At 45.7% G+C, this 250,277-nt stretch overlaps 3 protein-coding genes, 1 non-coding gene and 1 pseudogene across 4 annotated transcripts; all 5 read right to left on the bottom strand.

Annotated features, from left to right (window-relative positions):
- Positions 1 to 16,995: 16,995 nt before the first annotated feature.
- Tango6 (transport and golgi organization 6 homolog) lies at positions 16,996 to 173,973 on the bottom strand. The gene is made up of 18 exons (XM_051169082.1): positions 173,801 to 173,973; positions 167,070 to 167,710; positions 163,304 to 163,420; positions 161,453 to 161,594; positions 160,803 to 160,939; positions 158,382 to 158,544; positions 154,807 to 154,889; positions 140,324 to 140,436; positions 137,716 to 137,892; positions 134,496 to 134,625; positions 132,069 to 132,260; positions 122,844 to 122,978; positions 117,523 to 118,002; positions 114,475 to 114,532; positions 82,160 to 82,300; positions 57,375 to 57,526; positions 45,069 to 45,182; positions 16,996 to 17,265 (listed from the first exon to the last, which is right to left on the bottom strand). Exons 1-18 carry the CDS (start codon positions 173,901 to 173,903, stop codon positions 17,089 to 17,091), a joined length of 3,255 nt encoding a protein of 1,084 aa, XP_051025039.1. The 5' UTR covers positions 173,904 to 173,973; the 3' UTR covers positions 16,996 to 17,088.
- Positions 42,305 to 43,591, bottom strand: LOC127209438 (heterogeneous nuclear ribonucleoprotein D-like; annotated as a pseudogene).
- A 2,026-nt stretch (positions 173,974 to 175,999) lies between the features above and the next one.
- On the bottom strand, positions 176,000 to 176,133 carry LOC127209733 (small Cajal body-specific RNA 14). The gene has a single exon (XR_007833242.1). It is a non-coding gene; the product is annotated as a small Cajal body-specific RNA 14 (non-coding RNA).
- Positions 176,134 to 182,123: 5,990 nt separating this feature from the next.
- On the bottom strand, positions 182,124 to 189,596 carry LOC127209443 (cadherin-1). The gene is made up of 7 exons (XM_051169084.1): positions 189,440 to 189,596; positions 188,131 to 188,276; positions 186,751 to 186,975; positions 186,210 to 186,437; positions 184,680 to 184,810; positions 183,939 to 184,082; positions 182,124 to 182,372 (listed from the first exon to the last, which is right to left on the bottom strand). The coding sequence occupies exons 1-7, from the start codon at positions 189,454 to 189,456 to the stop codon at positions 182,163 to 182,165; spliced, it is 1,101 nt and encodes a 366-aa protein (XP_051025041.1). The 5' UTR covers positions 189,457 to 189,596; the 3' UTR covers positions 182,124 to 182,162.
- Positions 189,597 to 192,504: 2,908 nt separating this feature from the next.
- LOC127209262 (cadherin-1-like) lies at positions 192,505 to 203,792 on the bottom strand. Its single transcript, XM_051168859.1, has 6 exons — positions 203,774 to 203,792; positions 203,404 to 203,630; positions 195,172 to 195,315; positions 194,907 to 195,062; positions 193,407 to 193,551; positions 192,505 to 192,735 (listed from the first exon to the last, which is right to left on the bottom strand). Exons 1-6 carry the CDS (start codon positions 203,790 to 203,792, stop codon positions 192,506 to 192,508), a joined length of 921 nt encoding a protein of 306 aa, XP_051024816.1. The 3' UTR covers position 192,505.
- Positions 203,793 to 250,277: the final 46,485 nt, after the last annotated feature.

The following is a 250,277-nucleotide window of genomic DNA, read 5'->3' as shown; positions in this document are numbered from 1 at the left end:
ACCCACTCCCATCCTGACAGACAAAACCAAAATGGCTCACCCTGCTTCAGGAGAGGCATCACTGCGTGGGTTAGAAGGCTGGGCAGTGAGTTCCTTTTGTTTTGTTATTCTGAGGCAGGGTCCCTAGCCCAGCACAGACCCTTGAACGTGTTATCCTCCCTCCTTTAACTCAGAAGAGACAGGTGAGGGCTACACACCCAGTTTATTCAGCAGGGGGAACTGAACCCCGAGTGTGCTCTTAAAAGGCTGTTGAGATGTCTCAGCAAGTCATGACACTTTGGGCCCAACCTGAGTTCTGAGTTCTAATCTCTGAGACTCATATGTTGGAAGGAAAGCTAACTACCACAGTCATCCTCTGACCTCCACACAAGTGATAGACATGTCCACAACAAACAACACAGAAAAAAACACAGAAATAAAGGCTAATGTTGAACCCACGCTGGCATGTGTATTGAGCTACTGAGGGTCTGAGGGGCCCTGCTATAGCCAACAACAAGAGAAGTAGTCTCTTGGTAAAGAGGACTGCTCAGGAGTCCGGCTGTGACAGCAAACCTCAGTGTCTCCATCTTAGAAATGAGGTTAGAGGTTCCAAGATTTACAGAGTCCCTGAGAAGTACATGGTAAGCCACAGTCAGGCTCAGCCTGAGGTGGCTGCGTGGGCCCATCCTGCTTGAGTGTTCAGTTATAGGCAGTTTTCAGTTGGTGTTTAAATAAACAAACAGTATCTGATCTCCATGCCACTATAGATCCTAGGAGCTCATCCAGATTTGCAGTATGCAACAATTTAGGAAAACTAGAGGGGAGTGGGCAGAGGCAAAAAATGGGTGCCCCATGGACAGCAGATGTCCCACATGGAAGTGCACACCTCTGTGTTGGGAGGGCTGAGCATGGCCAGGTGCTTAGCTGCTTGGAGAAGTCAGAAATCTAGTCTTGTATGTAAAACCTCCTTCTCCTCTTCTTTTTTGGTTTTTTTTTTTTTTTTTGAAGTTTTTTTTTGTTTTGTTTTGGTTTGGTTTGGTTTTTGTTTTTTCGAGACAGGGTTTCTCTGTGTAGCCTTGGCTGTCCTGGACTCGCTTTGTAGACCAGGCTGGCCTCGAACTCATAGCGATCCGCCTGCCTCTGCCTCCCGAGTGCTGGGATTAAAGGCGTGAGCCACCACGCCCGGATTTGAAGTTATTTTTATTTTACGTGCATTGGTGTTTTGGCTGCATGTATGTCTGTGTGAAGGTGTCAGATCTCGGAGTTAGAGTTGTGAGGTGCCATGTGGGTGCTGGGAATTGAGCTTAGGTCCTTTGGAAGAGCTGTCAGTACTCTTAACCACTGAGCCATCTCTCCAGCCCCCTTTTTTGGTTTTTCAAGACAGGGTTTCTCTATGTAGTCCTAGCTGTCTTGGAACTCACTCTGTAGACAGGCCTTGAACTCACAAAGATCACCTTGCCTTGCCTCTGCCTCCTGAGTGCTAGGATTAAAGGTGTGGGTAACCACTTCTGGGCTCTCTTCATTTTTAAGTGTTAACAGCTAATTCAAATGTCGAAAACAAATATTCCATAGGCCAGGCAAAATGCATCAGTCATTGTCTGCCAATTTGTAAATGACCTATTTATAGGCTCAAGAAATGGGGCAGCCATCTTGAAAAGGCCCAGCCCTGTGCCCAGTAAGACTTCTCTGTTAGGAGATTCCCCTCTCTGCAGCTGCTCCAGGGCCAGCGCATACTACTTAGTTTCCAAGGCTCCAACTATGACCCACAGGCTTCTTGCTGCCACGCTGCTGGCTCTGGGATGGAGCTGGCTTAGCACACCCTTGCCAGCCAATTAAGATCTTCCACAGGAACAGTGGGCCCAGACAGGACAGTCATCGCTTTGTCCTCACCAACTGGAAAACTCTCCCCTTTCCGATGTGCAGGACTAGGACCTGGTCTTTTCAGGCAGATAAAAGCAGTCTTCCCCAGTGTAAGGCTGGCTGTGCCAAGGAGGGTTTACAGTAATTAGCATCCAGTTTGAGGGTCCCTGTTTGCATTTATCCCTTCACTGGAAAGTCGTAAAGGGGCTCATACATTAATGCCTGGAGTCTATCTCTGCATACCACTAAGAATGTAGAAATAGAGTTAATTCTATACCCAGGCACTTACACACATGCATTCGGGTGTTGAATTGGCTTTCCCACAGGCTCCAGACACTAAACCCCTCAATCTGGCTCAGAAGATTTGTGCCACACTCACTTAACACATGTGGGAAATCTGCTCAGAGCAGAGTGGCCTCAGGCGAGTTGCCACCATGCAGGAGGTTATCTGCAATGAAGGCAAATCCACTTGCAAAATGAAGTTGTCCCAAGAGGCAGTTCATGATTAAATGTTTTCCTTCTTTCCATCTCCTGCCTTTTTCTGAGGCAAGGTGTATTTTGTGTATCCCAGGCTACCCCAAACTCTTGATGATCTTTCTGCCTCAACCTGCAGAGCACTGAGATGGCAGGCATGTGACACACAGCTGGCTAGAATTAATGGTGATGGGAGGATCTAATTGGAAGAAGTCAAGGACATCAGAAGAGAGATCTCTGTTAGCTAGAATGAGTTGAACAGAGATCCATGGAGAACATTCTAGATAGGAAGAGAAGCTGCCAGGAGTGGGCTGTATGTTTGCAGAATGGCAAAGGGAGGCCCAGGTGAAACAAGGCATTTATCTCATGGAACTTCCAGCTGTGGTGACTGATGGGGTCTAGCTGCTCTGAGAAGAAAGGGGCTAGGGACAGATTGTGTGTGACCTGAAGATACCAAACAAGGGTTATGTAGTTGCTTAGCAGGCTCCAAGCACTGTTAATGGAGAGGCTGGGCCATAGGTAGCATTTAGCGCTAAGGATGAGAAACAAGGCCTAAGAGACCTGAGAGGTGAATAAGCCAACAGAGGGCTGAGAGGGACAGTGATGAGAACTTGAGTGCTGCCTTCAGAAGGTGACAGTGTCACCACTGTGGGCACAGCTGACGGTAGGATGAAGAATAATTAAAAAGAGGAGATTTTCTCTAAGCTGTGGAGCTCTCCCTAACCACATACATACAAAACAATACACATTTATTTTAAAATAGCTTCTAAAGTTATACATGTGCCTGTAGTCCCAATTGCTTGGGAGGCTGAGGCAGAAGGATTATGTGACTCTGTGAGTTCAAGGCTAGCCTGAAACAGGTGTAGTGGCACACACTTTAAAAAAAAAAAAAAAAGATGTATTTATTATTTATACAGTATTCTGCCTGCACACCAGAAGAGGGCCCAAATCACATTATAGATGGTTGTCAGCCACCATGTGGTTGCTGGGAATTGAATTCAGGACTTTTGGAAAAACAGCACTCTTAACCTCTGAGCCATCTCTCCAGGCCGTGGCACACACTTTTAATCTCAGCATTCAGGAGGTAGAGGCAGGCAGAGCTTTATGAGTTTGAGGTTGGGCTGGTCTACATAGGGAGTACATTGAGGCAGCACTGCCCAACAAAGCTGCCCTTTTGTAGCTTGTAGACACCTTGCCTGGCTACCACCACAGCAATTTGATGGGGAATTGCTTTTGTTTTAGATTAAGCACCCTTTGCTCTGCTGGTGGCCGGGTTCTTGAAGGTCAGGGTTAGGTCTTGCCAGACTGACAGCCCCCATCCAGCCAGACCTAGGGGTGCTTTGTTCTCTTAAACTAATCCCTAAGAGATTAGGCTTTGTGTTGTAGCCATCTTTCCTTTCTGTCTTTTCCCAGAAGTTACCTATCAGCTTCTTCTTAAAGGAACACTATACAGCTCCTAAAAGTTATGCTCATGAGAACACACTCCAAACTGTTTATGTATGTACACTGTTAAGTAACATACAGAATGCAGAGCTGCTGCCATGAGTGATTAGTTCTCCGTGTTCTGTGACTATTCTCCATTGCTTTCTAATGGTGTGAATTGGGGACTATAACAATGTTTAACTGCCCGAATCAGTGCTGGGAACTGGACTTAAGTCCTCTGCAAAAGCAACAGGTTTGTTTGTTTGTTTGTTACAGGGTTTTTCTGTGTAGCACTGGTGTCCTGAAACTCATTCTGTAGACCAGGCTGGCCTTGAACTCACTCAAGAGATCTGCCTGCCTCTGCCTCCGAGTGCTATGATTAAAGGCCTGTGCCGCCGCCACCCAGCGAGCGCAGCAAGTGTTCTTAAACACCAAGCCACCTCTCCAGCGCCCTTATTTTTTCCTTTATTACCTTTTTATTTATTTATTGTGCATGCAGCTGTGGGCATGCCATGCACATATGGATCAGACAACTTGTGAGAGTCAGGTTTTTTCCTTCTACCATATGGGTTCCGAGGAGCAAACTCCAGTGTGCAGGGTCTATAGAAAGCACCCTTTACCTGCTGACTGTCTCACAGGCCCAACAAGTCTTTTTTAAATGACTAGATATTTGAGTTTAAAGATATCCCTTCCACGCTGGGACCAGGTGAGTGAGAAAGGTTTCAAAACCTCAGTCTGCAATGAAAGCGATGGGGCCTGGAGTCACAGAAATGAACTTGGTGGCAGCACAAACACTGGGGTTATATGGAAACCTCCCGTTCTTTGAGGGAGTTGGCAGGGGACGGGGATATGTTGAGCTGTGTCAGCTCTTCAGGCACCTGTGAGAAACCAAGGAAGGACACAGGGCTGCCCGATATATACCAGCTGCTCAGAGCTCTTGTTCCCCTCTTTACACAGTTTCATAGGTACCCTGGATAAAGGATGGGCAGTGTCTTAGGGTTTCTATTTCTGTGATAAAATACCATGAGCAAAAGCAACTTGGGGAGAAAGGGGTTTATTTCAGTTTACAATCATCAGGACACACTCTATCACTGAGAAAATTCAGGGCAGGAACCCGGATGTAGGGACGATGCAGAGGCCGTGGAGGGACGCTGCTTACTGGCTGGCTCCTCAAGGCTGGCTCAGTTTGTTTTCCTAATTAAGTACTCTAGCATCACTTCCCACCCACCATGGGCTGGGCCCGCCCACATCAATCATTATTCAAGAAAAAGCCCCACAGACTTACCTACAGGCCATCTGAGAGGCTTGTCTCCACTGGGGTTGCTCTTCCCAGATAGCTTATGACAAGTTGACAAAATAACAACCCCCAGGACAGGGCACGCTGAGCAGGGGCTCCAGGAGGCGCCCAGAAGGAAGCTTTCCCTAAAGAAAGTCCTTCTCAGAGCCGTGGCAGTGGCACACAGGGCCTTTTTCTACTCTGGGGGTTATAGACATACACATTCCATGAGAGTAGCCACATGCTAGTTTCTACCTATACATGCATATACATAACTTACCATGACACCGAGTGGACACACACACTTCCCCAGATCTTAATGGAACCCAACCCAGTGTGCAGCAGCCTCTCAGATCATTTAGTTTATGTTATTGAAACACCACCCCAAGTGTTCTGTTGGTGGTGGGTTTTGCTGTGCTGGGGACTGAACCCATGGCCTCATATATGCTGGGCAAGGGCTCTACCACTGAGCTGCATCGCCAGCTCATCAATTATAGCTCTTAACATGGCGGCAGGCACTACTGCTGTGAGTCTTCTTTCTTGTTTAAGAGCAGAATTTATCACTGTCACAGTGGAGGCCCAAAACTGAACCATTCAAAAGCATTCGGTGAAGAGCTGAGGGCAGTGGCAATCCCCATGGCTGTCGGGATTCATTGCTTTTGCAGACTTGGGGAACACACACACACACACACACACACACACACACACACACACACACACACACACTGCAGTGGTTCTCACTCCTGTCTGTTATAAATTAGATTTGTAAAGCCCCTGGGACTTTTTAAAAAACACTAATGGCTGGAACCCATCCCAGATCAATTTTCTCCGAGCCACTTGGGTAGGCCCCAGGCTTGAATATTTTACATTTCCCAGGTGACTCTATTAGCATCCAGGGTTGAGTGTACATCCCCAGGAGTCTCCTTGGTTGTGATTTGCAAGGGTATTTCTTGCACCAAGAAGCAAGTGAGAGCCAGCCACTCTGGTGCTATGCTATAGAGCTCAGAAGAACAGTGCAAACCCCTTCTCCTCTGGTACCACATGCCGCAATGGCAGGCACCTCTTTGAACTAACTGACCTAAAAAAAGCCTAATGAGGGGCTAAAAATGGCTCAGCGGCTAAGAACGGTGGCTGCCCTTCCAAAGGACCTGGGTTCAATTCCCAGCACCCACACCTGTCTGTAACTCCAGTTCCAGGCGACGGGATGCCTTCTGCTGTACCAGGCATGCATGTGATGCACACACATACAGGCAAAACACCCATTCATATAACATAAATAAAATTTTTAAATATTAAGAAACAACGTAACAATGACTCCAGAGCCCAAGGAAGAAAGTAAAAAGGGTGTGAATTTGAAGTGGCAATCAGGAAGAAAAGCCAGGGAGACACACCAAAGAGAAAAGGGATAACGAAAGCTCTCTGTCTCCAGGCCTCTCTGTTCCCAGGCCTCTCTGTCCCTAGGCCTCTCTGATACATCTAAAGGGGATTCCAACAACCTTCTCATGGGCAAAGTGCTGTTTTTTTTTCTTTTTCTTTTTTCTTTTTAAACTTTATTTTTATTTTTAAATTTTAATTTATGTCCGTTCCTGTTGGAGTGTCAGATCTTAGAGTTACAGACAGTTGTGAGCTGCCATGTGGGTGCTGGGAATTGAACCCGGGTCCTTTGGAAGAGCAGGCAGTGCCATCTCTCCAGCCCCCGCTGTTTTTTTTTCTTTTTTTCTTTCTTTCTTTTTTTTTTTTTTTGATTTTTCGAGACAGGGTTTCTCTGTGCAGCCTTGGCCATCCTGGACTCACTTTGTAGACCAGGCTGGCCTCGAACTCACAGCGATCCGCCTGCCTCTGCCTCCCGAGTGCTGGGATTGTGCGCTACCACGCCCGGCTGTTTTTTTTTTTTTTTTTCTTAAAGTCAGAAAAGTAGCCAGTTGTTGCAGGGAATGACAGCTGGGCAAACAACCTGTGGTAACTTTCTTTGACTACATCTCAGGACATCTGTATTTGAGGTGATTTCTTGACCCAAAGGATGGGTGAAGGGTGGGTCTTCAGAGGCTCACAAGGGTTAAGCTCAATGACTTACATGGACCTGGTTTTAGCCATGGGGATGTAGCCACTTGACAGATTCGAGGGCTTTGTTCTTTGAGATCTCTGAACAAGACTTTTTGGTGCAGGTGGTGGTGGGGGGGTCATCTCACTCCAGGTCTTTGAACATCTTTAGGCCTCACTTCTCTGTCATGGAGCCTTTGCTGGCCTTGAACTCATTATATAGCTGCAGAAGACCCTGAATTCCTGATCCTCCTGCCTCTACCTCTCAAGAGCTAGGCTCGCAGGCCTGTACTAACACACCTGGCTCAGGCTGGCCTTTCTGTAAGACTCCTATTGTGGCTGAAGGTTTTGAAGTTTTGAGAGTAGTGTGTGGTCCAATCAAGGGCTGCACACTGTGTCTGTGTGGGGAGTTGTAGCTAGAGGCTCTGAACTGCTCAGCGGCTTTGTTCTCCAGCACCAGGTGGCTACCTGTGCGTGTGAGGACTAGGGCTGCACCCCAGAAGAGCCCCACCCAGGCACGGCTCTGAAGGTACAGAGTGAAGATGAAGCATTACATCATTCAGAAAACCACTTAAAGGCCCAGTTGTTTTTCCACGGCTCCAGCAGAGAGAGGCCCCTATGGCTCCCCAGCTGCGGACTGTCTTCTCTTGAGTAACTCCGGGACTCACCTTTCTGCAGCTCAGTCAGTGGGTTGGCCCTGGGAGGAGGGTTTCCTAGCCCACCTACCTTTGCCCCTCAGTTATTTGCTCTTCTTTCTGTGTGCAGAATTTGCCTCTGAAGCTGGGTGTGTGGTGAAGGCCTGTTATTCGGCTCTTGGGAAGTGGAGGCAGGAGGAACAGTAGTTCAAGATCAGCCTCAACTACATAGCAAGGCGGAGACCAGCCTGGGCTACGTGAGACCTTGTTTTACAAAGCAACAGCAACAAAACCACAACTAGTGACAGGAAAGGAACTCACCTCTCTGGATCTTATTTTCCTTCCTCCACAAGAGAACCATTCACCTAGCATATTTTCCTCTCTAAAGGAATGGCTCCATTCCTTTAGATATGGTCTGAGTATCTTAAAAGGAATAGCAATTTAAAAAACAATCTAAGCCGGGCGGTGATGGTGCATGCCTTTAATCCCAGCACTTGGGAGGCAGAGGCAGGCAGGTCTTTGGGAGTTTGAGGCCAGCCTGGTCTACAAAGAGAGTCCAGGACAGTCAGGGCTCTGTTACATAGAGAAACCCTGTCTTAAAAAAACAAAAACAAACATCAAAACAAAACAAACCGAAAAATGAGATCCATGGTCTTGGGCTAGACAGATGGCTTGGTGGTTAACAACAGCTGCAGTTGTTGCAGAGGGCCTGGGTGTGGCTCACAGCACTCACATCAGGAAGAGCACAACTGTTAATAACTCTAGTTCCAGGGGCTCTGATCACACTTCTAGTCTATATGCATGTGGTACCCATACAAGCATACAGGGACCACCACACACACACACACACACACACACACACACACACACACACACACACACAAACACCCTCTCCTACCTTTTCTTTCTCTCCTTCTCTCTCCCCCACCTCTCCTCCCTCCCCATCCCCCACAAATCCATCATTTTGAAAATGAAATCTGAGAATTGAGCTCCCTTACAGAAGATGAAGGGTTAAATAACCCTCACAGAAGAATACTTGCTACAACTTCTTTTTTGAGACAGGGTCTCACTAAGACCCACCTGTCTCTATGTCTCAAATGCTGGGCTTACAGGCTCTCACCACCATGCCCAGAGTGTTACATTTTTCTTAGTTTGTATCCTTGTGGCTCCATCCCCAGACAGGCGTATTAGAATTCTATTTTAATCTATTTAGTCATTCATTAAAAGCCAACCAAGTGTAGGGGAAAGGGACTAAGAACTTTAACAAACTCAGTCTCTAGCCTCTTGTGGAGACTACAAGGTCAGCCAGGTGTCGGGGTGCACACCTTTAATCACAGGCAGAGGCAGATTTCTGTGAGTTCAAAGCCAGCTTGGTCTACAAAGTGAGTTCCAGGACAGCTAGGGCTGTTACACAGAAACAAAACAAAACAAAACAAAACAACTTGTTTTGAAAAAACCAAACCAAACCAAACCCAGCGATGGACAGCACTGGCAGGTTCTGCTGTGTAAGGCTGGGTGCTCAGGTAAGATGGCACTGTTATAAGGGAACTGTGGGTAGAGCTGGCCTTGACATACATAGGCAGGCCACTTTGCAAGCCGGGAACTGTTTTATTTTTTTAAATCCCACTGACACTGAGAACTGAGTGGGACAGCAGGAAAGCTTGGTGGGTAAAGTACAGCTTTTGGAGCCAGACTGCCTGCCTACTTCTTACTAGCTATGTAATCCAAACAAGCAATTAACCTCTTGTATGCCTCCACTTTCACATCTGTAAAACGGAAGTAACAAAATCTATCTCAGCTGGATATAATGGGACATACCTGTAATTTAGCATTCCGGAGGTAAAGACAGAGGCAGGAGGCTCAGTAGTTAATGGTCATCTTCACCCATATAGAGAGGTTGAGGCCAGCCTGAACTCCAAGGGACCCTGTCTCAAACAAACAAAATAAAATAATGAACAATATCGACCTCATAGGCCCAGTGTGAGTGATTAAGTGGGTTATTGTGTGTCAACTGCACAGAAGGACATAAGAAACACTACAGTAGCTGGGCAGTGGTGGCCCGGGCCTTTAATCCCAGCACTCAGGAGGCAGAGACCAGCCTAGTCTACAAAGCAAGTTCCAGGACAGCCAAGGCTACACAGAGAAACCCTATCTCAAAAAACTAAAACACAGAAACACACACACACACACACCTCTAAATATGGTTATCTTGACTGCTATAGTGATAAAAAGCAACAGTTCCAAGCCGGGCGTGGTGGCGCACGCCTTTAATCCCAGCACTTGGGAGGCAGAGGCAGGCAGATCGCTGTGAGTTCGAGGCCAGCCTGGTCTACAAAGTGAGTCCAGGATGGCCAAGGCTACACAGAGAAACCCTGTCCCGAAAAAAAAAAAAAAAAAAAAAAAGGCCACAGTTCCCACTCCCACTGGGGAGTATGTGTGTCATATATATCTTTGTGTTTGTATGTGTGTAGAATGGTAGATACATACTTGTGTATGTGTGTATATATGTGTTGGGGGGCAAAGGTTAATGTTGTGCCTCTTCCTTTATTGCTCTGTGGCCAGGCCTTGGCACCTCAGCACTCACATGAATGTCAGGTGAAGCCATGGAGGAGGAAGAGATGAATCTTGGAGGTTAAGCAGTCGGTTAGGTGAGTGCTGGGCTACAGACCTCATTCAGTCTATGAGGTGGAGCTATCAAGGAAGGCCTCCAATACCAGCCTGTGGTCTTCACATGTACAGGCACACATATGCATCTGCATGCATACATATACATGCAAAAAAGAGCTAAAGGGATCATACACCAGTTAGTCAGTGACAGGTTTGGAGTGGAGGTATGATTGTGGGGATTTCTGTTACATATAAAGTTACCTTTATTTTTTTTTCCCCCAGACAGTCTTACTATGCAGCCTTGGCTGGTCTGGGGCTCAATATGTAGACCAGTCTGGCTTCAAATTGGAGTTCTGGGGTTAAAGATGTGTGCCTGGCTACACTCAATTTATAATCCATACACCATATGCCCTCTGAAAGTGCACACAGAGGCAGCTAGGCTTCTCCACCTGAGGATGTGCCTCAGTTTCTCAAGGCTGAGCACAGGGGAACAACCCTGTGTAGTTCAGTGAGGACTCACATGACAACTTCCTGGGCTTCACATGCCGGGGTCTGTATTAGTTTCTTTCCTATTGCTAAAATAAAACACTATGACCAAGACAATGCATAAAAAAAAAATGTTTACTTGGCCTTATGATTCCAGAAGTTAGGAGTCCTGGATAGCAGAGTGAAGGCTCAGCAGCAGCGACAGCTGAGAGATCACACCTTGACCCACAAGCAGGAGGCATAGAGAGCATACTGGAGCAGTCAGGAGGCTGATTTGTTTTGTTTTTGAATTTTATAAATGTAAACATTTTGCCTGCATGTGTGTATGTGCACATGTGTACCTGGTGCCTGGGGAGTCCAGCAGAGGGTTTTTGATCCTCTAGAACTGGAGTTAAATATAGTTGTGGATGCTGGGAATCAAACCCAGGTCCTCTGGAATAGCAGCTAGTGCTCATAACCACTTAGCCATCTCTCTAGCCCAGTGCAGGTGGCTTTTGAAACCTTAAATCCTTCCCCAAGTAACACACTTCCTCCTCCAACAAAGCCACACCCATTAGTCCTTCCTAAACAGTTCCAACTGTGGATCAAGTATTCAAATATATGACCTACGAGGGCCGTTCTCATTCAAACCATCCACAGGGTATATAACACTCAAGTTTGTAGTTTGCGACTGAAATTCATAGAAGTGCTGGGTGGTGGTGCATACCTTTAATCCCAGCACCCAGGAAGCAGAGGCAGACAGATCTCTGTGAATTTGAAGCCAGCCTTGTCTACAGAGAGAGTTCCAGGACGACCAAGGCTACACAGAGAAGCCTTGTCTTGAAAAACCAAAAAAGAAATAAAAGAAATTTATGACAGTGTGATTGTGAGCCAGGCAGTGGTGGTGCACACCTTTAATCCCAGCACTTGGGAGGCAGAGGCAGGTGGATCTCTGTGAGTTAGAGGCCAGCCTAGTCTACAAGGCGAGTCCAGGACAGCCAAGGCTACACAAAGAAACCTGTCTCAAAAAAGAAAAAAAAAAAAAAAAAAGAAAGAAAGAAAAAAAGGAAAGTGTGATTGTGATCTTTCCCCCTCTCCATGTCTCTCCACCCACCCCCCCCCACCCCCCGTGTGTGTGTGTGTGTGTGTGTGTACTGCAGATTGAACCCAGGCATCATGCCAGGCAAGCCCTCTACCACTGAGCTATGAGCTGCACTCCCAGTGTGAATGGCTTTTGCTCCAATGGAGAAGCAGCAGAATCCCGCGGTGTCCATGGTATTTCATGGAACATCTTCCAAGGTAGTAAGCAGTACTTTGGCCAGCTAAATCCAACTATTTTAACCCACAACCATATAATCACAAAATATATAACCATGTATCTGACAAGTCCTGGAGCTAAATCCCCCAGGGAGGAGGGATTCTGCAACCTAGTTGTCTCAAACTGAAAGAAACAAAGCAACTGACTTTGCTACTCTGTGGTCCTTGAAGACCATAGAACGTCACCTGGCAGAGGGGCAGAAAGGCAGCTTTGTGGGGCACGTAACTATTGGGTCACTAAGAGGAGCTGTGGGAGGGACGAGGGATGACCCTCAAATGCTGAGAGGGCAGAGTCCCTCCCAGACAGATGTGAGGATCTGGCTTCCCTTTTCCCTTGGCAGTATGTGTGCCAAGCACAGCCTGAGTCGGCCAGCAGGTTACAGGCTGCATAGCCCGGGCTGGCGAGCAGGGAAGAGGCTGCGGCCCACAGGAGCCAGACCCACTCCCAGCCCCCAAGCAAAGCGGACACTGCACTCGGGGAGGAGCAGTGTATGAAGTCAGAGGTGCAGAGCGGCACTGCAGTGAGGCTGCACATGTGACTGCAGCACGAGCAAGCCTGCAGCAGGGCACAGCCAGGCTCTCTAGGTCATGGCCACTGCTGGGGCTCAGGGAAGGCAGCCACCCAGTCACGGAAAGGTGGCTGGCTCTCAACATCCATTCAGCACTCCACTGCCATTAACAGGTCAGTAAGATGGACCCACCCCTTCCTTCCCCCCAAAACACACACACACACAGACACACACACACACACAGACACACACACACACACACAGACACACACACACACACACACACAGACACACACACACACACACCTTATTCCTGAAAACAAATCAACTTTCCCATGTCATGGCCACCCTTCCAAACCCCTGGTGAGAGTCACAGGCAGATGGCGGCACTTCATGCAGGTGTCCTCTGAGATAGAGGGACAGGACAGGGCAGATGCACACACTTGCTGTCCTCTTTCTGCTGTTGGGAGGAGCAACTGAAGCCAAGCTGGGGGGAGGGGAGTTGAGAAGGATCTGCCTGCTGCTTTCTGTGACTGAGGAGAAAATAGAAGAAGCCTGTGTATGGCTGTATTTACTTCCAATTTTACAACGCATACCACATTTGCTTCGCAGCACTTTCCAGAAACAAGCTGAAGGGAAGTGGCTTCGGGGAAAAATTGGTCTGTGGCTGCCTCCTTTGTTCATGAACACTTCTCTTGTCCCCACCCCACCCCCACCCTTTCCTCTTACTCTGTCTGGACCCCAGCTCTTCCTCAAACCTCCTCTCTCTGGGGCTTTGCCCTGAGATCTTCTACCCTGCCTTTGTGGTCAACCCTTTACCTCTTTGGCTTTCAGAGCTACCCACTTCTCCACAGGCCACCATACCTCAACTCACAGCAGCTTCCACCACTGACACTCCTGACTTGACTTTTCCTAGATTTTTTTTTTTTTTTTCCTTTTTGGTTTTTCGAGACAGAGTTTCTCTGTGTAGCCTTGGCTGTCCTGGACTCACTTTGTAGACCAGGCTGGCCTCAAACTCATAGAGATTCACCTGCCTCTGCCTCCTGAGTGCTGGGATTAAAGGTTTTCCCTAGAACTTTAACAAAAACTTTGTATTACATTCATACTGGGGAGGGTACGTTCTTGTAGCACAGTGTGTGTAGAAGTCATAGGACAACTTGAGGGAATCAGTTCTTTCCTTCTACCACGCGGATCCTGGGATTTGAACTCATGTTGTCGGGCTTGTCAGAGACAGATGTGGGATGGCGGGACTGATGAGGACAGGAGAAGAGGCTTGCCCCTTGAGAGGACAAATGGACAGAGGGCTCGGCTTCTCAGGATCTGTCATGCAGGCAAGTGTTACTCTTTCTGCCATGTGCCAAGTCTTCAGAGTTTTGTGCCATTTATTTATTTATTTATTTGCAGTGCTGGGGATGGAGCACAGGGCTCATGGAGGCTAGCTGAGCTGCGGTGCTACCTACCACAGAGGTACCCCTGGCCCTTTTTATATTTTTATTTTGAGACAGGCCCTCACAGAGTTCCCATGAACTCACTGCAGCTCAGGCAGGCCTTTAGCTTGTCACTGTCCTGTCTTAACTCCCTGGGATTATAGGTCTGCGTCCCCAAGATCATATGGAATTCTGGACCTTTTAATTTTGAAATTTACGCTTTTTCTATCCCACTATTCTCTTAACCTAGAGCCTTTCATTTGCAAACACAATATGCACACGAAAAGATTTACAACAAAAAATTATAATTGAGACAGGGTCTCATGTAGCCCAGGCTAGCCATGCAGCTGAGGATTGCTTCTGCCATTAAGTCCAAAGTGCTAAGATTACAGGTCTACACATGGTGTCTGATTTTTGAGGTAGGGGGTCAAATCCAGCACTCTGTGTATATTAGGCAAGCATTCTACCAACTGAGCTGCATCTTCAGCCTCTGTGATTTTTCTCCAGACAGCATTGCATTCTGTGACTGTGATCCAAGCTTAGAACTCAATTGTGTAGCCTGAATCTGACTTTGAACTCACTCCCCTTCCTGCCTCAGTCTCATGAGTGCTGTGGTTATAAGCATTAACTACCATGCCTGGCTTAGAAGAGTTATCTCATAATTTTTAAAAATAATTTGGTCATGTTTAGTGGGGCTACATTAAATAATCTTCCCTTTGAATTTGATAATGAGGTCAAATTGATGGCATCAAAATAATAAAATCAAATACCTTGAGTCCTTTGCTAAATAGTTAAAACTAAGGGTCAGTTCATACATAGAGATGATGGGACTAAGAGGCTCTGATGCTGAAGTCCCTCAGGGCCATCAGTGAACATGCCCAATACCAGAGTGCACTGATGTGAATGCAGTGGACAGTTACACAGACTGCCTACACAGGCAACCTGTATGTCTGAAGCAGGCTGCTGCCATTTAATATATAATTAAAATTATTTTTAATATTGTGTGTATGTGTCTGTGTGTGGTTATGCACATGTGAATACTGGTGCTGTCAGAGGCCAAGTTGTCAATGCCCTCGAGTTGGAGTCACAGGCCATTGTGAGCTGCCTGATGTGGGTGCCAGGAACCAATATTGAGTCCACTGCAAGAACTGTATGCACTCTTAGCTGCTGAGCTATCTCTCCAACCCTAAGTTGGATGTATTCTAAAGGCTAAGAAATGGGGACATTTTTGTTTGTCGAGATCATCAAAGGAAATCCTTCCTTGTATTAAAAAGTTCCAACCTTGATTTTGTTTGTTTGTTTATTTTTTCGAGGCAGGGTTTCTCTGTGTAGCCTTGGCTGTCCTGGACTTGCTTTGTAGACCAGGTTGACTTTGAACTCACAGCGATCCGCTTGCCTCTGCCTCTGGAGTGCTGGGATTAAAGGCGTGCGCCACCATGCCTGGCTCCAACCTGGATTTTATAGACATCAAATAATACTGCTACCCTAGCTGAATAGAAATATTCCTTTAAACATTCAAGGAACTTTAAAAAAATTTTTTTTTAGATAGGGTTTCTCTGTGTAACAGAGCCCTAGCTGTTCTGGAACTCACTCTGTAGACCAGGCTGGTCTTGAACTCACAGAGATCAAAGGTGTGCACCACCATAGCCGCCTTGTTCTAATCCTTTGCTTGCTATACTGGCTGTGGTTTGTAATAGCAATTGGCACCTTTCTGGGGATGCCAATCAGGAAGGCTGAGTGGAGAACTCTGTGTAATCTGCTTGCTGTTAAAAGGCAAGCATGCCTGTGTGTCAGCACTAGTCAGTCACACTGTCAGGGGCCGAGCTCTGCTTCTTTTAGAGCAGGGTACCCCAGAGAATGGGAGAAAGTCCGGCAACAAAGGCCCATGCTTAGCTCTGCAATGCCGAGGAGCAATGAACTCAGAATTAATCTTATAAAGGTGAAGGCAACAGAGTGGGTTTATCTGAAGCAGCCAGCCAGTTTCTTCTTTGTTCTGTGGGCAAGGGCGCACAGTGTGTGCGTGCGGGCGTAGGCCAGAGGACAACCTTTTTTTTTTTTTTTTTTGAAAGGGTTTGTCTCTCTTTAGCTTAGAGCTCACAGAGTAGTTAGGCTGCCTGGCCATCGGGCCTCTGAGGTGCACCTGTCTCTGGGCCGCCCCCTCCATGCACTGAGATTACAGTCTCATGCTGCCACAAGCAGTTTTTAACGTGGATGTGGGGGATTAAGCTGAGGTCTTCATGCTTGCATGGTAAATACTTTAGGGACTGAGGGTCTCCCCAATTTCTTTTCTTTTCTTTCTTTCTTTTTTTTTTTTGTTGTTGTTGTTTGCTAGGAGTAATGAAAACACCAAAATACATAAATGCATGAGCTGGAAACCATAGTTAGCATCTGAAGTTGTTTCAATGACCTGGTGACAGGCCACCTATGTGCCTGCCTTTCTCAGACCACTTCATTGTCTGAGCATTCAGCCTGCAATGGAGCTGAAGGCTGAATGGCAGCTCCAAGTGGAAACAGAGGGAGCAGAAGGACATGGTCCCTGAGGACAACAAAGCTTACCCTTCTCTATCTGCGAGTCAATCAGCTTGAAGACCAGCTTCATACTGGCTGGTCATTCCAGCCAAGGTAATTTTATTCCTTTCCGTGTGTTTAAGTCGCGCTTCCCCAGCTCCCCTTCCCCCCCAAGCTGCACACCCAGAGGACGGCTCCGCCTGCTCCTCGTCACAGGCAGAATAATCTCACCATGAAGGACTATCAAGGCAGGACCTGTGGAGACCAGCTTCTCAAGCCTTGAGAAAATGCTCCGGAGTTACACACACATCTCCTCTCAATGGCACAGAACGATGAAAAGTGTACCGATTACACAGAATTCACCTTTTCCCATCTAACTGCACATGCTTTGGGCCAGATGCAGGGTGACTAAATGGGTGCTCTAGAAAGGTAGGCCTGAACACCCAGTGGCCAGCACCATAAAGCTACCTTAACCAAGGAGGCGGTGGAGCCACCTGCTGGGAGGTGTGTGGCCACGGCTTTGGCTGCTTGGTCCCTCCCTGCCTTCTTCCATGGCCTGTGAACCAGGTCTATGGCAGGACCACAATCTTCTTCTCCAGCTTCTGGGGTGGAAACAGGAAGTTCCTCATGATCTCCTCCAGCTCCTCCAGGGCCAGCTGGGCATGGAGCCTGGCCACAGCATCGGGTTCCGAACGCACCACATGCTTCAGCAGGTGATAGAGATCCTTGAGGACATCGCTCAGCACCTGGACGGAGAGACAGGGTCATGAGCACATGTCTACTGGAAGCAATCTCAGGCTCCCGTGTGAGGATAACGCAGGGACCTTTCAACCTGGAGGAGGGAGAGCTGGCCGTGGCCACGTAGGATTCCTTTGTGTTTCTTACCCACAACACCTCACTGGATTTTTAGGCTGCTCCTCATTATTTCCAGGCCCTAGTTTAGCTCCCAGACCCTCCTCCTTCAGTCAAAGAAAAAGAGAGGCCTCAGGACAAAGACAGGCAAAACTGTCTGGTTACAGCTACTTCCAGAGCAAGTGGCGGCCTGCAGTTTGCTCAGGGCCCTCTGTGTGTATGTGCAAACACCCACGGAAGACCTCTCCTTCTACCATCTGGATCCTGAGGGTAGAACTGAGGGCAGGAAGCTTGGTGGCAACTGCCTTTACCCACTGACCCATGTCACCATCCTCCTATTCTGTTTTTTTTTTTTTTTTTCTGAGATAGACTGGCCTCAAACTTGGGGTCCCTATGCCTCATCTTTCTGAGAGTTCTACGTATGCTTGGTTCTGGTGTAACATTTTTGTCAAAACTCATCATGGTGACATAAGCCTTTAATCCTTACACTCAGTAGACAGAAGGTGGCAGATGTCTGTGAGTTCGAGGCTAGCCTGGTCTACACAGCAAGTTCCCCGACAGTCAAGGCTACACCTAGAATCCACGTTGCAAAGAATTACAAGGAGAAAGGAAAGAGAAGACAAGTCCATGACAGAACAAAACAGAACGTGACTCAGCGTAGTGGCACCTGGCTCTGATCTCTGCTCCTGGAAGGTCACAGCAGAAAGGTCAGCAGCTAAAGGCTGGCTTCAGCTACAGTAGTGAGTTGAATGCTAAACCTGGGTTAATGAGACCATGTCTCGAAATAAAACAACCAAACAACAACAGCAAAATGAAGAAAACATAAAACAAAGCCAAACAACACATTTAAGGCCCTAAGAACAGGGGCTTATATTTTGGGTATAGCGAACTGGGTAGGACAAGCGAAAATTACCAGAAAAGGGTGGTGAAAAACTCATGGTCTGGCCCAGAGCCTCCCAGGCATCTCAGCCACAGAGGAACACCGTTTGTGTGCCCCACTGGGTCTTGGACTTTCGAGGTTCTTAGTCATCACAGCACTGGGGATGAGCAGGGCAAGGCAGGAACAGGGTCCCCCTAAAAAGCCCTGGCCCTTCCTTCTCACGCTAAGCCTCCTGCTGGCTGCCTGAGCTTTGGCTCTGTGGATCTTTTCCCTGAGCAGAGTTCCTCCCGGTGCACACCTTTGCACATGCTGTTCCTTTATGTTGGGAGACTACTTCGTGTCCTGCTTACCCTCCACACACCCCAGATACATTTCCCAGGGCTTTTCTCTAATGCTCTCCAAGCTAAATCTAACTATCCTCAAATTCTGCCTATAGTCCCTATCACAATTTTAGTTTAAATATTTGTTGTGATATTGTTTTTCATTTATGTTGGGGGTTGATGTTATGTAATTAAAATGTTTTCCTCACTGGATCACAAATACTACTTGATGCCAAGGCCAGGCCTCGCCTTCCTCCAGTTGGCCCCACACTTCACAAGATGAGTGGAGTCTGGCAGATGCTGTAACACATTCGTGAAGGAATGAAGGCACATGTGCTAGCCTTGTAATCCTAAGAACATCTACCAGTCCAGTCCCCAAGACCCACGCTGCCTGCTTCACTGACCTACTGCTGAAATATAAATGGCATCGAGTGTGCCGATGGGGCAGGAATGTGAGCAGAGGAGACGCAGCCATCTCTCACGGGTGATCTTCACCTGTGGTCATTAGGCCCCATGAACACCACACTGATAGCCGTACAGTGTGTGGGAGGTCGGCAGTCCCAGCCAGAAGCAGGCCAGTGTGTCTGTTACTCTTACAACTGAGCAAACGGAGGTGCTGACAGCCTGCAGAGCTCCCGCTTTCCAGTCTACCACACAAAGAAGGTAATAGCTTTCTAGGAAAGACAGATGGTCAGGGAGCCCCAAGTAACATCCTTACTCACTCACTTTTTGTTTTAACCAAACATTTATACTACAGACAATGACACAGAAGGAAGCAGGACAAGCTATCGTCCTTGTTCCTCCTTGGCAGCCTAACGGACGGATGCACAGTGCTGACAGACAGCAGGTGCACAATCAAGAAGGGAAACAGTTGTGTTTACTTTTGCGTCTTCTTCCATTTTTCAATGACGGAAATGCATGTGCACGTGCAAGCTATAGGGCACATATTGTGCAATTTTGGTGATTTTGTGTATGAGCTAAATACTCTTCTATTTGCATTTAAGATTGGCACTGCACTGAGAGAAGATGAGCTGTAAACAGCAAGCAATTGTCTCACACTTCATTTTCCCCTTAGAACAACCTCTTTGGCAATCAGTAAACACTAGGACAAGTAAAGAGAGATTCTGGAAGAGAAAGGGAAACTGCATTTTATTTTTAATGGCACTTCCTCCCTCTTTTTAAAGATGTTTTTAAAGTTGTGTTTATCTTTTGTGTGAGTGCTTTGTTTGCATAAATACGTGTCTACTATGTGCATCTTGGAACTGGAGTTATGGATGGTTGTGAGCTGTCACGTGGGTGCTTGGAACTGAACCAGGTCCTCTGCAAGGACAGCAAGCGCTCAACCTCTGAGCCTTGTAGACCAGGCTGGCCTCGAACTCAAAGCAATCCGCCTGCCTCTGCCTCCCGAGTGCTGGAATTAAAGGTGTGAGCCACCACAGCCTGCATATCTACTGCCCTTTTAAATTCGGGTCTTGTATTTCAGTTTTGCATGGGAACACACATTTTACATGGTCAGTCATGTCCTTTCCTCTTCCCAGGGCTGCTCCTTTAAGTCCTGAGCCCCATGAACCAAGCTCACTAAGATGCTTGCTGTGCAGCATGTAGTGGACTTTTTCAAGCAGCTGCTATGACATACAGGAACAAGTCAACACCCACCCCTCACTAGGCATGGTCCGTACTCCGCTAGCTATCCCTTCATCTTTTTTTTTTTTTTTTTTTTTTTTTGTGGAGTGAAAATGAGATGATTTCAGAAAGAGGACGACTCTGCATAGCTCCCACCTCATGGTGACTCACTCGTTCGATAATCATTAGGAAGGGCCTACATGGTAGCCAGGCACTGTCCCTGTCCCTCTGGCAGCCAAAGCCCAGTGGGGAGGCCAGCACTACACAGTGAGGTCTCTAGTCTGAGACTATCTGGACACGGGTGGGAGAAGAGGAGCAATGCCCTGCCAGTGGAAGGGGCTTCACGGGGACACTTACTGGGTGGCAGCAAGGATGGCTTGGGATTCATTAACAAGTCCCTTCACCATCTAGCCACCTGAGGTAAGGTGGTTTCTAAACACAATTGGTTTTAACAATTATATTTATTATAAAAAGTGTATTTATTTAGTGTGTAGTATGTGTGTGTGCATATGAATGCACATGTGCCGTAACTCACACATGTGTGAGGATGGGAGTCAGTTCTCTTCTTATACCATGTGGGTCCCAGGAACTGAACTTGCTTGAGCCATCAGGCTTGGCAGCAAAGTGCCTTTACCCACTGAGCCATCCTGCTGTCCCTGGCCTCCAATGTCTATGTAGACAAGGATGACTTTGAACTCTTTCTCAGGCCTTCTCCCAGAGGTTGAGAGCAAAGGCATGTGACCACTTGTTAGTTCTCAGCAGTGCAGGCATTGAACCCGGGGCTAGGCAAGCGCTCTGCCCACTTTCAGAGCCCTAAGAGCTTTCTTTCCACCTTCCTCCAAGAAAGGCAGCTTTACCTCTTTAAAAGGGGAAGCTCTGAAACATTCTGCCCTTCCTGGCGTGTAGGAAGGAATTTCCCCCAGGGAACTGGGGAACTGCTATGCCTGTCCTTAAGTAACAGTAACGCCTGCATAAACACAAGGCATCCTTGAGGGGCACTGAGCTCCTCTTAACAGGCTCTGGACCTTTTTTTTTTTTTTTTTAGGTGAGTGTTAAACAAAGCCTTCTTCTTAATTAATGGGTCCACCTTAGCAACCCACCCTCTTGCAGTTTCTCTCCAATCCCACACACCACGGGACTTCCTCCGGACTCCCCAGGAATCAAAGCTTCCTACCAGCCAAGGATTGTCACTAAGTCCTAAGGATCAGGGACTGAACACAAGGAGAGTTCAAAGGTAACGTTATTCACAGAAGCCTCTGAGGTGGGCAGGATACAAGCAATTCTGTGGAGGAACTTCTCATTAAGACTTCAACATACCTGCCACCTACACACACACACACACACACACACACACACACACACACACACACACACCCCGTGCCTGCCCACCCCAATCAAGCCCCAAAACACACACACACACACACACACACACACACACACACACACACACACACACACACGTGCCTGCCCACCCCAATCAAGCCCAAAAACTCGAGGAAGAGGAAGAGGGGCATGGTGGGGTGTGTGCCTGGGGATGGGGTGTTCTGTGTGTGTGTGTTCTGTGTGTGTGTGTTCTGTGTGTGTGTGTTTGTGTGTGTGTGTGTGTTTCATCTCATTCAGAAGGGCTTAGAGCAGCAGGTGGCTGACAAAAGCATTTTACTATTGGAGAAGCTCTTTGTGGTTTGGGGAAGGGTTTTATTTTTGGTGTTGGGATCTCACATAAGCATGGTGCCTAATGCTAACCATGACCTCGACTACTGAGCTGTACATACCCCACCCCAGGCCAGCTCCTAGGTCAGGGATAGCTTTAAAAAGCACCAGATTCCTTGTGCCTCCCCGAAGACAGTGGGGACTGTATACCACACACATTTCCCACTCTTCCCGATGGCCAGCTTCAGGGGTTCAGCAGCAAGCAATGTTTGGAGTTAGCGTGATCAAGAAGAGACCAGAGGAGGCGTGTAAAAATAACAGTGCAAGCAGAACTGCCTTGGGCATACAGGTGCACTTTCAAATGGAAAAGCGGAAAAACAACCATGGACTCGTTCTGGAAGCTTAAGACAGTACAAAGCTGTGTCTTTGAGTTACAATTAAAAAAAAAAAAAAAGGAAATAAATGGCAGGTATTTTTCCTTTTAGATCCTAAATATGTTTATTTGGCTATAAAAGCCACATAACCACAATTCAGACTATTTGGAAACTACAGGAATGAAAGAACCATCTCTAGTAGACTGATGACCTTCGTAACCTGAGCTGCATTAGTGAGGGAGCTTGTTAGTGAGCAGACAGACACAGACACACACACAGGTATTTCTGTTTGTCTTTGTTTTTTTTTTTTTTTTTTTTTTGAGACATGGTAGCCCTGTGTAGCCCTGGCTGGTCTGAAACTTGCTATGTATGCCAGGCTTGCCTCGAACTCTTTGAGATGTACTTGTCTCTGCCCCCCAGAGGAGTTAGACACTGAAATAAAAGTGTGGGTGGGTGGGTGGGTGGGTGGGAGTGCTTGGGGGGGGGATTGGAGTAAGTGGCTAGACTGTCCTGGCAGATAAAAGACTTCTTTAGAGAGAGGCCCAGAAGAGGAAACTCCAGAATCCACCCTTTTCTGTTTAAACACAAGTTGGGATAAATATTAGCTATGGCATAAACCCATCCAACCACATCCAACTTTTAAAAATGTTTTTGAGACACAGTTTTACTGTGTTGCCCAGGATGGTCTTGAGTTCTAAGGCTTAAGCAATCATATAGACTGGGACCATAGGCTGAACCATTCTCCCAAATTTTTTGGGGGGTGGGGTTGTTTGTTTGAGACAAGGTTTCTCTGTGTGGCTGTCCTGGACTCTTTGTAGACCAGGCTGGACTCAAACTCAAAGTGATCCTCCTGCCTCTGCCTCCTGAGTGCTAGGATTAAAGGCATGTGCCACCACTCTCAGTGCATTTTCCCAATTTTTTCTTTACTTTTTTTTTTTTTTTTTTTTTAAGGTTTTTTGAGACAGGATCTCTCTGTGTTAGCCTTGGCTGTCCTGGGCTCACTTTTGTAGACTAGGCTGGCCTCAAACTCACAGTGATCCGCCTGTCTCTGCCTCCCAAGTGCTGGGATTAAAGGCATGCACCACCACACCCGGCTCCTTTCCCAGTTTTTATCTAATATTTATGAGTCCCCATTTCCTTGTATGAGCTGGACAAGAGGGTACACTTGTAATCCTATTACTAGGGAGAGGCTGATGCGGAAGGATTGAGAACTTGGCGCTAGGCTAAGCTATATAGGAAGTCTGAAGTCTCCTGAGCGGCAGTGTGAGATCTTGTTCTCCTACTCTCCAAAAGAGCAAAAATAACCTCTGTGTGAACTGTGGTTTGGGGAGGGAGAGTCAGTAGGATGAGACCAGTTAAAGGGCAGAGGGCCCAATTCTGATAACAACCCAGCCAACATTTCTCAAATCGTGGGTTAGAAACCGTGCTGAGAATTCTGAGTGGCACAGCCTCCAGGGCTTGCCCAGATGGGGAGGAAGACTTGTGGCACTGACCCCAGAGGGCTGGAGGCAGGTGACCTTGGCCAAGTGGATCCCAAAGCAAACAGCTTTCCCTGGGGACCTCGGTGAGCTCACCTGCAAAGAGGCTAACACTGCCTCCTTTGAAGAGTGCTGTTAGAATCAGTGCTGCAGGGAGCCAGGCCCAAGGAAGCACACAGGGTGGGTGCAAAATAGGCGGTGGTTTGCCAGTCCCCGCTAACACTGGATTTCGGTGAGGACCAGGACTGGGCGCAGCTTGTTAAGTCTCCTGTTCCTGAGCTGGCAAGCAGCAAATCTTTGAAGAGTGAGTGAATGAATGACTGTGGATAGATGAATAACAGCTGTCAGCCATGGCAGGTGCTCACCAGCACTTGTGGCTTCAGCTCTGGGGATCTGACTTCCTCTTCTGTCCTCTTGGGCATTTGTACAAACATGGGCACACTCACACACATACACACCACACACACACACACACACACACACACACACACACACACCACACATTGTAGGTGTTGAGACAAGACTTCTCTATGTAGCCCTGGAACCCACTATGTAGACCAGGCTGGCCTTGAATTCAGAGATAAGCCTCTCTATCCTAGGTGCTGGGATTAAAGGCATATGCTAACATGCCAGGCATATATACATCACACATACACACATAGACCCACATATAAAATGCAATTCACCTTTTTTGTTTGTTTGTTTGGTTTTGGTGTTTCTTTCTTTCTTTCTTTCTTTCTTTCTTTCTTTCTTTCTTTCTTTTTAAAGATTTATTTATTTTATTTATTGTATATCAGTGCTTTATCTGCCAAAGAAGGCATCAGATCATGTTATAGATGGTTGGGAGCCACCATGTGGTTGCTGGGAATTGAACTCAGGACCTCTGGAAGAGCAGTCGGTGCCCTTAACCGCTGAGCCATCTCTCCAGCCCCGGCTTTGCTGTTTCAAGACAGGGTTCTCTGTGTAGCCCTGGCTGTCCTGGATTTGCTTTGTAGACCAGGCTGTCCTGGAACTCATAGCAATCAACCTACCTTTGCCTCCCTGAGTGCTGGGATTATAGGAGTGTGCCATCAAGCCCAGTCACAAATATATGAATTTTAAAAGATTTATTTTTATCTCCTGGGTATTTGTGAGAGCCTGAATGTACATATGTGTACCAAGTATGCGCCCTGTTCCCACAGAGGCCAGCAAATGTTTGATTCCCTAGAATCACACTCATGGTACCATTCTTAGTTAACGCCTTTACCTGCTGACCCACCTCGCCAATTATAGTTACTGTTATAGAGCAAATATAAGTCAGGTGGTGGTGGCACACCCCTTTAATCCCAGCCCTTGGGAGGCAGAGGCAGATGGAGCTCTGGGTTTGAGGTTAGCCTGGTCAAATTCCTGGTTTACACAGAGGAAATCCTGACTCAGAAAACAAACCAGGCAAAGCAAAGCAAAACAAAACAGGGCAGATACTAAGTTTGAAGGACCGCAACCAATATTAACTCACAAGGAAAACTTTCTGTCCAAATCTTCATTAAAACGTAAAAAGAAAGAGAAGGAACAAAGGGACAAGGGGGACTCAGATGAGAAGGAGCTTTGCATTTCATTTAGTATATATGCTCAGTTTCCACTGAGTGTAACAAATGGACACAGGATTACTGTAGTACAAAACAGCTACAGAGAGATGCGCACCTTAGGAATAGCTTCAGTGCAATGCTGGGGCCCGTGTGGGTCAGGTGGTAGTGGTGTGTGTCACCCTGCAGTATTCAATGGCACTGCTGTGCAGAATTGAGAACACTGGAGGGAATTCTGCTGGGCCAGCAGAAAGGACTGGACTCCAAGCCTGCAAGGCAGGCACAGCCTCTCTACCATAATGGGCAAGGGACAGTTGGGGAAGCCAAATGGAGGCAGCTGCCTGGCCCAGATACCTTACTGATAAAACCTAAGGCTTCACTTTGATAGGTGTATGAAAAAGGAAATTAGGGCTGACTCAAACAGCTAGGCCAGGCTTTTGAGACACTGCACTGAGAGCACAGGCATGGCAGAGAGAGAGAGAGGCAGGCTTACTGACATCTAAGGGATTCATTCTATCCATGCCTGGAGGATAGAAAACACAGACTCACTGAAGCCCAAGCTGCCATTATTATTAACTGGAGGTTACTGAGCCTTTCAGAGACCATTTATTTTCAAAGTGTTTCTGTTATACCTAGAGATAAATGGTACCTTGACTCCTCCTGGATTATGCCTAGTTGTGGGATGGGGAAAGAATCCCAAGTGTGAACTGCAGATGGGGTAGACGAGGACAGTATTGTGCTTTAAAAAAAAAAAAAAAAAGCATTCCAAGGACACAGGAGGCAGTGCAGGGACAAAGCCCAAGGCGTCTGCTACATCTAGCAGTAAGCTCCTGGCAGGATAGTAGCTCAGGGATCCTAAACAAAAGGCAGGCGGCAGGACTTTACTAGGTCTAATGCGTGTGTTTCTAGGCTAGCTCTTGCTGAGGCACTCTACCCAAGGCTACAGAGGTCACAGGCCATGCAGCCCACTGTGGTGGGGACAGGAGCAGTAACTGCCACAGCGGTAGGAAGAGTAGTGGCAACATCTTTCAGAATGTCTTTTAATAGCAACTGGAGGAAGGCAGCAGCTTTCCTGCACCTCCACAGGCACCAAAAATAGAACAAAGGCAGCAGGGAAAATGGCCAGAGCCTGTGCAAAGGTGGCGTGGGCGGCTGCTGCTGCTGCTGCTGCTGCTGCTGCTGCTGCTGCTGCTGTTGGGGGAGAGACTGGCAGTACCTGAGAGAGCCGTGACAAACTTACCCTTCAAAGGGCACCCGGCTGCCACACCTGGAGACAGGCCTTATTGTTTCCAACCCATAGGGTCTCTACGCAGACACCTGCCAAGGGTGGAGGTGCTGTTTCCTTCCTTCCTGGGAAGATGCAGGCTGCATGGGACTAGACAGCCACTAGGCAGAGGATGATGACTCCTGCCATTTATTGGTGTTTCTACATTGGAAGGGAAAGCTGTAGAGCTTGACCAAAGGCTAGACCGAACCAGAGGTATGTCTGCTAATATGCACACAGTGTGGAACACACTGGAGAATGTAACCTCAGCCCTCACCACAGACGGTGGCCACACTGCCCCTGAGGGATAATGTTGCTGTAGCCAGTGACCCCTACACTTACTCCACTGGTGTATATGACAAACCTCTGAATTATTTAGTGGTGCTGGGGGCAAACCTTGTGTATGTGAGGCAAGCCATGGCCCTAGCCTCTACAAAAAAAATTTCATGTTTGTCTATTTTTTATTTTATATGTATGAGTGTTTTGCCTGCATGGACATCTGTGCATCATGTGCGTGACTAGAGCTGGTGGAGGTCAGAAGAGAGCATCAGATCCACTGGAACTAGAGCTACTGATGGTTGTGAGCTGCCATGTGAGTCCTGAGAACTGAACCCAGGTCCTCTGCAAGAACAAGTGCTCCTAAGTGCTGAGCCATCTCCCTAGCTCCTCCCTATCCCCATGAAAAACTTTAAAAATGCTATCTGGGACTCACCAGATAGCTAAGAATCAGATTCTTAGGGTTTGGAACTTACAACTTTTAAAAAGTTTAAACTTCTTATACTTTGTAGGTGAGTTTGACAACCTAATAACAATGATATGTCTAAAAGAAACTCAAAGGCCAGACATAGTGATGCACACCTGTAATCTCAGTACACGGGAGGCAGAGGAAGGCGGATCTCTGTGAGTTCCAGGGCAACCTGGTCTATAAAGCGAGTCCAGGACAGCTAGGGCTACACAAAGAAACCGTGTCTCAAAAAACAAAAAACAAAGAACAGCAACAACAACAACAACAACAAAAAACCAGTGAAAGAGAGAGAGAGAGAGAGAGAGAGGAAGAGAGAGAGGAAGAGAGAGACAGAATGTGTGGGGCACACGTGTGTGTGTGTGTGTGTGTGTGTGTGTGTGTGTGTGTGTGTGTGTGTGTACATGAGAAAGTAAGAAGGCCAGTCAGCTTTGGGTATCTTCCTCCACTGTACAGTCTGCTGAGACAGGGTCTCTTACTGATTACTCGTCCCTGCAAGACTGGCTGCTCTCATGATCAGCTTGTCTCCGCCACAGGCTCTTACACAGGTGTAAGAGATGTGAATTCAGATGCCCGTGTTTGCACAGCAAGCACTTTACCCACCAAACAATCTCCCAGGCCCCAAACACAATACTCTAATAAGAATAAGGACGAGGCAGGACAGGACATCAGAAAATGAAACACAAACCTGATAGGAGACTTAGTGAGGGAATCTGCCATGACTTCAAAAGTCGACGTCATAAGCAGCGGCTCAAGACACAGCTAAGTGCCAATGACAGGGGCAAAGTGACTGCAGTCCACTACTATAGTTCTTGGAGTTGTCTTAATTATGAACAAAGAGGTTTTCTTCTTTCAGAACGTGGGAACAGGGAGATTAATTTTTGACAGGTACCTTCGGATGCATTTCCCAGGCCAGTCAGATGCCTTAGCAGACAAGAGCTCTTGCTGTGCAAGCTGGACAGCAGAATTTGATGCCTGGAACCTACATAAGAAGCTGGACTGGGGAGCAGCACTCACAGTCCGGCACTCACAGAGAGGCCTTAGCATGAAGCTTGCCCCTGAAGCCCAGTTAAAACAAGAGGAAAGACATCTCAGCAAGGTGGAAGGCTCTGGTTTCCCCACCCCAGGAATGCAGTGCCTGCGAACTGAGGAGAACCAGAGACCAGAAAAAAGCCCAGTGGTGAAGGAAAGAGGTCCCAGGAAGTCATGTTTGTCTCAACATGGCTGTAACAGTTCACCTGTCTCTCCAGTACAGTCTCAGAACAGCAGAGCCGGCACCTCAGTTCTACCCCTGGCTGTCTGTGTGGCCTGAGCAATCTAGGTGCTGGGCCTCAACTTTCTCATCTGCAAAGAGAGTTTGTGAGCTGACCTATTCCAGAGTTGCTATGAAGATTTAGGATACAAAGAGTTTAGAGGCATACACCTAGCCATCAACAAATGTACACAACGTTAAACACAGACTTGGAGGATGTGGGGTTTACTAGGAACACATTGCCAGGAGCTTTTACCCACTGAGCCATCTAACCAGCCCTCTACCTAAGGGTGCCCACCGTCAAGGAAGGAGCTGAGAAGGAGTGGGTTTTGAGGGATGGCAGATGAACAAGGCCAGTTGTTTTTGCTTGTTTGTTTTGTTTTGTTTTGAAACTATATCATCTAGCCCAGATTAGACTCAAACTAACTGGAGATGACCTTCAACTCCTGCTTTTAAAAAACTGTTTTGTGCCGGGCATGGTGGTGCAGGCTTTTAATCCTAGCACTCAGGCAGCAGAAGCAGGTTTATCTCTTTGAGTTCAAGGCCAGCCTGGTCTACAAAGAGTCCAGGACAGCCAGAGCTCTGTGTTACAGAGAAACCCTGTCTCTAAAAACAACAAGGAAAAAAAAAAAAAAAAAAACCAAACAAACAAAATGTTTTATTAGCTGGGTGCGGTGGCTCACGCCTGTAATCCCAACACTCTATGAGGCAGAGGCAGCTGGATCTCTGTGAGTTTGAGGCTAGCCTGGTCTACAAAGTGAGTCCAGGACAGCCAGGGCTATTACATAGAGAAACCCTGTCTTAAAAAACAAACAAAGAAACAAAAAAAATTTTTTTTATTTATTTAAAGTTTTATTTTTAGTATATATATGGGTATCTTATCTGCATAAATGTAAATGTACCATGTTATGTACTACCATCAGAGGCCAAAAAGAGGTTGATGGATCCCATAGAACTGGAGTTAGAGTCAGCTGTAAGCTTTCATGTTGCTGGGAATTGAACCTAGGTCCTCTGGAAGAGCAGCCAGTGCTCTTGACCACTGGGCCATCTCCAGCCTTCTTTTATTTTTTATTTCTTCTTCCTCAATATAGGGCTTCTCTGTATAGCCCTGGCTGTCCAGGAACTCACTCCATAGACCAAGAAGGTCTCTAAACTCAGAGAGATACATCTGTCTCTGTCTCCTGAGTGCTGGGATTAAAGGTGTGCACCACCACCACCTGGCTAGCTACCTTATTTTTAAAACTTATTTTAATTTTTGTTGAAAGTAAACCTTAATTTCTACTAGGTTACCTTTTGTAATGGTGTCTACCAGAGTCTACATACTCGTCTTGAGTCTTTAATAGATGACTACCTTCACTAAAAGGTTCACATTCAGGGCTGGAGAGATGGCTCTGTGGTTAAGAGCACTGGCTGTTCTTCCCAAAGATCTAGGTTAATTCCCAGCACCCACATGGCAGCTCATAACTGACTGTAATTCCAGTTCCAAGGGATCTGACACCCTCACACCAATCAATGCACATGAAATAAAATTAAAAATAAAAAGTTTCACATAGTCATTCTGTAGAGCTTGGACTGCACCATCAGCCACGTCCTCATGTGGTACTGTGAGGCAATCTGAAGACGAGGAGGTCTAACTGGCTCATCCATTTGGGTAGGAAAGCAACCAACACCACGAGTTATCATCCCACTAATAACCACCAGGGCAAGACTCATCACCTGTGTCTTTATGACAGTTGTGGAAATCAGCACTGGGACACCTGTAGAAGACGCAGGCATTGATGGGGAACCAAAGACCATTGGTCACTAGCCCTGGGTGGCCTCCTGCCTCCACTTCCCAGGTTTGTCCCACTTTGACCAATTTACTTAACATCAATTGGGTTATCTCATGTCACTTCAAGAAAAGGTACACTCATAATTTCTTCTTTTCAGAAGATGGAACTAAGAGAAGAGGATTTGCCACGCAGATGCCTGTCAGACCATCATAATTACTTTTGGAGGGAGAGAAGTCCCAAGACTCTTCCCTGGCCACCCGGAAGGGGCTTGGTTTCCTGTGTTTTCTCCCTGTTCCCTGATACTTCCAGTCTTCTGTATGATGAGAAGCTGCTGGGTGCAAATCTAGGGCTGGGCTTTTAGCAAGAGATGGAGGGACACGAGGAAGGGCAAAAGGCAACCAGCCTGTTCCCTGTCTTTGCACTCTGAAGACTTGCTGGCAGGTCCTGGAGGGCACCTGGGCTCAACGCCAACGCAAACACTCTCCAACTGCTCCTCTGTCGTGCTCCTGGGCATATCGTAACTGTGCTCTGAGAAGGCGGCCTGGCTTGGATTCCTTTTGGATATTACGGCTTCACAGATCCCACACAGGCTTTATCTGGTCATGATCCAGGTGACTCAGTTCCTGGGTCCTTCAGATGACAGGGACATAGAATGCTGAGGCTGTGCTCCAAAGCTACCCTGCTCCGCCAGTGGGGGAACAGTAAGCCTAAGTCTCTTCATCTTTTGTGTGAAGCCACAGCTAAACTGGATGGTTATGAAGATTGAATGGATCAATTCATGGAAAGCATTCAGACACTAGGCTGTTACATAATAGATGCTCAAAGTTTTTTGGGTAGTTTTCTACACATTTAAGTTTTTTGGAGGAAACTACTATGCATATTGAGAGATAATATTTTGATTTGCTTGGAATTTCCCCAAAGCAGTTTACCATTTTGGAAAATCAGGCTATGCAGTGTCATTCACGGTACTTCTGACATCTGAATCAGTCTGTATTTATAGTTACCCCATTCATAGTGATTCTACATGCAAGAGCAACTGAATAAAGATGTGTCTTTTGTTTTGCTGGTTTTTTTTTTTTTTTTTTTCCGAGACAGGATTTCTCTGTGTTAGCCTTGGCTGTCCTGGCCTCACTTTTGTAGACCAGGCTGGCCTCAAACTCACAGTGATCCGCCTGTCTCTGCCTCCCAAGTGCTGGGATTAAAGGCGTGCACCACCACCGCCCGGCTAAGACGTGTCTTTTGTTTGTTTTTTGAGACAAGATTTCTCTGTGTAGCCTTGGCTGTCCTGGACTCCTTCTGTAAACCAGGCTGTCCTCGAACTCACAGAGATTTGCCTGCTTCTGTCTCCCAAGTGCTGGAATTAAAGCCATGCAATGTATGTCTATTATGAATTATTATTCTGTTTTTTTTCTATATTGAGGTTGGGTCATTGTACTGGCTTAGAAACACATCTGCCATGTAAGCAGCTATATCTTCCACTTCGCAGAATGTAGGCAATACTATAAAAAATCTGTCCTAATAAAAACTCATTGGTCTGATCTAGGGAAATCAGATTTGTGTGTGTGTGTGTGTGTGTGTGTGTGTGTGTGTGTAAATGTAGTGGAGAGGGCAGAGGTTGCTGGCCCGGAAGCTTCTGCCTCTTACCTGCCTGTAGGAGCACTGAGATTTTAAACATTTATCTCTCTGAGGATTCCTCCCACCCTCCCCACCCTCAAGACAGAGATTCTCTGTGTAGCTCTGGTGTCCTGGAATTCCCTGTGTAGATCAGTGCTGGGATTAAAGGTGTGTGCCACCACTGCCTGGCAAAGTGCTAGGGTTTTCTTGTTGTTTTCCTTTTGCTTTTTAAGACAGTCTCTCTGTGTCACCCTGGCTGTCCTGGAACTTGCTCTGTATCAGGCTGGCCTGAAACTCATAGAGTTCTGCTTGCCTCTGCCTCCTGAGGAGTGCTGGGATTACAGGCGTGCACCACCGCGCGTGGCTTGGGTCTGAGGACTCTAACACAGGTCCTCACGCTTGAGCAGCGGGCACTTTGGCCCGCTAAGCCATCTCCTCAGCTGCAAGCAAGGGTCTTCTTTTGCATAATGACTCCCCTTAATGATGGCATCTAAGGTACCCCAGATGACATGGCAAATCTTGCTCTTGATGAATAAGTGAATTAAACACACTAGCATTGGGGGCTGGAGAGATGGCTCAGTGGTTAAGAGCACTCACTGGCTGCTCTTTCAGAGGTCCCCGGTTCAATTCCCAGCACCCACATGGCAGCTCACAACTATCTGTAACTCCAGTTCCAGGGGATCTGACACCTTCACACAGAAATACATGCAACGAAACAACAATGCATATAAAATAAAAATAAATTTAAAAAATTTTAAAAACACACACTAGCATTTGGCCAATAGCAGCTGCCAGAGACAACAGGAAACCAGTGCTGCTGCTTCCTGGCATTAGCTTTGGAAAACTACACCCAGTCTCTCTACAAGCCTTACTGTCTTCATTCATAAAATGAGACGTCTGGATTCCCTCCCAAAGTTTGTTCCATGGAGTTTTAGTACTTGGCCTCTTATGATGGCAAAGGGTCCTTGGTGAATGAATTTAGGAAAGTGTTAGTCAGTCTCCTTAAGAGGCTAACATGACCTGAGTCTCTAAGAGGGACACCGTTGCCTAGGGTGCTTCCCACACTTATTTGACCTTACTTCAAAGGAGCATCTCAAGAGGTTACTATGCCAACAGACATCGTTGTGGTATGTAAATGAAGTACCTCCAAGGTCCCTTCTACTTCTTACATGCAAATATTCTGGAGCTTTAAGTGTATAAATGGCAGAGTCTTCTTGGTCCTTTTAGATTAGAATGAGAAGGATGAGGAAAGGTATCAGGAAGTCAAAGCCAGGTCTCCCACAGGCAGAGCCACGTGAGGGCACGTGGAGGACGGGGAAGGAGCCGTTTTCAGTGCCAGGCTTCCATGCTGTCATGTGCATTATCAGTAGGCTGAGCATTCTTCATTCAGCAGCTGCACTAAGGCGCTGAGGCCTCATCTTCCTGCCTCGGCTTCCCACTCATCATCACTGCCATAGGATCTGTCACTGCTGAGGACTCTAAGGGACTACACTCATGTCCACAGCACAGACCTCTCACAGAACGGTCGATGATGAGGCTCAGCCTGATTTTATGTAGATTACCAATCCCATGCCCCACTCAGCCATTGCAAACTGGGGATGGCCATGCACTCTTAGAACATCAGTCTTGGCTCTAATGTTTGCCCTTGGGGCCAGAACAGGACTCTGAGTGTTGGAGGTTGTAAGTACTGCACGCTGGCCAGCTGCACCAGTGCAAGGGCATGGAGTCCAAATGCAAGAAGAGTGGATGTGAGGTGCCAGCAGCACAGCTTTCAGGGTTGGGTCTGATTCCTGGCTTCATCTATGTGTTTCCCACCTCATGATGGCTCAGCTCTTCCCTTATGAATGCAAGAGACTAGAAGGTCCCTTTTGCAGGGCTGCAGAGATGGCTCAGCACTTAAGAGCACTAGCTGAACTTGGGGAGGACCCATGTTCAGTTCCCAGCTCCTAGACGGTGGTTCACACCCATCTAATTCTGTTCCAGGGAATCTGAAACGTCTTCTGATCTCTGTGAGTATCAAAATACACAGATATATATGCAAGCCTAACACCCCCCCCCCACATAAAATAAAATGGATTTTAAAAAGAAACAAAATTCAAATACCTTCACTTTAGCTAGTTCATACTAGGTGTCTATTATTTTAATCCAAACAATTCCAAGTATAGTTACACCTGTCTTTCTTTCTTTTTTTTTTTTTTTTTTTTTTTTTTTTGGTTTTTTGAGACAGAGTTTCTCTGTGTTATTTTGGTTATCCTGAACTTGCTTTGTAGACCAGGCTGGCCTCGAATTCACAGCGATCCATCTGCCTCTGCCTCCCAAGTGCTGGGATTAAAGGCGTGGCCACCATGCCTGGTACACCTGTCTTTCTTACCTCCTAAAAGTAAAATGCACCTGTCCCTGTTGAAATTCCATTGAAATGACAATAAGGATATATATGCATACACACACACACACACACCACACACACCACACACACACACGGCATTATGTAGAACAAAAGAACTGATATGACAACAGTAGTCACAAAAGATCTGCAGCTGGATGAATCCTGGAGACATGGTTCTGATTTTCTCAGGGTAGCTCATCTTTACCTTAGTTAGTATCACTAATAGCATCCTTTTCACTTTCACATAGCCTAATTCACAAGATTGCCTAATTAGTTAATTAGCTAAGACGGGCATGGTAGTGCATGCCTGTAATCTCTCAGCACTGGGAGGTAGAAGCAGGAGGGCCAGACACCCAAGGTTTACTTTGGCTACATAGCAAGCCCTGCCCAGATATGGGCTTTATTTTGTGATGAAACTGTCCTGGAAATGGACAGTACTAATGGTTGCATGCTTTGTAACCTTACTAAAGTGATGAATTCTTCATTTTAAAACAGTGAATTTTTACAATATATGAATTATATAGGTTTAAGAAATTGTGTGAAGGGCTGGAAAGATGGCTCAGTGGTTAAGAGCACTGTCTGCTCCTCCAGAGGACCTGAGTTCATTTCTCAGGAACCACATGGTGGCTCATAACCATCTACACTAGGATCTGATGCCCTCTTCTGGCGTGCAGGTGTACATGCAGACAGAGCACTCATATACATTAAATAAATAAATAAATAAATAAATAAATGAAAGAAATTGTGTGAAAATGAAACACAAGCTATGAGCAGACAGTACATAATCATTTAACCCCTTTCTATGTGGAAGCAATTGCTGTCTAGGAGGCTGTCCCACCTGGCTGGTCCTAGCTTGGCCTTTCTCCAGTTTGCCAACTTTTCTAGGGTTCTGTCTGTTCTTGACCTGGCACTATTTCGTTCCTGACATGCTCTAGCCCTGTTATCTCAGGCTTCTGGCTCAGATCCTCGGACATTTATGCCCCTGAAATATGCTCATGAAGACTGAAGGGACCCCACTTTCATTTTCTTCTCTACCTTAAGGGTGTGGCTATGAGCTGACAGCTGCAATCCCATATATACATCTCATATTTGGCAGATGATGGAGACCCTGGAAAACCAGGCATTAATTGATGCCTAAATATTTTTGCTTGTTTTTGTTCTGTTTGTTTTTAGGACAGGGTTTCTCTGTGTAGCCTTGGCTATACTGGACTCACTTTGTAGATCAGGCTGGCCTGGAACTCACCACTGCCCAGCTATCATTGATTTTAATGTGTGGGAACAAACATTTGAAAATTGTGCTTCTGGTCTGATTGGTTCCTTGAAAGTAAAAGAAAGTATTAAGTCAAAATAAGACAGTTGTCTCAGCTGGTGTACACCTGTAATCCCAGCACTCTGGGAAACAGAGGCAGGAGGATCTTTGTGAGTTCCAGTCCAGCCTGGTCTACAGAGTGAGTCCAGGACACCCACGGCTACACAGAGCAACTCTGTTTTGAAGAACAAAAAAAAAAAAAAAAAAATTGTCTCAATATACACATAGGAGAAAAAAATAATCACCGAGTTACTTTTCTATTGCTATAACAAAACACCGTGGCCAAGACAACTTATAAAATAAAACGCTGAACTGGAGGCTCACGTTTCTATCATGGTGGGAGGTATGGCAGCAAGGATGGCACTGGAGCAGAAGCTGAGAGCTTGCATCTCATCCACAAGCACAAGACAGAGAGTGAGAGCTCACTGGGAATGGCCTGGGCTTTTAATACCTCAAAGCCCTCCTGCAAGGTCACACCTCCTAGTTCTAGGTGTGTTGGACAACAAAAGCTAGATTTGTAGTTACTGTCTGGTACTGACCTGAAGCCTGTGACCACCACGTCACTCAGAGCGGCTGACTGGTAGGATGCTGCTTGGTTGGCAGGCTGGAGCTTCATGTTCCCAGAAAGGTGGTATTGTTTGGTGGTTCTTTTGTTTTGCTTGTTCTATCCATGTTGCCAAGGGTTGCAGAGGAAGGCATGTTACCTGCACCCCAGCCAGTTATACAGAAACGTAATTTCCATTGCTCCCCACGTGGAGACTTCTATGCTAAAAAAAAAAAAAGCAGTGTCTGTGGAACTGGTTCTGGGAGGACACTAGTCTATCCACTGTGCCCGCAGCACAAAACAGGCTAAACACTCTCGAAGCATCTTCCAGGATAAGACAAAAACCAGCAAAAGGAAAGAAGCTTTCTATTTGGTCTGCTTGTTTGCTTATTACCTGCACTGTCTGTGTCAGTGATTAAGTGCCCCTACTTGGCCTAGACAGACAAGCACAAAGTGAGCCTGGGACACAGGCCCTCCATCTTGTGGGTGAAGCACAAGCACCTTCTGTGACCAGAAAGTAGAGCATTAAACCCAAGCCATTCCCGTTTTTATGAGCAGGATTTATTTTCTCTCTCACAGAAACTGCAATGACAGCGAGGAGTGAGGAAGAGGCATGAGGGCAAAAGGCAACTTAGAGACTTAAGTTATTTTTAAACCCTTTTATGCCCTAATTCCAATGACACTATGAACAATGTTTGACAAAAGCTACATCTTATTAGATGCCTGGTCTTATTGAGTATTAACTGTACAGACACTCAGGCCTTCTAGATAGCAATGTTAAGAGAGAGGCGTCTACCATCAGAGTCTACCACTTTGTATCAGCCGTGCTGGCACAGTCCTGTGACCCCAGTCCTCTGAGGCAGATGCAGAAGATCATGAGCTCTATGCTAGCCTGGTTTCAAAGAGTCCCTATGTGCTGGCTAGATTTATGTTAACTTGATACAAGCAATATCATGGGAGCGGAGTGAGCCTCATCTGAGAAAATTCCTAAGATCAGGCTGTGGGCAAGCCGGTATGGCATTTTCTTAACTAGTGATTGATGGGAGAGGACCTGGCCCACTGTGGGAGGTGCCATGCCTGGGATGGTGGTCTTGTGTTGTATAAGCAAGCAGGCTAAGCCAGCCATGAGAAGCAAGCCAGGAGGCAGCTCTTTCCTAGGCTCCGCATCAGCTCCTGCCTCCAGGTTCCGGCCCTGTTTGTGTTCCTGTCCTGACTTCCTTCAGTGATGAACAGTGATGTGTAAGCCGAATAAACCCTTCCCTCCCCAAGTTGCTCTGGTCACGGTGTTTCCTCACAGCAATAGTGACCCTCAGGAAGACACTCCTGCTCAAAAAGCAAAATCTAGACATGGTCTACACCCAGCACGCAAGCGACAGAAGCAAAGGACCATGTTGAAGGTCATCCTTGGCTACATAGTGAGCCTAAGCCAGCCTGGGCTACACAAACAAATCAACAAAAAACCAACCAAATAAACAACACCCAACAAAATAATCTAATACTAGACTTGAAATTAAAAGTCACTGTAAGGTGAAAGCCTGAGTCTGACTCAGAAGCTGACTCAACCATCAAATTAACACAACCAAACTCTTACCCCTGTAGAACCTTCAGGCTTGCTTTCTTTTCAAAGATGTGACCTGCTGTTAAGATCTTTTCTTTTTCTGCAGGGAGCAAGATGGTCCAGCCTGATGACTGAGTTTGAGCCCCAAGACTCATGTGGTAGAAGGAGAGAACTGCCTGCTGAAAGCTGCCCTCTAACCACACTCACACTGTGGCACACACATGCTGGGTCATGGCACGCACAGCTCCCACAGTAAGTAAATAGCAAAAAATAATTTTTCTTTTATCATTTTGAAAGAATGAATTCCAAAATCTACTGCTGCTCTCCACTAGACAGAACACAGCTGAGTCTGGTGCTTTTACCATTGGGAACTGGAAGGAGGAAGAAAAGCTATGGCCTGAGAAGTAACTTTAATCTTTTCTTTTCTTGTTTTTTTTTTTTTTTTTTTAGTCCTTTGAGGCAGCTCAGGTCAGCTGCAAACCCTCCCTGTCCAGTCTCCCAGAGCTGAGACCACAGACAGGTACCACTATATACCTTTTAACACATGAGCTTCAGAAGAAAATGCTCAGTCACTGCAAACTACAAGCAAAGGAAGACACTTCATAGTTCTTCAAAGAAGTTAATTCTCAAATAAACAATGAGGAAGGCACAAGTTATGTACATAATCTACAGTCAACCCTAAACCATCTGTGTTTGTTTGAGACAGGGTCTCACTATGTAGCTCAGGCTGGCTTGGAACTCATGACCACCTCCCTCTTCAGCATATCCTAGCAATGTCTCCCTCAGCCAGTTTTTTCCCCCTGAGACAGGATTTCTCTGTGTAGCTTTGGCTGTCCTGGAACTCACTCTATAGACCAGGCTGGACTCAAATTCTGCCTGCCTCTCCCTCTCAAGTGCTAGGATTAAACACATGTGTCACTCCCACCTTGCTGCTGCTGCTGCTGATGATGATGAAGAAGAAGAGGAGGAGGAGACGACAGATTTGTTATGTAGTTCTGGGTAGCATAGATCTTGCTATGTAATGAGGCTGGCTTTGAACTTGAGGAATCCTTCTACCTCTACCATAGGGGCTGAGATTATAGGTATATGCCACCAAGCTCAGCTGCTCTTTTTTTCTAGTGCATATGCAGCTGGTTTTCATTATTCATGCAGTCACATTTTATAAAGTCACTGAGCATGCTGAATTAGGGGATATTGATGTTTTGCTCCCACTGGAAATACAAGGTAGGCTCCTCATAGCATAGGTTCTGCAAGTACTTCTTTAAAACACACACACAAACAAACAAACAAAAACAAAAACCCAAAAAATTCTATTTCACATTAGGTAATTTCTATCTTTGAACTTATTTATTTTTTCTTAGTTTTCTCTCTCTCTCTCTCTCTCTCTCTCTCTCTCTCTCTCTCTCTCTGCTTTTAATTAATCCAATAACTTTAAAAAACATGTACTTTTATTTTATATGTCTGTGTACCATGTATTGTGTGGTTTGCATGCACATGTATGACTTATGTCCATGAATGTGTGTGTGCGTGCACACGCACCTGTATATATCCATGTACCTGTGCACATGTGCAGGGGCCAGAGGAGGCTGTCAGGTGCACTGCTCTATCTCTGTCTTACTTCTCTGAGATGGAGTCTCTGAATGAACCTAAAGCTATGCTGGTGGCCATCAAGCCCTGGCCACCCTGGCCTGGCTGGCTTACGCCTCAGTGCTGGGTTTATAGGTGTACATGTTAACTGCTGAGAGCTGAGGTCAGATGGCGATTCCTGCTCTTACTCACCTAGCCAGCTCTCCAGACCCTCTGGGTTTTTTGTTTCTTTGTTTCTTTTGTTTTTTTTTTAAAAAGCAGGCATCTATATTGCCTGCTTCAGAGGTTAGCCACAGACGTAGACACAGAGGATTAGAAAACCCCTCTCTGGATTGTCCCTTCTTAGGACTGCCCATCTTTTCCTAGCAGATTGGTGTCACTAGATTTCATCTTCTAGTTTTGCCCAAGTAGACTTCTTTGCTAAGGTCCCTACAGTATCACAAGCCTCATCAAATAACATTTAACTTGTCCGTACAGTGAAAGCCAAGCAAATAGAAACTCAGTGCACATGGTTGGCCTTCTAAACCTGGACTCCTCCTAAGAACCAGCCTGTTCCCCCTCATCTCAACTCAGACCATACAGCTGCTATCTGAAGGAGTGCCAGCGTCACAGGGCAGTGCTCAACTTCTGCTGCCTAATTACTGTTTTTGGAACAGATTTATACTATAGAGCAAGCGAGTCACTGGGCAAAGATCAAACTTGGGAAGAGGGTGGTAGTCTCGGCCGCCTCTGTGCCAAGGAGCTCTGTTCTTACCTCTGAAACCAACACTAGTTACAGGTCTGAACATGCCATGCCGCCTCTCCTGGGTATTCCTAGTAAGTTTATTTTTCAGTCAGAGTATGGTAGATAGGAGTTTAAAGAAGATAAATTCTGGATTATTAACCAACCTACTGTACATTACATAGCCGCAGGCTATAGCTAAAACAAAGGTAAGACCCCCCCCCCCTTTTTTCCAGTAAGGAAGTAAATGCAGATTTTGTGTTGATTGTCACAAAACAAAACTCTGGCTGCTTTCAAATGGGAATGAGCTAAAAACCAACTCATGTATTAAAGGCAGTGAGGTCTCCTCCTCTATCCTAATCTCTTTCTCTACCTCCCTGTCCAGCTGCCATAACCAGAGGGCCTGGGCCCCACATCCACAAGAAACAGATGAAACCCAGCATTAACTTGTGGCTAGCTGTAGCTGGGGAGTTGGTGATTAGTGGGACACAAAGGAAAACTCCGTCAACAGGGTAGCGTTTTCACTTCAGCTGTTCCTGGGGGGCAAAACAGCTCCAGAGAGAATGTCAGCGCAGGCTTTGCAGCTATCTCCTGTCCTCATTACAGCAGCCGCAGTTATAACCACACCTACCACACCTGGTGTCAAGGATGCAGGCGGGCGAGGAGGCAGGCATCCGTGCACCTACTTCCTGTCCTTCATCACTGAGGAAGCACAATTGGTAAGTTTCAGTGAGCGTGGACTAGCAGTTTGGAGAAGGGAAGGGGCATTTTTTATTTGCACAGCTGTTTGAAAGTGACAAAAAGTCTTCAAGGCCACTGGTTAGTTCCTGTTTGATGAGGCAGACGGTGCTCCTTTCATTAGCTAGCTACAGATGTGAGACACCTGGATAAAGTTTCTATTTTTTCTCCTCCTGTAAGCCATGTTAGTCTTGAACTTGGCTCTGCAGGGAGGGTCACCTCCTCATCCTCCTCCTTCCAACTCCTGAGTGCGGGGATTACAGGCACACAACAGCACACCTGGCTTGTAGAGTCCACTTCATCTTTGACTGTGCTAACCATCATTTTTCCTCTCATTCACACACACACATATTCTCCTTTTGTGTGTGCGCTCATGTGTGCTCATGCTCATGTGTGCGTGCTCTACCATACACTCAGTAAGGATTCGTGCACTAACAGAATTTTACCTTTTTTGACAAGAGGGATCAAACTAAAGGCCTTTAACTACTAAGAATGAGGCCTTCGAGCGAGCGAGCTACAGTTGTCCAGAGTGTAGAGCTGTCTCATTCAGGCTGCCCAGGGGCACTTGTTCTGTAGCAGACAATGAACTTGACCTTCTGACCTTCCAACTCCCAAGTGTTGGGATTATAAGGGTACACCACCATGCTGAGCTCTGATTTTTCCTTAAAAAGTTGTAACTTATATTAAATATGTTATTATTTATAATCTATTTATTTTCATGTACATGTGTATCTGTGCATAACCCTGAGGAGGTCAGAGGTATATCAGATTGGCTGAAGCTGGAGTTTCAGGCAGTTGTGAGCTGCCTGATGTGGGTGCTGAGGATTAAACATGGGCCCTAGGCAAGAAGAACAACACTTGCTCTTAACCACTAAGCCACTTCTTCAGCCTCTTGCCAGTTATTAACAATTTACAGATAGCGGTATTCACTAGGGACACAGGTTAGTGCCGACCAGAATGTGTAAAGCTCTAGGTTCAACCCTCAGTTCCAAAGAGAAAAAGCCCGCAACAAGAACAACACAAGGACCATGATGTATTTGCCAAAAGCTTTGCCGCTTTTGTTGTTGTTTGAGATAGGATCATGCCATGTAGCCCAGGCTGCCCTTGAGCTCCTGATCCACCTGCCTTGCCTCCTAAATCCTGGGGCTGTATGGATCCACCACTAGCCTAAGTAGTTTCTTGAGTGCCTGGTGACTGAGCCCAGGGCCTTTCCTCTGCTGAGTGCTGGACAAGTGCTAGGCCACTGAGCTACATCCCAGCCCTGTAGATCTTAACAAAAACAGAAACACAGATCTCTCTTTTTTCTTTGGTTTTGTTTGGTTTTGGTTTTTTGTTTTGTTTTTCAAGACAGGGTTTCTCTATGTAGCCTGACTGTCCTGGACTCACTTTGTATACCAGACTGGCCTCAAGCTCACAGAGATCCACCTGCCTCCACCTCCCCAAGTGCTGGGATTACAGGTGTGCATCATGGTACCTAGCTCACAGCTCCCTCTCCCCCTCCCTCCCCCCCTAAACAATCACATAAGGAAGCATTTATTTGAGATTTAACATGAAATTATACAAATAAAAATTTGTATAAACACAAATTCACATAGAGTCATAACACAGATAGCAAAGGACAAAGTAAAAACAAAGAAACTAACTGGCAGCTATGTACAGTTGGACACAATTGTGCCACATAACATTCCAAAGTCTTTTACAAAATAGTCATCTTAGGTCAACAGAAGATGAAGCAATCTTCAATGTCGTCCTATAAGATGGTTTCTTTACACCTCCTGCTTTCTTCCACTTCCTCCTTTAGTAGGGCTGGTAACTATTCTGGTGATCGCCACCCCCTCAGGATGCCTTGCCTTAAGTGCTCTGCTGACCGCTGTAGTCTGCATACCGCTGTCCATATCCACAGTTCCCATAGTTATACCCAGTATAATCATAGCCGCCATAGCCACTATAGTTTTGATCACCACCATAGGCACTATTATAATTTCCATATCCTTGATCATAATAGTTATTAAATACTTGGTTCCAGTTTGGGCCCTGACCTCTTCCACGTCCCCTAGCACCACCTTAGCACCTCTTCCACCTTTTTGTTGCTGCTGTTGCTGCCTGTATACCTCTTTGGGTTGTGCAACTCTGATTTCGCATTTCCCAGAACCTATCTGATGGTATCTGCTCTCTCGCAGCTTCTTTACTGGCTCTTCGTCTGTGTATGTGATGAAACAGAGCCCTCTTCTCTCATGGTTTTCCTGTCCATGGAAAGCCCAGTGTTCTTTATCTCTCCAAAGGCTCCAAAATATTCTTTGATTTGTTCTTCTGAGGTATCTGGACTCAGTCCACCTTTTTAGGGGGTTCTTTTCTCTTTAAAGCTTTGGCCCTTTTGGGGTCTATCAACTTGCCATCCAGGTTGTGTTCTTTCGGTTCTAAAACCTTATCCACGCTAGCAGCATCTTTGAAAAGCACGAATCCAAATCCTCTTGATCGTCCAGTACCTGGATGTGTTTTAACTGTGCAGTCTACAACGGTCATCCTGCTGATTCTTGCTCGAGTTGATCTTGGATCCCTCTGCGAATTCCTCTATGTTGCTGTACTCATTCATGTCCTTCATGGTGGCGGAGCCATCGGCGACGGGGTGCTGGCTCGCAGTCTGGGTCTCAGTGGCAGTGGCGGGAGAGCGTTGTATGGAGCTAGATTTAAAATGGTGGTGGAAGAACTCACAGGTGTTTCTTGATTCTCATTTGTACAGCAGGTCTTACACAAAAGCTGTGCTTTTATTGATAATTTACAAATCATTTAATTCTGTGAATTGTCAGGATATGGAGCACATGTCCCCTATCTCATCAAAAGACAAAATAGGTAAGAACTCCATTACTCTGCAATTCTTCCTCTAAAGAAGCTCTTGTGACTCAGCCAGACCATTCCTCCCCACTTCCTTTGTGTCACTGTTAGTCACATCCCCAATGTCTATTTCCCCCGTCATCTTTCATGCTAACTAAACTCTGATTTTGTTCCAAGCAGAAATGTGCCAGCTAAATACAGCATCAAGACACCATACAGTGGGGAGTAGTTAGGTAAGCATTCTGGCTAATGAACCAAACAAAAGTAAGCTGGGGACGGGGGGGGGGGGGGGGGGCAGTGATGCTAGAAAACCCTCCACCAAAGGATGTAAAGGCGCTAGAACTGTCTCTCTCCTGTCTTCTTTATTTCTCCATTAAGTTGTTCTAGAGGCCACAGCTATAGCAGCTGCACTGCAGTCAGGAGACAAAGGGCCATGACAATTCTGGATACGCTGGCCCTGCTATAACTGAGCTGCTAAGAAACACACGGTTCTTGTGATTTGATAAGAACAAATCCTTACTTGTTGAGGCCGCTGTAGTGAAGCTTTTAAAACTTGCAGGTGAACATGTTCATGCCCCATGAGCTCACTCTGTCCAAACCTTACCCAGACAGGGCACATGAGAAGGCAGAGAAGTGCAGCTGAGGGTGACGAACAGGGAAGTGGCTGTTTGGAAATTCAGCTGCCAGGCTGAACAATAGCAAGCAGGCATTTATGGAGAAAGCGTGGCTGGGTAAAGTCGGAACGGGATAGCTGAGCGTGCCTACATGTACAAACAGGTATCCGCAACCCGATACGGTAAAATAGAAGCTTGAATAAAGCCTTTCTGTGTGATAGAACAATCACGCTCACAACGCCTTCGCAGAGGGCTGGTTAAATACTGATGTGCAAGCCACACATGAGTCTATGGATGCCAGCAAGTGAATTATTAATGCAGACTCCATCTGAAATCAGCTGGGAAGGCCCTTCCATTAGAAGCAAGGCAGAAATGAATTTGAGGTCACTCAATCTCAGCATGCATTTGGATGCATAAACTTTCTTCCTGTTTTGGCCATACACCAGGGAGTGGTCCGACCCAACCCACTTGATGGAAGGAAGAAGGGGTAATTTTTATGCCACAACAAAAGTATGGATTGAACTCAGAGCTGGCAGGGGAGTCTCTTCAATAAAGCCTCCGGTACGTAAGCAGGAACAACAGAATGAGTCAGAAAGACAAGGCTCCCGAGTTCAGGCTGCAGAGCAGGGTAAATGTGCTCCACAGCTCACCTGGGAACCCGAGAGAATGCCAGGGCTCACAGCCCCAGGAAATGTACGCGGTTACTGTGTGATCTAATGCATTACAGAGACTCTTACCGAAGATGCAAACAATAGCATTTTCTTGCTACGAAAACTCTGTTGGTCAACTCATATCTAAGAAAAAGGTTTTAGCTCGACCTGTACAAGGAAGCCTGGATAACGGAAGGGGATGATGTGCACGGGCAAGATGAGCTTACCTCAGTTGCTTTCTGGCTGAGTCCCCGAAGCAGCAGCACAATCACGTGGACCGCAGCTCTGCGCACCTGAACGTCACTGTCTGTTTTAGCCACAGCAATCAGGCAGGCCGTCACCTAGCAGGATGAGGGAAGAAGTCAGTAGGAATCAGGATTGCATCATCACTTAAGCTTTCCAGTTGCCTTCTTCTCAATGACACGGTCCTCAGGAGCAATCTGGCTTAGAAAGGGCTGACTTAGTTTCCTCATGTTCAATGAAGAAGGTGAGTTCTAGTGATAGAGGTCGTGAAATAGTCACGCGTTTCCAGAAAAGGTCAATATCTTGTTTGAAATTCAGGGGTGGAACCAGGGAGTAGGAAGTCATAGATGTCTACAAAATATGTATTTCAAAAAAGGAAAGGCCAAAATGCAAGTACCTAAGACCAGAGAAAAGGTATTGGGTGCTCGTCCTTAGTAACATCAGAGGAAGGAAAGATGCGTCAGGGTAGTTCCTAGGGCCTGAGGACCATGAGGCCTAGCAAAGGAGCTTCAGAGTCCTGGCCTGGCATGAAGATGCTATGTGCTGATGAAAGGCTCAGCCCAGACTTAGGAGGAGAGATCCTCGGTTCCCTCTGCATGTCTACCCAGTCCTACAACCCAGTGCCCACTCCAGGAAGTCAGCATGGCCAGTTTCAAGCATAAAGACCTGAGCTTGAAACTGGTGCACACAAGAAGAGAGGAGAGAGAGAGGAAGAGGGAGAGGGAGGGAGAGATTCTGCCAGAGTCTCCTCCTTTCTGAAACAGATCACTTAGACTCAGGCACTTTCATAGACAATTGTATCTTAGAAAGGAAAGACTAGAAATGACTTGCAAAGCATGGTGTCACGTGGGTCAGTCAAACGGCTCAGAGGGCACCAGTGTGAGCTGCTTAAGCCTGGTTACCTGAGCTCTCTCTCCCAAACCTTATAAAGGGGGAACTGGCTCCTGGGAACTGTACACACACACACACACACACACCATGGTTCTATATATACATAGCTATTAATTATATGTAATAAAAATAAAGCATGAGGGCCTGAGTTTGAAACTGGCACATACGGAAGAAGAGGAGGGAGGGGCTTGGAGGGAGGAGAGAGAGAGAACAAGAAAGAGATTGATTTTAAATTCTGTACCAGCTATCCTACCACTGCTCCTCATAAGCACAAAATTACCCTAAAAATTCAATAAAGAGCCACCAGTAACAATAACAACAGGCCTTTTTAAGGCATTTGTGCAAGTTTTAAAAGGAGAAACATGACTTTTGTGTGTCATATGGCACTAACAAGCTGTGAAGATGTCTAAAGTATTCAACTGGTTTCTCACATAGTTTTTCTATTAGGTTTTCATTGTGTGCCTGTATTTCTTGGCCAACAGTGGAGGGAATTCTAGCCATGATAAGAAAATAGCCAGATCGTGTATTAGAAAACATGTATAAATACTTATTATGTTCAAAGGATGGGGAATACAGGCACAATGAGGAAATAAGCTTGTGTGAAAATTTTAACTATGCAGGTTGTATTTTTCACAGCTTTCAAACAGTTGGGCAGAGTTCAAAGTGTCTAATTAATCAGTGATGGCAGAAAGATTAGAAGGAGGAGGCTTGTTCTGAAATATAATTGCATCTGTGATGCGCTGGCATATTCCATCAAGTTGTGCATCTATTGCACAAACTTGCAGTTTGGAAGGGAAGAAAAACCTCAAAGAAACTGCAGCCCATTGGGAGCTGTTGTTCAGTAAGATCCAGTAAGCTGCTTCTCTGCTTTGGACCGGGGACCCCAAACCCCAAGGCCAGCAGAGGCAGCTTCCATGCCCCTGGCATTAACGGTAGAAGCATTTTAGTCCTAAGAGGAATTCCTTGGGCCACCTCCAAAGAGGCAACAATATAATAGCTACCTCCACTTTCAAGCTTAGTATTTACAAGGTAGGAACTAAAGGCAGAGAAACAAGTTAGAGCTAGGTTGTAGTCTTTCCAGACACATGAAAGTTTTCCTCACTAAGTTTCATAACATAGGAAGCCAGCCCAGAGCAATGTCACAAGCCGAGGCTCCTAAGTGCTTGTCTGTGCCTCTCAAGATTTAGCTTGGGGCCCAGGAGTCGGGTTTGGGAGATCCCAGTTTCCCCTTTAGAACCATACTGGTGCCTTTGCCTCCTCGGTTCTACCTCCCTGTACCTCAGCTCTCGGTCAAGCCTGGCTCTGACTGGTAATCTACAGTTTGGATATCCTGGGAGAAGTATCCTGTTTGGAAACATTAATCTTTAAATCCCCAGGCTATCTTGAAGGTACAGTGGAAAGAACTGTGCTGCTACAGGGAGGGGTTGCTGGGATGGCCTGCTGCTTATGTGCCAGCTGCAAGCAGCTGTCCAGGACTAAGATCAGAGGAGGCCTGTGAAACTTCCTGAGTACCTCTGCCACCAGGGCCACATCCTATGCACATGGAATGGCTGCTCAAGGCAGTGGGATTTTGTGTGGCATTCTGTCATCTAAAGATGACAGCTCCTGCTCAGGCCAGGGCCCCCCAGGCCCAGCTCACATGCTGCTTCCTGTAGGCTGGTGCCACTTGTGTAAAAGTTACTTTTATTCTCCTGGCTCAGTTGTTGTCTGGGAGGCTTATTGCCTCCTTCTGCTAACCCAGGCCCAGTCCTGGAAGCTTCTAGCCTCTGTACAATCTAATCTAGGCCTAGAATGCATTCAGCCTCTGAGAGTTACTGCCTAATAAGCTCATTCTTACTTGTTCTTTCTGAGCTCTGAGCTGGCTGGTTCAACTCAGCTGTTCTGGCTCAAACTTTTCTTCCAGCGGACTTATTTAGTCTGGCTTCTCTCTTGGCCTGGAACTGCTCTACTTGGCCTCAAACTAACTCAGCATCTGCTCTAACCTTGTGGTTTCTTCTCATTTTCTGGCTTGTTCCATCTTCACCTGAGTTCTCTGCAACCCATCTATCTATTACTGTCCTGGTAAAAAGCTGCCTCTTCTCTTTGTAAAACTGCCTCTTAAGTAGCTTCCCTTTCCTCTCTCTTCTCCTGAGAGTTAGGCATATTCTATTCTGTCAAAATCTTCTCTGATATTTTAAAGTCACCTTTCCTGCCACTCAATTAGACATCACTTTCAAACATGGGTGCTTCCTTCTACAAACTAACTTCACCTTTGTTTGGGATTAAAGGCATGTACCACCACACTTGGACCTAAGCTTTTCTTTACCTGAAACTTGCTCTATACCAGACTGGCCTGGAACTCAGATTTGTTTCCCTGTCTCCTGGATTAAAGGTGTGTTTGTATTCCAGCCAGATCACACAGACCTAGAAGGTCTTTGGATGTGATCTCTTGCCAGAGCAGCCATGTTCTGAACTAACACCTGCTTCTGTCTAACACTAGATGTAGGGGGCCTGTGAGGCTATACCATCTTCCATCTGCCTAGCCTGAACAGGTCACTCCATTGCTAGTCTCTCACCTCCAATTCCAAGGACAGACTCAACATTGCCTTCCATCTCTAAAAGCCTTGGTGAGCCACAGACATGATGTAAGGTCTTTACTAATTTATGGTTGGGATAATATTCCCACCTTCCACTTCTAATTTCTCCCACAGGACAGAAATATATTTTGTGTTAATTTGTGACATTGGCCCTAAGGGTCAGTATACCTACTGTAATAAGCAAGACTGTTGGAGGCTTTCTCCGCACAGGCTGGATCATGAAAACCATATTCACTCCCAACAGCCATACAGAAGGAAAGATGATGGCTACTTCAGAAACAGTAATGGTCAAGTAAAAGTCAAGCAATTAAACATTTCATAGGGGCCAACAGACATAAGGACAATCATCATTGCCCAAAGAGCTGGCACACACCAAGCATAAATAAGACTATACAGATAAAGACAATAAAATGGCAAGATGACCAGTAACTGACTTTGGAAAATTCCAGGAGAGACGCTACTAGAGTTGAGGTGTGAACCAAGAAAACATGACCTCAGTGCCCCAGCTGTCTCCTCTCCCCTTTCTCCAAAGCTTCATTTGTTAAAATTCAGTTGGTGTGCTAACGTGTCTGAAACTAGGTTCATTGGTGAACTACAAGCCAACAGTTATTATGAGCTCAGCTTACTCATTCAGTCTGCCAGGAAAGGAGCCCATGTTGGTTACCTGAGCTTCTTTAGGGGTCTTCAAAACATCAATGTCTCATGTCAGGTACCTTGTCACATATGAAACTGCATTGATGGTGGAAAGCTTATAATAAACTCATAGCATGTGGTGGTTTAAGTGAGAATGTCCCCACAAACTGGCATTTGATTTTACCCCCCTTTGGTTTCTCGAGACAGGGTTTCTCTGTGTAGCCTTCACTGTCCTAGACTCACTTTGTAGACCAGTCTGGCCTTGAACTCACAGAGATCCACTTGCCTCTGCCTCCCGAGTGCTGGGATTAAAGGCGTGCACCACCACGCCCAGCTACAAACTGACATTTGAAAACTTGGTCTCCAGAAATAGTGCTGTTTGGGGAAGCTCAGTATGTATGACCTTGCTGGAGGAAGTACATCAAGGAGGGCGGGCTTTGAGTTTGCAGCTTGCACCATTCCCAGGTTGCTATCTTTATTTTATGGTTTAAAATGTGAGCCTTGCTGAACGTGCTGGCACAGGCATTTAATCCCAGCACTCTGGAGACAGAGATGGGCAAATCTCTGTGAGTTTGAGGCCAGCTTGATTTACATAGAGAGTTCTAGGATAGCCAGAGCTACATAGAAAGACACTGTCTAAAAAAGAAAGGAAGAGAGAGAGAGAGAGAGAGAGAGAGAGAGAGAGAGAGAGAGAGAAGATGTGGGCCTTCTTGTCTTCATCCTACCATCATGGACTCTAGCCCTTCTCAATTGTAAGCCCAAATAAACTCCTTCATATATAGGTTGCATTTGTCACGTTTTATCACAGCAATAGAAAAGTAACTAATATAAACAGTAATTTTGTAGCAGATCTCGTAGCTCAAGACACGGAATTTTGGGCATTCATTAAAGTAAACTGTTCTATGGCCTTGTCACCTGGGGCACATCATATTTGCTCGATTGAGGACAGGCCCCTTCCTGTGGTGCACTTAAATCACATTGCTTCATACACAGTGATAAAGATGAAAGTGCCTATCAAGATTTCGTTTCAAGCAACACAGTATTTGAACAAGACATTGTGGAAAAAATGATAACATACTCTAAACTCTAAACAGGCCAAATCTTGACATCACAAAGAAGAAAAACTTGAATTCTCAGTGTGAAGACAGAAGAGTTGAACCCTACCTTCTTTTCCTCCCTGCCAGCCAACACTATATAAAATACAGAGTGCTCCTAAATCTGGACCACTGACAAATTAGGACAGCTCTCTTCAGATGCCACAGCTAGAGGGCAAAGGTCCCCAGAGCAAAGAGCATCAGATGAGGCTTTGATGGCCAGTTCAACTTTCTTTCTTTTTTAAAGATGTATTTATTTATTATTTATACAGTATTCAGCCTGCATGTGAGCCAGCAGGCCAAAAGAGGGCACCAGATCTCATTACAGATGGTTGTGAGCCACCATGTGGTTGCTGGAAATTGAACTCAGGACCTTTGGAAGAGCAGTCAGTGCTCTTAACCTCTGAGCCATCTCTCCAGCCCCAGTTCAACTTTCCAATGAAGTACATTATGCATCCTCTTCCTCTGCCTTCCTAGCACTTATCTGTGACTTTTCTATCACAGGGTGCCAGCTCTGTGCCAGCCCTCTGGGCTTGGTATAATGAATCGCTTTCTCATCCTGTCCATTTTGTACTCTACTGAGATTTCTTGACAGAAAGAGTCCTTTGTCTTTATACTTTAATGTTCCACACGACCAATGCTTAGGACAGAGAACTGTGGAGGGACAGCATGCCGGGCGCAGAGCAGTCTCTTCAAATGAAGCTCCTTCTCCATCAGCTCTGGAGGCCAGGTGCCTCTCAGACAGCAGCCTCTTGAAGCCTTCATTACATGCTGAAGAGCTAATAAAGATGTCACCATGACCACTGCATTGCTTCTGCTCTGTCCTCTCATCTCACACAAAGGGAAGGCCCAAAGACTGTGTGAGCCCCATGTGGACTGGCCACTACCTTTCCAACACTGGCTCCTACTGTCCTTTCTTTTCCCCTCCCCCGTCGAGCCGCCCTGGCCTTGGATCTACCCTGCATGGAATGTTATCCTCCAGGTACATGGATCCCCTTCTTTCCTTACATCTTGGCTCAAATGTCACTCAACAGAAAACTTTGCTTGTCCATCTCATTTGTGTCCATCAGCAAACTGCCTCTTATCTCACTAGTGACTTCCCATTGTGGTATGAAATATTTGCTTATTTATCTGCTGTGTGCTCCTCGTCTCCAGAATGCCAGTCCTGTGCTCACATCTGGTTCTGAACATCCAGCACATGACTTGACTTGGTTGTATGCCCAACTGGCACCGAGTATGTGTTCAAAGCACGTCTACTGAATGACTAAAGAAAATGAAGGCCTACTAAAGAAGCTGCTGGGTGGTGGTGGCGCACACCTTTAATACCAGCACTTCAGAGGCAGAGACAGGCAGATCTCTGAATTCAAAGCCAGCTCAGTCTACATAGTGAGTCCAGGACAGCCAATGCCACATAGAGAAACCCTGTCTTGAAAAACCAAAAGAAAAAATTAATTTAAAAAAAATTCTTTAAAAAAAAGGAGAAGGAATAGTCTCTTGTTGCGGAAAGGTATGGGGACAGGAACATGAGGAAGCTGGTCACACTGCACCTGCAGTCAGGAAGGAGAGAGCTGAATTTGGATGTTCATCTTATTTTCTCCCTTTCCTCTTTTTATTTAATCTGAGACTCCAGCACATAGGACAGGACCATTCTTCTCTTCACGGTTAAATCTCTCTAGAAACGCCTTCACTGATACCTCTGGGTGTGTCTCTAGAGGATTATAAATACCATCAAGTTGACAATGAAGATCAACTACAAATTTAGCTTTGTCAACAGAGATCCACCTGCCTCTGCCTCCCCAGTGCTGGGATTAAAGGCCTGTGCAAACCACTGCCTGGCTAAACACATTACTTGTAAATCACCTTTTGTCCTCAAAGGATCGTTGCTATCTCATATTCCAAAGTACAAGAGCCTCTAAAATCTTAACAATTCTACCATTACTCAAGCCCAAAGACTCAAGGCTCAAAACTCTCTCTCTCTCTTTTTTTTTTTTAAAGGTTTTTCGAGACAGGGTTTCTCTGTGTAACAGTCCTGGCTTTCCTGGACTTGCTTTTATAGATCAGGTTGGCCTCCAACTCACAGCGATCCACCTGCCTCTGCCTCCCAAGTTCTGGAATTAAAGGTGTGCGCCACCACCGGCCAGCAAGGATCAAGATTCTTAACTACAGAGCCTCCATAAAACAGAACAAAACAAAAACATTCTTCTAAGCTATAATGGCACAGATTAGACATTTACATTCGGATAGGGAACAAGAAGGGGATATCCAGAAAGACCAGACAAGCAAACCTGAAGCCTATCAACACAGAACTAAACACTGGCTCTCCAGCTGGCATCTTGGGCTCTTGGTGTCATCATGTAGGCTCCAATGGACTTGGGAAGCTTCTAGTTCTATCATGTGCAACACACACAGCCTCTCTCTTGCATTGATTCTATTCTCAGCCTACAGCTTTCCTTGGTGGACATCCCATGGTCCTCGTATCTCTGGCATCATGGGTTTCCATTTCAACTCAGGATTCCCCTTCACATTTTTCCCACAAGTCTTGGCTGCAGGGAACCCACCCCTGCCAGCATAGCTTGGCTTTAGTGACTCACTGAAACCTTGGTGCACGACCCCCTCATGACAACTTATATTTCGCATGCCTGCAAAACCATCAAGTGCTGCTGCCAGCCTGAGACCCAGAATGTCCCTTCTATTCCAGTTGTGGCCTCTGTGTGACCTTGGCAGCTGAGCACTTCCAATAAACCACACGGTCAGGGTAATCATAGTGAACGCCCATTTCTTGGTAACAATTTCTGTATTAGCTACTTTTCTTGTTGTGACGAAATACATGGCAAAGGCAACCTAAGGGGAGAGGGATTTATTTGGCTCATAGTACAGAAGGCCACAGTCCGTCACAGCAGGAGGCCCGGCAGAAGATGACTAGAGCCATGCTACCTCTGCAGTCAGGAAGCATAGACAGATGAACACTGGCATTCATCTTGGTTTTTCCTTTTTCCCTTTTATTCAGTCTGGGGCCCAAAATCATGGGATAGGGCTACCACATTCACGGCAGGTCTTCATTTCTAAGCTAAGTCACCTAGAAATACCTTCACAGACACAACCTGAGGTGTGTCTCCAGGAGGCTCTAAACCCTATCAAGTTGACAATGAAGACTAGACATCAGAGTGGAGCACACTTGTAATTCAAGTGGCTCGAAAGCTGTGGCAGTTTAAACACCCAAGGGCTGGACATACCGCTGGGGGGGTTGGGGGTGCAGAATACTTGACTAGCACATGCAGGGTTCTAGGTTCAACCCCCATCTCTCACACACCCACACACGCACGCAAGCAAGCACTCATGTCAAAGATTCCCCAACTCTTTCCATGTGAATGGACTAAAATTGTCTGACTACAGAAGGGCTCAGTGGATGAAACACTAAAGCTGGCAGGCCTCCAAGCATGTTCAAACTTGCAGTCCACCCGAGGTAGCCGGTTCGGCGCTGATGACAAGGCAAGCGTGGGATGCTATATAAGAAGAACATCTAAGAGGAGGAGGCAGAAATTATATGGGAGGGAAACACCTAGGTTTTCAAATCAGAGGGAATATACTGCTGTCTGAAGTTTTTCTGCCAAAATCAGGCTCTATTAAAGTAAGAGCTGCGTGATCCTTCCTGCCTGTGGCTTTTCTCAAATGGCAATACTTTCTAGTTTTAAGGCACAGAGGCAATCTTATAAGCAAGCCAAAACCATTGCAAGATAATACAGAAAAATGGAACTAACTGCTCACATACAAATCCCAGCGCTGCCGCCTGCTATCTGCAGACCTTGGCAGCTTGTTTAGTCTCTCTGTGCCTCGGCTTCCACTGTTAGCACGAGATCGGTTGACATACGTAAGGTATTAAGTGCTTGCTGTTATGACTACTTCTTAAACTTGCAGGCACTAGTCTTCCCATATAGCCTTACCGTCCTCTGCGTTTGCCACTGATCAGATAACATGGTACCCACTACATGCCAAGAACTATATGGAAATCTGAGGGTATGAGAAGGTGGATAAAGAATGGTTCTAGGGTCTGGGCGTGCGGCTCAGAAGGAGAATGTTAGCGAGGCACGTGCAGGGCCCTGGAGCTGATGCTTAGCACTGTCAGAGGAGGAGGAGGAGGACAGTGACAACTTGTTTACCCTTTTTATGCTTGCATCTTATTAACGATCATGAAAAGTTTTAAGATAAATGTAGTAAAAAAAAAAAAAAAAACTACACAGCTCTAGAAATAGGGCAGGATCCTGTGTTCGTGCATCAACTAAGGAGAGAAGCTGCCTATCCATGTGTGGTGTTCTGAATGAAAATGGCCCCCGGAAGCTCATAGGGAGTACCACTACTAGGAGGTGTGGCCTTGTTGGAGTAGGTGTGGCCTTGCTGGAGGAAGGGTGTCACTGGGTGTGGGCTTTGAGATTTCAGATGCTCAAGCCAGGCCAAGCGTCTGCTTCTTCCTGCTGCCTGCCAATCTGAATTTAGAACTCTCAGCTACCTCTCCAGTACCTGTCTGCCTGTGTGTGGATGCTTCCCACCGTGACAATAATAGGCTAAACCTCTGAAATGTAAGGCAGCCATAATTATATGTTTGTCTTTATACATGTGGTCATGGTGTCTCTCCACAACAACAGAAACCCTAAGGCAGCCAGGGACTTGTCCCGTGCCCCAGCCCCTCTCTGCAATCTGCCACTGAGTCACTGGTGACTGTCTTCTGCTAGATTCCTCAGGCCCAGAAGGCAGGGTGGCACAGAGGAGGTTCGTTTCTTCGGTCCCTAACTGAGGCCTGGCCCACTGAGGGTCCTGGCTGTCCTTTTTTTATTTTTGTTGCCTCACAGCTCATCTCCATTGATGTCACCATCAGCTGCCTCCAAATGACTGCAACCTTCCTTAGAGAAAAGCCTACATACAGAAAGACAAACGCTTATATTCAAATGTCACCTCCCTTGTGAGAGCGACCTGGTGTGATGGTGACTTGATGGTCAGCTGATAGGCTTTAGAATCACCATGGAAACAAAGTAGGCTCATTGAGGTGAGAGGAGCTACTCTACCTGTGGGTGGCACAATCTCACAGGCCAGGGCCCCAGGCTAAGGAAAAACAGAGAGAGCGAGCTGAGCATCTCTATGAAGATAAGAACTGTTGTGTATTTTGAAGAGTGAGATGTCTTAGGAGAAAACTGCTTGGGTGTGTGGTAAGCTCCCAATAAAAACTGTTGGAAAGATCATTACATGAGACACAGACATAACCTTTACATCACTGTAACAAACCTGCATTGTAGTTATTTTAATCCCCCCCCCCCTTTTTTTTTTTTTGGTTTTTCGAGACAGGGTTTCTCTGTGTAGCCTTGGCCATCCTGGACTCACTTTGTAGACCAGGCTGGCCTCGAACTCACAGCGATCCGCCTGCCTCTGCCTCCCGAGTGCTGGGATTAAAGGCATGCGCCACCACACCCGGCTCTAATCCTATTTTAGAGATGAAAAAAAAACCAAAAAAATCATAAACCAACAACTACATAAACCCCCGCTAAACTCAGAGTCTAAATCATTTGCTTACGTGAAACAGGTAAAGGGTAGGCCATAGTTTCCCACTCCCAAGAGGGCTTGGAAATTTGGTTTTTTTCCAACATGTCGGTGGGTCAAAAAGGAAGAGAGACAAAATCTAGCAAAATCTGACACTCCATAGCTATTCTAAAGTCTGCTTTAGCTCAATCTGCTGCATACTGGGATCTCCCTAAGGGAATGGGAGAAGTGCAGGGACCAGGAAAGAAGTCGCTGATCCTCAAGTTTGGTTCTGTGATCAATGTTCAATGATTGTTCAGCCTCGTAATGTTACAAAAGGTATGGATCCTGATGGCTCTGAGCTGAGCCGTTTGGTGCCCATGTGAGCAAGGCGGGCAACGTAAGGACTTGTCTAAGACTTCTTGGTAAATAGAAATGACTCACAGATGAGCCAGAGAATGAAGAAAAGGTCAGTCTAGTCATCCTCAAAGCTTCTTCCAAGTTGTCAGCTGCACCAGAATCTTTGTAACAATTCACTAGTTGTTTTTACACAAGGGTAAGGAACTTGGAATTTGAGATCCTTTTGTTGTTGTGTGTTTTTCGAGACAGGGTTTCTCTGTGTAGCCCTGGCTGTCTTCAAACTCAGAGATCTGCTGCCTCTGCCAAGTGCCTGATTAAAGGCATGCACTACCACTGCCAGGCAACACACAACAATTTAAGTAATTTTCTGAATTGTTTCGTGGTATTGGGAATTTTCTAATTGTGACATCATATTAGCATTAACATTTTGGATTCTGGAGCATCTTTCAACATATATATGAAAGAAATAGGGAAATTAAAGCAACAAATCATTCCATCACTCATATATAGTTGTTGCTATGCTAGTCACCACAGCTGGGAAACAGGCCCAGTCTATACGTCCATCAAGAGATGAGTGAGGAAAGGAAACGTGCTACGCACACACGATGAGAAAGTAAATGAAAATAAAATACTTCAAGAAAATGAGTTGGACTGAAAATTATTATTGAGGGAATATCTCACCTTTCAAAAGACAAATGCTGCATGCTTTCTCTCACATGCTTTGATCAAATATTTAATTTTTATATGTGTGTCCTCACACACACACGTGTGTGCATGTTTGTGTGTGTGTACAAATCATCAAACTAGAAGAGGGATCATGAAAGGTAGAAAGGAAGGTCTTGGGGAGGGTTAAGAAGAGGAAGAAGAAAAGAGGGAGCAGCAGACGCACATGATATGAAAGTTCAAGGGGGACACAGGAAAAGGAAGGGGCAGCAGGAGGAAGGTAGGATCAGGTGAGAGGGGTAGAGGCAGCAGGGTAACAACAACAAAGTATGCGTGACAATCTCATAAAGAAACACATTACTTTGTGTAGTATTTTAAAATAAATAAAACTTTAAAATGAACTAAACTGAGGAGTGGGAATATGATAGGACAACCTAGGAGGACAAACGACTGAGTCTCAGCAAGAGGCACAGCAGATGGAAAAGACCAGTATCTCCAGACTCAAGATCCCACAAAGTTATCACAGTCTCAAGCAAACAAACTCTAGCACTGAGTCACCATAGAGCACCTCATGAACCACGGGGCCCAGCAGGAAGTTCAGGCGCTGGCACAGTTCTCCCAGGTTGGCTAAACTGCTGGCCCTGTGTGCACCGTCTGGATCTTTCGCTCCTCGCAGGAAGGTATGGATCAGAGGTTCCCGGTATTTTGAGACCATGTCCCCTGTAGAAAAAGAAAATCAAAATTCTTTAACATTCCAACTCTTTAGTGGAGGAAGTGAGATATCACCATGGTACACTGCATGATGCCTTACATTTTCCAGTGGACATATACAACTACTAAAAGCCATGCTCAGAGCTGGGCATGGTGGCTCACGCCTGTAATACAACACTTGGGAGGCTCAAGAAAACTCTTGTATTCAAAGTCAGCTTGAACACCACAGTGGGCGTCAAGGCAGACTGGGCTACATATCCTATGTATCTCTCTGCTAGATACGCTAATGTTCTTTAGATATAAAAGTTAATCAAGTATCACCTTTAGCTTTTAAAGGGCCCAGAGTTTAGATGGTGGGTGCAAACAGACAAGTGCTGACAACTGTGGTCCCAGCACACTCCATGTGGGTCTGTGTCTCACTCTGCCCTGTTAACGTCAACACTGACTCAGTGAGGATTCTGCCACAGTCTATGTTCAGCAGAGAAAACAGAACATACTCAGGGCTGGGACGGAGCTCAGTGGGCAGAGTGCTTGTCCAGCATGCCCAGCAGTGCTGGGTTGGATGCCTGGCACTGACTAAAGCTCAGTGTGGTAGAGGTCCACAGTCCCAGCATTCAGAAGAGGCAGGAAGATAAAAAACTCAATTACAAAGCAAGTTCAAGGCCAATTGGGATACATGAGATCTTCAAAAAAGTTATCCAAAGAATAAAGAGAATAAAGAGAATAAACATGATAAAACTTAGGTTGTCTGACATTTAAGTCCTATAATATATCGTACTCAAGATATTTACAATTAGCAATGTGTGGTGACTCATGCCTTTAAATCAGGTGGATCTCTGTGAGTTCGAGGCCAGCCTGGCCTACAAAGAAAGTCCAGGACAGCCAGGCTACACAGAGAACCCCCGTCTGGAAACAAAACAAAAAAAGGATATTTACAACTAAAAGGAATACGTATTCTTTTACTTTTCTTACAGTACTTTCCCTTTCTGGAGTAAGAAGGGCTTGCTCATTCTGTAGAGTGTAATATAGATCCAGGGTCGGGTTCTAGTGTGGCCTCTGCTCCAATTAGCTGTGTGACCTTGGGCAAATCACTTCGTTTCTTTGAGCAGAGTAGAGATAAGCCAGAGAGACAAGACCTTTCTGACTCTTCTGGTTATAGATCTGTGGGTTGGTGAGTCATTTGGTTTAGTTAAGGGGAAGTAAGAGTTAAGAGTCCCAGGAAAGAAGAGGAGGCAATATCTGTGAGCCCTGTGCTGTGAGTTTATATAGTCAAAGCCAGTAGGCTCCTTGTCAGGAAGGAACGCACAGGAAAAAATTTAAAAGTCTGGAAGTCCAGAAGGGACAGAAAGTACAGGTTGAAAAAGGTGAGCATAAGAGAACCAAGTTAGTGGCTAATGCAAAGATTTAAAATAAATATGTGTTGTCGGGCGTGGTGGTGCACACCTTTAATCCCAGCACTCGGGAGGCAGAGGCTGGTGGATTGCTGTGAGTTTGAGGCCAGCCTCGTCTACAACATGAGTCCAGGCAGCCAAGGCTACACAGAGAAACCCTGTCTCAAAAAAACCAAAAAAAAAAAATATATATATTTTTTTAGCTGGGCATGGTGGTGCATACCTGTAATCCCAGCACTCAGGAGGCAGAGGCAGGTGGATCTCTGTAAGTTCAAGGCCAGCCTGGTCTACAAAGTAAGTCTAGGACATTCAAGGCTACACAGAGAAACCCTGTCTTGAAAATAAATAAATAAATATGTGTTAAATTAATTACTAGATGATGATGATGATGATGATGATGATGATTATTGATAGGGTTTCACTGTAGCTCAGGTTGGTCTGGAACTCATGATATAGCCCAGAACGGCCTCAAAATAATGGCAATGCATTGATCTTCTTACACATGTGAGCCTTATGCTGAGCTTAGTTTATTAATTTTTGTTAATATTTAAAGCTAAAAAATTTAAAAACTCATGTGTTTGTATATATGCATGCCATGCATGAGGCTACAGGAAGGCATCAGATCCCTGGAGCTGGAGTTACAGGTGGTTGTGACCACCTGATGTGGGTGCTGGGGACCTAACTGTAGTCTGCTGGAAGAGCAGCAGGCACTCTTAACCACAGAGCCATCTTTCCAGCAGTATCACTATTATATAATTAGGTATTAAATACATAATCATTATTATTAAGAATTGCCGGGCATGATGGTGCACGCCTTTAATCCCAGCACTTGGGAGGCAGAGGCAGGCGGATCACTGAATTCAAGGCCAACCTGGTCTATAAAGTGAGTCTAGGACAGCCAAAGCTACACAGAGAAACCATGTCTTGAAAAAAACAAAAACAAACAAACAAAAAGAATAACATAGTCCAGGTTGGCCTCAGTCTTACAGTGTAGCAAAGACTGGCCTTGAACTCCTGATCCTTCTGCCTCTTCCTGCCAAGTGCTGACATTACAGAGATGTGTCTACATTCCTGATTCCTTAATTTTTACATGCTAGGGATCAAACTTAGAGCCTTGTGCATTCTAGGCATGTGTTCTACCATCCCCAGCCTAATTTGTTAATTTATTACAGGTACTGTCTTAAGTACTAAGACCAATCATATTTACAGAAACAGCTCCCCCCGCCATGACACTCATGCCTAATTGAAAACAACACTGAAGGAAAAACTGACCGTGTGGTACCATGGAGATGCTCTGATCAATCCATCTATCTATATCTATCTACCTACCTACCTATCTATCTATCGAAACAGAATTTCTATGTGTAGCCCCACTGTCCTGGAACTTAGCCTCAACTGAGGCCTCAAACTCAGAGATCTGCCTGCTTCTGCCTCCCAAGTGCAGGAATTAAAGGCATGTACCACCACTGCCCGGCTCAGAACAGCAATCTGGCTTCTTTTCTACTAAGAATAGAGACATCATCAATCATCATCATAAGCATAAGCGTTACTATTTTATTTTATAGGTAAAGGTATTTTGCCAGCATGGGTGTCTGTGTACCATGTGTATGCAGTTCCCACAGAGGCCAGAAGAAGGTGTTAGATCCCCTGGAACTGAAATTACAGATAGCGGTGAGCCATGCTGGAAATTGAACACAGGTCCTCTGGAAGAGCGGCTAGTGCTCTTGACCAATGTGCCATCTCTCCAACCCAGAGTCAGCATTATTTCACCAACCCAGCAGTGTTCTTGGTATGACTTCCCTCTCCTACTCATTACTCGGTTCACTTACTATTCTTCATTGCTCTGATTGCAACTGATGATATATAATACTGAAATCAGGCATTATTAAGTTATTTCTTCCCAGATAAGGTTTTTCTGTGTAGCCCTAGATGTCCTGGACTTGATTTGTAGACCAGACTGGCCTCGAACTCACAGAGATCTGCCTGCCTCTGCTGGGATTAAAGGCGCATGCACCACCACCACCACCTGGCTAAAATTATTTTTTGAGACAGGGTTTCATATAGCCCAGGCTGGCCTCAAACTCCCTAAATAGTTGAGAATGACCTTGAACTTGTGATCCTCCAGCCTCTTCCTTTCAAGTGCTAGAGTTGTAGAAATGTGCTATCACGGCCAACTTATACAGTGATGGAGATCAAGCCCAGGGCCTTGTGCACGTTCAGCCACCTTCTACCAAGCGAGCCACATCTGCAGCCCTAAAATGAATACTGTACAACTCTACAGTAAGCGAGAACTGCAGACATACCAAGCTACGTATAGTTATTGCAAATGAACTCAAAACTAGTAGCTAAGTCAAGAAAGGAAAACATAGCTCTCATTATCCAATTAAGAAAAAAAGGAACAAAATTTATTAGAAGAGAAAAAGTGAAGGAAGAATTCTAAGGGGTGTCTTATCAGTTCAATCAGCAAATCTTTTTGTTGTTATTGTTGGTATTTGGTATTTGGGGGGGGCAGGGTGTCCTGGTAGCTGTGATAATTGAACTAAGGTCTCACACATGCCAGGCAAGCATTCTACTACCCTGCCACATTCCCAGCCCTAATCCAGCAATCTGATAGCATGACAGGGCTGGAGAGATGGCCCAGTGGTTACAAGTACGCACTGCTCTTCCAAAGGGCCTGGGTTCAGGTCCCAGCACCCACATCAGGTGGCTCACAACTGCCAATAACTACATTTCCCAGGGGTCTAACCCCTTCCTCTGGCCTCTGTGGGGACCTGCACTCATATGCACACACCTACATAAAATTAACATATTAAAAACACAATAAACCCTAAGTAAGAATTCTAGCAGAAAGCAGCCCTATGAAGAGGAATAGAGAAGAGGGGTTGTGGAAAGCTCATCAAAAGCTCTCAGATGCAGCCTTGAAGGAAAAGCCACCTGAGGATCTAGGGAGTGAAGCAGAGTGGACTACAGAAGCCATACTCCTATCATCTAACTGTATTATCAGAACAAGTAATATCCATATTATATTCATAAAAATCATATGGCTGTTTCACACTTATCTTCCACCCAAGCCAAGAGCACACTAGGTACATTAACAAAGCTACAGTGTAGTCTTTGACTTACATAAGCCCCTGCCCTTATAAGTTTCCTAACTCCTTTCAAAATGAGCAACCATCCAAGGGCACTCTCCACCTACACCTAAGAACCAGTTGTCTCTGTGGGTGAGCACCCAAGACTGCACTGCACCCAGTCAGCTTGCTCTGGGCCACCCAACACCTTATTCCACACACACTAGATTGGTCACACCCTTTCTCAAAATTGGTCTTACAGGGGAACTTTCTGGGGCTCTGGTTGGTGCTCACTAATCGTTTCTCTCCCTTGCTCCTACCGTGCCACATGATTAGGGTCTCAAGGATGTTTGTATGTATCCAGTCTCTAGGCAGAATTCATCTGACCAGGTTTCTATGGAGGACAAAGTGAATACACACAGTCTAAGGAGCATAGCTTTCAGGGCTACAACTGAACATAGGCCTTCTTTTTTTTCTTTTTTTCTTTTTTTCCCTGAGACAGGTTTCTCTGTGTAGCTTTAGCTGTCCCAGACTTACTTTGTAGACCAGGCTGGCCTTGAACTCACAGAGATCCATCTTCCTCTGCCTTCCTGAGTGCTGGGATTAAAGGCGTGCGCCACCCAGACCCAGCTCTCCAGACTCTTTTTATCTTGACTTACAGTACATATTAGTAAAGCGGGTTCCAAATTAACTATTACTTACTTACTTACTTACTTACTTACTTTATTTATTTATTTATTTTCAAGACAAGGTCTCTCTGAGTAACACTAGCTGTTCTGGAACTCACTCTGTAAGCCAGGCTGGACTAAACTCAGAGATCCACCTGCCTCTGCCTCCTGAATGCTGGGATTATAATATGCATCACCACTGTCTGACTCCAAATTAATTTTGTAATGTTTGATTAAAAAAAAATATATATATATATATACACACACACATATATATATTTAGTTAGTAATTTCCCTTAAGAAAAAATTAACTGGATCAATATTTTGGTATCCAGAATCACTCTTATATTTGTACATTCTTGTACTTGTACACACACATACCGATGATAAAAAAAAAAAAAAAAGCTAAGTCTTCTTTAGATACCTACCAACCTACTGAAAAAACAAAAATCAAGGCAGGCAGTGCTGGCTGATACCTTTAATCCCAGCACTCTGAGTTCAAGGCCAGCCTGGATGAGCTTCAGGATAGCCAGGACTATATAGAGAAACCCTGTTTTGAAAAGACAAAAAACAACCCCCCCAAAAAACCCCACTATTTTCATTAGCAGTTTATATTCTCCAGGTTATATACTGAGTGTATTTCATATCTGTTGACCAACTTGTTTAATAGTAAATTAAAATCTGGGTCCCTAAAGTACCCACTATTATTCCTTGGAATCTACTGAAGCAACAAAACCACAACTGTCCCATCTGGAGGGGACTTTGGCTGCTGCCCCCCCCCCCCACTCACCTAGATGAGATGTCCCTCTTGCTTCATTTGAATCTTATTTGAGACCTTTTGTCTGGATAATGGCACACAAGTGCCTCCTGACTCAGGCAAACAGTCACTGTTCTCTTGTCTTCTTAACAATATGCCTGTCTTATGGGCTTTATGAACAACAACTTCAAATCCCCCCCCCCCCCTACATTCAGGAAGTCCTCTGCGGACAGTTGGCTACTGACTAGGAGATACCTGGGAAACTGGAGCTGGAGAGATGCCATCCTTCCTTCGGACAATTCCCAACAGCTCAGGCAGGTGAACACAGAGAAGCCTGAGTAGGTCCTGGTCAGCCATCTGTCACCGGCTAGCTCTAAGGGCTTTTACCTCATGAAATCATCGTAACACCTGGCTATCTACAGCTCCCTTTCTGCCCTGGAAGCTAGCAATCACCTTACTGAGAAACAAACAGCTGTGTGCTCAAGGAGATTACGAAAGAATTCAAATTCGTCTGAACAATTTCATAAGAAGAGATTACTTTAGTAGGTGAAAAATTAAGCACATAGTAAAAGAAAGTGGAAAAGAGTTAACCCTGCCTTGGACTTGCCTGTCTAATAGTGTAAAATAGAAAAAACAAAAACAAAACCCAAAACTACATGTGTTTCATATCAGTAAGTCGATAACTGCAAAAAGGAAGAAATAATTTCCCCCTGTCTGGATTCCCATTAGTTCAGAAATCAGCAAACCACAGGCACAGTGACCCCTGCAGGGCCACGTGACATTACAGCATGTTCCTGATGACCCAAAGGAGCAAACAGGAGACATGATAAGATCTGATCTGTCACCTGCTGCTTCTGTCCTTGCTATGATAAACCGACCAGTTGCCATGTGTACCAGAGTCAACAGATTGTGATTCTGTCAAGGTCACAAGAAAATCAGCCCAACACAGCACATCTTACAGGCAGGATTTCCTCTGTCAAAGCCATTTAGAAATGAAACAATTTAAATACAATTAACTTTTGATGGAACTCATCATTTAAAAACAATCATGGGTAAATCTGGATCTTTAACAATCACTTTTCTGATTTCATTCTCCTTTCCTTTCCACAGAGCTGCTAAGAAACCTGAGGACTGTAGCACACGTAGGTGTGAGGCTGACAAGACGCCACTGAGACAAAGCTGTGTGCACCTGAAGACATTTTAGCTGCAAAGGGCCAGTATGCCTTGTTTAAACAACTAAGATTTTGAGGTAGGTTAAAAAAACAACAACAAAAAAAAAAAGTAATAGCAAGCGGGCATGGTGGCACACGCATTTAATCCCAGCACTTGGGAGGCAGAAGCAGGCGGATCACTGTGAACTCGAGACCAGCCAGGACAGCCAAGGCTACACAGAGAAACCCTGTCTCAAAAAACCAAAAGAAAAAAAAAAGTTATAGCCTTGTGTCACAAGTCACAAAAGTAAACTTGAAAAGAGGTTGCTCCTGGGTCACCAGCTACTTTCAAAAGCCGACTCCGTTCCCAGGCAGAGGGCTCTTTCTCCGGCCACAGGGACATTTACTTGGCTCACCATTAAGAACTGCAGGAACTTCCGTTCTAAAACAAAGGGCATGAACGTGGCCAACTGACTGCTCCATGGCTCTGACATTTCAAGGTCCTTATAATCTTCATATTTCTTTGTTTAGCTTATAAGGCATGAGCAAGAGAGCAGCAGTGCTTAAGTCTTGAAAACGGCAGTGAACAACGGGCAACGGGAAAGAGGGCCTTTAGTGCATGGCAGACAGCGTTTCCACTTAACAGCCCCGGCGAAGGACTGGGACCCGACTGGTTCTAGGCTCAAGAGAACAAGATTCCTCACCTCTTCTTTCTTATTCTCAAAAGTATTCATTACCACTCCCTTCTTTCTTAGTTACAAGGCTGCACACTTCTGATTTCCTAACCAGAAGAGGAAACTGGTAAATGGCCCGTGAAAGCTGGTGAAGCCACGAACGGATGCTCGGGGAGGGCACTGCAGAGATGCCTGCTAGAGCCACCCTCTGTCTTGATGGGGCTTGTCAGGCAGGCAGGTCACAGTAGTCACTGGGCAGGAATGCTGGGTAGTCCCTGGATGGAGTGCCCCTAATGGTGTCTACATGTCAGGACCCACTCTTCTCCCTACGGCTGTTGGCCTGCTACTTTTTCATTTGTCCCGCCATCCTCTTTCGTAAAGTAATATGACCAAGAGGTGACCCTGAACTACAGCAAGTCAGTTAAGATTTCTAGGCTCTTTCCTGACTTTGGTTCACTGCACCTCGTTGCCTCATCACATGGACCACCAAAGCAAGAATGACTCAGATGCAAATTGTATGCATACTGTGACATGCTTCAGGGAGACCACGGCAGGATCCCTGTGACACAAGGTATAAACCACACAGAAGTTGAAATAGGTAGGAGTGATGCAGCCCGGACAGGACTGTTGTTGGTACCAGTAATCTATCAAGAATGTTTCAAAGACACTGAGACAACTTCTTATCTCCAAATATTTCTTTTAAAACTACTTTAATTATGTGTACATGAGCACACCTGCACACATGTATGCAGTTGCCTATGGAGTCACGACTCGCTGGAAATGAAGTTACAGGTGGTGTGAGCTGCCTGACATGGACGCTGGGAGCTCAGACCTCTGGGAGAGTGGTTCACACTCTTAATGGCTAAGCCATCTCTCCAGCCCCTTCCACATATTTCTACTAGTGAGGAGGCTGAGTGGTTAAGGCAATGCACTGGCAAACAGCTCATTACACTGCTTCAGAGCCCAGCTAATCATTCAAATGCTATTCCTTTGGGTTAGACAGCCCACTATTGAAGCACGCAAAATAACCCTCCAATAACACAACAGAACACTGTTACCTACACATTAATAGATGCTTTAAGTGTTGTGTTTAAGACAGGGTCTCAAAAATCTCCAGATAGCTCAGGATGGCCTTGAACTTCTGATGCTCCTGCCTCCACCTCCAGCGTGCTGGGATGACAGAGACTCGCACCATCAAACCCAGCTGAAGTACTGCTGGGGATGGACTCCAGGGCACCATGCACATTAGGCAAACTCTTCACCTACTGTACTGTGTCCCTCAGCCCAGTAAATCTCAATACACCTCCCACTTGCTTTTTATAAGCTTTGGAAGAATGAGAGTTGAAGGTAGAACAGCTTTTGAAAACTGATTACTTTCTTATCTTTTCTTTTCTATTTGTTTTTCAGTACAGGGTTTCTCTGGGTAGTCTTGGCTGTCCTAGACTTTGCTGTCCCAGACTCACTTTGTAGACCAGGCTGGCCTCACACTCAGAGATCTACCTGCCTTTGCCTCCTGAGTGCTGGGATTAAAGGTGTGTGCCACCACACTGGCCAGAAAAGTTTTAAATGGGAGAGAGAAGAAAGAAGACAAGAGGTGCCGAGGGAGTGACTGAGGTCCTAACTCACATTTGAACTTACAAAACTGTTTTCTTTTCATCTCTTCAGAGAGCAGTGATGTACAAATAAAGACCAGAGATAAATATCTCACTGACAGAGCCAAACAATGGACAGGAAATTCTTTCTATCAGTGGGTTCTTGCCCAGCGTGCTACAGTCATGTAGGTTTAACAGGAGGGGCCCAGAATGGTGCAGTTACGGATTAACAAATTGGTTATTCTATCTGGACAGCTCACTGACCCCCAGATGGGCTTCAATCTGCACAAAGTCACTGTGTCGACAAGTCAAACAGATCTGGTCCCCTGAAAAAGTAGCCCCAGGCACTAACAGACTCCAGAAACTGTCTTCAAGAGTTGAATTTAAAATCCAGAAATGTGATCACAAGAAGGAAAAGTCTGGCTTATAGAAAGTCATTTCAAAAGATAAAAGAGGATACAAAATATAGACTTAAATGAAGAATTTTTTGCATTCTGTGATTATAAAAGTATTAAAACTATTCAGATGATTTAATGAATTTAATTTGCTACATAAATGTTCAAACTCACATGGCAAGAGTTACTGAGCTACTGCTTCTTTCTCTGTGTAGCCTTGGCCATCCTGGACTCACTCTGTACACCAGGCTGGCCTCGAACTCACAGTAGCTGCCTGCCTCTGCCTCCTGAGTGCTGGGATTAAAGGTGTGTGCCACCACACCCAGCTCAAGTGTCTCCTCCTATTGCTCTGCACAACACCCCTCCAGTGCAAGGTCTACAGATACAGGCCTTATCTGGTTTTTACATAAGTACTGGGGATCCAAACTCAAATCCTCATGTTTGGAAGAATTTTACAACTGAATCCCAGGCCCTGGATTTATCACATTGACAAGTATAAATTAGGAAGTCTGTGGCCTAAGAATAATTTTATGCTTAAATTATTAACATGGGGGCTGGAAAGATGGTTCAGCAGTTAAGAGAATTGGCTGCTCTTCCAGAGGACCCGTTCTCAGCAACCACAATGTGGCTCACAACTATCCGTAACTACAGTTTTGGGGATCTGGTGCCCTCTTTTGCCTATGCAGGCAAGAAATCTACCGATCCACAAAAAAAATTAAGAGTATCTTCCAAGTGCTGAGAAATCAATTCTTACTACATAAAGTGCTACATGAAAAAAAGTAATATTTTATTCCTAGAGAAATACTGTCTTTTAATCAGATTTCTGGTTTAGTTCTTTGCAATTTAAAAAGCCAAAATAAATGCAAAAGTCTATTTCAAAAATTGCAAAAAGAAGAGTGAATTGAGTGCTTAGCTGTTCCACATTCTCTCACATATACAACGAAGCAAGTCTAAATTGGAATAAGAGAATGAGCTGGGAAAAAAGTATGAGAATACCAAAAGCAAAAATAACAGAGTACAATGGGGAGGCATGCAATACAATTAGTTGTTAGCTTTAAAGAAGGATTGCCTTGCCAATGGCATCTGGTACCTTCCAGCCGGTGACTCACGTCGCTGGTCATTTTTAGAAAAGAATTGCAATTCCTACTTAATGTCTCTTTAAAGAGATCAAAGTATAAAAGGTAAGGGTTCCGCTCTTGAATGTAGGAGACAAAGCTTTATATGGGAAAGACAAACTAAAACCTAAGACAGGAATAACTTAGAAAGATGAGTAACTGTTGGAGAGCAAACAGCGAAGGGTTGCCATAGCAGCACACTGTGAACTCGGGCAGTGGTGCCCTAAAGGTCAGCAGCCTTTCTGTGGATGCCTCTGACTTTGCTCACTTTCAGTTGCTACTACACAGCTTTGAAGCCACAGAAAATATGTAAATGAATGAGACTGTTTTTGTGAAGCTTTATTTGTGGACACTGCAATCTGCACTGAACATAATTATAAAATGATGACACAAAAGATTCTTCTCTCCCTCCTCAACTATATAAAATTGAGAGATTCTTTTTTTTTTTTTTTTTCGAGACAGGGTTTCTCTGTGTAGCTTTGGCTGTCCTGGACTCACTTTGTAGACCAGGCTGGCCTCGAACTCACACGATCCACCTGCCTCTGCCTCTCAAGTGCTGAGATTAAAGGCGTGCTGCCACAACGGCCTGGGTGAGAAATTCATTCTTAACTTATAAAAAGTATAAAAGTGGGCAGTGACCTATGTTTGGCTTAAGAGTCACAATCTGTGGAACTCTACCATTCCCACCCATAAAGCCCCACCTCTGATGAACCAGGACAATAAAAAATAGATTCATAAATACTGTAAGAACACACAACTAGGGCTGGAGAGATGGCCCAGAGGTTAAGCGCACTAGCTGAGTTTAATTCCCAGCAACCACAGGGTAACTCACAACCATCTATAATGAGATCTAGTACCTCTTCTGGTGGGCTCGCACACATGCAGGCAGAATATTGTATACATAAATAAGTAAATAAATCTTTTTTAAAAATTAACAAAAGTCAGGCTTTGTGGCTTTGCCTTTTGGGAGGCAGAGGCATATGGACCTCTGTGAGTTCAAGCCTCTTCCACATATTGAGTTCCAGAACAGCTGGAGCTACATAGTGAGATCCTGTTCCCCCACCCCACGCCCCCCCCAAAATAAAACATTGATTTATGTCCTCTGAATGCTCTTAACCTCTGAACCATCTCTCCAGCCCGAGTTGTGTGTTCTTATCGTATTTATGAACCTTTTTTTTTTTTGTCACAGTTCATCAGAAGTGGGCTTTGCATGTGGGAATGGTAGAGTTCTACAGATTGTGGCTCTTAAGCCAAACAGATCATTGCCCACTTTTATACTTTTTAAAAGGCCAAGGGCAGGCTCTTTCTAATCTAATCTGAGTTTCTGATCAGTGTGGCTCTGAGGAAGTCACTCATTCTTGGAACCTGTCACCTTCTAGAACTAATAACAATCAAAGCCAACTATAGGCCAGTTCCAGAGTTACGGGAAGGTGCACAGTTCAAACATGCAGCCCAGCAACTGCCGTGGTATACACGGCCTAGTGTGGCTTGTGCTCCAGGGCAGGACAGGTTAATCACACACTTCACAGTGATTGAGGGCTTCTTGCTGGGAGAATGAGGAAATGTGAGGTGCTCAAACAGAAACAAGACCATATGCCACAGTTACCTACCCTGACTATGGAAGACGCTGGTTCTGAGCACTTTACATGTGTGATCTGGCTTAACTTTCTAACAGCCCACTCGGGTAGTTGCTGAAATTACCACCAATGGACACACAAGGAACGGGGCTATGTAACTTGTCTACACCGCTTCATGTTACGAGCCAAGAAAGAAATTCAAGGGATCGTGGCACAGAGGTCACAATGCACACCCCAATAAAGGCAAAATGCACCCAACACTAAGTCCATATACATCAAATTCTTATTCTGTGCCCAGTGGCTGTCCTGTCCACTTCGGTACCTGAAATCCCCACTACCAGAGTTAATACAGGGTAAATACATCTCTGTAACAACACTTGTGTGTCAGTGGGTTCATATATACCATTCCACTTGAGCCTTTGTTTACTTTTTTGGTATTTTGAGATAAAGTATCTCTCTGTAAACAGCCCTGGCTGTTCTAGACTCATTTTGTAGACCAGGCTGGCCTCAAACTCACAGAGATCAGGCTGCCTCTGCCTCTGTCTCCTGAGTGCTGGGATTAAAAGTGTGCACCACCATGCCCGGCTCATTTGAGTCTTTCAGCATCTTCTGAGAACAACAGTTGTTAGAGGAATGATAATTCTATATCCACTAGATATTGGACAAAAAGATAGCAGTCTCTCAGCTCTTCCCCTGAAGTACTATCATAGCTATTTTTCAAAAATCATTTTCAACACATACCTCTAGTCAAATCCTGTGCTCTTTGTGCCATAAAATACCATTGCAACCTCTCAGCTATCTATCTGACTCCAAGCTCTCCTTTTTAAAAAAAAAGTTAACTTATTCAGATTACATCTAAATTGTTATCCCATCACCTGTATCCTCCTGTTCCTCCCTCCCTCCCGCTTTCACCCTATTGCCCTCCCTTAGGTCTATGACAGAGGGGGACCTCTTCCCCACTATATGGTCATAGGCTATCAAGTCTCATCTTGGTAGACTGCTTATTCTTTCTCTGAGTGCCATCAGGCCTCTCCACCAAGTGGAGGTAGTCAAATATGGGGCACCAGAGTTTATGTCAGAGTCAGTCCCCACTCTCCATATAACTGTGGAGAACGTTCTGTCCATTGGCTAGATCAGAGTAGGAGTTCGATGTTTACTATTGGATTGTCCTTGGTTAGTGCAATAGTTTGAGCAGACCACCCTGGGCCCCGATCCACCTGTCAAGATGTTCTTCCTGTAGGTTTCTAGGACCTCTGGGTTCTTCTATTTCCCCATCTCCTATATTTCTCTTACCAAGAGTCTCAGTAAGATGTCCTCACATCTATCCCAATCTCCTGATAAGTGAAGACTTTCATGGGACGTGCCTTTTGGGCTAGTGCCCAATTATAAGCGAGTATATACCATGTGAGTCTTTCTGCTTCTGGGTTAACTTTCCTTTTTTAAAAACATTCTTCAAGCCCCTGCCAACCACACCTAAATTTCTTTCCTCGTATTGTTTCCCAAATGCCCATGACATCAAGTCTAAATTATCTTGCCCGACTTTCAAGATCTTCTGTAGTATGGCTCCATGCTCTCTACCTAGCTTGATACTCCCAAGCTACCCAACACTATTCGCTAAATAAGACAAAACTGATGATTAAAAATAATAAAACAAGCTAGGTGCAGTAGTGCATGCCTCTAATCCCAGCACTTAGGGAGGCAGAAGCAGGTGGATCAAGGTGAGTTTGTGGCCATCCTGGTCTACAAAGCAAGACCAGGGCAGCCAGGGATACACAGAGAAACTCTGTCTGGAAAAACAACAACAACAACAACAACAATAATAATAAATGGGGTGAAGAGATGGCTCAATAATTAAGGGCATATACTGTTCTTGTAGAGGACCTGAGCCTGGTTCCTAGCACACATGTTGTGTGCTCTCATAGCCTTTTATAAGTTTAGGGAAACTGATGCCTTCTTCTGGCCTTTGAGGGAACCTGCACTCACATGTGCACATATCCCACATACATATACACACAATTAAAATAAATATAAATGTTTTTTAAAAAGAATAATGAGTCTCAGCTACATACTAAGTTCAAGGCCATCCTGGGCTACATAAGATTTTGTTTAAATAAAAAAAGGTGGCAAGTGAGGGAGGAAGTCACCAATGTTTACCTCTAGTTTTCACATACATGTGTGGATGTACCTGCTAGTTACTTTTTTCCCCCCTTGAGACAGGGTTTCAGCTGTGTGTATGTACCAGCATGCACATGTATGTGTATGCACACCCACAGTAACACCACAATCATATACACAAAATCATCCATACAGACACCCAACACAAACATACAATAGACCACACACACTAATTATAAAAAGCAAAGGATGAGGACTGGAGAGATGGCTCAGAGGTTAAGATCCTGTCTGCTCTTCTAGAGGTCCTGAGTTCAATTCCTAGCAACCACACAGTGGCTCACAACCGTCTATAATGAGATCTACTGCTTGTTTCTGGTGTGCAGGTGTACGTAAAGGCAGAGCACTGTATACATAATAAATAAATAAATAAATCTTTTTTAAAAAGCCCTGAGCATTCAGGGATCTTAAAAAAAAAAAAAAAAAAAAAAAAAAGCAAAGGATGATAAAACAAAGCTGAAGTCTTTGGTCCAACAGACTAAAAAAATTGTCACCAGCAAAATGAATTAAACTGAAATTGGTTCTGTCTTCAGTTCTACAGCCCAGCTTCCTTGACCACAGCCTCAGGAGAGGCAAGACACTCAGCAAAGCCTTGCTGGACACCTACTCTACAGGAACTGGAACATAATATTTTGTTATTTTAATTGACTGTGTTTCCAGGTAATTTGTGTTGCAATGATAGATGATTAAAATAGAAGAAAAGAGAAATAGAAGATAGAAACCAAGAGCCAAAAAACGACTGGAGAAATTGATGAGATTGAAAAGCTAGCTCAGCTGGGCGTGGTGGCCTATAATCCCAGGACTCGGGAGGCAGAGGCAGGTGGATCGCTGTGAGTTCAAGGCCAGCCTAGCCTACAAAGCGAGTCCAGGACAGCCAAGGCTACACAGAGAAACCCTGTCTCAGAAAACAAAAGGAGGAGGAGGAGGAGGAGGAGAAAAAGAAGAAAATCTGATAGTCCTATGTGTACAAGAGAAATTTAAAAACTTTCAGCTGGGTACAGTGGCTCCCACCTGTGATCCCAGATCTGAAAGGCTGAGGCAGCATGGGCTGCATGGAGAACTTTAGACCAGCCTGTGCTTCAGAGTGATATCCGCTTCAATAAAAAACAAAAATCATCATCAACAAAAACTCACACATAGTGAGAACTACCGAATGTCTTCATAAGTAAATTCTATAAATTATTTAGAAGTAAACAATAAACTCTATGCAAAATCTGTTTTGTTTGTTTGTTTGTTTTTGTTTTTCAAGACAGGATTTCTCTGTGTAACAGAGTCCTGGCTGTCCTAGACTCACTCATAGACCAGGCTGGCTTCATAGATCTGCCTGTCTCTGCCTCCCAAGTAAAGGCATGTGCCACCATGTCCTGGACTCAAAAGCTTTTTTAAAAAAATAGAGCAGAGGCTAATTTATAAATCATTTTGAAGACAAAATTGCCCTAAAACAAACCCAAAACAAGGATATAAGGAAACCATACCCACCCACTCCCAATATCTGAGACTATACACTATAGGCCTTTCACAAAAAAAGGCACAAATGTGTAACAAAACACGATCAGACAAACTAGTAGTATACTACACTACACAAGGTTTAACCAAGGAACACAATGGCTTAGGATTAGACAATCAATCATGAAAGTAATTTAGGCAATAGAAACAAAGCTTGAAAAATCATGATTAATCTTATTCCACATTAATTAAAAAAAAAATCAAAAATAAAACTCAGTGCCAGGTACAATTGTAATATCTACAAACCTACCATTCAGGAGGCCAAGACAGGAAGATTATGAGGTTAAGGCCAATCAAGGCTATATTAGCAAGATGTGTTATTTAAAAAAAAAAAAAAGTATAACAAGTGTAAAGCTAGCTGGGCAAACTACCGGATTAGATTCCCATGACATTTGTGTGTAAATGACAGTGCAGCTTTAAATCAGCTCGGCAGAGGCAGGTACCTCAGGGCTGGGCATGCAGCTGAGCAGTAGAGCACTTACTTAGGAGACAAGGGGCATTGGGTTCAACAAACACAGCACTGCAGAAGCAACAATCAACTCCTTAACAGAATTTAAATGTAAACCTATCTACTTGTGCATGTGCACACATGTGCACGCCACCACACATATGTGGCAGTCATGCACCTACCATGTAAATCCTCAGACTCAGAGGCAAGCACTGAGCCTTCCCATTAGCCTATCACAACAACAAGCTTCTGAAGGTGATTTATTTCACCTTCCTCTGACTAGTCATCAGGTCATGTAATGAGAGAACACATTAATGCTGGAGTGCACTTTTTTTTAACTGGGAAAAATATTCAGGACCTCCATAAACTAAGCAAGCACTCTCCCACTGGGCCATATCACTAGGCCAAATTATATCTATTATTTTTTCTTTCTTTCTTTCTTTCTTTCTTTCTTTTCTTTCTTTCTTTCTTTCTTTCTTTTTTCTTTCTTTTTCTTTCTTTCTTTCTTTCTTTCTTTCTTTCTTTCTTTCTTTCTTTCTTTTTTCTGAGATGGGGTCTCCCCTTTTTGAGATGAGGTCTTTCCTTGTAGCTCCTTGTTTCTGGCCTGAAACTTCCTCTGTAGACCAGGCTGGCCTCAAACTCACAGACACCCACCTGCCTCTGCCTCTCAAGTGCTGGGACTGAAGCTATGTCACTATGCCCATCTTGGTTTGTTTATTGTTGTTATTGTTTTAGACAAGCCCTGGCTATCCTGGAACTCGTTACATTGACCAGGCACACCTCCAAGTCAGAGATCTGCCTGCCTCTATGTTCCCACTGCTGGGATTAAAGGTGTGTGCTACCATGCCCAGCTTTGTATTTCTTGAAACAAGAAAGTTTTACTCTTTGCAAGCAAAGCAAATGAAAAAAATAACTTTCACTTTGGAAAGAGGTCACAAATTTAGTTGAATCTGGTATGAATTATAACACATCATCCTGTAAAATATTATGTCGCTATTGAATAGTTACTACCGTCGTCTTAATTACCAGGCTAGCCCAACTGGAACTTATCACAGCATGTTAGACAAATCCAATTACAGCTGTCACTTGGTATCTGTGAGGGACTGGTTTCAGGATCTGCTGGCGGATTCAAAAATCTGCATGAGAGAAAGTCCCTTATAAAAACCTACACACAGCTTCCTAGATGCTTCAGTCATCTCTAGATTGCTTACAATATCTAGTGTAATGTAAGCGCTATATGCATAGCTGTTCTACTTTACTGCTGGGGGATAATTTTAAGAAAAAAAATTGTACACATGTTTAGTGCACACAATTTTTAAAAGAATATTGTCAATTTATGGCTGGTTGAATTAACAGAAACTGAGCGTGTGGATATTAAGTCTGACTATGTTCATTTTCCTTTGTTTTCTATAATTGGCTAGAAGATGGGTTGTCAGAGCAGGATCTGAGCCTGAATACTCTAGTCTCCGGACAGATTATAGGTTTTCTAAAATCAGATTATGGGCTTTATCCTGGAGCTGGATGGGGTGGGAGAGACGTGGATCCTGAGTTGCTCATCACTTGAATGAAGTTGGAGGGGCAAAGTGATTGCTAGCCCTAAACATAAATTCCAAGCCTGCAGCATGGAAAAGGGTTGACAGGGAGTTTTGCAAGTTTCAACAGTTAGAAATACACCCTAAAGCCCAGACCCACCCTTTTTCTGGAATACAGAGTGTGTTGAGAGAAGGCACTGTTTTGCCTCAGGATTCTTGGAAATTCCACCTGCTGTGGCATACGCCAACAAAGATCCATAATTGACTCCTCTGTTCCATCCTCATTCAAATCCAGATTCTGATGTGTCCTACAGGCAAACTCCAGAGAAAACAGTGTGACCAAGGCCTTCCACTCTCCTCTTCAGAAGCCTTTGATGTTGCAAACGGGAACCTGCCTGAGCTTGCTGATTACAAGACTACATACTCCCTCTAAAAATAATTAAGACGTGCTGTTTTTTCTGCTGTACAGCAATGCCATCAGACTGCAGCTTCTCTGGAAGAGGCTCCCACTGAGTCAGGCATCCCATGTTTCCTGGTTCGTTGTGCAGCAAAGGCACACACAGTTAGAGACAAATGGCTGGCTTTGCAATTTTATTTATTTTTTGTTTTTTTGGTTTTTTGAGACAGGGTTTCTCTGTATTGCCTTGGCTGTTCTGGACTCTCTTTGTAGACCAGGCTGGCCTCAGGGTTTGGAAATATAATGTGAAGCCATCAAAGAAATTTTCTCTGGGAGACACTGACAGTCTCATTCATTGCTATCAAGATGCATATTTCTTTCTTTCTTTTTGGTTTTTTGAGACAGGGTTTCTCTGTGTAGCCTTGACTGTCCTGAACTCACTTTGTAGACCAGGCTGGCCTTGAACTCACAGACATCCACCTGCCTCTGCCTCCCAAGTGCTGGGATTAAAGGCATGCACCACCACTACCTGGCTAAGGTGCATATTTCTGAAGGAAAGCATTGCCCTAAAACTGAAGAGTCTTAAAAGCACACATGTACTCTCACCTAATCATTTCTTCCCCAGGGGCCATTTCTGAGAAAGGAATCAAAGGTTCACCAAAGGGAGTGAACAGAAAAACCAGCAGCATTCTCCTTATAATCAGAAAGAAACTGGAACAGCCTAATTAGAGAATATCTCCCTAAAAGATAACTAAATAAAACCACAGACCATGCAGGTCATTGGTTATAATACAACTGTTACTCACTGCATTTTCAGGAAGGCATTTATTAATATAAAAGGTACTCATGAGGGGCTTGGAGAGATGGCTAAGTGGCTAAGAGCACTGGCTGCTCTTCCAGAGGACCCTAGCTCAGTTCCCAGCACCCATATGGCAGCTCACAGCTGTTTGTGACCCCAGTTCCAGAGGATCTGATGCCCTTTTCTGAATTCTGCAGGCACTGCACGCACATACTGCACAGACACATATGTAGGCAAAATACCCGCACACATAAAAATAATTAATTAATTAATTAAAAGAAAAGGGAAGCAAGGTACTCACAAACTGGGCATGGTAGTGCACATTTGAACTGAGAAGGGGAGAGCTTGAGTCCAGGAGTTCAAGGATAGCCCCAGCAACACAGCAAGGCCCATTATAAAGAAAACAAAAGAGAATGAGAGAAAGCAAGCCAGAAAGGAATGGACAAAGAAAGAAAACAGGTTGTAGTGATGACTGAGAAGGTAAAAGCACTTGGGAGCTTCATGCTGAAGGAAGAGAAGTGCCTCACGCTGTCCTCCGACCTACAAACACACACACACACACACACAGAAAAACGCACATATACATACATAGACACATACACTGCACACACAGAGAAACACATAAACACACACAGACACACACATACACACATACGGACACATACACATGCACACACAGAGAAACACATAAATACACAAACATAGACACACACGGACACATACACATGTACACACAGAGAAACATAAATACACAAACACAGACACACACATACACACATATGGACACATATACACACAGAGAAACACACATAAACACACAAACACAGACACATACATACACACATATGGACACATACACAGAGAAACACACACACAAAGATACAGAGAGATACACCACAGAATAAATAAATAAACTTAAAAAAGAAAAGTATTCATGAATAATGCTAGATAAAAACAGGAATATACGTGTAAATAGAATTCTGAGAAATAAAAATCATAAAACCCTAACCTGAAGGTTGGCACTGCAGCTCAGTGGTATAGCCCACACACACAAGCACTAGGCCCAGTCCTCAGCATTGATCAGTAAATTGTAATCCAAGGGTGGTTACTGCTAGTAGGAAAATGATGGATGAAAGCTTTCTTTTAAATACTTTCAAATATTTTTTTTAAAGATGGTCTGAAATGACCATGTGTTACCATATAGTTGGGGGATGAGAAACGTCTATTTATTCATTTTGAAATAAAATAATAAATTAGTCTGGGCTTCAGCCTTTAGCTTTGACCACATTAGTGTTCCCAAATTATATTAGTATAAAGGCTTGTGGAACTGAACCACACCCATGCTGACTGGATTACACTTGGCAGGGTGCACATGCACATGTGTGTGTGTGTGTCTGTCTGTCTGTCTATGACTGTGCTTGTGTGTCTCTGTAGATATGTGTCTTATGTTTCTATGTATATTCATGTGACTTAAAAGGAGCCACATCTAAATAAAAGACCACTCCAGGATGCTAAATGTGACTCCTTTGTCAAGTGCATGCTTAGCTTGGGTAAGGTCCTGAGTTCAAACCCTAGCATCAAAACTCAACCAAACAAATTTTAAAGACAAAATAACAACAACAACAACAACAAAAACCAACTATTATTTTCACCTATTCCTTAAAATGTTTGAAAGGGACATGAAGTGAAATGTCCTCTAAACACAGGGAGTAGTTAGTAGTTCAACTTGTGGTCCTAAAGGTAGAAGGAAGACAAGGAGGCTAAAACATAGATACACACAGCTCCTTCAGAGGCGGCCATGGGCTCTAAGGGCAGGTAGCCCTGTCTCAGTGGTTGGGCCCTTGCCTGGAACGCACGAGGCCATCAGTTTGAATCTCAACAACCCATATCAAAAGGAAAAAGATGTAGCTTGGTTGGTAGGAAGTAGAGGAAGCTAGCTGTGTAATAAATCCTCAATTGTAAGAGAACTTGTAGATGTTTTATAGAAATGAGTGAACAATTTTTGAAAATGTTTATTTTTACAATTACATTTCTATGTGTGTGAGGGCTGTGTGGTTGTATGTGCACATCACAGCGCAGGTGCTTGTGGAGCCAGAGCTGGACTTATAGGCATTAAGTCAGCTGCTTGATAATGGGTGCCAGGAATCGAACTCAGGTCCCTGGGGAGAGCAGCACGTGCTTTTATCTGCTACGCCATTTATTCCTCCAGCCCCCAGGGATGAATAAGTTTTTATGAATGAGTAGTTAAGCCTAATAGCCAGAAATCCAACTTAGATTGTGAGACAAGTTGGCAGTTACTTGGGGCACTGGAAAGACTCCCTAGGTTGAGGAACAGACAATTTTGGGGCTTGTCATTCCTACACAGATGTCCCCTGGAGTTTACACAGCTGTGAGCAACCTGTGGGACGAGCAGGCAGCCTGGCTTTAACTAATCCGGCTGGTTGGTTGGTCGTTATTTTTGAGGCAGGGTCTCATGAAATCCCAGCTGGCCTCCAACTCCCTGTGTAGAGGAGGACACACTGGATCTCCAGACCCCCACCTCTCAGTGCTAGGATTACAAGCGTGCATCACCACACCCAGTTTAACATCTTACATTTTCCTAGTTCTTTTTTTTTTTTTTTTTTTTTTAATGCAATGGTACATAATAGCCCACAGGTTATTGTCAATATCAACATTGGACCACACAAGAGGAAACAGATGGAAAAACATTCGGGATGATTGGTAACTTAACAATGTGTTAAGATTACATTTCTAAAGGTTAAAAAAAAAAATGAATAGTCCCTTTAAAGAGACAGACTAAGCCAAAATCCTACCACAATGTTCTCTACATCAAAAGGGAGAGATAAAGACATACACATTCATGCTTAAATAGTCATAGTTTGGAAGACCTAGCTATATAAGAAATAAGTCATAAAGGGAAAGATTTACATATACCAAAACAAAACATTAAAAAAACAACAAACCAGAACTCTTGTTTCAGAAACAAAACTAAAAGATTAACAACTGAAGAAGAAAATATCTATAATACAAACATCAATGATTCAAGATCTTTAAATACACAGGCTTTCAAAACTGACAGTGTAAGGCTGGAGAGATGGCTCAGCAGTTAAGACTGCATGCTTCTCTTTTTTGGTTTTGATTTTTCAATACAGGTTTTCTCTATGTAGCCTTGGCTGTCCTAGAACTTGCTCTGTAGACCAGGCTGGACTTGAACTCATGGAGATCCATCTGCCTAAGACTGCATGCTTCTCTTACAGAGGACCTGGGTTCAGCTGCCAGCACCCACATCAGATGGCTCATGGTCTGCAACTCCAGGGCTGGGGATCCAATGCCTCTAATTTCCAAAGCACCCACCCTCACACATACACAGAGTTAAAAAATAATAAAATAAACCTTTTTAAAAATCAAATCCTGCCTGATATGGTGAAACATAGCTATAATCCTAGAAACTGAAGCAGGAAGATTGTGAGTTTGAGGCCAACCTGGGCTATAAAGTGGGGCTTCGTAAAAAAACAAAACAAAACAAAAGTTTCACAAACATGACTTCCTAAGCATGAGCTGAACACAGCAACAGACTTGCCAAAGCGGACAGGGGAAAGAGCCTGAAGCCTGAACCGTACACAAAGAATTACAGGCAACTAAGGAATGCTGGGGGTGAGAGACACAGTCTTCCCCAGTGAAAAGCACACCAATTGCTTTTCTTTTTCTTTTTTGTGGGTTTTACCCCCCAAGACAGGGTTTCTCTGTGTAGCCTTGGCTGTTCTGTAGACCAGGCTGGCCTCAAACTCACAGTGATCTGCCTGCCTCTGCCTCCCGGGTGCTGGGATCAGAGGCTGCGCCCCCACACCCGACCTATTGCTTTTCTAACACCAAATGGTCAACCTTGAAAATACACACACAAATAACATTACACAGACTGAGAAGGTAATATTTGGGAAAAAAATACATACACACACATATATATGTGTGTGTATATATCTATATACATATATACACACACATATGCTGTAATAACAACTGATAAAAAAAAAAGGCCATGACTTTGAAGGAGCAAGGAAAGGTATATGGGTTAAGAGGGAGGGAAAGGAAGAGGACAATGATGCAACTATAATCTCAAAAAGCCAAAGAAGTAAAAAAACTGCCAAAACTCAGAAAACAAAACCCAACGTATCCAGGTAAGACTGTCCGTGAGTACTGAGCCCACGGCAGTTAACAGGTTTATAACAAGCACGCCAACTCAGCATCACTAAGAGTGGGACGCCCTGACACTGGTGTGCCCCTTAATGCTCGGCCACAGGAAGTACAGCGTGTTTACAAGGTGAGCCTAAAGTCAGACCTGTCTGGCTTTCCCAGCGTATCAGAAACAGGGATTTCGTTCCATTAAAACGAGGTTCAAGAACAATCAATGTAAATTGAAAATGATTTTTAAAAATTCCGAAGATTGCTTATCTCAGCGGCAGGTGCAGCCTAGAAAGGGCAAAGGAAGCTTCTGGGGTTACTGTGTGTTTCTGATTTGACTAACAGGAAGTACCCCGAGTGCCACTGATTTCTGAGATAGGGCCTCGCTTTGTAGGCCTGACTAGCCTGGAACTTAATATGCAGACCATGCTGGCCTTGAACTTACAGAGATCTGCCCACCTCTGCCACACATCCAAACCAAGAGCAGGTGACACTACTTCGTCACAGCTCCTTCCCCACCACTACACGCTGAGGACAGTGGGCAGGAGCAAGGTCCACGCAATGCAACCAGGTGTGCATTAGGCAAGCTTCATAATGCTGCCGTTCACAAGGACCTCCCCAACATCAGCGAGATAAGAATACTGCTTGTGCCATACAAACAAGCCATATTTCCCTTTAAAGAACTCCAAGTTGTTTCCTCTGTGCACCTGGCACACCAGCACAGGTAACAGCAGAGGATCGGAGTCACTCAGATTTTGTAATTTTCTGAACTTTGCAATATTTGAATATGTACAACTATAAACGCAAAGTTCACTTCTGTTTTGAGTATGCATAAACTGAAAGTAATTTCATGTAAAGCGGTTTTGTTTTTTGTTTTTGTTTTTCGAGACAGTGTTTCTCTGTGTAACAGCCCTGGCTGTCTTGGCCTCGCTTTGTAGACCAGGCCGGCCTTGGACTCAGAGATCCGCCTGCCTCTGCCTCCCCGAAAACACAGCTCTTGAGAAGGAAACTACGCAGCTATAGGAAACGAAACGATCTTCTCATGGGTTTACTTGCTGAACATGTGCTCGATACCTAAACAGTTCATCACCACCCCTGACCTCCCCACCTGTAGGGGTAGGGTGCCCCTTCCAGTACCCAAAGATTTTAAAACCACACTGCTCTGTTTCAGAGGAATGGAATGGAAGCCAAAACCAAAACCAAAACTAACAGAAAACTCACCTAATGCTCTGACAACTCGCATCAGGACCTCTCCAACTTTCATTCTGGTCTCGGGAGTGTGCTTGTCTTTGCCGCTGTCGTATTTGGTCAATAGGTCAACCAAGATTTCCTCAGGGCACACATCTGAGAGAAGGGCAACCCCTGGGGTCGAAACAAAGAATTCATTATTTAGGATGGAAAGGTGAGTAAATCTAGATATCCTGTGATGGGATGAATACAAAGATTTATTTATCTATTTTTACATTTATTAATTCAGGTGAGAGAGAGAGTGTGTGAGTGTGTGTGTGTGTGTGTGTGTGTGTGTGTGTGTGTGTGTGTGTGTATGTGTAGAATAAAGTTGTAGAAGCCATTTCTGTCCTATCATTTACATGCGTCCTGGGTATTGAACTCAGGCCATCAGGCTTGGCGGCAGACACCTTTTCTCTGGGAGCCATCTCACCAGCCCACACAAAGACATTTCAAGACACCTATAACTCTGCAGGCCAAGGCTGCACTCTGTTTGGCTAGATGACCCTTATAAGTGGATGGTGATGACTGGAAGCTCTGGTCCCTGGCTTTGCTAATCCTAGCCAGGGCTCTAAGGTATTGCATGGACATTCTGTGATCTGTGGACTCTCTGTGGATATCTGCAGTAAAACCAAGTCTCTACACGGCACTGTCTGAATTTGCACAGCAGCAAGGGTCCACTAGGGAGTCTCTGGATTTTAAGATTCTAGGGTTTGATGAGCAGATGTTCTGTGGACATCAGCCTAAAATACAGCAGAGCTTCCTGCCTTTGCTATAGCTGTGTGATTTCTCTTGCAAAAGTAAAAGTGTGAGAGCAGGTTTCCCATTTTCAGAGTCTTCTGGGCATGAAAGGTATTAGATCTCATCTTAAGGCTGATTTTCCTGGATCCCTTCCCCCATCCATGGCAGGGCCTCCACAGTATGTACCCTACAAGAGTGCTGCCACATCTGAGCCCAGCAACCTCAGCAGGGATGCAGTGAAGGAAGGATAAGGCTGATGGTCCCCGAACTAGTTCAGGGAGCAAAGGTTACCCCCTCTAAAGAAGTGTGTGCGTTTCTCCTGCAGCCATAGAGCACACACAGAGAAGGAATCAGCCTCAGAGGTCTCCCTGAGACTCCCTGAGAGGTCTAAACCTCTCAGGTCCCCAGGGCCAGGTCCACGTTTACTCAGCAACCCTCTAGTTGTTCTGCCTGCTTCTACCCTTACTCCTCACTGCAGCGGGAAAAACTGTTTAAAAATACAAATTAGGCTGAGTGGTGGTGGCGGCGCACATCTTTAACCTCAGCACTTGGGAGGCAGAGACAGACAAGTTCGAGGCCAATTTGGTCTCCTGAGCCAGGACAGCCAAGGCTACGAACAGAAACCAAACAAATAAATCAGGCATCAGGCCCCTTCATTTTTCTGCCCCAGCCCTCAATGGTTTCTCTCTTCCCCCTCCACTGCCTACTCTCCCTCCCGCCCCACCCCTCTCTCCATAATCCAAGGAACTCTCTTTAAACATACTGCTCTTTGCTCACGTGTCCTGAACAATTCTGCCCTCCTTGGGTTTTATTGTTGTTGTTATTTTTGATTTTTAGCACAGCAGTCTGCTCTGGCTCTATATCTGGGCCTCACTTCCTGTTACTGCAAGGGCTTCTCCTCTGCAAACATTGCCGGCTTGCTCCCCAACTCCTAGCTCATGTCCTCTTTTAAAATAGATGTTTGTTTGTTTGTTTGTTTGTTTTTCAAGACAGGGTCTCTCTCTGTTAGCCTTGGCTGTCCTGGACTCCCTTTGTAGACCAGGCTGGCCTCGAACTCACAGCAATCCGCCTGCCTCTGCCTCCCGAGTGCTGGGATTAAAGGCGTGCGCCACCACGCCCAGCTCTGTTTTAAAATAAGAAGTAGCTGTCTCCTTCCACTATAACTTGACCCTTCTCCCCTGCTTTATTTTCTTCTCAGCACATAGTGTTGCTGTTAGCTGACAAACTGCTCTACGGATTGTCTGCCCTTCTCCTTGGAATGCCGGCTGCGGAGTGAAGGATTTTGTTTCCCACTGTATCCTGAAAGCCTAGAAATGGGCCAGCACACAGTAGGTGTTCAATAACTACTTACTTAATGATTCAACAAATGAATGAGTAAAAAGGGCTCAAAACAGCAGATGGTGGTGGTTTACGCCTGTAATCACAGTACTCAGAAGGGCCACAGGTTTGAGGCCAGTCTGGTTTACATATTGAAGATTCCAGAGCAGCTGGGCTACAAAGTGAACCGGTTTCAAAAGCCGTAAAGAAAAAGAGGAGAAAAAGGAGACTAACGAGGAAGAGGGGAAGAGGAGGAGGTACATTTACATATCACGCCACTGTTTGCCCTCTGCACCTGCTGAGGGCTGCCCCTGTCTAGCCACCATCTTTTCTTTTTTCTTTTAATTTATTTATTTTTATTTATGTGCATTGGTGTTTTGTCTGCATATATGTCTGTGTGAGGGTGCCAGATCCTGGAGTTACAGACAGTTGTGAGCTGCCATGTGGGTGCTGGGAATTGAACCCTGGTCCTCTGGAAGAGCAGTCAGTGCTCTGAACCACTGAGCCATCTCTCCAGCCCTCCACCCTCTTTTCTAGCTTCTTCATTACCCCTATTTCAAGGAGCCCAGGAATCTCTCTGCTCATGTGGAGTTTCAGGCTGTGACAGAGAGCTGTAGTCCACTCTATTATGTAACCCGATGGAGAAGTCCTTGGTGTTCCAGCTAACATCAGGGAGTATTCCGGCATAGGAAATATGTCAGTGGCTTAAGGAAAAGGTAAATGAATTGTTTACTAAGAAAGAGAAAGGAAACAGCTTGTAGATTCTGGAAAAACCTCAAAGAAAAGTGAACTGGCAAGTGGCAGCTGCAAGCCGCCCCCAGCTCAGTATGGTTCACTGCAGCCGCTCTCACTTAGGAGAGCTCTCACTTAGAACCCAGTGGATTTGTTTCCCTTAGGAGTAGAGTAATAACTTTGTAGTGAACCGAGGGGGAAATGGGGTTTGCTGTATAAAACTGTCTTAGCTAGCATTTCTGAAACTATCTTTTCCTGATGTCTCTCCTGCTATTGTTTATTTCTATTTGCTCTCTCTCTAGTCTTTAGCAGAAATAGTTATTTGCTTCTTCAGACAAGCTCAGACATGTGGCTGTGCACACCATCTACTCCCTCCTGATAGGCTTCCTTTGGGAATCAGTGGTCCCCACTCCCCAGTCTCTGTCTGAGTGCTATTAAAGTGTGCTAACAACCCACTTGACCTCCCTCTGGCTGGGACTCATTCCCCACGGTGGCAAATTACAACACTCTGCCCCATCCCCATCACAATGACCAGTTCAGGGATCAGCAAGGAGGCTAGATTCCAGAACCCAGGCTGGAACTCCAAGACAATGTAGCCCCCAGCCCCGGTTTGTTTAAATTAGTATCCTGGAGTTCCCGGTGGCCACTGGAGGATAAAACCCACCCAGCAAAACACCAACATAGAGAAGAGAGAAAGGGAAGATCGACCCCCTGAGCCTCAGGTCTAATTCTGTCCCTACTCACTAGACATTCTGGATACATAAGCTAATAAATACTAACTTATATTTGTGTCAGTTCTTTTCTTTATTATTGTTTCTTTGTTTGTTTTCAAGACAGCATTTCTATGTGTAGTGTTGGCTGTCCTGGAACTTACTCTGTAGACCAGGCTGGCCTGGAACTCAGAGATGCATCTGCTCCAGCTGCAAGGCATTTTATTTATTTATTTGGCTGCCCTTGACTCACTTTGTAGACCAGGCTGGCCTCGAACTCACAGTGATCTGCCTGCCTCTACCTCCCAAGTGCTAGAATTAAAGGCATGTGCCACCTCACCTGGCTAGTAAGGCATTTTCTTAATTAGTGATCAATGGGGGAAGGGCCCAGCCCATTGTAGGTGGTGCCACCCCTCAGCTGGTGGTTCTCCATTCTATGAGAAAGTAGGCCGAGCAAGCCAGTAAGCAGCACCCCTCCATGGCTCCTGCCACAGCCCCTGCCTCCAGGTTTCTCCTCTGTTTGAGTTCCTATCCTGGCCTCCTTCAATGGTGAACTGTGATTTGGAAGCAAAAGCCAAATAACCTCTTTCCTCCCCAAGTTGCTGTAGTCATGGTGATTCATCACAGCAATAGAGACCCTAACTAGGACACCCCCTATTAGATTTTCTTTCTCTTCCTGTAATGCTGAAGTTTAGCTACACCAGGCAGAATTAACTGCCCCCACTCTTCCAGAAAAAGGGCACCAAGGGCTCAGCATAGCCTCACTTCCCACCATCCTGGATTCACCTGCCAAGCTTATCTTCCTGCTGGCCCGCTCCGCAGACAACTGCCGAGGGCCTCTTGCTGCCGCTGGAGGCTTCCTTGCAGAATGCAGCTCTTACCTGAGAGTTTATCTCAGGGATAAAGGAAGCGCCTGGCAGTGATAAGAATATATAAAGGTGAGGACCACGCTAGTTCAAAGGATGAAGGTTGTATTTACTTACTTACTTACTTATTGGTGTTTATTACCTGTAAGCTTTCCTAATTTGTCATACTGGGGTTATGTTGTAGCCTACACACAACCTTTGGTCCCTCCCACTTGGTAATTTCCTTTGTAATTTGAAAAATGGGGTAACTTCTGAGTCAGCACAGGCTTCAAGGAACCATGACACACTGGTCCCCCTGGCAGTAGGATCTGCACGACCCATCTAGGTGCCTTCCGCTCTGACTACAGGAGAGGAGTGCAGCCGGGTGCTACGCAGCAGGGAGGGTATAAACAGTCAAGGTGAAGCCAAAACTCAAGGGAAGCCGCACAGGAACATTGTGCTCCGTGCTGGGCACAGGATAGGGCACAGGTGAACTGGCTCAACAGGGAAATTCTTCCTCAAAGTCCGTTTTGTAATAAAACAACCAATGTTGCAAAGTCATTGCCCCGCCCTGACTCCGATTATAAAAGAAAAACCCATTTGATGGAAGCAGTGACCTCCAGATGATCCCTAGTCCTGCCGAGTGATCTGGAGGCCTTTCCGCAGGAAGGAGTGAGTGTAGGGCCAGGCTGGCTTCAGTGACTGTAAACATGGAGAGCTCTAAATGGTGGCGCTGACTGCCTTTATCTCCAGAGCCTGCTAAGCCATCTTGACTTCAAAACTAATCTGACTCCCTTTTCCTGGGCAGATAACAACCACCCAAAGTGCGTACTTAATCTGGAAAACTACCTACTCACCCAAACTCCTCAGGCACTTCAGCAGACAAAGCTGTAAAAGGCACAGGACCCACCAGATTGTGCAGCTCTGCTTATACAGGCTGCGCAGATGGGGGCTGATTTTATACACAGAGAAAGTAGATGGAGTGGCCGCTTAAGGCTGTGAGAGTTGGGTATGAGTGATAAGTGACTGCTACTGGATACAGAGTCTTTCTGCAGTGATTTAAAACATTCTAAAACTGACCTTCAAAATGGTATGCCTCCCATGACTATAATAAAGACCACTCAATTGTATATTTTAGAAAAAAAAAAAACTGTTGTTTGGGGCTAGAGAGATGGGTCAGTGGTTAAGAGTATGAACTGCTCTTGCAGAGGACCAGAGTTCAGTTCTAAGCAGCGTCAAATTCCAGGGGCTCTGATGCCTTTGGCTTCTGAGGGCACCAGCATCAGTATACACACACACGCGCACGCGCGCACACACATACACACACACACACGTACATTTTTTAATCTTTGAAAATAATATCTGGGTATGGTGACATATACCTTAAATCCCAGCACTTGGTGATGACAAAAACAAAAGCAACAACAACAAACTGTTGCTACTACTGTTTTAAGGAACAGCCCTACAATTTAGGCCAGGCTACTGAACTTATCCTCCTTCCTCAGCCTCCCAAATGATGGATTATAGCCACACAGTACCACACTTAGATTTCTTGAATTGTGCAGATTATTTTTTTCTAGTGCTGGGAATTGACCCCAGGGCCATTCACTACTTCTGTAGCTTAAATTGTACACTTCGCATGGACGATCCCTATGATAAGTGAATACAATATCTCAGAAAATTACTGTGTACATGTATTGAAACATCACATGGTATGCCATTTACTTATGTATGTGTGTGTGCATGTGCCATGGTGTATGTGTGGAGGTCAGAGGACAACTTGCAGGAGTTGGTTCTTTCCAACCACCATGTTGGTCCCAGAGATAAAACTCAGGTCACTGGGCTTGGCAGCAGGTGCCTTTACCTACTGAAGTATCTTGCTCCCACATTTTCTTTTCTTCTCCCTTCCTACCTTTTCCCCTCTCTCTCTCTTCTAAGATAGAATCTCAGACAGGTACAGCAAGATCTACACACACAAAAAAAGAACTGTCTTGAAAAACCAAAAAAAGGAGGAGGAGGACATGGAGGAGAGGGAGACAGGATTCCATTATGTAGCCACCTGCCTCTGCCTCCCAAGCATTAGGATTAAAAGCATGGACAGCCACATCTAGCCCCCTTTATATTTTTAGGTATTTCTTTTCTTTTCTTCCTTTTTTTTTTTTTTTTTTTTTTGAGACAGTTTCTCCTGTAGCCCAAGCTGACCTTGAACTTATTATGTAGCTGTGGATGACCTTGAACTTTTCATTCTCCCTCTATTTCACAAGTGCCCAATAAAGCTAAACAGAAATCTAAAGGAAAATATTTCATATCTTCTTTTTTAGGCTTTTAGATTTTAAAAAAATGGACTAAAATAGCATGGCATATCTCGAATGTTGAGGGGAAATGCACTGCCAAGGGCAGAGTTTCAGCTCCAGACTGGCTTTGGCTGCCCTTACAGTGTAAAATAAAATGGCTTCCCATGAGTTAAATGAGGAAAAAGCCAAGTATTTCTCATTTCATAGAATGTCTTGCATTCTTGAGAAAATGGTCTACTGGGTTAAAAAATAATCTAAATTCTGTATTAAGTCAGAAATTCTACTCTAAGAATTTATTCAAACACACACATCAGTACAAGTAGATAATTACTATGCATAAAACCATCACTGTCGCACTATTTATAATAGAAGTGACTCAAATCAAATTAAATGTTCATGAATAGAGAGCTGGCTAAATCATGGTCATTCATCCAGCAAAATCTGATGCAGCCCTCCCCCACAAAAATGAAGCAGCAGCTTTTTAAGAGCTGTGGAATTAATTCCAAGCCCCATTATTCAGGGAAAACTGAGATTAGAACAGTGTGTTCAGAATTCAACTGTACTTAAAAGAGGAAATACACACTTATCAAATGCGCCCAGAATAGCCATGGAAATCTAAGCTACATTTGTGACCAAATGTGGCGTAATAACCACAAACATCTATGTTTTCATCGTCCTTAAATCTCATTCAAATGGCAATGAAGGAGGAGGGGGAGGGAAGAGGAGGAAGAATGAAGGGGTGGGGTGGGGGGGGATGGAAAGGTGCAAATCCTCAAATAAGGAAAAAAAGAGACAGAGACAAATGTCTGAAGCACAGAGAAACAGACTGGACACGGAGCAGAACAATGACATGGCAGAACTGTTGGATCACTTGGGAAAACTTAGCCACAGGTACTGGAAGAAGCAAGAGTAGAAGACAGCCTGGCCATGGAGCTTGGCCCACTGACGAACACCCACACAGCCACCAGCACACCCTGCCCAGAGGTAAGTCAGAAGTTGTTATCGGGCGGGGTAGAGAGAATGCCCAGTGATTAAGAGCACGTGTTACTCTAGCAGAAAACCAGGGTTAAGTTTCCAGCACTCACACAGAAACTTACAATGCTAACATCAGGTCCAGGGGATCCGGCGTTCTTTTCTGGCTTATATGGATAAGTACACACACAGTACATATACATATATGTGAGTAAAATATTCCTACACATACATAAAAAACAAAAAAAAAAATATATATAAAAGAAATTGTAAAGGGCAGGTCTTTTTAAAAAGGAGAAGGAATGGCTATATGTGGTAACACACATGTGTCATCCCAACACTTGGGAGGTAGAGGCAGAAGGATCATAAGTTCAGAGCTAAACTCCATTACATAGTGAGTTGGAGGCCAGTCCAGGCTATATGAGCCTCTATCTAAACAAACAAACAAACAAACAAACAAACAAAAAACCATAAAACACAGGGCTGGAAAGATGGCTCAGAGATTAAGAGCACTGGCTGCTCTTTCAGAGGCCCTGAGTTCAATTCCCAGCAACCCCATGGTGGCTCACAACTATCTATAATGTGATCTGATACTCTCTACAGGTGTACATGCAGGCACAACATTGTATATACATACTAATAAATAAATATTGTTCCCTTTTTTTCCCCCCGAGACAGGGTTTCTCTATGTAGCCTTGGTTGGTCTGGACTGTCTTTGTAGACCAGGCTGACCTCAATCTCATAGAGATCTGCCTACTTCTGCCTCCCCAGTGCTGGTATTAAAGGCATGCGCCACCATACCCAAACCATTAATAAATAATTTTTTTTAAAAAGTGAAACATAACCAAACCAAACAAGCCAACACATGGGAAAACGTCAGGAGAATGGGTGTATTGTGGATGCGCCTGTGCTTGTACTCAGGCCACATCTAAGGTGCAGAAAATGAGTAGACAGAGCTGGAGAGACGGCTCTGCAATTCTGTATGTAGCCAAGGCCGCACTTGAGTTTCTGGTCATACCACCTCCTGAGCACTGGGAACACAGGTGTGTGTTCCAATGCCTGTCCTTGATTGTGACATCCATGTGTGAATATGAATGTGGAAGTCAGTGGTCACATGAGTTGTCTTCCTTAGTCACTCTCCATTTTAGTTTTGTTTGTTTTTTGAGACTGGGTTTCTCTGTGTAGCCGTGGCTGTCCTGGACTGGCTTTGTAGCCCACTTCAGTTTTTGAGACAAGGTCTCACACTAAACCTCACCAATTGAGTAGCCTGGCTAGTGAACTCTGGGGAGCCTCATCCTGTCTCTGCCTCCCCAGCACTGGGATTATCAGTGTGCACTGTCACATCTGGTCTGTATGTGAATGCTAGGGATCAAATCAACCCCAGTGCCTCAGATCTGCAAGGCAAGCACTTTTCAAAACGAGCATCTCTCGCCCCATGAAATATTACATAAGAAACTAACAGCAAACCACAAACACACACTGAGTGTTCTCCACACACCAAGAACTGCACATGCAGCCATCCCATTAATGCGCTAGACAGTCCTCTGAAGAGGATTCCATTACCATTTCTAATTTTACTGAGGGAGACAGTGAAGAACAGGGAGTTGAGGACAGAGCTGGCACGTGGCAAAGCAGAGCTGTCATCCTCCACACTCAGTTGCTCTGCTCTGCCACAGCCCACCTGGCAGCAGTGCCCGGGGAAATAACCATCAGACTAGTACATGCACCACAGCATTCTAACCCTAAAGATAGCAAACCACATGCTTTCAAGTGCAGGTAACACTAGCCTCGCTCCAGGACATGTACTTTCTAAAAGACTCAGGTCCATAAGGAGGTGCCTTACACTCTATATACCAAGTACACGTTCACAGGGCCCAGCTGAGCTTCCTGGGGACAACTTTTTCCCACTTGCTATATTTATTTAGCTTGTGAAAAAGGGAGATAGTTATGTTAATAAAATTTACAAATGTTTCTAATGTGAAATGCTGCTGCATTTGTTAAGCCAGAGGAGTCACACAAAAGGGAAATGGAAAGTGAGGGCTTTGGCCTGCTTTTTAACCAGCTATTCAAACTCCCTTACCCACAAGAGCTTTATAGGCCACTGCAAGCCCTCTACTTGGCCTCCCCAAAGATAAACAAAGACCGAACTGCAAAATACAGTCTGCCTAGTCAGGGCTGCCTCTACCAAGTAAGGACATATGGGTGAGTCCAGAGAGAAGCAATAAGAGAGCAGGCACCAAGAAAACCATCAAGAGGGCTGTGGAGACAGCTCAGAGGGCAAAGTGCTTACTATGCAAGTGTAAGGGCCCAAGTTTGGATCCTCAGAATTCATGTGATACTGGGTAAGGTACTGCACAGCTGCAGTCCTAGCGCTCCTACAGCGAGATGGGAGGTTTGCAGTGGGTAACAACAGAGACCACCTCAAACAAGGAGCGAATCCAGGCCTGACTGCTGCAGTTGACCTCTGACCTACACAGGAGCACGTGGTGCACACATGTATGCAACACATACACACAAAGGTGCTCACACACATACACACATAATCCTCTCACACACACAAGGAAGAAGAAAGAGAGGGGAGGGAGGGAGGGAAGGGAAGAAAAGGAAAGGAGAAGAGAGAAAAGGAGAGGAAAGAAAAGGAAAGAAGGGAGGAAGTGAGACAGACAGCCAAGGAAACTGTCAAAAACACCATGATGATCAAAGGTTTTGCTATGTATGAACAAAACAGCCCTAATACTGATTGAAACCAGGAGGAAGAGAGGGAGGGAGGGAGGGAGGGAGGGAAGGAGAAAGGAGGGAAGGAGGGAAAGAAGGAGGAAGGGAGGGCACAGCTTTGAAGGTAATCACTGCTCTATATATTCAGAGCAACTTGCATTTCTGCTGATCATGAGTGAGAAATAAAGATGTCATTCATTTAATTCCCCCAAGACTATTTTCAGGAATCATTTCTATAGCTCATTAAGTTCTCTTTACGTAGCTTTCACAGAGTAAAAATGCACAGAAGAGACATTTACTGACAAAAGAGCAGAAGGGCACCTGACATTCTGGGGAACTTTAGCTGATTCCCTCCTTGAGTCACCTCCTGGTAAGAAAGCCCTCTCTACACCTCTTGCAAACCACAAGCCAGGCAGGCGTGACAGGAGGGGCCAAGCTGAGCACTGGGTTTCCAATGGCATAGTCACCTCCAGCCTAAGGGGAAGCTGCTGAATCAGCACAGCTGACTAATGGAAGTCACTTGGCCTAAAGCTCTGGCAAGATGGGGCTGGTCTTCCACTTGCTCAGGGTCCCCTTTCACCTGGGGCACCATAAGCCAGTCAGAGAGACAGGATATGAGCACTTCTTAAAGTGCCCTTTTCCCTTAATTATGCCTAGCAGATGTTCTAATGAGATGATTAGGCAAGCACTGGTGATAGGCACTCCAGGCTAGAACTGGCTTAGAGAAAGTGATCATTGCAAACCCAGCAACCGTGACGTGCAGGGCTTATACCTACAGCGTCATCCAGAGACATGGCAGGGCTACCGTTAACACACTGCAGAATCCCTTCTCTCCTGAAAACATGCACACACAAGAACACTCCACCTATAACCTCAGGGGTTACCACACCTAGTTAGGGACTTTCATCCATCAGAATCAAATTCTATAGTAAGTGCCAACTTACAGTAAGATGTGTTTAGAACTGACAGTATGGCTTAGTGGCAGAATATTTACTTAGTGTGTGTGAGGCCCTGGGTTCAGTTACAGGCACAGCAAAAGGCAAGGAGAATAAGACACCTATAAGCAGAGGAGAAAAGAAGACCATTAAAAAGTAACTCTGAGCCAGGCGTGGTGGCGCACATCTTTAATCCCAGCACTCGGGAGGCAGAGGCAGGCAGATCACTGTGAGTTCGAGGCCAGCCTGGTCTACAAAGTGAGTCCAGGATAGCCAAGGCTAAGACAGAGAAATCCTCTCTCCGGGAAGAAAAAAAAAGTAATTCTGGGGACTAGAGAGAAGGCTTAGGAGTCAAGAGCACTGGTTGTTCTACCAGAGGATCCAGGTTCGATTCCCAGCAACCACATAGCAGTATACATTCAGGCAAAGCACTCATATACAGTCAAAAACTTGACTCCCTCCCACAGTGATAATATGACAGGTCACGAAAAAGATTCAAACACTACAAAGAAGTATAAAGTAAAACAAAATTATTCAGGTATGGTGGTGCACATCTGTGATCCCATGGCTTGGGAGACTGAGTCAAGAAGACCAGAAATTTGAGGCCAGCCTGGGCTACATGGTGAGCTCTAAACCAGCCTGGGCTACAGAGTGAGGCCATGACTGAAAAATCAAAGTGACCCAGATGCTAATGTTTAAAACCTTAAAAGCATAATATGAATATATGCATTGCTGGGTATGGTGGTACATACCTTTAATCCCAGCACTTGGGAGGCAGAGGCAGGGAGATTGCTATTTGAGGCCAGCCTGGTCTACAAAGCAAGTCCAAGAGAGCCAGGGCTACACAGAGAAAACCCTGTCTCAAAATAATGGAAAAAAAAAAAAAGTCAAATAAGTATATATATCAAATGGTTGAAATAAATAATTATTTAAACATTGAGGTTAAGGGTCTGGAGAGATGGCTCCAAGGTTAAGAACACTTGCTGGTCTTGTAGCACACCCAGGTTTGATTCCCAGCATCCATACCAGGCAGCTTGCAACAACTGTATCTTCAGTTCCAGAAGATTCAATGCCCTCTTCTGGCCCCCAAGGGCACCAGGCATGCACATAGTACACACACATACATGTAGGCATTCATACATACACATAAAATAAAAAATAAATAAAAATTTAAAAATTAGTTGCATTAAAAAGAGAATGGAGGGAACTAGAGAGATGGCTCAGCGAGTAAGAACACTTGTTGCTGTTTTGGATGACCCCAGCTCAATTCCCAGTGCTCACACAGCAGCTTACAACAGCTGACAACTCTAGTTCCGGAAGATCCACTGCCCTTTTCTAACCTCTACAGCACCAGGGACACATGTGATACACATACATACATTACATACATACATGAGCAGAACACTCACACACATCAAGTAAGTAAATACTTAAAAAAAAAGGGGGGGTGTGGCCAGGTGTGGTGGTACACGCCTTTAATCCCAGCACTCTGGAGGCAGAAACAGGCAGATAGCTGTGAGTTCAAGGCAAGCCTGGTCTACAAAGTGAGTCCAAGATAGCCAAGGCCACACAGAGAAACCCTCTCATGGAAAAAAATAGGATTGACCCAGGCGCAGTAGTGCAGGTCTGTAGCCACCGCTACTTGAGAGGCTGTATATAACAGGTAGAAGAGCTATGGGCACTACAACGTGAGTTCAAAGCCAGCTCAGACAACTTGGTGAGACCGTGTATCACAGTGAAAGGTAGGAAGAGGGCTGGAGAGATGGCTCAGTGGGGAAAGTGCTTGTTGCGTGTATGAGCTTGAGGATGCAGGTTCTAACCTTCAGAGTCCACTTAGAGGACGGGTGGCTGTGGCAGCACACCTGTAATCTCAGCACAGGACTCAGCTGCGACAGGAAAGCAATCTGGCTAGCCAGCCTGGCTGAGACAGCAAGCTCAAGGTTCAACAAGAGACCCTGCCCATGAATAAGGGGGAGTGGGGTCAAGAAAAACACTCAATGTCAGCCTCAGGCCTCAGTAAGCACATTCACACATATATGTCTACTCATGTGCATGCCCCTCCCCCAAGTATGCCCATGTCCATACACACAAACATGCAGACCACACACCCACAAAAATAATAGTTATAAGGGGGCTAGAGATATAACTCACTGTATAGAGCTTGCCTGTAGGCTCTAGGCTCAATCCTTAGTGCTGCAACAACAAAAGAGGAGGTAAATGTGCATATACACAAGTGATCTGAAGCTGTGACGTAAACCATATTTGGAAGACAGTGTTAGTGTAAGTCAGAGGGCAGTTCTCTCATTCACGTATCAGCAGACACTGGATGCTGTTCCGTCATGATACAAGTGTAACCAGCACAGCTTCTCCAGTTGGTGATCACAAGACATTGTGGGTTATTATGGATGCTTTGTGCATCATAAAGGCTCAAGGAGAAGGGAAGAGAAGGGGACTGGAGAAAGGATGTAAAATGAAAGCAGGGCTTCCTGAAGACAGCAGATGAATTGTTGCGCACAGCACTACTGGCTGGGGGTGTAGCACAGTTGGTGAGTGTTGGCATGGAGCCCTGAGCTCCAGCCCCAGCACTGCATGGAACTGGCCGGTGGTACAGTGTGTAATCCCAGCACTCAGAAGGTGGAGGTAGGAGCATCAGAAAGAAGTTCAAGGTCATCCTTTGCTACATAGACAGATGGAGGTAGCCTAGGCTACATGAGACCTTGACTCAAAACAAACTAAATAAACTAAATAAAAGGGGGTCTGGTGACATTAACTGTGTGGTAGAAGGCTTGCCTAGCATGCACAAGCCCTAGGTTCCCAGGATTTGGCTACAAAGTGAATTTGAGGCCAGCCTGGGACAGATGGTGTCAAACAAAACAAAACCCCAACCAACCAACCAACCAATTAAACAAACAAAACTCCACAAACCAGACAAACTCACCTCTAAGCTCCCACTAAGAGGGCACCCCTCCACAGCTCTTTACAAAGCCAGCCATGCAGGCTCAAGGAGGCGTTCGCAGCTATGCTTTCAGACAGACCCACTGTAGGGTCCAGCTCCCACCTACACCTCAGGATGAATTCCCCTCAGAGGTACAACTATCAACATAGCAGTTCAAAGTGTTCTACTTAATTTTCTTACCAAGGGAGTCTGTGTCATGATACTCAGCCAGAACAGGAAGCTGCATTTTAAAATGGCCTATTTATGGTTTTTATCTACTAGGCACTTTTCTTATTACTATCTAGGAACTCCTTATGTGATGAAAATATTAACTGCTTGCCTTTTGGTAAGAGAAGAAGGTCAGTGCAATATAATTCATGTGCCATTAAACGTGTCATTCCTACATGCATAACTCAGTGGTTTTAGGAGACTCACAAGAGTTGTGCAACCACCAGCACTCTTTAATTCTGGAACATTTTCATCACTCCAAAAGGAGGCTTCCCACTCATTAGTCACTTTCCCTTTTTCATCCTGAGCCCCGGAGCAACCACAGATACACCTTCCGTCTCAGTAGACCCATGCTTGCCATGTTCCTAGGAAAGCTTTGCTTGTTTGAGTGTACTTTGAATTCAAGTAAAACTATGTTGGCTTTTGGACACAGACGTGTTTTAAAACCTTAGGAGACCAGTCAGATCTTTTCATCTTTCTTCCTGACTTCTCTGCCTAGAGATACTATTTCTATGTTCATTTCCTGTAATTTCTCTTTTGGTTCATTAATTCTCTCCCTGGCTGTGTTTGCTGCAAAACTCTGAATTTTTAGTTATTCTATTTTTTTTTTTTTTAGATGTTCCTTTAAAAAAAAATCACTTTGATGGCGTGTTTGTTTTTTGTTGCTTCTTACTTCCTAAAGTTATTGTCAAGTTTATCCTGTATTTCTTTAAATACAGTAAGCAGATTTACTTTTTTTTTTAAGTTTGTTTTTATTTTATGTGCATTGGCATTTTGCCTGCACGAGTGTCTGTATAAGGGTGTCGGAGCCCCAAGAACTGTAGTTAGACAACCATGAGCTGCCAAGTGGGCATTGGGAACCCAGGTCCTCTGTAAGAGCAGCCAGTGCTTTTAACTGCTGAGCCATCTCTCCAGCCCACAGACTTACTTCCTAATTTGTGAGCAACAAATCTAACACCTAACATGAAGTATTATCAGGCCTTCTCTTCTTATGTTTGGTTATGTGTGAGTGTGTACTAGTGACTATGTGCTTTAAGAAGTATTAGGGAGGAAGAAATGAGGTGTTACCGTAACAGTCACCATAGTGTTTTTATTTGGAGGGATCGAAGCTTGAAATGTAGTGGTGATAGCTATGGAATAGTGGAATAGTGTAATTCGTACCAGTGAGTTGTTAAAAATGTTCAAATGTCAAATTTTATATTACAGTCACACATCCATAAAACCACAATACATTAAAAAAAAACAAAAACAAAAACAGCTGGGCGGTGGTGGCACACGCCTGTAATCCCAGCACTCGGGAGGCAGAGGCAGGTGGATCACTGTGAGTTCCAGGCCAGCCTGGTCTACATAGTGAGTCCACAACAACCAAGGTTACACAGAGAAACCCTGTCTTGAAAAACAAAACAAAACAAACCCAAAAGCCAAAAAAAAAAAAAAAAAAAAACAGTGTCTTGCTATCGAGTCTAGATTAAGCCTTCAGCATATGGTCCTCCTGCCTCTATACCCCAGATGCTAGGAATTCAGGTGTGTGCCACAGTTCAGGGTCCACAGCAGTACTTCTGACTGACTTGAGGTAGGCTTCTTAGAGGTCTAAATTTAGGATTTGAGGGTGTTTGCTGTTTACTCTCACTTAGAGTTGCTCCAAGTTTTCGTTTCTGCAACTTGCCCACAGCTTAATTTCAGGCAAATGTCTTCAGCAAAATGCAGGTTCTTATGCTGAATTCACACCTTAGGAGCTCTGGTTTTCTCTTCAGGTGTTACTCCGGCCAGCCACTCTGCTCTTTCAGTTCTGTAATATTTTTAAATTCTTTTTTTTAAGATTTATTTATTTATTATTATGTATACGGTACTCTGCCTGCAGTCTACCTGCAGGCCAGAAGAGCACATCAGATCTCATTATAGATGGTTGTGAGCCACCATGTAGTTTTTGGGAATTGAACTGAGGACCTCTGGAGGAGCCATCAGTGCCCTTAACCTCTGAGCCATCTCTCCAGTCCCCTTAAATTCTTTTGAACATGTTACTATGTGACAGATGAATTAAATGGTCATCACATCAACAAAAGGCAGAAATCTACTTTCCCCTAGATTTTATTTAGTTTGAATTGAAGGTTTTTGTTTGGTTTAGGCAGATTTTCACTATGTAGCACAGGGTCAACTAGAATTCTCCACCTTCTGCTTGGGATTATAGGTATTTACCATGTCTGACTAAAATACTTGACTTAATTACCTGACAAATAAAGTACAGATTATGATTTCTTTATTGGCCAGGCACAGTGAGGCTCACCTTTAATCCCAGCACTACGGAGTCGGAGCTAGAGGCAGGGGGATCTCTGTGAGTTCGAGGCCAGGCTACACAGAGAAACCCTGTCTGGCGGAGTGGGGGTGGGGGTTTCTTTGTGGTCAGTAACAGCACATCAGAATTTCCATCTAAGTTCTGTCGTTCTAAACCGTCTTCAATCCTGGCTTCCCCGTCTTTTCACACTGCTGTTTTGGTGAGTGGATTGTAAATAGAGTTTATTTTCATTTGTTCACATACAATGTTTGACCCACTGACCTAATTGATCTTCTCAACAGCGTAATAAATACTACATGGGTCAGTACATGACACAAACTACAGTGTCAGAGAGCAGACACCACCGAACCACTACAAAGCGGCACAGCTAAGAGTGGAGCAGGAACTGTCATTTTCCTGGTGGGTCCCCTGTTATGAGGAGCATCTGGAGAAACACATGCTGGAGGAAGCACTGCTGATTTAACTGTTTAGTTGCTGAGCTGCCAGACAAGAAATAATGGGCGAGTTCAGTTCTATCTAATTAGTATTCTCTGACTTAATAACTTCGCAAACTGAATCATTTCACAGACTAAATATAGAAAAGTTATTATTATGGTCTGGTTTCTAAGCAACCATTTCATTAAGAAAAGCACTACTTGGGGGGGAAAGCCACATCTGCTTGTCAGTAAGGTTCCTGCTGTCTTGTATAATTTCATGGTGAAGAAGCCTTGGTCACTCTGTGCTTTGGTAACCCCTGGTTGTGAAAGGGTCACCAGGGGGTACTACAACAGAGGGAGCCATCTGTTTCAATCTGTACTAGTCCCTGAACCTTGTCATCATGAAGCAATTCAGCTTCCTGCAGCAGCCATGTAATTTAAAAAAAAAAAAAAAAAAAAACCCTCTTGATTATAAAAGCAAGACATGTTCATACTAGAAAACGTGAAGAGCCAGAGTGGAAAGGCACAAAGAGGGAAAAGTATCACCTGACTGCTTGTTGCTTTTAGACTCATTAGAAAATGAGTTCCACTGTCAGGAAAAAAAAAATAGAAAACAAAACTATTGGCCTAAAATAATTCCATAGGATTCTGCTGTTTTCCTGCGTGATCAGAATGGTTTTCATAATGGTGTGGGCTCTGTTCACAGATCTGTACTATGCTCTCTTGCTGCCTTTCATAAAACAGACTAAAGACAGACAACAGCATGTCTGTCATCAGTGAGGAGAAAGCTCTGTGTGTGGGTGTGTTAGAAAGCTGTACAGCAGGGAACGCTGTGCTATCACGTGGTGTATAGCGTGGTATAAGTGTCCTGCTATGGCAGAGAGATAGCCTAGGACAGATACTGTTTCCAAGCTCTTTTTCCTTTTCCTTTATTTCTTTTTTGGTTTTGGTTTTGGTTTTTCGAGACAGGGTTTCTCTTATAGCCCTGGCTGTCCTGGATACTTTTTGCAGACCAGGCTGGCCTCGAACTCAAAGAGATCACCTGTTTCTACCTGTGCTGAGATTAAAGGTCTGCGCCACCACCACCCAGCCTTCAACTTCTTCATTGTTGGCTTTAAAGCAAAAATAATACAATATTTTACAATTCTCTTTTTCCCCTAGTTCAGTTCTGACCACTGACAGGATCCAAAGAGGAGCTTGTCAATCTCTTCTATGAATCTTGTTTTTTAAAGACTTATTCCAGGGATAGTGAAATGACTCTTTAGTTAAAAGAGTTTTCCTTGCAGAAGACCCAGGTTCAGTTCCCAGCATGCACGTGCAGCTCATAACCACCTGGAACTCCAGTTGCAGGGGACCCAATACCTCTGGCCTCCTCAGACACTGGATGCACATGCACATACTATATATGTGTGTGTGTGTGTAGACATATGTATATTATGTGTGTTTATTATATATGTTTAACATATGAAATTAAAAAGAACTTTTGGGGGGTTGAGACAGGGTTTCTCTGTGTAGCCTTGGCTGTCCTGGACTCACTTTGTATACCAGGCTGGCCTCGAGCTCACAGAGATCCGCCTGCCTCTGCCTCCTGAGTGCTGGGATTACAGGCGTATGCCACCTTGCCCAGCTAAATAAAACCTTTTAAAAGCACTGAGTCAGCCTAAAGAGAGCATAGGAAAGGACAATTAATTTCGCTTTGTGTGTGCGTTATGTGTACATGTATACGTGTGTGCATGTGCACATGTGTGTACATATGTGTGTGTGTGTGTGTGTGTGTGTGTGTGTGTGTGTATGAAAGTCAGTGGTTACCATCTGGTATCTTCTATCATTCTCTACTTTTTACTTTTTCTTCCTTTATTTCTGCGTGTATGGGTGTTTTATCCTTCTGTATGTGGTCTATGCACCCCGTATGTGCAATGCCTATAGAGGCCAGAAAAGGCCATTGGATGCCCTGGGAATAGAGTTGCAGATGGTTGTGAACTGCCTTATGGGTTCTGGGAACCAAATTGGTGGTCCTCTGGAAGAGCTGCCAACTACTGAATCATCTCTTTTGCCGTCTCTGGTCCTTAAGCCCCACCTTCAGTCATAAGATGATGCTGCACAAAGGTCCTGGCCAGGCATTGCCTTCAGACTTTAGGATTTTCAACTTCAGGAACTGTAAGAAACAAACTTATGGGGGACTAGAGAGATGGCTCAGAGGTTAAGAGCACTAGCTGCTCTACAAAAGGTCTTGAGTTCAATTCCCAGCAACCACAGAGTGGCTCACAACCATCTATGATGAGATCTGGTGCCTTCTTCTGGCCTGTAGGCATATATATGGGCAGAATCCTATATAAATAGTTAAATAGATAAATAATAAAAATAAATTAAAGAGAGTATGTTAAAAGAAAGAAAGAAAGAAAGAAAGAAAGAAAGAAAGGTCGATCTAGGGACTGGAACGATGGCTCAGAGGTTAGGAGCACTGGCTGTTCTTCCAAAGGTCCTGAGTTCAATTCCCAGCAACCACACGGTGGCTCACAACCATCTATAGTGTGATCTGATGCCCCTGTGTACATACAATGGAGCACTCATATACAAAAATAAACAATTCTTTTAAAAAGGAAACAAACAAACAAACCTCTGTCCTTTATAATAAATACCAGGTCCGGGCACTCTGTTATACTAGTACAAAAATCCCAGGAGTGCTTTCCGGAGCCTTCGCTGATGACCCTAAGCACGAGCTGTGTTGAAAGCAAAGGGCACTGATGGAAAGATGGGAAGCAGAGCAGGCAGGGTGAGGAAGCAGGGTGAGCTGCAAAGAGCCAGAGATCACCTGAAAAGTAACACCCTACACACTGCCAAACTAAAGTCAAGGGAGCATGAGATCAGCATGCTGTGAGTTATGCAGAGCCAGCCTGGGCCATGTATGAGGAGACCATGAGGAGCTTCAGCCCCACTTGGGAACAGAAGCACCGTGGGCACTGTGACCTTTCCCTCTGCCAACAGCATGGTTTTTAGAGCCAAAGAGACTTATTTTCAGATCCTAGTCCTGTCACTTAGTATCTGTGTCACTTTGGGCCAGGTAGTTAATGCCACTGAACTTCAATTCCGTCATTATGAAACTTGCAGGGTCGCTGTGATTGACAGTAACAGGCACTCAGTAGGTGGTGCCTTTACACGACCTACTGCCATTTCTCTGACATGACAATTATCCAGGGCAATCTTGGGAAGTGCAAATAATTGTGAAGTAGCTATTATTCTTTTCCTTATAGATAAAAGTACCAAACTGTTAAGTTCTCTGATACAAATCTGAATATTGGTTTTTGACTGACAGAAGAAACTACTGGTCACAAAGTCAAAAAATGAAGCTAGTATGAAATTTAAGTGTTTGGGGCTTTGAAATATCCCCAGTCCCCAATGTGGGAGAGGGGAGGAGGTACTATATAGATCCTGTGAACTCCAACAAGATTTTTTTTAAAGTACAAAATATGGCAATCTCTGCAAAAAAAAAAAAAAAAAAAAAGGCTGGTTCCAGCGCCAAACTCCTCTAGCCTTTGTGACTACCAGCAAGCCAAGTCTTCATTTAAGACGTTGGTATAGAGCCAGGCATCTTTAACCCCAGCACTAGGAAGGGAGAGGCAGGTGAGTCTCTGTAAGTTTAAGGCAAGACTGGTCTGCACAGGGAGTTCCATGCAAGCCAGGGCTAAATAGAGGCTCTGCCTTTAAAACAACAAAGAAGCAAACAACAACAAAAGCAAGAAAAAAAAGTGCCTGCCTAGCCATGGGCTGGATCCCCAGTGACACAGGAACCAACCTGGCATGGTGACGCATGCCAGATATCCTAGCACTAGGGAAGTGGAGGCAGGAGGACCATGAAATCTGACGTCACCCTTGACCACGTATCAAGTCCAAAGCCAGCCTAGACTACGTGAGACTCCGTCTCAAACACAACACGTAGATAAATAGGAAGAACTATAGTGCTTTGTTATCTTCAGCATGACTGGTGGGATCCAGTGTTTTTGCCCATATTATTAATAACGGTCAAAACGAGGAAACAACTCCACTGCCCATCAGCTGATGCTAGAAAACTAATGTGGCTAGTTGGTAGATGATTAATTCTGTTCTTGACTAAATATTGAGAATTATTAGCATCTGTCATCATTCTTTGGCAGGGGGTGGTTGAGACAGGCTTTCTCTGTGTGTCCCTGGCTGTTCTATAACTTTTTTTTTAAAGGCTAACAACTGAGGGGTGGACTGGAGCGATGGCTCAGCAGTGAAAAGCACTGGCTGCTCTTGCAGAGGACCCAGATTCAGTTTCCAGGACCCACATGCTAACTCACAACCACCTGTAACTCCAGCTCCAGGGGGTCTAGAACTCTTTTGGCCTCTGCAGGCACCAGATACACATATGATATACCAACATACAAATGGACAAAACACCCTGCACATGAAATAAAAACTAACAACAACAACTCCACTAAAGCAAACAATAAGATCAATTTCTACAATTATTTGAAAACTTCTGGAAGAGCAACCTGTGGTACCCTGGGAGATAAAGAGCAAGCTCTCAGGTACATGAGATGTACCACACTTGACACACTGATTCATCCTAGAACCCACATACTGGATAGAAAGAGAGAGCAGGCTCTCACAAACTGTACACACACACACACACACACACTGCTACATGCACATTCTCTCTCTCTCTCTCTCAGTAAAAAAACAAAAGGACTAAGATTTAAAATGACCTTCTATGTGACCTTGGAGAAGGGCATTAATCTAAGTATAAGTGCCAGAGTCTATATCTATAAATGGGACTATTTCATATCGTATCTAAAAATTAACTCAAAATGGACCACGTATCTAAATGTAAGAAGAGCTAAATCAATAAGATTCTTGGAAGAAAACATAGAAACAAACCTAGAGTGTCTTTTGTTGTTCAAAACAGGGTCTCACAGTGAACTCTCATCTGGCCTGGAACTCACTATGTAGACCAGGATAGCCTTGACCTCACAGGAGATCCACCTGCCACAACTGCTGAGATTAAAGGTGTGTGCCACCACACCTGGCACCTGGCACCTCCATTACTTTGATTAGAGCACTAGCTTATTAGAAATGATTTCAGGACTATATGCAATAAAAGTGAAGGTTAACAAATCAAAATTGATTAAAGCTAAGCTTCTGTGTTTCAAACACCACCATAAACAAGGGAAAAATATTTTATACACTGGCAGAAAATATCTGCAAATCATATGTTTGATAAAGAGATTGTCTCCAGAATACACAAGGAAATATTATAGCCCAATAATAAATAAAACAGCCCAAAATGGAGATGGTGAAGAATCTAAATATATGTCTTTCTAATGAACATTTTAAATTGGATAAAAATTGATAAAAAAAAAAAGGTGTTCAACATCATCAGCTAAATACAAACTTAAATCACAATGTCACATCATACCCATTAGGATAGTTGAAAGAAATGAGCCAGAAAATTAACAAGTATTGGCTAGCACAGTGGAATTTTTGTTCATTGATGACAGGAACGTAAAATGGTACAGCAAATTTTGAAAAAAAATATTATTGACTTAGCTCTTACATTTAGATATGTGGACCATTTTGACTTAATTTTTAAGTATGATATGAAATAGTCCCATTTTGTAGATAAGCATGGAGTTACTATATGACCTTACAATTTTCCCACCCTTATACCAAGGGAAAATGAAAACTTTGTAAACCAGTATTCATAGTGGCTGAGAAGTAGAAACAGGGCCATTAAGAGCTCACCAGCTTGGGCTGGAGAGATGGCTCAGTGGTTAAGAGCACTGACTGCTCCTTCAGAGGACCTGGGTTCAATTCCTAGCACCCACATGACAGTTCACAACTGTCTGTAACTCCAGGATCCAACACTCTCACATAGACATACAGGCAAAACACCAGTAAAAATAAAAATAAAAATAAATGAAAAAAAAGAAAGAAAAAAGCGCTCAGTGGTGGCCAAGTCTGAAGACCTGAATTTAGTTCCTGAGATCCACATGATGAAAGTAAAGAACTAACTCCTACAAGTTGTCTTCTGACCTCCACATGTGCACCATTACACACACACACACACACACACACACACACACACAGAGAGAGAGAGAGAGAGAGAGAGAGAGAGAGAGAGAGAGAGAGAGAGAGAGAGAAATGAATAGTTAAAGTTGCAAACAACCTAGCGGTTCACCCACTGATAATGGAAAAACAAAATGGAGATATTCAGCACAATGAAATATTAATTTATAAAAAGGAACGAACCATGTTACAGTAAGGAAGAACTTTAAGAAATAATTATAGGGACTGGAGAGAGTTGGCTCAGTGGATAAGAGCACTGACTGTTCTTCCAAAGGTCCTGGGTTCAATTCTCTGCACACACATGGCAGTTCACAACTGTCTGTAACTTCAGTTTCAGAGAATCTGACACCATCACTTACACATACAAGCAGGCAGAACACCAACATATATAAAATAAAAATAAATCAATCATTTTTAAAAAAGAAATAGTTCTATATGGAAAGGAACTAGAAAGAAACAAAATGGTGGTCTGACTCGACTGCCATATGACTGTCTAGAACAGGCAAATCGTGAGACAAAGCAGCTCAGTGCTGATGAGTTTAGTGGTGCTGCACAGCACTTGCCTGGCACAGGCAAGGCCAACTTTACAAAAGATAAAGAAATGCCCATCAGTGGTTGCCAAGGCTGGGGGAGTGACTGCTATGTGTACAGGAGAACAAAAATGTGCTGAAATCAGACAGCTGTGATGGCTGTCTATCCTAGTCAGAGTGCTACCGCTGTGAAGAGACAGCACCACCATGACAATGCTCATCAAGGAAAGCACTTAGGGCTGGCTTTCAGTTTGGAGGCTTAAGTCCATTGTCATCATGGTGGGGAGCAAGGCAGCATGCACAAGTAGCTGAGAGTTCTGCTTTTGAATCCACAGGCAGCAGGAAGACAAAGAGCCACCAGGCCTAGCCTGGGCTTCTGAACCCTCAAAGTCCACCCCCAAAAGCCAAAGTTCCTAAGCCTTCTACATAGTGCCACTCCTTGGTGAATAAATATTCAAATATATGAGCCTATGGAGGCCAATCTTATTCAAACCACCACACTGTGCAAATCTTTTGTGTGTTGGGGTATATGTGTATGCATATTCATGTTCACGTGTGCACTTTTGTGCAGCAGATGAACATATATACATGTGTGAATGCGTGAGGAGGTCAGAAGTCAACGTTAGTGTCTTCCTCAATCTCTCTCCACCTTACTTTTCGCATAGTCTCCCACAGTGAGGATGGGTGGCCAGCAGCCATGTATTTCCAACCTGTTTTTCATGCAAACCCTTGGAAACAGAACTTGAGTCTTCAGGCTTTCGAGGTAAGCCCTTTACCAACTGAGGCATCTTTCCAGACTCCCCCTTTTTTGTGGGGGGAGGGGTCCAGAAAGAGTCTCACATGGTTCAGGCTGGCATTAAACTCACTATGTAGCCAAGGGGGACTTTGAACTTCTGTCTTGCCTTACCAAAGGTTGGAGTTACATCTCTGTATACTAAGAAACACTGACTTGCATTTTTAAGTTTGGGGCAGTTTACGACTGTAAATTATATCTCAAATAAGTTCTAAAGGATAAGGAGATGTTTACTTCCCTGCTGACCTCATGACTTTACCGCGCACATAAGGAGAGACACTCGGCAAGCGCTGGTTTGTCAGCTAGGCACTCAGTAATCAGGTCAGAGCAGAAAGAAATCTTCCTGTCTCAAGGACCTAAATGGAGAAACAAACTTCACAAGACTGCATTCCAAATTTCCAAGCCAAATCCAATAAGATGGTCCTTCAAGGGAGAGAGAATTATCTTCAGCTAATGGTTTCTTGACTTCACGTTAGGTAGAAATCTGAGACTAGATAAAGGTTGATGCCTGGCAAGTTAAGGCTTGTAATTCTGCTCAGTTTGAAACTCTGTAAAAATCTTGTCATCTTTTTATACACCACCACCACCCCTCTTCTGTGCCTTTTGCCTTCACTCCCTTTGGCGCTTTTAAAAGAAATGAAAAAGAGGGTAGAAAGGGTGTGCTTTGTCTGGGCATGTCAGGATGTCTGGATTCCCTTCCTTTCTTTACACAATGGCATACTTTCCCCTCCCATGCCTTGGTTCAGTGTATAGGTTCCTTTCCCCTTCCTTCCTTCCTTCCTTCCTTCCATTCTTCCTTCCATCCTTCCTTCCCTCTCTCCTTCCCTCCTAGTTTGTTATAATTGTTTTATCCTAAGAGTATAGCTCAGTGATAGCGTGCCTGTTTTTTGTTTTGTTTTGTTTTTATTTTCGGTTTTTCTGCATAGCCCTGGCTCGGGCGTGGTGGCGCATGCCTTTAATCCCAGCAGAGACAGAGGCAGGTGGATCTCTGTGAGTTCAAGGCTAGCCTGGTCTATAAACGAGTCCAGGACAGCCAAGCCTATAGAAAGAAACCCTGTCTCGGGGGTGGGGATCTGGGTGGCTATGACAGTTGCCTGTGATCCCAGCACTCAGGTGACAGAGACCAGGAATCCCTGGGGTGAGCTGACCAGTTGGATTAGTTAAATCAGGGAGCTAGAGACCCAGCTTGGGTAAACAAAGTAGGGAAAATAGACAAAGGTAACCAACGTCAACTTCTGCCCTCCACATGCATGTGCACACACATGCACTCCCCAAGCAAAACACACAGACACACAGACACACAGACACACACACACACACACACACACACACACACACCTTTAAAAAAACTACCAAACCCTCAACACATTAAAGGACAACCAAAGACATATCTTAACTCCTATTTTGGGAAGGAGAGGACTTCTACTTTGTATACATTTCCTTGTCATTGAAAAAATGTTTAATTTTTTTGCAACAGGGTATCACTAAGTAGACCTGTCTGGCTTGAACTCAAAAGATTTGCCTGCCTCTGTCTCCAAGTGCTAGAATTAAAGGTTTGTGCCACCACCCTCAGCATGGAGCTCAGCAGCTTTACAAAGGTTTTCTATCTGAAGCAGCTGCTAGGACAGCTAACACACCAATACTTTCCCAGTGTGAAGAGCAGATATGCAGATATTTTTCTTACAAAAGTCATGTTTAACTATTCAGAAATTTAGTTCTTAGACTGCTACGTAAACAAACAACACATGTAGCAGGAATTCTTTGTTTTGTTTGTTTTTAAGACAGGGTTTCTCTGTGTTGCCTTGGCTGTCCTGGATTTGCTTTGTCGACCAAGATAGCTTCGGACTCACAGCAAACCGCCTGCCTCTGCCTCCCTAAGTGCTGGGATTAAAGGTGTGTGCCACCACACCTGGCTGTAGTAGGAATTCTTAAATTAGACCAGAATAGATATTTACTTAGGAATAAGTTTACTCAACCCATCCCTGCTCTCTGCCTTTACTTAGCAAGTACAAAAGAAAAAAGAAAAACAAAAAAAAAACAAAATATCACAAAGTTGAGCAGAAAATACCCATGCCACCATGTAGGCAATCTGAGGAAAAGAGAGATTTAAATGCACTCACGGTCCCCAAATTCAAATGCTCCCTGGAGCTCGCTTGCTCTGGTCCTGAAGTGGTACTAGCTTGTTGGAGTGATTTGGGCATGTGTAAGTAGCACTGACCACATAGGTGGGAAAATTCACCATCTGCTTTTCTTAATGGGAAATTCACCTAAGGCCTTGGCTTTTAAGTCCATATTACACACACCAACAGCATCAATTACTTCAATCTTGTCCATCCTAGGGAGGTAAGAACAAAAATTCCACATCTCCCTGCCTGCCCTGTTCTTCATCACCAAATTAGCTACTCACTGATTAGCACACCAGTTAAAACCACTGAAAACAAACACCTGCCAACAGCTGCAGGGTTTATAGCAGAACCCAGAAGCTAATGAGCTCAACCGCCTAACCAGCCAAGCTATTTCCAAGCAGCAAGGTTGCCACATTAGAATAACACACCACCACTTCCAAAAACTCAAACCTAAAACCAGAAACAAAAGTCTGTGAAAAACATCTTGTTGGGATAGCACAGGGGACTTGGTTTCTGAGATGTACACTTGGAGAAGTCGTGGGGTCTCCGTTCATTGATTTCTCTGGTTTCCTTAAGTGTCACTCCATGTCCTGTAGCGTCATGGGGTCTCCTGTGCACTGCTGAGCCCCAGCCTTGTCTGACCTCCACAGCTGCAGGTCAATTGCCTTTTCTGGAAACTCTCAACTCTCCTAGTTGTCCTCTCACCTCTTGGGTGTCATCTTGTCTCCTTTAACTCTCTTGTTGCCTTTTAACCTAGTCACAGTAAGTCAGCTATATGTTTCATGTGCAGCAGGAGCACAATACTTGTTTGTTGATTAGAGAAAGAATTCCTAAACTCAGATCTTCATCACTATGCTCTCTCTCATCTGCACTCTCTCAAGCTTCAAATATTGCCTGTACAGAGCAAGCCCAAGTTGCATTCAGAAGCATCAAGGCCATAGGAGCCTGGATGTGTTCGATGTGAGCCTTGCTTCTAGAAGATGAACAGAACACAGCAGTGTGAACAACTGCACTGTTGGTACCAATCTGCATCCATGCCCTTCACTGTTGGTACCAATCTGCATCCATGCCCTTCACTGTTGGTACCAATCTGCATCCATGCCCTTCACTGTTGGTACCAATCATCTGCATCCATGCCCTTCACTGTTGGTACCAATCTGCATCCATGCCCTTCACTGTTGGTACCACTCTGCATCCATGCCCTTCACTGTTGGTACCAATCTGCATCCATGCCCTTCACTGTTGGTACCAATCATCTGCATCCATGCCCTTCACTGTTGGTACCACTCTGCATCCATGCCCTTCACTGTTGGTACCAATCATCTGCATCCATGCCCTTCACTGTTGGTACCACTCTGCATCCATGCCCTTCACTGTTGGTACCAATCATCTGCATCCATGCCCTTCACTGTTGGTACCAATCTGCATCCATGCCCTTCACTGTTGGTACCAATCATCTGCATCCATGCCCTTCACTGTTGGTACCAATCTGCATCCATGCCCTTCACTGTTGGTACCAATCTGCATCCATGCCCTTCACTGTTGGTACCAATCTGCATCCATGCCCTTCACTGTTGGTACCAATCATCTGCATCCATGCCCTTCACTGTTAGACTTGGTTGTTCGTCCCTCTGCAGGCACAGAACATCTTTCTCACCCCTGACTTTTTGTGTAGGCCACATGATTTGCTTTGGCCAAAAGAATGAAAGAGAAGTGGCCTCTAGCATGATTGCCTTCAGACACTTCTGACATCGCCACAAGAACAGGACAGTGGTCAGGGACAACCAGCTAGTCATGCAGAGCTGCCAGCCAAGCCTTGCCTGGGTCTGCTGACACTAAATGGTCTGCACCAACATGACTGATTAAGACTGGTGCTTGATGCCACTGGGGTTGGGTCTTGTTAAACAACAGTTAATGACAGGACCCTGCTCCTCAAGATTGAGATCTGAGAAGATCCATAGATCAGTACCACCTAGCAATTCAGCAAAGGTGATGAAGATGATGACAATAGTGACAGCACTAAATTACCAACAGCTCACATTCACTGAACACCATACCCTGAGAACTTTCAAACAAACTCATTTGAACTAGGGCTAGGCTTCTCTTTATAGAATTATTGAGAAGACAGCAGAGGGTTCCTATATACTTCACAAACAGTTGCCTCCTATTGCTTTTTATGCATTGTGTGTGTGTGTGTGTGTGTGTGTGTGTGTGTGAGAGAGAGAGAGAGAGCGAGAGAGAGAGAGAGAGAGAGAGAGAGAGGGAGAGAGAAAACAAGGTGACTCAAGCTGGTGCACGTGTTTGCCATCAAGCCTGATGACCTCAGATCTATCTCTGGAATCCACATGGTAGGAGGAGAGAACCAATCACCCCAAATTGCCCTCTGACCTTCATAATAAGCACCACATGCTGAGAACACAAACAAATGTAAAAACCTCTCTCAACACCTTTTGAGGGAAAGTGGAGAAAGGGTTTAGTTATGTAGGCCTGGCTGGCTCAAACTTGTTATCTTCCTGCCTCTGCCTCTCATCAGGCTTGGATTTATTGATTAACTGACTGATTTATTTATTGATTGAATGATTGGTTTAATGTGTTTTGTCTGTATGTATGTCGGTGTACCACAGTATTATGTGCCTGATGCCCCAGGAGGTACCAGAAGAGGGCGCTGGATCCCCTGGGATTGGATTTATGGTTGTAAACTATTGTATGGATTCTTAGGAGTTAAACCCAGGTCCTCTGGAAGAGTAGCCAGTGCTTTTAGGCACAGAGTGACTTATTGGGACAGAATACAGCTCTCAGCCCATGCTGGCCCTAGATCTCAAATGATCTTTCTTTCTCAGTTTCCTAGGTACCTAGGGCTATTAGGCATGCACTACAATGCCTTGTTTACTCCACCCCCTCTTTTTTGGGGGGTGTGGGTGTTATTTTCTTTTAAGACAGGGTCTGTCTATGTAGTCCTGTCTGTCCTGGAACTCACTATGTAGACCTGCCTCTGCCTCCAAGTGCTGGGATTAGAGGCATGTGACACATCTGGCTTCATTTCCCCCTATTAATATGTTATATTAATATGATAGGAGTTGCCAAGATAATAAAGTGACACTGATGCTTTATTCTCAAGTCAAGCACATAATTTATTCATGCTTTCTTAGTTCCCCTACCGAATATCCTTTTTCTGTTCCTGGACCCCATCTACCACATTACATTTAGCTGCTGTTTTTCTTAGGCAAAGACTAATCCTTACTAGTCAATCCTAGTCCTCACTAGATTTTACTTATTTGTTACCTCTTTTATTAAGCTATCATCTACATGTCTCAAGTTTTGCTCATTTGATGTATATAGTTCAGGGGTAGAGACATGGATACCCAAAGCTCACTGGCCAGCCAGTCTAGATAAAATGGTGAACTCCAAATTCAGTAAGAGACTTTGTCTCAAAAAAGTGAGGTGAAGAGTAATAAAGCCAGACACTCAGTGTCAACCTCTGGCCTCTGTAAGAGTGTGTATGGGTGAGCACATACACTTTTACCACTTATGCAGACACACAGAATGTGTACAATTCAATGTCCTTAGATAGTCATAAAGTTGTACAACTATCACCTGAACAATTGTAGAATAAATCCATCACTCCCAAAGAAATCCCACATCTGGCCCCTTATGTCAAAGTTTATGTTGTATCATGTCTCCATCTTAATATTTTAGAGCAAAAATAAATTTCATTGAATGCATACACCACAGCCCATTTATCCACTCATTGACTGGTGGCCACCATTCATTTTCACCTTTTGGGGGCTGAATAATGCTGCTGGGCCATACAGCTTTTATGGACATTTTGTACACACCTAGGAATGAAATGGAGTCCAGTCTATGTTGATACTTTTAAGGACCTGCTGGATTGTTTTGAAAGTAAATATGTCATTGTATTTTCCTAGTGTGACTGGGTAATGTCGTCAAGTTGATGAGATTGGAAACAAGGCTTTGGGCATACTGAGAGAGTTTCTACGTTCAGTTGGCTGAAGTGGGAAGAACACCCTAAATGTTCAGCACCACTTCCACAGGCAGGACGGGCGTCCAGGATGAGCAGAAAGGAAGGACGCCATCACTCATCATCACCTGCCTCCCGACTGTGGACTCGATGTGACCCACACTGCATGAACGCCTCCCCTCCTGCTGTCAGCCTGCCCTGCCATGATGGACAGCACCCTCAAACAGTGAGCCAAACAAACGCTTCCTTTCTTAAGGCGCTGTTCCAGGCAGGTATGGTGTTGCGACGATGACAAGCCTAACTAATGCACACACTGAGTTCCATCTTAGCTGATAAGAAACTGGAGCCCAGGCGGCTAAAGTCCTTGCCAAGTCGGCCTGTTCAGCCGAGGGGCAGGTGCGCGCAGGCAGTCTGCCTCCACAGTCCCTGCCCTTGGCAGCAGAGGACACAGGTAACTCTAGCTGTCTCACTGTGAGACACTGGTCCTTTGGGAAAGGTGCCTGGCTTTCTGTTCCCCTCTAGGTCTGGAACCTGCAAACCAATAGAAATGTGGAGAACACAGCCTCTCAGAAAGGAAATAAAATGATATCCATGTTTTCTCCCCAGTGTTAGGGTTCAAACCCAGAGCCTCACATATGCTAGGCAAGCGCTCTACCACCGACTACAATCCAGTTGCAAGTTTGTCAGTTTTTAGGTTTTTTGAGACAAGGTCTCCCTATTATGTAGCTCTGGCTGTCCTGGAACTCATTATATAGGCCTAGATGGCCTCAAACTCATAGAGATCCACCTGCCTTTGCTTCCTGAATGTTGGATTAATGGCATGTGCCACCATGCCCGGCTCTATGTGTTTTCTTAAATATTTATTTTATTATTTATGTTTATATGTGTGTGAGTATGTGCATATGTGCAATGCCCACAGAGGCCAAAAGAGGGCTTTACGTCTTCCGGAGCTAGAGTTATAGGCCATTGTGGTTCTCTGTAAGGGCAAAATATACTCAGCTGCTGAGCATCTCTCCACCCCATAACTTTTTTACGAAGAAATATTAAATATCTGAAGCTGAGGTTGGGGTGTACCTCACTGGTGGAAGGACCTGGATTTACTTCCCAGCACATACCACACACAGACACACACAGACACACACCCATAAAAATGAAAACAAAAACGTTTGAACACAAAATACCTTGGGGCATTTCTTTGTGCGTGTATATGTGCATACTGTGTGTGTGTGTGTGTGTGTGTATGCGTGTGTGTGTGTGTGTGTGTGCGTGCGTGTGTGTACACGTACATGTGTGCCATGGCACATATGTGGCGATCAGAGGACATCTTGCAGGAATCAGCCCTCCCCTTCCACCATGTGGATCCTGGGATGGAACTCAGGTCATAAGGCTGAGTGGCCTGTGCCTTTATCCGCTGGCCCCACAAAAGGTTAACACTGTAAGATGTTTGATCCATCCTTTGCCTCTCAACTGGAGGAAATAGGATTTCACCTATGGAATGATGAAGTAAACATAAAACTTGATCAGTACGAGACACTGAAACTCTCTGGTACTATCAGAGTGTCCCACTTAGAAAGCAGGAAGACAGACAAAATGACCAGTTGTGTCTTAAGCTTGTAACCCTCAGGTGAGCGTGGTGACATCTTTGGTCCACACTAACTTACCCTGAATTGCAGATAGATACACAAAGGTGTCTTCATGCTCCAAGTTCTCCAAGAATATCTGGAAGGACAAAACAGAGACGATAATTCTCAAAGAGCAAGAAAGATGTGGAGCCCTTTGTCCGTTGCCTAGGAGGAGTACATACTTTTCCTCTTGGTAGAAATTGGTCTGACATACATCCATGTGAGGAAAATACTATCTTTGCGTTAAGTCCCATTTTTCTCTAATAGTTCAAAAAAGGGAGGGACCAGGGGAGAAAGTTCTTGGCATCATCACGTATATACCAGCACTAGTCATGGAGATCAACACGTAGAAGAACAGCAGACAAGAACTTCATGTGCAAACCTGGCAACCTGAGTTTGATCCCTGGATTTGTATCCCACGGTGGAAGAAGAAAACCAACTCCCAAAAGTTATCCCTGACCTCCACAAGGTCACACTGCAGCACTTGGGCACACTCCACATATACATCAAACTCACACAGAATAATAGCCATAAAACATGGGGTTTGTTTTTGTTTTCCAATATAGGGTTTCTCTGCGTAGCCCTGGCTGTGCTGGAACTTGGAGACCCACCTGCTTCTGCTTCCTAAGTGCTGGTGGGATTAAAGGCGTGTGCCACCATGCCTGGTTCATAAACCTTTTTTTTTTTTTTTTTAGGTTTTTCAAGACAGGGTTTCTTTGTCTAACAGCCCTGGCTGTCCTGGACTCGCTTTGTAGACCAGTCTGGCCTCGAACTCAGAGACCTGCCTGCCTCTGCCTCTTGAGTGCTGGATTAAAGGCGTGCGCCTGCAGGCCTACATGCAGATCACATTATAGATGGTTGTGAGCCACCATGTGGTTGCTGGGAATTGAACTCAGGACCTCTGAAAGAACAGTCAGTGCTCTTAACCTCTGAGCCATCTCTCTACCCCTCATAAAACTTTTTAAAAAGAACAATCCTCAATATTTTTCTGTGCTAGCCCATGGACAAAGTTTTTGACACAGATGGCCAGATACTGCCTGATCCTTTCCCCTGAACTAACACAGCACCTTGGGATTGCAAGGGAGACAGAGATATTAGTACAGAGACAATTTTATGTCTAGTCCACTTTGAAAATATCTTGCAAACTGTAGCCCTTTCATTCACATTGCCAAGAAACTGCTCTCAATCTTTCCCAAATTAAAAACTTATCAGGGTGCCAAATGCAATCTGCTCTACCTAGATGGCACTACAACAGCATGTTAATTTAGGTCCTAACATGGGCACAAGGGGAAGGCGGCGGCGGCAGCAGCAGCGTGTGCTCATGTTCTTCCTGCTTGCTGCCTAGGGAAGCGAGGAGTGCCTGTTGCATTGCCATGTGTGTCCTTTGCAGACAGAGTCTTGATCTCACCTTCAGGCTGCTAGGTCTCTCCTACTGAGGGAGAGCTGAGGGTTAGTCTGGATGGGAGGATGACTAGGGTGGAAGATGCTGGATTGCATATGGAAGGAAGGAAACTTAACCCAGATCAGTAGCCATGAGCATAAGGAATAAGAGGTACTTCAAAGACGTCACAGAAAAATACTTGGCAGGCATCCTGGCTAGTTTTTTTTTTTGTTTTTGTTTTTGTGTTTTGTTTTGTTTTGTTTTGTTTTTTGTCAAAGTGATAGTTACGATCATTTGGGAAGAGGGAGCTTCAATTGAGAAAATGTCCATCATCAGATTGGCCTATAAGCAAGGCATCTTCTTGATTAATAATTGATGTGGGAGAGCCCAGACCATGGTGGGTGGTGTCACTCCATGGTCAGGTGGTCCTGGATACTATGAGCAGGCCTAGGGGAGCAAGCCAGAAGGCAGCACTACTCCATGGTTTTGGCATCAGTCCCTGCCTTGAGCTCCTGCCTCAACTTCCCTAAATGGACTGTGACCTAGGATATGCAAGCCAAATAAACCCTTTCCTCCTCTAAGTTGCTTTTGGTCACAGCAATAGAAACCCTAACTAAGACAAGAGGTCTAAAAGGCACAGGAAGGAGAGGAACAAGAGAGGGTTGTGAAATATACACGTCATGAAGCAGAAAGGGCTTCATCTGGGGGAAGGAAGGGATCAGCAGGAGTCAGGAGGAGGACCAGGAGAACAGCTGTGGGAGGAGCGGCTGATGATTTTGATGGCGACTTGATGAGATTCAGACTCATCACAGAAATAAACCTCCCCTCCCCTCAAGGCTAACCTGGTCTACAGAGCTACTTCCAGGAGAGCTAGGGCTACCCAGAGAAACCCTGTCTCAAACAAAACAAAACACCAGAAGCAAAAAACAAAATTAAATATAGCAGAAAACTCTTGCTTATTCTTTTTTTAAAGAAGAAAAGGAGCTGCTGGGCGTGGTGGTGCTCAACTTTAATCCCAGCACTCGGCGAGGCAGACACAGACTTTCACAAAAGAGAAGGATCCTAAGTAAGTAGCGTGCACTCGCTACATCAGTCTGGGACATCAAGGGCAGCTTCTTTGCTCTGGTGGAGGCAAAAGAGCGGGTGACACCCAGTTAGATCTCTCTAAGGGAGAGCCAGGCAGACGTGCAGTTCAGCTGGGGGCGGAGGGGTATCTTCCCATCAGGGAATCTGCTCATGCTAGCCTGCTGCCTGTCTTTTGCATGCTAACACAGGCTGGTTTGCTAAAGCCATAGGAAAATCAACCTCTCCCACATCTCTTCTTCCTGATTACCCAGCACATTGCTTATATACAGAAATTCTGGCGCTCTGTCCAGGTTCAAAGGAGCAGCACTGTGTGGTCTTCTACACCTCTCCTACCTTCATCTGACTTCCCAACAATTTAAGTTCCTGGAGAATAATCCAACACAACGCTTGACACACAGTCAGTGTTTAAAAATAAAAAACCTGAGTTGGGCTCGTTGTGACGGCACACACCTTTAATCCCAGCACTCGGGAGGCAGAGGCAGGTGGATCGCTGTGAGTCCCAGGCTAGCCTGGTCTACAGAGTGAGTTCCAGGCCAGCCAGGGCTCCACAGTGATAAGGCCTTGAGTTGAATCTCCGGCCATGGCTGCTCACTGCACTGTGTCATGTGTCTTCCACTCACCTGGAGAAGCTTCTTTTGTTCCTGGAGGGCTCTTGCTTCTCTCTGCTCTACCCAGCGGGAAAGAGTGCGAAGGGCAGCAGCCCGGGTTGGAATCTGGGGATCACAGGCTGATAAGAGAACCTCCTGGAACTGTTCCGCGGTTATATTTCCAGGTGGCTGGCTTGTCGAGGTACTGGGCGCATTGGAACCTTGCCCTGTTCTGAGGGGGTTCCGCTCTCGTTCAGGGCGGTTCTCAGCCCCTTCTGTGGGTGTGTCATGACCGCTTTGTTGCGCTTCTCCTATTTTCCAGCCCGGGTCTTTTTTGTTCAGGGTACTTTGAGCAGCCATGCTGACAGTCTCAGCGGAGAAGGCCCCGTGAGTAGAGATGGTAATTCGGAGATCGGCAGCGAGTTCTTGGATGACAGGGTCAGGGTATGTGTCAGAGACCTTCTCCAACAGAGGCAGCAACTGCTTCAGGACTGCAAAATCACTTGACTTCAACTATAAAGTGAAAAATTTTTAAACAGTAAGTCAAAATTAATGTGAAAAATGTTACTAAGTGAATACAAGGGGCAACAATCACGTCATGTCCACGGGGCACTCAGCACACTGCCTAGGACAAACACTCAAGAACTGTGTGCTAAATGATTACAGCTAACATGTATCAATCACTGTCCACATACAGACACTAGTGTGGCTCTCTTTTCCCTGTAGCATCACATGACTAGTTCCCGACACACCGTGGTTATGGAGGCCTGAAGGTTGCTCGGTAAGGGAGAGGGCAGTGCTTTAAGGCCTTTGGTAAATATGGAACAGTTACTCTCTTCCTTTCTTTTTCTCTTCCTGCCTGCCATTTGTCCACCCATCCATGCTGTTTATTAGCTGCTGTAGCAGCCTTGTTAACAATGGGCAGTGAGCAGGAAATGCCTGCTTGAGAGGCAACAGCAATTAAGAAGGAATGATGTTCCATAGAGAGAGTGTCCAGCCCAGCGAAGGGGAGGAAGGACAGAAGTGGCACCAGTCAATTCTCCTTGCCGAATGAACAGGATCTCAGCAGGAGCACCCGCTCTCCGCTTCCCCACGGTGTGGCCGACCTCTAGTTTGCTCACTGCTATTCCACAGAAGTCCCTGTTTTGCTATGGTTCTGTATGTAAGTCAACTACACCTAAAATGAAGACACATGCTTATTACAATCTTTTTTAGATTTGTTTATTTTATGTGTAGGAGTGTTTTGTTTGCATTTACGTCTGTACACCATATGAGTGCAGTGCCCGAGGGAGCCAGAAGAGGGCGCCAGGCACCCTGGGACTGGAGTTTAGATGGCTGTGAGGCACCACCTGGGCACAGCGAGCAGGTCTGGGTCTCCTCCAAGAGCAACTAGAGCTCTGTATCTCTGAGGCAGCTCTACAGTCCTCAGGAAAACTGTTTATTACAGAAGGGTTGAAACAGTGGCCTTTAGCAAAGAAAGGAAGGAAGGAAGGAGGGAAGGAAAGGGAGGGAAGGAACAAGAATAACTAGATAGTACGGTGTAAAGGCAAACTAAAGATGGCTGTCTCTTTAGAGAAAGGTACACCTTTGGTCTCTCAGTAATGAACCTCACTATGAAACCTGGGCTTTACGATTCGGAGGCCAGCCTTTAAGTAAGACATTCTATTGCTGCCCTGGGACAATACAGCTTCAGTTTATCCCAAAGAAAGGCAGAAATGGTCTGTTCAGCATCACTAACCAGGGCAATAGTGGGCCCACAGGCTCTACAACATCAAGCAGAAACTGCTCCCTGAGGGGCAGAGAAGACTCTCCAGTGTTACACTTTTGCTGATGACCAAGCCTGGAATTTAGAAAGCGAGTATGGAATTACAGTCATCTTGTTGGCAATGTTAAACCTGCACTTTCTTCAAATTAACTCCTCTTCCCAGACACGATGTTTTAATAATCACCTTAATTACATGAATTATGAAGGAATGAAGAATGGCCCTGACGCTGTTAGATTCTATTTCATTAGCCAAAACAATTGCTCCCAACAGGGAGTGTGCAGAGCATGGTGTTCTGGGCTCTAAAGCAAAGACTGCGAGTGACAGCAGTCACTCACATCACAGTCTTCAGGGGTAACTTTATTGTGACTCCAAGACAGAACCTAGCATTACCGAGAAACCCTTATAGAGCTGGAGATGTAGTTCAGGGGTTGAAAGCACTGGCTACTCTTCCAGGAGACCCAGAATCAATTACCAGCACCCACATGGTGACTTGGAACCATACAAACGCCGGTTCCAGGAGATCCTACAAGTCTCTTCTGAGGTCCTTGAGCACCAGACATATAAGTAATATACATACATATATGGAGGCAAAACATAAAATAAAGACAATCTAAAACTAAAAAAAAAAAAAAAAAAAAAAAAAAAAAAAAAGGGAGCCTGGGCTGGAGGACGGCTCAGAGGTTAAGTACACTGACTGCTCTTCCGGAGGTCCTGAGTTCAAGTCCCAGAAATCACAAAGTAGCTCACAACCATCTATAATGTAATCTGATGCCCTCTTCTGGCCTGCAGGTATACATGCAGACAGAGCACTATATACATAATAATAATTAAATAATAAATCTTAAAAAAAAAAAAAAAAAAAAGAGCCTTTGTCAAAACAGTGGTAGCACACACCTTTAATCTCAGCCTTCAGAAAATAGAGGCAGATAGGCCTAAGAATTTGAGGCCAGCCTGGTTTAAGAGTTCCAGGACCAGGACAGCCAAGACTACACAGAAAAAATCAGGAAAAAAAAAAAAAAAGAAAGAAAGAAAGAAAGAAAGAAAGAAAGAAAAAGAGCATGAGTCAGGCAGGAAATAAAAAATTCGCCAATCTAGGACAAAAGTAAAGGGGGTGATGTGTGTATGTTCCCTTGAACTGCACAGTCAGGGGAGCCCCGGATACACTAATGAGTCAGGATGGCTCATGGGAGGGTGGGACAGGCAAGGGCTGGGCAGCTACAGCCAGTGAAGACAGCCAGTGTATGCAGCAGCCTTCAACAGCAGGCTTCTAGAAAGGGAGATGGGAGATTTCTGTGGCTTATTTTCCATTTGTTCTAGTGTCTGAAATAAGTACTAAATAAGACACACATACACGCACACAAAATCTATGCTTTCAATTTATAGACTATCCAAATTAATATTCAATCAGAAAAACAAAACTCAACTAAGCTAATTAAATCCATTAGCAATCCAATTTAAGCTATTCCATCTGTGAACCCTTCCTTCTTACATCTAATAAGACTCTGGAACCTTAGCCAAAAACTTGTTTTTTCAGATGACATACAAAATATAAAATTAGGAATACTAATGAAGTCCAGTGAGAAATGGGACGCACACTGACAAATAGCCCAAATGAAATCATCTCTCCTCAAGAGTAGGCACGAGTGTCCCACCTCTGGACACTGAGGACATAATGTTGTAGTCTGGGGTACAGGCTGTTGGCTTTGGGCCACTGACTGGGCATGCTTGTTAGAACACTGGAGATGTAACACAGGAGGAAGTGAACGGCCCTGGGTTGATCACCAGAACCACAGAGGGGGAAAAATAAGTCTAGAGAGAGGCAAATTCTAATATATCAAGAATCAGATCTGGATGTGCAAACTCAAAACGCATCCCCAAGAGCTCCCTCCTCATGGGTAGTGAGCCTGACTCATAATAGCTGCTGGGAGACTGTCCTACTTCCTTGCAGTCTCCTACGTAATGTGTCACCCAATTAACCAGTCACCTTCACAAGCAGGATCTAGCCCGGCCTATCCTTTTCTTTTGTAAGTGCTGGCCCAGGGGCTCTACAACACAGCTAACTGGCCTTCCATCAGTGCCTCAAGAAAACCAAGCTCTTCTCCAGCTCCGAGCCTTTGTTTCTTGAATTGAAAGGATTTTTTCCAAGTGTTCTATAAACTCTAACACCTACTCCTCTTCAAGCCTGAGTTTAGCCACGTTTGCTCACTGAAGACCTCTCAGCCTAGCTCACATGATGTTCCCTTGGTTCTCTTCCCTCTTCTTTTGAGGTATTCCCTTCACTTCTTCTTTTTTTTTTTTTTTTTTTTTTTTTTTGGTTTTTCTAGACAGGGTTTCTCTGTGTAGCCTTGGCCATCCTGGATTCACTTTGTAGACCAGGCTGGCCTCGAACTCACAACAATCCGCCTGCCTCTGCCTCCCGAGTGCTGGGATTAAAGGCGTGAGCCACCACACCCGGCTTCACTTCTAATCCTTTGTTTTAAATGGTCCTTCTGTATGTGCCTCCCTTACTGGGCGTGAGATATAAGCCATGCCTGCCTGTCTCGTCCACTGCTATATTCCCAGATCTTTAGCTCAGAATCTGGCATGTGGCAAATATGCAATCGATAATGTTTAAATAAATAAATTGTAAAAACTATAAGTTAGAGCAGGAGAGACAGGTCTGAAGATAGCTCTTGCAAAGGACCTGTGTTTGTTTGCCAGTACCCACATGAGGCAGAACAGCAGTCTGTAAATCCAGCTCCAGGGGATCTGACAGCCTATTCTAGCCTCAACAGGCATCTTCACTCATGTGTGCATAGACACACACATACATAGACTTTAAAAATAGAAAGAGATCGTTAAAACTACAAATTAACCATGTAAAAACTGCATAGCATAAGCTGGCCATAGTGGTACACACCTATAATAGTTCCTGGGAGATATAACGGAATATTAATAATGTTATATTGAGTTCAAGGCCAGCCTGGGCTACATGAGCTTCTGCCTCAAACAAAAACAAAACTTTTTTTTTCTTTTTGAGACAGGGTTTCTTTATGTTACCTTGGCTGTCCTGGACTTGCTGTGTAGACCAGGCTGGCCTTGAACAAATAGAGATCGGCCTCTAACTCCCTCAGTGTTGGGATTAAAGGCGTGTGCCACTGCGCTGGCAAAACAAAACTAAAAGAGACAGGCAGCCGGCTTAAGTGTACTGCCTGCTACAGGCTAAATGATGGATCCTGAGCTCAAGTGGAGCCATGCAAAACTGATGCTGTCTGAGGAGCTAGGAGGATGCCAAGGATTTCCCACCAACTCTTTGAAGAGTGAGAGCCAGGTGACTACCTCAGTAGCAAAACACTTTGTGCAATGTTTCCAAAACAATCTAGCTCTATGTAGGAAAGAGCCCGGCCTTTGAAGGTGACTCTGCACAGGTCAGTGTGAAGTGGCATGCTTACCAGCTGTGTTAGAGATACTTCTCATTAATAACCCAACTTGGTCATCCCAGTTCTCCTGGGTCCAATATCCACTCTTGTTTTCCACGAAGATATGGAAGAAAGGCGGCAGACCCTCTTCCCCACTCAACATTCAAGTTTCACTCATAGGTACACTCACCTGAACAGCTCCTCCTAGCATGACAGCCACCAGCCCCATGGACATGCTCAGGGTTTGGGATTCCACGGTGCTCTCTGCCTCATGAGACAGGCTTGCACATGCTCTCTGCAGTGTTGCTGCTATAAAGTCCACTACCTACCAGAGAAGGAAAAAGAACCGGTGAGGGAAAGAAACAACTGTAATATCCGTTCATCTTATATCTATCTGAACAGCCGTCTTTAGCATCATGAGAACATAATAGTTGCTACTGTGTGGCAGGAGTATTGATCTGTGCTTTTCTGCTTTTTTTTTTTTTTTTTTTTTTTTTTTTTTTTTTTTTTTTTTGCATTTGCCAGTTTATATAGGATACTTTAAGGGGCTGGAGAGATGGTTCAGATTAAGAACACTGGCTCCTCTTCCAAAGGTACTGAGTTCAATTCCCAGCAACCACATGGTGGCTTGCAACCATCCATATGAGATCTGATGCCTCTTCTGGCCTGCAGGAGTTACATGTAGGTAGAACATTCTGTATACATAATAAATAAATCAATAAATCGGTTTTTTTAAAGGATGTTTAAAAAGATACAATGACAGCCAAACGACAAGATGGAGAGGACAATGCAGGAGCTTAGCTCTCTCTAAGCAATCTACTTCACCCGGGAGTTCAGCAAAGCAGAAGTTTCTAATTATTTCACCTGCATGTTATTAGAATTTGTTATTGTTGTTGTAGTTGCTGTTTTGAGATGGGGGGCTTATGCACTCATGCAGCCCAGGCTGGCCTTGAACTTGCTATGGTTAAGGACGGTCTTGGACTTCTGCTCATCCTACTTTCAGTTCCCAAGTGTTGGAATTATAGGTCTGTGTCACCATGCCTAATTAATGTGATGCTGGAAAATAAAACTCGGGGCTTGCTGCATGCTGGGCAAGCACTCTACTTATCTTTTGAGATGGAGGTCTCATGTAGCCCAGGTTGGCCTCCAACTGAAAACACAACTGAGTATGGCCATGAATGACTGATGTTTGTTCCTGCTTCCTCTATCTCCTAAGCACTGGAATTACAAGCATCTGTTACTCCTGGCTTCCTTCTTTCTTCCCTCCCTCCCTCCCTCCCTCCCTTCCTTCCTTTCCTTTCTTTTTTTAAAATTCAATACTGGCAAGCAAGCTCAGAGCCTTGCACATGCTAGGCAAGGGCTCTACCACTGAGCTATAAACTCAGTCTCAAGAACCCATCTCTTACAAAGAAAAGAATTCTCTCCTTTGCCCCAGCTAACTGTTATATGTGCTATTTACTTGGAGGAGGCAGAAACTTATGTTCACAGAAAAACCTGTAGATGGTTGTTTATAGCAGCTCTAGTCATGATTCTCAAAGCTTGGAGATGACCAAGATGTGTTTCATAAGGTGAGTGGAGAAATAAACAGATTTGTCAAGACAGCGGGAGATAATTTAGCACTACAAGTGATCTATTAAACCATGAAAAGGCTTGGAGAAATATTAGTGAGGAGAATTACTACAAAGTGACAGAGCCCATCCAAAAGGATACACGTGAAAGAAAGGTGAGCAGAGAGAGTACAGGAGACAGATACGACAGTGACTCTATTCTTAGGCTACGAGGATGGTAGACAGGTGTAACCAATTAACTGTAGAACCCGCAGAGTGAACCCTAATGCAAGCTATAGACTGAGTGACAATCATGTGCTCTTAAGGATTCATTAACAACAACAAAGGGGCCCAGGAATGTAGCTCAGGGGTAGACTGTTTGCCTAGCAGGACGGGGACACACACACACACACACACACACACACACACACACACACACACACACACACACACACACACACACACACACACACACACACGAGATAAAGAATTCTAACAAAAGCATTGCTCTCTGGTAACAATGGGGAGGCTAGGGACGGGAGGGCACTGGAAATATATGAGAAACCTCTGTGTCTGCTCCATTTTGCTATGAATCTAAAACTACTCTTAGAAAATAAACTCTGAGCCAGGGAGACAGCTAGGAGAGTAAAAGCACTTCCGTGCAAGCCTAACGATTGGGCTTAGATCCTCAGAACCCACTGCTGGAAATAGCAGCATTCCTAGTAACAAGGGAGGCAGAGACAGGAGGAATATTACAAAGTAAATCTGAAAGGACCCTGACCAGTCAGCTTGCCTGGAGTACACAGCACAGCGGCAAGTGGCGAGAGCTTACTTCAAAATCAAGTCGGCAGGGAAAAGAGAATCAATGCCCAAGGTCACCCTCTGACCTCCACACACACACTATCAAATACATATATAAAAATAAATATTACTTTCTGACCATCTAAAATGTTATCTCAAGGAGGTTTCCTCCTTGGAGATTTCTCAGTTCCACATCTGACAGTCTAATTCTAGTAAGCAATGAATTTATAAGTCAGTGTCCTCAATCTATAAATAATCCAGAGTCATATTCTAAGTGTCAATATTTTTAAAGCCACAAGACAGTTCAGACACAGGATTTTATATAGTGTAGACTATAGATAACTTTCAGTGCAATTAATTTGGTCAGCATCATTTGACCTGAGCCTTGTATAATCACCTTAAGTACAAACTCTTCTGAGCAAACAACAGCAGACACACATTCCCGCACGTACACATGCACACGTGTATATTCAGGATTAATGGCTCAGAGGGGAGATATCATTTTGAAAATGGGAAAGTTGAGATAGGTCATAATAAGCCTCTAAACACTGGGAAAGGTTGCATGCTTAACTCTCGGGACAAATCACATGCTATGCTAGAATCCCCATTGCAGGCTTAAAGCTGGGAGAGTGGCCTGTTAACACTTGTCTTCTGGGGCAAGGCAGGAAACCGCAAAGGTTATTTAAATGTTCCTTGCAGAGAAACAATGCCAGCAATTTCCACCTCCCATTCTAACTCAGAGACTTTCCTGATTTACATACTATTTTGGGCCACCTAGTTGTGCCACCAAAAAGTCTTTTGTTGTTGTTGTTGATTTTTGTTTTTTACCAGAGCTGAGGACAGAACTCAGGGCCTTGTGCTTGCTAAGTAAGCGCTCTACCACTGACTTAAATCCCCAATCCTCCACCAAAAAGTTTTTAAAGTGTGCCTTGGTTTTTTTTGGCTTTCTGGTTTTTGGTTTGGTTCTGTTTTGTTTTGGGTTTTGTTTTTTGTTTTTTGTTTGTTGTTGTTGTTTTTGGTTTTTCTTCAAGACAGGGTCTCTCTATGCAGCCTTAGCTGTCCTGGACTCGCTTTGTAGACCAGGCTGGCCTCGAACTCACAGTGATCCGCCTGCCTCTGCTGGGATTAAAGACGTGTGCCACCACGCCTGGCTGTGCCTTGTTTTTATTTAGCTTCTATGTTAGCAAGAGAATTGCCTAATTGCTGGAACTAGCTTTTCCTAAGCTCCTAGCTAGTGTTTTTTATTGTTAAAAACATTACATTTACCTAGGTATGGTGGCCCACACCTGTAATCCCAGCACTCAGGGAGGCGGAGGCAGGCAGATCTCTGTGAGTTTGAGGCCAGCCTGGTCTACAAAGCAAGTACAGGCCAGCCAAGGCTACACAGAAAAGCCCTGTCTTGAAAATCCAGAACACGGCCGGGCGTGGTGGCGCACGCCTTTAATCCCAGCACTTGGAAGGCAGAGGCAGGTGGATCACTTTGAGTTCGAGGCCAGCCTGGTCTACAAAGCGAGTCCAGGACAGCCAGGGCTACACAGAGAAACCCTGTCTCCAAAAAAGAAAAAAGAAAATCCAGAACACAAAACCAAACAACAACAACAAAACCCATTGCATTTGTTATATTCCTCTGTGTGTACACAAGCACACATGCCACATGTGTGTGAGGTCAGAACAATATGTTGCAGTCAGTTCTCTCCTCCACCAAATGGGCTCCAGGGATTGAACACAGGTTTTGAGACTTGGTGGCAAGCACCTTCATGCACTGAGCCATCTCACCCGACCCATTTCGTTCTGTTTTTAAAAGGCTGGAAGCCAGGCATGGTGGCGCACACCTTTAATCCCAGCAGAGGCAGGCAGATCTCTGAGTTCGAGGCCAGCCTGGTCTACAGGGCAAGTTCCAGGACAGCCAGGGCTACCCAGAAAAACCCTGTCTTGAAAGAAAGCCAACAAAATAAGGCTGGAAAACAAATAATATAATCAATCCTATTTTTAGGGAAGAAGCTTTCTGCTTGTATGGATGTAAATATAAAACAAACAACTGAGAATCAAGAGAACGTGAAATTGAGAGAGACAAAAGGTTGGGGCGCATTGGGGGGCACTGGAGGAAGGAAGTAGTAGATGGGCATGATCAAAATACATCGCATAAATGTGCAAACATTTCAAAGAATAAAAAAAATAAAAATAAAAACCTGGGAGCTGTTAACTAGGAAGTAATGGCCAGTTATTAATGTATGTCATCAATACAAATATCCTTTCTCCCAAACTTCCTGTTTGTGTGTGGGAAGGGCACTGAGACAGGGTCTGATACAGCCGGGCTAGCTCCCAGTTGCTATGGAGCCAAGGCTGAGCTTGAACTTCTTGATCCTCCTCCCACGTGCCAGATAATTTCCATATCCAACCAGACTTCCTTCCTGTAGCACCCTTCCGACAGCAGCTTACCCTGCTTCCCACTTCTTGTGGCTCTGATGGGGCTGCCAACCCAAGAAGAGGTCCCTAGGGACTGGCTGAAGCCTCTCAGAACTCAGGGGGGTTTCAGTTTACTACCACCCAAGTCAGAGTTCCTTGAGTTCAGCCATGTCTCAGGAGGCTGCTGCAATCCACACAATCAAGTCAGCCTCCAGCCCCTTCCACTCTGTCAGCACTTTGTCAGCAAGTTACTCGGTCTCCATAAGGGTCATTAAGAGGATTAAATGAGTTAATGCCTGTCATGTGTTCAGAATGGAGCCTGGTAAACAGCAAATACCTAATGTTATTATTAAAGAGTGAAGTAATTATAAGCAGTTGACTCAGTAGAGCCAGACTCAGGTGAGGAGAGATGAGACAGGACACATCCGTGCAGTATAAGTCTGCTGCTTTTCACTGTGCTACTCCCACCCACAGCCAAAGATCCCTGAGCTCAGCACTGGGTAAGAATAAACCTCTAGGCTGGCGAGATGGTCCGGCAGGTGGAAGTGCTCGCTGTGCAAGCCAGTCAACTGAGTCTGCTCACTGGGGCCCAAGTAAAAATGAGAGACCCAAGGCCACAAAGCCATCCCATGACCACATGAGGCCTCCCACCCTATATACATGTGTACAACACAATAAATTTTTTAAAAATTAATTTAAAAGCCTTCGTTCTTTCTTTGGGGAGGGGAAGGTTATAAAAAAGTTGAGGGAAAGAATCAAAGGGCTCCCCTAAATCTCAGACAGCCTTGACACAGTTATGTTCACACTCAGTTCCAGCCTTCAAGTTTAGCTAGTGCTTCTGTTACTCCCAGGTCCCCCTTTTCTGCTACTCTTGTTTGTGTGCTTGTTTCGGGGACAGACTTTGGTTGGTTGGTTGGTTGAGCATTGAGACAGTGTCACTATGTAGCTCAGGCTGGCCTAGAACTTGTGGCAACCCTCCTGCTTTGCCCTCTGTGGTAGGATTATGGGCACACCCCATCTTGATGCCTGACTCCTTTTCTTTTTAAAAATATCTCAACAGCTCTGTTGAGGTTTGTTAGTTGCTTCTTAACTTCTCTCCACACGGATGTTCAGTCTCCCAGTTTCTCGGCTTGATAATCAGCTATGGTTTTGTACCTTCCAAGTTTTACCATTATCCTTTCTCTATTATCACCTCTACACACACACACACACACACACACACACACACACACACACACACACACACACCACCTAAAAAAGGAAAACAAAAGGGAGAACTACGCTGCTGACTACAGTAAGCCGGCTCAGCAGTGTGCAAAGGATGTAGTTTCTGAAAGGGCAGAGCCCTGCTCACTCCCCTGCACTAGCACTGGGCTCCTTGCTGGCCCTGGTTCCCTTGGGTATACGCCTGCTAGCTGGAACACTCTCCCACTAGGCCTCTCAGTAGCTCCCACCTTCCCTAGCTCCATATAGGTCTATACACAAAAGTAATCTCCTCAATGTGGCTCCCCATGGCCATCTATTTACAAGCTTTCCTTGTTCCATTTTTCTCCAGAAATGATCACCATCTGACACACTTCATAATGAAATTATCACCATATGACATGTTTTGCTTCCTTTAATTTTTTTTTTTTTAAAAGCTGGGTGGTGCAAATATTTAGTCTCAGCACTTGGCAGAGGCAGAGGCAGAGAGGCAGGTGGATCTCTGAGTTCAAGGCCAGCCTCACCTAAAAGAGTGAGTTCCAGGTCAGCCAGGGCTACACAGAGAAACTCTGTCTCAAAAAACAAACAAACAAAACAAAAATAAATAAATAGAATAAGTACTAAAAATTCTTTCAAACTTGAAAATGTTTCTAATGTGGGGGAGGCGGTTGGTTTCACGGGGACACAGAGTGTCCCATCCACGTCCCTTCTGACCATCTTAGCAGGCAATGGCATCACCTAAATTAGGCAGTACCTAAAGCCACAATTTCAGTAGAGATCTTCGAAATGTAGTTTTCTAGTTCCTTCTAAATGGTTTTCACTATGACTATCCCAGAGGGCAAGCAGTCTACCAATTAATCTATGTTGCCAGCCCTGTGATTCTCCTAAGGAGAAAAATGCCCCTCTGTTGCTTATCTGATTAAGCTGGGATCTAATTACTAAGGAAAGGCAAGACAAATGCTTTCTTCATTCCCTTTGATTATCAATTTACAAAATAACGACCAGATGCCCTGACAATCTTTAAAGAATCCTGTGAGGTTTTAAAAATCATTTTCTATCTTTGATGTGTCTATTTAGCCACTATTCTTCTGAATGGTGCAGTCCTGCTGTGTGTTGCAACAAGAGTCCCTACAAGGTGGCTCCTAACTGCTACTGCCCTGACCTGTTAAATTCAGACAGCTTCCTTGCGCCTTGAAGCTTATAGTGTGCAGTCTTCACCTCAGACCTCAAATCAACCTTTATCCCAGACAGCGCTGAGCACTTTGAGTAGAAATGATTTTATAGACTCCACTCTGGAACTAGGGCACTTACTGATGCTGACTGCCTTTGTTCCCGGCCCCGACAGGAGACCACACTAGGAAATATCTGTTGTTTTTAGAGAAAAACATTAATCATGCCCTCACACTAAGATTTCCAACTGAAATTCAGGAGTGTAGAGATTTTATGCTAGTTCTTTGGCTTTTATACATTTTTCATATATTAAAAATATGCATTCCTAATAATATAACATAATGCCTAATAATATAATTCCAAATGACATACAGCTTATTTTCTTTGTGTGCACGCGCATGTGAATATGCCCATGTGCTTCAAAATAATATGCCAGTGTCATCACTAGCAGAGAGATTACAAAGCACAATTTGGTACTTCCTGGTGCTTTTGTTCTGGTACTTTTTAAATAACCTGTGCAAAGGGTGATACAATGGATCAGCTCATCTTTTGTACCAGCCGAACACCACTGTTCCTTAATTAGGAGTGAAGGAGGTAGCTGCGAGGCCCAAGCCCTATCAGCTTTAGACCACTTCCCCGCCCACCCAGCGCCCCGACACAGAAACACACAAATCACCCTGCCCAGCAACATGGGGTCAGTGAACTGAAGAGTGAGGGGCATGGACAGGAATCAGGAAGATAATTCCCATTAAACAGGCAAGCTAAGTCAGAGCTGACAGGCAGCAGCTAGCGTTCTCAGCGGGAGCTCTTAGTGACACGCTGCTTAGCAACACGGACGGCAGATGACAATGACAACCATACAAAGACATGGAGGATCAGATTTAAGCGTGACAATCATACCATCTTACAAATCACTCTTCACCAGCCAGGCACAACTAATTCTGGTTAAGTGGTAAAATACGGTCCCTGCGTTGCCTACGCATTATTACTTTTATCTCCTACTTTTTAAAAAGGGAGTAAAAATGATGTTTCCGTCAGGGACTGACCCACACAGCAACTCCAGCCCAAGAGCACTGTTTTTAGAATATCTTAAAACTGCTCAGGGTGATGTGGAGATGAACTGTGAAATGAAGGATTCATGAAGTTTAAAGCGGTCTTATTTACACACCATTTGGTTCATTCGTTGGTTGGTTTTTCCAAGAGTTTCTCTGTGTAGCCCTGGCTGTCCTGGAACTTGCTCTATAGTCCAGGCAGGCCTCGAACTCAAAGAGATCCCCCTGCCTCTGTCTCCTGAGTGCTAGGACTAACGGTGTGTGCCACCGCACCAGGTCTGAAACACTTTTTTTTTAAATTTGAATTCCAATTGTTCTCAATGTGTGTGTGTGTGTGTGTGTGTGTGTGTTTGTGGCATACGCACACATACATGTGTAAGTACATGTGTCTATGCATATAAAGGGGCCAGAGGTGGATACCAGGTGCCCTGCTCTATCCTCTCTAGCCTATTCATTTGACAAGAGTCTCTCACTGAGCCTGAACCTATGCTGGTGGCCAGCTAGCCCCAACAATCCTCTGTCTCTGCCCTGCACATAGCTGGGGTTACAGGCACATGTGTAGTCACACCCAACTTTTTACATGGGTACTGAGTATGCAAGCACACGTTCTCATGTTTGTACAGCAAGTGCTCTCATCCTCTGAGCCATCACTCCAGCCCTTCATTCACAATGTTTGACCCATGTGACATTTTAAAAAAATAAAGACTTTCAGGCTCTCATTCAGGCACACTAGATCAAACCTCTAAAAGGGAGCCAGGTAGCAGTATAGTTTTTAAATGCTAGGTGACCTTACTTGCACCCAAAGTTGACTATCATGACAGCATAACAAACATGGAAAGCAGCCCTTGGAGCTGTATGTGGCTGAGATTCACATCGGGAGCTTGTTAAGCATATGGCATAGGAGGAAAGATTCAGATTCAGCTGCTGTGAGCTTAATTAGTAGCCACCGTGTTTAACCAGAATTCCAAGAAACATGGAAAGGTGCCACCAGACTGCACTCTAAATGACTGTTTTTGAGGCAGGGTATCGGTACGTAGCCCTGGCTGGCCTAGAACTCACTCAGTAGACAAGGCTGGCCTTGAGCTCACAGAGATTTGCCTGCCTCTGCCTCCACATCCTGGGATTAAAAGTGTGCACCACCACGCCAAGATAAGCAACATTTATTTATTGGAGAAAAAAAAAAGTAAAGAAACCAAAATAACAGCAGGCTGGATCTAGAAGGTGACAGTGCCTCACCTGAGCAATGTGTGTGAATATCTGCTCAGACACTCTCTCACACAGAAGGCCCAGCAACTGCAGGACCAGCAGCTTCCGCTCTTGGTCTTCTAGAAGCAGAGCCTGGTGCTCCTCTAATTCCCGGAGGCTCATACAACTGGCAGGTTTGGGGGTGAATCCTGCTTCATGTTCCATCACCAGATGAGACAACTCCTGGAAGCATGGGATGAAAGAACAAGTGAAGAAAAAAGGCCAGCAGCACTATGGACTTGGAAAACATATGCAGGAAAATATGCAAAGAAGTAATCTGCATTTGTTATCTACTCCTGAGATCTGAGCCAGCAGGAAGGCTGAAGAGAGAGGATGGCAGGTTTGAGGCCCACTGAGGCTGCAGAGAGAGTACAGGACCACCCTGGATGACTCAGTGAGACTTTCCTCAAAATTAAAAAATAAAAAGAGCTGGGGATGAGGGGCTGGAGAGATGGCTCAGCGGTTAAGAGCACTGACTGCTCTTCCAAAGGACCCGGGTTCATTCCCAGCACCCACATGGCAGCTCACAACTGTCTGTAACTCCAAGATCTGACACCCTCACACAGACAGACATGCAGGCAAAACACCAATGCACATACAATAAAAGTAAATTATTTTTTTAAAAAAAGAGCTAGGGGTATATAGCTTCATGACAGAGCTCTTTTCTAGTATATACAAGCTATAGGTTCAGCTTCCAGTACTGAAAGAAAAGCGAAAAAAGAAACAGATGCTGTCGAGTTATATGCACATAGTAATAGCATGTATATCAATTTATACACATGTGCACACACACATAGACACATGCATACACAGAGCACCGGATTAAGGGAGAAAACCAACTCACGGAAGTTGTCCTCTGACCTCCACACATGCACAGTGGCACACACATGCTCTCCCTCACACACACACACACACACACACACAATTATACCCAAACACACACAAATAAGAATTTGAAAAAAGGACTTGGTTGACAAACTTTTTATAATATTTCACAGGTCTGTCACTAACCTTCCCTGAACTGGGCCTTCAAATGATATAACTTAGCCAAAGTCCTTTTAGAGACCATTAGGTGACCTTCCCTTAAGACAAGTCAGAAGTAAGCCTGTATTAATGGAGAATTAATTACTGTGGGTCTGGTAAGCTTTCAGCCGCCCTCCTCCACTGTGAACTGTACTGAAAGGGAAAGCCTGTAGCTCCCTGACAGTTAGTGCTTTGCTGAAGTGGCTGTCAGCTGAGACGGATGGTGTTCAACTGTGCCTGGTAATTTCCTCCCTGGGGGACATTTTTGGTTGTTATAATTGGGGTTAACAAAGGCAGTTAGTGGGTAGAGGTCACAGGTGTCGCTAAATATGCTACAAAGAACAAGACAACCACACCAAAGAACACACTTATCTAAACCAAATGTCAATTTTGCCAAGATGAAGTTTCCCTGGTTTCAAGCAAGGCTCCCTAAACATTTTAACTCACAATCTCTTTTCCCTGAAAAAAAATTAATACAACTATATATGTACACACATAAAATAGGTATACTAGTCAGCCAAGTGTGGTGGCTCATGCCTGTAATCCCAGCACTCAGGGGGGAGGAGCAGGCAGATCCCTATGAGCTCGAGGCCAGCCTGATCTACAAAGCAAGTCCAGGACAGCCAAGGCTACACAGAGAAACCCTGTCTCGAAAAACAAAACAAACAAAAAAACAGAATATTAGTGTGAGAGGTAGAAATGGAAGTGAACATGGAGAGGAGAAAGTATCAAAGAGAAACACCCCCTTCTTCAAGCCGTAGAAACGTCAGCTTCGCATTCCCAGCCACCACTCAACCTTAAATTCCAGAGACTTCATTCTCTTTGGGCAGACTTGAGAAAGCGGAAAAGGCAAAGCTGGAGGTCACCAGCAGACATCAGGAGAGCTCATGGTATGGGGTACAAGTTGCTACTGGAGATTAGGGCCAAAGGCGACACAACATAGGGCACTCGGCAAGAAACCGGAAGAGATTTCAAACGGTTACAGAGTGAAATGAGGGAGGCACAATGGCTAAGTCTCCCTTCCAAACACCTGACAGCACAACAGTCAGAGAGGATAAGGGATTACTCTGTGGCTGTAAAACCTGCTATTAACTTCAAAAGCGTTCTTACTGTCAACACGAAGCAAAGATTAACTCTTTCATAGATCAAGAAGGCTGTGTTGTTCGCCTCTAACGTTTCAGTGTGGATTACATCGCAAAGCAGTCACAGCACATGGGTACCACTGACAGTCCTCTTGACCACCCCAAAGCCTGCGAGGACCCGGACTACCTTTTGTCTTCTCTTCATTTATCTTATGGAAGCTAAATTTTAGGAGCTAAAATTATGAATGCCTTAAAGAGTCAGAGGCTTCCTGGAGCTGCCCCAGAATGAAGTGACGACTGTGTGGGCTCCTACCTTCAAACAAAAGATGAAGAAGTCTCCTGCCAAACCACACTCCTGGCAGTGGAACAGCAAGTCCCCAAGACACTCCAGCTGGCTCTGCTCTGAAGACACCTTCTGGAACAGGGCTTCATCTTCATCGTCACTGCCACACAGGGTAAGAGGCTCACGTCAGCGTCAACACACGGCACTCTCGACGCCTCAGTGACTTTCTTTGTTAAAAGGTTTAGTGTGACTACAGGGTCACATGCACACTGGCAGTAGGTTGCATGTGGATGTCTGAGGACAATTCTTGGCCACCACTTCTCTCCTGACACCTTGTAGGATCCAGGAAGCCAAGTCAGGTTCAGGCCTGAGCACAAGCACCACCTGGTGAGCCGTCGCAGGAGCTGGAAGCTCATACTAACATGCTAGAGTAACGCTATTTCCAGACCCTGAAAATACTTTGCTGTATTTCCATGCTGAAAAATGCAAAGTACAGACAGGTTGGTGACGCACACCTGTAATCCCAGCACTCAGGGAGGCAGAGGCAGGCAGATTTCTGTGCGTTCAAGGCCAGCCTGGTCTACAAAGTAAGTCCAGGACAGCCAAGGCTACACAGAGAGACCCTGTCTCAGAAAACCAAAAAAAAGAATGTAAAGTACTTATTATTAGGAGCTAAGCTACTGTACCCTGTATGATCATTTATTTCTCAAATAGAAAAGATTTGTGAAGGAAGTGGCTTTCAAGATGATTGCTGAAAAAAAATTTTTTTAAGTCAAATGTGTCTAAAGAAAAAAAAGGTGATCGTTGATGCTGGGTGTGGTGGCTCAGCCCTATAATCATAACATTTGGGATAATATAGGATGATTCCTTCAAGTTTGAGTCCAGCCTGTGCTACATAGTAAGTTATAGACCAACCTGAGCTACATAGTGAATAAATAGCAACAAGTAAAAAAAATAAAAAATTAAAAAGTCTGGCTCCCTAAGTGCTCCTAAGAGTTCAGTTTTTGTTTACATGGTTTATTTTGAAACAGGGTCCCATTAGGTAGCCCAGGCTGGCAAGGAACTTGCTATGGCCTTGAATTCAGAGAGATCTGCCTGCCTCTGCCTCTGCCTCCCAACAGCTGAGATTAAAGGTGCATATCACCATGCCTGGCTTAAAATTTCATTAAAACAACTTACTGGAAACTTCTGATGGGCTAATTGGCAGAGTGAAAGGAAATTGGTGAAACAGCTCAAGCTGCCTGCCCCGCCACTAGGGAGCTAGCAAGGCGATGGAGCAAATGATCCTTTTTTAAGTGTCTATGGGACCTATTTTTTTTTAAATGAGGTATTCAAGTAATTTTGTGTGTGTGTGTGTGTGTGTGTGTGTGTGTGTGTGTGTGTGTGTGTGTGTGCGCGCATGCGCGCGCATACATGTATACTATCAAAACGGCTACATCCCTAACCCGAACATACATCCCAGATTTTAAGGAGTGGTTGCGTCTGGCAGTGGAGGAAGATTCATTTTATCACTGCTTACTAACTATATTCTCATCAGGAAGTAAAATAATAGTTTCAATGAGAACTGTGTGTTTTCATGTACATATGTACTAATAAACACACTTTTTTGATAATTTTGTTTGTCTGTCTATCTATCTATCTATCTATCTATCTATCTATCTATCTATCTATTTAGAGACAGGGTTTCTCTATATAACCATGGCTGTCCTGGAACTCCCTCTGAAGACCAGCTTGACCTCAAACTCAGATCCATCTGCCTGCCTCTGCCTCCTGAGTACTGGGATTCATGCTGTGTACCACCACTGGCCTGATAATTCTACCTGAATACTATAGGGTTTTTTTCCCCCTATTTTTATAAAGTCTAGCATATTCAGTGTATGCTTTATAATTTCACCAAGTGGTCAGGTGGTTCAGGTGGTGCACGCCTTTAATCTCAGCATTTAGAAGGCAGAGGCAGGTGAATCTCTGAGTTCAAGGCCAGCCTGGTCTACAGAGTGAGTTCCAGGACAGTCAGAGATACAGAGAAACCCTGTGTTGAAATAAAACCAAGCAAAAAAAAAAAAAAAAAAGTCACAGTTAATCTGAATATAAAGTTAAACTTAAGTACTTCAGCAAACAGCAACACTCTGACTGTGACCAGAAGGGAGCAGCTGGGCTAGTGATACACTACATGTCCACAGCCAACAGAAGCTTAGGTTCTGAGAAAATAGCATCCTCCACAGATCATCAGAAAGTAGAAATAATGTAAAACACACACGGGGCTGGGAGCACAGCTCAGTAGTTTAGTATGCATGTGGCCCTTGGTTTAATCTCAGCACCACAAAAATAAAATAAACTACTTGTGAGGCGTTGGAGAAATAAATTATCCACTCTATTCATATCTATTAAGTACTTTCTAATCCATTCTTATGAGAAACAGACCTCATTACAGAACTATCAAAGACAGTGATCAGACAATTTCCCCTAAGAATAAGGCTGGGGAAGGGGCAAGAGAGATGGCTCAACAGTTAAGAGCTCTTCCAAAGGACCTGGGTTTGATTTCCAACATCCACAATGGCTCATAGCCACCTATAAGTCCAGTTCCAGGGGACTGGATGCCCTGTGCTAGACCAGGCATGCCTGTGATGTACAGGCAAACATGCAGGCAAAACACCCATACATATAATATAAATACATAAACAATTTTTTAATTAAAAAAAAAAAAGACCTCTAAGGGCATACAAATCCATATTGCTCTCTGAGTCAGAAACAGGCTGGGGATGGGCAGTGGTGATGCGTGCCTTTAATGCCAGCACTTGGGAGGCACAGGCAGATCTCTGAGTTCAAGGCCAGGCTGGTCTACAGAGTGAGTTCCAGGACAGCCAATGCTACATAGAGAAACCCTGTCTCAACTCTCCCCACCCTGACCCACCCAAAAGAGAGAGAGAGAGAGACTAGGTTGCTCTGGTGTCAAGAGTGAACATGTGCTGTGCTCTGCTCTCACTCACTGGCAAACCCTGAGCAGTAACGTGCTTGCTGTGATGTAGGGCTGCGATGCAGGCTCCAGTACACCACACCTACTGTTAGCTACCATCTTGGAATAACACTCAGAAGATCATTTGAGGCTCTGGTTTCTTTAAAGATTATAAAAAGCAAGCGCCTTGGCTGCCTGTTTCTGGTTTCCTTTCCATCAGCGCCCCTTAGTGGTTGATGTACAGAACAGTGCCATAAGTAAAATCCTACCAGGCGTGACAGCAGAGGATGAGCTCACCTAAGGGCCTCTTTGATGGTAATCACGACGCCACCGTGCATGGCAGCTCTGAACTGACACTGAGGATGGAGAGCCGGCACAGCTTTGTCCAAGCGCGAAAATCCTTTCAGGCTGGCAATTGCCTTCTTCCTTTCCAGCTTCACCAGAATCCATAACAAGATCTCTTGGCAAAGTGACCTGGCAGGAACAGCAGTTATAAATGAATGAGCTTGTCATCTTACTCCACAAAGCTAGCAAGCTATGCAGAAAAAGAAAGACTGTCGGGTTCCACTTCATCCCAAACGCTGCCCCGTCACTGGCTGCTGACACACAGGAGAGGGAAGCATGCATCTTGCAGATTTCAGAGAGCAAATGCCCTGAAAGTCACCCAGGGACAGCCTGATCCTTGGCTCTAAAAGCGGCTCTGGTTGCCACATGAGCACCATGTGATTTTCCCCCTTATTTTAAGTGTGTTCTGCCTTTAGATCAGACACTGTTAAAAAAAAAAAAAAAAAGCTTGCACTGAAAAAAAAAATCTATCCTCAGGGGATCAACAGCTGCTGAACAAGAAGTAACCTTTAAGCAAAAGACTGTGGATTCCTTTATTGGTGCCACCTAACAAGGAGGGGCTAGGACAGGCACATGCATCCTCCCCAACAGTCTTTGATGAAGATGAACAGTGATTAGAAAACTTTATAAAAGGAACTTTAATCCCCCTGTTTCAATTGTTGTCTCAGAGGCTTACTGTCTCAGTCTGCTAACCTAGGCCTAGTCCTGGAAGCTTCTAGTCTCTGTACAATCTAACCTAGGCCTAGACTTACTGCTTAATAAGCTCACTCTTACTTGTTCTTACTGAGCTCTGGCTGGCTGGTTCAAATCAGCTATTCTGCCTCAAACTCCTCTCCCAGCTGACTTATTCAATCGGGCTTCTCTCTTATCCTCTGAATTGCTCTGTTTGGCCTCAAAATAACTCCAGCAATCTGCTCTAATCTCCTGGCTCCTTCTCATTCTCTGGCTCCTTTGGTCTTCATCTGAGTTCTCTCTGCAACTTGTCTTTCTAATACTGTCCCAGTAAAACATCCTCTCTCTCTGTCTTATTCTCTGTGTTGCTCCTTTAAGTAGCTTCCCTTTCCTTCTGTTCTTGAGAGAGTTGGGTGAACCCTATTCTGTCAAATCTTTCTCTGATTCATCATTTTTTCTGCCACTCAATTAGACATCACTTTCAAACATGGGTGCTTCCTTCTGCTAACTTTACTTTCATTATTTGGGATTAAAGGCATGTATCACCACACCTAGACCTAAGGTTTTCTTTACCTGAAACTTGCTCTATACCAAGCTGGCCTTGAACTCAGATCTCCTTGCCTCTGTCTCCTGGATTAAAGGCATGTTCGTATTCCAGCCAGATGACACAGACCTAGAAGACCTTTGGATGTGATCTCTTGCCAGAGCAGCCATGTTCTAAATACTTAGTTTGTCTTTTTTAAGATTTATTTTTATTTTTATGGTAGACCTGGCTGCACATGCCTTTAATCGTAACTACAGGACTGAGTGTCTGTCTTCACTATTAGCAGCCATCCTAATGGCTGCTCTAAGTAAGGTATTGTGCTTATTATTTGCCAGGGGCTGTGCTAGGGTCTCCAGGACACACTCTGTCTTTATCTGTCTTCACACAGCAGCCCAGTAGAGAAGCTCTGTTGTATATCAGATTACATGGAAGGTTTTGTTTGCTTTTCCTTTTTTTCCTCTGTAGTGCTGGGGATCAAATCCAAGGGTCTCAAGCATAGCAGGCAGGTGCTCTACCACTGAGCTGCATCTTTGACCTGCCCCAAATCAGAATTCTATAGACTTTAGAAAAGATGTAACTATAAACTCTCACCATGTGGAAGAAATGCCACAAATGAATAAAAACAGAGCTAGTACAAAATGAATCTTTTTAAAAATTAATTTGTTTATTTAACTTTATGTGTATGAATGCTTCGCCTACACATATGTCTGTGCAGTGTGTACATGCTCACTGGAGGCCAAAAGACAGCAGTACATTCCCTGGGGCTAGAGTTACAGTTGTGAGCCTCCATGTGTGTGCTGGGAATCGAAGCAGGGTCTTCTGGAAGAGCAGTCTAGGCTCCTAAGCCCCTGAGGTATCTCTGAATCCATTAACTGAATTCATTTTAAAGTAGCACAGAAAGGTGCCTTCTGGATGACTAAGAAGCCCTTCCTTTCTATAATGGACTCTGCATATCACTGCCAAATCCCAGGCTAAGCTGTGCTGTGTTACACTCACATCCACATTTTTCACACATGTTCTCCAACACTCTACCAGGGTGTTATGGTGGAGTCTCCTCCTTCCCAGAGACAGTAAAGTGCAGTCTTTCTTGCTGATGAAACAATGGCATGTGAATCTGTGGAAATACCTTTACTTCTGTTGTACACAATAGGCTACAAAAATCAGCCCCCAAACTATATCCAGTTCCCTCAACCTGCAAAATCCTCATTCATTTCAGTGCAAGCCGAGTAAGAGAATCCCCAGACATCTTCCTGACTTTGAAAGGAAACAGCGTCCTAATTTAAACCTCATTGTTTACAAACAAATGGAATTCTAATTATAAGCGAATAAATTCTGCTTGCTTACCTTATGTGAGACACGCTTTGCTTGGTAAAACAGTAGAGAGAAAAGAGCACCCCGAGGAGCGGAAACAGAGAGTCCAGTAACACTGGGAGAGGCTCATTTGCCACCACATACACCTAGGGACAAGGACATCATGGTGAGACATACCACAACCAGGCCAGAGCAAAGAGAGCGCGACACCAATCTTCCACAAAACTTGGAGTTTATCTTAAACAGCACTTTCTTCTGATGCACACAGTTCTAGTCTGCTCAGCCTGGCAATGGAACCATCTTGGTTGGAAGCCGCAAACGGTGAGATCTAGCACCTCCTCTCATGCACAGACTGAAAATCAGCCCAAAGACAAGGGAATTCACCCATTTCCTGACCCCTTTCCTTCCCAACTTCCAGCTGCCTCTGAGCCCTCGACGTGTCTATTGTAATCTGTACAGTAACTGGCCTGCGGCTGAAGGCTGGTGTAACTGTTAATTATTATCAATTAGGAAAACTAAAAATTGGCCTGAAGGAGGCCTTGAGCTCAGTGGTGGGGCCTGTGCTGGACTGTCCTTGGAGCTGAAAGAAGAGATATATTAAACTAAAACCTAGATTAGAAACAAAACAGCTCACTGGGGTTCATTGCTTCCAAACTACAAGGCTACAAGGCTGCTCCGTTCTCTCCAAATCAAGAAGTGTTCAAAGGATACACTCATGGTAGCTCACACCCGAAATCCCAGTGTTCAGGACAAGTCAAAAGAACTGCTATCAGTTTGAGGCCAGCTAGGCTATAGCGAGAAAGCCTATCTTTTAAAAAGGCAATATGGCTCGTGTCTATAATCTCAGAACCACTGGGGCAGAATGAGGAAGATTGCTGAAAGTTTTAGGCCAGCCTGGTCTACACAGCAAATTCCTGGTTAACTTGGGCTACACAACAATAACTTGTCTTTAAGGGGGTGGTGTTGGGGAGATGGTTCAGTCACACTTGCTGTGAGAACATGAGCTCCGGAATTTGGCTCCCAGCACCCACATGAAGAGCTGGGCATAGCCAGGAGGTGGCTGGAACCGCCTAGGCAGGAATATCCACAGGGCTCATTGACCAGCCAGCCTGCCCAACTAAGCCCAGCTTAGTGAGAGACCCTATCTCAAAATACAAAGTGGAGAGTGGCTCAAGAAGACAGCCAGCACTGACATCTTGCCAGTGGGAGGGTTGCCTATCACGAGTTCAAGCCCAGTTTGGTTTATATAGTTCCAGGCCAGCTAGGCTATATATCATGCAGGGGTACATGCACATGTACACGTGTGTGTATACATACACATACATGCACACACACCACACACACACCACACACACACACACACACACAATGTATATGCATATATAAGCTCTCTCTGTTAGTTTTAGCTGCTTTATTTAGAGATGAAGATGGGGAAACCTGAAGAGAGTGCTGGGGTACAAATTGCTGCTGTATCTTTTTTTTTTTTGAGACAGGGTTTCTCTGTGTAGCCTTGGCTGTCCTGGACTCCCTTTGTAGACCAGGCTGGCCTCAAACTCACAGTGATCCATCTGCCTCTGCCTCCCGAGTACTGAGATTAAAGGCATGGGCCACCACGCCCAGCTGATGCTGTTTCTGAAAAATAAAAAAATTCAGTGTTTTTCCAGCAAACCCTGTCCCTTTAAATGAACGCTACCTTTCCACACTCATTGTGCCTCCTGACTCCTCTGTAGAACCTGATAACTAAAGAGCCCACTTCCTATACATGATCTAATTTCCATAAGCTGCAAATGAAGGGCCTTGTAGGGCTGTGTTCAGAGGCAATATGCAGGCCTAATTACAGCATCCCCAACCGCAGGAGGGAAAAGAGGAGATGGACCAGATAGCGTAAGGGCTTATTGTCTGGCTCCAGGGCCCTGTTCTCAGGGTAAGTGCTGTGGAGCCATCCGGCCACACCAGTGTCTTTTCATGGCTTGATAAGGACAGCACACTTCAAATTTTACTGTTTTGTTTTGTTTTGACAGTGCTAGGGATGGAACCCAGAGCCCTAACATGCTAACCATGCTCTCCACCCCTGAGCTACTTCCTGGACTTTAACATGACCTCAAATCCAGCATTTTCCAACAAGAAACCAATGATTTTATATTTAGGAGGAAAAAAAATTGTACAGCTATTTACACAAAAATATTATTTAATTTTTAAAAAGGTTTTTCAAGACAGGGTTTCTCTGTGTATCACTGGCTGTCCTGGAACTCACTCTGTAGACCAGGCTAGCCTCAGAGGTCCACCTGCCTCTGTCTCCAGAGTGCTGGGATTAAAGGCTCAGCAAACATGACTAGGTGTCAATTACATCCTAGGCAAGCCTGAGGTACTGTGAATACAAGGATGAGCAGAGTTGGCTTCAAAGAAGTATATATTCCCATGAGACAGAAAACAACTACTAGGTGAGGAGAGGTGATAAAGAAAAAAACAGTAATATTTAAAGTAGAAAGGTTTAGAGACAATGTCCCTCTGGCTCAACTCAATAAATGATACTTCTGTGGTATTTCAAAGGATTCACTGCTTCTGCTTAATTGTCTCCCCTGTTCCAACATCAATATTCTCTCTTGTCCTGAGTCCGAATCTACAGCTGTCAAATTTCCTCGATGCAAACACTTCTGTCTTTTCGTAAGTTTTGCACTGACTGAAAGACAACAATCACAAGCTAAGCTGATAGCACATGCCTTTGATCCCAGGACTCAGGAGGCACAAGCCAGAGCATCTCTGTAAGTTCAAGGCCAGCCTGATCTACATGGAGAACTCCAGGCTACATATTACATAGAAAGATCCTGTCTCATAAAGAAAAAAAGAAAAGAAGGAAGGAAAGAAGGGAAGAACAAAGAAGACAGACAATAATCAAAATCCAACTTGTTTTATGCTCTGTAAAAATAGTGCCGTATCCTAACGACCAGATTGGATGTTGTAGAAGTAAAGCAGGTAATACTACTCATTAAATTTGTAAATAAAACTTTATTTACTTGTGCACATGTGTATATCTGTAGGTACACTCATTAGTGTGTATGTATGTACGTGAGTGCACATGTGTGTGTGTGAACAAGCCCATGTACAGACATATGTAGAAATCAGATTCTTATTTGCAAGAGTCAGTTCTCTCCTTTCAACCATATGAGTTTGGGGAGCTGAACTCAGACCATCAGACTTACAGCAAGCAAGTTCCTTTACTCACTAAGCCATCTTGCCGGCCCCCAATGGTACATATTAAAATGACCCCGTTCAGGGCTGAAGGCATGGCTCAGGACTTAGAAGCACTTGTTGCTCTAGCAGAGGACATGGTTCAGCTGCCAGCACCCGCGTGGTAAATCACACCTATCTGTAACTGCAGTCCCATGGGATCCAGAGACCTCTGCTGGCCTCCACGGCACTGGGCTCACGTGCCGACATGCAGGCAAAACACTCAAACACTTAAAAACACATTTTAAATTTGTTTTAAAACTGTAATGACCCAGTTCATGTTCTCTCAATTTTACATGCCTATTTTATATTTTACTATTAAAGTATTTATTAAAATGTCTAAACTGTCAATGTGACCAAAGTGTAATAAATTTCAGTTTTCTGTTCTATTTGCCCTGATATTAGAGATAAAACCCTGTTTGGCTGAAAACTGTCCAGGTTTCTCAGAGTATTTACAGAAGTGACTATCACTAACAAAATGCAAAAGGGCATTAAAGCTGAAGGAGGAAGGGAGAGACAGGTTCTGATGGTGACTTCCAACTCTGCTTTAGGAAATACCTTCTGAGGGTAGGGGAAAGAGTGTTGTGGTTTCCCAGTCAGGAGAGAGGAAGGCTAAAACTCAGAAGCCATTATGGACTATGAAAACCAAAACAGCTCAAAGCAGACTAGACCCTGATGGCAGTCTGGGACTCATTTCTGTGTCCCTGTAAGTAGATTTCCACATTCCCAAGACTGCATCTCAACTTCCAAAGTGTCTGCGCTACCTTCTCCAATCTTCCCTGCCTTTATCTAGGCCAGGACTGCTGTGGATAGAGGCTAGATCCACATTTCTGGACACCCCTCAGGAGGTATACACTGACACTGCACAGAGGCTGGTCCTCGGTCATCAACTAGCAAAGCTTCTGCGCTCAGGAGGTGCTGATGCACACTCTTGAGAATGACCAGAGAAAAGACACAGTGAGCAAAAAAGCCTACTTTTTATCTTCACAGTCCACTTCTGTAGAGACATTATAATGTCCTGTATCCTTTTTTGTTTGGCTAAGTAGGGATCCATACGGCCAAGACTCTCACTCATTATGAACTTTCTGTTGTTGTTGAGAAAGGGTCTCACCATGTGGCTCTGACTGTCCTAGAACTTACTATGTAGACCAGGCCAGCCTTAAACTCCAGGAGGTCTGCCTGCCTCTGCCTCCCAAGTGCTGGGATTAAAGGCATGTTCAACTGTGGCAGGCTTTTTTCGTTTTGTTTTGTTTTTTACTTATTTATTTTTTACTGTGAATTTTCTAATCCTCCGAGTCCCCAGCGCAGTTCTAGGCATGTGCCACCACAAAGTCTATGTGCTGTGCTGGGAATGAAATCCACAGCTTCACACACGCTAGCAAGCACCCTAGCAACACAGCCACTTGTCCAGTCCTTTCTTCTTTTCTTTCTTTGTAAAGATTCATTTATTTATTATTATGTATACAGTGCTCTGTATGCTGGTAAGCCAGAAGAGGGTATCAAATCACATTACAGATGGTTGTGAGCCACCATGTGGTTGCTGGGAATTAAACTCAGAACCTCTGGAAGAGCAGCCAGTGCCCTTAACCTCTGAGCCATCTCTCCAGGAACCCTCCTCCCCCAGTCCTTTCTTTATCAAACCTATAGCTATCGACTGAGTGCTAATTAACTTAACAGGATTATAGAACCTCAGTTACAGAAGGCAATCTGAATGTAAGGCTAGATTTTGTTTTTGTTTTTGTTTTTGTTTTCTTGAGACAGGGCTCCTCTGTGTAGTTTTGGCTGTCCTGAACTCAAACTCACAGAGATCTGCCTGCCTCTGCCTCTGCCTCCCAGAGTGCTGGGATTAAAGGTGTGGCAGCCAGTGCTCTTAACTGCTGGCCATCTCGCTGGCCTCCATCTCCCCTTTTTTTTTTTTTTTTTTTTTTTCAAGACAGGGATTCTCTATGTAACAGCTCTGCCTGTCCTGGACTCTCTTTGTAGACCAAGCTGACCTTGAACTCAGCGATCCACCTGCCTCTGCCTCCCAATGCTGTGATTAAAGGCGTGCGCCACCACACCCAGGTGCACCTCACCTCTTACACTTATCGTACGGGTATTAAGCTTTTGCCATAAGGGTCAATTATGATAACTGATGTTTTAAGTAAAATGTACAGCTGCATACAAATGTAAGCTTAGTTTTGTGCTTTTAAAAGTATTTTTGATACGATAATAAATGAAACTGTTATCCTTAATGTATGGTTTCATCTTAATACAAGCATGATGGGGCTACTCAGAATCTGATGGAATCAAGAGGACTGAACAAAACAGTGACATTTACAACAGGCCAGAACTTGATTTTACCTGTTAAGGACTAAGCTAGCCGAACACTGCCCTTGACTACAGTACAGGGATCCTTTTGACAGTGGCATTCCAGAACGGCTACTGCACTTGCTGAGTTTAATTAAGACATGTGAGAAGAAAAAGAACAAGACTGTTACCTAATATAGCAAGTACTTTGCACTGTGCAAGCGTTCAGAACATATTGCCTAAAACAGCCTTTTAAAAAAAGAGTTTCTTTGAGCCAAAAAGGAACTGACAGTTTTTGAGCGCTTATGTGTTACAGTATGCTGTGAACCTACCAAAAGTTACCTTATTTCGCCGGGCATGGTGACACATGCTTGTAAAAACAGCCCTTGGGAAGTAGAGGAGAAAGGATTAGAAGTTAAGGCCCCCCCTTGGCTACACAGCAAGTCTCAGGCCAGCCATATGTTTTGAGACCATATCTCAAAACAAACAAAGGTTACGTTTTTCATCCCTACAACTCAAATAGTAAATCTGCAACCTAAAGTCACACAAGTCCTCCATGGAGTCAGACTGGAGGTTCCAGCATTTCCATCGCATTACAGCACAGAGTTAAAACTGAGAACCCAACACCTGTAACCCCTACAGCTTCAGGGACATTTCTTTTGTCCTTTGCTTGAAATTTAAGGTCATAGTTCAATCACTGGGGAAAATGTCCAAAGAGACCAGCATCTAGGAAGAGGCTAAGGGGAGAGAACTACTCCTCCCTAGAAAGCCTTAAAACTTCTAAATTTGTATACATGCACACGCGCACACACACACGCGCGCACACACGTATTACTAGACTATTTCTGCCATTCACTAGCTGTGAGCTCTGGACGCAATCATTTCAGGTTTTTTTGGATTTTTCTTTCCTTCCTACTTTAAAATTTTTTGGATTTATTCATTTAATATGTATGAACAGTTTTCCTGCATGCACATCTGTGCCTGGTACCCACAGAGGTCAATAGTAGGTATCAGATCAGACACAATGGGACTCAGTTACAGATGGGTGGGAGCCACCATGTGGGTACTGGGAATGGAACCTGGGTTCTCTGCACAGCAACCAGTGAGTGCCTCTTGGCCACTGAGCCAACTTTCTGGTCTCTTCTTTCTCTTCTATAAGATGAAAAGTTATGAAAATTCATAAAATGTACAGTATCAAGAATGAACTCTACTATAAATTGTGGATTAAAGTAACAATGATGCATCAGTGTAGGTTCATAAATTGTAACAAATATGCTACCACGTAGGGAGCATGGCTGGTAGGCGGGGCTGTCTGGGGCTGGGAGTACAAGGGGAACTATGTAAAACTAAAATTGCTCTAAATATACAGCCAGCTAAAGCAGGATGATAGTGGGTTGGAGGCCAGCTAGGATTACATAGCAAGGCCCTGTCTCAAAATACCGAAAAGACAGTGGGAGGAAGAAGGAGAAGAGAAGATGAGGGGAAAAGGGAAGAAACCAGGCAGTGGTGGTGCGCGCCTTTAATCCCAGCTCTCAGGAGGCACAGTCAGGCACATCTGTGAGTTTGAGGCTAGTTTTGTTTGTCTTGAAAAAACAAACAAAAGGGCTAGAGAGGGGGCTGGAGAGATGGCTCAGTGGTTAAGAGTACCGCCTGCTCTTCCAAAGGTCCTGAGTTTAATTCCCAGCAACCACATGGTAGCTCATAACCATCTGTAATGAGATCTGATGCCTTTTTAGGGCCAGCAGGCACACATGCAACCAGAATACCATATAAATAATAAATAAATCTTTAAAGAAAAACAAACAAACAAACAAACAAAAGCTGGACGTAGTGGCACGTGCCTTTAATCCCAGCACTTGGGAGGCAGAGGCATGTGGATCCCTGTGAGTTTGAGGCCAGCCTGGTCTACAGAGTGAGTCCAGGACAGCCAAGGCTACACAGAGAAACCCTGTCTCTGAAAAAAAAATTAAGAATAGAAAAAACAAACAAAGAAAAAAGAAGGAAGAAGAGACTGGGAGTGAGGAAAGGACACAGGAAAGAAAACAGGATTTCCATACCCATGGATTGTGCATCTATAGTTTCCATGACAGACTGAAACATTGAGGGCTGAGAGTGGAGGGTGTGTATGTACTGAATATATGCAGCCACTCCCCCTTGTCAATAGCCCTTTAAAAATAGAAGTGGGTCAAGCTTTTAACCCCAGTACTAAGGAAGCAGAGTTCAAGTGAGTTCAAGGCCAGCTTGGTCTACACAGCTAATTCCAAGACAGCCGGGGGTTACACCAAAAACCCTGTCTCAAAAAACAAAAAGCAAACAACAACAAACAAAAAACTTGGGAGGTAAAAGCAGAAAGATCAGGAGTTCCAAGCAAGCATCAGACACATAAAGAATTGTTTGAGGCCAGTCTGGGCTAATGATGTGGGGCTAAGGATGTGGCTCAGGCAGTAGTGTTCTTGCCTAGCTACTGATGTCTTGGGACTCAGCATGCACAAACCAAGCACCTCAAGCAAACCCAGCACTTGAAAGGCAGAAGCAGAAGAAACAGAAATTCAAGGTAATCCTCAACTCCCTATTGAGTTGAAGGCCAGCCTGAGCAGCACTAGAGTATCTCAAACATCAAACAAAGATTATACAGAAAGATATGCACAGGTAATCTGCAAATCCTAAACCCTTTACATGAGAGACCTAAGCATCCTTAAATTTTTCCTAAAAGCCTTTCTCATCTAATTTTCTATTATTCCAACTTTCTCTGTAAGACTAATTAAACATTCAGAAAGAGTCAGGTGCCCAACCTGACAGAGTAATTGTAATTAAAAATACACTACATTTGATGGGGAAGTGACCTGGATAATTAGGTCAAGATTCAACAAATCTGGAAACAGAGATAAAATGGAAATGAGAGAATACAAAATAAACAAATTAACTGTCTTCTAGAAATACATAGTATTTCTTCTGCTCTTCAGAAGCCTTGGGTAAATGCTGTATTTAATACTTCAGGAAAACTCTTTTCCCAATATGGCCAGTCTGCTAAAAAGCAAAACATGCCCAAATAGGAAAATACTGAGTTTCTTGTGCTAGGGAGACACCTGGGCCTGTTCACCTCCGTAGGCAAAGAAAACATGCAATCACTTGTGCCAGGAGGACAAAAGAATGCAGGCACTCTGGGTCCTGGCCCCCAGACACTCATTAGGGAGTGACCCAGCTAAGTCACTGGACCTGCCTGCCCCTTAGTCCGTTCCTGGGCACAACGAAAGGCGGGCACAGGCTGCACAGCAGTGCGATTCTCTCATATGAAACATAAATCTCACAGCTGCATGGTCACTGAGGTTGCTCCAGCAGGCTCAGCAGAGCTACTGGAATCAAAGCATCCACTCTGCTGTAGGGAAGGATGTGTGTGTCAAAGGTTTTCCTTCCCTTCCTCCCACCATACGGTCCCCATGTGACACAGAACAAAACCAAAACAAAATTTAAAAGTTGGGAGAGCTTAGTCTCTTAAAAACCAAGTTCAGGGGCTGGAGAGATGGCTCAGAGGTTAAGAGCACTGTCTGTTCTTCCAAAGGTCCTGAGTTCAAGCCCCAGCAACCACATGGTGGCTCACAATCATCTACAATGTGATCTGATGCCATCTTCTGGTGTGCTGGCAAGAAAGAAATCTTTAAAAAAAAAAAAACAAGTTCTGTTTGTTTGTTTGTTTGTTTGTTTGTTTCTCGAGACAGGGTTTCTCTGTGTAGCCTTGACTGTCCTGGACTCACTTTGTAGGCCAGGCTGGCCTCAAACTCACAGGAGGCAGAGGCAGGTGGATCTCTGTGAATTTGAGTCCAGCCTGGTCTACAAAGCAAGTCTAGGACAGCCAAGATAACATTGAGAAACCCTGTCTTGAAAAACCAAACCAACCAACCAAACAAACAAACAAAAATGGGGCTGGAAAGAAGGCTCAGTGGTTAAGAGTACTTGCTACTCTTCCAGAGGTCCTGAGTTCAATTTCCGGCACCCACGCGGCAGATCACAACTGTCTATAACTCCAGTTCCAGAGGACGTTACACCCTCTCACAGACATACATGCAGGCAAAAAAGAAGAAAAAAAAAAAAGGGGGGGGGGGGCGGGTTGGGGAGATGGTTCAGAGGTTAAGAGCACTAGCTTCTCTTCCAGAGGTGCTGAGCTCAATTCCCAGCAACCACATGGTGGCTCATGACCATCTATAATGTGACGTGATGCCCTCTGCTGGCCTGAAGATGTGCATGTAGACCAGTATATAAATAATAAATAAATAAATCTTTAAAAAAAAAAAAAAAAGATGAGGGTATTGGAAGGTATAATAAATTCAAGGGTAGCCTAGACTACATGTGGGGAGACGCTGCCTCAGGGAGAAAATCATGCTAAGAGCACATCCTGTGTGGTATCCTAAATAGAGTGCTTGCTCGGGGCTGAGCGGGGATGGAGAGTGGGGAATGCCAGTTAATGGACGTGAGGCGTCGCTTAGGGAGAGGGTTTTCTAAAATTGTGCTGTGATCGCGGCTGCACAACACTGAATTGTACACTTTAAATGAGTGTACTGTATGCTGTGTGGATTTTATCTCAGTAAATGCATTAACAGAAGGAAGAGAGAAAACAGCTGGAAATGTTCCCGGATGCCTCTTGGAAACTAAACAGCCTCTTGTTACCCATCAAGTGGCTAGATAAATTCAAGCTTTCCAGATGTCTTCCTCGTTTCCTGCGTGTAAACTGTACACTATAATTTAGTATTAGCAGAATGTTAATAAAGATTACACTCCCTTTGTTGCTAAATTCCACACAGTGTTTACCATTTTCCTCCAGCATACACATTTCCTCTGTTTTCCAACTGCGACTGGGCTGCCAAAGCCTCGCAGGGATCAATTACTGCCTGCAGTGGCCCTGTGTCTTCATTGTGTGCAGGTCAGACTCAGCACCTACAGAAAACTGATGGCTGACTTTCCTCGCAGACAGGCTCTTTGTTGGTGGGTGGTGGTTTTGGGTTTGATTTTTTTGTTTGGTTGGTTAGGGAGGCGGGTTTGAGACAGGGGCCCCCTGTGTGGCACTAGCTGGCCTGGAATTTACTCTGGACACCAACGAGGCTGGCCTTGAACTCACAGAGAGTGGCTTGCCTCTGGTAGAGTGCTGGGATTAAAGACATGAGACACCCTGCACAGCTGATTTTTGAATTTGTTTTTTTGGTGAGGGGTAGGTGGGTGGGGCGCAACACAGGGTTTCTCTGTGTAGCCCTAGCTGTCCTTGAACTAGATCTGCAGACTAGGCTGGCTTCAAACTCACAGAGATCCAGCTGCCTTTGCTTTCCAAGTGCTGGGATTAAAGGTGTGAGGCAACATTGCCAGGGTGATTTTTGAAATTTTAAGCATGCATTTTATATTTACAAATGTGTTAGCGTCATACGTAAAATCTAAAACACAACAAAAGCATTTACCTTCTTACCCGAAAGACTAACTTCAGATTCACTCTCTGAGGACTAGACATGGTGGTGCATGCCTTTAATCCCAGCACTGAGGAGGCAGACACAGGCAGATCTCTGTGAGTTCAAGAACCACCTGGTTTACATAGTGAGTTCCAGGACATCCAGGGCTACACATGAGACCCTGTCTCAGAAGAGAAAAATTAAAACATAAAAATAAAAAGACACTCTCAGCCAGGCAGTGGTGGTGCACGCCTTTAATCCCAGCACAAAGGAGGCAGAGGCAGGTGGAATCTCTGTGAGCTTGAGGCCGGCCTGGTCTACAAAGTGTGTCCAAGTCAGCCAAGGCTACACAGAGAAAGCCTGTCTCAAAAAAAAAAGACACTCTCTGCCCTCAAGGCCTGCTAGGAGAAAGGAAAATAGCCTGGCAGCTCCGTGAGTAGTCCAGCAGAGTAAAATGCACGAGACTATGAAATACTTAAAGAAAAGAGTTGTTTTTGTTTCAAGACAGGGTTTCTCTGGCTGTCTTGGACCTCACCCTGCAGACCAGGCTGGCCTCAAACCCAGAGATCCACTTGTCTCTGTCTCCTGAGTGCTGAGACCAAAGGTGTACACCACCACTGCCTGGCTGTTGTTTATTTTTTGAGACAGGGTTTCACTATGCAGCCTTGCTCTCCAGCTTAGAACTCTGCCTCCCAGGTGCAAGGAGTATAGGCACACACTGCAAAACCCAACCCCAAGAGTTTGGGGTGATTTTTTGTTTGGTTGTTTTTGGTGTTGTTATTGGTTTTTGTTTGTTTGTTTGTTTTACTTTTTAGAAATTATTTTTTGTATATGAGTGTTTTGTTTGCATGTATATATTTGTGCACCATATGTACACCTGGTGCCTGAGGTGGCCCAAAGAGGACACTGGATTTCTTAGAATTAGAGTAGTGGTTCTCAACTTTCCTAATGCTAGGACCCTTTAACACAGTTCCTCATGTTGTGGCAACACCCAACCATAAAATTATTTTTGCTGCTACTTCATAACTGTAATTTTGTTGTTATGAATCATAATGTAAGCATCTGTTTTCTAATGATATCAGGCAGCCCCTGTGAAAGGGTCATTCAGCCCCAGAAGGGTCATGACCCATAAGTTGAGAAGCACTGAGCGAGCGGGACAGATGGTTGTGAACCACCATGTGGGTGCTGGGGACTGAGGCCAGGGCCTCTGGAACAGCAGCCGGCGCTCTTAACTGCTGAGCAGTCTCTCCAGCCTTGTTCTTTAGCTTTTCTGTTTTTTTTTGTTTTGTTTTGTTTTGTTTTTTTAAGCAATTACTTTTGGAAACTGGAGGTCCCAACAGCACTGTGCTGGCTCTGATGAGGCCATGCTGAGCTCCATCCCATGGAACGTGGCATAACAGGGCACGTGACAGAGAGATCACCAAGGAAGGGGCCGGCTTGTTCTTTCCTACCAGCCCTCTCTAGGAACGAGCTAGGGTCCCTCCATCAGCCTCCTCTGAGAGCAGTGCCTCAGGTGACCCAGTCACCTTTGCCTTTCATCCGGTTCATGTGCCCACCATGTGTGTATCTAAAATAGGACCCCATGTAAGCAGGCCTTGGACTCAGTATACACCTGAGAACGACTCTGAACTTCTGATATTCCTGCCTCATCTTCCCAAATGCTAGGGTTATAGGGATGTGCCACACTCACACTTGGGCACCATCTCTTTTGTTGTTGTTGTTTGTTGGTTTTGTTTGTGTTTTTTCTTTTTGAGATATGGTTTCTCTGTGTTAGCCTTGGCTGTCCTGGATTCCCTTTATAAACCAGGCTGGCCTTGAACTCACAGCGATCTGCCTGCCTCTGCCTCCCAAGTGCTGGGATTAAAGGCGTGCATGTGCCACCATACCTAGCTTAGGCACCATCTCTTAAGGGTTCCATACCATGTCCCAAATATTGCCACACCAAAGACAAAGCTTCCACCACATGAACCCCTAGGGAACACTCTCTAACCGTAGCCTAACCACAGCACATACAGAAGCATTCATGGTTACAGCAGCACTATTCACAAAAGCTGATGAGTGAGTGGATAAGCAAAAAATGTGGTCTATTAATTCAACAGAGTATTACTTGGTAATAAAAAGGAATAATGATAGACCCATGCTTTGATACAGATACCTTTAAAACATACCAAATGAAAAAAGCCAATCACAAAGATCACATACAATGATCTTGATTTACATCCAATGTGCAGAACAGATAAATCTAAGGAAGCATAAAATAGGCAAGTGGTCCCCTATGGCTGAGAGGATCGGAAGTGATGATGGAGGGATTCAGAAGTAGATCTGGGAGTTTCTCCAAGGCAATGAAATGGTCTAATATTAATTATGATGACACCTGTACAAATTTATGAGTTTAAAAGCCATTGACTGTTTTTTTTAAAAAGCCATTGATTGTTATTTATATTTCTAAATGTGTGAATTTATATGTATGTCAGTAAAGCTGTTAAAGCAAAATTTTTACTATAAATCCAAAGGCTTACCAACTAATTAATGAGCAAACAAGTGTGGCATGTCAATGAAAAAAAAAAAAGGTACAAAAATGAGCATGTACATGGTAGCTACCACATTCTCAACTTGAAGTTATTACAGCCTTCTTGCTTGCTTTCTTTTTACAAAAATAAGGAGCTAAACGTTGCCTTTCATAAACTAACCAAAATTCCATCTATTGATGTAGCATAAAATGTTATCTTTAAAATACATAAATAAATAGAAATACACTGTTTTATTTTGTTTCTTGGCAGTGGGGAATGGAAAGAGATGGTGACAGAGTCCCCCCTGCCTGGCCTGGAACATACTCTATCAACCAGGCTGGCTTTGACTTTGCAATGATCCTCCCACCCCTACCTGCCGAGTGTATGGATTACAGGTACAGACCTCCAGGGCTGGCTAGTCAGACCGACTGTGTTCTTTTTCTTTTTCTTTTTCTTTTTTTAGATTTATTGTTTTTAAGTGTGTGTGTGTGTGTGTGTGTGTGTGTGTGTGTGCCCATGTGTGTGCCTCTATCTATGGGTATGTGCAGGTGCCTGAGGAGCCCAGGGGTATTGGGTCCCCTGGGACTGGGGTTAGAGGCAGTTGTGAACCATTTGACATGGGAATCAAACTCAGGTCGTCTGTAAAAGCAGTGTGCAGTATGTGCTCTTACTGGCTGAGACATCTCTCTAGCCCCACCTCATTCAAATTCTTGAAGTAATTGTTAAAAGGCAGAATTACTGCCGGGCGTGGTGGCGCACGCCTTTAATCCCAGCACTCCGGAGGCAGAGGCAGGCGGATCGCTGTGAGTTCGAGGCCAGCCTGGTCTACAAAGTGATTCCAGGATGGCCAAGGCTACACAGAGAAACCCTGTCTCGAAAAACAAAAACAAAAACAAAAACAAAAACAAAAAACCAAAAGGCAGAATTACTGAAACAGATCAGTGGTAGAGTACTTGCTGGCAGGAGGCCCGTGGTCAAAGTCCAGAGCCTCCAAAGTAAAAGATCCTCAAACACTAAGGATGAGCATTAACTGGCAACATCAGTGACTGGAATTACCAACCTTAAACACATCTTCAACACATCGATCAAGCTCTTCCTCAGTCACCAGAACAGTTCCTGGCACCATGGCACTCTCTGGAATCTCTTTGAAAACAAATAAAATTAACTCCATTAATTACTAATAAAGCAAAGTTTTAGGAGTAAGAAAGTCCAGGCAAGACCAGAAAATGAGCATCACCACTGTATGGCACGCCATTGGTGTGTAATATTCATGGAGCCTATGATGTTACTGATGATGTCAGGTCTCGTTCAGGAAAAGAAGGGTTCTAAAACAGAAGACTTTTGTCTTTTTTAACGGAGTATTAAAAGGACTGGCTATGAATATAAAGCTGGGTGCAGTGGCGCACACACCTGTAACCCCAGCACTCGGGAGGCAGAGGCAGGTGAATCTCTGTGAGTTCAGGCCAGCCTGGTCTACAAACCAAGTCCAGGACAGCCAGGGCTACACAGAGAAACCCTGTCTTAAAAAAAAAAAAAAAAGCTGGTTACGGAGGCATGTGCCTGTAATCTCAGCGCCTGCTAAACTGAGGAGGAAGAGCATATGTGAGGCTAAGTGCATTGAGGCTAAGTGCAAAACCATCCTGTGCTCTATCGCTCTACAGCATGACCTTGTCTCCAAAATCCAACACTTGGGGCTAGTGATAACACTCAGTGGATAAGAGCACTTGCTACCCTTGCAGAGTGCAGGGTTGCTACAACACTCACTTGGTGCCTTGCAACCACCCATAACTCCAGTTCCTGGGATTTGGTGCCCTCTTGTGGCCTCCTCAGGCACTACATGCATGTGGTACACAGATATACAAGCAGGCAAAATGCTTATGGACCTTAGAAAATAAAAGTTTTTTTGTCTTGTTTTGTTTTGTTTTTTTGTTTTTCGAGATAGAGTTTCTCTGTATACCAGCCCTGGCTGTCCTGGACTCACTTTGTAGACCAGGCTGGCCTCAAACTCACAGAGATCCACCTGACTCTGTCTCCCGAGTGCTGGGATTAAAGGCATGAGCTACCACACCCGGCTGAAGGTTTTCAATTTTTTGTTTGTTTGTTTGTTTCTGTTGTTGAGACAGGGTTTCCCTGTGTAACAGCTCTGGGCTGTCCTGGTTTAGCTTTGTAGACTAGGCTGGCCTCGAACTCACAGTGATCCACCTGCCTCGGCCTCCCAAGTGCTGGGATTCCAGGTGTGGGGCACTCTGCTCAGTGTATGCAGTACTGGGCAATGAACCTAGAGCTTCATGCCAGCTAAGTAAGTACTCAGCCCACTGAGCCTAGCCTAACCCCTGCGGAGAGGGAGCTGTTTCTTTGTTGGGACAGTCCCATTGTGTAGCACAGGCTGACCACAAATTCATGATCCCCCTGCCTCAGCCTCTCAAGTCCTATGATACAGAAATACGCTAACATGCTCAAGAGTTTTGTTTTGTTTTTTAAGGTTTATTTTTAATTATATGTATATGTGTGTACATGTGAGGACAGTGGATCCCTTGGCGCTCCAGTTATGAGCAGCATGGGTGCTGGGAACTGAACTCAGGTCTTCTGCAATGGCAGCAAGTACTCTTAACTACTGCCCGTCTCCTCAGGCCTCCCCCCAATTTTTGGTTGGAGGGAGGGCTCTTACATACCTGGGCAAGAAACCACCATAATGCAATGCATATGTGAAAGTCACGGGACAACTTGGAGGAGGCAGTTCTCTCCTTCCAACAGCTCAGTCTCAGGGTCCAACTCAGGTCATCAGACTTGGCCACAACGTCTTGATATTGAGCCATCTTGCAGGCTCCATGTAACAGCCCTGGATGTTCTGGACTCGCTTTGTAGACCAGGCTGCCCTCAAACTCAGAGATCCACCTGCCTCTGCCTCCCCAATGCTGGAATTGAAGGCATGTACCAGCACACCCAGCATGCTATTGGTTTTTTTTTTTTTTAAGATTTATTTATTTATTATTATGTATAGTATATAAGTCCTCTGTCTCAATGTACAGCTGCAGGCCAGAAAAGAACATAAGATCACATTACAGATGGTTGTGAGCCACCATGTGGTTGCTGGGAATTGAACTCAGGACCTCTGGAAGAGCAGCTGGTGCTTCTTAACTTCTGAGCCATCTCTTCCAGGTCCAGTTTTTGTTTTTTTTGTTTTTTTAATGTAAACAAACAAACAAAAACATTCCTATCTTAAAGGCTAATAAAATGTGGTCACTCATAATTGCCACACAGGATGGAAAATGGGAAAGTAACATAGAGAACAAAATATTGATTAGAAAGCTTCCTCTTCAGACTTCTCCAGTAGCAATGATGCAAGTGTTGTGCCCCTGTGACCAGGGCAGTCCCTGACAGTGTTGTGCCCCTGTGACCAGGGCAGTCCCTGACAGTGTTGTGTCCCTGTGACCAGGGCAGTCCCTGACAGTGTTGTGTCCCTGTGACCAGGACAGTCCCTGACAGTGTTGTGCCCCTGTGACCAGGACAGTCCCTGACAGTGTTGTGCCCCTGTGACCAGGACAGTCCCTGACAGTGTTGTGCCCCTGTGACCAGGACAGTCCCTGACAGTGTTGTGTCCCTGTGACCAGGACAGTCCCTGACAGTGTTGTGTCCCTGTGACCAGGACAGTCCCTGACAGTGTTGTGCCCCTGTGACCAGGACAGTCCCTGACAGTGTTGTGTCCCTGTGACCAGGACAGTCCCTGACAGTGTTGTGTCCCTGTGACCAGGGCAGTCCCTGACAGTGTTGTGTCCCTGTGACCAGGACAGTCCCTGACAGTGTTGTGCCCCTGTGACCAGGACAGTCCCTGACAGTGTTGTGTCCCTGTGACCAGGACAGTCCCTGACAGTGTTGTGTCCCTGTGACCAGGGCAGTCCCTGACAGTGTTGTGTCCCTGTGACCAGGGCAGTCCCTGACAGTGTTGTGTCCCTGTGACCAGGACAGTCCCTGACAGTGTTGTGTCCCTGTGACCAGGGCAGTCCCTGACAGTGTTGTGTCCCCTGTGAAGATTTCCAAGTGTAGTCATGTTCAAGTCAATTGAGAGACTATTTTGTTGTTTTTTTCATTTTTAAAATTATATTTACTTCTTTGCACGTGTAGCCCTGAGCAAGTGCTCACCTGCCTGCCACAAACTGCACAGGTTACTTTTCTCCTTCCACCAGCTGGTCCCAGGGACTGAGCTCAAGTCGTTCGGCTTGGCAGCAAGCAGCTTCACACACTGAGCGATCCGGCTGCTCCTTTTTTAAATTCTGAGGGTTGTTTTAAAATTTTTTTGAAGAGACAGAAACTGACATTTTTCTTTCAAGATTTATGATGAAGGATTTAGTACTGATGTGTCATCACGTCTACAACTAACTCTCAATGTTCCATAAAAAAGCTACATTCATGTGTGCAGCGAGAAATGAAGCAAATGTGACCAAGACAGGAACAGTTGGTGACTCTGGTGAAGTGTGCCCACGTGATTCCAAGTTCTCTTCTTGGAACCTGGGGGAAGTAAAGTTTCCTAGTAAAGAGCTACGAGGGTAGAAGAAAAACTGAAGACCCTGAAAGACCCCAGACTTAAACCTTTTACATCTGAACTGCAGGGAGGGACGCCCCAGCCCCCTCCCTTACCTGCTGTGGTCAAGCATCGCTGCAGAGGCACTAACATGGGCTGAAGCAAATACTTTGGGGCCAGTTCTGGGTGTTCCCTCAACATAGTTATGAAGGTGGTAGTGGCCACTCTCTGAAACTGCCGTGCCGTCAATTTATCTTGAAAGTGGAATAAGTCCAGAATCTACAATAAAAATTAATAGTAAATAAGAGGGGAAAGTATTTATATTTTTTAAAAAATGCTTAAATGTATATGGGTTCTAGGAAGTGGTGATGCACACCTTTAATGCCAGCACTTGGGAGGCAGAGGCAGGCAAATCTCTGTGACTTTGAGGCCAGCCTGGTCTATAAAGCAAGCAAGTTCCAGGTCAAGCAAGGCTACACAGGGAAAACTTGTCTCAAGAAAACAAAACAATAACAACAATAACAAACCATAAGACATGTACGAGTATTTTATGTACATACGTGTCTGTTCACTACCTGCATGCCTCGCCACAGAGGCCAGGAGGGGGCAATGGATTCCCCAGCACTGGGCTTCCAGAGGGCAAGTTCCTATGTGGGGACTAGACATTAAACCTGGGTTCTGTGGAAAGGTAACCAATGTTCTTAAGCACTGAGCCATCTCTACAGCCCCAAAAGCATTTATTTAAGTCCAAAGTACAAAATCACTGAGAAGCTGGGCATGGCAGCACATACCTATAATCCCAGCCCTTCAGAGAGGCAGATTTCCATGAGTTCCGGGCCAGCCTGGTACACAAGTCCAGGACAGCGAAGGCTACACACAAAAAAATTCTGTCTCAAAAAAAAACCAAAACCAAAACAAAAACAGAAAAAGAAAAAGAAAACCACTGAGAGACTACTGAATACCGACTTTAACAACCAAACATCACAGGTACAAGAGGCTAAAAAGGCTATTGGTAGTAGTGATTTGGGGTTTCTCTGTTTTGTTTTTTGCTTTGGTAAGTGGCAGTTTGAAACAGGGTCTCACAGCGTAGCCCTGGCTGGCCTAGAACTTGCTACGTATACCAGGATCAGAGATATATGCGTAAGTATGTCGCTTAAAGTCAAAGATTCACTGGTATCTTCTGCCCAAGAGCTTGGATTAAAAGTGTGTGCCAGCCAAATCCCTGACCAAGACTTATTTTTATTTTGTGGGTGTGTATACATGCACACATGTGTGAGGGCCCTTGGGAGCCAGGAAGGAATATTAGGGCTTCTGAAAGAGCAGCAATCACTCTTAGGCACTGAGCCATCCCCTAGCCCTAGTTTTTGCTTTTTAATTTGTTAGTTACTGTGTTAGTTTGCCTCAGTTAACACTTAGCTCATTTTAGTTTAAAAACTAAAAACATGCAATAATAGAGAAGCACATGAAATTTTGGTGAAGCTTTTTTCCCCAACAAAGTCCAAACTCAAGAGATCTGCCTGTCTCAACCTCCTCTGTTCTGGGACGACTGTGAGCGTGGGCCACTCTGCCCAGCTGGTGAGACAATTCTTAAACATAGCACGCAGGTCAGTGGTTCCACCAGTTTTGTTTACTCATTAAGAAGGGCCCGGGGCTGGAGAGAAGGCTCCGCAGTTAGGAGCACTTCCTGCTCTTGCAGAGGACCAAAGTTTGGATCCTAACACTCACATTGGGCAGCTCACACCGGCCTCTCTCTAGTTTAGTGCTGCTGCTGTGGTAAGCCACTCTGAACAAGAGCAACCTGAGGAGGGAAGGGCTCACTACAACTTACAGGTTATATGGCCCATCATTGAGGGAAGCCACGTCAGGAACTGCCACAGAATCCTGAGGGAGGAGGAGTGCTACTTACTGGCTTGCTCCTCATGGCTTGCTCCGCCTGCTTCCATATACAACTGATGACCACTTGCCCAGGGGTGGCGCTGCCCACAGTGAGCTGGGCCCTGCCATAGTAGTCATTAGTCACAGACACGCCCACAGACACGCCCACAGGCCAGTCTGCCGGAGGCAACTCCTCAGGTAAGGGTCCCTCTTCTTGGGTGACTAGTTTGTGTCAGGCTGAAAACTAACCTGTGACTCTATCTACAGGACACAGGGTGGCATGGCTGCGTGCCGTGCATGCATGTATGTGTGCGTGCATGTGTGTGTGCGTGCATGTGGAAGAGGAAGTGGTGGTCCCCACAGGACACTGTGGCTCACACCTGCAACCCCCTGCACTAGGGGGGGCTAAGGCAGGAGGGTCACTGCCGACCTGAACTGTGCACTGAGTTCTGGGTCAGTCCTAGAGTACAGCAATCCTATCTCAAAAGAAACACACACACAAAAACAAACAAACAAACAAAAAAAAAAAACCATAAGAGTCACTCATTAAGCAGCAAAATGAAATACTACAGTTCTCTTTCTTCAGTTTTAGAAAATTAATTTGCCCTGTATGGGAATTATCAGACAATGCTGGATGGAGAAAGAATAACAAGACGATTTACCTGTGGGCAGATGTCCTTGTAGTAGCTCTCTGGGGAAAGAGACTGCTGGGGGCAGGAGGCCAGAATCTTTGCAATCAAGTCACATTTCTTCCAGTCAGCAGCTGTGGCCTCGGCATCACTCCCACCAGCAGCACCCGCTGAAAGAGACACAAATGCTCATAGCAGTTCCCACATAAAGTACCATGGGATGAATCTGCCTGAAAATCTGGGATAAGAAATGTTTCTTTTTTTCTACTGGAAACACTATTTTTTTTATAGTTTATTTTTTATAATTTCATAAACATTTAAGGCCAGCCTAGTCTACACAAAAAGTTCCAGGCCAGCTAGGGTTACATAGAAAAAAAAATTTCATTGCTTGTAGACCTATAAAGCATTTTTTTTTTAAAGACAGGGTTTCTCTGTGTAGCCTTGGCTGTCCTGGATTCACTCTGTAGACTAGACTGGCCTCGAATTCACAGAGCTCTGCCTGCCTCTGCCTCCCTGAGTACTAGGATTACAGGTATGCACCACTGTGCCCAGCGCAATATTTTTTCTAAGTTGAGGCACAAGAAAAGATGGATGGAAACTCAGTTTTTCAAAGATTTGTTCACTTTATATCATTTCTATGATTGTTTTGCTTGCTGAAGTAACAGAAACATGTTTTCCCTTACCACCTGCTCCTTCCAAAATGCCCCGGACGACTGCCTGCACGCCATTGGGCCTCATCAACCGTTCAGAGAGCAGCTGCCCACAGAGACGCCGGAGCCAAGCTGGGGCCTGGCACCTGAGCTGTGTCTTCACATCTGTGCAGGACTGACAAAAAAAAAAAGGGGGGGGGGGTAAAAGTGTTGCCTGAGCATCAGTGGAGCATTTGGTCGAAAGACTCTGATTTTAATTTTTGTGCTGGGGAAGTAGCTCAGTGGTGTATCATGTGTTTAGTATTTGTAAGGACCTAAGTTGTTTGATCTCAAGCATGCGCTCTCGCTCTCTCTCTCTCTCTCTCGCTCTCTCTCTCTCTCTCTCTCTCTCTCTCTCTCTCTCTCTCTCTCTCTCATACACAGGGGGAGGGAGGTAGTCAAGTGTGTAATACTCCCCTACTCTCTCTTTCAGTGCTAGGAAATAAACACACAGCTTTGTGAGTAGCAGGCAAGCCCTCTACCACTGAGCTACAGGCGCAGTCTGTCAAGGCTCCTTTAAAAACAAACAACAACCCTCTCTTCTACAAAACCTTCCTCAGCATTACAGATTTAGCTCCCTCTCAGATCCCTTGGAACTAACGTGACAGCCATTTGTGTGTTACCAATATGGGCAGTGGGATCTGACCTCGGATCCCCATGACCAGCAAATGCTCTTAACTGATAAACCATCTCTCTAGCCTCGATACTATTTTTGTCTGTTTTCGAAACAATGTCTCATTCAGTAAGTACCCCTGGCTGGCCTGGAAATTGTCTCAATTTTCGAGATCTGCCTGCCTCTGCCTCCAAAGTGGGATTAAAGGTGTTCACTACCACCAAACCTTACCTCCAATAATTTTTTTTCCCTTGAGACAAGGTTTCTCTGTGTAGCCCTGGCTGTCCTGAAAATCTCTGTAGACCAGGCTGGCCTCTAATTCAAAGATCTGCCTGCTTCTGCGTCCTAAGTGCTGGGATTAAAAGTGTGTGCCACCACTGTTGTCACAGACTATTTATATCAAGGGTCCTGCGTACAATCTCTTGCATCACAAATAAAAAAGATCCAAGCCGAACCGGAAGATGATGGCACACGCCTTTAATCCCAGCACTCAGGAGGCAGAGGCAGGCAGATTGCTCTGAGTTCCAGGCTAGCCTGGTCTACAAAGTGAGTCTAGGACAGCCAAGGCTACACAGAGAAACCCTGTCTCAAAAAAAAAAAAAAAGAGCCAAGCCGAGTGTGGTAGCACACACCTTTGATTCCCAGCACCTGGGAAGCAGCAGCAGGCACATCTCTGTGAGGCCAGCCTGGTCTACAAAGCAAGCCCAGGACAGCCAAGGCTAAATAGGGAAACTCCTGTCTCAAAAAACAAAAAATGAAAGAAAAAAAAAAAAAAAAAAAAAAAAAAGATCCAAAGCCAGGCATAGTGGCTCTTGGCAATTAGGAGGCAAGAGGAGCGCCACTAGTCTGAGACAAGCCCAGTGAGTAGTCAGCTACAGTTCTCACCCTGAACTACAGAGTGAGACTTTGTCTCAAAACAAATCTATGGGCTGGGGAGGTAGTTTGACAGCTTAAGAGCATTAGCTGCCTTTAGCAGAGGACCTGGGTTCAGTTCCTAGCATCTGCATGGAGGATCAAAACCATCCACAACTCCAGGTCCAGGAAATCCGATCCCCTTTTGTGACCTCTGCAGTCACCAGGAAATACATGGTGCACATGCAAGAAACACAGTCGCACCTATCAAATAAAACAGCAACAGCAACAGCAGCAGCAGCAAGGCTCAACTAGATGATTTTATAGGAAACCAAAGCCTTTCCAGGCAACTCACCCCCCAAGTCCCAAGGCCTGAATACCTGGGGCGGTCCTCCCTGGAGGATAAGTAATTCCCGGACAGCTAATGGTTGGTAGACTTGATCCAAGATGTCTCTCAAGGCCCTCTTTGATAAGGTTCTTTCCTCTTCTGTTAAAACCTAAAAAAAAAAAAAACCATGCACTTGGCTTTAGTGGAACACAGAGAAGGCGGAGAACAGCTTGAGAGCGGCGAGGAGGCTGCAGGTGGAGAAGGCTGCGCTCTGGGCACGCTCCTCCTGGCCCTCTCTCTATCCCTCACTTCTCCATGCTGCCAGATGTGCGGTCCTTGCTGACGACTATGCAATACACCTGCTCACTGTCCACAGAGCACACACTGCTCAGCCGGCTCCTCTTCTCTCCGTGGGACTGAGACAGAGCACAAGTGGAGCCCCTGCCACGGGGCAGAGGACACCAGCGTTCTGGGGCTCCTGACACTGCATGAGCAGTAGGTGTGTCTCACTAGAGTGCACTGGTAGAGCGCCATCTTTATTTAAGTCTTTATTTAAGGGACTCTCTCTTCCACCTCTTGTCTTTTTTTTTTTTTTTTTTTTGATTTTTTGAGACAGGATTTCTCTGTGTAGCCTTGGCCATCCTGGACTCACTTTGTAGACCAGGCTGGCCTCGAACTCACAGCGATCCGCCTGCCTCTGCCTCCCGAGTGCTGGGATTAAAGGCGTGCGCCACCACGCGCGGCTCCACCTCTTGTCTTTATGAGCAACAGTGCTGACATTTTTATTTCACTGTGGAATGGGTTCTCTGCCTGCATCTTTATGTGGGTTCTGGGAATTAAGCTAAGGTGCATGGTAAACATCTTTCCCTGCGGTTCATCTTGCCACCCGCATATTTTGACTCCTCATCTCTTACTCTGATAACTGGCTGTCAAGGAGGGATGAAAGTTACTTTGGGTACTCTTAGTGCCCACAGTACCATCCACTTAGGTAATTTCCACTCACATTCAGGGTCCTGCCCACTAACTGTCGTGTAGCAGCCTCACAATGTACAGTCATGGGGTATTCCTGTCAGCTCCTGAGCCAGCCTCACAATGTACAGTCGTCATGGGGTATTCCTGTCAGCTCCTGAGCCAGCCTCACAATGTACAGTCATGGGGTATTCCTGTCAGCTCCTGAGCCAGCCTCACAATGTACAGTCGTCATGGGGTATTCCTGTCAGCTCCTGAGCCAGCCTCACAATGTACAGTCGTCATGGGGTATTCCTGTCAGCTCCTGAGCCAGCCTCACAATGTACAGTCGTCATGGGGTATTCCTGTCAGCTCCTGAGCCAGCCTCCGCACTTGGCTTCTTTCTCTGTTTGCCTTGTTTCTGTCTTACTGAGATCACAAGACAATCACAAGACCCTGACCTCAGACCAGAAGCACCGCTGCTAACTGCCAGTACGCTTTAGCCTGAGCTAACGAGCAGGTGCTCTCTATGACACTGTTTAGTGACACTACTTGGACACAGTGGCTTTTAGGTGAATACTTGGGAAGTGATATGTCTTAGTTGGGGTTACTATTGCTGTGATGAAGCTCCATGACCAAAACTAAGTTGGGGAGAAAAATATTTATTTTGCCTACACTTGCACATCACCGAAGTCAGGGCCGGAACTAAAGCAAGCTAGAAACCTGGAGGCAGCGCTGACGCAGAAGCCATGAAGGAAGGCTGCTTACCGGCTTGCTCCACATGGTTTGCTCACCTGGTTTCTTACAGGAGTCAGGACCAACAGTATCAGCATGGCACGGGCGCTCCCATACCAATCACTAATTAAGAAAATGCCCTACAGGCTTGCCTACTGCCTGATCTTATGGAGGCATTTTCTCAATTGCGTTTCCCTCGCAGGTGACTATAGCTTTTGTCAAATGGAATTAAACAGACCAGTACAAGGTAGAAGAGGAAATATAAAGAGAATGAACAGGAGGACAAAGGAAAACAAAGAAAAAGGCACAAGGGTGACCCCAGCAGGTGAGAAAGAAGTGATGGCCTAGTGAGCCAGCACTGGTGACCCCAGACCCGTTTATATTTTAACAGCAGCAAGTTGGGGAGGAAACAGTTTATTTAGTTTACACTGAGGAGCTGAAACAGGAACTAGAGTAGACACCATAGAGGAATGTGCTTCCTGGGTTGCTCACTGGTCTCTGCTTAGCTAGATTTTGTATACAACCTAGGGCCACCTGCCCAGGGATGGCACAACCCACAGTAGGCTGGGCTCTCCCACATCAGTGATGAACGAAGACCATTCCTCACTCACAGACATCACTGGGGCCAATCTTACCTGGGCAACCCTTGAATTGAGACTTCCTTAAATGGCACTGGGCTGCAGAAAGCTGGAGCTAACTAGGACAGTGTCTTAGGCTTCTGTAGCCTCCCCACAAATTCTGCTCCAGATAGCAGCTCCTACTCAACTGCTCTCTGACTGAAGGACAAGAAGGAACAGGCACGTTCCCCCAGCACCTCCCATCCAAGTACTAACCAGGCCCAACCCTGTGCAGCCTCCAACTATCAGACAAGATCTAGTGCTTTCAAGTGGTATGGCCATAGACACACCACAAACTCCCCAGCCCCGCCCCAACATCTAATACAACAGTGACTGCTTTCATCCTTTATCTCACTGGCTCTCCCAAGAAAGAAGACATGGCTTTTTTTTCTTTTTTCAACTCAGGGTTTCTCTGTGTAACAGCCCTGGCTGCCCTGGACTCACTTTGTAGACCAGGCTGGCCTCAAACTAACAGAGATCTGCCTGCCTCTCCCTCCTGAGTGCTGGGATTACAGGTGTGCACCACCGCGCCAGGCTTGAAGGCATGGCTTTTAACAGTTTTTCTAATTCGCTCTAGTGGGAACTGGTTTAGGTACTTTAAACATATTATTATTATCCTCACAACCATCTTCCAAGGCGTGTATTATTATATGCACTTTATAAAAAGGCTGAAGAGATGGCTCAACAATTAAGAACTCTTGCTGCTTTTCCAGAGGACGCAAGTTTGGTTCCCAGCACCCACATCCAGGTGGCTCACAATAACATATACTTCCAGCTCCTAAGGGATCCAAGGGTATCTGCACACAGGCAGCATATACTTATACACATTAGACACGTAAATAAAAAATAAGTTAAATAAAAGAGGAAACAAGCTGGGGAGTGGCATATGCCTTCAATCTCAGCACTCAGGAGGCAGAGGAAGATGGATCTCTCTGAGTTCGAGGCCAGCCTGGTCTATAGAGCAAGTGTCAGGACAGCTAGGGCTACACAAAGAAACCCTATCTCAAAATCCAAAAAAAAAAAAAGAAAAGAAAAAAGAGGAAACAGATGTTCAAAGAAAAAGCCTGAAATAGTGAAATGACCTCTCCCAAAGTGTGCAAAAGGCTAGCAAGCAACAAAGAAAGCCTCCACACCTCTTCTCCCAAAAAATTACTGATTACACTCTGGGTGTGCTTTGGCATTAGATAGAAATTCTAGATCTTTCAATCAGATCATTTCTAAAGAACTAAGAAATAGGGCTGGAGAGATGGCTCAGTGGCTAAGAACACTGTTCTTCTAGAGGTCGTGAGTTTAATTCCCAGCAACCACATGGTGTGGTTCACAACCACCTACAGTGTGATCTGATGCCCTCTTCTGGCCTGCAGGTGTACATGCAGACAGAATACTCAAATACATAAAAATAAATAATTATTTTTTTAAAAAGGAATAAGAAATGTCTTTTGGACCCTTACACAAATAAGCAGGCTATCGTTCATAGTCTCTCTTACTCCCCGGCCCCCTTATTCTCTGTATATTTACCTCTTCCACAGGTGCTGGTGGTTTTCTTTTGGTTGGGCAGAACCCCAGCTGGCACAAACCTGCTGCAATATCCCCAAAATGGCGGCAAAAAATCAAGCTCCCCAGAGATGCATGCTGAGCCAGGTCTAGGAGGACCCTGCAGCAGGTGTACAGTCTCCGGGTGGCATGGGGGGCTGCCTCCAGACGCACTACATCCTGAACAACAGCTCCAAACTCAGTCCTGTCTCTCAGAGGGACTCCCACACCAGGCATGAGGTAGGGGCAGACACCCAAGGTGACTACAAACTGCAAAACAGACTGGAAGGTCTTCTGTTGGGAGACGCTGAGTGTATCCGGGCTGAGGGCAGGAGCAGCTTCCGGAGTCCTGGGGTTAGGTTTGCCTGGACTGAAGTCAGCTGCAAGACGAGCCATGCTCTCCTTCAAACACAGCAGCAGCAGCAGGGATTGAGAGGTGAAACTCCACGTGATGTCCTCCGAGCTTTGTGGCCATTCCGCCCTATCGGCAATTTCATCTCTTAGGTCTTTCAGCTTCTTCCACTGAGCATCCTTCAGGAACTTGGTCTCCAAGGCAGACAGGTTAGATTTGAGAGTCTCCAGTAGGACACCATGTTTTGTGTTCTGTAGTGAACTTGAGCCTGATCCTTTTGAAAGGGGGGAACAGAAGGAAATAGTGAACCACAAACGACACTTGCTTCTGTTTGGAACACACTGCCCACCAATGGTGGTCTCCACCCAGGAGATGGCCAGTGAAGAAGGGAAAGCGGGGGGGGGGGGGGGAGTATAAGATGGTCGGGCAGACAGACCCAAAGTTCTTTTTGTGAGGGAGTCATTCGTGTGGAGCTGAGGATCAAACCCAGGGCCTTAAACATGTTATGCAAATGTTCTGCCACTTAACTGCAATCCTAACCTCAAACTTTAAAAAAAAAAAAAAAAAAGCCAGGCATAATGCCTTTAATCCCAGCACTCGGGAGGCAGAGGCAGGTAGATTGCTGTGAGTTCAAGGCCAGCCTGGTCTACAAATCCAGGACAGCCGAGGCTACAGAGAGACCCTGTCTTGAAAACCAAAACCAAAACAAAACTATGGTTGACATACGGCTCAGTGGGTAAAGCACTTGCCAAACTGAGCTCCATCCCCAGAAGCCGCATGGAGGGAGCAAAGAAGGACTCCCGGCAATTGTCCCAACCTCCACATGCACGCCACACCAACATGACCATCCACAGCCACACAGTAATAATAAAATGAAAAATTCTACTCTGTGGGAGATGCATGGTAGTACACATTTAGCCAAGCTGTACGCCAGGAAGACTGAACCCAAATGTAAACCATGGGCTGAGGTCAGAAGAGCTGTATGAACACTGCTCGCCACATGTAACAGATGTACCACATTACGACGGGTTAATCAGCCAGGCGTGGTGGCGCGCACCTTTGATCCCAGCACTCGGGAGGCAGAGACAGGCAGATCGCTGTGAGTTCGAGGCCAGCCTGGTCTACAAAGTGAGTCCAGGATGGCCAAGGCTACACAGAGAAACCCTGTCTCGGGAAAAAAAAAAAAAAAAAAAAAAAGTTGGGTCTAGTGGAACACGCCTCTAATCCCAGTACTCAGGGAGACAGAGGCAGGAGGACTGCTGTGAGTCTGACCAATCTGGTCTACAAAATAAGTCTAAGACAACCAAGGCTACACAGAGAAACCCTGTCTCGAGAAAAACAAAAAAATAAAAATAAATAAATGAATTACATTTTAAACTTTTCTGTAGTAAGCCACATTGCTGCTGTACATAAAGCTATTTAAAGGCTATAAAACTATGTATTATGAGCCAGGCATGGTGGCAAACATCTGTAATCCCAGCACTTGGAAGGCAGAAGCTGGCTGATCTCTGAGTTCAAGGCCAGCCTGGTCTACAAAGCCAGGCCAGGACAGCCAAGGCTACACAGAGAAACCCTGTCTCAAAAAACAAAACAACAACAACAAAAACTATGTATTATATATGAGTTCATTTCTGCAGAAAGGAAAAACAGTACTCCCCAGAATGCTGGTAATGTAACAAAGAGAGAATGAGATTAAAGTTTGGGGTTGGTTTTTGTTTTTTTTTTTAAAGATATATTTATTACATTTACAGTGTTCTCTGCCTGTGTGCCAGAAGAGGGCACCAGATCTCATTGTAGGTGGTTATAAGCTACCATGTGATTGCTGGGACCTGAACTAAGGACCTCAGGACAAACAGCCAGTGCTCTTAACCACTGAGCCATCTCTCCAGGCCCAGATTAAAGTATTTGTTACTCTCCTCTTTCAGTTTCCCTCTTTTCACCTACCCTTTACTACAGTAAATTTTTTTTTTTTTTTTTTTGGTTTTTCGAGACAGGGTTTCTCTGTGTAGCCTTGGCCATCCTGGACTCACTTTGTAGACCAGGCTGGCCTCGAACTCACAGCAATCTGCCTGCCTCTGCCTCCCAAGTGCTGGGATTAAAGGCGTGCGCCACCACCCCCGGCTACTACAGTAAATATTAAATGCCTCTCTAAAAAAGAAGCAGTTGGGCTGGAGAGATGGCTCAGTGGTTAAGAGCACCGCCTGCTCTTCCAAAGGTCCTGAGTTCAATTCCCAGCACCCACATGGCAGCTCACAACTGTCTGTAATTCCAAGATCTGACACCCTCACACCAATACACATAAATTAAAACTAAATAAAAATATTTAAAAAAAAAATAAAAAGAAGCAGTTACAGCACCGGGTATGGTGGCGCATGACTAACTGAGCACTCTGGAGGCAGAGGCAGGTGGAACCCTGAGTTTGAGGCCAGCCTGGTCTACAGAGTGAGTTCCAGCACAGCCAAGGCTACACAGAGAAACTCAAACAAACAAACAAACAGTTACAACACTGATCTTTAAAGCACTGAGAGGGGACTCAATAGGTGGCCCAGTGCTGAAGAGTATCTTCTGCCTGCACAGTCATGAGGGCCTGTGTGTGGGGCCCAGCACCCAGGTGACAGCCAGCCATCTGGCCTATCTCTGTAACCCTAGTTCTAAAAGGGGTGGAGACGGGAGGATTGCTGGAGTTCACTGCCTTCAGCCTAGCCAAGGAAAACATGAACCCGAGAATCCAGGAGCGAATCTGCCTCAAAGGAAGAAGCAGAGAGTGATAGAGGATCCTTTCTTGGTTCAGTATACAATAGCAAGCACATTACCAAAGGAGCCATCTGCCCAGCAGTGGTTTTTTTTCCACTTAATTGCATTACAAGTTTTTTCTATAGTAAATAACATTGCTTCTGTACACAAAAAGCTATTCAAAGAATATAAAACTAGGGCTGAGCAGGCCAAGTATCCTGACCCACTAGCATTAAAATATGGTTCCTTGCCAGGCATGGTGGTGGTACACACCTTTAATCTCAGCACTTGGGAGGCAGAGACAGCCTGGTCTACAAAGCAAGCCCAGAACTGCCAAGATAACACAGAGAAACCCTGTCTCGGGGGGGAAAAATTATATATATATTTCTTTTAGCAAATGGACCACTAAACAGTAAATGTGAGCCTGTAACTACTAAGCATTCAGATCAGCAACCAATCCTCACGTGACTCTCTGTGGTTGTATATGATTTCTGCGGCCAAACAGGCAGTGATTTAAAGCAAGAGCCCTTGTGATAAAGCAGTCTTCACTGCCCTCTGCTGGTGATGGTGACAAACTAAAATACCTGGAAATGTTTGTTCCTTTTTTTTTTTTAAATGGTTTTTTTGAAACAGAGTTTTTCTGTGTAGCCCTGGGGTGGCACTGCCCAGTGTACTGGGCCCACCTACATCAATCATTCATGAAGAAAATGTGTTGCAGACATGCTTACAGGCCAATTTGATGGAGGTATTGTCTCAATTGAGGTTCCCTCTTAGCAGATGACCCTAGCTTGTGTCAAGCTGAAGATAGATAGCTAGGTAGGTAGGTAGATAGATGGATGGATGGGTGGATGGATGGATGGATGGATGGATGGGTGAAAACTGACTAGTATAATAACTCTGAGACAAGGCTGGGGATGTACAGAGGATGTAAGTTTGGTCTCCAGCACCACACACAAAAAGAGATTTAAACATGTAAAATAATGCTTCTTCGCTTTCTCCGCTATTTTTTTCTTTAAAATGTTACTACAAGGAAGGAGCGGTGGTGCACATCTATTACTGGAGCACTTGGGAGGATGAGGCAGAAAGCTTCAGAAGCAAACCAAGGCCAGCTTGGTCTACACAGTAAATTCCAGGCTAGCTTTAGCTAAAGAGTAAGACCCTGCCCCAAACTCAAAAATAAAAATAAAAATAAAAAATAAAAAAATAAATCTACCCTCAGGGCTAGAGAGATGGCTCAGAGGTTAAGATCACTGACTGCTCTTCAAAAGGTCCTGAGTTCAATTCCTAGCAACCATATGGTGGCTCACAACCACCTATAATGTGAGCTGATACCCTTTTCTGATGTGCAGGTGTGCATGCAGGCAGAACACTGTATACATAATAAATAAATAAATAAATCTACCCTCACCAAAAAATAAATAAATAAATAAGCCAGCATCAAGATTCACATAGTATGATTTTAGGGGGCTGGAGAAATGGCTCAGTGGCTAAGAGCACTTACTGCTCTTTCACAGAACCAGAATTTAGTTACCAGCACCCACATAAAGGGGTTCACAACCTCATGTTACCCCTTCTCCAAGGGACTTAATCCCCTCTTCTGGTCTCCATGGCACCCACACACATACACACACACACACACACACACACACACACACACAAGCAAAAGTGTATCTTTTTTAAAAATGAACAATTTCAGTGCACTGTTTATTTTTCAAACAGGAATGTTTGGATTCTCAGGAGTTAAGTGGGCATGTGTACACGACTCACCTCCATACTCTTAGAGGCTGGAAAAGGCCTTCCACAAGAGATGTGTGTCTTTTGTGATAACTGCTTTGAAGTTTTACTTATTTAACTTTGTTCTCAAGAGGGATAGCGGCACGTGCCTATAACCCAAGCACTGAAAAAGTTGATCCCAGCCAGGTGTGGTGGCACACGCCTTTAATCTCAGCACTCGGGAGGCAGAGGCAGGTGGATCGAAGTGCGTTCGAGGCTGGCCTGGTCTACAAAACGAGTCCAGGACAGCCAAGGCTACACAGAGAAACTCTGTCTCGGAAAAAAAAAAAACAAAAAAAAACCTGTCTTGAAAAACAAAAAAGGAAAGAAAAGGTTGCAGCAGTAGGATTGTCTTGACTTTGAAGCCAGCCTGGGCTACAAGTGCTAGACCCTGTCTTGAAAGGAAAGAAGAAAATAAACAGCTGTGTAGATGCAGTTCAGCTGGTAGAGTGACTGCCCAGCAGGCAAGACGCCCTAGGTTTGATTCCCCAGCATTGCATAAACCAGGTGTATAAAGCGTTCAGGTGCAATCCCAGCATTCAGGTGGCACCGGTGAAAGAATCAGAAGTTTAAGTTCATCGTTTGGGACAGGAGTTCAAGATCACCCTTAGTTACGTGGAGTACAGGACACCTTATTTTAATTAGGAAAAAAAAAAGAAAATCAAAACCAAACCAACCCAATAGCTACAGCTGCTGAACAAGGGGTCTCCCCTGTAGTAAGTTAGAAAGAAACAGAGGAGCAGAGAGTGGTGGCACATGCCTTTAATGCCAGCACCCCGGAGGCAGAGGCAGGCGGATCTCAGTGAGTTGGAGGCCAGCCTGGTCTACAAAGTGAGTCCTGGCCAGCCAACGCTACATAGAGAAACCCTGTCTTAGGAAAAAAAAAAAAAAAAAGCCACAGAGGACCCAAATTTAGTTCCCAGCACACATGTCAGGCGGCTCACAACTCCCTCTAACTCCAGCTCCAGGACAATCTAGCAATTCTGGTCTCTCTAAATAACTACATTTACATGCCCATGTTAACCACACATACATATTATTAATTTTTATTTTTTACTTTTAATATGGAAGCTTTAGAGGTGGTTCATTACTTAACACCACTTACTGAGCTTGAGAGAACAGGGGTTCGGGTCTCAACATGCGCATGACAGCTCACAACTGCCTGTGACTGCAGTTCCAGGTACTCTGACACCCTCTTCTGGCCTCTATGGGCTCCCATATACACTCATTCACAGAAATAGGCACACGCACATACTCACAGAAGTAATAAATAAAATCTGTGTCTGTGTCTTGCCACTGACTCTTAATTAGGGCAAATCACCACAGACAGTAAAGGAGAGCAAAGGTTTCACAATTCCCAAGGTCTCTTCGGATTCTCTATTTGGAAGTCAACTCAACACAAAAGATACCAGATCGGAAACCCTAAAAAAAAAACTTCCTAAAATTCAGCAAAACCTTTCTGCTCCGCATCTCTGGTCACTTGGCATTTTGCACACATGTCAAGCATGCACATCGGGCCGGAGCCCTCAAGTGGTTGGGACCTCACATTGCACCTGTTTGAAGGCGTCCCCAGTCCCTGCGTCAGAGCAGCGCTGGGTCAGTGTGGACCGAAGCCGCTGGAACGTGAAACGCCAAACGGAGCTCGACCACTATCACACTGAGGAGACCGCAGGTCCTCCTCCGGCTTTAGTTTCCTTAAGTTTTAAGAGAGACTGGACAAGGCCCAAATGCTCCCGGGAGTGGGATGGAGATCCCGGGAGGGCCGGAGGAGAACATGACGGAGAAGCCAGGGCCAGCCTGGGAGCCTCGCGACCCCACGAGCCTTAATCCAGCCCCGCGCCAAGATCCGTCTTCTCACCTCCTGGGCTCAGCAGCAGCTTCAGCGCTTCCAGAATCTGCTCCAGACCACATGTCTCCGGAACAACATTCGGCGCAGCCGCCCCGGGCCGCGGGGCCGCCATGATTGGAGTGGGGGTAGCCGCTTTTGATGAGCTCAGAAGCCCAAGTGGACCAGCGCGGCCGCCATTTTGAATGTGGCGGGAGGCGTGTCCTTTGCTGAGGGGCGGGGCCTGCTCTGTCGGGGAATGCCCCCTTCCTTCCCTGAATCTTTTTTTTTTCTCCCCCATTTCTGGTCTCTTTTATTCCTCTTAGCATGATGAGAAACAAATTACAGGTTCATGAGTTATTCTCGCAGACGACCCAGTTCAATTCCCAGCACCCATATCGAACACTAGCCTGTAAACCCATGTCCAAGGAGAGAAAATAGAACATCTCATTCGCATACACTTGCACGCACACGCATAATTTAAAATATTTTTTTAAAAGGAAAATATAATTAACTTCTATAGAAAAGGTAAAATGAAGGACAAACATAATGGCACACATTTTATATATATATATATATATATATAATTTATTCATATATAATTATATATATATATATAATTTATTCATATAACACCTCAATTGTTATCCCATCCCTTGTATCCTCCCATTGCTCTCTCCCTCCCTATGGCACGCATTTTTAAAAGGAATTATTTATTTATCACATATACACAGTATTTTTCCTGCATGTACACCAGAAGAGGGCACCAGATCTCATTATAGATGGTTGTGAGCCACCATGTGGTGGTGGGAAATTGAACTCAGGACCTTTGGAATAGCAGCCAGTGCTCTTAACCTCTGAGCCATCTCTCCAGCCCCCATAGCACACATTTTTAAGCCTAGAACTTGGGAGCAGAGACCAGCCTGGCCTACATAGCAAGTTCAAGGTCAGCCAGGAACTCTGAGAGAACCTGTCTCAAAAACAATAATGAGGGCTGGAGAGGTGGCTCAGAGGTTAAGAGCACTGACTGCTCTTCCAGAGGTCATGAGTTCAATTCCCAGTAACCACATGGTGGCTCACAGCCATCTATAATGGGATCTGATGCCCTCTTCTGGCCTGCAGGTGTACATGCAAATAAATAAATCTTAAAAACAAAAAAAAACAATAATGAGCCGGGCGTGGTGGCCCACACCTTTAATCCCAGCACTAGCGGGAGACAAAGATAGTAGGATCTCTGTGAGTTTGAGGCCAGCCTGACCAACCAAGGCTGCACAGAGAAACCTGTTTCGGAAAAAAAAAGAAAGAACAGTCTTGCTAATCTCAGCTGCTATAAAAGTAAGGGCTGGAAATGTTACTCAGTGATAGAGCACGAGACCATGAGCACTTCAACAGATGGGCAGTAGGGGGAGAGAGAAATAGTTTGTCATAAAAATAATATTTCAGTATAAAAATGTATAAATAATTCAGTATGAAATTTTTCAGTATGAAAATGTTCAAGTACTAAAACACAATAAAACAAGTTTCACGGTTGTGCATAGAGCCTGAAATAGTAGCTCACACCAGCGATACCAGAATTCGGGGAAGCTGAGGTGGGAAGATCATAGGTTCAGACCTTGTCTCCAAAAGCAACAACAACAAAAATATTCAACTGAGTATTACTGACTTCCTTTTGTGATATTTAAAAGTAAATAGACGCAGGGATGGAGAGATGGATCAGTAGTTTAGAGTATTTGTTATTCTCATAGAGGACCCGGATATAATTCCCATCACCCACATGGTGGCTCACAGCCATTCATAATTCTATTTTCAGGGGATCCAATAAATATCCTCTGCTGGCCTCCAAGAAGACCAGACACACATGTGGTGCACAGACACACATGCAGGCAAAATACTCATAACCATAAAATAAAAATAAATAATTCTTTTTTAAATCTAAAAATAGGGCTAGAGAGATGGCTCAGAGGTTAAGAACACCAGCCGCTGTTCCAAAGGTTCTAAGTTCAATTCCCAGCAACTACATGGTGGCTCAAAACAATCTGTAAAGAGATCTGGCGCCCTCTTCTGGCAGACAGGTGCACATGTGGAATACTGTATTTTTAGATTTTTTTTAATCTAAAAATAAATATACCCATACATGTAACCTCTGTAAACATCCATTACATCCAATTGTAGTGGAAGTTTTTTTTATTTAAAAACTCAGTTATGTTATGTAAACAATTTTTTTTTTTTTTTTATGTATGGAGCCATCGCACAGAAAATCTGACAACTACACAGACACTGTCGGCAGGAACGATTTGTTTTGATGTGCGTGACAAGTTTTTGTTTTAATCCCAAGTGTAGAATATGGGGCTGCTAACAACTGCCTCATAGGGCTTGGAGAGGGGCAGTTAATTTAATTCTTAGGACTCAGGAAGGGGATAAATACCAAAGCCTAGAGAGAGGAGGATGCCTTCAGGAATGCCATTGAGATGGTCAGAGAAGTAAGAAGGTTGCTGCTGGATATCCTGACAACTGAGATTGGTATTGCCCCCAACGAACCCGATAACCCTAATCAGCCAGAACTAAGTCTAAAGAGGTCTACGTCCCTGTCCCTTCTAACCTTCTTTGTCTCCTACCTAGAGTCAGGGATTGGAAGGGAGGTAGAGGCATTAAAAAACCCCAAATAAAACAGTTTTTAAAACTAGCACCTACAACCAATCCTCACAAGAACTATACATAGGAGAAGACAAACCCTGTGCAAAGACACATCTGGGGATGTTTAAGGTAGACCCTGGGAGGTACTCATGTAAAATACGTTCCATTGATTAAGTCGTCCAAGAAAGAGGCCATTATCAAGACTTGAGGGGCAGCAGTTGCACAAGCCGTCAAAGAACATAGGGGTTGCTTGTCCCCCGTTTGCTAAACCCATAACTAACAAAACTAAGAGCTTTCAGGGTATCAATGGCTGTCTTACCAGCACAGAATTTCCAGGAAAGATGCCAGCACATTAAGTGTTCTCGTGGAAAGGATCTCTGAAAGCCATTTGTGATAGCTGGAGTGTTTGCATTTCTCTCTCTTTGTCAACTGTCCCCCTACACACACATACGCTAGGCAACCATTCTACTACTGAGGTACATTCTGGCCCGTACCTTCTTCTTCTCCTTTGTCACTTTATGCTTCTGGTGTCATGCTCAGAGAAAACAACGCAACATCACAAAACTTTTCCTGCTGTTTTCTAGGAGTCCCATAATTTTAGCCATTCTGTTTAGTCTTTGATCCACCAAGCAAATATTGACATATTAGGAAAGGGAGGCACAGGTCCATCCTTTTACATGCCATCAGCCAATCTTCACAGTCCACATGTGGAAGAGTGTCTACTTCTTGGCTTTGAAGTACCACTCAAATGGCTTTGAAACCACTCAAATACCATTTGACGCCCTACTCAAACATCACCGATGTCCTAATTAGCTTCTTCTGCCAACCTGATACAGCCTAGAGTCTCAAATGAGAGATCAGGTCGTGACAGATGATTGATGTGAGAGGGTCTAGTCCATTGTGGGCAGCGCCATCCCTAGGCTGGTGAGCCTGGACTGGTTAAGAAAGCTAGCTAAGCCGGGCCTGGTGGCGCACGCCTTTAATCCCAGCACTCGGGAGGCAGAGGCAGGTGGATCGCTGTGAGTTCGAGGGCAGCCTGGTCTACAAAGCGAGTCCATGATGGCCGAGGCTACACAGAGAAACCCTGTCTCAAAAAACCAAAAAAAAAAAAAAAAAAAGAAAGCTAGCTAAGGTTAGGTATAGGCAGTGTATACCTTTAATATCAGCACTTGGGAGGCAGAGGCAGACTTTGTGAGTCTGAGGCCAGGCGTGTCTACATAGCAAGTTCTACGTTATCCAGGGGTATACAGCAAAACCCTTTCTGGCAGTGAGCCATGTTCCTCCATGGATTCTGCGTCAAGCCCCTACCCTGGCTTCCCTCAGTGACAACTGCGATCCAGAAGTATAAGCCAAATTAAACTCTTCTCCAAGTTGCTTTTGGTCAGTGTTTTATCACAGTAACAGAATAGCACTAGGGCACCAGTTTTTTTTTTTTAATTTATTTATCATATATGAATGCTTTATCTGCAGAAATGGGCATCAGATAACATTACAGATGGTTGTGAGCCACCATGTGGTTGCTGGGAATTGAACTCAGGATCTCTGAAAGAGCAGGCGGCGCTCTTAACTACTGAGCCATCTCTCCAGCCCCGGGCACCAGTTTTATAAGATTTCTTTCTGGGCTTCCTTTTTCTTCCCAACTTATAAAAAGAAAGAAAGAACAGAATCATAGATACAGCATAATCCAGCACTCAGGGAGCTGAGACAGGATTCCAAGTTCAAAGACAGTGTGAATTAGATGGCAGTTTCAGGCCAGTCCGGCCTATATTCCTAAAAACAACAACAAAAAATCCAAGAGCAGGACTCACACCTCTCAGTATGTACTTCTGAACCACTGTCTGTGATCTCTTTGTGAACTGTGTAGATTCTGTTTGTATATTCAAATGCTGATTTCTGTTACCAGCAGAGAGCTGAGGACACGAAGGACTTGGTTCGTTTTGTTTGTCTTGAGATAGGGTTTCTCTGTGTAGCCTTGACTGGCTTGGACCCAATTTGTAGACCAGGTTGGCCTTGAACTCACAGCGATCCGCCTGCCTCTGCCTCCCAAGGGCTGGGATTAAAGGCGTGAGCCACCACGCCCGGCTAGGACTTGGTATTGTTAAGCATCACCTGTCTCAATGTTTAGTAAACATACACTCCCTTCACCTTCTGATTGGTTTAATAAAGAGATGAACATCCAATAGCAAAGGCAGGAGAGAAACAGGACTTCCAGGAAGAGATAGAACTCAGGGAAAGAATCCGGCACTGGAAGACCTGCCTACTATGAGACATGGGGGAAGTTGTACACGGGAATTGACAGGTAATGAGCCATGTGGCAGAATAAAGATTAATATAAATGGGCTGATATAGGTCAAGAGAGCTAGCCAGGAACAGGAGCAAGCTAGGGCCTAAAGCTATTACAAATATGTCATTATTTGGGAGATGACAGTCTCAAGAGAAAACCCTTTTTGGGGGTTTTCTGAGACAGGGTTTCTCTGTAGTGCTGGCTGTGCCAGACTTGCTTTGTAGGCCAGGATGGCCTGAAACTCACAGCAATCCACCTGCCTCTAGCTTCCTGGTACTGGGGTTAAAGGCGTGCACCACCAGGCCTGACCTGAAAGTACCCCACCACCACCTTTTTTTTTTTTCGAGACAGGGTTTCTCTGTGTAGCCTTGGCTGTCCTGGACCCGCTTTGTAGACCAGGCTGGCCTTGAACTCACAGCGATCCACTTGCCTCTGCCTCCCGACACCTTTTTTTTTTTTTTTTGATTTTGGAGACAGAGTTTCTCTGTATAGCCTGGGCTGTCCTGGATTTCCTTTGTTAGATCAGGCTGGCCTCGAATTCAGAGATTCACCTGCCTCTACCTCCTGAGTGCTGGGATTAAAGGCACTCAAGAATGTCTCATTTTAATTGTCCTGTTATCTCCAAAGCCACATTGTCATTATTGCGCCTAAGAGAATAGTACAGATCCCAAACATTTAACCTAGCAATCCCATTTCACGGTATATTCCTAAAAGAATCCAAAGGGAGCCAGGCCTGGTGGCGCACATCTTTAATCCCAGTACTCTAGAGGCAGAGGCAGGAGGATTGATGTGAGTTCGAGGCCAGCCTGGTCTACAAAGTGAGTCCAGGACAGCCAAGGCTAACACAGGGAGACCCTGTCTCGGGGAAAAAAAAAAAAAAAAGAGAGAGAGAGCGCCAGAAAGGATGGTTCTGTGGTTGAGTGCCTAACCCTCTTACAGACTCAGTGCACATAACCATCATAACTAGCTGTAGAGATCTGGCACCAGCACTCATGTGTATACACGCACAGGGGAGGGGGGCATCTTAAAAAAACCAAAACCAAACTAGAAAATATATAAAGAATTTACAAAAGGAAGCTGGGAGTGTTTCTCAATGGCAGGACACTGGTCTAGGATGTGTAAAGCCTAGGTTAAACCTGTGGAATCATGGAATGGGGAGAGGGATAATGGGAGGGAACTGACAAATCTTCCTGAAAGGAGGAGGCCACACAGCTGTCTTCTGTGCAGAATTGCTGCCTCTGTTATTGATAGAAAATGTTCTCTGACAGCCCTGAAATTTGCAGGCTCCCTTCTGTCCTGCTGACCTTAGTACTTACTGGTCTCATCACACATCACATGGATGGGGGCTCTGAGCAGTGACCTGTGAACGCATTTCCCCCAAAGCAGGGACCCTGTATGCATTTCCTCCAAGCAGAATGACTTTGAAACTATGGAGAAGTCATTTCAGCTGGAAGCTCCCATCCCCTCACTTTAACCGAGCTCATCTTTTGTCTTCTTGTCTCTCTCCAAATTCTGGTAGAGTCAAATCAAATGAGCATCACAATAGTTTAACAAAACTCTTTAATAAAATTTATAAAAATGTATCTTAGAGAACAGTTTCAATTGTTTACCTTTTCCACTCCCCATAAAGTACAAAATTATCAGCACCCACACACATACACTCAAACTACATACAAGTGACACTCTACACTGACTACATTAGACATTTAAACTACAGAGAAATCAACAGTTCTCACAGTTAACTGCATTCACTGTTTTCTTCCGAAATTAGTTGAGTATAGCACTTTCGATGAAATCCTTTCCAGTGGGTATCAAAAAGCTGAGGTTTGCATTTTGAATGAAAAGAAATGATTCAAATGAAGGCCCTCGCCCCTTTCTAGCATTAGAACAGTGTTTTCTTCTGGCTTCTATGAGAAAATGCACAGTTTCTAATATTCTAAGTTCCTTTCTTTTTCTTTAAGACAAGGTTGCTCCGTGTTAACAGGCTAGCTGTCCTAGAGCTCACTTTATAGACCAGGCTGGCCTTGAATTCACAGATATCTGACTGCTTCTGCCTCCTGAGTGTGGGAAAAGGCATGCACCATCACACCTGGCATATTCTGTTTTCTTTTTTCTTTTTTCTTTTCTTTGGTTTTTCCAAACAGGGTTTCTCTGTGTAGTTCAGGCTGTCCTCGAACTCATGGAAATCCACCTGCCTCTGCCTCCCAAGATTAAAGGTGTGCACCACCACTGCCCGGCATATTCTCAGTTTTCTATGTATATTTAAAACTGGGCAACATGGATTCAAATCTGCCAGCATTTTCTGTAGCTACAATCAGAAGAAGGCATTGGAGGGGTATGTTTCCCGGACTCCAGGAGAAAGATTCCAGCCACGAAACCCCTATTTTTCCAGACGTTTCCAAGCCACTATCAGTGCTAACTGGCCAGGCTCAGAGTCATACTTGCTGTCCACAGCTGGTCTCTCTCCTCCGTCTTTGGCTGCAGCATTCTATGTGCTAGTGGAGTCTCAGAGAACATCACTCTTTTGTGTTGGTGTGAAAGAAACATAAGAAAACAAAGTGGTGCCTGAAAACCTCCCCACATGTTCTGGTCACAGCACTGCATAGAAGCCCAAGGCAATATATCCCACTATGGCATTCACCTCAGAAGCCATTGACTGAACAGGAATGTCCATTTCATTTCAAGTGGAGGCGAGGATGGAAAATCATGAAAGGCCTTTGAAGCACGCACTACCCAGTTCAGTTGTGCCCACACCAAGATACCGGTCTCTCACCATAAAAGGGCCCAGTCATTTCTGCACCGTAAAATAACACCTGGGCAGGACAACAGAATCCAGGAGCATACGTGGCTATTAAAATGCAGAGCACAAACATGGTAACTGAGGGAAGTACACAGTTTTTTTTAAATGAGCGAGTGGGTGAAGGACTTGAGGTTGTGTGTCTGGGACAGGACACGTGCCTAGATCCCTAGGCTCAAAAACAAAAAACAAACCACTTTCTATACACAGCGAAACAGAAGCAGGGCAGATACCTGCCCCTGCCGTTTAAACATGAAGGAGAACTGCCAGGGCTAGCGGACCCTTCTGAGGCTCTGTCATTTTAAAATAGTAAAATCTGAATTGGGGCTACAGTATACTGATAAAAGCGCTTGTCGCACACTGTAAAGTCCCAGATTCAATCCAATCCATGGGGGTGGGGTGGTTTAAAAAGGAGAGGGGTGGACCGTAACACAGTGGCAGAATTCAAATCCTAGCACTGTAGTTAAAACGTAAAACAAAACAAAACAGAAAAGATTTCAAGAGTAAGTGAAAACCTTCCTAACACAAGTAGACTGGTAGGTAGAGTGGGACGGCTGTGCAAACTGCATGCATCTCAGACCAGTCTTTCGTCTACCAACTCAGAGAAGGAGCTGAAAGGCCACTGGCGACATCTTTCTGCATTGCCCATGGCTCCACCCACGGGCCGCTCTCTCGTCTTCTTAGTCGTCCTCGCCACCACCATACATGTCAGCCAGCTTCTTGAAGCGGTTGCCCCACTCGTTCAGGTAGTCGTAGTCCTGGTCCTGATCCGACTCGGAGGAGTTCAGCGAGCTCAGGCTGGCGGCTTCTGAACCACTCCCCTCATAGTCGAACACCAACAGAGAGTCGTAAGGGGGTGCCGTGGGGTCGCCGTCGGCTGCCTTCAGATTCTAAAGGGAAGAGCACCGTATTTAGTACTATGCACCTGGGGCAAGCAGCAACCCAATCACGAAAAGGCAATCAGGGAGTAGTTAACACCTTCCCGGTACACACATCAGTGCAGAAGGACAAGCCACAAGTGCTTTTCTCTAAATCATGTTGAGAAGTTGCTGTATGTCAGGATGGGTTCCCAGAAACCAGAGTGAGGATCCCATACCACCAATCAGGGTGGCTAGACGCTAAAGACAGTGAGAACAGTCACACTAGTGCATATAGATAACAGTCAGGCCAGGAAATCCTCAAAGGATGGGTGGCAAACTGTTATTCCTAACTGTTAATTCCGAAGAGTGAAATTGGGGGGGTTCAGGAAGTTATAGTCATCTTGTTACATGGTCTACACAGAAGAGGGCATGAGATCATAACTACAGAAGTTGTGAGCCACCAAGTGATTGCCGGGAATTGAACTCAGGACCTCTGGAAGAGCAGTCAGTGCTCTTAACCTCTGAGCCATCTCTCCAGCCCTAGGCTTGAGGTTTTAAAAGACCAGCCATTTCCAATTAGCTTGCTCTCTGTTCCTCTCTGCCTCTGCCTAGCTTACGGATCAAAATGTGAGCTTTCCGCTCCAGCCATAATGTCTGCCTGCTGCTATGATAGTCATGGACTTCAAACTTCTGGAGTCCCAAATTAGACTCCTGCTTCTGTAAGCTGCCTTGACAGCAATAGAAATGTAGTTAACACCAAGCAGTGGTGGCCCACGCCTTTAATCCCAGCACTCAGAAGGCAAAGGCAGGTCAGGTGGATCTCCATGAGTTCAAGGCCGTAAGACATAAGATAATGGATCGGGAACGTACAAGACTTGTATGTTATGTACACAACACACTAGTCTGCTGAGCCCAGCCTTCCATGTATACAAGCTACATCTCCTACCGTCGGCTTCAGCTTTTCAATCAGAGCTGAACATATTTCTGACACGTACAATAATACATGGCTATGCTACATGATGGATGCTATTGTTATGGGCCTTGGGTAAACGGGGATACACTTTGTGTGCGGCACGCATGGCGTGTATTTGTGTTTATGTGTGTGTGCGCACATGTGCAAGTGAAAAGCCCAAGGTTGGTATCAACACCAACGTCCTCAACTTCTCTTCACCTTATTTAGTGAGACAGGGTCTCTAAACTGAACCTAGAGCTTGCCAATTCAGGATGGTCTAAGCCTGAACACTGGAATAAAAGGAGGCCGCCATGCCCGCTCAGCGTTTATGTTGGTGTCACAGGCTACTCAGAAGTTGCTTTTTTAAAATCTACCTCTTGAGCTGCCTCAGGCTTCCTGTGACACTATCCCCAACAGCCATAACGAATGCAGGGACCCCATTCATGAACTGAACTAAAAAGACTTCGTAACTCCTGGACCTGCTGAAGCTCTCCCAGTAAGTCCTGCTTTTGTCCCGGGGATCTGGGTGGGTACACCCACTAAGACCACAATCTGAACGGTCTCCTCTGCATTTGGAACCGTTTTTTCCTTGGCTGTGAGTTAAGAGACGCACCGCGCCTTGGCTCACAGCCCCTTCTACTTACTTCATCGATGAAGTTCCCGATCTCATCAGGGTTGGCAGGACGGGGGCGATACTGGGGCATAGTCAGGAGGGTGGGAGCCACGTCATTTCGAGTGACTTCGGGCCGGGCCTCCAGGCCCCTGTGCAGCTGGCTCAAATCAAAGTCCTGGAGGGAAGAGCAAAAAGCACGACGGCCAGTGAAAAGGCAGCAGCTGCAAGTGCAGGGCTGGGCTCATTTCAGGGAAACACAGGCTGTGGCCCTGGACAAAGCCAACCCACCCCCTTGGTGGTATGCATCGGTGTGCGCCCAGACACATTAACAGACAGCGGTTTCTAAATTGAGAGTCTCCTACCTCAAAGTGAAAGAAAAGAGAGCCCTTAGGGATTCTATGATCCCAAACTATTGCGTCTTCCAACTCGTTTTATAGGACACGACCATCAGGTTACCACTTGGCAAACGCTCAGTCCTCTCTACCTTATCACAGCTGATGCAGGTAGTGTCCTGTGTGTTACTAAAGGGTTCTGTCACGTGAAGGGCTTCAGGCAACAAGACGGCAAGCGATGCGTGCCTACTGCTATCCACACGAGGCTCCCATGCAACAGACCTGGACACAGGCTGCAGCTTAGGGCCTTTCAGCAACATTCTGCCTGATGGCTGAATCCTCACTGGTGGAAAGATAGGTGGAGCCTCACTATAGTCAAAAGATGCTCTAGACCCCGTGCTCCCCGGCAGCACAGTGGGGACGGCTTATCTGGCACCAACCTGGTCCTCTTCTCCACCTCCTTCTTCATCATAGTAATACACGTTGTCCCGGGTGTCATCATCTGCGGGCAGCAGGGGCTCTTTGACCACCGATCTCCTCCGTAAAAACAATAGGAGCAGCAGGATCAGAACTGCAGACAAGGGACAGAAGGATGAGCCACAGGCAAGGAAGACCCGAGGAAGCAACTATCACAGGGAGCCAGAGCACTGCAACAACAGGCAGGTGGGAAGGAGGACTGACTACCTGTGCCAGCCTGGGCCACGCACGCAGTAAGTTCCAGGCCAGCCTGGACTATAGATGAGAGACCCTTTCCCAAAACACAACACAGCAAAATAACAAAGCTCCTGGCACCATTTCTACTTTAAATGTCTGATATGAGAATATTTCCAACTTTAGCCAAGTCTAATAAAGTATATCTACTGGGGGGGGTGGGGGGAGATCAGGTATACCTTCAGAAAAAAGCTTTGATTGTCACAGAAGCCCTCAGGGCAATAACACCAAGCCCTGGACTCTCTAAAGCAAAAATGGGATCAAGAATTATGGAGAGAGCCAGACATGGTGGCACTCGCTTTTAATCCCAGCATTCTGGAGGCAGAGGTAGGTGGGCCTTTGCGAGTTTGAGGCCATCTTGGTTTTACAAAGCAAGTCCAGGACATCCAGGGCTGCTACACAAAGAAACATTGTTTCTAGCTGGGTGCGGTGGCCCACACCTTTAATCCCAGCACTAGGGAGGAGAAGCCAGGTAGATCAAGTGAGTTAGAGGCCAGCCTCGTCTACAAATTAAGTCTAGGTCAGCCAAGGCTACACAGGGAAACCCTGTCTCGAAAAAACAACAACAACGACAACAAAACAAAACAAAGAATAAGAAAGAAAAAAGTAAACTGTTTCAAAATAAGCCGGGCGTGGTGGTGCACGCCTTTAATCCCAGCACTCGGGAGGCAGAGGCAAGCGGATCACTGTGAGTTCGAGGCCAGCCTGGTCTACAAAGTGAGTCCAGGATGGCCAAGGCTACACAGAGAAACCCTGTCTCGAAAAACAAAAACAAACAAACAAAAACAAAAAAACTGTTTCAAAATAAAATGTGGGGAGAAATGGCCAGATTCCCTCCAGCATCTTCCTTTTCCTTCATCTTTCTAGCCACATTGCTCACCCAGCCCTCCATCTCCATTGCCTCACAAGCATCCATTGGGCTCATAGTCACCCAGTTAAGAGCAAGAGCTTCCAGGCTTCATTTGGGCCAATGGGATGTGAGTGGTGGTACCGCCTACTGCATGCAGTTAGGTAGCCTCAACTTCCTCTATCATCTGCCCTCCAAGATGGAACGGGAAGATGATGGTAGGGGCCAGCCTTGACTGCGCTAATGAGAACAGTGGGCCTTGCCGCCACACAACACACGTGGCCCTGCAAGCTCAGAACAGAAGGATCCTGGGTCCCAGTTTATTCTGTACCCTAACGTAAAGCTCCTCCCAGGAAATGGACCCTCCCGATTTTAGAGGCTGCAGGTGGAAGCACGCAGTAGCTGCACTTACTCAGCAAAGCCAATATCCCTCCAAGAATGCCCAGGATGGCAGGAACTTGCAATCCTGCTTCCACGTAACCCGCCCTCATGCAGTTGTTGACAGTTCCTTCGCAGTCACACACAAGGATGTCCAGTGTGGTCACCTGGTCTTTGTTCTGGTTATCCATGAGCTTGAGGTTGATTTTGTAATCGCCCAACTCTAAGGCCTTTTTTGGCTTCAAAATCAGAGATTCTTGGGCTGGAAAAAGCAGAACAAAGAAACGATGAGACCAGGGGAGGGGACAGAACCAAAAAAGCTTACAAAATCGAAACGTGTAGGAGAAGCAAAAACATCTTACATCCAGTGCTGGGTGAAGGAAGGGCTTGGGGTTCATCTTACTGTGCATCCCACAGAGGAAAAGGAGTGTACATGGAACATAGATAGAATTAGGGCCGAACATCAAAGGGGAGGCGGGGAGGTGTTTGCATGTGGAGATGAAAGAGAAATCCTGAAGTGGGAGGCAGAAGTGAGACAGGCAGAGCCGATCTGAAAATCGAGCTAGACTTCACACCTGGGTCGTTGTATTCGATGGTCCAGTTGACGCTGGCCCCATGGGTGAGTTCAGCAGTGAACGGGGACGTGTTGGGGGGAAGGTCTGGATCAATGATGTTGATGACATGAGGCTGGGGGTTCCTTTGGCAGAACTGCATGCTTCGGGGTTCTGGGATGGGAGCATTGTCATTGATGTCAGAAAGGACCAGGACAAGAGTTCCTGTGCCCGTGGCAATGGGCGAACCTAAGGAGAAAACAGAAAAGCTGTCATAGTTCAGGGGTACTACCACCTTCCAGAAGGTCACACTTCGACTTGTAAGTCAGTAGTAGAGAATACACGTCTATGCTTAAAGCAATGTGGACAATTCCCATTACCATACAAAAAGGAAAAAGGGGCTGAAGAGATGGCTCAGTGACTAGGAATGCCTGTTCAGGTTTCAGCGCCCACACAGTAGCTCATAACTAACTTCAGCTCCAGTTCCAAGGGATCTTTTGACTTCTACAAACACCAGGAACAAATGTAGAACACAGACATAGATGCAGGCAGAATTCTCATACACATAAAATTCAAAATAAGGGCTGGAAAGATGGCTCAGAGGTTAAGAGCACCGCCTGCTCTTCCAGAGGTCCTGGCTTCAATTTCCAGTAACCACATGGTGACTCACAGCCATCGATAATGAGATCTGGTGCCCTCTTCTGGCCTGCAGATGTACATGTAGGCAGAACACTGTATAAATAAATAAATTAACATTTGAAAGAAAGAGGGAAAGAAATGAAGGTTGTAAGAATTAAATGCATGGGCTAGAGAGATGGCTCAGAGGTTAAAAGCACAGGTTGCTTTTCCGGAGGTCCGGAGCTCTATTCCCAGCAACCACATGGTGGCTCACAGCCATCTATAATGAGATCTGGTGCCCTATTCTAGCCTGTAGGCATACATGCAGGCAGAATACTATATACCTAATAAATGGTTTTTTAAGACAAGGTTTCTCTGTGTAGCCCTGGCGGTCCTGAACTCACTTTGTAGACTAGATTGGCCTCAAATTCGCAGAAACCTACCTGCCTCTGCCTCCCTGAGTGCTGGGATTACAAGTGCGTGCCACCACGCCTGGCTAATAAACAAAAACTTTTAAAAGAAGAAAAAAAAAATTTAAGAGTTAAGTACTAAGTTCACAGCCACGGACCTGAGATACAAACTCAAGTTCCCATAGGAAGGAGTGAGTTTCAGGTGCAGAGAGGGGACAAGAGGAAAGGAAATTCTACTGGATCTAAAGTTTGGGATTTTGTTATCAAGTATTCTTTTATGGATAAAAGAAAAGGAAGGCAGAGGCAAAGTGAGCAAGCGAAGTGGAGAGTGATGCGGCCCAGGCCACAGTGGGGATCAGGCCCAACGGTGCCATACCATCGTCTGTGGCGATGATGAGCGCTGTGTATGTACTGTTCTTCACGTGCTCCAAGTCTTCCCTGTCCATCTCAGCCCGAGTGGAAATGACACCAGTCTCTGGGTTAATCTCCAGCCAGTTGGCACTGTCCCTCCAGATCCGGTACCTGAGAACACAACCTCTGGCTGAGAGCGGGAACAGCAAACCAAGCGGAACTGAAGGTCTGGAGTCCTCACTGGCTACACAGGCACTGCTATACACGTGTACGTGTGTGTGTATGCGCGCGCGCGCGCGTGCCACATGGGGCAATAAGTCAAAAGAGGTATCAGATCCCTGAGAACTGGAGTTGCAGATGGTCATGAGCCTCCATGTGGGTGCTGAGAACTGAACTCTGGGGCTTTAGTAAAAAATGTGGTGGGGTTAAGGGTGGGGTATAGGCGTGGCTCGGTGCCAAGCCTGACAACTTGAGTTTGATACCTGGGACCTAAATAGTGGAAAGAACTGACACCCACTGGTTGCCCACATAATGGCACTTCCTCGGAGAAACTGCAGCCACCTTAGTCTGCTTCACAAACTATGCAGTGTTCCCCACAGCGATCACACATGAACATATTTCTCAGAATGCATTATCATTACATGACAAATGATTGCACTTATACTTACATAAATTATATGTATAAAAAAACCAACTAAGCGGGGCTGGAGAGATGGCTCACAGGTTAAGAGCACTGTCTGCTCTTCCAGAGGTCCAGAGTTCAATTCCCAGCAACCACACGGTGGCTCACAACCATCTATAATGGGATCTAATGCCCTCTTCTGTCTGGTGGGCATGCACACATACAGGCAGAATGTTGTATAATAATAAATAAATAAATCTTCAACAACAACAACAACAACAACAACAACAACAAAAAGTCCAACTAAGTGGTTGGGCATGGTGCTGCATGCTTTTGTCCCGGCACTAAGGAGGTAGAGGCAGAAGGATCTCTGAGTATGAGACCAACTTGGTCTACAAAGCAAGTTCCAGGACAGTGAGGACTACATAGAGAGATCCCGTCTCAAAACAAAACAAAATAACCAAAGTATAAACACATACCATACCCACTCAATACTCAACATTGAAAATGGTCCTACTTGCCAGGTGTGGTGGCAGCCACCTGTAATCCCAGCACCCAGGGAGGCAGAGGCAGGTGGATCTCTGTGAGTTCAAGGCTAGCTTGGTCTACAATGAGAGTCCGGGCCAGCCAAGGCTACACAGAGAAACCCTGTTTTGAAAACCAGAAAGAAACAAGGAAACGAAGAAAAGGAAAGAAAACGCTCCCTACTTACGTAATCTTCTGTTGCATGAATAAGTCTGGCTCTCGGGCAGTGTAAGATGTGACTTCCAGACCCACACCTAGGTCTTCGGGCACATCCACTACCTTCTTGACAGGTTCAAATATGGGGGCTTCATTCACATCCTCCACATCCACAGTGACAGTAGCTGTGGAAGGGACAAGAGTCCCCTCAAAGGGGTCCACATTCACCACGGTCACATGTAGATTGTACTGCTGCTTGGCTTCAAAATCCAAGCCCTAGAGAACAGAAGTGGGGGGAGCGGGGGAAGAGTTAAAACTAAAATACCAGGGTTTTTTTTTTTTTTTTTTTTTTTTTTGGTTTTTCGAGACAGGGTTTCTCTGTGTAGCCTTGGCTATCCTGGACTCACTTTGTAGACCAGGCTGGCCTCGAACTCACAGCGATCCTCCTGCCTCTGCCTCCCGAGTGCTGGGATTAAAGGCATGCGCCACCACGCCCGGCCAGGGATTGTTTTATAACTCAGTGCTAGAGCATTTGCCCAGCATGTTCAAGGCTCTGAGGTCAATAATTATTGCCATAGAACAAATAAATCCTTTTAGGAAGGGAGGAGGAGGGGGCTGGAGAGATGGCTCAGTGGTTAAGAGCACTGGCTACTTTTCCAGAGGACACGGGTTCAATTTCAAGCACGTGCATGGCAGCTTACACCTGTCTGTAGCTCCAGCTCCAGTGCTTCTAAGATACTCACATAGACATACGTGCAGGCAAGAGACCAATGTGCATAAAACAAAAATAAATGATTTTTTAAAAAGTATTAGCTGGGCGCGGTGGCGCATGCCTTTTATCCCAGCGTGCGGGAGGCAGAGGCAGGCGGATCACTGTGAGTTTGAGGCTAGCTTGGTCTACAAAATGAGTCTAGGACAGCCAAAGCTACACAGAGAAACCCTGTCTTGAAAAAAAAACTAAAATAAGTAAATAAATAAATAAATAAATAGTATTAAGTTTTTAAATTTTTAAATTAATTTCAGCCACAACTTTTGTTTTGTTTTTCCAGACAGAGTTTCTCTGAGTAGCCCTGGCTATCCTGGAACTCAATCAGTAGACCTGTAGACTGCTTGCCTTTGGCTGAGTGCTGAGATTAAAGGCTGTGCCACCTTGAGCTGGTTCTGCTACCACTTTGATTGACATAGTTACACACTTGCTAAAGAGGAAATTAAAGCTCTAAAGACCCTCTTGGCATCTATTAACTTTTGCTAAATTCCCAAGTCATCCCAACTTTTAGCTTAGACATTTTTGGGGACACTTTCCAAAGATTTACCAGCAGTTGTTACCTGCCATGTAGACACTGGGTACAAAACCCAGGTACTCTGCAGAGCAACAAGTGCTCTTAACCACTGAGCCATCTTCTCTCTAGCCCAGTGGTCCTCACCCTTCCTAATGCTTTAACCCTCATGTTGTGGTGACCCCACTACCATAAAATTATTTTTGTTGCTACTTCATAACTGTAATCCTGCTACTGTTATAAATCATAATGCAATTGTGTTTTCTGGTGGTCTTAAGACACCCCCAAGGGGGTCAGGACCTACAGGTTAAGAATTGTCCCCTAGCCCCAGGCTTTAGGACATTTTTCAAAAGAGCCATACTTGCCTCACTTCTAACAAACCAACAAAACAGCCAAGAGAGTTTCTCCAAATACCAGAAGGTCATTAGCCCCTATCACTCCCCTGTTGGTGCTGATCCACTCAGGAGAAGACAGTATGGGACAAGGAGGCCGAGCTGCTGTCACATCAGTCACCAAGCATCATACAAACCTTGGCTGTTTTCAGAATGCCGTCGTTGGTCGTGGGGTCTGTGATGACAACAAACTGTTGTTCGGGATCATTGACTATGGTGTACACGGCCTCCCACGCTGAAGTATGGGGGGCATCGTTGTCAGTTACTTTGAGTGTGGTGATGTAGGCATTGGCCTCATTCTCGAGCACTTGACCCACGTACTGAAGAGCAAAGGAAAAAATCAGGTCATTAGTGACAAAATGACAGGAAGCATGGAGCCAGGACTTGGGCTACAGGAATGAGATCCATACTGACCCCAAGCCTCGAAGGATGGAGGTAACTACCCTAGGAGTAGATCCTCACTTCCCATCAGTAGACCAACTAGCACCCCGAGCATCCTCGTCTATAAATACCTGAAGTAGCTTTCCAAGGCCCTGGATACAAGAACCATCTGCTGCTCCCATTGTTTGCTGACTGTGACACATGTGCCATTTGCCCCTGCCCCCTCTACTCTCTATTAGTAACCATTAAAAATTATAAATTATGAAAGAGCAATTATCCCCGGGGCCACTTGTAACCTAAAGAGGACAAAAGTCAAGTCAACTTTGTCAGTTTTAGGTTTTGTTTCTTTTTAAAAAAAAAAAAAAAAAAAAAAAAAAAATATATATATATATATATATATATATATATATATATATATATATATTTCCCCCCCCCCCCCTCGAGACAGGGTTCCTCTGTGTAGCCTTGGCTGTCCTGGAACTCATTCTATAGACCAGGCTGGCCTCGAACTCACAGTGATCCTGCCTCTGCCTCCCAAGTGTTGGGATTAAAGGCGTGCACCACTACGCCCGGCTTCAACCTTGTCTTTTGAATCTATACTACTCAGGCCTCTGCTAAGTAACCTCTAAAGTCAACTTCTAACTAATTCAGTAAAACACAACCTTTTACAGAATAAAGAAGCTGCAGAATTACCGTGGTTGGGTTGAAGATGGGAGCGTTGTCGTTAATATCCCTTACGGTGATCACAGCTTTTGCCGTTGTGCTTAAGCCTTCACCTTGAAGGTCAGCAGCTTGAACCACCAGAGTATATGTAGGGTAGCTCTGCAGACCAAATGCATGGAATCAGAAGGCACTCCAAAGCCACCCCAGGCCCAGTGTAGCCCGCTGCATATACAAAACCAACATATTTGACCATGTGCTTAACTGCCTGAGGCTGCCTGGCCCCTGGCACAGAGCTTCTGGCCAGGTAGTTAGATGCAAAGCTGAGCCACTCACACACACTAGCTAACCACTAGGCTCAGTGGAGAGTTACACTGTCTGTGGGATTTAGTATACATTTGCCTCCAACTCTCCCTGCCACTGCCCTGAGCCCTGCCCTACCTCTCGATCCAGCCCGGAGGTGACCACACTGATGACTCCTGTGTCCTTGTTGACAGTGAACATATTTTTGTGAGGCAGCTCAGGGTCTTGGCTAATGATGGTGTAGGCGATGGCGGCATTGTAGGTGTTTACATCGTCGTCCGCATCAGTGGCTGAGACCTGCATCACAGAGGTTCCTAGAAGTGTCAAAGGACAGGAGCGGTAAGTGGGTCGCAAATGCTACATTGCGATATGTTTGTGACTACTCAGAACAATCCTGTCCTAGGAGACAGCCACATTTTGTCAGTTTTTATTTCTAAAATTTTCATCAAACTACAAAGGAAGGGAGCTCTACACCAAACCAGCCATGTTCAAGGAACTCAGCTTTCAGAGCTGAGGGGGAAAGGAAGACAGTGCTGGGAATAAATTAACTAAAATATCCCTACCAAGTCCTGATCTTGTCCTCCTGCTAGTTCTTATTGCTTCTTTAAGATGCCACCACCACCCCACTGCCACCACCACCACCAGCAGCAGCAGCACCACCACCACCACCACTACCAGCACCAGCACCACCACTACCACCACCAGCAGCACCACCAATATGTATACATGCAGATGCCCTCAAAGGCCAGAAGAGGGCATCACATTCTTGGAGCTGGAGTTGCATGTGTGCACCACCAAACCCTAGGAAGGTTATTCTTTTATCATTTCTACTTATATATATATATATGTTTCTACAAGTAGAGTGTTATATCTGCTCCCACACACCTCCACCTTATCCCTTGTGGTAGCTTTCAAAGGACACGTCTGACCTTCAGTGAGAATCCAGATGTCTTTCTGGATACTCAGTTCCTAGAGATGGATTTACCTGGAAGGGCGCCTTCTGCAACAGATCCCTCAAAGACCTCCTGGACGAACACAGGTCTGTTGTCATTCTGATCTGTCACTGTGATCACAATCTCCATGGGATCCTCCACTGCTTCCCCATTTGATGACACAGCATGAGAAAAAAGCTGCAAGAGAGTCAAGTGAGAGTTAGATCCTGACCAGAAGAAGAGCTGGGAGAGAGAGTCTGGCTAGTGCGGCTCCATAGCACCTCTGCTCTTTCTCCTGTGAGCTTTCCATGTGAGAATTTTCCACACTGTGTACTGCTGCTTAATGGACTCATGATGAACTAAGTCTCAAGGCCAGAGCACACACTCCAGACAGACTTCCCACTGTATGAGTCTGTATGAACATTGCTCTCTTGTAGAAAATCTTCAGTTCAGTTCCCAGCACTCAGATGAGGTGGCTCACAACCACCTGAAACTCCAGCTTCAGGAGCTCTGACCCCCAACTACGACCTCCATGGATAAGTGCATGAAAGCTTATGTGAACACACACAGAGATAGATAGATACATACATACACACACACACACATACACACTGATAGATGCACACAGACACATGTAAAATGAAAGATGCCAACTTGGCTGGAGAGATAGCTTACTGGCTAAGAACACTGGCTGTACTGTCCAGCAATGTACACACATATGGAGTCACTTCAGTTGGGGTAATTTTTCACTGGCCATGCCAATCTCATGTACAGACTACCTCCCTCTTCTCTTCATTCACATTGTAACCTAGTCCCAGAAGTGAACTTTGTTTTCCATTATTTATTATCAATCAGAATATATTTTGTCTATAGGTTTAAAAACAACAACAAAAAAAAAAAACAAAAAAACAAAAAAAACTTCTCTCTAGCCTCAAGAACAAGTTGACAACTTTTTCTTTTAGACTTACTTGTTTTATTTTATGTGCACTGGTGTTTTGTCTGCATGCATGTCTGTTTGAGGGTGTCGGGTCCTCTGGAACTGGAGTCATGGACAGTAGTAAGCTGCCAGTGCTCTTAATCACTGACATATCTCTCTAGACCCCCTTCCTTTTAATGTGTAAGCCTTTTGCCTGCAGGTATGTGTGTGTAACACATGTCTGTCTGGTAGCCATGGGGAGCAGTGGATCCCCTGGAACTAGAGTTACAGGTGGCTATGAGCTGCCACATGGGTGTTGGGAGAATCAAACCATGGTCCTCTACAAGAGCAATTAGTGTGCTCTTAACCACTGAGCCGTCTCTCTGGGCCGACTTTGACAACTTCTATCTACGCTCATGTATGATGTGGAGTCCCCACTTTTCTCCTATAAGGAACAGCAACAACAGGAAACACCCCAAACTCTTCTCTTGTCTTCCTTTATCAACACGTCGAGAGAGAGGAGTTAAGCTACTTATCTGTCCAGGGCATCTGATAGGGCATGAAAAATATGGGTTGCTCCCAAAATTTGACAGCTGCTACCCAATGGTCAACAAGCATCTGAGAAGTAAATACTCACCATGTACTTGGGAATGTCTTCTCTATCCAGAGGCTTAGTCACTTTCAGCCAGCCCGATTCCCTCTCAATGATAAACACGCCAACAGGGGGTCTGTCGGCCCCTGGGCCGGTGATGCTGTAGAAAACCTTCGTCTCTTTGTCCCTGTTGGATTTGATCTGAACACAGGAACGGAAAAGAAACAGAACCGGCAAGGTGAGATCCTGACATCAGGCCTTTCCGTTTTCTCTTCCCTCATCCCTTTCTCTACCAACTTCCCTCCCTTACCTGAACCAGCTTTTTAGGGAAGTCGCCCTTCTCGTTTTCTGGGCAGCTGATGGGAGGGATGACCCAGTCTCGCTTCTGTCTCCTGGGACCCTGGTGAGAGCTGCGAAACATGAGCACTTCTGGCTGGGATCCAGAGACAGGGTCCTAGGGGAAAGAAGATTAACGAAGTGAGGTAATTCAGAAGGCACGCGGGTCTAACAGTCCAACCCATCCCATCTTCTCAAGGCTATGTAAGTGTGGCCTTAATGACTCCTTCTCAATGACAAATTACATGCACCATACAAAACGGACAGCTAAGACAGAAGCCGGAGAACTCCTGCCGGTGCTTAAGAGCTTGACTCCTAACTCAGTGGCTAATGAGGTATTCCGATCACAGGAGGTACGTCCTTGAAGAATATTGAGAGCCCAGTCTCATCCTCGCCTTTGTTAATCATAAGGTAAGTGGCTTACTCCCCTATATGTTCCTGTTCTGATATGCTGCCCTCGCTAGAAGACAAAATAACAGTGTCATTTGGTCTTGAACCTCCAGGACCCAAAACCCAAGTAAAACCTTTTCTTTTTCAGTTTTTTTGTTTTGTTTTGTTTTGTTTGTTTGTTTGTTTTTGAGACAGGGTTTCTCTGTGTAGCCTTGGCTGTCCTGGACTTGCTTTGAGGACCAGGCTGGCCTCAAACTCATAGAAATACACCTGCTTCTTCCTCCCTGAGTGCTAGGATTAAAGGCATGTGCCATCACTACCGGGTAAACCTTTTCCTTTTAAGTTAGCTGCCTGAGGAATTTCTATGTATTTATTTATTCTCCTTAAATTATTATTCAAAATTCAAATAATGACTACATATAAAATTTGGGGGTCTGAACATTTGACAATTATATTTAAAAGCTACTTCAAACTTGTATGGTACATGTCCTTTAAGCAAAATACACGGATAATGTCAGAGGGGATTCAGTAACGAGATATTTGGGAGTTCTGGAGTTCCTTTCCTTTGTTTTCCTAGAGATATAGTTCCCCAAAGTGGAGTTATCAACCAACAAGTCTGGGGAATTGCTCTTAAGAACTACTTTGAGATCAATACAAATGTGTTACTCTTATTGCATTTTATCTATAAGGGTTGCAATTTGTTCTAACAGGAGCTGTTGGGATGGGAACCAAAAATAACCTGGCGATTTGTATTGAACAGTTCCCATGTGCAATAAAGATAGCTTCATGCATACTCAGGGAAATAAGAGCTGGAGATGATAGGAAAATACTTTCTAACTGTTTAAGTGTTTTAGAATGATTCATAGTAACAAACTTTCTAGATTTCAATTTCACCCTTACCATACACAGGAAGATACTCGCCAATGCAGACCATAGCCTGCCAAGTGCTAGTTAAGCCCTATTTCCTTTGTTTGTTTGTTGTTTTTTGTTTTTGTTTTTTGTTTTGTTTTGTTTTTTTGAGACAGGGTCTCTCTGTATAGCCTTGGCTGTCCTGGACTCACTTTGTAGATCAGGCTGGACTCGAACTCACAGCGATCACCTGCCCCTGCCTCCCAAGTGCTGGGATTAAAGGTGTGCCCTACCACGCCTGGGCCCCCTATTTCCTTTTTGTTGTTTGCTTTGGGCATTTTTAGAAACAACCTCAGCGAGGCGTGTGGCCCACACCTGTAATCCCAGCACTCAGAGAGGCAGAGGCAAGTGGATCTCTGTGAGTTCGAGGACAGCCTGGTTTATAAAGAGAGTCCAGAACAGCCAGGGCTACATAGAGAAACACTTGTCTGGGAAAAGACAGACAGACAGACAGGAAGAAAGGAAGAAAAGGAAGGAAGGAAAAGAAAGAATGAATCTCATGAAGCCTAGTCTGGCTTCAAATTGTGCGGCCATTGATGATACTGTACTTCACACGCCACTGTGCTGTTTGTGTGATAATGGGGAACAGAAACGAAGGCCTCGTGCATGCTAGACAAGGCCTCTACCAACTGAGCCACATTGTCAGCCCTCCCGGGTTGTTTTTTGTTTGTTTGGTTTGCCCCCATATCCCCTCCCAAGATTTAAAACAAGACAGACAGACATAAAATTGACCAAGTATTCTAGAACCCAGTCCTACACAGCTGTTAAATACACACACCAACACACTCTGCCCACCCTTACAAGGAAGCCAGCAGGGGCTAAGGGCTGGCTCTGGGACAGGCTACCAGGCTTTTCTCAGTATAGCTCCCTCCCTATCTCCAGAGGAGATGAGATAATTTCTGTGTGAACTGTCTCAGTGTCTAAAGTGGGGTTTTGTTTTCTTTTGTTCAGATAGGGCCTTACAGAATAGCCCTGGCTGGCCTGAAACTCACTATGTAAAAAGCAGGCTGGCCTCTAACTCATAGAAATCCACCTGTCTCCACTTTCCAAGTGTTGGAATGAAAGGTATGAGACATCTAGCTAAAACTGAGAGCTTGATATCAATGCCAGTGTCTTAGAGTGCTTGGAAGGGCTAAATAATACTTGTTCACATAGGAAGTGTCTAGAGTAGTGCCTGAAACACAGTAAGTGTTCAGTGAATGAAGATGATGACAACGATTAGAAAAAACACTGGCATAATATCTGGGGGGTGGGGGGAGATTTAACCACAGTGCAGGAAGAATACAAGAACCTGTCTATGAACGGTGCACCCTGAGTCCTCAAATGGCCATCTCACAGCTACCGTGAACAGACAAACACAGGCAAATGAACACAAACCCACTGGCCATATTGAAGAGGAAGGTGAAGGTCCCTTGCCACATGTGTGAAAGCACAAGGAACTGTCCTTGAATATGAAGCTCCTTCAGAGCCCAACCAGACAAGGGTAAGAACGAGAAAGCGAGACGTGTGTGTACACCTCTGCAGTAGTTTCCACCGCAGGCACCTGCTGATCAGAGGACAGCCACAGTGCTCTGTCGTTTGTACACCAGGCTAGCTGGGCCATGAGAGTCAATCTCTTGGCTCTACAGACCCACACTATTTTCACTCAGCGTTATGTGAATTTTGGGAATTCCCACTTAGGTCCTCATGCCTACATAGCAAGTGATGTGCCTTCTACGACACACACAAAAACACGGTCTTACGCTGTGTGGTTGAGGCTCACCTAGGGCAACGATCCTCCTGCCTCGGTTTGTAATTACAAGTCTGTGCCATACCATTCTAAGACATTCTTCCATTTTCTCTCTCTCTTTGATTTGTTTGTTTGTTTGTTTTGCTTGGCTGGTTTTTGTTTTGTTTTGTTTTAATTTTTGGTTTTTCGAGACAGGGGCTCTCTGTGTTAGCCTTGGCTGTCCTGGACTTGCTTTGTAGACCAGGCTGGCCTCGAACTCACGGTGATCCACCTGCCTCTGCCTCCCAAGTGCCGGGATTAAAGGCATGTGCCACCACCACCCGGCCTGATTTTTCCTTTCTTATTAAATCCAAAATTTAGGGGCTAGAGAGATGGCTCAGCAGTTAAGGACATGTGCTGCTCTTGCAGAGGAACTTGGTTCAATTGCCAGCACCACACAACCACTGAAAACCATTTGTAACAGTTCCAAGGGATCCATATCTTTTTCCAGCATCCACAGGTACCGGACACATATGTGGTGTACACACACACACACACACACATGCACGCACGCACAACAACCATACACATAAAATGAAAATGCCTCTGCCTTCCAAATGCTGGGATTAAAGTTGTACGCTACCACACCCAGCTTCAAAAATAAACAAATCTTTGAAGGAATTTTTAAAATTATTTTTCTCTAACTTACCCCAATTTTGTGCTCAGAAATATACAGAACCAAGAAAATACACTTGGAAGCTAGCGAAATAACTAGCTAGATTCGAGTCTTAGCACTAAATAAATAGTGTCTGGGGCTGGAAAGACAGCTCAGTGAGTAAAGCGCTTGTTATGTAGGCATGAGCACAGCTGCTCACCTCTGTAATACCAGCACTGGGGAGACAGTGACAGGAAGATCCCTGAGGCTCACTACCACGCCAATCTAGCTGGATCAGCTAAGTCCAGATTCCGTGAGAGAGCCAGTCTCAAAAAACAAGGTGGATACTGAGAGACAGAGACAAGTGGACCAATGAGATATAAATTCTAGGCCAGCCAGGGCGGCAAAGACAGATCTCATCCCCAAAACAAAACAAAATAGTGATTGAGGGAAATGTCTGACATGAACATTGACCTCTGGCTTCTACACACATGCCCACTAACAACACCTTTTTGGTTTTTTGTTTGTTTGTTTGTTTGTTTAAAAAGCTACACTTAGCCGGGCGGTTGTGGCACATGCCTTTAATCCCAGCACTTGGGAGGCAGAGGTAGGCGGATCGCTGTGAGTTCGAGGCCAGCCTGGTCTATAAAGTTAGTCCAGGACAGCCAAGACAGAGAGACCCTGCGGGGTGGGGGGGGGGGGGGCTACACTTAATGTAAGCATAAGGTTATTGCATAATTCAAGTGCTGATTTCTATAGCCTCCATGTCTGGCTGCTGTCCTTGTTCTGAGAATCTCTTGTCTAAATGTTGTGTTAACTCTGCTCCCCAACTGTCCCCAATAAAGCATCTTACAGCCAATCACTGAGCATAGGAAAGAATAGGGCTAGTCTTCCTACTAGCCAGGGGAGGAGTTAGAAGAGGGAGTAAGCGACTCAGCCATGGGAGAGGTACAGAAGACATCAGAAGAGAGAGCTGGAATAGGAAACACAAGTATCTTGGGATATAAGCTGGGAGGAAACCAAATTAGCTAGAGGGTTAACAATAGATTAGTAATTGCTCTTGTGCTGTGAAGCCTGTTTAAATAATATAACAGAGTCTCAATTATTGGTGTTGTAGCCAGGTTAAGAGAGAAACTGAGAAACAAACACAGTTATACAAAAATAACCTTAACAATGTAACAGGTAGATGTGGCTAATATAAACAGAAGTAGTACTTGAGAATTCCATAAAATTTCTTAAACAGTACACAGACAATTAATTAAACAGTATATGACATGTATCTTTCTCCTTCATATCACATACAATTAATTAAGAAGGAATGCCAGGCATCATGTTGCACATAACCCTTTAATCCCAGTAATTTGGGAGGCAGAGGCAGGCAGAACTCTTGAGTTTAAGGATAACTTGGTCTAGGGGCTGGAGAGATGGCTCAGAGGTTAAGCGCACAGACTGCTCCTCCAGAGGTCCTGAGTTCAATTCCTAGCAACCACATGGTGGCTCACAACCATCTATAATGTGATCTGATGCCCTCTTCTGGCCTACAGTTGTCCTGGCAGGCAGAGCACTGCATGCATGCATGCATGCATGCATGCATACATACATACATACATACATACATACATAATCTTTAAAAAGAAAAAAAGGATAGCCTGGTCTATATAGCAAATGTGTTCAAGCCCACCCTAGGCTACATAATAAGACCCTGTCTATAAAATGGTAATAATATGAAACAAAGCTGAGTACTCACTGGGTGTAATGGGGTCCAAAGTTGTGATCTGAGCATTTGGGAGGCTGAGGCCAGAAGGACAGACGTTTCAGTCCAGCTTAGGCTATACAGTGAAACCCTACCTCTAAAAGTTTTGGAGTCAGGAAAAGCAAAGGATAACAAAAGAGAAAGATAAGATGATGATGCCAGGTGGGAGGCAGAGGCAAGCAGATCTCTAAGTTAAATGCCAAGCTGGTCTAAAAATACAAGTGCCAGGGCTGCCAGGGCTACACAGAGAAACTCTGTCTCAAAAAAACAAAACAAAACAAAACAAAAAGGTATGCACCACCACGCCTGGCTTGGGGGTTTCTATAAATGGAGTAAAGTCAGCAAAGGGAAAGGTGGGGTCAGGGATCTAGAGGAAAAACAAATCCCAAAACTGTTCTTGGTCTTAGAAAGCTCTACTGCTAGTCAACTGCCTGGCAGTGCTTACTGTGCTGAACTTGGATGACCGGCCGGCCAGCTGGGGCTGGAGTCTCAGGAAGCCATGGCTAATGTAATTGAACTAAGTTCTTCGCTTCTCTAATTGCATCTGAGAGAAAGTCTAGATCGGGGGTCATTAAATTCCATGAATCTCAAGGGTCTTTGGAGAATAGAACAGGAACCGACCTTAAACGCTTTGGCACTCAAAGGCACAATCCACACTTCTGAGGCAGGAAGCAGGTGTGGCTAGAATGTCCCCTGGAGAGACCCGATAGGAGCGGCCGCGCGAGCACTTTTGAGATGGGCAGAGGCAACTGGCCTTTGGCAACAACCTCCAGGGACAGTCATGACCAGAATCTAGACAACACACAGTCTGTATCGGCCTCTACACGCTTGCTGGTTGTCTGGACCAAGCCAGACCTAACAGCAGGCGCGGTTAATGCCATGCGAAAGGATCTTGTGCAGTGACAGCGGGGAGAAGATTTAGAACAAACCATTTATTACTTATGCATATGCTTGCACCTGATCTGGGTTTTGGGAACCAAACCTATGTCTTCTGTAACGGCAGTGAACACCCTTACCTAAAAAAGGGACAATGACTTTCCACCGGTTTTCCCACTCCTAAATAAGACACCCAGCACCTCAGCTTATTCATTCTGCCTCCGCGAAGACAGTGAGAACAGCTAGTATTTGATGAGAATGTAACCCACTCATCCCCCTCCACCACTCAGGTTCACATCTGTGGTCAACCAACTACAGACAGAAATGATTTTGTCAAAGCCAGATACAGTAGTGCATGCTTGTAATCCCACACTTAGGAGCAAAGGCAGGAAGGAGGACTGGGATTTCAAGGTCATCCAGGGCGACACATCAAATTTGGGGACAACTTCGGCTACACAAAATCATCTTTCAAATAAAACAAAACAGGGGACTGGGCATGGTGGCGCATACCTTTAATCCCAGCACTTGGGAGGCAGAGGCAGGCGACTGCTATGAGTTCGAGGTCAGCCTTGTCTACAAAGGGAGTCCAGGACAGCCAGGGTTACACAGAGAAACCCTGCCTCAAAAAACCAAAAACTAAAACTAAAACAAAAAGGTTGGCGGGGACATGACAAAAAAGGATGTTAAAAACGTTTTTTAAAGATATCAACTCTCTTGGCAGAATGCTTACCTAGCATAAAAGAAACCCTGTTCTTAGTCCCTAGAATCCCACAAAACTAGGTGTGATAGCACAAGCTTGTGATCCTAGCACTTGGGAGATAAAATATTAAAAGTTATTTTCTGCTATACAGTGAGCTTGAGGCTGTCATGGGCTATAAGAGAACTTGTCCAAAGAAGAAAAAAGTGGAAGAAGCCTGTATCAAACATGTTAGTGCACACCTGTAATCCCAGCTCTCAAGAGGCTGAGGCTGGAGGACTGTGGGTTTGAAGTTAACCTAGGCTATTTGATAGCAAGACCCTGCCAAATAAATAAATAAATAAATGGGGAAATTCTGTCTGTGCTGAACATAAGCAGATTTACTCCCGTGTCTTTAGTTCTCAATAATGAATGTAACAAGTGTCACATGAGTGATGGGCTGGGCATTATCTTACATAGCGTGCCACTAACAGAAGGACATGCTGGTTACAGGTGAGTATCTACAAACCTTTACATAAAGGATTCGCTCCTTGCAAATACCAAGTGTACATGCACACTCTCAGTGTTTCCTGCGTGTAAATCCACTCAGTCTACACAGATAAAATGACTCCTCTGGGATTACAAAATGACTCCTCTGGGATTACGGGAGGTTGTAGGTTAGAGAAAGAGCAATTGTGAGCTAAGGATCCCTGGCAGGAATAGGGTCTTCCTCGCTATCCCAGACTACTCAATTCTCATAACCCAACAGAACTCCCAAACTCAGTAGGAATGAGATTAGTCAGAAAGACTCAACTGGGGCTGGAGAGATGGCTCAGGGGTCAAGAGCACTGGCTGCTCTTCCAGAGGTCCTGAGTTCAATTCCCAGCAACCACATGGTGGCTCACAACCATCTATAATGTGATCTGATGCCCTCTTCTGGCCTGCAGGTGTACATGCAGGCAGAGTACTGCATACATAATAAACAAATCCTTTTTTGAAAGAGAGAAAATGAATGAATCAATCAATCAACTGGGGATACTTTCGCCACCCCCACCCCCACCAAGAGCCATGGGTTTCTGGAGGTAGTTTTGACTGTCCTAATGATAGGTGTTTCTGGCATCAAGAATGCTACTTAGCATGTCACATAGTCTTCCTACAAGTCCCCAGTACCAAGGCTAGGGGACCCAGATTAGACAGTGCCCTGAAACCCACACACATCCAAGCAGTACCCCAACGTACATGGTGGTGGTGCCGGTGCTGGTGGTGGTGCCCCATGGACTTCAACGTCACCCTGGTGGAAAGCTTCCTGTGAGTAGAGTCCCAGGCATGGACGTTAAAGCTGGTCTCCAGTTTATGAAGCTTGAAAGGCCTCTTGACCGTGATAACACCATCTGTAGCCACGTTGAATCGGGAGTCTTCAGAAAAGTAAACTGTCCTTGGCCGACCAGTGCACCCTTCAAATCTCACTGCAAGTCAGAGAGCACAGGAATTAGTACGCTGGACAGATCGCAGACAGGGCATTACTTCTCCAGAAAGTGAACATGATCCATCCACCCACCAAAATCACGCAATACCCAACAAACCACAAGCTGGTGATGAGCAACCCTACCCAAGGGCTGCATCCTCATCATTAAGAGCTTCCCAAATACAGGGCAACTGACCCGAAGGAGTCAGTTTTGCTAACACGGCTCAAGACAGTTCCAAACCCAGTATTGTGGTGCAAACTCGTTATCCCTTCTACTAGGGAGACTGGGGCAAAAGGATTGCTAGAGCTCAGAAGACCAGGAATTCGAGGCTAGCTAGACAACAGTTAAGACCCCCAGCCTCTTAAGGAATAACCTTTTAAAAAGAGAAATAAAGCCAGGCATAGTGGTTCATGCCAGCAATCCCAGCACTCAGAAGGCTGAGGCAGGAGGATCACAGTTAAGTTTGAGGTCAACTGAGTTACATAGTGACTCTTACAGTAACCTGAGCTACTCAGTAAGCCTTTCGCAAAAAGCAAAAAGCAAATAAACAACATACTACATGCCTACAGTCCTAATACACAATACAGTGCTTGCCTACATCCTAGCACCTCAGAGGTGGAAACCGGCACACATGTCAAGTCATCCTCAGCTACACAGCAAACTCAAGGCTTCATGAAATCCTGCCTTAAAAGACCAAAATCAAGGGCTACAGGGCTGGCTCAGCAGGTAAGCATGCTCACTGGCAATCCTGACAACCTGCCTTCAATTGCTGGAACCCCACAGTGAAACAACTCACTCACAGGATAAGAGAACTAATTTTGATGGTGTGTGGGAGAGGGGTGGGGTTTGAGACAGAGTTTCTCGGTGTAGCCCTGGCTGTCCTGGAACTCGCTCTGTGGACCAGGCTAGCCTCTACCTTAAATCCAGGGATTAAAGCCATGTGCCACCACTGCCCAGATAAGAGAAATGACTTCTGTGAGCTGTCCTCAGAGCTCCACAGGCATACCATGGGACATTCCTGTGTGTCTATGTGTGTGTGTGTGTGTGTGTGTGTGTGTGTGTGTGTGTGCGCGCGCGCATGCGCGTGTATATACAGAGAGAAATGTTAATTTTAAAAATCTCAAATAGAGGGTACAGTTGAAAAAGACAGTTCACATAAAACTCAAAAGTTAGCTTACTTGCTGGGCATGGTGGCACAAACCTTTAATCCCAGCACTCAGGAGGCAGAGGCAGGTGGATCGATGCGAGTTCGAGGCCAGCCTGGTCTATAAAGCGAGTCCAAGACAGCTACAGCTACACAAAGAAATCCTATCTTGAACCCCCCCCCAAAAAAAGTTAGCTTACTTTCTATACTTTAAAACAACTGCCCATCACTCCCAGTGGAATTTCTATTTTGCCTAAGCGTTCTCTTATGAAAAGTCCTATTCCCGAGCCTATTTTACAAAGCTAGGCACATATCTCTACCGTCAGGGATGGATCACTTTCTGCCTGAGTGGAGATGAACTGTCCCCGATTCCTTTCCCCAGCCAGCATAAATCTAGGCAGTGAAAATCAACAGGGGCATGACTGGACCTGCCAAGGGTAGTGGCTAAAAGAGTAAAGACGGCTTTGTAAATAACTTGGTACAAGGCAATTAACCTGCTCAAGGCGGTTCTTAATGGTGGCTCAGCCTCACTCTTAGAGGTGACACCGTATGACAGAGAGCCCCAACCTGAATTTCCAGGTGCTGGTTAAGGCTCATTAGCTCTCTGTAAAACCGGATCCTCTGGGCTGAGAGATAATTAAAGGAAAGTTGGAGGGGCTCTCCAGCTCCAGAAAGGTTCTAGAAGTTGCTTCCATCTATCTGGGCCAGGGCTGGCCTGGCTCAGCCATGCAGAGCTCTGAGAACACCAAGATCCGCACATACACAGGAGAGAAAAGTGTTGACTAAAGAAAGCTGGCAAGAGACTAAGAAGCCAACCCACCCAGCACAACACTTTTCCTTAGCCAACTGCTACCTGCACTGGTAACTAAGGCCCCTGAACGTCTCATGGAAAACCCACCAGTCGTCAGCACCATCACCCATATTGCTAGGATAACCCACAATCTCAAACTGGAGGTGGCGGTGCACACCTGCATTGGGAGTCTGAGGCTAACCTGGAGACCCTTTTAAAAAAAAAACCAAACAAGGAGCTGGAGAGGTGGCTCAGAGGTTAAGAGCCCTGTCTGCTCTTCCAGAGGTCCTAAGTTCAATTCCCAGCAACCACATGGTGGCTCACAACCATCTATAATGTGATCTGGTGCCCTCTTCTGGTATGCAGGCACACGTGCAGGTAGAACACAGTATATGTAATAAATAAATAAATAAATAAATAAATCTTTAAAAACAAACAAACAAGAATCCTACAATCTGAACTTGTCAGGCATTCTGCCCACATTTTAAGTATCTGCAGAACACTATCGGTTCAGATTTTAAGTATCTGCAGAACACCATCGGTTCAGATTTTAAGCACTTCACAAACATTAAACCACTGTTGATGCTTTCGGCATTCCTCCTCCCCCCTTTTTTGAGACTGGGTCTCTTTACATAGTCCTGGCTGTCCAGAAGCTCACTCTGTAGAGCAGGCTGTCCTCGAACTCACGGAGATCTGCCTGTCTCCACCTCCTGAGTGCTAGGGTTAAAGGCATATGCCACCCTGCTCAGCTCTGGGGTTTTTGTTTGTTTGTGGGTGGTTGTTGTTTTTGTTTCTTAAAAGCGTTCTTTTACAGCTGGGACATGGTGGCACCAGCCTTTAATTCCAGCACTCGGGAGGCAGAGACTGGCCGATCTCTATGAGTTCGAGGCCAGCCTGCTCTACAGAGGGAGTCCAGAACAGCCAAGGGGACAAGAGAATCCCTGTCTCGAAAAACAAGAAAAGAAAGAAAGAAAGAAGTGTTGTTTTAACTGTGTTTTTCACATTTACCTGTTTTGCATATGCTTTTTTGCCTGTGGAGGTCATATGACAACCAGCAGGCATCAGTTCTCTCCTTCCATGTGGGCCTTCCAGGGGTCAAACTCAGGTTGTCAGTCTTGGCAGCAAGCATGTTTACCCACTAAGCTTTTTTTGTTTGTTTTTCGAGACAGGGTCTCTCTGTGTTAGCCTTGGCTGTCCAGGACTGGCTTTGTAGACCAGGCTGGCCTCAAACTCACAGTGATCTGCCTGCCTCTGCCTCCCAAGTGCTGGGATTAAAGGCATGCGCCACCACGCCCGGCTCCCAGTAAGCTTTTTTTTACTGTATGTGTGTACATCAGCGCCTGTGGGGGGGGGGGGGGAGGTCAGAGGACAACCTCATGGGGTTAGCTGTTTCTTCTGCCTTTATGTGGGTCTCATGGACTGATATGCCACTGAGCTGTTGAACCATGTCTCATCTCGTGGTGAGGTGAGATAGAGTGAATTCTCTCTGCTCCCCACCACTGCCTTGCTTAGGCCCCTTCAACCTGGGTGTTCTTTCCCCGAAACTATACACTGCTGAGTTTAGAGCTGGATTGGCTAACCTCAAAACCACCCCGTCCCCATTGTCGGCAACTGAATCCTAAGCTTGCACACACTAGCCCACGCTGATGGTGCCCCTAAACATGGTCCTCAGTGATAACTGGAGGTGGGCTATTTTTAAAGTATAGTTTCTCCCGGAGACCCAGGTCTGTAGCAGAGCACTTGCCTAGAATGTGCAAAGCTTTGGACTAAATTGCCAACAGTAAGGGGCAGGCATACAGGATGATCTGAATCCTAACCCTTGGAAGTGGAAGAGAATTGGGAGTTCAAGGTCATCCTGGGCTACATATCAGAGTGGTGGACAGCCTGGGATACATGAAGACTGTCTCAAACTGCCCAGCCAAGGGGGGAGCGGGGCATCTTACTGTTTGTTTGCCCATTACAATTAGAATGAACTCATTCTTTAAACGACAGAAACAGGTCAGAATGTCTTTCTAGTGTGTGTCTAACTTTTGAGTTCATCCAAAAGCCCCGCATCTTCTAGCCCACAGAAGTAATAGCTAAAAGCAGAGTGTCCTGGGGAGACAACTTAATTCAACACAAATACAGCCCAAGCTGAAGAGAGCCTGCGGCCGCAGTGGGTGACTTGTGAGCCTCAGCAACATTCTTTTCATGTAATTGCCATCATGCCAGGGCGGGCCTCACTTGAAGGATCCCATTTCTTTTTTCACTGGGGTGGCCGTCACTGGAATGTGAGTGGGTTAGAGACGAGGCACTCACAGAAGCCTCTGAACATGGCAGGAAAATGCTGAGGCTTGAGGACAGAGAGCTGTCACCAGAGGCAGCTGACCACAGCTGACTGCTTTAGTAGCCAGTGGGACAATCCAGCTTCTTAGAAACAACTGCCTAAAAGTATCTGCTCGAATCACACCCAGGGGCACGTGATGGACACCTTCCCCCAGAGAAGCTGCACAGCCAATGCCAAGACCTCAGTGTGTGCTCTACTTGAAGGACCGTTTACACACACGCATACTTGGCTCCAGGTTATAAACTTATGATCAGAGAGGCTTCTGAGCTCCTGGGGTGGGGAGCCACACTGCCTCTTTGTACCCCCAAAATAAGGCTGTACTTTCTGACTCAAACACTTGGGGGCACGAAAGGACTGGGGTAGACAGTCTCTCCTTTTGGGGTTCAGCAGCTGTCAGCACCCAGAAAACCTCTCGCCGGGCCTATCATGTTCTTAGATGGCACTGGCAATCCTGGAATGTCCTCTAATGAATGTCCACACTCAGCAGGAGATATCAGTATAGCGCAGACAGGTTATCCTCTGGTTTGTCTGAGGGCTTGTTGCCAAGGAGACATAGGTTCACTCTGATAGACCACTGTTTGTGTCCATCTCCCTTGAGCCGTGGACAGGAACTACAATGTACTATTAATTAGACAAAGCAGTCCTGGGTTAGATACACCAGGCCAGGTGTACACAGTAGGAGGCATTTAGCAACTCTTGTTCATCAACGAAATAGCAGAGGCCCTGAGAAGTTAAGGTGTCAGGCCACAGCAGTTCCAAGAACCACCCGAGCACTGCATGCCTAGTGCAGCCAGGGTCCCCGATGTAACACAGAAGAGCCAGGTGACAACACAGCAGATGTGGGTCACTGTGCCATAACTGAAGTAACGGTAGCCAGTGGGAATACAGGGGGTCACGCCCAGCAGTGGGAATACAGGGGGTCATGCCCAGCAGTGGCTCCTGTTCCGTTCAGAAGAGCTAGGGTCTCCCCATCTACTTGTCCTTCGTGTCAAGACCAAGTTAAGGAAACACTAGCTTGAAGTCATTTTCCTCTCCAGGCCTCTCTTGGATTATCCAGAAATGCCCAGAAATGCAGATAAAACTTTTTGAGGCTTGACCGTAGCATAGCCCTGCAGGGCTCCACTGGATCAGCTTGAGGACTGGGGAGCTTCACTGCACAAAAGCAGCACCCAGCACCAGCTTCAATGTTCTCAGAGGTGCTGTCTGGTGAGGACTCAAATCATTTTAAGAATGAGGTGTAATATGGTGGGAACTTTGTCCCTACCTGCGATAATATGGAGGGGAAAAGGCAAAAATGGGGCCGGAGAGATGGCTCCGTGGTTAATAGATAGCATTGTTGCTCTTCCAGAGGATTTATTTGGTTCAAATCCCAGCACCCACATCAGGTAGCTCGCAGCTGCCTGTACCTCCAGCTTCAGGGAATCCAACGCCCCCTTCTGGCCAAGCTGACCAGAGAAGAGAACAGAGGGGGGTTGTTGTTGCTGCTGCTGTTGTTGCTGCTGTTGCTGTTGTTGTTTAAATGAAAGGAGACTTCACACCAAGTCAGGGCTGTGGTGTCCTGGCTCTTCGTTGCAAGCAGGCACACACCTCACCCTCCTACCTAAACACAGGGGTGCTAACTGGCACTGCAACTGGCTGCAATCCAGGGAGCATTCCTGTGGCTGTTTGGGCGACTCCAGGAACTGTTTGCTTATTGATTAGAAAGACAGAAGCTGCCTCTGGGGCCAGGTATCTGCCCACTTTCTCTTTCTGTGGGACTTCCCGAGGCCAGGGAGGGCCATGTACGGAATTCCATACAGCTGAGTCTCTGACCTTCAACCCCTATCGTCTCACCATGAGTAGAGACAGGCAGCAGCCTGAGTGCTGGTGCAAGGGACTCTCTTAGCCTTAAGAGCTCTCAGGCCTCCAGTCCCACTCAGGAACCTAAAATCTCCAGCTGGGATCTTGCGTACAATGCATATACTCTGCTGGGATGTCTTGAAAACTGCCGAGGCCTGGGTTGTAACTCCAAGTAACTTAATACAGATATTCTACAAACTGGTAGATCTTAAATTTTCCCAAGTTCTTTGTAGAGTCCAATGTGAGCAAAGAAGCTTGGGGTGGGGGATAGAGGAGAGGAGGAAGGAGGAGGAGGAGGAGACACAACCATAATTGGATCAGGCATAGTAAGCACCTTACAAACCACCATGAGGGAAACATGACTCAGCAAAGGCTCAGAGAGGTTAAGTGCTTCTTCCAATGTTACACAGCATGGCAAAGTAGAACCCAAACTCTGGCTGACCAAGAAGACTCAGAGGCCCAGCCTTCTTTCTTAAGGCCCACCTTCTGAGTTTTGAGGGTTTGCCTTCACCCCTTGGTCTAATCATGGGAATGGAGAACATGGTGTCTGTCTGTCCTTCCATTTACTAACCAGGACTGCTAGATACGGGGGCAACAGACACACATCATTGCTTCAGACACTCTGCCGGGGCGTCTATTTTCTACCCCAGATCAAGGTTTGGTTTAGGTTTGTTTTTTGTTTTGTTTTGGTTTTTTGAGAGAGGGTTTCTCTGTGCGGCCTTGGCTGTCCTAGACTCTCTTTGTAGAACAGGCTGGCCTTGAACTCACAGAGATTTGCCTGCCTCGGCCTCCCGAGTGCTGGGGTCAAAGGCGTACGCCACCAAGCCTGGCTTGGCTTATTTTTTAATGTCTACAGCAATGCCGTGTGTGTGTGTGTGTGTGTGTGTGTGTGTGTGTGTGTGTGTGTGTGTGTGTGTGTGTGTAGGAGGGGGGGTTACAAGGTGAAGGGGCAGGGTTATCTAACACGCCAAACAAAGCAGAGACAAGCAGATGCCAAGTGATGGATACATGAGTAAAGTATGGCATAGCCACAGAGTATAACCCAGCAACGGAAAGAAACGAAGCAGAGGTGCTTGTTTGTTACTTTACGGATGATCTGATGCACCATTCCATCTGTCGTGTGTGAATGTCCAGATCAAGTGGCTACAGATAGGACTTGGGGGCGGCGGGGAGCAAGGGATGGAGTTCTTTTTAATAATTAAATGTATATTGTACTTATTCTTTTCACGTTAAGTGTGAATATTTTAGTTACACGCGTGTCTGTACACATGCGTGGGTGCTTAGTGCCGCCAGGTCACAGGAACGCATCAGATCGCTTGGAACTGGGGTTATGGATGGTAGCGAACCACCATGTGGGGGCTGGGATCCGAAGCTGGAGCTGGGTCCTTACAGGAACAGCAAATGCTCTTCCTTCCAGTCCCCATTAAACATGCTCCAAGGTTGACGGGAAAATGATTGCAAATTCTATGCACATACCAAAGGCATTTGATTCAATATTTTAAGTGAGTGTGATATGTGATTAGTCAGTCAGTCAGTCAGTCAGTCAGTCTGTCTGTCTCTCTCTCACACACACAACACACAAACACACACACACACCACCCTTCTTTTTCCACATTTGCCCATTAAACAAACAAGACAAAGGGACTGGAGAGATGGCTCTGAAGTGAAAGTGCCTACTGCTCTTACAGAGGACCTGGGTTTGGTTCACAGAACTCTTACAACCACTTGTAACCCCAACTCTGAAGGGTCTGTGCTACACACACACAAACACACACACTTTTTTTTTTTTTTAATTCCAAAAGTTTTAAGTCCTATTGCTGCCAGAATGGATAAAATCTGCTCTAGCTACTTAGCACTCCACACTAAAGGCAGGCAATACTAGTAAGTGCAGCAGCACAGGTGTATAGAAACATTTTCCTTTTGCTTCCATGGCTCTGAGCATGCTAGGACAGCACTCTGCTCTTAGGCTACATTCCCAGCCCTTCAAAATGCATAGGAAAGCCTTATCGACATTAAGTGTCACATACACACCAAAAAAGCTGCTTATTTACATGATTATTAGAAAATTAAGAGATAGCTAGCTGGGTGTGGTGGCATGGCCTTTGAGCACAGCACTAGGAAGGCAGAGGCCTGCAGAACTCTGACCCGTGGCTAGTTTTTACATAGTTTAGGACTGTCAGGACTACATAACAGAGACCCTGTCCTCAGAAAAAAAAAAAAGAAAGCTAGATACAGAACACATGGTGGCTTGGGACTGAGGCAAAGTGGGTATTTGATCGCCAGGAGACCCAAGAGTGATGCAATCAAGGTGATGGGCGAACCACTGAGTACACTTATAAAAATTAACGTGCACTTACACCGGGCAAATTGTAAGGTGTGTAAATTACAACCTCATGAAATATAGTTATTAGGGTTTGAGGAGTAGCCCACGAGCCACAGTCTACACACCCAATAATACCAGGGCTATGAAAAGGTGGAGAAGGAGAGAGAGAGGCCATAAATATTCCTTAATTAGCAGTAATTACAAGAGTAACTAGGATCCGGGTGTGGTGGCACATGCCTGTCATCTACCAGCTTTGGAGGTGGAGGCGAGAAGGTCGGGAGATTACGATCACTGTCGTCTGCAGAGAATTTAAAGCTAGTCTAGGCTACATGAGACCTGTGCCTCAATAAAACAAAGCAGGCTGGCCAGAGAGATGGCTCGGCTGGCCAGGACACTCGTTGCCAAGACTGAAACCTTGGGATCCGTGCGGTGGAAGGAGAGACCCAAATCCCATAGGTTGTTCTCTCTAACCTCCACATCCCACTGTGGCGTGCACGTGCGCACCCACACAGGCAACACAGCGGCACGCACCACGCACTGGTATTCAGTGAACACTTCATGCTGGCACCTATGCTGCTGGGCAGCCAGCTGGGTTGGGGGGGGGCGGTTGTAGTTGTTTGTTTATTTTTTTTGTTTTTCAAGACAAGGTTTCTGTTTGTTTGTTTGTTTGTTTGTTTTTTCAAGACAGAGGATCTCTCTGTGTAGACTTGGCTGTCCTGCACTCACTTTGTAGACCAGGCTGGCCTCAAACTCACAGCGATCCGCCTGCCTCTGCCTCCCAAGTGCGAGGACTAAAGGCATGCGCCACCATGCCCGGCTTGCAGCCTGACCTTTAACTGAAGGTCCTGCCTTAGGCTCTGGAGTTGCTGAGACTCCAGGAAATCCAGAATATTTGGTTCATTCAGTAAACTCAAGAATGAGATCTGAAGAGCTCTTGTGCAGAGGATAAACACGAGGCCCCCACCCTTGCCCAATGTGGGCTTGTGCTGGAAAAGCATAGACCCTCTGCCTCTGACCTTTAAACAAAATTCCTACACAGGCCCAAAGAATGGCTAGAAGTCCAAGTTGCAGAGGGAGGCGTCTCCCAGTCTCCAGGTCACATGCATCAGCAGATGACTCCGTGACAAGCGCCCGCTTGTCCACCAGAGCTCACGAGGCAGCTTTTTCTTTAATGGATGCTGGCATGGTTTCCCACCCCCCCTCCCCCAATTATCCAGAACAAGCACGCATTGGTGGGAAAGGCGGCTACTTCCAAGAGTGTTTGCTAACTCTGCTCGGCCTGCCTGGAGAGGCAGAGGAGGGTATCTCAGTTTGGGGTATTCATTCTAAGAATTCCAAGACATGAGAAGAGGAAAGGAAGAGCTGTGGGCATACCTCAGTGGTAGATGTCAGAGGTTCTGGGTTCAATTTTAGGTACCACAGAATGGGACTGGGGGCAATGAGTCAGGCATCGGAAGGCAAGGGTGGGATCACAAATCAAGAGAGGCCAGAGTGAGTCTGAAACCAGCCTGGGCTTCACAGTAAGATCCTGACAGTAACAATTCACAGTGATTTAAAAAAAGAAAAGGCATGAAGACCGGCTCCATAGATACAGATCCAGGTTTTAGTGTGTACAATAGCATACAGCCACAGGTCACATACTCAAGATTCCACAGTATGAGTGCTGTGACACCTGCCCTACCTTTCACCTCCTTGGCTGCAGCTCGGGCTAGCCTCCAACTCACCGCCATCTGCCTGCCTCTGCCTCTTGAGTACTGGGATTAAAGGCGTGAGCCACCACGCCCCCTTGGGTACAGCTCTTTCAAAGGACTTCATTATCCATTTCCCTAGTCCAGTCCCAGTTTCCAATGTGATCAAGAATTGGAAACTTAGCCAGGCTCGGTGGCACACACATACAAATTCTCATTCAAGGTTCCTCACAAAGGCACTGTTTGCAAAGCACAAACACGGGGGACAACCCAAGCATCAGTACAGGACCAACTAAATAAATGACGGCATTTTCTCAGGGTAAAATATTATGTAGCCATAAAACAAATAAAGCTCTTTATACCAGGTTGTTGAAAGAACACCAATATATTGTTTTAGGCAGTGGCTCACATCTGTAATGCCGACAATAGGAAAGTTGAGGCAGGAAAAGGATTGTCAAGAACTCCAGCTCAGGCGGGCGTGGTGGCGCACACCTTTAGTCCCTGCACTTGGAAGGCAGAGTGAGTTCGAGGCCAGCCTGGTCTACAAAGTGAGTCCAGGACAGCCAAGGCTACACAGAGAAACCTTGTCTCGAAAAACCAAAAAAAAAAAAAAAAAAGAATTCCAACTCAGTATGCTCTAGGCCAGGCCAGGTTTTAAAATAAACTCTATCTCAATAAACAAACAGCAGGATAATGCACATTTTTGCAAATGCTCAGGTCTCAGAAGCAAATCACAGATCAACCAGATGTTTCCACATGCCTGCCCCCTGGCGATGGAGACCTTCCCAAGAATTTGTGCATCGCAAGACCCAAGAGCCCTTGTTTGTTGTTTGTTTGTTTGTTTTCAAGATGGGTTTCTCTATAGCCCTGGCTGTCCTGGACTTGCTTTGTAGACCAGGCTGGCCTCGAACTCACAGAGATCCACCAGCCTCTGCCTTCCCGAGTGCTGGGATTACAGGCCTGTGCCATCACACCCGGCTCCAAGAGCCCTGGTGGGGAAGGACGTCTGCTATAGTGGTGAGGCGGGTGGAGGCTGACCCATACGTAATTAAAAGAGGAAGGGGCACCCCAGGCAGCTGGCAGCTGTCTACAGAGAAGCATGACAGAGGCCACGTCAGGTGACTGGATCCTCCTACAGTAGGCCGCTCAAGTCCCTACCCCTTCCTAGGTAAGCCTTCTCATCTGTAATGCACAGAGGCCGAACTGAACCAGCGAACAAGTAGCTCAAAGGCCTGGGATGCCTTAGCAAGCGCGTGTTGGTATTGTTGTTGTTTTCGGTTTTTGAGACAGGGTCTTTCTGTCCCAGAACTAGCTCTGTAGACCAGGCTGGCCTCAAGCTCAGAGATCAGTCTGCCTCCGCTGGTATTAAAAGCATGCATCACCACTCCCTGGCTCAGAGTCTTCTTCTTTTGATATAGCCAGGTTGAGGCCTTGAACTCTCCAATGTTCCTGCCTCAGTTTCCCAAATTCTAGAATTACAAAAACGCACTGCCACATCTGGCTCAGTATAATCGCTGGAAGCCATTCTGGCTATGCTTACAAATTTCATATATGTGAATCCCTTTCTCCTCCCTCCCCCAACACAGCCCACTTTCAAGACTTCATTCCACAAGACTCAGACACTAGACCAAGTTTAGCAGAACATGGAAGTCAGGGCAGACTTGTTCTCAGTGGCAAAAGATGTAAACAGCACGGTAGAGGGTTGAGCATGCACTCAAAGGAAAAGGATGCAGGGCTGGAGAGATGAGCTGTCTGCTCTTCCAAAGGTCCTGAGTTCAATTCCCAGCAACCACACGGTGGCTCACAACCACCTGTAGTGAGATCTGGTGCCCTCTTCTGGCATGCGGGAAAAATACATAAATAATAAATAAATTTTTTAAAAAATAGTAAAGAATGCAGAAATTCAAAAGGAGGCAGCTAGGCTGTTAATGGTGACAAATGTCTTTACTCTCTCAGGGCTTGGGCAGAAGGAGCCTGGTCTACATAGTGAGTTCCAGGAAAACCAGGGCTACATAGAGAGACCCTGTCTTAAGTACAAGGCCAGCCTGGTCTACACAGAGTTCCAGGACAGCTAAGGCTACATTGAGAGACCCCGTCATCTACAAAAAAGAATCCTACAAGCTGGTATGTAACTTCATGGGAAGAATCTGTCTTTAAAAAGCTGAGGGTGAGGTTAGGTTAAGGGTAGCGCACCTGTGACCCAACACTCTGGAGGCTGAGAAAGAATTGAAGATTTGAGACCAGCCTGGGTTACACAGTAAAACCACGTCTTATAACAAAGGCAAGCTTAAATGGCTGGGGTGCAAGTCAACAAAGTACTTCCCCAGCATAGGGAAGTCCCCTCACTCTAAAAGGGGGTGAGGCTTTTCTGTATCATTTAAAATGGGAGAGAGGAAATGGCTCAGTGGGCCAGAGTGCTTGCTCTGCAAGCTGGAGGGCCTTAGCTTGAATCCCCCTCACACACAGAAAAGGCTGGACATAACTGCATGCTGTGACCCCAGTGCAGGAGCGGACAGACAGGCATACCCAGAGCTCTCTGGCAGCAACCTTTCTTTTATCTTCTTTCTTTCTTCTTTTCTTCCTTCCTTCCTTTCTTGACAATAAAGACATGGTAAGGCACCGGACCCCGAGGCTGGCCTCCGTGTGTGCAAGTATGAACTCATGCACATACACTCGCATGTGCATATGCCACACACTACTACATGCAGACCCAATTTAAATAAGATTATTTGTTTCCCTGCCTTTACAGAACAAACATTTTCCCTTTTTTTTTTTTTTTTAACGAGAGCAGAACCGAAAGAGGAACCTGTGTTTACTTGACTGTAGTCAACAGCAACCAACTCGGTGACGAAGCTTTCCTAACCCCAGGATGTGGGTCTCAGTTGCATTATCAAGCAAAGACACTTAGGACACGGGAGCCTGTGGGTTCCGTCTGATTCTCTGTGGTTTGATAAGAACATTCCCGGGTTTGCAATCTAACAACATAAATGATAGATGATGTTTTTCTCCTTCCAAAAGTCGGCCTCCTAAGAGGGACTTTGACCCCTGGAGCTGGTCCCAGCGCAAAGGGGTAAGGACAGTAAGTGGCCCTCTCCAACGGGAGAGAGAGAAAGAGTGCTGACTTCACGGAAAGTAAGATAAAGGCCAGCAGAGACCACGACCAAAGTCAGCAAGGTGCAGACTGTTCCAGTACTGAGAGTCAACCTCTGATTGAACCAGCCCCCTCCTAAAGGCCCCTTGCCAGCCTCTGACTGGGCCACTCCCTTCCTGAAGGCCCCTTGCTTTGTTAGCACAGGTGGCTCCAGCAGGTGCCACCACCTCATGGCATTGCTGCCTGGTGGGTAAACACAGAATCTGTATAAATGTGGACTTTGGCCTAACTGGGCCTCTAACAAGCTGCGGGGCACCAGGAAAATTCACTCACCCTCTTTCTAAAATAGAATGTTTGGATACAGTAGGCACATGCATCGTGGAGGCCAAGGCAAGAGAATCCGTTCCAGTTTGAGGCCAACCTGGGTTGCACAGGGTTTAAGGCTAATCTGGGCTATATACAACAAAAATAGACATAATGGCCACGCACAATAGTTCATGTCTGTAATCCTACCCTCAGGAGGCTGGGGCAGGAGGATTACCACAAGCAGCCTGGACTTTATGGTGAATTCCAGCCCAGCCTGAGCTACAGAGTAAAAAGGTCTCTGCATCTTACAGACAGGCGCCATAGGAAAATCTGAAGGGAGGTCCTACGGAGTGACCGAGTAATTATTGCTGCTGTTATTACACTGCAGGGGCCAACCTCAGGGTTGGTCATCGCCGGCTGCAGGTGTGGCTGCTCCTCCAGGCAGGGGGCGCCAGCACAGCTCTGCTTCTGGGAAGCTGATCCTTCCCCACCCCTGCACATCAAAGCTATGTTACCTCAGGGAACAGTGTCTGTCCATGCCAGACACTCCCTTCCCACGGCCACATGGGGGGGGCCCCCCCGCACGGCTGTGGCCATAAAAGGAAGTTTCCTGGGTAGCTAGTCTGCCTTCCTGTCCCTCCCTGGAGCCTCAGGGGTGAGCAGCGCCAGGGTTTACTCAGGTTGGCCAGGGTTTACTCAGGTTGGGAGTGGACATCAGAGAAGGTGTGCGTCCCTAAAATGGTAAGGACCTGGATGCCTGTTGTTAGACTGATGATTCTGAGGGTCTCCAACTCTCAGAAAGGATCCCTGCACTAGAGATATCCAAAGGCGGTTAAAATAAGTATTTTAGGGGGCTGAGGAGATGGCTCAGAGATCAGAGTCTGTACTGCTCTTTCAGGTCAGGAGTTGGGCTCCCACCACCCAGATTAGGTAGTTCACAACAACTCCAGGAGCTCTGATACACCCCTGGCCTTTGTATACAGTCACACACACAAAATAAATAATAAATCTTTCTTTCTAATGGGTGTTGTGGTGTTGAAGATAAACGTGGGGTGAGGAATACTGAAGACCCCACTGTGGCCACAATGACTGGCTATTTCCAATACTGGCCTTTAACCCAAATCCTCTAAGAACCTGCAGACAAGTCCCTCCATACCCACCAGTGTTGTTTTATATTCCACATGCGGGCAGTTTGTCCCGGGGCAAACCTTACCGGACCACTGGTGCAACTCAGTATACACTACAGCACAGGTAGAAGACAAAAGTGCTGATAGGGCAGATGACAAGAGCAGAAGGCCTCTTTGGGGACTTGAGAGTTGTGACTAAGTTGGCACACCACACCTTGGCTTTGCTGGCTCTGGCAAAACTTAAAAAGGCCGTCTGAAAATCTCCTAAGGCCTTCATTGGCTTAAATAAAAAGCAAAGCCTTTGGGTGTAGTTCCCAGAGAAAGCCATGGCTTCTGACAAGATGCAGCGATTGGGGTGGGGTTGGGAGGCTGGCCCACAAGGCAAAGCCTTTCTCCAATCAGTCCCACAAACACCATGCATTAACCCTGGATGCTTGGACAAACGCTCTCTCCATTGATGCCAGCTTTAAATACCTTCATTCTTAATGGGCCTCTTTCGCTGACTGGGCACTTCAGGCCAGCCAGTCTCAAACTTTCTCTCTTAAACACCCTCTCAAGTCATCAGTGTAGGCTCGTCTAGAAACCGGCTGGCCCATACCTCTTCTTCTGATTACACAACATGTCAAATGTATCTCCCACAGGCGGGCAGCTGACGCTTCTCAAGAACCTTTCTTGTTTTTTGGAAGGCTGCAAACCAAAATTCCCGACAGGAGGCAGGCCCAGCAAGATTCACCGGATAGCTCAGGTCATTTCCTGAGAACTAGGACAGGTTGGACTGGTGAGTTCAAAGCTAAGTCTGGGCTACACAGTGAGAATCTATCTCAAGGGGGATGGGTGGGGTAGGGAGTACACAAAATCAAGGGCTGGCAAGATGGCTCAGGGGGGTAAAGGCACATGCTGTGAAGTCGTGTGGTGGCAAGAGGTTCCCTAAGTTTCTGATCTCCGTGTGCATAATGTGGTTTGCGTGCACATACACAAACATAGTAAATAGATAAAATATAATAATAAAAAATAAGCAAAACAAAACTGCTAGGTAATGCTTCAAAGTTAATAGAAGCTGGGCATGGTGTCATACGCCTATAATCCCAGCACTCTAGGAGGGAGAGGAAGGTGGACCAGTTGGAGGTCAGCCTGGTCTACAAAACCAGGACAGCCAGGACTACAAAGAAACTCTGTCTCGGAAAAACCAAAAAAGTAAAGAAACCCAGCCTGAGGTGCTGGGGTTCAGGGGATTAACAGTATTTGTCCTTGGCAATTTTAAAATTGAAACTACTGTTAATATAACAAAAAAAAAATCCAGGGCTGGAGTGATGGCTCACTCAGAGGTTAAGAGCCCTGTCTGCTCTTCCAAAGGTCCTGAGTTCAATTCCCAGCGATCACATGGTGGCTCACAACTATCTGTAATGAGATCTGGCGCCCTCTTCTGGCCTGCAGGTATACATGCAAGCAGAACACTATACATAATAAATAAATCTTTAAATAAAATATATACAGCACAAAAATCCATAAATTAAATTACATTTCAGTGGTTGGGACATATCCCCTGTGTTATATATCAGCGGCCAGTTTCTACTTCTAGAACACCCTGGCCACTCCCTCAGGCGACGTCCTCCCACCTGCAGCCATTCATCCACCATCTGTCCCTCTGCCTATTCCAGGTGTTTGGTGCACATGAGGCCTAACTTACATTCTTTTTATTCTTCTTTTTTGTTGTTTTTGTTTTGTTTGTTTTTGTTTTTTAAGACAGGGTCTCTCTGTGTAGCCTTAGCTATCCTGGAACTCACTCTGTAGACCAGGCTGGCCTTAAAAAAAAATACTCAAGAGATCGGGCAGCCTCAGGCCGGGGTTAAAGGCGTGCACCACCACCGCCCATCTCACTCTTTCCATTTTTATGGTGGCTCAAAATCAAGTCCACACAGTAAGATTTGCATGTGGGTCTCAGGCTAGCAACATTCAGCCCGCAACACTCGGCCAGAGCTAAATGCTTTGGCAGGCTACATGGGCTAACAACGCACGCCCAACTTACCAAGACATCGCCCACTGCAAATCAAGGAGCCCGTGACCATGACATGAGGAGTCAAGTGTCCCACTCTTGCTCAGTATGACTTTTTTTGTTTGTTTGTTTCTTCTTTCCCAGGTAGGTATATATATATATATATATACATACATACATACATACATACATACATACATACATACCTTGGCTGGCTTTGAATTGCCTAAGTGGCCCAGGTTGACCTTAAACTCAATTCTCCTGCTTCAGCCTCCTAAAAGGCTGGAATGACAAGCAAGCATATAGTTCTACGCCTAGTAGGCTAACAGCCGCTTTGGGGTGTGGGAGGTGTGCTTCTGCACGTGCAGATACAAATGTTTGGACAGAGGTAGACACTGGGCTCCTTCCTCTATTCTCTACTTTAAAAAAAAAGTGGAGCCAAGCATGGTGGCACACACCTTTAATCCCAGCACTTGGAGATGGAAGCATGCAGATCTCTATGAGATTGAGGCCAGCCTGGTCTACAAAGTGAGTTCCAGGACAGCCAGGGCACTTACACAGTCTCAAAAAGTTAAAATTAAATTTTTTTTAAAAATTAAAAAAACGAGTAGCCGGGTGTGGTGGCACATGCCTTTAATTCCAGCACTTGGAAGGCAGAGGCAGGTGGATCGCTGTGAGTTCAATCGAGGCCAGCCTGGTCTACAAAGCAAGTCTAGGACAGCTAAGGCTACACAGAGAAACCCTGTCTCGAAAAAAACCAAATTAAAAAAAAAAGAGAGAAAATAAAAGGAAGGAAAGGAAAAACACAAATAATTTATTCTACCACATTCCTCACTTCAAGGAAAAATGTCTGTAAAGGACAGGTGGCAAATAAAAAAACACACAGATCCAGGCTTTGATGCTCGTGTCTAATTCCAGCATCTACAGCAAAACTTTTTGTTCCTTGTGAAAGCAACAGGCAGACACCATTAGCTACTTCAGATCCAGAAGCGCCAGGCTGGCTTTATTGCAGGAGGAGACATATGTCCTTTTAAATTACAAGCCTGAGCTGTGTATGTTGCTACTGTGTGCATGGATACAGCTTATATGAAATCCATGTGCTTAAAAACACAAAACCAGGATCGTGACTCCTATAATCCAATAGGATGCTTCCAGGCTCATCCCCCAAGTGGGAGAACAAAGAGGAATGGCAGGCTGATCAAAGGCAAGGGCAGACTTTACATTCTTGGCTGTACGGAATGGGAGGTCATGTCTGAAATGCCTTGTACTTAAAAGCCTACACTGAATAAAACATTCTTGGGAAATTGGGGTGTTTAAAATTAGACATCAGGTGATCCTGTAAGCTCCCTGCCTGTGAGAACGGCGCCACGGTTCAGAAGGGGCATCCTGACTCTTGGAAGACGGAGCTCAAGTAGCTAGACCTGTCAGCAGTGTTTCCCTAACTACTGATTTATTGTTTGGAATTGAGTGGGTTGCGGCTGGAGAAATGGTTCAGCAGTCAAGGGCCTTGACCTTGCAGAAGACCCAAGTTTGATTTGGTTCCCAGCACCCATGTTAGGTGGTTCACAACTACATGTAACTCCAGCTCCAGGGGATCTGACACCCTCTTCTGGATTCTATGGGTATCTGCACACATATACATGTATACATAGCCACACACAAAATTTGACAAATAAAATTAGCCAGGTGCAGTGGCACACGACTTTAATCCCAGCACTCGGGAGACAGGCAGGCAGGCAGATCTCTCAGCTGGAGTCCAGCCTGGTCTACAGAGCAAGTTCCTGGACAGCCCCAGCTACACTGAGAAACTGTCTCAAAGAAACACAAATTAATTTTTTTTATTTATTTATTTAAAATAACCTTTAAGCCGGGTGGTGGTGGAACAGGCCTTTAATCCCAGCGCTTGGGAGGCAGAGGCAGGCGGATCTCTGTGAGTTTGAGACCAGCCTGCTCAACAAAGTGAGTCCAGGACAGCCAAGGCTACACAGAGAAATCCTGTCTCAAAACAAAAACAAAAGGCCAGGCATGGTGGTACACACCTTTCTTTCATCTCAGCTCTCAGGAGGCAGGGGCATCTCTGAGTTCCAGGCCAGTCTGGTCTACAGAGTAAGTTCTAGTACTGCCAAGGCTACATAGAGAAACCCTGCCTCAGGGGGGGAAAACAAATCAATCATACAAATAAACTAAACTAAAAACAAACAAAAAACCCAGCTGTACATCTTTGACCCCAGCACTTGGGAGACAGAAGAGGGCAGATCTCTGTGGCATTGTGGGCCAGCCTGGTCTACCCAGGATGACAGGACTGCAGAGACCCAATCTTGAAAGCAAACAACAATAAACAAATAATAAATTAACAAACCAGAACTCTTTCCTGATGACTCTTTCCTGATGTGGCACACGTGATAACTGCTTGGGAATACTCATTTCCAGGGCTAGAACTAGAAATGAGCAATAACTCATCAGCAAGGAAGGTCGAAATTCAGCTGGGCCTAAAGGTGAGATGCTGTGGGCAGTGCTAATCCCCATCAAACATGGGCCCCAGATCCCTTCTGACACAAGACGCTGTGCTCAGCCATGGCTGGTCTGCTGCACTTTGTTTCCAAAGGACTCGGTCTTGGCAGATGGAATCACCCAGCCTTCAGGAGAGAAGTCTGGCTCCTAGAGAGCCCTAGGACCTCACTTGGTTGTTCTGGAACCTTCTTCCTACTGTTTACACAGAGTCCTTCCTCCATTAAAGGATTTCTTTTGTTTTTTCTCAAGGAGTACCCTCTTGAGCCCAGGACCGCCCACAAACTACACACATACTCTGCCACTAGCTATATACCCTTCCCAATCTTCTAAAAGGGAAGATGGATAGGATTTTTATATTTGGGTTGGGTTTTGTTTTCGTTTTGGTTTTGGTTTTTAAATCTGTGGCCAATGCCTAAAATGGTGGTGCACACCTTTAACCCCAGCACTTTGGAAGACAGCAGCAACTGTCTGGTCTAGAGAGCTAGTTCCAGGACAGCCAAGGGGGAGGGGGGGGAGGGAGGGAGGGAGGGAAAGAGGGAGGGGCAAAAGTGCCCAGCAGAGGAACAGTAAGCACCACCATTATCCTGAGGCAGCAGAGTCCTGGGCAGCAAAAACATTGGTAAAATCTCTACCATTACATATCGTTATAATATGAATTTATATTGCATTATACAAGACAGATTTGACTCCTAGGGGGACAGATGCAAAAACACTTCCCATGGAGCTATGTATGGTGACACACATGACTGAAATGTGTCTGTTGTGCGATGTTGCCCCCACAAGTATTAGTTGTCTAATAAAGACAGCTGCAAATGGGAGGTCCGGCACATTAGGAGACAGTGCTGCGACTGCAGTGCAGCAAGAGTTCTCTGGAGAAGCCAGACACCCCACTAACGCCCAACATTGAGACCCCGCTGGGGAGCTGGTCAGATCATCTCCTATTTTGGCTGGCAGGAACCTCAGAGGCAACTCTGTGGTCCAGGCTATACGGCAATCACTTTGTCACTCGCTCTGTAGACCAGGCTGGCCTGGAACTCACAGAGACCCACCTGCCTCTGCCTCCCTGGTGTTACGGCATGCCAGATGCCACGCCCACTCTTCATCTATCTGTTATCCTTTCTTCTTCCCCTTGTGCCCAAGACACAGTACAGAAGTAAACAAATTCACTGGAACAAGGTGAAAATGGAAAAAGTCAAGCAGCAGGCCAGCAGGGAGTTCTCGATTTGGTCTTTAGGAGAGAATGCTGGCATCAGGGCAGAGAAAATTCCCATTTCTAGGGAAATCCCAACTTTGCCACTTTTAGGACATAAGTGGTTGTCCTAGTCACTGTTCTATTACTGTGAAGAGACACCATGGCCATGGGAACGCTTGGTAAAGGAAAGCATCTCACTGGGGACATGCTCAACAGTTCCGCAGGCTCCTCCCATTATCACCATGGCAGACACCAAGGTGGCACACATGGAGCTGGAGCAGTAGCTAAGAGCTACAGCCTGATCCACGGCAGAGAAAGAAAGAAAGAAAAAAGACCCAGACAGACAAGACAGATAGACACTGGGCTTGACTGGGGCTTTTGAAACTTCACACACCCTTTAATCCCAGCACTCAGAGAAGCAGAGGCAGGTGACTCTCTGGGGGTTCGAGGCCAGCCTGGTCTACAAAGTGAGTTCCAGGACAGCCAAGGCTATTACAGAGAGAAACCCTATCTCAAAACACCAAAATAAATAAATAAATAAAGCAGGGGGTGGGGGGTGGGGGCCTTCCAAAGTAATGGCTCAGTATCACCAAGGACCAGAGATACAGCCAAACTTGCCTCAAAGGGAAGGTTAGATCTGTGCCCTCAGCGCTCAGGAGTTACAGTTGGAAGAGCAGAAGCTCAAGGCCCTGCTGGCTAAATAGTGACTTTGAGGTCAGCCCAGGCTACATGAGACCCCTGCCTCAAGGAAAGAGAGATAGAGACAGGCAGAGAGAGACACAGAGACAGAAACTGAGAGAACTAAAACAAACCGTCACTGGTTAGCTTGTTACAAGCAAAACAAATAAAAGTGAAGAACCCTCAGGTATATAGTTAATTGTCCTTTCTTTCTTTCTTTTTCTTTTTTTTTTTTTAAGACAAGGTTTCTCTATGTAGCCTTGGCTGTCCTGGACTCACTTTGTAGATCAGGCTGGCCTCAAACTCACAGTGATTTGCCTGCCTCTGCCTCCTCCCTGAGTCCTGGGACCACAGGCATGCACCACCATGCCTACCTTAATTGCCCTTTCTAAAATACCAGAAGTACAGCTGGACAGAAGTGGTATAGACCTTTAATTTCGGCACTCAGGAGGCAGAAGCAGGCGAATCTCTCTAAGTTTGAAGGCAGTCTGGGGAAAGGGGAGGGAGGAGGAGAGAGAGAAATTTCTAGAAAAGAAAGGATTATACAGAGAAACCCTGTCTCAAAATACCAAAAGTCAAAAATAAATAAATAAAGGTGGCAGGAGTACATTTAAAGTCAAATATCTGAGCCAGACGTGGTGGCACATGTCTTTAATCCCAGAGCTCAGGAAAGCAGAGGCAGGTAAATCACTGTTGAGTTTGAGCCCAGCCTGATCTACAAAGTAATCCAGGGCAGCCAAGGCTACACAGAGAAACCCTGTCTCAAAACCCAGAAATGGATAGGTAAATAAATAAATAATCTGAAATGCATTATGTGTCCACTGGACCTGCTATCAAATCCCACATCAATTAATCATCAACTAAGTCAGCACACAAGTCCATATTAAAAACAGCTTAACTTCCCATCTATAGCAAAGAAAAGTCCCGAAATTCTTGGCCCAGCCCAAAACTGAAACTGCAGCTGCCTTATCTCCGTGTTGGATCTGTTCTCAGCTCGGGTTTGAGTTTCACAGTGGCTTCTCTCAGACAACAGCAGGGCTTAGCCATGCATTTTAACACTGGGCTGGGCAACTCATAAACCAGGGAGCTGTGTTGATAGATGCCTCAGGCCAAGGCCAGGCTGGTTAATTTGTAAAGTCACCCACTGGTGGGGATTAACCCAGCCTCTGCGCCGGTGAGAAGAGAAGCAAGAGTGAAGGATGGAGCAAGCACAGTGGACAGAATGTTGTCCTGGACCAGACTTTGGACTGGAATTTTGTCACACATCTTGAGTATTTTGCCCGTTTGTCGCTCGCTGCTTTTCAGAACCCTCGGGAAGCAAAGGCAGAACGCCTGGCCACAAAGTCAGTCTACATAGTGACTTCAGCCACTGGGAGCTCAAAAGAAAAAAAGGAAAAAAAGGAGTAGAGAAGGGCGGGCAGAGGAGGGTGCAGTCTGCACATGTCATTTCTCTGCTTCTCCTCCTTGAAGGACCCTGAGGTTCATTCCTACTTTAGAGCCGATGCTGTTTTAGGGGTGACTCATAACACCTTCCAAGGGGAATTCATATCCCTCCAGGAAAATGTGTGCCCATTAACAGAGATACAGGAGAACCCAAAGTGCAATGCTATTCCCTGGCTATAGCACATGGCAGAGAAGGAACAAGGGGGGGGGGGCAGGCAGCATGCTGTATAATCATGAGGAGCAGAATTTGGATCCCAAGAACCAACGCTGAGCAGGAGTGAGTAGCAGAAGTGCCTCCGGAAGGGGAGGCAGGGGATCCCTGGAGCAAGCTGAGGGCTCCGGGCTCAATTTAGAGACCTCAATGAATGAATAAGGGAGAAGCAGTTAGAGAAGATTCCTCCATGGGGCGGGAGGGGGAGCAAATTCTCTCTATAAGCCCTGGCTGTCCTAGAACTAGCTATGTAGACCAGGCCAGCCTGAAACTCAGAGATCCGTCTGCCTCTGCCTCCTGAGCAAAGGGATCAAAGGCCAGTGAATGCGCCACCACATCCAGTCAGAGTCTGCACTTTTAAGCTTTTCGGAGTGAGCTACACTCTAGCCTGGGTTCTGGTCCAGATGATCCTCACAGTAGGACCAAAACAAAAAACAAACAAACAAAAAAAAAAATCAAAAGCCAACAACAACTACTTGACAGCTCCAGTTCAAGAGGCAGGCAGACCTTTTCGAGTTTGAGGTTACCCTGGTCTACACAGAGTTCTAGACTGCCCAAAGTTAGGTTTCAGACTGGGGACAAGCAGCTGAGATGCCCATTCAACACACCAAAGTGTACCTGGCCCTCCAGGTTCTCCCAGCATCCCTCAGTCCCTACCTGTTACAGGGTGTGGCTGGCATGCCCTGTCCTCTCTACCTTAAACTTTCCTGCCTAGGGGTGGGGCCCCCTCTCTTCCCCCAGAGGCTCTTTCACTATTACTATCCAGACATTTTTGGTTTTCTCCCCCTTTCCCTCCCACTTTTCTGTCTCCCAGTCTGCAGGGGGACTTCCCTGACCACCTCCTGTAAGATCAGTGAGCCCTACCAAAAACTGCTCCCAATAAACCTCCCTTTATACTTTTAATTTGGCTTGAACTGGCTCATTTCATCAGCGGAAAATACCTATCACGCAAGGCTAGTGAAGACTTTGTCGAAAGACAGAAAAGGAAGGGTCCTAGGTTGTAGACTACTCATGTAGGACGCACCAGGCCCTGTATCAATTCTCAGTACTACAAAAATAGCAATGAAGTTAAAAATGCAGAGTCCTAGAGAGACCTATGCCAAATACATAAATCAGAATCCCCTAGCGATGGAGAGCTGGGTACAGCAGGGCACAATTTCCCTTAGTGACCAGCCTGGTGTTGAAGCACATGAAAAGCCACAATGGGGGGAGGGGACATGGGGTGCACACCTGAAATCCCAGCAGAGGCAGGTGAATTCAAGGCCAACCTGTAGTGTGGAGGCACAAAGCGTAGAGAGCTGTCTCAGTAGTACAGTGCTTGCCCAGTATGCAGGAGGCCCAGATTTACATACACCCCGCTGAAGGGACAAGCAGCTCATTAAAAGTAAAGAAGTGTTGTCGTTGTAGTGTGTCCCCGCCCGCCCCGCCCCCCTGCAAATTAGCTGAAAGCCCTTTAACACTTGATAATTAACCACTCAGGATTTCCAAAGATGGAGCCACAGAACAGAGAGAGAGAGAGAGAGAGAGAGAGAGAGAGAGAGGTTGACTCTCCTTCCCCCAGTCACTGGGCTCCTTTGCCACTCCCGTGGGTTCCCCTCACCTTTCCACCCGCTTCCCCTAGGCTAAATCTCTAAATCTCAGTCTCTAATCTGTCAAACAGGAATGGGGTGAGGTAGAAAGGATTGCAGCAATAAAGGCATTGGAAGCGCAACCCCCATTCCCATCCCCCCATCACTCAATCCTTTGTCTCCCCAGCAGACTCATCAGTATATGATGCATAACCTGTCCCTCCTCCTCACCATCCATTCCTGCTGTAGATGCAGGAGAAACAGGGGGCCTACATTTTCACAGCCCCTCTGTAGACCCTCTGTAGGCTGGCACTTAAGAGTGAGTACAAAATGAAGTGCGAGCCTCTGGGCCGGTTCTAACTGCTCAAAAAAAGCAGCACGCACCGGCTCAACACAAAAAGTATAAGGAGCACACTTTCTTGGCTGTGCTGGGGTTTGGGATTATCTTTAGGAAGAAAATAGCCTCGGTGGTACTGGAGAGAGTAACCCACTCTTCCCCTCCCTATGTAGCCCAGGCTAGCTTCCAACCTCTGAGCCTGTCTTAACCTCCTGAGTGCTGGGACCACTGTACTAATTCACCCAGTTAAGAATAAGCCCTTTTAAAGCTCTCAGCACTGTGGAAAAAGATGGTTAAACTAATATTACAAGTAAATAAAAGTGTGCCCAGAAAGACGGCGTCAGCATCACACACATGTTGATTACAAGAACAAAGCTGGCGGGGGGGGGGGGGGGGGAGATGCTAAGAGCCCTACTTTCCTGTGATGACCTCTCCAAAAGTCGCTAACAGATGGAGATGAGCCTCTGGTCTCTGAGGCCCAGTTCACACCTCTCCTAACTATGCATAGAGTACTTGACACACCAGGTGCTACTCTGGGGAAACAGGAGAAGCCAGGCGCCTCCTCACTTGGGAAGAAGCCAAGGGAATGAATGGAGATCAGAGAAGACTTCCTGGAGGAAGCATCCACTGAGCTGACCTAACAGGCCTAGCAGCTGGGCAGGGAGCCCAGCCAAGTGCTGCTGGGAAGGGAGACAGAATGTGCCAGCCGGTGGCAGGGAACCTGGCAGCACTATCAAGAATGTGAATCAGGAGCCCTGCCATGTGCCACCTGGATCAGAAGCCCCGGGGAGGGCACAGGCTCTGACCAGCTGGGAACTTGAGCAGTCAGAGGCTGGTGTCCAAGCCATTAGCTACTAGACTGTACTGCTTGGAACAGAGAGGGAGCATCATCAGACAGTCCTTGCCATAAATTGGTGCCAGGCCCTCTATACACTGCCACCCACCTCTGTGCTCCTCCTGTCTCCCACCGGAATCCAAGCATACTGCTTTCTTGTTCCTTTGCTTAAAGGCTCTGCCATGGCTGTTCCCTTAGGCAGGAAAACTGTTCCCTAGTCTTCCGTTTCCTCCTTTCTGTGAGGACCCTCCCAGTGCTCCCAGCACTTCCCAATTCAGATCCATTTCCCCTAAATATCTGTCACTCAAATGCAGTGTGTTATATACCCGTGTTTACTGCCTGATCCTGCCACTCCAGAGCACTAGTTGCGAAGTGCAGACGTCAGGATCTGGTTCTCAGCTGCTCCTGAGCCTAGGAAGCTCACCACCCTCACAGCTTTCAATCTTCAGGCACAGGATGAACACACAAACGAACAAAAGATGGCTACAAAGAATAGGCGGTGCCGCTTGCTTAGATGGACTCCCAGGAGAAGAATCTAGAAGCAGGGGTGGGAGGCTTGAGGAGAGGGAGTGTTGGGTCAGCACTTGACACAGTCAAGGAGCAGCCCCAGGGTTGCTCCAGGCCTGGTCTGATCGTGCATGCCCCCTCTTCTGAGGGACGAGGGAACACCACACCCTGCATCCCTCCACAGGTTTCAGCTGGCCTGGAGCAGGAGAGGAAGAAGACCTGCCACTCCAGGTGCCCAGGTTCCCCCATCTTGCTGGTATCCTAACAGGCCCCAAGACCCAGCTTCCAACAGGAAGTTTGCTCACTGATCCCGCCTCTTTTATCTGAGTCATCATTCAAACATCCTTTAACCCTGGAATCTTGGTGAAGGACAGCTCTCCACACACACACAGCCCCCCCCCCCACCTTGCAGCCAGCACAGAGGCTGCCTCCCCCCACCCTCTTTCTGCTCATGAGCAGCGCCTGCTGCTCTCCCTGAGGCTTCAGCAGCTGTTCCAGCCCACACAGGCCTTGCCCCACCTGCGTTCTCAATGTATCCATTGTCTGACAACTTGGCAACCCAGCACTTTTCACCACCTCAGATTCATCTCCAGACCCCCTTGGGACATGGGAGGCTTGTGACCAGGACAAAACTCCCAGGAGCAGCCCCCCCCCGCCCCCCCCCCCCCGCGAGGTGCAGAGGAGGAGGCCTGTGGAGCGTCTAAAGAGTAGCAAAAACACCTTCCGACTGACCAAACTATCCAGCGCCTGTTTTAAAGAATGGGTGGGAATGTGGTTTTATAGTCTCATTTATGGAAAACTTTTCTGATGAAAGGGGGGAGGGGGGTAAAAGCAGCACCCCTGGAAGCTGTTAAGCTGTAAGCTGTCCACTAAAGTTACATGGAGTTGATTGCAGAGGCCCCTGAGTCAGGGAAGGAGTTTCAAACTATCAGAATTTCCTATCTCTGATCATGATTTTAGATCTTAGTGGGGAATTTTAAGTGCTCCCCTCCCTGCTACCACTTTGGTTCAGACTTACAGAATTTAAGTTGTATAAAGGGGACTGAAACCATCCAAAGACAAAATAGCTGTTGGTGTAAAGCCTGTGGTGTGCGCTGTGCAGACTCTCATCTCCTCTCCCAGCCCTAGGCTTCTGTTTTAACTCCAGGGTGCTCCAGAGCCATGGGACCTTCCCCTCTGGTGCTGTCCCCATAGGGATTCCTTTAAAATGCTTTCCCCAAACTGTCTGCGGCACTCACAGAGTTAACTGCCTTGCCCTTCACTCCACCTCCCATCCCCACCAAAGTGGTTATGAGAAACTCATAGGCAGTAATTTGGAAAAGAAAAAAATAATAATTAAAAGGAACGGGGGGAGGGGGGAGAAGGGGGGAGAGAGAGAGAGAGAGTGCGCGCGCGCCAAGCGCCCTCCCTACTTCCATCTCCATGTGGCCATTCAGATTTCAGGGGAGCCCCAAAGGGCCAGTAATACCCTTTTGTTCCAGGTTTCATAAGGGAACAAGAGCTTGAGTCTCCAAGTACCAAAGGACTAGAGGTAGGACTGCATGGGTGAACCTCAAGTTCTTTCCCAGGAGCTTGAAAGCGAGCATCCTCAGACACTGCAGAAAACGGATGGGTGAGTGTAGACATGGCTGAGCACCTTTGCCAGGCAGATCTATTGGGGGAGGGGGGAGGACAACCCTAGGTGGGTGAGTAAGCAGCTTTTTTTGGTTTGGTTTGGTTTTTCAAGACAGGGTTTCTCTGTGTAGCCTTGGTTGTCCTAGACTCACTTTGTAGACCAGGCTGGCCTCGAACTCAGAGATCCACCTGCCTCTGCCTCCCGAGTGCTGTAACTAAAGGCATGCACCACCACACCAGGCTGAGTAGGCAGCTTTTAAAGCTCCCACTGTATTATTTGGAAATGGAACTGTCTATATAGTAACTACTTTAAAGTTGGTGCAAAGATTAAAAATCAAAATCACACATCAACAGTTAGTTCATTCAGTGTGTAATCAACGCACACCGTGAACAATATGGCGGTCATTTGCAACCGTGTTACTTACTACTCTAGATTCCATGGCCAGTGGCTACGCTCTCCCCAGACTTGCCAATTCATGTACAAACTAAGAAACTAGAGGAGGGGGTTGGAGGGATGCCTCATGGTTTAAGAGCACATGTTGTTCTTGCAGAGGACCCCAGTTCAGTCCCCAGCAACCGTATGAGAAAGCTCACAACACAACTTCCAGCTCCAGGGGGATTGGATGCCTCTGGCCTCCTCCAGCACCTACACTCGCGTGCTAGAGTGTAGCATCTCCTTCCCTCAGCTTTACATGCACTCCTGTGGTTCAAACAAAAGGATTAGTGAGAGAAGAAGTGGAGAAGTCACAACTAGCCTCCAGGAGTCGAAGGAAAAAAACCAATGCAGATGGGACAAAGAAGTTTCTAGATCAGACTCCTGTCACAACTCCCTCCCTATTTGGTGGTAGTGGCAATCAGTGGAATGTGGCTACTAAAAGCACAGCACAAACGGTTTACACCTGCAATGCCAGCGCGGCTGAAGACATGACGACTGTCTCAAGTTTGAAGCCAGCCTCGGGGTGCTGAGTCAGCCAAGGCCTGACTGAGCTAGAGACCCTGCCTCAAAGGAACAAACAAAAGACTCAAACCCCTCCACACGCTTGATTGAGCACCAGGCCCTGGAAGCCCAGGTGAATGAATGCTAACTCACTGCCGCCCCCCCCCCCATTGCCCCTCCACCCCCCACCCCGCCCTTTCACAGGTAACAGGACTGAGGAACTCAGGGTAAGTAATTTGCTGAGGTCAAATGGCAAGGAGGGGCTGGTCTCCAGGCTGCCCAGGCCAGGCCTTCTCCTCCCTCCCGGCTCACCCTTACTCTGTTCTGTACTCATCAGGTAATTTCACTAACCGGGAAAAGAGCAAATGCTTGGGAAGTGATGACCTTGACTTCTGTTGAACCTGTAGGCAAACCTCATACCTGGTGACCTCAGTCCCTAGGCATTTTTTTTTTTTTTTTCAACAAAAGGATCTCACCTGAAAAGTATTTCTCTCCTTCCCTGAATTTTAGATGCTCCCGTAGTTCAAGTGATAGGATTAGCAAGAGGGGGGGGGCGGGGAAGAGGGAGGAATAATAACAACCCCAGCTGACTAGTACAAGGAAGTTTCAAAATCAAAAAGACTCCAATCACGAGCCCAGAGACTCCCACCTGTGAGGTGCACAAAGGGCACAAGGGCGTGCACCCTCCCCCCTCCCTCCCTGTGATACAGTCTCACAGCATGAGCTGCCCAGACTCACCCGAAACTCCCAGCCAAGCTCCTCCTACCTCAGTCTCAGTCTCCCCGTGGCTGGGTAAACAGGAGGATGTGGCTAGAGGATTTCCTCTCAGATGCAGATTAGAAAGAAATATACCCTGCTTATGGGTTTTCTCCACAAATTTAGTCATGGTGCCAAGCCTGGGAGCAGGGTGGTCACGAAACTGGCCACAGGGACATCATCAAGTAGCCATTTCTCCAAAACTCCTCAGTGAGAAGCTAGGAAGAGACCAGTTGGAGCCAGGCATGGTGGCGCACGCCTTTAATTCCAGCACTCAGGAGGCAGAGGCAGGCGGATCGCTGTGAGTTCGAGGCCAGCCTGGTCTATGAAGTGAGTCCAGGATGGCCAAGGCTACACAGAGAAACCCTGTCTCGAAAAACAAAAACAAGAGCCGGGCGTGGTGGCACACGCCTTTAATCCCAGCACTCGGGAGGCAGAGGCAGGCGGATAGCTGTTGAGTTCGAGGCCAGCCTGGTCTACAAAGTGAGTCCAGGACGGCCAAGGCTACACAGAGAAACCCTGTCTTGAAAAAACCAAAAAAAAAAAAAAAAAAAAAGCCGGGCGTGGTGGCGCATGCCTTTAATCCCAGCACTCGGGAGGCAGAGGCAGGCGGATCGCTGTGAGTTCGAGGCCAGCCTGGTCTACAAAGTGAGTCCAGGATGGCCAAGGCTACACAGAGAAACCCTGTCTCAAAAAAAAAACCAAAAAAAAAAAAAAAAAAAAAGAAAAAACCAAAAAAAAAAAAAAAAAAAAAAAAAAAAAAAACAAAAACAAACCAAAAAAAAAAAAAAAAAGAGACCAGTAACGTGCAGAGTAAGGGACTTTGGAACACTCAACCCTAAATGGTCTATCCCCAGCAAATCCCTCCCCTTAGGACCCAGGGAACCCAGGGAAAGAGGGGATTGGAGGACGCCAAGGAAACAGCCTTCTAAACACAATTTGAACAATGCATATATGAACTCAGAGACTGTGGCAGCAACGTACAGGGTTTGCATGAGTCTGTACCAAAGGTGGCCTTAGAGCTGAGAGAAGTGGACACAGGTGCCCTCCCACCCACCCCCACTGTTCCCAACCCAGAAGCTATCTCCAATTGATAAGCACTTGCAAATGAAAATTAAGTTTTCTCTAAGGGTGTCTCACTGGGGAAACAAGCCACTCTTAAGGGCAGTAGACGGCCAACCCAAAAGGAAGTCAACGACATCTTTGGAGATTGTCTCATAATGTTGTCAGGACATGTTTTTGGTTGGTTGATTAGTTGGTTTTTCAAAACAGGACTTCTCTGTGTAACCCTAGCTATCCTGGAACTCTCTTTGTAGACCAAGTTGGCCTCGAACGCACGGAGATTGGCCTGCCTCTGCCTCCCCGGTGCTAGGATTAAAGGCGTGTCCCACCCACCAAGCCAGCTCTGGTCTGTTCTTCCCTTTGACTTGTCCTATTCCAATTTGTTTGTTTTCATCTTATCTTACCTATTATTCCTCAGATGCCTGTTTCCTAAGGAGAGACTGAAAGGGTGTGGCTCCAGATGAAAGGGGAGATGGAGAGGAACTGGAATTAGTTGGGTGAGGGGAAACTGTAATCAGACTATATTGTATGAAAAGAGTCTGTTTCCAACAATATGAAAAAAAAAGAAGGGAAGGAGGGAACCATACGTATCTCCCAGTAGGCAATGGAGGTAAAGGGCCAGTGAAGTGCCTGCTGCTCTGAGGGGGTGATGTCATGGTTGACTCAGTCTTTGAAAGAGAAACCTTCCCAGGTGAGGCCTCCCATGACTCAGGACCCTGCCCCACCTGTCAAAGGACTCAGCTATGTCCCACTGCTGACTTAAGGGGTGACGTTTTTTCTGATAGGAAAGCCACAACTTTCCCACTACAAGTTGGTCATCTTGTTCCCTTTTCAAACACTCCCACACAATTGTGATGAGGAATTTGTGGGGGAGGAAGTCTGCAGTCTGAAGTCCTGGCTCACACAGCAGCAGCAGCAGCAGCAGCAGCAGCAGGTCACCAGGGCAGCGCCCAAGAGGTTGTGATGGAATTGGGCAATCTCTCCCCTCTGCTATGAGAACTTTGGGGAACCAGACTAGAGCCATTTTCCTTGGGCAACAAGCCAAGAGGTGGGATGGCTGGGAAAGAGCATTCGATTCTGGTTTGAATCTGATACCCATTTAAAGGCTCTAGGGCTGTTCTGAGCCCTCAGGATTGTTCAGCAAATGCTAACAGTAAGTACTTGAAAGCATGGGAGGTCAGCGCCCACAAGAACCAGTCTAACTTTATGCAAGGCCCACTGGTTTCTATGTTTTTAAACCCATACTGGGCCCTCTGGGTGGTGGTAGTGGTGGCATCCACCTTTAACCCCAGTGCTCGGGAGGCAGAAGCTGGTAGATCTCTGCGTTTGAGTCCAGCCTGGTCTACAGAGTGAGTTTCAGGACAGTCAGGGCTACACAGAGCAACCCTGTCTCAGGAAAGAGGGGCGTGGGGGCAGGTACTAGGGCCCACATGTCTTAGGCAAGCATTCTACTACCGAGCTACGACACAACAAATTTTTGCTTTTTATTTATATGACGAAAGGTTAAATAGTGAGGCCTTGTCTCAAAAAGCAGCAGTGTCCTGTATTTTGATTTAGCACCTCGACCCATGAAGCAGAGTGATGTATCTTCCGCAAGGCTGTCACACTCTCCTCTCGATGGATATTGATTGGTCAACTGGATGGATTTTAACCCCGAGGGCCTTACTCTGGCTGGTATCTGATTGTGTTAGCTTTGCATCGCCAAGAACTAGAAGGTCTTGAACAATTAATGGGCTTCTCAGGATGAAGATGAGAGGGTGTATCAGAGAGAGCCCGGTTCGGGGAGGTGCTTGCTGCCTGACAGCCGAAAGGCAATCAGGTGTCAGGTGTTCCTTGAGATTTCCATCTACTGCTTCTTTACACCCAGAAGTGTGGGGCCCAAGTGACTAGTCTGACCTTTAGACTCTCAGCAGCGAGCTACTTTGTAATAAGACAATTAGGTAAGGTTATACTGTAGCTACCCAGGGCTCAGAGAAACTACTGGGTGCCAAGAAGAAACACAGGGCCTGAGAACATAGCATCCTTTCCTCCTCATGTTCCCACACTCCAACAGCCCATTATATCTTTATTTACTCACGTTTGTTAACCTGTTTATTAATTTTCTATGTGCGTGCGTGCGTGCGTGCGTGCTTGGGGGGCGGGGGTGCGCGGCAGCGCAGGGTCAGGGTGGAAGGGGTGCAGAAGAAGCACTGTGAGTTCGAGGACAGCCTGGTCTACAGAGTGAGCTCCAGGACATCCTGGGCTACACAGAGAAACCTGTCTCAAAAATTCAAAAAGAAAAAAATAAAATAAAAAAAACTTGTGAGCCAGCCTCTGTTCTGCCTGGACTATACCTCAAGAAGACCTGCCCTCCTAGAATTTGTGGGGGTTTTTTTGTTTTGCTTTGCTTTGTTTTGTTTTCGAGAAAGGGTTTCTCTGTGTAGCCTTGACTGTCCTGGACTCGCTTTGTAGACCAGGCTGGGCCTCGAACTCACAGCGATCCACCTGCCTCTGCCTCCCAAGTGCTGGGATTAAAGGCGTGCGCCACCACCGCCCAGCATAGAATTTGTGTTTTTATGGACAAAGAATATGAACTGGAGAAATAACAGGTTTGAAGACAAAAAGTGCCAGTAGGTGTGGCTCGCCAATAGAGAGCACTTGGATAGCCTACACAGGACCCTGTGTGTGTTTCACCCCCACCACTGCCACCAAAAAATAGGAGATGGGCTGCAGAAAAACAAAGTATCTGGGCATCTTCACTGAATGGGCAACGTTCTAGCAAAGCTTTGCAGGATGCAGGGGAGTGGGGCAAGGCATCGCGAGCAGGTAATATAGAATGTGGTTGTATATACCTGAAATGCTACCACTCCCAGGCAGGAGTGTCAAGAGTTCAAAACCAGCTTCAGCCTGAGCTATGACCATATTGTGGGTACACCCAGGAAGTAAAGGTAATGAGCAAAGTACATGTGGGAAGTGGAGGGGGGGGGAATGAAGTCCCAAGCCACGAGCTGTGGGGGGAATAGGAACACAGCACCACACACTTGGAAGTCATGGACAGAATTTTTGTTCTGTATGAAACAGATTCATGGACTCCCAGGCGATTTTAAACATGAATGATACATCCTAATTTAATTTTTTAAGAAATCGTCACTCGGGCTGGAGAGGTAGCTCAGCAGCTGGCTGCTCTTCCAGATGTGCTGAGTTCAATTCCCAGCAACCACATGTGGGCTCACAACCATCTATAAAGAGATCTGGTGCCGTCTTCTGGTGTACCGGCATACACTGTATATGTAAAATATATAAAAAAGAAAGAAAGAAATCATCACTCAGCCAGGCACAGTGGTGCACGGGTGTGATCCCAGCACTCAGGAGGCAGAGGCAGGAGGATCTCTGAGTTCCAGGCCAGCCTGGTCTACAAAGTGAGTCTACAAAGTGAGAAATCCTATCTTGAAAAACAAGAAGAAGAAGAAGGAGAAGAGGAAGAGGAGGAAGAAGAAGAAATAATAATAACAATCATCACTCTGGGCTGGTATAGTGGTAGCACAGGCCTTATAATCTCAGTAGAAGGAAGGTAGAGGCAAGTGGACATGCCTCTCTGAGTTCAAGGCCAGCCTGTTTTACATTATGCAGCCTTCGCCAGCCATCAAAGACTACATAATAAGATCCTGTCTCGTTGAGAGAGAGAGGAGAAAAAAAAAAAAAGTCTGCTTACTGAATGGAGAGATGACTATTTTGAGAGAATGGAGTGAGTTGGGGGAGAGGACCAGAAAGAAGTTGCTATAGGATCTCCTTTGGAAACAGATGGTTCTACATGCCAAACCACAGAAACAGGTGTTAGTTTAGTGTTGAAGTTGTCCAGGTAAAATAAATCTGAAACACTTTCGGCTTCTTACAAGCTCTCCTAATTACAAAGCTAACTAATTATTATCTAGGACTAGGCCAATTATCCCACGGGGTCCTGTGCTAGCGGCCATTTATGAGCTGGCTCATGGCGAACAGGTTCACCTTCAAGTACACCCCATTAGGTCCTAGTGGTGGCGTCTAAGCATCCTCCCTGCCCCCTCTTTCAGGAGCTAAGTGCACTCCCACATCTGTCTGGCTTCTTTATGTGCTCTAAGCAAGTCCTAGTTGGAACATGACTTGTTAGAGGTATGGGCAATTTTTCTTCCAACATCCCCATGCCAGAATGAACGAACACACACACACACACACACACGCACGCACGCACATACACACACCAGCACTCAGAAAACTGAAAAAGACAAGAGCTATTCAACTAGCATGCATCTGCACATGTAGGTCAAGAGCCTGAGCCAGGCCTGGTGGCACAAGCCGACCATCTCAGGTACTAGGAGGTGAGCTGGGTTGATGCATGAGGCTGCAGAGCAAGCTCAAAGCCTGGGAAACAGTGGGACTCTGTCTCAAATAAAACTTTTTTTGGAGGGGGGGGGGTTTGAGACAGGGTCTCTCTGTGTATCCTTGGCTGTCCTAGACTCGCTTTGTAGACCAGGCTGGCCTTGAACTCACAGCGATCCGCCCGCCTCTGCCTCCCAAGGGCTGAGCTCAGCTTAAAAGACTTAATTTTAACATCACAAAAATCAATGAGACTGAGGAACAGAGCTGTGTTTGGGGCTGTGGGGGGGAAATCCCTTGCCTCAGAAAAGGGTTCCGTTCCCCTCAGGAAGGGAAATAAGACTCATGGGTCCTCTGGAGTTTGACAATAGGGCAGCAGAAAATCGGTTAAGAATTCTGTTTCTGCTTTTCCTCAGTGCTAGGGATAAAAGGTGGTGCCTCACACTCACTAGGCTTGCACGTGACCACAAAGCCACGACTAGTCCTACCATTTCCACATACTGGGTTCTCGGCCAGCCTCGAATTCCCGGACAGCCAAGAAACCCTGTCTCGAAAAATCAGAGAAAGCCGGGGGGGGGGGGGGGTGAGGGAGGACGAGAGAGAGCGAGAGAGAGCGCGCGAGAGCGCGAGCCCTCACTCACCAGTGGACAAAAAGGCCCAAGATCCAGAAGAGCCTCAGGCTTTCCTTTCCTGTGCCTGGCCACACCCTCTTACTCACCGAGGCCCAGCAGGTGAGGCTCAGCAGGTGAAACTGATCATTCCTGCGAGCCCCTCCCCCCAAACGCCCTGTGGAAGTTCACTATAAGCAGAGATTTTTTTCTGAAACTCCCTGAGGACAGAAGCTCAATCTCTGATGCACTGGCCACATTTCTGGGGGCCCCCTAATATCACAGACGAGGGGTGCTCTTGGATCCTGGGCTTCAGGGTAGACAGCCAGATGCCCACACCCTCGCTGGCACCGGATGTTTACTCATCAAACACCTGTGACCTAACACCTGGTCTGTCAAGAGAATGAATGTGTGTGTCCATCAGTGTGGTGTCATGGACCTTTAAAGTCCCAGCACTTGGGAGGCAAAAGCAGGCAGACCATTTTGCGTTTGAGGTCCAGTAAATTCGTAGGAGGGCAAATCTGCATCTGAATGGCCCTAGGTGACTCAAGGCTTGTCCATGGGGTGGAAGGGGGGGGGGGGGGGGGAGGGGAGGGGAGGAGGGGGGAAGTGAGCCATGGTATCTAAGAGGGCCAGAGAGCATTTTGCAATGGATCAACAGATAGGTATCCTTAAGCGTGTGTATTGTGAAATAGTTCTAAGAACTGCAGGTTCTGGAACAACAAGCTTGAGGCCACCCTGAACCCCCAAGCCCCAAACTACTCCGCGCCCTGCTTCCGCCCCATTGGAACCCTTCCTAATCCACAGCAAACCCACTGCAGCCCACTCCCAGCATTGTAGGGAAGAAAATGCCATTGGCTTTTGTAACAAAGGCGGGCTCCTGGTCTACTGTTTGCAAAGCAGTGTTTGCTTAGTACACAAGCTCGGAGAAGGAGAAAACTGGTTTGGCTGGTTTGCTGGGCAGGAGAGAGCATAGGGCAACTTTCAACCAACGTTTGAACCAAGCATAGCAATCATGGGAAAGGGAAAGGCAAACACGGAGGGCCCTGCAGGGGTCCTGTACTGAGTATTCACCGAGCATGGGACACTTGCCCCTAGGATATATGAACACAAGGTCAGATCCACTTTACAGATGGGGAGACAAAGGCTTAGAGAAGAAAATCCTGGCAAGAGTCCCTCTAACCCTGGGTTTTGGGTGGTGCACACTGGTAATTCCAGCGTTTGAGAGGTGTACGCAAAAGGACCAAATGTTCTTCTGTTTTTGTTTTTCGAGGCAGGGTCTCACTTTGTAGACCAGGATGGCCTCGAACTCACAGCGATCCACCAGCCTCTGACTCCTGCGTGCACCACCACCATCTGGGTGGGAACCCAATATTCTAAGCCAGCACCACATGGTGCTTGTAAGCAGTGAGGCACACAGTGGTGAATGCCTGTTTACAAGGACTCAGGCAGAGGCAGGCAGACCTCCGAGCTGGTCTACATAGGGAACTCTAGGACAGCCAAGGCTACATAGTGAAACTCTGTCTCCAAAAAGCAAAAAAATAGGCCTGGCAGTGGTGGCGCAGGCCTTTAATCCCAGCACTCGGGAGGCAGAGGCAGGTGGATCGCTGTGAGTTCGAGGCCAGCCTGGTCTACAAAGCGAGTACAGGATGGCCAAGGCTACACAGAGAAACCCTGTCTCGAAAAACCAAAAAAAGACTAACTGGCTAGGCGGTGGTGGCGCACACCTTTAATCCCAGCACTCGGGAGGCAAAGGTAGGTGGATCGCTGTGAGTTTGAGGCCAGCCTGGTCTACATAGTGAGTCCAGGACAGCCAAGGATAAACAGAGAAACCCTGTCTAAAAAAAAAAAAAAAAAAAGAAAGAAAGAAAGACTAACTGCTCTTTCCAGACCCAGGTCTAAGGCGTCCCCTCTGCTGCCTCAGAACCTTTCAGAGGGACCTGCTTGGCTCACTATATCCCCAAGGACACGCTTAGGGCCAGGCTCAGCTTCCAGGGAGACTGCTGGGCAGAGAGCCCTCACAAGGACATGTACAGATTCCAGCTGCCCTACCCTGCCCTGCTCACTCACCTGGGGCTGCTCTGGGGACACAGAATGGAGCTTGAGAGGCAGAACAGTGAGTCAAGGTAGTAAAAATTGATTCATGCATCATCCATTTATTTGTTCAAAACAAGACTTGAAGGTGTTCTGGGTCCATAAAAAATTATTATCCATTTTTTTTCTCCTTCCTATTTCTCCTACTACTACTAAAACAAGGTCTCAATATGTAGCCCTAACTAGCCTCAAACTCACTACAGAACTGGATTGTCCTCAAACTTCTAACAATCCTCCTGCCTCATGTGCTGACACGATCAGCTTCTTTTTTTAAACTCACCCACCCACCCACCCTCTGCCAACAAAAGGGCAGGGTTCCACAGGTAGCCCAGGCTGACCTCAAACTTGAAATCCTCCAACTCAGCCTACGAAGCACTGGTACAGATGTGGACAACCACGCCTGGCTTTATTTAATGATTCTCGGTAAGTTTCTGAAGCAACTTAGAAAGAGGAGGCAGAAAAGATACTGGAGACTGGCCTCAACAGACTGGACTGGTCTTTGACGGAGGATGCTTGAGGCTTATAGGAGGTTGAGGGAATTCAAGTGCTGAGGCTACGTGCAAACCTGCCGTTTCTCCCTTCAGGAGTTGTTTGTCCAGACAACGATTTTTTTTATCTTTACCAACTGCCTTGCCCAGGCTATCAGGATGTGGGTAATCATAAAGGGAGACTGAGTTCAGCAACGCAGCAGTGATGGGGGAAGGGCTGAAGTTTCACTGTAGGACCTTGATCAGGGTGTGGAGAACTTTGTTCAAGACTTTTTTTTCTTTCCTTTTTTCTTCCTTTAAAACAAGATCTCACTATATAGCTCTACCAAGCCTGGAACTTCCTATGTAGAGCAGGCTGGCCTTGAACTCTTATGAGTGCTAGGAATAAAGGCATGCACCATCATACTCAGCTTTAAAATAAACAAACAAAAAACAAAACAAAAAAAACATTATTTACTGTGTGTGCACCCTCATGTGTGAGTGTGGAGGATAGAGACAACCCTTGGGAGCCTTTCTCTCCTGCCATGTGGGTCCTGTGGATAAAATTCATGTTTTTGGGCTTGGTAGCAGGTGTTTTCACTCACTGATTCTTCTTTTTGAGATAGGTTTTTCTGTGTAGCCCTCACTTCTGAACTCGGAGATCCTCCTGGCTCTGTCTCCTGAGTGCTGGGATTAAAGGCATGTGCCACCATGCCCAACTCACTGGCTTTTGTTTATTTTGGGTTTTCGAGACCAGGTTTCTCTGTGTAGCCTTGGCTGTCCTGGACTCAACTCTGTAGACCAGGTTGGCTTTGAACTCACAGAGATCCACCTGCCTCTGCCTCTCCCAGTGCTGGGACTACAAGCATGCGCTCTCCTTATGTGTGTTTTCTTTACACCCATGCATTCCTCCCCTGCCCCATATTTATATCCAGGTATATCAGTCTTATTCATTATACTAACCCTAGGGCCTAGCCTGTGCTGGCATAAAACAGTAACTCAGTATGGACAGCCAGATACCCATACTCCATGTGGCGCCAAGTATTCACTCATCACATATGCATTAATGCATAACATAACAAATATATATATATGACTTTCACACTCAACAGATGGGTAAACTGAGTCTGACAGAAGTAAACTTGACTTATGTAATGTCATATTGGAACAACCACTGAAGTTCAAGCCTGAGTCTGTCTACACTTTCTCACTGACCTGCTATACTGACTTCATTCTTCTCCTTAGAAAACTTTATGCCCTGAAAAGAGAGAGGGTAAGGCAGAGTAAAACCCCAAAAGGCTGAGTCTGGACTGTGTTGGATGTCTCTTGGTGATTTTTAGGGTTTTGGCAGCTTCCGGGAGATTTCGTGAGCTGACTCTGTCTCCACCCCTGGCTTGTCTAGGGCTGCTCTTGGAAGGGAATGCGTGTAACAGACACCTGGGTGAGCAGTGCAGCCAATAAAAAGCCCTAGAGAGGAAACAGGGACTTTATAGTCACCTGGCAGAGAGGGCTGGGCAGGAGCTGAGAAAGCTTTCCTTAAATGGCCTGGCTTAGCCTGTGACCTCACGGCCTACACTCCTCAGGAGACAAAGCTGGGGCAGAATGACAGCCACCCAGCCTCCTTCCCAGGAAGGCCCCATGAGCCCTAGTCACTGACTGGCATGAGTAATCAGGGAAAGCTTAGGAGGCTGAGGGTGAGAGGTGGGTATCTGATGATGTAAGGTGATCCTGAAGCAGGTTTCCACGTTTGCTTTTTTCATGTCCAAGGCACCTTTCAGCACATCCTTCAGAAAGGAGAGGAAATGGGTATACTTAATCCACACAGGTGGACGCCTGGGAACTAGGTCAATCCATCAAGTAACCGAAGCCCAAGCCCAAAATGCAGGCCTGTTTGTCCCACAAGCATTTGTAAAGCAAGCCATGAGAGGACACCATCAACGAAAAGGGCCTTTCAGCTCTTTTTCTCACTCCACACAGACGTGACCGTGTGTATTCGTGTAGTATCTCTGAAAGGCGAACATCTAGGATTCTGGGTCTCTGAAAAGTCTGTGCTGAGAGTAAAGAAAAGAACCAACAACTTGGTGGTTGTTGTCAGTAATCCCAGCACTCAGGAGGCTGAGGCAGGAGGATCACCATGAGTTCAAGACTAAACCTGGCTACACTGTGAGTTCCATACCAGCCTCAGTTAGACCTTGTCTCAATAAACCACAAAGAGTATTTCAGTCAGCAGCACACAGACTAAAACTGGAACAGGACAGAGGTTAGTACATCCCCTCAAAAAAAGATGACAAGGAAATTTGCCAAGAGCTCCATTTAAAAAACAACAAAGCCGGGTGTGGTGGCGCAGGCCTAGAAGCAGGCGGATCCTATAAGTTCGAGGCCAGCCTGGTCTACGAAGCAAGTCTAGGACAGCCAGGGCTACACAGAGAAACCCTGTCTGGAGAAACTAAATAAATAAAGGAGAGGCAGAGGAGGCAGCACACACCTTTAATCCCAGAGGCAAGCAAATCTCTGAGTTCAAGGCCAGCCTGGTCTACCATAGCAAATTCCAGGCCAACTAAGGCTACCTAATGAGATCCTGTGTGTCAAAAATAAACAGCAAAAACAAAAACACAACAAATAAACAAATCAGCCAAACTACAGAATATACTTGAGTAGTGGGGGAGGTTGGGTTTTGGCTTTTAAGATTCTGCATTTCAGAAGCCGGAGAAACAATCTACAAGGCCAAAATTGTGGCGTGAGGATCACGGAGCACAAGGACAATGCTAGCAAGCCACATCAAAGTTCTCCATTGTATCAAACCCTATTTGGGACCCTTTAACCACCAATGTCAGGTTTCTTATTTTCAAACTCCTAGGGAAGCAGACTCTTTCAGGAGCCTGGCACTGACGTCACAACCCTCCATTTCCCCTGGAGAACCAAGGAGTAGTCCCATCTTCCTAAATCAGGGCAATTCTCCTACACAAAGCAGTTCCTGGGGTGTAACGTGTGGTTTCTGGAAAGACACATCTTATCTAAAGCAATCCCTCTTTGTACAGGTGCCATTCGACACACACACACACACACACACCACCCCCGCTGAGTAGTGGCGGAGCATCGGGACACAAAGGGACCTGGAGCCGGCCTCACGGAAGCGTGGAAGCTTGTAGGAAGCTGTATGAAGGCCACTGCCTCCACCTAAACCACCAGCCTCTCATTTACACAAGACAATGCTCCATCATCACCAACTGCTCTCGCCACCAGCACCCCCTCAAGACCTCTCCTCAGCCTACTTCACGATGAATCTGGTTCTTTCCAAACACGCACACATCCGGCCCTGCCTTACTTCAACCCTTCTTTCTTTCTTTCCTTCCTTCCTTTCTTCCTCTCTCTGTTTTCTAGAAAGGGTCTTATGTCACTGTGTAGCCCAGGTTAGCCTGGGACTCACTACATAGACCAGGCTGACTCAAACTTAAACTTTTAGCAAACCTCTTGCCTCAGCCTCCCAAGTGCTGACCACTGAACTACCACACCAAGCGTTAGCTCTCACTTGCTTTCACTCTCGCTTGCTTTTCTCTTCCCCTCTTTGAGAGAAAAGGAAACCAAAAAGAGAAAGGGCCATTGTAGCTGCTTCAGGCAATACACAAGCCCTGTCAGGTTCCTGAGTTCCTTAAGGACTAGGATGGTGTCCATCCTCCAAAAGTTCTCATTTTTCACTTTAGGTAAATGACACCCTTGCCTCACTGCAACAAGAGGGAACAGCTGGTACTATTATATGTGACATTATTACTGATGTGCAGTGGTATTTAGTGACTGAACACTGGCACTCAGGGGTGAAAAATGAAATCCCCACTAGTGCCAGGGTAAGCCTATAATACCAGCACTCGCGAGTCCGGAGGATCAAACTGAATTTCGGGCCAGCCGATGTCACATAGGGAGATCATGTCTCACAATAGGAGCTGGCATGGTTGACAAACGCCTTTAATCCCAGCACTCTGGAGGCAGAGGCAGGCGGATCTCTGTGAGTTCGAGGCCAGCCTGGTCTACAAAGTGAGTCTAGGACAGCCAAGGATACAGAGAGAGACCCTGTCTCAAAAACCTAAACAAAAAAAACCAAACAAACAAACAAAAAAAAAAAAAACCCACAACAGCCCAGTGGTAAGGTGCCTGGCAAACCTGTGGCCGGCCCTGGGTTTGATGGCCAGCGCTACTAATGCATTTAAACTGTCCTAACTAAGGTACAACTGTGTGGAAAACAAAACCACCAGCATTCTCATTTCTAATCCTGTCCTGCTCAAAACACAGTGATGGCTCCCTCTTCAGAAGTCCACTGGCACCCTTGGAAACACCCCAGGCCACCCATATTCAGTAGTCTGTCTTGAAGTGCCACCGAAGGGCATCCTGAAATACTCTAAGCAACCTACCCGTGGTTCAAATTATTCCTCCGGCAGACACTGAGTGGAGACTGAGCAATCTCTGACTACTCCAACCTCAGGGCCACAGGACAGCACTGCCTTTCTGGGCCCATAGAAACCTCGACAGAACCAGTCAGGTCTCAGAAAAACAGTACAACTAACCAACTGAACTGCTATTTCTCCGTAAAAACACATCACGAAACCTAGGCACGGCTTCCAAAGTTCGATACAAAATTTTAGGCAACATCACAATTGCTGTATAATTTTCAGGTGTCCTGTGGCTGGAAGAGCAAACTTGGTCAGAGTATTCCAGGAAAAGGATTGTGAGTGACGTCTCCTTTCTTTTTTTGTTTATCAGACATTTGGGATCAATTAAACTCCTCAAGAGAGAGGAGGAGGTAGTGGTACTGGTACAAAAGAGGCACCTGGAAATTAGGGAAAACAGTTTCCCAAAAAAACAGAACAAAACAAAAACCACCTGGTCTTCTTGCCTTGCTTCCCAGCCATGCCAGACAGTGAACCAAAGAAAATTCTAGATTATCATAAGGAGATAAGACCTGAACTATAGTGAGTGCTGGAATTAATCAGAGCTATCATTACCACCTTTTCTTTAAAAATAAAAATATTCCTAAGGCCGGGCATGGTGGCGCATGCCTTTAATCCCAGCACTCGGGAGGCAGAGGCAGGCGGATCGCTGTGAGTTCGAGGCCAGCCTGGTCTACAAAGTGAGTCCAGGATGGCCAAGGCTACACAGAGAAACCCTGTCCCGGAAAACAAAAAACAAAAACAAAAAAAATATTCCTAGGAAAAGCAATACCTGTATCAAGTATTTTCATCCTTATGAGTAAAAACCACAAGTCACTAAGAGCCGGTTCCTCAGGGATTACCTAAATGGTGGGAGTCAAAAGCAGGTTCAGAGGCCTGCCTGCCCTGCTGACCCCGTTTGAGCCTCCGATTGCTCATCATTAAATGGGAATACAGTCCAACTGACCCTACCCAGCAGGTTTTGGCGGTCTAAAATATAATAGACTGGCTCCAGTAATGAGTTGAAGAAATACCGATGACCTCTAAATACCCTTGGGCCATCTTTGCCCCCCCCCCCATACATACCACAGCAGACATATCTACCTTGATCAACCACAATCGATAAATAGACTCTCAAATCTCCGTAATTCCCAAGGGAGGCTTTTGCCCATTCCATCCTACCGGTAAAGGTGCATACTTTCTTGGCGCTTTCCCTACCCGACCCCACTCTGCCCAGTTACACTAGCGGAGTGCCCTTACCTCTGCCCAGGACGTGGCCTCTCTCCAGGTGCCTCCCCGGCACCAGGAACGTGTAGATCTCGGCACTGAAGCCGGGACGGCATGGCTCAGGCTCCGACTTCTGGCAAAGCCGCGATGAGACCTAGAGTGGAGAAAAGAAAAGTAGGCAATCTGGTGACTTGGGGGAGAAGAGGGGTGTTCCCTGCAGCCTACACCGAAACCAAGAGGTAATCCTTCCCTCGCCTGAGGCGTCGGGATTGTGGGAGGACCCCCCCAGTGGGCAGCCAGGGACGCCATCCTCTCATCCCGAAACCAGCTACCAAGTTCCAAGAACCCTTGGGGGAGGGGACCTCAGGGGTCACCACCTCCGCAGCCTGGTCCACCGTTCCTGCTTGGCTCCATTTGCATCTCACTGGAGACGCCTTTTCTCTTCCGGACACCAGTTTCCTCAACAAACACTCTCGGACTCCTCTCTCTTACCCCAGAGAGCCCAAGCCCAACCGTCCCTCCCTTACTTGGCAGGTGGTTTTTGGTACTAAAATCCCTTTCCTTATCACGGATCCTCCGGGCTACTTGAGCCCCAGCTCCCTCCGTCTACATTCAGGCCCCCATCCTGCTCCACGCCCTCTCTGTCGGTATCAAACAGGGACCCTGTTCAAGTCGGGGTCCCGGGAGCCCGCAGCGTGACGCGCCCCTAACCTGGGAATTGAGCGAGAGGCAGCCACCCAGCGCTCGCCTGGACCTCCGTCCCACTCCACAGCACTCAGCACTCAGCCCGGCACCGCGCAGCCTACAGAACAATCTGACTCTCTGGACCCCAACTTTCTTGGAAAAAAGGAAGAGGGTAGTGGGGCCACATACCTGCAGTAGGAGCAGGAGAACGGAGAGGCTGCGGCACAGGGCTCCCATGGCTGGCCGGACGGGCGCCGAGCAAACACGGAGCTCGGGTGCGGTCGGGCAGGGCCGAGTTAGGCCGGGTTAAGGTACAGCAAAACTTTCAGACAACTCACTTATGAGCCGCAGCTCCCACTCCACTGAACCAGGCAAAGGCTGCTGCCGCCAGGTGAGCCTTAAGGCTCCGCCCCTGGCGCCGCTGATTGGCTGAGGACGCACCCGCAGGTGGCAGCCAAGGAACTGCATGGCCCTTTACTTCCTCCACCCCTGCCTGTAGTTGGTGGCATGGGGCCTGGCTTAGGAGACGACCTCACTTCCTATTCCTTGTTCGTTCGAATCCTACCCCAGCTGTGCTTTGGGCCAATGAGACTCAGAGTCTTCATCTAGATTACTGTTTTGTTGTGTTTCGGTTTTCTTTATTGTGTTTGGTTGGAGAAGTTGGTTTGGTTTAGTTTATTTTGTCTTAAGGATTTTAGAGTACGGAGATAAGATGACAGCCTGCGGGAGTCTGTTCTCTCCTTCCACCAAGAGGGTCCGGGATTGAATTGCAATCATCAACCTTTCCTGACTGAACCATCTCTCTGGCTGTTTTATTATGTTTTGTAGCCTAAGTGTTTGTTTGTTTGTTTTCTAGCTGAAGTAGACCTGGAACTGTGTTAGCCTCAGCAATCCTCCTGCTTCAGCCTCCCGAATGCTGGGATTGCACACGTGAGGTGTCAGCCCAGGCTCTCATCTCGTCGTCTTATTGTCTAACATCTGCCTTCCTCTCCTTTGAGATACAGCGTTGCTCTGTATGTAGCCCAGTATGGCTTTGGACTCACTGTTGTCCAGAATCAGTTCCCCGTTTCTGGGATGGAAATACAGGCACCCACTACCTTACCGTGCCCACTAAAACCTGTTCTTGTTTTGTTTTGTTTTGTTTGTTTTTCCAGACAGGGTTTTTCTGTGTAGCCTTCACTGTCCTGGTCTCACTTCACTTAATTTTTTTTTTCTTTCTGTTTTTGTTTTGTTTTTCTTTTCTTTTCTTTTTTTGTTTTGTTTTTTGGGTTTTTTTGTTTGTTTGTTTGTTTGTTTTGTTTTGTTTTTTGAGACAGGGTTTCTCTGTGTATCCTTGGCCATCCTGGACTCGCTTTGTAGACCAGGCTGGCCTCGAACTCACAGCGATCCGCCTGCCTCTGCCTCCCGAGTGCTGGGATTTAAGGCGTGCGCCACCACCGCCCAGCAAAACCTGCTCTTTTAATTTCAGTTCCCAGCAGGTTGGTGAGTCAGGGAGTAATCCAGTGGATCACAACCCCCTGGAGTACTTCTCAGCTGCTCAGTGTGGGGGCTGAAAACTGAACTCTGGTCCCCTGGAAGAAAAGCAAGCTTGCCCTCCTTACCATCTCTCAAAGCCCTTGTTTGTCTGGTTATTGTTTGTTTAAGAGAGGTCTCTATGTAGCCCTGGATGTCCTGGAATTCACTATGTAGACCAGCCTGGCCTCAAACACACAGAGAACTGCCTGCCTCTGCCTCCCAAGCCATGGGATATATGGCAGGCACTGTTACAACTGGCTTGTGTTTTGAGACAAGTTCTTCCTCAGTATCCCAGACTTGCTTTGAATTTAGGATCCTCTCTTGTGTCAGCATTCTAAATACTGGGAATACAAGCATGCGCCATCACATCCATCAGTTTTTTAATGCTAAGCTGGAAGAGACACTTTAGAAGTCACTCAGATCTGGTATTTACCTACAGCTTAATATCATGTAGCAAGTGAGTGTTAAAGAACAGAACAGAACTCAAATTCTCCTGTTCCACAGATTGCGGGTTCCTAGTTTTGTTTTGTTTTTAAATTTTTATTCTTGGGGCTGGAGAGATTGCTCAGTGGTTAAGAGCACTGACTGTGCTTCCAGAGGTCCTGAGTTCAATTCCCAGCAACCACATGGTGGCTCACAACCATCTATAATGTATACATAATAATAAATAAATCTTTAAAAAAATTTTTTTTTTATTATGTACATTGGTGTTTTGCCTGCATGTACGTCTGTGTGAGGGTGTCAGATCTTGGAGTTACAGACAGCTGTGCGCTGCCATGTGGCTACTGGGAACTGAACCCAGGTCCTTTGGAAGAGCAGTCAGTGCTCTTAACCACTCTCTCCAGCCTCTGATTGTGGTTTTTAATGCCATAGCCTTACCACAGCTACCAACACTTTCAGTAAGAGAATTCTGTCCCTGGTACATAACTGTAGCATCAAAAATAAAATGGACAAACACTAGATCAGTTTCTCTGCCTATGGCCTGCCACATCTGGGTGGCTTGGTTACAGGCTAACAGAGGCAC

Source organism: Acomys russatus, chromosome 26 (assembly GCF_903995435.1).
Source record: "Acomys russatus chromosome 26, mAcoRus1.1, whole genome shotgun sequence".
Lineage (NCBI taxonomy): Eukaryota > Metazoa > Chordata > Mammalia > Rodentia > Muridae > Acomys > Acomys russatus.
This window is presented reverse-complemented; position numbering and strand designations above follow the sequence as displayed.

Excerpts from the sequence above, each read along its gene's own strand:
- LOC127209262 (XM_051168859.1), bottom strand. Across the intron at positions 195,063-195,171 it reads TCCCTAAAAAGCTGGTTCAG|ATCAAATCCAACAGGGACAA; the intron begins GTAAGGGAGGGA and ends TCCTGTGTTCAG. Across the intron at positions 193,552-194,906 it reads AAGACATTCCCAAGTACATG|CTTTTTTCTCATGCTGTGTC; the intron begins GTGAGTATTTAC and ends ACTCTCTTGCAG.
- Tango6 (XM_051169082.1), bottom strand. The coding sequence starts at position 173,903 with ATGGCGGCCCCGCGGCCCGGGGCGGCTGCGCCGAATGTTGTTCCGGAG. Across the intron at positions 167,711-173,800 it reads GCTGCTGCTGAGCCCAGGAG|GATCAGGCTCAAGTTCACTA; the intron begins GTGAGAAGACGG and ends CCCTTTCAAAAG. Across the intron at positions 57,527-82,159 it reads GCGAGTTGTCAGAGCATTAG|GGGACATGGTCTCAAAATAC; the intron begins GTGAGTTTTCTG and ends CTTTTTCTACAG.
- LOC127209443 (XM_051169084.1), bottom strand. Across the intron at positions 184,811-186,209 it reads AGGGATATTGGCTTTGCTGA|TTCTGATCCTGCTGCTCCTA; the intron begins GTAAGTGCAGCT and ends CCTTGTCTGCAG. Across the intron at positions 184,083-184,679 it reads GAGGTGGAGAAGAGGACCAG|GACTTTGATTTGAGCCAGCT; the intron begins GTTGGTGCCAGA and ends TCTTCCCTCCAG.